We start from the raw sequence: 235922 nt of genomic DNA, 5'->3' as shown, positions 1-235922 counted from the left end.
CTTTATGCTGAGAGCCTGGCACACAGGAAGTACTCAGTAAACCATCAGTTGAAGTAAATGAACAAAGGAGATGCCTCGAGGAAGCATGAACATTTGAGAGTGCCTGACTGGAAGCAGCCATGCTGTTGGAATAAAACTGTCCACTTCAAACATTTTTGTTTTAGCAACAGAATGCTTTTTTTCCCAAATGAAATCTTACCTGTAATATGCAAAATAGAACCAGAGCTGCTGTGATGGAAGCAGCCACTGGAGCCTCCCACCTAATTCACAAACCCTCAGCTGCCCTGCCCTCTTAAGTAAAACACAGACTCTATGGAAGGGTCTGAAAAGCCCTGACAAGAGGTGGCAGAATGGAAGATGTTTGAAAGGAAGTAGAGCACAAACCCAGCCTGAGAATTTGTACTCAAAGTGACTGAAGATTTTGCGAAAGGAGTCACACTGAGAAATAGAGCAGTATTTTCAAGATCATAACCTGACTACCTTCTGCGTAAATCAGTTGGGAGGAAGTTGTGACTGAGGTCAGGGAAGCTAGCTGACACTGTTCTTGACCGAGGGTGGAGAAACAAGAGCCAAAATTTCTGCGGATTCATTTATTTTCAAAATTAAATTCTTATTTGAAAACACACATACAGTTAAAAAAAAAAAAGACTCCAAATTCTACCATTGAAAAAAAATAAAATAAAAAATTGGTGAATAAAAGCCTGCCTCCCCCACCATCAAAGAAAAACACTGGAGTTTGGTTTTGTGGTGTGCTGAAACCTTACACTGGCTCATGAGAGACAACTAGTGGACTTTCTGGAATTGTTCAGTCCAGTTTTTAAATACAGCTTTAATAAAACCTAGAATTAAATAAATTAAATTAAAGCAAAAGTAATAAAATACTTAAAATCCATCACTTCCTAATTATTTCACTGCATTTTCCTATTATCTCTTGAAGTTGTTTATAATCTACAATACCTATATTGGAAATGCTATGCAATAGCATGCTAATGTACATCTCATCCCAATTCTGTGTTCAATGATGTTGAGTTTAAAACTGGCCATTGTTGGAGCACTTACACAAATATTTACAGAAATAGGTGAACTATAAATCAGGGACTTTTTTTTTTCTGGGGAGCTTTTGTTAAACATTTACCAGCATACCACTGGTGTGGTGCATAATCTTTCCACTTTTTTCCTTTGCTATGTCTGTATCTCTGTCTCCCCACCTATGAAATAGACATTTGGAGAAGGGGTTTTTAATCACGCAGTGTTCTATCATCTTCCTATTTCTGCCTAGTCCCCTACTTTGGACAATACTGGTAGGCTGAGGCTCTAAACTCTGAATGGGAGCTGGAGAAGGTCATACAGTCTCCCTCCAACTTCTTCATAGCACAGAGGTAGACACTGGGCCTAAGCCAAGTAACTGGAATGCTTCCAACTGCACTTTGAATCTTGAACAAGTGAAAACAAAACCCAGGAAGAGTTCATGATATAACCACTGCACCTGCAGCCCATGAGGAGTGGGTGATAATGCCAGCAGGGAAATCTTCATCAGCACAGGTTCCTGTGCTGTGACTTTGGTGTGACCTCTGCATAACCTCAGCCATATGTTCCTACTGTCTGGCTGCTCTTGGTTCTTACTTCTTATCCAGGGAAAGGACAAGATGAGCCCAAAACATTTTATAGTGCTAGGAAATAAAAAAGTGCTTACAGAATGATGGAGATAGTCAATGGGACACAGAAGCCGTCATAAAGGAGTGCTCACTGACCAAATCGGGGACAAATCTGAGCATCAGAATAAATATTGGTAGTAATTGATTACAACCCATTGACTGAAATAGGAATCCATACTGATATAAATAAATACACATGTAAATGAATAAAAGAGAAATCTCTTCTTCACAATAGAATGCCAACTAATATATGCAGACAGAATAGTGGAAGTAGAAAGATTACATTTGGCAGTTATTATAGTAGAGTTGGCTCATACAGTATTCATCAATGAATACTAAGCCTAGTAGGTGGGTGTTTGATGGGGAACAGGATATTAGCGTCAGTATTTCCCCAGAAGATACTCATTAATTACAAGAGAAAATGGTGACTTTCCAGTGAAGAAATCTGGTGACACCACCTTGACCAGGTGATCAAAGTTAGCATCATCAGTGATGGGTTAGGCTGACATCATGTGCCTCCTACTGTGATACACTGAAAAGAACACAGCATAATGTTTTTGTGTAGTATTCTTGCCAAGAATGTATGAGTCTAGACATGAGCAAACATCCAAAGGATCCAAGTTGAGGGACATCCTAAAGAATCAAAGGCCTGTACTCTTTAAAAACTGTCAAGGTCATGAAAGATGGGCAAAGAGTGAGGAAACATTCCAGATTAAAGCAGATAAAAGAGACATGATAAGGAAATGTAATGCATGATCCTAGGTAGAAAGGAAAAAGAGTCATTGGGTAGTAAGTGAAATTTGAATGGGGTCTATGGATTGGATGGTAGGTGTTCTATCAGTATTAATTTCCTGATTGGAAGTGTTGCACAAAGGTTATAGAACAGTGTGCTGTCTTGAGGAAATACACAGTGCAATATTTAGGGGTGAAATATGTCTGCAACTTGCTCTCAGACTGATCAAAAAAGGAATAATAAAAATGTGGGGGTGGGAGGTGGTAAATGTTAACAATTGCAGAATCTGAAGATGAGAGTAATTTGTGCTCTTCTTGCAACTGTAAGTTTGAAATTATTTCAAAGTAAATTATATTTAAAAGATAAGGCTAAGAACTCTATCAGAAGGGCAAAGTTCTTCCTTTCAGCTTACAGACATACCCAGATCTCTCCCACTCTAAACAAAGCAAAACTAAAATCAAAACGAAATAATAAAGCCTGTGGCTATTTGCTGTCACCACTTCCTCCCTGCTGGGCATCAGGATGTTGAGGAAACACCACTGGACCCAGTGTCAGGAAGCCTGTTTGAGGCTGGCTCTGCCACTCCCTATATGACTTTGGCCTAATCATTTAACCTCTCTGAGCTTCAGTTTCCTCACAAAGGAACCACAGCATCTCCCTTATGGAGAGGATCAAGGGAGAGAAGGAATACAAAAGCAGGTTGTAAATTCTAACATGTTTGGCAAATACTAACTGCAGGTGATCCCTCACTTTACCTCCTGGTTATGCATCAGCATTGCTCTCACACTCTACTAGAATACCTCTCCTTGGAGCTCAGCCTGCCCTTTGCAGGACTGTACACAGCTGACCAGAGCCTTCACCTGCTGATATACTCTGCCCTTGCATGCCTTTCTTGCCCCTCTGCCTGCCTGTCCAGGACAGGTGCTCCCTCTGGTCTCTTCCTGGTCCTTTCCTCCTCATCTACTTGATCATCCTGGATTGTCTCATCTATTCCCACCCTTTCTGGGGAACCTCCATTATTATGCTTGATGATACCCCTACTCAGACCTGCACTGGCTTCTCCTCTCAGTATTCCATCTCCATCTGGGCATTCTCACAGGAACTTCAAATTCACCTTGGGCAACAGTGATTCTCTTATTTCTCTTCCTATGTTCTTTTCTTAATTTAAAACACCACATTCCCTCTAAATGCTTGGGCTAGAAATGTAGGAGTCATTTGTCATTATTGCGGTTGTTTGCTTACTGAACATCTACTGTGTGCCAGACACCTTGGGTACTTTGCATTCTTGATTTGCTTTATTCCTTGAAAGAGCCCTATGTAGTAGATACTACTTCATTCCATCTTACAAAGCTTGAATCTGAGGTTCCCAGGGCTTAATAACCTTGAGTCCAGGGTTATGTAACTAGTAAATGGTGGAACTGGGATTTGATAACAGACTTGTCTGATCCAAAGTCCATTCCCTTAATCTTATTCACTATACTGCACTGACTTCTTCCTGAATTCCTACTTATAACTGCTCATTATTCCTTTTCATTTTACCACTGAAATGTCTCTTGAAACAATTCTTTCCTTTCTTTGGTCACTGCTGCTACCTTGTTCAGACACACACCTCATACATACTTAAATGTATGTATACAGGTCGTGGTTTTCTCTAGTTACAAATGTGATATACACTGTCTGTAAGGAAATTCATTACAGATCCAGATAATGAAAGTTCTCCAACCCCAGCTTCTAAAGATAATCACCATTAACAGTATACATCCCTCAATTGTTTTCTCTGTATAAAGTGGCGTATCATGCCTTTATAAATGGAATCACATCATATTGAAATTCACTTTTCTTATTTATCAGCACATATAGATTTACCTTGTTCTTTTTTGCTTTAATTAGGTAAACATACACATTTTATACAAAGTTCAATAGGCACAAAAGGGCATATTATGAAAATCAGTCCCTTCACCCTTGTTCCCAGGTCACCCATTGGAACTGCTGTCACCAATTTCCTGCGTAGGCTTCTGAGGCTTCATTTCTCTTAATAGCAGCATAGCTTCCCATTGTATGGATGTGCGAGGTCCATGTAACAAATTATTTTGGCGTTTCATTAGTGGACACAGATTGGTTCTGCTGTTTACCCACTAAATTCCACGTCAGTTTTATTAATTACTTATCACTCTAAACTTTTGTTAGCAATGTGGCGTTCCTGACTGTATAGATGCGCCATAATTCATTTATCCACTTCTCCACTAATGAGAATTCAGGCTTAAATACCAGTTGCCCGCTCGTAGGACACTTATGCTATTAAGCATTTCTGCCATTTTGTTGGCAATATAATTTCTCATGTACTCCACCCAAATGTGAGCTCCTCAAAGGCAAGTAAAATATTCATATTCATTTCTGTATCCTCATAGCCTAGCAACGAAGTTAGTCCAGAGTATACACTCACCACGCTTGAGTGTAACGAATTGAATCGCCCGCCCTGGTTTCTGGAATCCAATGCCTGGAGGAGGAAGGCGAAAGCTACGCAGTTCCGGCCTCAGGGCCGGAACTTTTGTTGGAAGGATCTTTGTTTCTCTAGGAGGATTTTATCCGCAAAGCGTGCCCCGCACAAGCATGGTAGCAAGGCACCGGAAGTAGCCGGTTATTTTACTGGAGTCAGTTCTTCCGCGGGGCGGAAAAGGCTTGCCTGCCTGTGTCTCTACCACTTTTACTCACCTTTCCTTGCAGGGCTCCATGAGTAAGCTGTGGCGGCGCGGGAGCACCTCTGGGGCAATGGAAGCCCCTGAGCCGGGTAAGCGTGAGTCGATAAAGCAACATAGGCCTTCTTAGAAAAGGAGTCTCTTCTTTCTTTCTCCTCAGAGCTTCCAGGGTATTCGCCGCCGGTGGGAGAGCTAAAGGCGGGGCTGTTGTTATGGTAACAGAGTATCGTGTGAAGAGGGGGACCCCTCAGGAGTTTTGGGTCTTTCAGGACTCTCCCCGCCCGACTCCTGCCGTACACCGTTGACAGGCTTTTCCTTCCGCAGGGGAAGCGCTGGAGTTGAGTCTGGCCGGTACCCACGGCCACGGAGTGCACAAAAAAAAGCACAAGAAGCACAAGAAGAAACACAAGAAGAAGCACCATCAGGAAGAGGAGGCTGGGCCCACGCAGTCGTCTCCTCCCAAGCCTCAGCTTAAACTCAAAATCAAGCTGGGCGGACAGGTTTTGGGCACCAAAAGGTGAGGCCAAGAGAGCCAAAGTTTTACTTGGGGAACTTGAGCAGCAGACAGTGATAGAAGAAGCTGGCTGGGCATTCCATTTCCAGAATGGACGCGGTGACTTCTGGTTAAGGCAGCAAGAACCCAAGAGGGTGTAGGGAAGGCTGGATGTAACTTCTGAGCAGGAAAAGACAATTGCTTAACTTACAGAGTGGTTCTCTGCAGTGTTCCTACCTTCACTGTGATCCCTGAGGGACCTCGGTCACCCTCTCCCCTAATGGTTGTGGACAATGAAGAGGAACCTATGGAAGGAGTTCCCCTTGAGCAGTACCGTGCCTGGCTGGGTGAGAAGGATCTGGAGGTGGGGAAACTGGGCTTCTCATTATACCTGTTACAGAAAAAGGGTTGTTCTGAGGAGGGTGGGAATTTTGAGTGTCCCAGTATTAACTGGGACAAATTAGGGTTCCCCATCCATAAACAATTAGCTCTCCAATTTTCTTTTACAGATGAAGACAGTAATCTGTCCCCCTCCCCACTTCAGGACCTGACCGGGGGCTTAGGGGGTCAGGAGGAAGAAGAGGAACAGAGGTGGCTGGATGCCCTGGAGAAAGGGGAGCTTGATGACAATGGAGAGCTCAAGAAGGAGATCAATGAGCGGCTGCTCACTGCTCGACAGGTAAATTGTTTCATTCTTTACACTTGCCAATATGTACTGCAAACTTTCCAGGTTCCAAGAACTTTGCCACACAGTGGGGATGGGATATCAGTGGTGAAAAAAGACAGACAAGGCTTCTGTGTTCATGGAGCTTGTATTTCTATGTGTGTGTGTGTGTGTGTGTGTGAGAGAGAGAGTGAGGGGGTAAATAAGTAAATAATTTTGAAAAGCTGTAAGGTTTATAATAAAAATAGGGCGATGATATAGAAAGTGGTGGAAAAGAGACATTAGATAGGGTAGTCAGGGAAGACTTTCTGAAGAAATAACATTTCCAATACCAGAGGAGCTTTACCTGCAGAGAGACCAGCAGGTGCACAGGCCCCAAGAGTGAAACATGCCAGTAGTGGTCAAGGAGAAGAATAAGTGTGACTAAGCCACAGAAAGGTTGTATGCAGAGAAATAATATATTTTATTTATATTTCAATAGATTATGTTGGCTTCTTAGTGGGGGTAAGGAGAGAAGACAGACCAGCTAGGAATCTGTTGAAGTAGTCAGGTGAGAAATGGTCGTGGCTCTAGCCACGGTGAAGTTGTGGAGATGGAGAAATCAGATTTTGAATTTCTGAATATATATTGGAAATAGACACTTGTTGGGGGACTGGGAGGAACAAAAGGAACCAAGGATCACCCCGAGCTTTTGAGTTATCCAATTGTTGCTATGAATTGAGATAAAAATATTTAAAACAAACAAAACCTCTGGAAAGGCGGTATCGTTTTGGTACACAGGGTAGGCAAGTAACATTACTAATGCTTTTCCACTTGAGAATCAGGGATCTAAAGATGAAAGTCGGGAGACCTGGGACGAGGCAGTGTTAAGGTCTCCTGGAGAGGGTGCTCATCTCTCCACCCGTTCTCTTAAGGCCTGAGCTCCTCAAGACCCTGCTTTTAAGTTCCTGCTACGCCATTCGAGAAGACCACACTTCTCCATTTCTTAACACCACCCGATCTGTCTCTCCCCAGCGAGCTTTGCTCCAGAAGGCGCGGAGTCAGCCTTCCCCTATTCTGCCGCTGCCTGTGGCTGGGGGTTGCCCAGCCCCAGTCCTCACGGAGGAGATGCTGCTGAAGCGCGAGGAGCGGGCGCGGAAGAGACGGCTGCAGGCGGCGCGGCGGGCGGAGGAGCACAAGAACCAGACTATTGAGCGCCTCACCAAGACTGCGGCGCCCACCGGGCGGGGAGGCCGAGGAGCCGCGCGGGGCGAGCGGCGGGGAGGGCGGGCCTCAGCCCCGGCCCCCATGGTGCGCTACAGCAGTGGGGCACAAGGTTCCACCCTTTCCTTCCCACCTGGAATCCCCGCCCCCGTGCCAATGTCTCAGCGGCCATCTGCTTCTGTCCCTCCTCCTCGATGCTCTGTCCCCGGCTGCCCCCACCCGCGCCGCTATGCCTGCTCCCGCACCGGCCAGGCGCTCTGCAGCCTTCAGTGCTACCGCATCAACCTGCAGATGCGGTTGGGGGGCCCAGAGGGCCCCGGATCCCCCCTTTTGGCTACCTAAGACCCTTATCTAACCGAGACTCTGTGCTCTCTCCCCAATTCCACTGTATTCCCCATCCTATTAAATTTCCTCCGGTGCCTCGACTCGTACAGATTTGGGGGAATGGGGTATGGGCTGGCCAAATCCCCTTACGCACTTATGGCCCCCACCGGAGCTTGAGTCGACGCCTGCGAAACGTCCACCAGGCCGAATGAAGACCGGCTTCTGTGCACTCAGACTATGCCTGACTTTTGGGACCCCACGTTTTCCAGCGGGATTACCTGGGGTGGTAGAGCCTTGGACGTCATTCCGAAAATAGGGTTTAGTCCAATCAGCAGGAACTTTGCTCTTCTGGACGGCTGTTCATTGGTTGATAATAGTTATGCTGTCCATATTGGCTATTGTCGTTGTCAGTCAGAGCCTTGGGTCGAACTTACCTCACTCTTTGTCTGCGCGAGCTCCTGTTGTCTGGGAGAGTCGCAGAGAAGCTGCAGTAGATTGGTCACCGGGAGAAACCTCTGGTCCGCTCCTATTGGCCCGTTCTCTGGAGGGCGAAGCCGATTGGTAGGACAGAGAAACCTGGGACCTAGTTGGCCGAGCTCTCCCCGGATGGCAGCTCCGGCCGCGGAGTGATGGTGGCGGCAGCGAGGATGAGACGGGCTGGGACCATGGCGGTGGCGGCAGAGGTGGCAGGGGCGGGGCAGCTGGCTGCAGAGAAGGCTGTGGTCTTCAGGGGGCTGTAGGTGAAGGCATGGCTCAGGCCAGCAGCGGGAACGACAGCGAGGAGGCCTGGGGGGCACTTCGGGTGCCGCAACAGCAGGTATCCCAACTGCTCCAAAAGCCTATCGACAGCCATTTATTTCTCTTTACCCTTTTCCTTGTCCCTTCCTTTTGGGGGTGGGGGAAGAACTCCCGGAGCTAGAGGTACTGTGAAGTTCCTAAATACGTCCCTTCCATTCTGTCTAAACTTTGTAATGTAGATGCAGTTGACTTTGCCTGCAGCTTCATAGACCCCATCCCGTGGCTGCAATGGAAGCTTGCAGTGGCTCTCCAGTGACCAGAGGCATAGTGAGGCCCCAGGGAGGCGCCCTCTGTCTTGCAACAGTTATTTGTGATGTTTTCCTGTGTGTCTATTGTCACAACAGAGTCCCGCAGCGTCTTCTGTTGAGGGAGCAATTTGGAGAAGAGCTGGAATCCAGACTTGCGCCCTGGATGCCATTCTTTATCATCCACAGCAATCCCATCTGGTTGGGAGCACTGCTCTGGGTTTCACACTGCCCCTCCTCTACTCTAGGAAGCCTAAAACCCAGGGGTGGAAAGATACAGAGTGGGGTTGGGGACTGGCAGACCCTAGGGGATGGTTAAAAGCACCTTAGTTTTGGAATTTACCTTAAACCTTTACAAATTGTGAGACTTTGAGGTAGCTCAGATTGTTTTCTGGTTTCTGCCAAAACACTCCCTTAACAGAGAACACCCTGGGGAGCCAGCCTCGAGTGTGAGAGCAGTCTCCAATATACAGAGCTGAAGTCTGCCTCTTTGTATGTCTGTTCACACCTTGCATCTTGTTTTCTGGCCTGATCCTTGCTATTCCCAGTGCTCTTCCATGTTGACAGCCCTTCAAGCATTTGAACGCTCCTCTCAGCATCATTCCTCCCTCTCCCCATAGAGCTCTCTGAGCTAGACTTGGTTCACAGGGTAGGATCGTGTATGTGCATGCAGGGGGTGTGGGTGAACAGTGCCTTGGGCTGGTGTCTCCCTTGATTCTAAGTGCCTCCTTGCTCCCAGCTTCGAATGCTGTGCCCAGGAGTGAACAACCAGCCCTACCTCTGTGAGAGTGGTCACTGCTGCGGGGAGACTGGCTGCTGCACCTACTATTATGAGCTCTGGTGTGAGTCTCCACGGGGGCTCTTCTTGGGTCCTTCCACCCACCCTCCTTGGGACCTCAGAATTCCAGCCTTCAAGGACCCTTCCACACGGGAGCCATCTAAGAACATCCCTCCTCACCCCCTTGCAGGGTTCTGGCTGCTCTGGACTGTCCTCATCCTCTTTAGCTGCTGTTGCGCCTTCCGCCATCGACGAGCTAAACTCCGGCTGCAGCACCAGCAGCGTCAGCGTGAGATCAACCTGCTGGCCTACAATGGGGCCTGCCACGGGGCCAGCCCTGGCCCTGCAGGTTCACTGCTTGACCTTCGTGAGTGACTCGCGCTCCATGCTCCCGGCGGCTCCTCCCAAGCCAGGACCCTGAATCATCCCCACATTCTCTTCTCAGACATTTCAAAACACACCTTTCCCTAATAGGAAAGAGGCCACCACCCCACCCCTGCTTGCCTTCAACCACCCATGCTATTCTTTCCCGTAGGCCTCCTCAGCGCCTTCAAACCCCCAGCCTATGAGGATGTGGTTCACCGTCCAGGGACACCGCCGCCTCCTTACACTGCAGCCTCAGGCTGCGCCTTGACTGCTTCGGGTGAATGCACATGCTGTTCCTCTGCTTCTAGCTGCCCTGCCCACTGCGAGGGAACAAATGTGGAAGGTGTTGCCTCTCACCAGAGTGGGCCCCCACGTCAGGAGGGTGAGCCTGGGGCAGGGGTGAGCCCTGTTCCCACACCACCCTCCTGCCGCCATCGCCACCTGACTGGTGACTCAGGTATCGAGCTGTGCCCTTGTCCTGACTCCAGTGAGGGTGAGCCAGTCAAGGCTAGGGCTAGTGCCATTCCGCTAGATCTGGAGGACCACTCCCCTTGCAGACTGCCCCTAGATCCTGAATCCGGGGTCTCTCCTGTGGGGCTGGCTTCCAGTGAAGGGGACATCCCATAAGCAGTTTGTGGAGGGCCTGTGGGTTACTTGCCCACCAGAAATAGCCCTGGTCTCAACTCCTCAAGTTCTCCTTTGCCTCTCCTTGCCCTCCTAGAATCTGCCTGAGAAGGCTAGAGTCTGAGGAGAGGGGCAGTGTTTGGGGGACTGTGCTAGCTCTACCCCCAAGACAGGAGCCTTTGATCTCATTAAAGAGATGTGAACCAGCTGCTGGTGAATTTGGGTGGACTAGTGCTCAACTCACTGCATTGCACTTGACCTGACTGGATTTGGAGGGGACAGATAATAGCCACTTTCCCCACCTTCTCTGAAGATCAGCAGGCAGTCCTAAGGCCTGGACTGAGCTGAGACTTCTCGGTGAGGCAAAGCTGGCAAAAGTAATAGAGTTTGGCATGGTTTTCCAATTTATTTAGAAAAATAGACTCTGAATTCACATTCACCCCAGGACTATGTGGGATGACAATAAGGAGACACCTGAGATGAACTGAGGAGGGTTTGAAGCACTGTATCTGAAGGCTGAGGGCAGAAGCTAGAGAGCCTGTCCCTCTAGTTGAGTGGCATAAGAGGCCTGGCTTCCTCCATCCTACCCCTTCAGTCAGTAGTCTTCAGCCATGACTAGTAGGACAAGGCTGGTCCAGCCCTGGAAAGGGCGGCAGCCCATGCCCCGCCCATCCTGGTCACTGTACTGCTCCCACAGGAAACCTGTGGCCTGGTACTGCCGCCACACATTGCTCACCACATTAGCACGGAGCTCACTGTGGAGCTTGGCAGCCCGGGCCTGGTGAGGACCCTCCAGGTGCCCATAGTGATGGAGAGCGCCCAAGGCTAGATAGTTGACATTGAGCCACACCGCACCCCGCCAGTAGGGAGGATCATGCTCTGAATTATGCTGACCGTAAAAGGGGCTGGAGGCTGCAAGGGAGCGCAAACCAAAGGGGCTCCAGAGATGGCGGCTGTCAGCTAGAACGTCCAGCAGGGACCCAAGGCGGGATGAGCTGGGGTTCAGCAGCCGCAGCAGCAAGGGAAAAAGACTAACATAGCCCAAGGCATCCACATATTGTAAGTGAGGGTGGGGCTGACCCACTACCCGCACCAGCCCTTGTGGAGTCTGAGGCTTCAGCTGCACTGCTTTTGTGTGGTTCCCAAAATCTGCAAAGACTCCTAGCTCTGGGGCCCAGTGCAGCTCATCCAGGCTGTCCTCTGCCTCCAGTGAAGCAGCGAGGGGGCCCAATTCCACAACTGCCTCAGTTTCTCCCAGCCACTCTGCCAGCCGTGCCAGCACACGGGCACCCAGTGCCACCCAGCACCGCAGGTCTAGGTGTCGCTCAGTGGCTGAAGGGTGTGAAGCCCTGGGATAGTCATCCAGCCCTGAAGGCAGTGTCTTGGGGTTTAACAGGGTTGGCAAGGCTGGGTCTCGGCCCCGCCAGCGGTAAGATAGTGGCTCTGGCCCTGCCTGGCTTTGATGGAGCCAGGAGAACCAGGCATGCAGGCGGGGAAAGGCCCTGCGGAGGAAGGCAAAGTCAACAGGGTCACCACTGTCTAGCATGTGGGCTACAGGTAAAAGCAGGGTTGGGGGGTTGGCATGGCCTGCACGTTGAACCAGGAATTCTGGGGGTACCCTGGCTCGGGCCTCATCCCCCAGCACCTGTTCCCGCCCAATCCAGCCATCAGCATTAAGCAGCCCCAGCCAGTGGCCTAGGGCCTCCCGGGTAAAGTGGGGATCCCACCGCTGAACCACCAACTGGTGAAAGCCCTCATCCCAAAGGAAGCCTCGTGGGAAGAATGACCGGGAAGGCACTGCTGTGAAAAGTGGTACAGGTGGAAAGAGGGCTGGGTCCACCTTCTGTTCAGACCCTTCAACCCCCATGTCTGGCAACACCAAGCTCTGTCCATAAAAGTAGCCAATCCCACCAAGGAGGCCGCTGAGGGCAGCCTGACCCAAAGTCTGCTCCCCAGTGCTCAGGCCCTTCTCCTTCAGCTGGAAGGTCTTCTCAAAGCGCTCCCTAAAGGCCTCAGCATGGCTCTCCAGGGCCTGGGTCAGCAGGCTGCCTGCCAGCTGCTCCAGAGGTTGGCTTCCTGCTGCTCGGGCACTGCCTGATTCAAACACCAACTCCATGGAAAAGGGGACTTTCACTGTCACCTGTTGTATCAAGAATTGCCCTTGTCCCTGTCCTTGCCCACTTCGGCCTGTGTCCTCCCACTTCAGAGATCCTGACAAGCCGAGGTAGCGTTCAGGGGAGGACCCGGGGGGCCGATGCTGAAACCAGCTATTTAGGCGACTCTTTACCATCTCTGTCAGCAAGGGAAGTCCTGGGTTGGAGGACCAGAAGACATTGTAGCTTGACGGGAAGAAGATAAAACAGGAAATATTATTCAGGAGAAAGTGGTGGCGATTAAAAAATATGAGGTGATCAAGATGAGAAGGGTCTTGGCAATGTACATGGAGCCTGCCGAGAAAAGAAAGAACTGGTGGAAAGAGAGTGGAGTGGGAGAGAGATAAATCAGGCTAAGTTAGCATCCACGCCATCCATACCCCTCACTGTCTTCCCCCAGTTACCTGCCATACTTGAGGGTAGTATCCCCTGGACTGGTTGGTGCCAGAAGTGTAAAGCGGAAGTCACCAAGTTCACTGGTGTGCCCACTGATGAACTTCAATTGCCCCTTGGTCCCAACCTCTGGCACTAGGACTTCCTTGCCATCTGTCACCACATAGAAGAACAGGGACACCAAAGGTAAGGTGGAAGTACCTGAGGCCTGGGTGACCAAGGAGGACAGAAAAATACGGCATTAGATTGACACTCTCTCTTGAGAATCAGGCTTACTGAAGGAAAGGGACACCAAAAGGAGCAACATGGTTAACAACATATATCTGGCAGTGTTGAGGGTCTCCAGCCATTGGCAAGAGATAAACAAGCTTCTCTGGGAAATTATGCAGTAATTTCGTGCTATGTACTATGCTAAGAACTCAACCTATTTCATTTAATTCATAACAGTCCTCTGAGTTAGGTGGTATTTTTATCTCCATTTTACAGACAAGGAAACCAAGGCTTAGGAATGGTAAAAAGAGATGGTCTTACAAGCAAGTTTTTAGGCCAGGCAGCCTGATTCAGAACCCCTGTTGCTAATCCCTCACCTCATACTGCATTTTCTGGCAGCAAAGGAAGGATGGAGGGAGTCAGTGCTGGGTTAAGGACATCCTGAGGCCCTGACCTGAGGCTCCACAGTCACTCTCCAGCTCCAGTCCCCTCCGTGCTGACCCCCAGGTCTCTTGACGAACTCAGTGGTGAGCCTTAAGGCCCCATCCTGGATGTGTTGCCGCCCGAAGGAGAGACCATCATGGAACTGCCATCCATAGGGGCCCACGCCGTCCCCCTGCTCACACGTGTGCCTGAGCTTAGGGGTCCCCAGGGTGGCACCTTGCTGTGCCCACATCAGTCCTGGAGGTAGAACAGCCACGTAAGTCAAAGAGAGCAGGGGACCTGTCCCTCTGGCTCTCCCAGAATTTCAGTCATCCCTCTTCATCACTCTCCTGACCCACTCCTCCCCACCCTTGCTGGGTCGTGAAGCTGGGGCCCCCAGGTTAAGAGTCCTCCTGCCTGCTGGGCCCTGGTCCCATTTACCGGTGAGGAGGGGTTGCGGGCTGCGAGTCTTCATGCCAAAGTAGACGTGAGGGCGGTAAGTGCCCCAGAAGAGGTCCGGGGACACGGCGGGGCTGGAAGAGTCAGGAAGCAGGGCCGGGGGCGCGGAATGCAGCGTGACTGCCCGCCGCGCACGGTGCCACGCTAGTAGCCAGCGTCCCGACAGGCCCAGGGAGAGAGACAGGGCCACGACGGCCAGAGCTGCTCCCCACGCCGCGCCACGGGCCCCGCCACCCCGGCCGTCCCGTCGCGCGGGACCGCTCCGAGCTGCCCTCTCGGCTGCCCGCGCTCCGTCTGCCGGAGCTCCACGACGCCGCCGCTCGCCCCGAGCCATCCTGGCACGGAGGTCGGTGTCGCGGGGTCTCGGGGAGGAGGCAACCGAGCCCGGGTGTTTTCTCGCCTACCCGGCTCGAGCACAGCGCCCGACAGACCCCTGCTCGTCAGCCGCACCTGCTAGCCCGCGCCTCCCGCTCCGCTTCCGCATCCTGCTGGAAGTCCCGCCCCGCCACGTCAGGTTCTGTCCCCAAGCCCGGAAATGCCGTTGCAGGCCGGCCTGGGACTCGCTGTCATTATTTGGCGTACTAACGGAGTTTTACAAGCTGGTAGAGAAAACCTATCTCACACTGTTTTTTTTTTTTTTAAGCAACAACTATGTTTTAAGAACCTGAGACGCTGTGCAGAATGTTTTACATTTAGTCGTATTCCACCCCGCCCCAATCAGCTGGCTGAAAACCACGGCCTGGAAGTTCATTAACATGGCCCTATCCGGAGCCGGGAAGTGGCTAAGCTAGCTGGGATCCCAGATATATCTGAATCAGACTGGACCATTTTGTCCACACCCATGATTTCTTTCCTAGTTAAGTGGAAGGTGCAGGAATAGACACAAGAGGAAGCCTGGAATCTCTTCCAGCAGTGTCTTTGATCGACCCTGTGACTTTAGACAATACATAGCTCCACTCAAATAGGAAAACGGTGGTGCATGCACTTAAAGAATACTTTTTCTACTCTTCTTTTGTACAACCCAGGATGCAAAGGAGCTTAGGGGAAGGATTGCTTTTGTCCAGATCAGAGAAAGATGTAGCATTTGCATCGCAGGTTGACTTAAAAGTCAACACTACATTTGATGGTGGTGCAGAAATGCAACTTAGATTCAGTTACCAATGTCTCATCAACAGTTTAGCATAAAAGGTATTTTCATAAAGTAAAAGTCCCTACCATCCTTTTAAAAAACCTACTACACACTCTTATTCTAGGTATTATCACACCTTCCATTCAAATTCATTATATAAAACTAGTAATTTATGTTGCTTGCCTACTTCCTGTTCACTATAATCTTGATTTCTGACCCCACCCTCCGCTGGTAGACTTTTTGCTCATTCAGCAATCACCTTTTGGCAAAACCCAGTGGTTAGTCCTGCCTTTATCTTTCTTGCTATAATTGCCTATAATTGCTATAATTGCCTTAGTTGCTATAAAAAAACCTGGTCCACATCTCTATTGTAGCTTATTACATACCTGAGTATGATTATTTATCTTTGTATCCCAGTACTAATCACAGTTACAGGCACAAGGTAGATGCTAAATACTTGTAAATTCAACAAAGATTTATCACACACTCTGTATGAGGCATTAAGCAAGGTGCTGGGGACACAAAGAAAATAGCCCTAAACTCAAGTTCACAATCTAGTACAGTGCCAGCACTCAGCCTATGTTTACAGCAATATTTGTACAATCCCCATTTTTACAGATTTGAGGAGAGTGGCTGTCTAGCCAAAGATAGCCACAGAGCTGGGAACTCAAATCTAGGTTGTCAATATCCTTTCAACTAGAGCATAAGACCTCTTAGTAACTTATTATGCTCCAAGTAATCATCTAGGCACTTTACAGATATCAGTTTATTTACTCCCCTCAACAGTCCTATAAGGTGGATACTGTTGTCCCTATTTTACATATGAGGAAACAGGCACTGAGAGATCAAGAAATTTGGTACACAATTACTTACAGGAAAAACTGTATTTCAACCCCAGGTATTCCTGGCACTTTACTATGCTATACTGCCTCTAAGTAGTTTTCTTTCTTATAAAAGGAGAGGGAAAAGAACAACCCTTTGAATATACCACCCTTTAAAGCAGGGAAGCAGTATTCTAATATTCATGGGAAATGTATTTGGCAAAGTACAAAGCAGCCAGTCTAGAGATCCTTCATTGCCTAGAGAAGCATTCTGAGGTTCTTTAAACCAGTGGCTACCAACCATTTTTTCCTATAACCCACAATAAGAAAATCAATCTATACTGCAACCAACTATATGCAGACACACACATATACATACTTACATGCTTATATATGCATGTATATGTGTGTAAGTATATTCATGGTTATATACTTAAAACTTAAGTTTCTTAAAAGAATACTTCCCATTCCACGTGCCATACACTATGATACTTTTTATTCTATTTTACTTTGTTTTCTAAAGGCTGAATTAACCCACTAAATTGATTTCATGATCCACACTAACAAGTGGTAAACCAGTATGAAAACCCCTTTAGGCACAGTGCCTAAAGTACCTAAAGCACTATTCTCCGAAAAAAGTATAGTGAGACATAAAACCAGTGATATGCTTTGGAAAGATAAAATTAAGCAGCTGCAAAAATGACTAGGGAAGAGACCAGATGGGAGAATGCAACAATGATATAGCAGAGTAAACAGGAATGGAGAGAACATTTCAGGAGTTTTTGTTTAAAACAGTATTCTGACCTTCCTGAGTGTATATGCAGAGAAAGGAAAAGGGCAGAACCAGAGATAATGCTGTGGTTTACAATCCAGGTGGCTGAACAGATGAAGTACCTCTAAAAGGAATGGGGAAGTCAGGAGGAGAGGCAAGTATATGTTTACGTAAAACTATCCATTCTATTTTGGACAAAGAGTGTTGGTGGGATTTGGAGGAAATTGGTAGTAGGTAACCTGACTATAACACAGAAGCTGAGATTAGAGCCAAACAGAAATGTAGGGATTAATGAAAGGAGGACAGCTCAAGTTATGATGGAAGATGCCCCAAAAATCGAGAGAGAAGAAAAAGAAGGATGAGAGTATCACACCTTTATGGTTAAGAAAAGGACTCAAAAGAAAAAAGAGTTCTACAAGAGAGTGAATTGAATGCGACAGACGCTAGAGATAGAAAGATGAAGACAGAGAAAACTGCACAGGGTTTGGCTAACAGAAGTACGAGGTACCTTGAGTGAGTGGTGGGAAATGCCAAATTAAAAGAGTTAAGCGAGGAGCATTGTAACCAGATTCCACAACAGCAACAGATGATAACAACAACATACAGATAATAACAAAAATTAAGATACAACAAAATAAAAAAAAAAAAGTTAAGCCATTAGTGATGGTAAGAAAGTGAACTAAATTCATGTTTGTCCAGGCCCCTCCCCATCTGGTCTCGTACCAGAAACACTGGTTGGATCTGTAGTCATGGAGCTCTTTTTGGTGCTGAGGCCCTCCATATCGCGATTTGAGTGATTAAGGAAAGCTCTTCTTAGATAGGTTTCCTAGTAGTCCCAGATTAAAATCTGCTCATTGTTCTCTTGCGCTGTCAGCGCCCCGCACCAGCGCCTGACTTGTCCCCGCTCTCTGCTGCGCCCCTGGCCTGTATGTGGGAGGCGAAGGCGGAGAGCATTTCCTGGGCGGTGAGGTGGGTGCCGCGCATAATCAGGCGATGCCCGTCTCCTAGGGAAGAAACAAACTAATCAGCCACCTGGAGGATGGCGAGGCTGGGGCTGAGGACGCGCCTGCCAACCCCCCTCGCCTGACTCCCACTGCAGCCCACCGAACAGCACGTCCACGCAGGGCTCGGAGCCGTCGTGCCTCACATCTGCAATCACCAAGCAGTTGAAGTTGGTGGAGCGGACCTTCTCGCTGCTCACTGCCTGGAGGAAGGTCCTGCGGTGGGAAAACGGCTTGAACGCCTGGCTGCGGGGTCTGGACCCCCGGCGGGAGAAAGACCGCGCCCCTTCCCGTCCCCTCTCTCTCTGCTTCCTACCTCGTCGACTCCACGTTCTTCTCAAAGGGGCAGAATTGAACCCGAACTTGCTTGACAGACCGGAGTCCAAGCCGAGCCAAGGCCGCTGCCATGGTGAACCCCCCGCCCCGGAAGGACTCGCGCGCGGAAGGGTTCCGGTGCAAGAGGAGCCCAGCTTCCGCGCTAACCGGGCCTCTCACGGTGGCGACTCCCTGCTGCCGTCCTCCGTGCAGCCCGCCACGCAAACGGCCGCCCTGGCCCGATTGGAGAAGAAAGGCCAGGAGAGAGAGGTGGTTTCGGTACAGAGTATGGAGGGCCCCAAAGAAAGCGGTAATACTACCTATCATTAATAGTCCTTTTGTACCACGGTGGACAATAAATAGGGCAAAGGCCGTTTGCGCCTGGCCCCGACAACACGACCATCATCTTCCGCAGCCTTTCCCTCACCCTGCTGTGCCAGATCTAGGTTAACACCATCTTAAATGTCGGTCCCTTCCAAGGAGAGGGCAGGATTTACACCTACCAGGGGATCAACCTCACTCAGGTAACAGATTAAACATGTTGAACTCCGAGTAACCAAAGCTTAAAAGTCTAGGTCCTATAGTCCAATATTCTTAAATGACTGACTGAACATAGAATGGGGAGGGGAGTACAAGGCGATACAACCCTTCGGACTGATGTGGGTGTAGAAATGCCTAATCCATCTCCGTGGTTCCTGATGAATTGACTTTATGTTTAGCCTGGCTCCTGGGATTTAAGAGAAATCGGCATCTAGGCTCTCTGTTTTCTATTGCTTTTTCTCTTTCCTTTTCCCCTGGGGTCCCACCCTTAGCCCTCCTTCCAGCGTCTAGCTCTGAGATGTCTTCACTGGTGGGGAACTAGGCCTGAGTCTCCCAAGGATGCTGACCTCCAGGTTCCAGGGTATGTGTGGTTTTGCCGTTTACTCTGGATTCCAGGCACTGGAGTGATATTAGATTCTTAGTTTGTAAGTCCAGACTGTAGCATGTGGTTCTCAGGTATGCTTTCTTCCAAGTTCCCAATTGTAGACTTCTTTAATATGCAGTTCTAAATGGCTGGGCTTTTCCAGCCAGAAATGGGGAGCTCTGAGTTTCTTGTTCTTGATCCCAGGCTCCTTAGGATTCAGGACTGATCCCCAGGCAGGAAAGAAAAGGCAAGTGCCAGCGGGGTCGCTGGTGCTGTCTCAGGGCAAGCCAGGCCTGCTGATTTCCCACCAGGTAAGCCTCAGGGGTGGGTCTCCCTCCCCACAGTGTGCTTAGCAGCTGAGCTGTCTGGGCTGGGGGTGCTCCAGGCCGAAGAGGGGACTCTAAGCTCTCCAAGCTGTTGAGGCTGCTGCTGGGCAATTCCGTGGTCTGGATCTCATTATACACACCTAGTAAGGCAGGAATGGAAGCCAGGTGGCTGGTGGGAGGCATGAGGGGAGCAGGAATGGAAACTGAAGCTAGGTCAGTGATGAGGATGGGGGACGAGGCACATAAAGTAGGGAGGGGTGAAGAGAGCATGGAGGTGGGGAAGGGGAGTGACTCACAGCAACAGGGAGACCTCCTCTGGACTCGAGCCTTGGGCATGGGCTGCTGCAATAGACACAGCAGGGCCCCATCCAGCTGCTGGAAGATGCTGAGCAAGAGCAGAGTCTGGCGAAGTTCCAGAGAAAGGCCCCACTGCTCCTCCTCCAGCAACTCCTGAATCACTCCAAAGTCTCGTCTGAGCTGCAGTGCCCCCTGCAGGCTGAAAGGCGAGGTATGATGTGGCTTCTTGCCTCTCCAAACTGCTGTCCCACCTATCCCCTCCCTTTTCCCTTTTCCCTGTTCCACTCATCCCCTTGCCACTGCCGTTTTCTCCCCACCTGAACCGGATCCTATGGGTGAGGATGTGGTCAAGCCAGGCACCCAGGATGGCAGTCAGTGCCTGCCCAAGGGCAGGTGCTTGGGCTTGGGGTGAAAATCCTTGTAGTCCTTTCAACACAGGCTCAAGGACAGTGCGGACCACCAATCCAGCATACTCACTAGGAATGCTGGGCAGTTCTGGAGTGATAAAAAGAAAGGACAGGATGTGAGGCTGTGAAGATCCATGGAGCCCCTAGTGGAGTGTTTGGGGGAAGAGAGTAGGATTTCTGGGTGGGTGTACAGAGGTGAGGGCAAGGATAGAGACAGGGGAGTAGAGCCAGGATTTGGAGGTATCCAAACACTATTACCCTCTGGAACCCTGGAAGGGGACGCTGGTAAGAAAAGTTACCAGGACAGAGACGAAGCCGCCAGTACCGACCCTGTGGCATGTAGAGCTCGAAGCCCTGTGTGGCTTGTTTATGACATTCTTTAAAAAAGAGGCTTAGTGTCTCTTCAGGCAGGAGCTGTGGGGATAGGGAGAAAGTAAAAGGGGCTTATCTGTTAGGGACTTGTCAAGTTATGATGTCTTTCTAAATCTGAAGTGCTTAACCTAGCATCCATAAAGCCAGAACAGAATTGTATGCATAACTGTATGGGGCTGGACATATTCTGAGGAGAGATGCCATAGCTTTTATTGGATTTCCCAACAGGTCTGGGTTCAGAGAAGATTATGGACACTTACCCTAGGATTACCCTGGTCTCCACAGCTTGGTTCAAAGGATGGAAGTCATCCAGATTAGGTTTATTTTATAGGAACATTAATAGGAAAAGAGAGCACTGCCCTTAGCACCACCACCAAAATTCAAAAGCAAAGCTAGAGAGAGGGGTCTGCACGATCTACAGACAAGCAGAGGCTGAAGAAGGAAAAGAGACCTGTACAACCTTCTGTCGTCTATGAATGGAAGGCAGGAACTATATGTAGACCAGGAGCAATGACTATAACTTTCTGAGTGTCAGGAACCTTTGTAATGTCCTTACACTGATTCTTGATAGCCCACTTTCATTTCTCCAGAGCAGTGTAACCCATAAAGCAAGAAGAGGCCTGTTTGCTGGTTTGGTTTCTTTGGTTTGGTTAAGTTTTGCTTTTGGAGGGGGAAGAGGACAGCAAAAAAGGGGTTTCTACTCCACAGCCCATCTTGGAGGAGAAGAACTGGTGGTGGTGGCAGGTCTGTAGAGAAAAAGTGACTGGATGCCAGTGAGCCTGAAGAGAGGGGAGGAAGGGGCCAGGGTTGGAGAGCACCTCTGGGGGTGGGTGGTGGAGTCCATGTAGTTCCTGGTACATATCCCAACAACAGCCTGTCTAAATCCAAACTCTTCCTCTCGTTTCCTGAAAGCCAGAACCTCTTTCTTCCTTACTATGCCAAGGAAATTACCCTTTAGTCAGTGATACTTGTTAGGAACCTCTGCACTCAACATTCTGAGGACTGCAAGGTCACACTCTGAGACTGTCTTTCTTTCTGGAACATTACAGTCGAGCTGAGAGAAGACTCTCAACATCTGATTCTTCTTTTCATCCCATTGCTGTATGTGGTGGAGTGCCCAGAGCAGATGCCCAGCAGTGCAATGCCAGGCAGAGGAGCAAGGCATGTAGACTGCTTTGCACAGTGTTTGATTTATGTGGTGAACACACTCTCCCTGTCCCTGTTCTCACTGCAACTACCAAGAGCTGGACCTTTCTCATATTTCCCCACCTCCCACCCTGACCACTATTGCTAGATCAAAATCTACCATTGTCTTTACTGTTCCCCGTCTGCTCTTACAGTGGCTCCTCAACACTCATGAGATAAGGCCCAAATTTTGTGGGCTGGTGTTCAGTGCCCTCCACAATTTGATGCTTACTCCTCCACAACACCCCCTCCCCACCCTGGACAAGAGCATGCGCACACACATATATATACCACATAAAGGGAGCTTCCGCTTCAGTCAGGCCATCCTTCTACTACTCCCTCAAGGAACTATGAACTGCCCACCTCCTCTGCTACCCAGCCACCAGCTTGAGTGAGCCTGGGCTCTGTACAGAGCACCTGTAACCACATGCCCACAGTGGGCTTCCCTCCTGAGAGTTCCCACAACCATCACTGCCCATGCTTCTCATGAGGACCTTGCTCTGGGGCATGTTAAACTGATGGAGGCAGCAGCAAATTGAGGTGGGAATTCCCAAAAGGCAGAACCACCCACCACCAACCCCAAAGCTGGGCCTTTAACTGCCACTGTCAGGGCCCCTGCTCTCCTCACCTGCATCTGTGCAGTCAGCTTCTGGATCTCCAGGCCCAGCTGCTGCTCCACCTCCAGGGCCAGTTTTTCCTCTGAAGCCAGGCTAGACAGAGCTTCTGCCTCATGTAATAGAGGCTTTGGCAGAAATGGAGTGAGTTCTGAGCCCAGCCCAGGCTGCTACCCTCCCCACTTCCTAGTTACTCACAGGTAAGTCCTTCTGGATCAGGAGCAGAAGGGAACCTGGGGCCCATGCTGCCACATGCTGCTGAGCTCTACTCAAAAACCAGAGCAAGGTGGTCTGCAGGGTACAGAGCCCCAGAGCAAGGAGTGCAGGACCTGGGGAGGGGAGAGATGGAGTATGTGAGGGGGTCATGGCATACCTTTGGGAGGAGGCAGGCTTCAGGCTTCAAAGGGAATAGAGGAGATATCCTTAACTATTGTGTTCACTCATCCCTAGCACTTTGTCTCACCTGGAGGCCAACGGAGGAGCAGCCCTGACCTGGGTTCTTGAAGGGCATCCAAGAGAGGAGGGAAGAGCTGTTGCAAAAGTTCAGTGGTATGAGAGGATGAGGGGAGGTTGCTCTGACCTCCATGAGCAGATCCCAGGGCCTGGCAGAAGGCTGAGGACAAGGGGATATGGTTTGATGAGGAAAGGGCAATCTGGGGCTTATGTCACTCCCCATGCCCCTTCCTCCTCACCTTGGTCCCAGCTCCAGATAAGAGACTGATGAAATAGGTTGTGACACAAAGAAGCCAGCTCCTTCTCACACTCCTGGGGCAAGGATGCTAGTGGGAGAAATGACTCTGGAACATGAAAACAAGGCCTCTTTTCCACAACCACTGCTCACTGAGTGATAGGGAATGAGGGAGGTTTCCCACAAGACTCTAGATGGGGCCGAAAAGTGAGACTTTGCTGTGAAAGCCTTGAATTTATAGTCTGGAACCCCTGAAAGGGGCATGGTGTTCATTCTAAAGGGTCTGCTTTTGTAGTCAGGCTGGCAGGTAAGTGAGGTGACTAGGGAAAAGAAAAGAGACCCCGACCTTCCCAAATGCCCACGCACGCCCACCACTCACCCTGATCCAGTGCCTGACTCAGATGGTGTGCTGCTGTCCTGGGGTCCCTCCAGGGCCCTAGGCTTAGGTCCATACTCCTAGCACAGGATGCCCACAGCAGAGTGCAGTACTGGCTCCACAGGGCTCCAGCCCCTCCAAGCCCCAGTCCGCTGCTGGCCGAACCCACCATACCCCCCATCAGGCCCAGTAGCCCCGGCAGCAGCTCTCGCTCCTCATGGCACCGCCTGCGGAGCTGGTCCCGCAAACACGATCCCGTGAGAGCTTCAGCCAGCTGATATGCCACCTGGCAACCTCGCTCCCCGGCCAGGAGGTGGAGCACACGGGCCGGGGAAAAAGGGCGCGCTGCCCCTGGGACGTGGCTCAAGGCTTTTCCCTGCAGCTGGTGGTAGGCGGGAAGCGCCAGCAGCAGGTGAGCGAGTTGGGATGACAGGCCTGGGCTGGCGGGCTCCCGCCCCAGAGCGCGAAGCTGCATCTCGATGGCAGCATCCAGGCGCAGGGCTGCTATTCCGACGGGGCGCGCCAGGAGTAACGGATCCGGGGCCTCCCGAAGGCAGATTCGCAGGACGGCTCCTCGGGAAGGGCATGGCGGTAGTTCGCGGCACAGCTGAGGAAAGGGGCCAGGGCCGGGGAAGGGCTCGCCGCGACTCAAGATCCTCAGGAGGCGCACGGCCGCCTGTAGATGGCGGGCGAAATTCCGGGCTTGGAGGAGCTGCTCCCGCTCGCGGTGCAACCGCAGCAACACGGCCCGGAGTCGCCGCAGAGCGGGAGGGATCGGGCGGCCAGCTGCCGGCTCCCACCTCCAGTCGGCAAAGCCAGCCTCGTGGTGCTCTCCCGCGTCAGCCGGCGCCGCCCACCGCGGCTGCTCTCCCGGAGCTCCGCCGGGCTGTGAGTCCAGGCAGGGGACGCTCCCGGCATCCGGCGGTCCCGGCCAGCCACGAAAGTCCCCGCGGAGGGCGCCTGCCCGCCTTCTCTCCCAGTGCTCTGCCCCAGTGCCCTCGGGTTGCGCCCACAAGGGCGGCACGGTGGCGAGCGGAGGTAGACGGCCACCAGAGCGAGGCGCCTGGGCCATGGGGCAGCCTGTCCCAAAAGGACCTAACGATCCGCACTTCCCTGCACCGCTCAACGCCCGCGCGCGGCCGCGACTCCGCCCCATCCCAAGAGCCGTCAGCCGTGGCACCGGAGCCGCGGGGACCGTCAGAGACCTCTTGCGCTCCGTAATCGGAGGCTTCAGCCCCTAACAAAGATGGCTGCCTACTCTGTCCGCCTCCGTTTTTCGGGTATCAAATGCCAGACCGTCTTCCACTTTCGAGTTACTGTTGAGAGATAGCGCCGATTCCGAAGGCTGTGGGGCGGATCAGCCTAGGTAAGCTGGGGTGACAAAACGTGAGGCGGTCCAAGGGGACAGGGGCAGCCCTACTTGGACCTGTTTTCAGTAGGATTTTGTGCTTCACGCGGGGGGCGAAGGGCTCCGGCACATCCGTCCCTGGTGCGCCGCCGCCTTCCTTTCCCGTAGACCGTTCTCTTGGCGGCCTGGCTGCCCGCCAAGGGTCGCCGCTGTCCCCAAACCTGCAAGGAATTCGGTCCTGAGGACAGGCTCAGAGGTGAGAGGAACTTCTGGCCTCCACCACCACCTCACCTCACACCCCGCCCCCTCCACCCGGTTTTTCTCGGTCACGCCTTTCAACCAGCCGTCCTGAGCCCTTCCACCGCCCGGCCTTCCGAGTGGAGGACTGGGGAGTGGGTAGGAATTCCTTGGGGGAAAGATGTTATGAATAGCGGGAACAGTGAGCAAAGACACTAAGGCAAGGAAAAGCTAAGAAAAACTTCACTGAAGGGAGATCTGAATGGAGGGCTTGTTTGGAACTCGAATAAGAGATGAGGCAGGAAAGAAGGCAGTAAGGGGCTTAAAAGACCTTGTCTGGCACAGGGGTTTGGATATCCTCAAGTAGGTGACAGGGTCGTTTTGGGAGGCACTGGATCAGATTTGGGAGTACTGAGAAGCTATTCCTCCAACTGCCTCCTGGTTATCTCTTGAAACTTCAAACTCAACAAGTCCAGAAGTTAATTCATAATCTCTGCAAATTTGTTGTTTTCCTCTAGTCTTAATTTTGCTTAATAATACAAATTTCCATCCAGTTGTTTAATCCAGGAATCTGAGACTCATTCTACAGAATACTCCCTTTCCTTTACCTCCCACATTTAGCCCATCACTGAAATCTACTGACATGTCTCTTGACTCAAACTCATCATTTCTATTCCTGCTTCCACTGCCATGCTTTAGTTCAAGAACACATTCTTTCTGACCTGAACAGTTGTAATGCCTGCTAACTAAACATTCCACCCCTAGGCTCATCTCCTTCCCCAGTACTATTTCATCCGAGTGATTCACTCGCAGGTCAGGTTTGCTCCCATCAGTGACAGGACAAAGTCTGAACTCACTGGGTCACACAGCGTTCTTCAGACACAGTTTCTGGCTGCACTGCTATTAAAATAGCCTCCTCACCAATCTTTTTGCCTTTGCTCATTCGGCGCACACTTGTTGAGCACCAGTTGTGTACCAGACACTGTTTAGGTACTGGGAGGACAGCAGACCAAATGGACAAAAATCCCTCTATTCAGTGAATTAGAGGTATCTAGTAGGGTCAGCCAGCCAACAGATAAACAATATAGTATGTCAAATATGAGAAGTGCAAAGGAAACTAAAGCAAGAAGGAGGATAGGGAACACTGAGTGGACTTGAGAGGTTTCTCTTCACAAAAGGAATGGTCCAGAGAAGGCCTTTCTGAGAAGGTTTTAGCAGAGATCTGAAGGGGATAAAGGAGTGAGCCATTTACTGGGGAAAAAGCATCCCAGGCAGGGAAAACAGCAAGTACAAAGGCCCTGAGATGGGAGCACATTTGGTGTGTTGTAGGAACTTTAAAAGAGACCCTGTAGCTGAAGTTAGGATGAGAGGGCAGGAGGTGATTCATGAATGCACTGGGGGCCAGATCATGTGTGACCATGTAGTGAATTAAGAGAATAGCATAGACTCTGTTTTGGGGGAGGTAGAAGATCAAGGTAGTCCTTCTTTTGTTTGTTTTTAAGGATGGCTGGACTGGGCCAGTTAGGAAGTTGACATAAACCCACCAGAAAGCTGAGTTTGAGAGTAAGACTTGATGAATGTGCCCAGCAGTGTAAGTGAAGATGCTGTTGAGGCAGGACTGCTTCCTGAGGGGAGCTGGACCTGAAATTGTTTAGTAAGCTGACTGTATACCTCTGCAGTCTGAAGTCCTCTGTAGTCATTATTTTAGCACTCTGAAGTTTCATGTGGCTTCTGAGTTTCTCCGTCAGTCGGCCACAACCTCGTCGGGGGTCCACTCTGTTTAGACCTGAGTAGGCCACAAAGGGACATGATTCCTGTCCTCTGAAGCTGACACTGAGGAAATGATGCTCATCAGAACCACAGAATGGACAGGCCAAGCCTTGAAGAGCCATCTCTTATTTTGTGAGTGAGTAAGCTGAAGTCCAGAGAAGAGGATAACTGACTTGTCTAAAATAAAATAGCCAAGCAGGGGCAGAGCCTGAACTGAGCCGCAAGCAGTGCTGCCCCAGCACAGTGTTCTTTCTGGCTCTGGGCTGCCTTGCTCATTAAAAGAGCAATAAAAAGCCATGAATAATAAGGCTCTACATTGTGTAACACTGTGAGTGCAGCTTGGTGAGTGAGGGCAGAGGCCACTGGGGATGAAGGGGAAGGCTTTGAGGCAGATGGAATCTGAACTGGACCTTGAAGGTGAGGCAAGAGGTGGTGAGGCAAGAGGTGGTGAGAAAGGAGCTCAGAGCCAGGAGGGATTCAAGGACAGCTGGGGAAGCCCCCAGGGCTGGAGGGAGCCTGTCAAAGGGAGGTAGCAAAGGGGATATCAGCTAAGCAGGGCTGGATTGCAAGGAAAGATTGGAAAGGCCAACCACGGAGCTTTCTGGAAGAGTCCAGTTCGCAGGCTGTGGAGTTAGCTTCAGTCCTGCCTCTGGTAATCCCCTAGTGCAGGAATTACCGGGAGTTTTGAGTAGGGGAGTAATTGCTGAGAACTTGGTTTTGGGAGGAAACTGCAGAAGCACAGAGGAGAGGCCAGCTAGGAACTGCTGCACTCCTTTAGGCTTGAGGGAGCTCCAAGGTGGGTTTTATGGGGCCTGGGGGCTGTTCATGTTCAGTGATACAGCAGGGGCCTAGACAGCTAGAGCTGGTAACAGGGCCATATTTCAGGGCCTCAGTGTGGCTGAGCAGGTAAAGGGGGGAGATCTCTGTTGGATCCTGGAAGTCTGGGCTGAATGTCACAGTCAACCCTGGCGAAGGCAGGAGAGTGGAGAAGGGAGGTAATATACCATGAAAGCCGAAAACAGCATGTTTTGAGGTGCTGAGCAGGCTCAGTGTAACTCCAGGGAGAAAATCCCAGGCAAATAACTTTGAAATGGAAATCAGTCAAAGAGAGAAATAAAGTTTATTTCTTACAAGTAGTTGTCCACTTCTGCTCTCCTGTGTCTGGCTACCAGGCCGCAGAAGAAGAGTGTGCCACCCCACCTCCTAAGCCCTCACTTGCCCTTGTAATTAATTGTTCATATGGAGATGGACTACTCCTCTCCACGCCTTGGAAACACCTATTGTATGGAGATGCACTAAAGCCAGGCAAGAGGTTCTGGAAATACTGCAGTTTCACCCAGTCAGGTTGGCCAGTGGGATTCTCTAGGCTGGGTGGCTGGTTTTTGGTTGCCATGGTGGAGGGGCAACCCAGCAAAGCTCCTTGCTCTCCCAGACCCCTGCTCAACACCAGCCTCCACTGCCCCCCTCACTCCCCCAGGACCTAGTAGGTTTCTCCTCCATGGCTTGTGGAGAGTGATCCGCCGGGCCTGTGCTGGATCCACGTGGATGGGAGCCGCAGACGGCTGCAGCTGTGGTGCTTGGTGGGGAGACGGGCTGGGCCCAGGGAGGGCTGGCTCCGAGATGCTCCGCTCTCTCATGTGCCCCTTTCTTTCCCTTCTTCTTATCCCTCCTGACACACTACCTCCTGAACCATTTTTGTGATGAGAGGAAGACGACTGGACAGAGTGACAGAGGCAAGGGGGCTGATGGACTGGGCACCTTTGGTGGCCTCCAAAAGTCCCTCCTGTACCCTCCACAAGGGTCTAAGCCCTGCCCTCAAAGCCCCTTTGCCCCTGCATCCTTTCCGGTGGCTTAGACAGCCTGCTTCTGGTGGCCATGCCCAAGAAGCTCCTGCTGACTGAAGAGGTAATAAGACTGCAGCAAGGGGCTTCACCTTCCCCCAGGGTTCCTCCAACCCCCGTGTTCCCAGATCTATATTCTCCCTAATCTGGACCTTTCAAGGTTCTTCCACACTGCTTGCCTCGCTGTTGCTTTCTCTCTCATTCTCTCGCTTTTCCCATCACCTGCCCTTCCTCCTCCAGGAAGCCAGCCACCTGGCTGAGGAGTTGGTGGCGGAGGAAGAGCACATGAAACAGAAAGCAGAGAAGAAATGACTCAAGAAGGTAGCTGGAGGGCAGAAGGTGTGGGACCCCAGAGGGATTTGGGGGAGGGAAAGAGGGAAGCTTTGTGAAAACAGGAGAGAACTGAAGGTGGCTAATGATGGATCCTCTTGCCAGGGGGCCCACAGGGTTGGGCCTGGAGAGTCTTCCAGAGGCCACATGGTGAAGTGGTTCTGGGCTCACACTGTACTGCCTGGGGTGGAATCTGCTTCCTTCTTACTATGAGACTGCCTGGTGACTGCTTTTTCACCTGTAGAATGAGGATAACGACAAATCTACTTCTTAGAGTTGCAAGGCTTAAATGAGGTGTTTATGCAAAACTCTTCGCCCAATATGTGACATCTGGCATATGTCGTACACATGAAGAATTGGTCTCAAGATACAATTACATCATCAGTATCATTACTATTACAGCATCAAAAAGATTGAAAGTGACAGGAGCACTTGGAGTGGGACAGTGGGGAGCCCAAGGTGAGTGTCTGCAGGCAGGTACTAAGAGCACCAGTGCAAGGAAGGTGGGGTCTGAGAAGCAGGCTGTTCAAGGTGATCCCAGCTCTGTATCTGCCCCCCCTTCCCTCTCGGATAAGGCCACCCAGATGGGGATGGATGCCCCCCATTGAGCCCTGGGGACCAAGCTCAGGGACAGTGTGGTGAGGAAGAGGTGAGAGCCCCTTCTTCCCCTTCTTGGTCTCTGCCTATCCCTCCACTCTAGGTATACTCCATCTCCACCCCTTCCCTAACTTTCCTTTCTGCTCACAGGACTCAACTGGATCTATCTAGCACCTTCAGGTCTCTAGCTTTGCATAAAATTGGAGGTTGGCCCCCCAGTGCCTGCAGAGAGAAGGGACTGAGCCAAGAACCCCAAGGCAAAAGCCTGGGCCCCCAGGAGAAGATGGGCTGGGAAGAAAGGAGCTGTCCAGCTGAAGAGAACCCCCAGCAAGTCCTGACACAGGTGAGGTGGGTGGGAAAACGTCAGCTGGAACCAATGGAAGGGGGGACCCGAGGACTTTGGGAAGTCCCACAGTCTAGGGGACGTAGGCAGTGACAGGAGTAGGAATTCTCTGCCCCTAGGATTAAGAGACCTGGGGTTAAGCTCCATCACTGTCACCCTGACACCAGGCAATTTCCTCTGGAGGAAGGTAGGGCTGATCCCATCTTGCACGGATGTCATGAGAATTGCATGAATTGGGTGATGCTAATTGCAAAGTTAATTGTTGGAACAAAGGAGAAGGATTTGGGGATGCTGAGGCCATGAGTCCTCCTTGGCTTTGGCCCCCATCCCTAGGTATCTCTAGGACTGCTGGCAGCCGCCTTACAGCAGAGCCAAGAGCTGGCAAGTAAGATTCCTTCTCCCTCCTCACCCCTCGTTCCTTAGGGTAGCCCCATCTGTACCTTCCCACCCTCCTCCTCAGAGTTGAGTACCACCTTTGCCCAAATGGTTTCCACCACAAGGCCATGGTCCTCTTTACCCAGGCCTTGAAGCTCAACCCCTGGGACAACTGGTATGTGGGGCCTTGGCCACTGTGCTGGGAGGTCAGGGCAAAAGCAAGGTATTGAGGACCCAGACTTTTGGCCACTTTGTCTCTGCCAGGTTATTTAGAAATCGCTCTTTCTGCTATGAGCGCCTGGGTCAGCTAGTGCGGGCCCTGGCTGATTCTCAGATGGCCGTTACCCTGCAGCTCAGGTATAGGAGCTGGGGCCAGTTTGAGAAAGGAGGCAGTTTTAAGTTCCTGATTCCCCCAATAGCTAAACTTTCCTCCTAATCCCTTTGAGACCAAAGTGTTGAGGAGGCAGCTGCTGTGTTCCAGGAGACTGAGAGGCGGGTCCCAGGCTGACGCAGCCCAGGAGCGACCCTCTTGCCTTCTGCAGCTTGATCTGGTCAGAGAACCAGGCCCACTGTCATGCTGAGGGGCAGCAGGGAGAATTGGCTGGAATCACAGCAGTGCTCCTTCTGCCTCAGGCGGGGCAGGGGACAGGAATGGGTGGCATGAGGGGCTGGGGCTATGCTCAGAGGGAGTATCCATGCCCCTGACTCCCTTCTCAGCAGGACCAGTGAGAAGCAGGAATCCATGCACCGCTTCTGCCAACTAGTTCTCCCCATCATTTTCCCTTGTTGAGCCGGGGCCCTCAGGCTTCTTTTCCCCCAGCAGCCCTCCAAGCACTACTCCAAGGGCCCCTGGACTTCTGTCTCCACCCTTGCATTATCCCCCTTGTCACCTGAGCCACTCCAACTGGCCCCTCCTCCAGACTCAGAGTGGAGACCCCATCCTTTCCATTTCCAGGACCCTCCAAAGGACAGGGGTATCTGGGACTTGGGCCCCAGTGTCTGCCTTAGGCCCGTTGAGGGAGGACTGTCCCTCACAGGACAAGGCCGGATGTGTGCCCCAGGGAAGGAGAGACGCTGTGGTGACTGTTCGCTGCATAATTTGAGACCTTGTATACTCAAACCACAGTTGAAGACAGCCCTGGCAGGCATTCCTCGTGCCACAGAGACCTTCTGACGAGAGCAAGGAGACCTGTGTCCCTGAAACAGCCTTCCTTTGTTTTTCAAGCAGATGGCTTCCTCTGGCGGGAGGAAAAGTGAATTCACCCACGGAGGCTCAAGAAGGGAAGTGTACACACGTTCGGGTTTTCCGACAAGCAGATCCAGCAGGGGGCGTTTGGAGCTTGCTCTGTTTCTTGGCCCTGGGGAACTCACCTCATAAGCCAGATCTCTGCTTAGGACTGGGTCACTGTGATGAATTAGGCCGGAGTCCTGTCCTTCACCTTGATGGATGCACACCTCTTCCTAATTGCGGTTCTTGGCCCTGTGTTCTCTGGCCCCAGCCCTTCATGCCCTTCTTATCCACATTTCTATGCATATGCTGACCTCTCCAGTGCCCAGTGGTCTTACACTCATCTCTTGTGACTGCTAGAAGATTCACCAAAGGTTTGCGTCTGTGAAGTCCCTTACCAGCTCCTTCCTGGAGCTGGCACCCATACATCTGCACCCTCCCCGACTACCGGCTCTCCTGCTGATAGAACTTTGGCAGGCCTAGGCTGCTGCTACCTCGGCCATGCAGTTTCTCCACTCTAGCACCTGGGCATTGTAACCAGTCTGACCCAAGGTGAATTTATGCAGTTTTTCCACCAAGGGTAACTGCACTGAAAGAAAGCTATACTTCTCCACTTGCTTGGTAAGAATCATGATCTCTTCTTGGTTTTTCTTTTAAGATCCTACCAGCTTCCCCTGGCCAGTTCCTCCCTAGCTCTGCCTGGGATGTTCAGCTCACTTAAATGTGGAACTGCAGGGGACTTGTAGGCCTCCCAGAATGCCTTTCCCAGAGGAATGATTCTTCAGGATAAATGTTTCCTGCCACTATGGGTTTTGCTCAACACTATTCATACCTGGAGACAGGAGGTGAAAGGGGCTTTCCCAAATTTATTGTTTATGGTGCAGGCCCCTTAAATGCTGTATGGCAAGATGAAGTCAGCTGTTAACTGGTTGGACCACCTTGGGCAGGTCTATCAACATCTGTGCCTCAGTTCCCTCATCAGTAAAATGGGGCAGTCTCTACCTCACAGGGCTGTTGTGAGGACTGAAAGAGAAAGTGTGAGAAAATACCTACCAAGTGCCTGGTACATAGTGAGTGTTAAATAAACCGATTTTTATCTGCAGCTGTCCTACACAGTCATGATTCCCACAGTGGGAAGCGAGGAATATGAGTGAATTGCTGCTTAGTTCACAAAATGCAGAGTTCCTGGGACTGTGGTTCTCAAAGTGTGGTCCCTGGACCAGCAGCATCAGCATCAACTGAGAACTTGTTACAAATGCAAATTCTTGGGCCTCATCCTAGACCCTCGCAGTCAGAAACCACCAGAGTGGGGCCCAGCAGTTTGTGTTTCAGTAAGTTGTCCAGGTGATCCTGATGAACTCTAATGTTTGAGAAGCAGAGGACCTCACAGAGGAGATACCCATTCAGAGACCATTTTGGTGGAATAGGTCTGAGTTTTGTTTATCCAAGGCATGATTATAAGAGGTGGCATCACTGAGCTAGAATTTAGGAAGTCTCAAGTGGAGGGGTATTGTTCAGATCCAATTAACATGACTAGACCCAATTTCCTAAGTAGAATTCTTTGCCCATGCCTGGTTGGGGAGTGGGCTTGGGAGAGGTGATTGTGTTTAAGGAGTGATTATATTATAGTCACACCATTAGAAGCCTGCTATCTGGCCTTCTTGTTTTGGGTTACTGTGGCTGGGGGCGGCGGGGTACTTCTTTGCTTTGGGGATTCCACTAGGACTCCTGGCCCCTCAAAGAATGCTCACCCACCACAACTGTGTGCTGTCTATGCTTTCAGGCTGAGCTGACGCCTTGCTCTTTCAGCTTCTCAGAAAAATATCCTCTCCCAGTACCTCAGCCTATCCCGGACTTGAATCTTCTGTAAGAATCACAAGACTCCTTACACCTTGCCCCCACTTTGCCTCCACCTTACACTGCTAACTGTTAGGGTTCTGACCCAGCAGCCTGAGTTCTGAGTCCCCAGGGCTGGAAATCAGGGTGACCAACCATCGTGGTTTCCCTGGGACTAAGGAATTTCCCTGGGGTGTGAGACTTTAGGGCTAAAAGTGGGAAAGTCCTGGGCAGACAGGAATGAATTGGTTACCCTAATCTAAAGGTTCCAAAGAGGCACCTTTAGAGGAAAATGAAGGGAATTGGAAGGGGGCCCAAGCAGGAAGCAGGGGAGGCATGTGTGTGTTGTGTATGTGTATTGAAGGGGCAACACAGGTGCAAAGAATATTTTTGGTACATATGGCTGACAGATTCTTAGCTCCACACTAGTAGTCATTGTCTGTTTTTCTCCATGATGCCATTTTCTTCCAGTTTTCCAGGTTTGCAAGGTTGTCACTGATTCATGCAAGCTTTGGTCCCTGGGAAAGTCACACTGATTCCTCTCCATGACATCTTCCCTTCCTCCCCACTCCAAGTCTGGCTGTGAATTCACTCAGCTCTCACCTTCTCCAGTGGCCATATACGCCTTCCTCAGATCCCTGCCAATCTCTGATCCACCTTGCATGTGTAGGCAAATTAGCCAGCCCGAAACATTGCTCTCATGCCTCTCCTCTCTAAAACTTCCAAGGACCATGCTCTGTCTACAGTACAATACCTAAATCCCTATCTTGGCCCTTTCTCCTCTTCTTTCTTTGTAAACTCTTTTCTTCTTTCAATTAGGCTCAGTCACAGTTAATGGACAGAACCTGTAGTGGCCAAAAACATGAGTTCCTAGGTCAGACAATAACAAGTTAGTTCCAGCCTCACCACTTACAAGCTTCCTAACAAGTGTCCTTGGGCTTCTGTGATTCAGTCTCCTTATCCTTAGAATAAAATTAAAGTCTCATGTGTTTATTGTGAAGATTAATTCATGCCAAGCACTTGGGACTGTGTCCAATAAATAATAGCTATTGTCTGAAAATGCCAGGTTCCCTTCTGCCTTCCAGTCTTGTTCACCCTCCCTGCAATATACTCTCCTGTGACCTCTACCTGCAACTGAGGCCCTAGCTGACTCCTCTGGGACTGTGGATGGATTATTCTCAGATCATCCTTGAGAGTGGGATTGGGCCATCTAAGCAGAAGCATGGCAAGTTCTAAGAGGGGAAGGAAGAACTGACAAGGAGAGAGGGGAAATGGGAAAGATGCCTAAGCATGTTCTCTGTAAGACTGGCTGGGTGAACAGTCATGGGGGAAGGCCTGTAGCCAACCCCCCCCCCACCTCCCCCATTTTCCTCCTCCCTTCCCATCACACTGCAGGAGGGTGACGAATCACTAGCAGAATCTCAGAAATTTATCTCCCTGGTAGGGGGATGAGCTGGAGTCTTCACCTTGCAAGGCTACTACTCAAAAGCTCTGCGTAAACAGGTCAGACCTATCCTATCCACTGCCCACCAATGCCACCATCCTGATGGGAACACTTCTGGACAAGGGCAGGATGGAAGTTCCCACAACGGGGTTGTGCCTCCTCGTCCCAGGAGCAACACTTCCTCTGTGTCTCAGTGTAGCCTGCTTTTGGCAGGGACAGGGGGGAAGGGTTGGGACTCTATTAAATGACCTCAGCATAAGTAAAGAGTAAAGAATCAGGCTTGATGTCCTCACTCTGGTCCAGCCTACAGTTTAGGAGCAAGGTCTTTGAGGCAGTGGCGGATCTAATGCCTGGTGGAATCCTGCGACCAAAGACAGCCAGCAGGGGAGGAGATGCCGGAAGCTGCCAGAGTTTCATTGCTTTTCCCTCAGCCCAGAGTCTCTGGAGCAGACAGGGTTGACAAGCTGTGGCTCTGAAGGCTGACTGGATGCCTATGTCCAAATCCTGACCTAGGGCTTCTTCCTTTGTAAAATGGATATTGTTATATCACCTATCCTATAGAGTTGCTATGGGGTTTATACAAGACATTGTGTTTAAGGCGCTCAGCACAGTGCCAAGTGCAGAATTAGCGCAAGAATCAGCAGATTTCACTCTTATTGCCACCGGCCGGGATTGAGACGTCGTGTGGAGAAGTCTCGACTTTATTCTCTACAGTTGGGAATCGTGGGCATCTGAACGGGAGCTATAGACACCGGTATCCACACCTTCCCTCCACCCTGGAATCCAGACAGGGCGCACAGCGCGGAGGCGAGGAGTCCAGGGTCGCAGAGACTAGGACTGGCGGCGGCTTTGCCTTCAATCGTCCACCTCTATCTCCTCGTCTGACAAGTGGGGCCCGAAGTCAGGTCGACCGGTACCGGGTCCGGGGCCTGTGGTGCGGTGGGACAGAGCGAGGCAGCCCTGGACTTCGGGAGACAGCACGCGCAGCGAGGCCACGTCTGCGCGCATCTCCTCCACGTCGCGCTTGAGCTTGGCTCGCCGGTTCTGGAACCACGTGATGACCTGCGCGTTGGCCAAGCCGAGCTTCGCTGCCAGCCCGTCGCGCTCTGAGGGCGCCAGGTACTTCTGGAAGACGAAGCGCCGTTCCAGCTCCAGCACCTGCTGCGCGGTGAACGCCGTGCGTGACTTTCGCCGCCTGCGGCCGGCCAGGCCAGGGCCCAGCGCGCCCGGCGCGGCGCGGCCTGTGGAAATAGGAAGGGGGTCAGTCTCCAGCCTGCGGAAATCGGGCTTCAGCCCCGGGAGGAAGAGCTGGGGGTGGGGTCGGGTGAGGGATGGGGGTGGAAGGGGAGGCAAGAAGGCGGACGGAAGCCAGGACCGTGGTTCCTTACCCAACTGCACGAGGGTCAGGCCGAGGTGTGAGTCGGGGTACAAAGTGGAGCCGGCCAGTGGGGTACGGGCGGCAGGAGGCAGTGGGCATCTTGCAGGGACAGGGAATGGGAGGAGGGCGGGACAGGCCAGAGGAGATTTGGTGCAGAGTCAGGCCTTCTGAGGTGGGGTCTTGGAGCCTTCTGGTGACACTGGTCGAATGGGCGCGCAGGCTGGGGCTGGCCCGGAGGCAAACCCAACCGTGGTCAAGGTAGGGGCCGCCAATTGCGCATGGTGATTGTAACAGGACTCGGATCGTGCCCTTCTAAAGACTCGTGAGTCGTGTGAGGCTCTCTTGGCTTACACGTCTTTAGTGACGGGAGCCCCCTCCTCAAACCCAAAAGGTTAATAGCGGGGGTACACAGGGCATAGCAAAGAGGAGTCTGTAGTCCCCGGGACCCTTGCCGCTCCACAGGCCTTCTGCTCCTTGAGCCCTCTCGAGCAGAGAGAGGTTGGAGCAGAGCTTGGACACCGGGAGAGGCCCAAGCCCGGTCTCCCAGCGCTTTCTACGCCGCCCTTGCCCTACCTAGCTCAACTCATTTGGCTCAGGCCTTTGTTTCTTTCTCTCTGGCCTTTCTCTGTCGCGATTGCCCCACGTACAGAGAATGGACGCTCAGTTCCCGACAGAACGGCCCTTCCCCTCCGCGCTGGCAGCCTCCAGGGAGCGACTGCGGAGCCTGGGAACTAACAGAGGGGAGGGGAGGAGCGGGAGATGCAAGTCCCTGCAGGTGGGCTGAGGGGAAGGGGCAGATTAGGGTGGCGGCCAGGGTGAACAAAGGTTAGAGACCAGGAACCTGGAGGAGAGAGATGGGGAGAAGGCCAAGCTACGGTGCGCGACCTTGGCAGCGCTATACCTTCAGAGGGCTGCGGAGCGTGCCCGTCAAGTCCGTGGAAAGTTTTATTAGTCAGCTCCTCCAGTGCGCATAGAGGCGACGTGGGACCTGGACTCGACGCTGTAAGCTGAGCCACAGAGGGTCCTCCGGGGACCATGCGTGGGCTTAGGATGTCTGCGATGCTGAAGGGTGTCCGGGGGGTCTGGGGCTCGGTTCCGGAGCTCATGGCAGGCCAGGATGTGGCAGTCCCAATGCCCGCTGCGCTTGGCTCGGCAGCTGCCTGGGCCCCGGCGCTCGGCTCCCGATCTGGGCCCCCCGCCCCGGACCCGCCCCCAGCGCTGGGCCCAAGCCCCGTGCGCCCCTCCTCCTGCGCCCCCACCCACCAACCCCGGGCCGCAGAGGGTCTGGAGCTGGTAGATGTCCCAGCAGCGGTGTATCTTCAGGGCAGGGAGGCGAGGAGAGAAGCCAGCGGAACGACCCGTCAGACAGGGCCATGGGGCTTCTCCGCGTTGTCCCGAGCGGCCCCGTGCACGCTCGTGCTGGACCCTTCCTAGGAGGCCCCCAGATTCTGTGTGCCACAGACTCCCGCCCAGCTGCTGCTCTGGCTCATAAACTCGCCTGCAATAAAATTACTTTCCCTGGCCTCAACGGCTGGGGATTTGCAAAGTTCTGAAGAGGGAGATCAGAGCTGACTGTGCTGGGATGCGTGATCCCACCTAGGAAGGACCTCAGTCTCCTGACCTGGCCCCCTAGAGCTTGCCCCACCCCTGTGGACCGCTCTTAAAGCGGTTCTTGGAGGCTGGAAGTTATTAGCCTAGCGCAGAGGGCTGGGGGGAGACTCGAAACTTGAAAGGACCTGGCGCCCCAGAGTGACTACAACTGGGAATAGTGTGGATGCGATGGCGAAGCAAGCTCAGTTGAGTGGACTCCGTCTGGCTCTGGGACTGAATCCAAAGCTGTCCCACCACAGCTCAGACGCCCTGAGGAAGTAAAAATACATGGAGAAGCTGATGGAGACGTGGGCCTCAGGACAGAGGACACAGCAAACCCAGGGCTGGCACTCCTGCTCAGGAGGGGTCTGTGCCAGTGAAGAGTGACTTCCACTGAGGGCCTTCTGGTTTGCCAATCTTTGTCTTCTTATTAAGCTCCTGTAGTCGCAGTAGGGGTTCCTCAGCCTTGGGAGGCTCAGGAACCACCAAGTGGGAGCAGCAGTGGGAGAGAACACTGGTCACTGCCCAGGAGCATCAGGGCAACACCTAACAGAAGAGTGAATTGGAAGGCAAACTTCATGGACCCAACCAGACCCGGGACAGAAACCCCTGCCAACCCAAGGACAAGCTCTTAAGGCCCGATGTTCACTCCTGTTTTATCTCTGTCCTGTCTCTCCTCTCTCCCAAACCTATCCTAGTCCTGGGCTCATGCGCAGGTGCACCCCCACAGCCATCCTTCGTAAGAACGCAGCTCTGGGACAGTGTGGCTCCACCACTGGAGGCCCAACAAGGCAAGGGTTCTGGTTGCATATCACACCCCAGGTAGCTAGGTAGCAGAGAAACCCCACCAGTGAGGAGCTCACCACTCCTAAGGAACTTACTGCTATGGGTTTTAGCTTTTCCAAGAACAGCTGAGTCCCTCCTGGACTGTCCTTCATGTTACCTTCTCTATAGACCTCTGCACCTCCTACAATTTATGCAGTGATCCTTTATGACCACCTGTCTATTCCCTGGGGTAAGTGGAGCCTATAGTTGAGGTGCCCCAAACATAGCTTGGGAGATTAGAGGCACCAAGCCAAAGACTCTTTTTCAAGGACAGAAAGGCACTTTATAAGGGGGGTGAGGGACCCTCACATGGCTTGGCACTGGTATGTCCCACCTAAGAAAAGTGAAGAAACTAAAGGTCTTCTTGATAAATGACCTCCAATGACCACCCTCTACCCCCCAGACACTCACATAGCACCCTAATAGTGCCCTCTGAGCAATACATTCAGCTCAATGTGCCACACTACTCACTCAGAGAGCAGAGCCAGGCCACAGTGGGAAGCTGAGATGCCCAGGACCTTGTTTATTGGTTGTTAGTGGTGGGGGTTTGGAGAGAGAAGAGATCCTCCTGGCTGGAGGCCTCAGCCCTCCAAACCATCCTGGTGGTTTCACTTAATTTGTAATTAAAGAGGGTCCCAGGAGGCTGCAGGAACTGCCTTGCTCATCTCCCAGTTCTGTCACCAACCAGACACTACATTCGCTCCTGCATTCTCTATGCCACTTTTATGGTCTCTCTTCCTCTGTTCTCAATTAGAAGCCTGTGTCTGTGGGGAGAGTAGGGCTCCCCTAAGGGCCCTTTGCCTTCCTCCTCTTCCATCCCTCCCACCCACCTCCTTCCGGCTGCAGCTGGGCTCAGGTAAGGGGGCTGGACAATGAGATTGGACATCCCCTAGTCGTGAGTTTGAGGGAGGAGAGGGGAGGAGAGATGAGTAAAGGGAAGAGGCCCCTGACAGCAGACCCTGACGAAATCTGTCCCAGTGGCCAGGGACTTGTCCAGATGATCATGGGGCCACTGCAGGAAACTTTTCCCAGAGAAGCCTCTGGAACCTGAGCTGAGGAGAAACCAGATCCTAGGAGGGGGGCTAGGAGGAGGGTGAGTGATTAATGAGGAAGATTAAGAGATTAAACCTGGGTTCTGGGCTCTGGGGGAAGGGGGAGGCAGCTCAGCTGTTTCATAAGCTTCCTCCCAGCCCAGTTGGGGAGCAGGGAGATTCTCCAGTATTGGCCATTTTGCACCTCTTCTGCAATACCTCCCATCCCCATGGCCCAACTCTCCCTGCCTCAGGTCCTTCCCAGAGAGGTCCACATACAGGCAACTTCACCAATGCCCCCTCTGGTGTCCTCTCCCGGCATTCTCAAGCAACCCCTCTTGCCTTTACCTCCTCAGGTTCCCCTCATTGTCCCGTCATATTTTGGGGTCCTCTGCTCCCTCCCCTTATAGGCATCCCTACATTTCAATATTCCTCCCGGAAGGCCCCTCCATCCCACTTAAGGATGCCCTCTCACATCTCCCTTCATCACCCCTTTTAAGATTTCCCTCTCCTCATCACCCCCTTTACTCTCATTCCTTGACCCTGTACCTCTCACCCACCTTGCCCTCTCACGCAAGCCTACCCTTGCCTCTCCACCCTTCCTTGCTGAGCAGTTTCCGCAGCCCACACCCTTCTTGAGGAGGGGACACTGAGATTTGCCCCAGTTTTTAGCACAGAGAACCTGTCCCCCTCAGTCTGGCCAGTCTCTCCCAGGGCTGCAGGGCGGGATCGTGAGGAGCACAGGAGGCAAAGGGACTTCCCCGGAGCAGTGAGTCTCCGGGTGCCTGCCTGAGGGTGTGTGCAGGGTATCTGAGCATCCCACCCTCCCCAGCCCAGCCACAAACACCCACCCCCACCGCCCACCCCACCACATGGGTAGCGGCCTCAGAGATCTTTGCGAGAAGAGGGCAGCAAAGAGCTCACAGACCTGAGGCCCTTGGAAGTAATGAAAGGAAGGTTTAGGTGTCTGAATTCAGTTCACTAGGCAATAACATTTTCTGAAAGAGAAAACAAGAAGTGTGTGAGCTGGACAGATGCCCCGGTCCATGCTGCTCTCTGCCTGGAGTTTCCTCCCTAAACTCCCACCCACTTCCCTCTCACTCTGATTAATGGGTTTTCCCTAAGGGTGGGAGGAGGAGGGCAAGCAAGCCCAGCTCTTGGATTGTTTTCATCAGTCCACTGCCCCATTCTGAGGGTCCCCTAATCCCTCATACAGTCACACAATTCAGAGGAATACGTGGGGTGTGAAATCCAGAGGCTAAATGTCCTCTGTTGAGCACATCTCCCTGCCGAGAAGAGGGGGCTTCATCTGAGGTCAGCCTGGGTAAAGGAATCCACCAAATGAAAGGGTGTGGATTGCGGAAACTGCTCAGTAAGGAAGGGTGGAGAGGCAAGGGCAGGCTTGGCCCTGCAGGTGAAGACTGATGCTCTGCCCCCAAAGTGCTGCGAGATCAAGGGCGCCTCTGAGAGGGCAGCTGCGTGCTGGGGCGTCCCTGCGTCCGCCTCTCTTTGAACGCAGCACTCTGTTCTGGGGCACGGAGCCCGAGAGAACCACAGGCTTGATTCACCAGCCCTGGTACAAATGGAGACGCAAATGACTCGGGGCACAAGGTCAGCGTGGGGAATGGACCCATAGGCAGAGCAGTGTAGAGCCTGCAGCTGGCCTGCACCAGCCACCTTGGGAGACACACTGCAGCTGCCACTGTCACCTCTGCTGACAGACAAAAAGAGGGCTCCGCTGAGCTGGGAGCAAGGCCGAGCAGCCACTCCACCCTAGATCCAGGCCTGGGTGCCTTAGCTGCTCCTTGGCCTCAAACAGCATGTTCTGAGGGTTGGTCCTCTGGACAACCTTATTTTCTGAGCCTTCTTGACCCCAAGCCAATGCCAAGCCCTGACCAGACTACTCCCAAACTCCTGCAACAGCATGGACACCAGAAAAGCCCCCAGGAGTGTTTTACTCTCCTTTCCCCAGCCCACACCAATCTCTCCAGAGTCACTATTTGAGTGTCCTTTCATGCACAAATTCCTCAAAAACAACCTTAGTGTGGTATGCTTGCCTAGGCCATGGAGTCCCCAGGGCTTAAGAAGGGAGAAGAGGGTTGGAAGGCCCAGGATAGCTGTAATTAATACCAAACCTCGAGATATATGCTGATGTAGAGGCAGGCCCAAAGGCAGCAGAGGAAGCCCTGACTCTGGCTGAGGAAAGGTTTCCTGGAGGAAGTGACTCTTAGGCCTCCAAGGACAGATCAGTAGGGTGGTAAGTGGGGAGGCATTCCAAACGTGAGGCCCTAAACATGGGAAACTTTGGGAGTCTTGGAGATCATGTTAGGAATGAATTCTGCCCAACTGGTGGCTCTGCAATGTCCCTTCCCTGGTCCCTGTTGCCTGCCTGTGACATTTGAAGGCTCTCCACATGCTCCTCTCTTGTGGCCTATAAACTTCATCTCCAAAGGGAAGCCCAGGCCAATTGTGTGCCCTGCACCCAAAAGAACTCAGGTTTTCCATGAGTCTCAGGCTCTCTTCACCAGTTCAGGCTGCCTTCACTGTACCCTTCTCTCAAGCACTGTGCCACATAGCTCCCTGCCTTCAGCCCTCACCAGCTATGCACAACATGCACCTCAAATTCATGGAGTCAGACTTAGGCCGGCAGGAGCTTTAGGCTCTAAACTTGAGTTGCAACATTTATGCTGCCTGCTCCACCCTACTTGTCTCTGATTCAGCAGTGGCCCATTAGCTTCCTTCAGGAACTCTCTCCCTCTTCTTCCATTTGTTACTATCCCACTGGGCAAGTTTCTGGTCACCCCACTGAGAGGCCCCATAGAACAGAGACGCTGGCTGGGTCTATTTCCAGAGTCCAGTGCTTGTGGCCGGTTCATCCAGATAAGGAATTTTACTGAATTAGTCAGTGGCATTTAAGCCTTGCAGCTTTCCTGTTTCTTGAAGCTGCCTCTGCTCTCCTGGACACCAGTTCTCTCTCTTCCACTACTCTCTCCCCACCCCGGCTACACCTGGCCCAGGTACCTGAAGGCCTGCTGAATCTTCTATGGCCAGCTATGTCTCCATCTCTGACTATCCCCCTGTGCTCCCTGAGAGCCCCCCACCCCAATTTTTTAAAAAGCTTTCTCCCTTAGGGCAAATCTTTGGATTTTTCTTTAAAATATCACTCTTCTTCAGTCCTGCAGCGGCCACTGTCTAACCCTAGCCCTACCCTCACCACTCTTGAACTGTGACACTTTCACCCAGGTCTTGTGACATATGCTGCAGCATGCAGCTCAGTGAGCATTCCCCTTCAGAAAGCCTTCCCGCCACCAGAAAGAGCTGGTGTGGGCGGCCTGCTTCTACTCTGAAACACCTTCTGAGTTTTACAGCTGTAGAGTCCTCTATGCCCTCCTTTGGTCATTCACAGAGGGACCATGGGCATAAAGAAGCCTTCCTTCACGATGAAACTCAGGATTTCTGAGGGAAGCAGGACACAGGACAAACATGAATATGTGGTAGGACAAGAAGGAAGAAGAGAGATGCCTTTTTACAGTTTTTATTTCAAAAAATAAAGCCACAGTTAATTTTACATAAATATCTGGGGAGGGATGGGGAGAGGGATGGGGTGGGGGCTTAGCCCCTACCTCCTCTTCTCTTTCACACTGTATTGTAAAAGCAAAGGGGATGGCTAAGGAGAGAACAAAGGGAAGTAGTCAGTGGGAGCATCCTTACCCAAAAGGCTCCCTCAGCCCACCCCTGCCCTGGGGACTGCCTTGGCCCTGGCTCACCTTGCCGAACCAGCGGGACAGCCATATCTGCTTCATGGTCATGTGATCAGGGAGAATTTCATTGTCAAAAAGGAGCTGTACCTATAAGGTAGATGTGGGCACAGCTTTAGGAACTCCCCTCTTGCATAGGTCAAGAATAAACTTGGTCAATCTTAGATTCTGTTCTTCACACTTCATAGCTACTCTCCTTCCCAAAAACCTGTGGGGATACTCACATGCTGGGGATTTAACATCAAACGATGACACAGGACCCTCCGGAGATGGCGAACCTCAGCTCTAACAGAACATCGGACATACTTCTTCTGGGGAGAAAGAGGGAAGGCAAGAGGACATGGTGTGTGAGAAAGAAGGGCCACTGGGAGATGGGTTTCCTTAGAGAAGCCCTCCCCTCAGCCCTTCTCACCTGCAGGATGCTTTTAGTCTTGTCTTTGCCAGAACTGGGGGAAACAGACACAGGTTAGGGAGCCCTATCTTTCCAACCCTGTCCCCCACCGAGAGCCATAATATACTCTCTTTAAGGGAACAGACACTCTCATTTGCCCTCTTGCTTGCCTGCTCCCTGAGCCCCTCCCTGACTCTGGGTCATTGACCCTGTCACTTCAGAGAGCCCATGACCTGGCCCTTACCTCAGCCGCTCCAGGCATAAGCTCAGCTGCTCATCATAGCGATAGTAGTGGGCTTTAGAGTGGTCAAAGCTGCTGAAGGGGAGGCCGAGGTTACTCAGGGCTGGCTCTGAGAAAGACAGAGTAGTGAGGATAATGGCACAGGTTTCATTCTCCTTTTTCTCCCTGGAGAGCAAAACTGGGAAGGACAAATGCACTGGAAGCTTTACCTTACCCTCCTGCTGCCAAGGGACATACCTTCCCCACTGGGCTGGGTGACCCGGTCTAAGCCTCGGGACTGGTAGAATTCTCGAATCCGTTTCTCTTCACCTAGAAGAGTGTGGAGTATAGGAAGTAAATTATTAGCCCTCCCTCACTCTTTGTTCCTCTGGCTGTCAACCTCTTTACCTACATGATTCCCACCAAAGGCCTTGTCACCTTAAGCTGCTACCCAGCACCAGTCCTCTAGAGGCCCCTCAAAGTCAGGTTGGTCACTCACTGTCCTGCAAGCCAGGCACTAGCTTGTACACGATGTCCTGCATGACCCGGTCCAGTTTGAGGTTGAGCAGTGGCTGTGTCTCATGGATCTTGATGTTGCACATGGGGCAGTACTTGCTGGTTTGGAGGTACTTCACAATACAACTCTTGCAGACTGCAGGAGGAGAAAAGCAGGCACTCAATCCTCTGGAAATCGGCTTCATGGGCTGGACAGGGTGCCTGGGTGGTTGGGGCAGGCAGCCTAGAGGCTGCAGCCAGCCTGATGGGGTCTAGGACACGGAAGAAGCAGACAGGGTCTAGGGTACTCACAAGTATGAAGACACTCTGTGATGGTGGTGGCATCGACGAAGTAGCCAGCACACAGGCAACAGACGATGTGCTCATTCAGGTCTTTGATCTTTACTCGGACCTCTTCCTGCGGAGACACCCTCCGTCACCGGTCCCCTCTCCCCAAACCCAACCCATGCGCCTTTCCACCTTGGGAGTCGTCTCTTTCATCAGATCCCACAGCCAAGCCGCGCACGCCGTTAGCAGGGTATTAGCTCCCAGGGGCTGACACTCTCCCTCCGCCCAGCAGAGGGCTCTGCGCACAGTAGGGGGGCCCCCTTCACGTGGATTCGCCCAACCTTTCTTGCCCAGGGGAGCTACACGAGATGGGCGGCACAATGCGCAGGCGTCCTAGACAAGAGTTTGGCAACCCGACAGCAATCGCGCAGGCGCACTGGGCACCCTGCCTCTGCGCAGGCGCGCTGGGCGTCCGGCCAGCCACCGCCCGTCAACTAGCCGGCCCCAGTTCGCACCGCTAGCCGATTACAGCAGTAACCCTGCCACCCCTGCACCTCGTTCCGTAGCGGGTCCATCTTGTACACTGACTGGAGCTGATTCCGAAGCCTCATCGCGATCGCAATCTGGCCCCCCTGAGGAGACGCCATCTTAAAGGCTGATCTTGGCCACCCACTTCCGGTGCCGCCTGCGGGGCGGGACTTGTCGCCCAGCAACGAGGGCTTAGGTCTTTTCGGATTCGCTGGCCGTCTGTAAGGCCCCACCCATGTCCCTCTCTCCCCGTGTGCTCACCTGAACACCGCTGGCCCCTCACCCTCCTCAATCAGTAGCTAGGGAGTGGGGGGGGGGGCGGCGTGGGGAGGGATTCTATTTCATTGACCTCCTGTAGTAATCATTATAATAGACCCTCCCTGACCTCGGGTCTAACTTTTAGAGGCTGGAAAAGACTACCCCTTTCTACCCCAACAGGCCCGGCGGTCTCCGCCCTCCACCGCTCAGGGTCGTAGATTTCCTGTGACTACGACCCCGCTAAAGGAGCCCCTCTGGGGTCTTCTCTTCGCTATGTCTCCCTAGTCGGCTGACGCATCTGCGTTACTGAGCTTCGTCCGGATGGCGGGCCTTCTCCCGTCTCCGCCGCGAGAGTTTCTTAGGGCTTTGCGGAGTCTCGGAGAGGGTGGCGGGGAGGGAGGGACCCCTAGGGACTCGGTAGTGATCTTATTCCCTCGACCCCATCCTTCCCCTGCCGCCGGGGATGGGGGGGCAGGCCCTGGTTAATGATGATGATTCAATCATCGGCGCCTGCGGAGGCCTGGGACAGACTAATGCAGAGCAGATGCCGAAGGAGGAGGGGAGGACGACTAGGACACTACTGCACACAGACACGCTGAAGCAGCGAGCGCCCGCAGTAGCATAGGCCCAGTCCCGTATTTGGGGAGGACGCAAGAGCCCTGGAGCTTGGACAACGCAGTCCCTAGGTACTTAACAGTGGGATTTAAAAAACAAAGATAAATTTACTTTTAAGTATTAACATCAAATGCAATTGGAGAACTCAAGGGAGAGATCCCAATGGAGACCCCGCAAGGCTTTATGGAGGAAGTGGTACTTTGTGTGGGCACAATTTAGAGTTGGGGGTGGGGAATAAGTGTGCTGGAAATAGAAAAGACAGAGTGGAGGGGAATGACCAGAGAGGAACAGGAAGGAGGCCAAGGTGTGGATTTGCGAGTAGTGATAGAAGAATCCAGGCCTTTCGGAGTTGGGACTTTAGCCTGAGGGCAGTAGGGAGCTAGCAGACTTTTTTGAAGGGAGGGAGTTACCCTATGGGGGAAAAATTTTTTTTATTCGTTTATCTTCAGAGTGAATTGGAGTGAATGAGCGGCAAGTAGTTAGGAGATTAGCGACTTTTTAATCAACTACTTCCCACACCTCCTTGGCCCAGGATACCATCATCTCTGGATGATGGCTGTGGCTTCTTGCTGCTTTCCTTGCTTTCGCCTTTGCTCCTCTTTAGCCTGTTTTCAACATAGCAGTTCAGAATGAATAAATAAAGAATAGAAGAAAAATTCTGGGGGTTCATGGATATGTTTATTATCTTGTGATGATGGTTTCATGTGTGTATACATGCCAAAACTTATTAAATTGTACAACTTAAATATGTGCAGTTTATTGTATGTCAGTTTTACCTTAAGAAAGCTGTTAAAATTAAAATAAAAAAATCAGATGTCTTGCTTTTCTTCCAATAGCTTCCCTTTTCAGTCAGAATAAATGCCCAAGTCTTTACAATGGTCTTGAAGGCCTTGCCTGGTCTCTCGTAGTCATTCAGTCTTTCCAGCCATACTGGTCCCCTCTGTTTGTTCCACAGATACACCAGAATATTATCCCACAGACTCCCCAACCTGAAATCCTCAAATATCCAACTGGCTCCTCTCTTCCTTCAGGTCTTTCTCCATGGCGCCTTCTGTCATCACTCTAGATAAACCCCAATCCCCAACCCTTTCACTTCTCCTTCCTTGCTTTATTTTTCTTAGCATTTATTGTTATTTCATATATTTCATATATTTCTTGTTTTTCAGTTCCTTCCCCAACTATAATGTAAGCTTCTTAGTGGCAGGGAGTTGCAGGGATATTTTTTTTCTGTTGTGCCTACAGCTATATCTCCAGTGACAGGGGCATAGTAGGTATTCAATCAAAATTTTCTGGATGAACAAATGAATGTATCACCTGGTGGTGATGATGGCTTAGGTTAGGGTTTTATCAGTGGAAATGAGAAGGAAGGGCTATATATAAAATACTTCAAAAGAGCATAATAGGAGGAAGTGAATGAAGAGCTTGGGAGGAGAGCATGTCCTTCAGCCTGTTGGACTTAAAGTGGCTGCAGCAAAGGCAGATGGAGCTGCCCAAAAGGCTAGGACAGAGGGGCTGGAGCACAGCAAGGGTCATAACCAGGGATGGAGGTCTCAAGAGTTTTACGGTGGATGTAATAGATGCGACTATTGGAGCAAATGCAGAGAGAGAGAAAGCTGAAGTCTGAGCTCTGAAGAATGCTCAGTGTTCGGTGGAAAAAAGTCAGGGGAGGATAAACATAAGCAGTGACGATGAAAGCCCAAAGATATAGAATAAGACAGTTATTACAGAAACAGGAATAGTTCAAGAAATAGTTTGACAATGAAAGCCCAAAGATATAGAATAAGACAATTATTACAGAAACAGGAATAGTTCAAGTAATGGTTTGACAAAGTAGAACATATCAGAGAAGTCCTGGATAATGGATACTGGAGCTCTCTGAGTAAGGGTCAGCACAGTGAAGACAGATTGCAGTGGGTTAAAAGAATAAATGATGAGGAAATGGAGGCAGTGGGTGTGGGCAGTTCAAAGGAAAAGAAAAACAGAATTTTTCTTGAGTCAGGCAAAGGTTTTGTCCAAATAATAGAGACCTAAGACAGCTGGGGGTAGGAAGGAGTAAGTTGATGAGAGAAATGATGCATCAATAGTGACTATCTTGAGAGAAGGACAGTGCACCAACAGCAGGAAGGAAGGGCAGGTACAGGAGCACAGGCTGGGGACATGCTTCTTTCTGTGAAGTTGCAGGCGTGGGGGCCTGAAAATCTGAAGCATTGAGGGGTCACACGCACATGGTGAGGGAGATCCAAAACAGTGCACCTGGGAGGTGGGAGTACTGACCCCAGGGCCTCCATCTTAGACATAAACTAGCAGGAACCACCCCTTCCCAAGCATCAGGGGCTCACAGAAGTGGAAGCAAGGAATTTCCAGAGGTGGAAATTCCCAGGACTGTGGTTGATCAAACTGGATACACTTTGTCCTTGAAGTGAGGCACTGAAAAATGTTAACTTCCAAGTTTTGTATGTGCTACTGGGTTTGTGACCGTTCTCCTCAAATGATCAGTTGGGCCATCTCTGGGGAACAGTGCCAGGTGTGCTGACCTCAAAAGGCAGGATGTGCACTAAGCAGGTGGACAGGTCTTCACAGTACTGCCATTTTCTTCCTCATTGATTCACTCAGTGATTTATTCAAGGAGTTTATTCAGCTTTGTTGGAGACTTACTAATGTGCAACCTCTCCTCAGAGGCCCACCCCCTAAAGTAGGGGACTGACACACTCCTGACCTGCAGGCTAGTCCCCTTCAGAGGCTTTATTTACTTTGCTGTCTCCCTAGGCTCTCTGTCCTCTTCCAGCCCATGCTGCCTGTGAACATTTTGCCTGAACAGTAGAAGTTCCACGCTCCCTAGTAGTCCCACCTCTCTACTGCTGAGAAAGGGTGCTTGGGCTTCTGTAAAGGGCTATGGGAGATGATAATGTCCATCTTCTCCACTAAGATGAAAACACAGCTGCCAAATTGGTAGGAGCTCCCCACCCCCCTTTCAGAAGGGGCTGTTGGCAGGGTGGGGGAAGGGCTGGAGAAATTGGATGATGGAGGTGGACAAGGTTGGGGGAGGACGTCACATTTTATTAATGTCCACTGCCTCCCTCCTCCACTGTCACCCCCTTCAGACTCAGGGACTGGTGGCTTTGGGTGGGGAGAGAACCCCCGCTCCCCTCTTTATCTTCCTGCCCAGATGCCCAAATATTTCTGGGTCTCTGGAGAAAAAAGACCCCTCACCCTGCCCCAGGCGCCAGGCTGCCAGCCCATCTGCTGAGGAGTAAGGAGGGGCAGAGTGTTTTCCAGGAGATCCTGGAGAATGGATTGGAAGATCAGATCTGTGTTCCCAGGGAGACCCATCTACCAGACTTAGAAGGCATTTCGGCTTAGAGGGGTACCAGCAGCCTGGTGCTCAACACCGGAGCGGTCTGGGGCCGAGGTGCTAGGGTTGCCACAGCGGGGCGGGATCCTTTGGCCCTCACGTGTAGAGGCAGGCCGAACTGCTCATCGGTGCCCACCCGCCTCAGGATGGTAGGAACATCTCCCTCACTGCGCCCAGTCTCACCGGCTAGGAGGCGCCAGGGCCCCCCCGGGGCGGGGGCGGGCCAGGGAAGGTAATGTAATTCCGACCCAGCTAACCCGATTATGGCGGCCTGCACCGGGCTGGGCGGCGGCGGGGGCGGGTCTAAGGCGCAGGGACCCCCCCCCACCGGTCGGGGGTCCCATCCCGGGGAGGGACGCAGAGTTCACACACTTCCAGCTCCTGGGTCCGCGGCCAGAGGTCACAAGGTCACCGAGCGGCTTGGGGCTCTCCCTGCCTCAGTTCTCTGATATGCTCCAGGCAGTTGCTGGGGCTTGGGTGGGGTGAAGTGTCTATGGGAAATGAGGCGGCTAGAATCCTCCGAAAGCTTCAGTGAGGTTCCACGTGTCGCCTATAGCGATTTTGACCCCACGTCTTTGAGGGGCGGGGTGTGTGTGTGCGAGAAAAGACTTACGAGGTGCAGAGTGGAAGGGTAGAGTCCCGCGCTCGTGGGCCTGTGTCAGGGGCAGAACGCCAGCCCCAAACTGAGTTCGCCCGGGTTGAGCCACCCGTCCGCTTTACACCGGTTTCCGAAAATCGAAATTCTAAGAAACACAGGGCACAGGTTACTGGCTCTAGCAGAAAGAGTAAGGGGCCCTACGGCAGAGGCTGTAGGTGCACCGGGATCGCTGGCCCTCAGTGTGTCGCCCGCCCTAGCCCGCTGGACGCGCCTTGGTACCCTCTTCCCACACCTGTCCTCTTCCCGGGCCTCCAGTTCGCTGGCGCCGTTCCCCAACCGCTTTTCATGGCAGCCAGGAAGCCACAACGAGATTTGGTCTTCGAAGGCACTTGGGCGGGGGCCACAACGAATCCGGGGGTCGGCAGGCAGGACCCATCGAGAGGCGAAGATTGGGGACTGTGAGAGGAGGCACCCGTGAGGAAGCGGGCGAGACGAAGGAAGCCCAAAGGCGGAGGCCGGCGAGGATGGAGTTCCGTGTGCATCTCGGCTGACTCAGCGAGCAACAGCGCGAGTTGTAGCCCCTCCCGTGCTGAGCCTGGTTCCTAACACCCTCGCGACCATCCCCGCCCGTCAGTCTTTCCCGTGCTTGGCGCAAACAGGCGTCTCTTCCCCTTTAACGGACCCAGCCCCGCCCCTGCCCTATTCCCAGCCCTCACTGCCCACCGAGGCTGATCTGTCAGTCATTGCCCCAGCCCCAGCCTGCCAACCCTCTCCACCCCAGACTCCAGCAGAGGCCCCGGCAGCCCAGCGTCCATCCGCGCTTCAGACCCAGCAAGGGTGCTCTTGGGGCCCCGGCGGGTCGCGCTCCCCCGGGATGCGAGTCCCTGTGCCGAGGCCCGGCAGAAGCCGGCACTGGCACAGCTACTCCCGGTGCGCAGGGATGAAGCTGTACTGGGGTCCCCGGCGCCTCGCTGCAGCCAACTCCGCTGGCCCCTGAAGCCGCCGCCCCGAGCGCTCCGCAGCTGGGCTCCCAGAGCTGCCTGGGAAGCCATCCCCAGCAGCCGAACATCCCGCGGTCTTCCCGATCCGGCCCCATGGATCCGGCGGTGCTGGCTTCGCACAACCTCCCGCACCACGAGCCGATCAGCTTTGGCATCGATCAGATCCTGAGCTGCCCGGAACCCCCCGGGAGCGGCCTAGGCCCCGGTCGCACGGGCCAGGGCCATGGGGAGAGTGCGGCTTTCTCGGGTGGCTTTCACGGAGCCACGAGCTATGGCTCCGCGGGCTCGCTGGCCCCGCTACCCGGCAGCTCCGGCGTGGGCCCGGGCGGCGTGATCCGCGTCCCGGCACACCGCCCTCTGCCAGTGCCACCGCCCGCGGGAGGCGCGCCTGCGGTGCCTGGACCCTCGGGCTTGGGCGGCGCCGGGGGCCTAGCGGGACTCACCTTCCCCTGGATGGACAGCGGCCGCCGTTTTGCCAAGGACCGGCTCACGGGTGAGGTTGCCCGACCCCTCCAGCATCATGCCCCACACTGAGTCCGTTTCCTCATCTTTGACTCTTCCCCAACTCAAGGTCTCCTTTCGTATCTCCCCTCTCCCATCATCCCAGGGGATATTTCCTCAACTTGTATCTCTTGGTCCTGCTGCTGAGAGGCGATAGGGAGGAGGCTGCCGTCGATGCCCGCGCCCTCCTTTGCAGTCCACTGTCCACACCGCGGGGAGGGCAGGCGAAGTTATGGGGGACGTACCTCCTTCAACCAAGGGGGAGGGCCGTGTCTTCCGAGGCCCTTTCTTGTTTAGGGGTTTCTGGTGCGGGGCCGAGCTTGGGATAAGGGTAACGACTGCCCGAAAACCCTGCCCTGCTCTCTCTTCTGCCTGTAGCCGCGCTCTCGCCCTTCTCCGGGACGCGCCGCATAGGCCACCCCTACCAAAACCGGACCCCCCCGAAGCGGAAGAAGCCGCGCACATCCTTCTCCCGCTCGCAGGTGCTGGAACTGGAGCGCCGCTTCCTGCGCCAGAAGTACCTGGCTTCGGCCGAGAGAGCGGCGCTGGCCAAGGCCCTGCGCATGACCGACGCACAGGTCAAGACGTGGTTCCAGAATCGGCGCACAAAGTGGCGGTGAGGCGCGGGGTGGCGAGGGCGGGTGGAGCCAAGTCGCGGTGCGGCGCGGGTAGCGAGAGGGCCGGTCTCCCTGACCCCGCGTCTCCGCTTGCCCAGGCGCCAAACGGCGGAAGAGCGCGAGGCGGAGAGGCACCGCGCGGGCCGGTTGCTCCTGCACCTGCAGCAGGACGCGCTGCCGCGGCCGCTGCGGCCGCCGCTGCCCCCGGACCCGCTCTGCCTGCACAACTCGTCGCTCTTCGCGCTGCAGAATCTGCAGCCCTGGGCAGAGGACAACAAGGTGGCTTCCGTGTCCGGGCTCGCCTCGGTGGTGTGAGCGGCGCCTGCCCCACCGGCCGAGCTCTCTTTTCCGGACCGAGGTGCCTCGTGGAGCACCGGGCCCAGGGCCTCGGAGGGCGCGGCTGCCCACGAGTGGACCGGTGGCAGCGGAGCGTGTGAGGAGGAGCTGGCCTTAGAGGCTACTGTCCAGGGCTTCTCGGCCCCAGCGGGCTCCCAGGCCAGCGTTGCGCTGTTGCTTGGCGCGCTAAGATGCAGCCTTTCCCGCCATTTTTCACTATTGCTCTGTAGCTGGAACCTGAGGCGTCGAGAAGGCGGGACCAACCGTACGGTAGCCAATGAGGTGAGGGGAGGTGGCAGGCTGGCCAATGGGAGTGCTCTCCTTAGGGACTCCGGATTCTTCGGCGGATGGGTCGGAGCTGGGGTTTGGAGGGCCCGAGCAGGTTAAAGGTGGTGCTGGGATGGGACTGTGGCAGCCCTCACTGGCTGGGTCTGTACCAAAGTTATGAAGGAAGGAAGATGCCAACGGCAGCGGAGCAAGAGTTTGACTGACTGTGTCAGGAACCAGGTTTTACATGCTAGGCATCTCACTCTTCAGCTGTAAAATAATCTCTAAGGATTCCTTCCTGACTTTGAGCCTCATGTTGTCCGTGTGTATTCAACCTGCTGACAACATACTCCCACATTAGCCTCACAACGCACCTGGGCGGAAGCAAGATGGATACTAACAATTTATGAAAGAGAAAATCTAGGAACACTAATCTGGCTCTGTTGTTCCCACAGGGACAAAGGGGAGAGGGAGAAGCAATGGACAAGGTTAATGGGCCCAGTGGAATTACGGTGAGCAGAATGTGGCAAATAATTAGGAAGTGACAGGCCTAAGAAGAACCAAAGATAATTCTAAGGTTGCAAATGTAGAGGATCAGGACATAGGGGTGTGGGTGAGGAAGGGGGAAATTATTAGACTGGAGCAAGATCTAAATCTGCTGGCAAAACTAAATGCTGGGCCTACAAAAAATAACTTCTGGAAACATGCCTTTGGGGGAGGTCAGCTGACATCCACATAGAGGAGGAGATAGATGGAATGATGAGAATAGATATGATTTCCAAGGGAAGACTCTCTGCAGAGAAATCAGAGTTCCAAGGATTAAATCTTCCTTTCCACGAATTTCTACAAACACCCTTACAATGTGCAAGGTGGTGGAGGCTATCAAAGTTAATATTCCAAGAAAAGTAAAGGGAAAGGATACCCAGCTGGAAAGAAAGGAAAGCATGATATTCCTGAAGTTGTTAGAAAAACTGTAACCTGTGGTGGGCCAGGGGCAGCTGGAAAGCTTGTTGATGGAAAGTTGACAGTTTGAAGATGCTTGCAATATCCTTGAAGTTTAAGAAGGAGCAGGATTTAAGTTGTAATGAGGACAAAAGGGGAGATTTTACCTGATGCCTATGGCACCCCCATTATTCCTCCCCTGGAGGAAGGAGCAGTGATAGAGGCAAGTGAGCTTTATGCAGAGTCAAAGGTCAGTAGTCTACTCATGTTCTGTGTTAGTGACAGCTAAGTTGGTCAGAGCACAAAGACTTGACCAGGCAAGGGGATGCTGTTGGAGAAGCTGGCCCTGAGTCTTTGATATTGTGTCACCTCTGACTTATTAATGTTGTATATGCTGCTGCAGAACCAAACTCAAATTAGGCTCCAAAGAAAAAAAACTTTTATAGACCAAAAGGGAACACAAGGATAGGTTTTGACATAAGTTGGGGTATGGGGGTATATCAATCCCCCTCCAATAAATAGAAGAAGGCTAAGGAAGGGTCCTACCCTATGTAGACTGTGGCTTACTTGATTCCTTCCACTCCCAGCCCACTGTCTCTTGAGACTCACATCCCAGGGTTTCCATTAGGCCCTAAACTTTGGGCTTCTAAGTCTGGCTGGCTGCCTTAGTACTAGCCTGAGAGAGGATCTAATACCATGAGATGAGCTCAGTTCCATTCCTTAGGCGGGTCACTGCAGAACACAGGCATCCCCTAGTTCTTGGGTGGAGGAGGATTCACTCCCTGTAGAAGAAGCTGCCATTTCTTTCCTCAGCTGATTGAGGAGGTCTCTGCTCTCGCTTGGGGGCAAGTTACTCAGGAAGTATGGAGGGGCCAACTCCACCAACCTGATGGAGAAAGCCACCATCAGATGAGTTCTGCGCCCTTTGTGATGATGCTCGCTCTTAGACTCCTCCATGTAGTGATCATATGTTAGTACAAACCACTAAGGTCCCCTCCTCTTCTCATGGCTCTCTAACTGCCCAGCCATAACTGTGGCCCCAGGAAGAGGAATGGGCAATGAAAGAGGGGTGTCAGGGAACTTACATCTGTGGTTGAATCTCAGAAACAATGGAAAGGCAGTTGTCTTTGGAAATGGAGAAACTGTGGTAGAGCACCCACGGTGGCAGTCCGGCTGGAGCCCTACGGCTTCGGTAGCAGCAGTATGGAGAGAGCTGGGCCACATGCTTATGTGTTAGGAGCAGGTAATTTCCAGTCCCATCTGTGTCTCGGGCCACCTTATTGAAAGGCAAAGATATTGAAGGAGTAATGAGAGAGAAGACCAGACAGTAGGGAAAAGAAAAGGGGGTTGAGAAAGGCTTAGCAACAGTGGTGGGATTATTAATATTAAAGAATTATCTCTAGGTGTTACAGTCCCTACCATATGGCATTTTCAATGGCTCCATGTACCCCAAAGCCTCAAAGGAAAAGCTTCTCCGGGTTCTAAAGAATTCGTGGAATGACCACCTGGACCCCAGTTCCAGAGAAGGCATACCATTCTTTGGTCCCTCAGCCTTCCTCTCCTTTTAAGATCCTCACCACAACTCTTTCCTCTAACCTTAAGGAAGTATCCTGACACCAGTGCTTTCTGAAGGTCTCTGCGATTCTGCTCAGAGCCAAAGGCTGGTCGGGACAAGGGAAGTTCAATTCGTTGCATGAGTTCTAGGAGTTCTCCTCGAAGCTTCCGGGCTTGGCACAATGCTTTCCAGTTCAGGCCCCGAGCCAGGCACCAAGTCTTGTCTGCTCCACCTAGGAGAGGAAAGGGACCCGCTACAGCTAAAGTCCTCAAGATCCCTGAAAGAACCCAATCCTTGGCTAAAGGGCCTCCTCTCCCTGGGCATAGAGACCTGTCAGCTGGTTGCACACCACTTCCCCTCTTTGGAAAATCTGTGATTCTCTAAGAGGATGCAGAGTGGGCCACTTACTCTGTATAAAGCCTTCATACACCTGGATCAGAGAGCTGTGATCACCATCTGCATGTTCCAGTGCCCGACGCAAGGCGGCTTCCTCTGCACAGAGTGGAGGATGAGTAAACCCAGGGGCAGCTGAAGGCAGAAGAGAGGAAGGTTTTTGGGGAGAATGAGAAAGGATAGCAGTACAGGTGGAATGGTGAAAAGGTAGGTGTGTCACTTTGGGAACTTATTTCAAAAGACATTGATAATGTCTAGGGGTTATGCCCTTTATTAGACATTGGAGACAAATTAGTGAAAGACAGTCTGTCTCCATGCTTACGCAGCTCAGAGTCTGGTGGGAGAGACAAACAAGTGAGCAACCTTAATGAGTACTATAGGTGTGGGGGTCAGTATTTGAAGCCCAGTGTAGAAGGGGCAAGGGAGTATTCTAGCCTGTGGGGATAGCAAGGCACAGGGGTTAGTAGCATGGTATGTTTGGAGAACTGCAAGTGCCTAGTATGGGGAAGGGAATGGTGTGTGGCAGAGTGGCAGGACATAAAGCTGGAGAGGGCCAGGTCATGAGGGCCTGGATGTGCTATGCAAATGAGCTTCCATTCTGTCTGGAAAGTAAAGAATAGCTGTTGAGGAAATTTTTAAGTAAGAGAGTCCAGGTGCTTGAAGAAGTTCACACAACTAGTTGGGAGACTACTAAATGAATTCAGCTGAGCAGCAATGAGGCTCTAACATTGGCAATTGACAGAGAGATGGACAAGAGCAGATGAATTTAAGAAAACATTTAGGAGATAAAAATGAAAAAACCTGGAGAAAGATTAGAATCATGGCAGTGAAGCAGCTGAGATGGTGATGCGATTTTGTGGTGGTGATGGTGGTGGAGATGGGGTAGCTTAAGGAAGTGCTTGATTCAATCCTGGGCTTTGGTACTGTGGACAATTCTGGTAGAAATGTCCATCAGGAGCTGGATATATAAATCTAAGATTCAGAAGAATGGTATTGGCAGAGAGATAGAAGGTTTGGAAATTTTAAGTGTAAAGATGGCACTTCAGACCATGGATATGGATGAAATTGCTCAGGGAGCTCAGGGAATGAGAAGACAAGGGGCAAGGAGATAACTCTGAGGTCCTCCTTAACGGTCGATGAGCAGAAGATGGAGAGCCCCAGGGAGAGGAAGAGGGAATGGCCAGAGAGGTAGGATGAAAACACGAGGAGTGGGTTGAGAGGCTTGGGGAAGAGGTCAGTATTCTCAAGTGGAAAAACAAGGGTCATGAATAAGGGCTCAAAAGTGTTCACTGGATTAGATCTTGAGGGTCACTGGTGAGCTGAAAGCTCTTTCACTGTTGTGGGCCTGAAGCCAAAATACAGTGGGTGAGGAATACACCAGATACAGGTTGGAAGTTATTCTGTATAGCTGAAGTGGAGTGTAGGGTTGAGGAAGAAGGCTGTGGAGTTTTAATAGTAACAGAGAGGAGAGATTTCAGCATAATGAGGGGCAAGAGGCAGCAGCGGGTTAAGGCTAACAAGAGAGAGGGATAGGTGACCCAGGCTAGTTCTTCCAGCCCTGTGAGGGGTGTACTGAACATGGGGAAAGGGTTGCCTTAGAGCGCCAGAACACCAAGGGGAAAGACTGAAGTAGCCGTAAAAGCCAGAGAGAGGTGGTTTATACCAGTGAGCATGGCAGCAAGGGTGAGCATCTCATCCACACAGTTAAACTTGCACGAGGCCAGCAGGGCTTTGGCCAGCTCAGGGAGCAGGGGGAACTCTGATAAGACGACTCCCAGGTCTGACAGGTCCCCGTCATCATCTAGGGCTGCCAGATAGTCTAAGTCTTCCAGGGCCTGCATCAGTGCTTCTGGAGCTGGTGAGAAAACAGGGCTTAGAGGGTCTGGAGTCTCAGAGCCTGGAGGTCAGATGGCAGGACTTGGGCAGCAGGGGTCTCACCAGGCCGGTCTAGGAAGTGACACTCCCTTGGCTCTGCAATCTGTCTCCTCTTTAGTAGTAGTACCAGAGGGCTCAGATTCTCCTCACACACCCTTGGTTGGGGCACTGGGGGAGCCTCAAGTTCTAGGAAGGACTTGGGATACAGGCAGAGGCAGGATCCTGGGGGGAGAAAGACCTGGGAAAGGAGACCACTGTAGATTTCCCAGGGCTTTCATCCTTTGTGTTGGTGCCTCTTCTCATGTTGGATCTCAGGGAGGACAAGGGCTCCTTCTTACCTGGTGGGAGCCCTCCTGCCCGAAGCCGTCTTGCTTTTGCCTGGCACTTGCTGATTGGCCTCAACACTTGGGATTCTGCTCGGATTTGAGGACTGTACACCTGTCACCGTTCCCCGACCAAAGCCAAGACAGATCAGAGCGGGCCATTTCTATGTTTAGCCCCCACATCCCCTCATCTCTGTCACTCACACTTCGAAGCTCCAGTCCTGAGTCAATGACATGTCGGATGGAAGGGAGGGAGAAGGAGAAGTCAGCCAGCCAGTGAGTGACCACAATCTTTCTGGCACCCGAGTCTGTGTCTTCGTATACAGACAGAACAGCTTGGCCACGGCCTGGGTGAAGAGGCAGCACCCGCGGTGGAGGCCCTTGGAGAGCCAGGGGCCCTACCTCCTTGGACAAGGATTCACAGCATAGGGAAATTTCCTGAAGGGCAGGGTTGGCATTAGAGCAGTTCTCACCTTTTGGGTCACAGACCCTCTGAAAACCTAATGAAAGCTCTAGCCCTTCATTCTGAAAAAAATGTGCATTAAGTACCTCCTAATACAGACTTTTTTTTTTACCTCCTCACTGGGCAGGTATACTAGCACATCTCCTGGCGTCTCCGTCTGACATAATTCAAGCACGGCTTGACAGGCAGCTTCTACTCGATCAGGAGGGACAGTGTCCCTGTAGACAGGAGTGGGATCCCCACCAGGCCCTCTGGGCACATGCACAATAGGAGGATTGCCCCAGAAGGCTTGGAGCTTAGGTTCAAGGGTGGGGTCAGTAACCACAACCACTCTGGGGTCTCCTGGAAGGTTTCCCAGCCTGGCATCTCGCAGCAGCCCCTGGAGCAAATCTGAGGCCACCGACCGCTCCTGAGCCTCATCCAGCACCAGCACACCCCAGGCTCCAGGGCCCGGGGTTGAAGCCATCTCCTGCAGAAGCAACCTGTCCCAGCAAAACCTGTTGACATTGGTAGTGGACAGAGGAGTCAGTGTGGACACTGAACAGCTCTAGAAGCCCAGGGCAGCTTTTCCCCAAGGGTCCTACATTTTGGTATTTCAGAAAAAGATCCTGTGAACCTGTAATTGTGACCTACAACCCCACTGATGATACTTTGACAAACTGTACCCCAGCTGGGAAAGTGACTTTTGTGATGAGGGTGAGGTCGGTTGTCTATGAGGTCCCTGGTTGGGGTAGAGGGCTTAATTCAGTGTTGCATCAGGCATGATTTCAAGGCTGTGCTGGGATGAGGGAGGCTATGGTGAGTTTGTCAGGCCTGCAGGAGGCCTCACCTGAGCAGAGTGTTAGGCCCCGTGCAGTCTTCTTGGGGGATGCTGTATCCAACCTCATGACCCAGGGTCAGGTCCATCTCATCAGCAACCCGCAGGGCCAGGCTCAGGGCTGCCAGAGGGTGGGGCTGAGTGACAATCACCTGGCCCTTCTGGAATCCCCTGGCCAGTGCAAACTCTGCACACCACTGAGGGATCTGGGGCAGGGATAGGGATGATCTCAGTAACACACACAATTTGGTCATGGCCAGTTTAATCTCTTATTTGGGGAGTTCCCTGGTCCTTCACCAGACACCGGGGGCCAGCCTTACCAGTCCTCCTTTGCTCACCTCCCCTGTAGCTCCATGTAGCCCATCCTCCCACCCTTGTCCTGGGAAGGGCCAGTTCCCTAGCCCCTCCCTTTATCTCCCCAAACCTGGGTGCTCTTGCCAGAGCCAGGCTCTCCAGACACCAGCACCACTCCTCCAGGGCTACTCTCCAACTGCTCCAAGAAGATAAAACGAGCAGCCCAAATGGGCAAGGTTCGCCGCTGCTCAAGCAGCTCATAGTAGCGTGAAGAGAAGGGGAGCCCGTCAAAAGGGTTCACAGCCAGTTCAGATTCTCCAGGGTTTGGGCTAGACTCTTCTGCCAGCCCAAGCAGCAGAGAGGCCATGGTGACTGATTGGCAGGGCCTACAGAAGGCAGGGCAGCAATTAAGGCCTTGTATTTTGGTGAGTGACACCATCTTCCCACCTTAGCCCTGATCCTAGCCTCAGGTGATAATGCACCTGGGTCTATCCTTCCCAGCATTTCTTGCCTTTCGGCAAACAGTAGAGACCTGAATCTCAAAGTGAGGGACTATCAAAAGTGGACTATCACCCTGTAGTCCAATAGTACAAATCCTGTCACTCAAACAGGGATCCTCAGGCAGGAATTATGTGAGAGCTACCCTAAAGGTCCTAAAGGGAAAAGGACTAAGAATAAAGAAGATGAAGAGGTTGGTAATCAGGGAGCAGGGCCACAAGGATCCTGGATTCAAACCTACTTGGAAAGCTCGGAGATGTGTCAGGATGGCAGCCAGTTGCAGACCCACCCAGCCAGTCACCACCACCAACCCAGATCCACCTAAAGTACAAAGGTAAATTCCAGCTCCACCTCAAGGATTGGCTCAAATGGAAGTCCTGAAGGCTGGCACTAGGGTGGGGCTATTTGCTCCACCTTAACCTAATCAGGATCCTATGGAAAACTGGCTCCAGCCACCACACTGAGCATGTGTAAACTCTACGGACACTGTCGTTGCATATTAGTGAAAGGCACCCTGGGACTTGTGGTTTTGCAGCTGTTTCTTTGCAAACCTGAGCTGGACAGTGAAGACAGGGCTCAGCTGGGGCTGGGTCTTCAGTTCAGTTACACTTCCTTAGTATCACTCATCTTTTGACATGAGGAGGTGATTTCAGACAGTTCCATTCTGACCATCCCCCCAAATCCACAAGGAGACCCTCACCCCTGTTCCCCTCATCCAAGGAAAAGGGAATCTGCCCAGGGGATTTTGAGACCCAGAGAGGAAAGGAGACCTTGAGTGAAAACACTGAATTTAATGTGATGTTGGGGGGAGCCCCATCCCTCCTTTACCACCCACCCATCCAGCCTGTTGTGAGTTGGGTGAGGGCTGCCCCCAGTCTCCGTCCTGCGGCTCTGGGTGCCATCCTGTGCTCAGTCAGCCTCCTGGGCCTGTTTCTTTGTGAATCTCCTATAGGACATAGGGGGAAGACACTGTGTGGGTTTTGCCATATTAGCTTCATAAATAGCTCTGATTTCCAACCTACCCCTTCCTACTCATCGTTCCCTAAACCCCTCACCTTCTCGCGTACTCATACAGTGCCTGCTTGCGTTCCTGCAGGCTCTCTTGACGGGCCCAGGAGGACTTGGCAAATGTTAGGGCTGTGGGCTGTGGAGTCACCAGGCCAGAGCTGGGGAACTGAGGTGATCACAATGTCAGAGGGCTTGCGAAGTCATCATCATTAAACACGCATCGAATGCCTACTTTGCAAGAGAGGTACTGTGCTAGGGTCTCAGATTAAAAAGAGAAGTCAGGGATAGGGAGTATGTAGACTGCCCCATTCCACCCCAAGTCACAGACCTGGCCATTTCCTGGGTCTCACCTTGGGGGCTGTGGGAAGGGCCTGGGTCCCCTCAGTGATGTCTTCAGGCATGAAAGCTACAGCTCCCTCAAGCAGATTAGTGATGGTCAAGTCTACACAGCCAGTCCTGGCTGGAGAGAAGGGAAGATTGGAGAGAGGAGTGTTTCCCTGCTTACCTTCTGCCCTCACCACCCACTTTTCCTCTCCATGCCTATTCCTTGTGTGAGGCTACCCTTTCCCATACCCAGGTCTCTCTGGATAACGCCCAGTGGCACATGGGGTAAAACCTCCTTGACTCTCTGGGCCAGAGTTGCCTGCTGCACATCACGAGAAGGGCCAGACGAGGAAGGGAAAGACTGGGCTGCAAACAAGAAATTCGAAATTTAGTGAGTGGAGCAATGGGAGGAAAGAGTCTGACTTGCATAGGAACAGGAAGGAAATCACATTTGGCTGAAAAAAGCCCCAAAAGCTTTGTATACAGAGACCCCATACCTGACTGGGGGTGTAACCTGGGGTGTCTTTGTCGCTTCATGTGTTCTGCTTTGTCTGCTGGAGTAAGTCGTGTCCCTGTCTGGCCCAATTCTTTGGCTATCAGCTAGGGAGAGTTGGAAGGTTGGAAGTGTCAAGGCCTCAAGACTTCTTCCTCTGCCTCCTAAGGAAAGACCCCACCTCCCCACTGCTTGTGTTCCCTACCACCTGTTGTACACGGAGGGCAAATTCCTCATTCCCCTCTCCCAAATGGCGATGAACAGGACGGAGCCACCTGCAAAAAACAATCCAGGACCATGCAGGGAGCAACCAGGGTAGAGGGTGTCTGCCCACTTTGATAACGCTTCATGGAACAGTAGTGGTGAGGGTGGGGAGACAGTAAAGATTTTGCATTGCCTTTGTGGCAGAGCCTTGATACTAAAATTAAAAGATCTGCAGGTAGACAGGGCAATGCCAACTACTTCCTTGACCTTGAGGTGAGCTTCTCCCAGTCACCAAAAAGTGAGGACAGTTAATACCTTACTTGATACACCGTGAAAGGGATGAAAAGTGACCACAGCAGTTCTGAGACCCAGGAGGCATCTGACACCGTCTGAGGGGAGGGGATGAAGTGAGGTCTAAGCCAGGGCCAGGAGGGAGACTTCCTGTCCAAGTCTGAGTCCCAGTCCAACACACACTCACCACAGAGACTAGAGGTCTCTGGACTCGCAAGGTAAGAGGTTGTACCACATCCTGGATAGAAAATGGCCAGGAACTAGGAGAGGGAAGAGAGAGTAGGATGGGATTCCAGCCAGTCCAGACAGCAGCTCATACCTGACTTAAAATAGGAAACCGTCAAACTGTTAAGTAGATAAAGGAGGAAATAAAGGGATCTAGGGTAAAAAACTAAAAGTGGACAGAACGGAAATGAACTAGGAAGGGGAATAGTTGAGGGGTAGGGCTGAAGAAGGTTGTTAAAACTCAAGGGGCCCCAAGCCTGACAACCTACCCGGTTGGAGACAGATACCTGTGCTCACCCACCTGAAGCGCAGGAGCCCCTCCCGGCCATTGGTGGCCTCTTCCTCCGGGAACAGCAACAGAGGGGTTGGGGGAAGCCTCGTGGAAGCACAGAATCTCTTGAGTGACTCCACCAATTCCCCCCGCCCATCCATCTCCATGAAGCCCCGAGACCAGCACACAAAGCTGGGGGGACTATTGAGTAGAGGCTGAAAATAAGGAGAGAAGAAAAGATGTTAGGAAGTGAGAAAAGTTGACATACGGAGTAGAGAAGTGGGATTAGGGGTTTGGCTCAGTATCTTGCAGTCCCCAAGGGAAACCCAGGCAAGCAGAGGGGAGAGCCTTGAGCTGGGCCCGAGAGAATTGCCCCGAGGACCTCTCGGCTTCGCGGCACTCACGGTGCTACAGCTGGTGAGCAGGTTGACTATGTTGTGGTCGAAAGGTGTAACGTGGTTGGAAATGAGGACCCTCACGCGGTGATCCCGGAGTCCAGAGTCCTCCTGCCGGGCCACGAGCCCCAGCACCGCACACATGGTCCGCACCACGAACCTGGGGACGTAGGCAGTTGTGACTGCACAGCCTCCAGCCCAGCCCAGCCCTGAGCCTCCCTGAGCGCCCAGTCGGAACCTGCGAAGGACGCTGTCTGGCAACGCGCAGCTGACCAGGAAGACGTGGATCCCAAGAAAAAGGCGCAGGACGAGGAGGCAGAACCCGACTGGAGCGTAGAGCAGCAGCGCGAGGAGCAGGAAGCCATCACCCGGGAGCCTGGGGACGAGAGGCGGGGTGATCGGGCAATTAAGGCCGAGTGGACGCGGGAGTCGGCCTTTTCCTGCAGGGGCTCTTACCGGTGCGAGTCAAAGAGCCGCTCCGGCCCTGGCGCCGGGGGAGGCTCCATCGCTGCTGCTTTAAGAGTGTCTGGCTGCCGCCGCCGCCATCTTCGTGCCCTGCCGCAGGGCCTCCTGGGAAGGCGGAGTCTTTGGGCAGCCGCCCAGGGTGCCGAGAGCCGAAATCCTGAGGCGCCCCGGAAGGGTTAGCGGTCCCAGCATGCCTCGCGGGTCTTGGACCACCTCAGAAATCGCGTCCCGCGGGGACCACAATTCCCGGCATTCGCGGGGCGGGACGGAGTCGGCCTGCCGGCTCCTCGGTCCCGGCGTGCACTTCTGGAAGACTTCAGGTACCGGCGTGCTCCGCGTCCGGTTGTCCGCCAGCACGCGTCCAGGGCGGTGCCTCTGTGTAGGGCGGGCGAGGAGGCCGCCGAGGCGGAGCTCATGGCTGCACTGAGGGCGGGGCGGAGTGCAGGCTGGAGCCTCCGGGGATGGCGGGCTCTTCGGGGGGCGCGTGGCGGGAAGGGACCCCTGTTGACCCCTGACCTCCGGGCCCTGCCGACGTCAGGAACCCCTGACCCTCGGGCCCGAGTGACTTATGGGACCCCCAGTCTCCGGGCCTGGTTGTCTGGGTGGGTCCTTGAGCCACGGACGTGTCTGCGGTCGGCTCCCCGAGCACTGCTGACTGTAGGGACACCAGATCCCCGGAGCCGGGAAGACCCAGGGACCCCTGGAGGCCGTCGGCGCGTGTGGCCCGCAGTGGCACTGGGCGCTGGGGGTGCCGTGCTGCTGCTGCTGTGGGGCGGGGGGTGGGGTCCTCCGGCCGTTTTTGCCTCGGTGCTTGGCTCGTCGCCCAGCTCTCCCCGGAGCCAGTACAACTTCATCGCAGACGTGGTGGAGAAGACGGCACCTGCCGTGGTTTACATCGAGATCCTGGGCCGGTAACTGTGGGGCAGACTCGGAGGCGCGGAAACCGCGGGCTAGGGGCGGGTGAGGAGGGGTCCGCGGAGCCTCATTTCCGTGCTGCTCCCACCCCAGGCATCCTTTCTCGGGCCGCGAAGTCCCTATCTCCAATGGCTCAGGATTCGTGGTGGCTGCCGACGGACTCATTGTCACCAACGCTCATGTAGTGGCTGATCGGCGCCGAGTCCGAGTGAGGCTGCCAAGCGGCGACACGTATGAGGCCGTGGTCACAGCTGTGGATCCCGTGGCGGACATCGCCACTCTGAGGATTCAGACGAAGGTGGGGATCAGGGCAGGCGGGGTGTTGGGGCTGTGCGTTTGCACGCATCTCCGGTGACAGGCCGAGGACGGCTCCTGCACCCTTCTCCCTAGGAGCCGCTGCCCACGCTGCCGCTGGGGCGCTCCGCCGACGTCCGGCAAGGAGAATTCGTAGTCGCCATGGGAAGCCCCTTTGCGCTGCAGAACACTATCACTTCCGGCATCGTCAGTTCTGCCCAGCGTCCGGCCAGGGACTTAGGCCTGCCCCAAACCAACGTGGAATACATCCAGACTGATGCAGCTATTGATGTACGTCCTGATACAGGAGAAATGACTCACTAGACTGTGGGAGGGGGAAGATTGTGGGGCACAGGCCCCAAGTGTGATAAATGTGTGGTGAGCCTGTATACAGAGATTGGGCTGCAAAAATGTGGCCATTCATGGGCTGGGAAAGGAGAGAATCTGGAGAATGTACCTACAATCCTGGTTATGCCCCCAGGCATAGAGTCCCTGGATCTCTTCCATGTTCTCTCCTTGTCCTGCAGTTTGGAAACTCTGGAGGTCCCCTGGTTAATCTGGTGAGTGGGACATCTTTCTTTCCAAGAATCCCTGCCCCAGGTCAGTGTGGGAAGGGGTGGGTTTCCCTAATCAACGATGTTTGGTCAAACTTCTAAGCAGTCTCTTGTTGGCTGTCTGCAAAAATCCAGTCAAACCTCCCCAACTTCCCTATACTCCCTGCTATTCTTGTTCAGGTCTCCCCATCTCCTACTACCTGTTTGGGTTAGGGAATAGTGGGCTCTGTCACTACAGGATGGGGAGGTGATCGGGGTGAATACCATGAAGGTCACAGCTGGAATCTCCTTTGCCATCCCTTCTGATCGCCTTCGAGAGTTTCTGCATCGTGGGGAAAAGAAGAGTGAGCCTGGCTTTGTGGGGGAAGGGTTTCCTTTAAATGGTGGGAGGCACATTATTGGGCCTCGCTGGAGAGGGGTCTCTTGGGAGGAGTGGGAGGGGAAAGAAGGATGTAGCTGAGTGGGGCTCATTTGTCCATCACAGATTCCTGGTTTGGAATCAGTGGGGCCCAGCGCCGCTACATTGGCGTGATGATGCTAACCCTGACGCCCAGGTACGAGCTGTAGGGGTAGTGACATGTAGGACCACCAGTGTACTCTGTGGTGGACAACTGGTACCTTTGTTGAGCTTTGGTCTTAAGTCTGTCTTTGTCTAAGATGAGTTACCTCACACTTGAAGCTATCAGAAGAGCTGTCCTCTCTCATCATCTTGACTTTCTCTCTCCGTTTTGCACACCTGCCACCAGATTGATTTCATTCAGTACTGCTTTGATTTAAAACCTTTAGTCCATTAACCTCATGTTTGGGGGCTATTTTCCCTTTGTCTCCAACCTTCCAGACAGGGCTTTTTACATGAAAATATTCTGTTCCAACTAATCTGATTTCCTATTCCCATATTTTTTATTTATGTTGTTATATATAGTTAAATATCAGACCCATCCCTTACAGGCTCAGCTTAAGTTCTACTCCCTCCCTAAAGCTCTCCTTAGAATTCTAGAATGACATTAGTGCTCTTGATTTAATACCGTGTTTCTTTCGGAATTTTATATGCATACCCCAGTTGCTAACTGCTAGAAGGCATAAAGTGAATTGCCTTTGTACCTGTAGTACCTAGCGTATGTTCTGTCCGTACAGTTGTCAGTGTGTTGGTGAGACATCTGAGGGGAACCCCAGATGGGGCGAGTGCCTTGGTGTGGTTAACAGGGTGATCTGTGTCCTTTCAGCATCCTTGCTGAACTACAGCTGCGAGAACCAAGCTTTCCTGATGTTCAGCATGGCGTGCTCATCCATAAAGTCATCCTGGATTCACCTGCACACCGGTGAGGGAGAGACTGCGCTGTGAGGTGGGGAAGGGTTGGGTGTGCATGTGCTCTTGTACGGGGCTATCTTCTACCTTTCTTTCTCTGTCCACCTTTCATCTCAGGGCTGGTCTACGGCCAGGTGACGTGATCTTGGCCATTGGGGAGAAGCTGGTACAAAATGCTGAAGATATTTATGAAGCTGTTCGAACCCAATCCCAGCTGGCAGTGCAGATCCGGCGGGGACAGGAAACATTGACCTTATATGTGACCCCTGAAGTCACAGAATGAGTCAGCAAGAGTATGAGCCTCCTACTCTGATTTCCACCTTGCTTTCCTGGCCTAGGCTCTGAGGGCACCTGGACAGAGGGTTAAATGAAGAAGTGGGGGGCAGGTCCCTCCAACCACCAGCACCAATCCCTGGGCTCTGAGGAATCGCAAAAACACTTTTTATATGAAATAAAATTATACCTAGCAACATGTTATAGTCAAAAATGAGGGGGGAGGAGCCCTGATCTTTTCCCCCACAAAAAGGCTAGAGGTAAAGCTGTATCCTCCCTTACTGAGAGGAGATACCGGAATCGACCACTCTGACCTCCCTATTCAAAAAAACGAGCTGCTGCTGTCTGTTCTGGACAGTTAATCAGGTATTGCTCTTTGTGGTGTGTGCTCCGCGTGGTGCTGGGCTTTGGAGCAGATTCAGGCTTGTCTGGGCAGGAGAGCGATGATGTCTGCTTACAGTTCCCACCCAGACTGCAAGCCAGACGGGTGCCATGGGCCTGCGGACATCAGGGGTTCCTTGGTAAGCTCCTGAGGTAATGGAAGCCTCAGACCCCTGCCATTAGGGGCCAGTGGTGGTTTGCAGAGGAGGGTGGTTGCACCTTAAACAATCTGGTTGCTGGTCTGGCCAGGGTAGCGCTCGAACCTCCTGTTAGCCTCTTCACCGAAGGCATCACCTGCAAGGTGAACAGGCCATTTGGGCAGGAACATGAACCCATTGTGGGGAATACTGGGTAGAAGTAGAGAGGCCAGGAGATCCAGAGGTGGGCAGGAAGATACAGAAGAGAATGAAGGCCTTCCCTGCCATCCCCCAGTCTGCTGGGCTGCTCTTCCCACCAAATACCAATGTGGCAGTTGTGCACCCAGATGCGGTGTCCGTCGTATTTGCAGTTACATTTCATTGCATTGTTGGTGAAGTCACTCTCTGCTACTTCATAATTGGGGTTGATGACCACCTGTGAGTGAGAGAAAGGCAACTTCACCAGCTGCAGTCCTCAAAATCCAAAGATGTGTAAAAACTCCTCCTCTTGCCAGCTGGAATTCTCAGACCCCAGGTACCTGCAGAATGTAGTTCCCTGGCTTTACATCTGTGATGTCAATCCACTGACAGTCAATGTCATGCCGGTAGAGGTCCCAGCAACCTACGGTGATGCCCTGCTCTCCGAAGTTGGCACACTCATATCTCTTGGAGACATCTGAAGGAATGGGCACATGTCAGGGTGAGGCCAGGCTGCAGGACGGAGATGCTGGAGTGTGTTGTAGGCCCCAACTCACCCTCCTGACACTCAGTGTCTTCTAGACAGAAACTAGCTTTGTGGCCCTCAGCCACCTTGGTGCCATTAGGGGTCAGGATGTCATAGTGAGTGAAGATGTCCATACTGTGGTAATGCCTGTGGGGAGAAGGGACAAGGGAACCCCTGTTTCCTTCCCTACCCCCAGCAAGCCTGCCCTGTCCCTTGGTGGCCTTGCCCTTCGACTTGACCCTCTCACCCATGACACTCATGCCACACCCAGGAGTGGCGCCCAGCCTTGGGCCTGAAGTCAGCTCGTCCCAGGTTGTGGATCTGGGAGGAGAACCGGAGCAGACGCCGGTGGCCATAAGGCCAGTTGGCTGAGCGGGCTGAGCGAGCCAGGCAGTTCTCCTCTGCAGCGCAGTACAACATGTGCAGTGGCCGGTCCTCGATGTAGGCGGTCTCCTGCACCAGTGCGGAGTGCAGCAGCAGATCAGATGCAGCTGCACCAGGGAGGGAAGGAGAAGGCTAGAAGTCACTGCTGAGGGCCCAGGGCAGGGGGTGGGAGGTTCCGCCCCCTGCTGGAGAACATGAGAGGCTGGTTTTCCACAGGAAGGAGTACCTGTCCAGACTGAAGCACTCTTCTTCCCTGCAAAGGGGTGGCCTCCCTTCCCTGGCTTGCATCACCCAACCCTTCACTCACTCTCAGAACAGATGACTCCAGCCGTGAAGCGGGTTCCTGTCCTCTTGCAGGCGATGTGGGTGCTGTGATGAGCACATTGGTCCAGGGACAGCTCGGTCCCTGTGCAGTGTACTCCACTCATCACCACCTCTGTTACATTCCCCGAGTCCCAGTACCAGGTCTCCTGGGGACATAAGTGTTTCTGTGAGGCCTCACCACCCAGCTTCTTGAGCCAAGGGACTCATTTCCACAGTTCTCTGCCCCAAACACAGGTTTTGCAAGCAGCTGTTTTGGTTCCTCCCTCCTCTTTCCCACTCACCTGCAGGCCATGGTTGGCATAGCCCAGTCCGAGTTGCCTACAGGCCACCATGGCCTCCAGTGTCCCCCAGTCATCCCCACAGATGAGGCCCCAGCGAAGGGACCCAAGTGCTCCTATTTGCACCTCAACTCGCCCCTCATGTCGGCTGCGGCCCCCACTGAGTCGTATCTGTAGTAACATAGAATGGAAGGTCTGGGGAAGCTTTTGGGATGGGGTAGTGAGTGTCTGTAGCAGGCATCTGGCTGAAGGGTGATTGGAAGGTATGGCACATAAGGAGCTAGCAAGTGGTGGCATCAGGTGGAACTGTAGGATGGCATGAGCCTGAAGGTCATTACATTGCAGACTGTGACCAGGACTGGATAGGATTTGAGATACCTGAGCCAAGGTGGAAAGTGACTGACCTTGGTGTCCACCCCTGTGTAGGGCAGGTTGCATCGGACTCCAGCATCCCGGCTATGTGAACAGTCTTCAGCTGTGATGTTCTTGTAGGGGCACTTCCAGAGGGAGGGTTCCTGTCCAGAGCATCGAACTTCACTCAAGTGGATGGCACCCATGCCTAGTGTCGGAGGTCAAACGTCAGAAGCCATAACTAGAGCTTCATTGCCCTGGGGTCTCCTTCCCAAGGAATGTACCCCCCAGGAGTGTGTACCTCCTTCCCTCCTGCTGCCATCCCCATCCTGCTCACCCTGCCCCATGCGGGCACCAGTCAGAGCCTCTCGAGCACTTCCGAAGCCCAGCTCCCGACACACGACACTGGCTGCCTGCAGGTCCCACTTGCGGTCACAGACTGTACCCCACGTGCCGGCCTTCAGGACTTCCACCCGGCCCTCTCCAGGGTGGGCTCCACCCTTGAGACGCACTCGAGTCTGTAGAGGAGAGACGTGTGCCCAACAGCAGTGAATAGAAACAGCACCAAGAGGGCTAAGTAGACCTAGGAGATGAATGGGATTCCGGCAGGAGGGAGGGGGTGGTCTCAGGTCTGTAGCCCACCCCCTGGAAGTTTCCTCTCTGTCCTCAAAGGTCAGGGCTATGCTTAGGGGGTGAGCAGGCTAGGGGCTTCTCCACCTGGGGTGGGGAAAGTCACAGTCAGTGTTGCACACACCTCCCCCTGAGGCTTCGACTGCTGTTGCTTCTTCTGGCCACTGGATGCTGCGAAGAGAGGGCCTGGCACACAGCTCACCACCGCAGGGGACCCCCCAGGGCACCTGGCGGTGTCATTGGCACGATAGAACTCCAAGGAGCAGAGGGAGAGGTGGGCTTCCGTGCCCACGCACGCCACCCCATGCAGACCAAAGGAGTGTCGCTGCCGCTGGGCCAGCAGCCTGGGGGGACAGGAGTGGGGTGCAGTAGGGTAAAGCTGCTCCTGCCTCTTGGCCCAGAACCCTCTTCCCATGCCATACCTCCACCCCCACCACCTTTCATAACCACTTGATCCCTTCTCCATCCCCTCTTCTCTGCTGTTTCTTTCAAAGAGACAAAGGGAGTGGTGAGTTTCCAAATGGAAGGAGCCTAGATTGCCCAGATAGGAGGGTCCTTGGGGACTCTCTGCAGGAGAAGACCCCTTTGGGAAGGACAGCTGGTCTGGACTTGCCTGACAGAAACCTTGTTCCACGTGGTTTCAGGCTGCTGGTCCTAACGGGCAGAGGCTGAGGCCCCTGTGCAAGGGGAATGGGAAGCCAGGGCTGCCCAGCAGGATGAGATGGGCAGGAGGGAGGGCTGACAGACAGGAAGCCCGAAGACCCAGCATGAGCCGATCCTTATGGTATGCTGAAGCTGAAATAACTGAATGAGTCAGGATACAAAGGGGTAGTCTAAATGGCTTCTCAGAAGCCAGAGGGGCTTCCAGGTCAGAGTATGATGAGCACTTACGGGAAGAACAGACCAGGTGGTGGAGACAGGAAAGATTGGGGCTGGCATATATAGGAATGAAAATGTATAAATGCAAACAAAAGTCAGGGAGACCCCATGGCCAGAGAAGGAGAGTGAATATGAACAATGGAATGGTAAAGGTATCTCCAGACCTGAGCTGAGCTGTGTCTTTACTGAGGTAGCCCATGCTTCTGCAATTTAAACGTAACAAAGAATGTTTCATAGCCAGCCAGGTCAGAAAATGGGACTAAACCAGAGATGTTAAAGTTTGGAAACACTGCAGAGAGATGCTTGAGAGAACAAGGGGATTGTTTATCGACACCAGTGGAATAGGAGACTGCAGTGAGGTGTCTGATGAGAAGGCTGTTCTTCCCAGAACAGCTGGTTGGATCTCAGAAAAGTGGGGAAGCAGATGCAGCCTAGTATTGGAGTGGGTCTGTGAGGCTCATCTGGCAGTGAATTACTGCAGTAATGTGTTCCATCACTTGATGGCAGAGGAAGGAAGGAATATGACAACTTGAAGCCACTGGCTAGGAAAACAGGATGAAAAGTTTATAAGAACAGCAGGCAAAGGGAGCCTGGACACTTTACAGAATACCTTTGGAAGCTCAGGATAAGTAGATTCTGAAACACAAAGAGATCAGGTAGTCTCCCAAAGTCCTGTGTGACTGAAAATAAGTCAAAGAGGCCCTCACAGGAAAAAGGTAACTGTCTTCTAAACACTGTCCTTCCCTCCCCCCACAACAAACGAAGTGAAAAACGGCAGTGTGCTCTTCCACATGGGGGTCAGGGAAGGCCAGAGGATGGCCATGTTAGGCAAAGATGACTCTAAGCTAGAAGGCACTACAAGAACCCCCCCAAATTCTGAGCTCCTTTGAAGCCACTAGAGAGAGGAGCTGAGGGGTGAGGGATACCAGAGGACCCCTGGGTGATCTGGAACATGCTGGAGAGAAAGGGACAATAGAAAGGGAGGAATTCTCTGCATTGCTGAAGTTATCAGAGAGACCTTCATGAGTAAGTGGCCTTTGGAAGCCAAGTGAGATGTAAAAAAAAAAAAAATCACAATTGGAAGCTTTTCACTCCCTTGGATTCTGAGAGAACCCAGGAGGAAAGTAAGGGAAGTGAAGTGGGAGCCTAATTGTGTTCACTGAGCTAGAGAGGTAGGGACTGTTCATCTGAGCCCATCCCTGGTAAAGGTTCCATGGGGACCCTGGGTTTCACCTCCAAGCTGGTAGGACTGACTTTTAAAAATTAATCCAATAAGGGTAGAATGGGAACACTGATATTTAGGCAAACTTGACCTCTTGGAGAGACAGGTGAGGCATGTACAGGACAAAAGTGCCAGCTGGTCATTTAGAATCCACTGGGGCAAGGTACATAGGCATGTAGAGCAGGGTAGTCAGTGTATGAACTATGGAGATTTTAAAAAATCCTGTGACAAGCATAATTCCCCAGAGACCAACATAAGGGCCAGCCTTACTTTAGGTCTCGGTGAATCATCTGGAAGGTGGTTTGTGATGGCCACTGCTGCTCCTCTACCTCTTGGTGGAGGCCTCTCTTGGATCTCTTCCTGGTCACCGCCCCATTCCCCCAGTTCATCACTCGGTGCTCCCTCTCCTCTCCACCCAGCCTGAGCTGTGTTTACCTCTTGATTGGCCCCCTGCCCACTCAGTGCTTGGGTTTGCCCTTAAGCTTGGTGATTGGTCTGAAAAAAGGAGAAAGTCGTTAGTGGAGGCAGTGGTTAGGTACATGGCCCAGGAAAGGCAGAGGGTTCTCCTTCTGTTCCTGGGAAGGACCGTTTATGCAGAGTGCGGGGAGGGGCAGAGGAGTCCCATGCCCACTGCCTGCTGCACACCACGGGGCGTGCTGGAGTGGTCATGCACCTCTCTGGATTCAGCAACAGGGATGAGGTGTCTAGTTATGTCAGTCTAGGTGGGTAAGGGGAGAGGAGATTAGAGGAAAGATAAAGGGAGGAGAGAGGATGGGAATGTGGGGGAATTAAGGGAGGTGAGGAGTGGGAGGTGGTGAGGAAGCGTGCAGATGGCTGAGGTGGAGTCCAAGCTATCTGGGGAAAGTATAAGGATGAGAAGTCGTTTCCTCAGCCATTCCTGTATTATTTCTGACTTGTGCTCCTGAAGAGCAAAGCCTGCCCATCCTCATGCCTGCCTCCCCTCCCCTCCCCACTGGAACCACCACTTTCCAATCACATCCCTAATTTATCCGCTTGGGTTCTGGGATGGACATGGATAGGCTGCCTTCCATCCATCCACCTCCTGGGGCCACAAGGGCAAGCAGGAGGTCCCGGAGCTCTTGCCCCATTACCTTCCAAGGAACTTGGGGTGTCGGGCCGAAGCTTTGGCCGCTCGCTTCCTCAACTTTCTGTGAGGATAAGACAATAGCAGAGTCAGGATCAGTCCAGAACCAAGTGGGAAAGGCTGGTGCTGGGATCAGTGACAAGATTTCCAACAGTCAGAAGGCTCCTGGTGGCAGGATGTTATAGCATCAGATAATCCCAAGGCTCTACCCTTCACAGCTGTTTGGTTTCACAAGCACATGACCAGTGAGCAGCAGTGAAGTTTGTGAACTCAGGAGTGACAGAGCCCCTATACCAGGACCCACAGAAATTTGGCTAAGGCAACTGGGGAATAAGGATTCTTGAGTCCATATCAGAGCTGATCTAACTGAGGGGAGGGCTAAGGGGAAGGGTCTAAGTAGAAGCGTTTTAGGATTGCTAGGACTCCCAACTGACCAGGTGAGACAACTGGACTGGTCATGCCTAAGGAGGCTGATTGTCTTTTTTTTCTTGCATGATCTCTGGCTTCTGGCATTTTCAGGCCTGAGGCCAGTGGACCAGAATTGAGTACCAAGGCTGGATATCCAAGATGTTAACTTGGTTTGACTGGGGAACATGAGGCCAGACTGATGAGGATGACAGCATTCTTCCTGCCCAAGTTAAATCCTGTATGTGTTAGTCATTCACAAACTGAGCTCATCTCCCAAACATACTGCCAGGGAAACAAGTTCTAAAACCTTATGGTTTTTAAATTGGCCTGGATATTTGACCTATTTTATTCTTCAAGAGTCCTTAAGTCTAATTTCTGGGAACTAGGACTGTTTCTCCTCTTATTCTCCCTTTGATTTCAAAGACTTTAATTCTGCCCCCTCTTTGTCCTGTCCAAGTACGTATAGATGAATGCAGGTATTGCCTGCTTGTTTGAATGCTTATGGAATTCTGTGTTATCATCTTAGTTATCCTTTCCTTGACCATGTTCCTGCTCTGCTCTTTCTCTTGAGTCATATTTGGACAGTGTCCTCTGTGCAGATGCACTAGGATTTTAAAGTACAGATTTTAAACAGAGCTGAAGCTGCTTGGTATTTCCTGCCCTGGCTTCTTCCTGAGGATGTTCTTAGTTGCTTTATTTTTTCCAAAGCATCCAATATGTCCAACATTCCTAGAAGAGTCTACAATAACTCTCAGGTCTCTTTCCTGAGATATTACTAAGAGTTCAGAAGCTTTCATCCTGTAAGTGTAGTGCAAAACTTTTTCTTCTAATGTCTTTTTGTCAAACATGTCTAAAATGAAATACACTAGGTACTTCATTTCACCAGTAACCCAGTGAGATCATCTTGAGTAGTACTTAGAAAAATGTGGTATTATCTAGAAATTTAGAAGAACCTCCTCTTAAGTTATTTAAGTACCTTATACGGTCTTTAAATTACATTATATATTTTATGGCATATGTAGTTGTACATGTCATATGGTATAATAGAAGAAATATTAGGGACCTGATACTTAATTAGGTCTGATATTTGTCTTGATTTACATTTCTTCATTCACAAATGTGCTTGTTTTCTCCTTATCATTTGTTACTTCAACCATCAAACATAAAAACCTACCTATATCTGCACACCCATCTCATTCCAACCTCCTCTCTTCTCTAAGGCCACCCCCTCAAAATGTTTTGAATTCCATTTCTTATGATCCTTTCACTCCTTCTCAATTAAGAAGTTTCACACGTCTCCTTCTCAACTGAATCTTACAAACATGTTGAAATCTCTATTACATGTGCCCCCCCCACATCCTCCACCCTCACATCTCTCCTCCCCTTCAGAGAAAAATTTTCAAGAGTTGCTGACACTCACCATCTCTCTGTCTTCGCTTCCCACTAATTCCTTAACCTGCTCCTTTCCGGTTTTCCCCACCCATCACTCTGCAATAATAAATCCAGTAGACAGTTTCTGTCTTCATCTTGCTGACCTCTTGGTAGCACCTGACAGGGCTGCTCTCTTTCCTTGGCTCTCCTACCACTCTGCCTGGTGTGATTCCTCATTCCAGTTGTTCTTTCTTCATCTTCTTTGCAGGCTCCTCCTCTTTCTGATCACTTAAATTCTTGGAGCTCTAAGGCATTCATCTCTTCTCACTCCACAGCCTCTTTCTTTATGTTTTTATTCACATAACCTTGTATATTGTGTTGCCTCCTTGATGTTTCCATTTAGCCATCTTAAAGTTATCTAAAATGTAATATAGGTCCAAAACATAAATTCATAATTCTTTCAGCAAAATCTACTCCAGAAACCTAGTGGTCAACTTTGACACCTCTCTCTTCTTTGGCTCCCAAAGTCAATCACAGTAAAGTCCTGTCAATGTTACTGACTAGTATCTCTCCATCCATTTACTCTTGCTCTTCTCCATTTCTCATAAATGCAGTCAAGGTGATCTTTTGGAGCTGCACACCTTGTCATATCCTCTCATGACCCTCCTCATAAATCATACCACTGGTTTCCCATTGCTTTTATCATAAAGACCCAAATCTTCAAAATAGCCTGAGGTCTTCTATGATCTCTCATCACTTCTGTGTTCTCAGCACCTTGCACAGTGCTGGGCAAATAGTAGAAGTTCAATAAATATCTGTCGAACTGGAATGAGCTAGAAGAGGGACTTCTTAAACAGCACTTAAGCAATTAGAACCTCAATTTATTTGCCTGCAAAAGGGCAGTAAAGTAAATGGTTTAATCATCTGTTCATTCTTTTACCCTTATAAAGTTCTACAACTTTTACATATTCTAGAGAGGAATAACCAAGCCAAGTTTAAAATACTAAATACACTATATTCTGATTTTCTCATCCCTAGATCTTACTGACTTCCTTTAAAAGATAGCAGAGGCATCTTCTTTCTCCAAGGGAGGTACAGTTGTTTATAACTATCTTGCCTATACTTTATGATTGTGTTACTTGTGAGAATGCGCCCTGTCTGACTTGCCCTGTAAATGAAGATATATAAAATATCTGCATCTCAGGACTCTTGTCATCTCTTCCTAAGAATGACCTCTGTACTTAGCATATCCTCTTCTCCAGCCTTCATATCCCAGACTCAGCAAGAGATTCCAGTATGTACACAAATATTTCTGACTGTTACTTCAGGCCACGCATAACCAGGGACAACTCCTGGCTGTCAGACTTCACAAGGGTGGCCTGCGTCTGAAGCCAATTTACATTACCTTGAAGCCCAGAGATGGCTGGTGGCACCATCCTTCTCTTGAGGAGCTGCAGAATCACTTTAGGTATCTCTTCTCTTATTTTCCATACTCTCTGTAGTTCTACATCCTTTCATTACCCTCCCATTGTTGTCACCCTCCTCATCACTTAATTTTTACAAATTCCTAACTAGCTTTACTGCATCTAGAACTTCCTCTTCCAATTCACTACTGTCAGGCAAACTTTAAAAAACACTGGCCTTATTTTATCACTGTCCCATGCAAGCACTTGTATTTTTAACTTTAAGAGGTCAAACTCTCTAATCTGTCATTAAAAGGCCTCCATTTTCTGGCCTTTATCCATTCAGATTGCTCTTTCATTATCTCTCAGTATAAACCTTCTACTCTAGTCAGGTGTCTTTTGAAGTGTATCCTATTCAATATCACATCGATTGGAGTGAACAATGACTTCCATATTGCTAAATCCAGTGTTGGTCTCTCAGGCCTCCTGTGTTCAGCAGCACTGACTCAGCTGACAACTGTCTCCTGCCTGGAGTACTCTACTCGGCTGCCAGGCGACCACCCTCACCTGATTTTCTTTCTGTCTCAACTTACTGTTTGCATTTCACCTTATCTTCCTGACTTCATGTTTAAGCTCCCCAAGGTTCAGTCCTTGGAACTCTTTTTTTTCTATTTGCGCTCATTTCCTCAGTGATGTTGTCCAGTTTCAGGACTTTAAATACTTCTATTCAGCTGAACCCAATTGCCTATTCAGCCTCACCATTTCAATGTCTTCAAGAATCTCAAATTTAACAGGTCCCCAAACAAGTTCCTAATATATAACACCCTGTCCCACTCCCACACAAAACATGCTCCACCCACTGTCTTCCTTATCAAACAGGGCCGACTCCACACGTGGCTCAGGCTGAAAACTGTGGAGTGACCCTTCTTTCTTGTCTCTCTCACACCACACCGAATCCATAGCAAATCCCGTTGGCTCTACCTTTCCCTATACACAGAATTTCATCACGTTTCACCACTTCCTTGAGTCGCCATCACCTCTCACATTGTTTACTTGGCTTCTGGGAGGCAATGACTTCTTAACTAGTCTCCCTGCTTCCTTGATTCTCCTGCATTCCTTACAGTCTATTTGTAACAAAGCAGCCAAAATAATACCTAAAAAATGGAAGTCAGATGTCACACCTCTGCTCAAACAAAACCTTATCTCACACAGAGGAACAGCCAAAGTCTGCTAAATGGTCCTACAGGATCTGGCTCCCCATTCTTTCCCTGTCTCCTCCTATATCACATTTCCATTCATTTTCTCCCGTTCACTCACCTCCAGCCCCATTGGCCTCCTGGAACATGACAAGAATGCCCTCTCCCCCACCCTCACTCCCCCCTGCCAGAATCTTCTCATTTATGATCCTTCTTCCTGGAAATGCTCATCTAGATTTCTGCATAGTTTGTTACCTCATATCCTTTAAATCTCTTCTCAAGGACGCCTTCTCTGACCACTCTATTTAAAACTGCAGTCTCACTCCCACTTACTAACTCTTCCTAGCTTTATTACTCTCTTCGCCATCCTTCCATTTTGTAATTTTACTTACTTATTTTTTGATTCTTCCCTAGTCCATGAGATCAGGGATTCTTGTCTGTTTCATTCCCTGTTGAATCCCTGAGACAGCAGTCTCTGGCACACAGTAGGCACTCAATAAATAAATATCAAATGAACGAATCTCTGCACCTACTCATGCTATTCTCTTCACTTGAAATGCCTGCTATTTAAATTGTCCTAATCTTTTGAACACCAATAGACCTTCATGCTTGGATTAGAGAAGGTAAAAAAACACAGAGAAGGAAATACAGCCCAAGATAGAGTAGGAAGAGAGCACAGCACAGCTGTTTTAAAACAGAGTCTCTAGACTAGATGAAGTATATTCCTTGGGAATTAAAGAACTTTTGGATGTGTCTCAGCCAAGGCAGGGAAAATCTGAGCAAGTTTGGAAAAGACTGGAGGTTGGGTAATATATTGACTTTCAAAAAGAAGAAGAAAGATTCCTCAATCTACAGATAAATAACATCATAGAATAAGTTATTAAATGAAGTTTGTGAACGCTGAGGAAAATACATGGTAATCCTTAGAGACCTGAGAGGATTTCAGTAAAAATTAGCTCAGTCAAACCATCATGATTTTCTTTTTTGATAAGATTACCTAAGTGGCAGGCTGGAGAATGGCTGTGAACATAGTATATCTGGATTTTAGCAAAGACTAACAAAGTCTCCCAGGATTTCATTATAGATGTTGAAATGTTAGCCATGTCATTTTTGTGTTCCGTTTGTTCCCAATTGGTCGAAAAAAATTTCACAACTAGTGATTAAAAAGGCTTGATGTAAATCTGGAGGAAAGTTTCATAAGAAGAGTGAGACCTTGGTTTTAAACATCTGAAAAATTTAATGGTCTTTCTGATGAAACCAGAAGGTTGCAGCTATCACATCTGCCATAAGAGGCTGGGAGGAATGACAAAACAGAAAATACTGCCAAGATTCAAGATAATCTCGGGGGGTCATCACGGCTTTTTAATAGGTTTAAAACGATGTATCGAACTAATGTAACAGAGTAAACTCAACACAGGATTAGGTCCCAAGAGGCTGCTCTATCAGCATGAAGGATAAGGAGAGACCTAAACTGGTGTTAGGCGATTACAAGTCCAATATGAGCAGTGGGATGCTTCCTCAACAGAAAGGCAGTGCAAAATCTAGGCAGACTTCGATGGAAGTTGAGCGTGTCTGCGATGCCCTGCCTTGATCAGACCATATCTGAAATAGTGTGCCCAGTAGAAGTTCACCTAGATGGCAAGAGGTCTTTCTGCAAAACTGATCTAAGGAAGAGCTGAAGAAAATAAGCATTTTAGCCTGCAAAACAGATTGGTGACTGTAAAGATTTCCAAATTCCTCAAAGTGACCAAATTAGATGCTCCAGGGAAGCCAGACGCTGTAAGCACAGGGCAGTTCCCCAGTGTGATTCGTTATTCTGGAAGCCAGCGCCTACCCCAGCGCTCCAACAGCAGCAGGTGAAGAGGGCCGGATGCCTCGGCCAAAGGACGCGCCTAGGAGTCCCGAGGGCTGGCGCGCTCGCAGACACGCCTCGTGGGCGGCCTCAGCGCCCTCCGGCTCTCCGCGATTGGCCCTTTGGCGAGGACACACAGCTCCGCGGGCGCCACGGGCCTGTCAGCGCCCTGACTCCCGGCGTCCGGCTCCGGACTGGACGCACCCAGGCACCGCCCCGCAGGGCCTCTCCCTGGGCGTGGCGCGCGGCCCGGCGCCCCGGGCGCGGACACTGCCTGCCGGCCACAGCGTCACCGGCACGGACGCGCGACCTGCCGCCACCCATCCCGGCCCCGCGCCGGACCCGGAGAGCAGGAGCCTCACCGGCCCCACTTCAGACCCACCTTGGGGAGCCCTTCCTGGTCCCACAGGTTTCGCAGCTTCACTTTCGGAAGGGCCTCCATATTTCCCCGCTCTGCGAGCCCCGGTGTCCCCAGTTCCCTCTCAACCCCAGTGCGCTCCACCCAGCGCCCACATCCCTTCACCTGTAGAAGGCGGCGTTGACCCTCTTTTCGCTAGGGAAGCCTAGCAACCCGCAGACCACGTGGCTGTTGTGGGCGCTCCAGCCTTTGTCACACACTTGCGACCAGCCGTCAGGAAGCCTGACTTCGACCAGTCCCTCAGTCACAGGCAGGGGCCGCCTTCCCCACCCAACAGCTGGTCGCAGCCGCACCTCCTCCACTTGCAGGTGATGTTCTACCTGGACATGGGGCAACAAGCAGAGGGAGGACTCCTAGTAGCACCTTTCATATGTCCAGTCACCCTTCAGGACCCTGAGTGCCTGTGCTTGCCATAAACCGGATGGAGAGGTGGGGCTGGGGCAGGGCTAAGAGGCCTGCCTGCTCTCTCCCCTGTGTGGACTGGGGCGTGTGGGTGTGCTGACTCCTGCAACCCTGAGAGTAGACGGTCATGCTGTCTCTCAAAAATGATTAAGGTGCTGAGGAGGAGCACCTAACTGCCTGGAGCATGTGGGCATACTTCGCAGAGCAAGTGGCATGGAAGGAGGAGAAGAAAGTAAGAAGGGAGGTGTTCCAGGAGAGCAAGAACATGTAGGGTGAGGGAGAGCACAGGATGCCCTGGGGCCAGGGATGAAGTTGGAGAGGCTCATGCCAGGTTTAGCAACTTGAATGCTAGTGCAAAAACAAACCTGGGCTTTACAGTGTCTAGGAGGTTTTTCATTTGTCTCCATATCCCCCACCACCCAGCCTCCCATGAACCCAATTATCCTATGGGGCATATGGGATCCTCTCACCTTCCAGTATCTCCTCTAACCACATATAGCCACCCCATAGCCCTCTCTTTCTGGCCATCCGGGTGGTGTGTGGGTATATGTCTGTGTTTGTGAACTGCAGACCTCAATGACGTTAGAATCTGAGAAGCCAGGGAGGCGCTGGTCCTTGCAGATGACCCCAGCATCCTCATCATGGGTACAGTCACTATTCCCCCAGCCCCGGAAGGTACATTCATTCACACTCTGTTCAGTCCCACTGCAGCTTAGGTTGTCCAGCCAGATGCGGCCTGTGGAAGGGGAGAGGAGGGGCAGAGAGGCTTAGAGAGGTCGGATTGGGGGTTAATGACGGGGATGTCAGGGAGAGTGGGCATGGAAGCCTCACATCTAGCTGTGATGACCCCATTGTGCTGGAAAGATAACGGATGGGGAAGGGACAGGGGACCCTGGAAGGGAATAGGAAAAGGAGCATAGGATTGGTGGAGGGTTGGTGGTGATCTGGGGATACTCAAGCATTTGGTAGTGGGAATAAAAAAACCAAGAGTCGGTCCTGAAGCTCTGGTCAGTCCTTATCAATTCAGGGATGGCTACAATTAATTACCATTGTGTGTTAGGCGCTCTGCCATGGTATGTACATACACAATCATTCTTAGAACAGAGCTGCCAGAAGGTATGATCACCGTTTTTTATAAAGAAATTGGGGTTCAGGGAAGTTAAGTAACTTGTCTAAGACCACACAGCCAATACATGGTGGCTCGGTGATTTGAGCCCTTGTGCAGCTTGGAATTCAAGATCCTTTCACCTCAGTCTCACATTCTCCTACGTGCTCACCTTGTCTGTGCTGCCACATTCTTCTGTCTGCCTGGACCACACTGAAATGAATACCAGTGACATCCTCTCAGATAGGGTGGACCCTCAAAGGCCATCTGTCTCGGCAGTGTGCAGGGACCCCTCCTGCATATCTTGACAGGACATACCAGCTTCTGCTGGCACACCTACCTCCTGCCCCACCAGGCTGCTGGAACCATCACAAAGTCTTTGTGACTCTTCGTGACTTCCCCCCATCAGGTCTGATTCAGTCCTTTGATGCTATCCAGAAAAATCCCTCAGCCAAATGACTCTATTCACATTTGCAGACAACCATCATGCATTTGCCATCTGATGCTTTTTCTTTTCATCCCAAACATCCCTGGTTTCTTCAGCTATTCCTCCTTGAAACCTGGCTTCCAATTTTTTTATATCTGGGAAGCTCTCCTCTGAAAGCATTTCCATTTTCTACTGTCTCTCTTAAAATGTGGCATCTACAAGTGACACTTTAATCCAGAAGTGGCCCAGCCAGTGGGGGTTGGGGAATCAGCTGCAGACTGCACCAGCTTCTGTCCGTGAATCTCACTGTGGGCTCATACAGTGCAAATACCCCTGGGTCTCCAAACTGCTCCTGATACCCACATTCATACTTGTTTTAGACTTCATACATGTCCTTAGTCAGTTTCAGCTGCTTGGTTTCAGCTTTGGCCTATACTGTGACTTTGTCAGCTGCAGTATCTGTGATCCCTTCTGGCTTTGGGACATCCAGACATCATTTATCTGCTCTTAGTTTCCCATGAAACCAATTGTACTTTAATCATACAAGGCTCACCTGCATCAGGGCTGTCCTTGCATGTGGCTTTGTAGATTCATACTTCTGCAGCAGAAAGAAACTTAGAGATCATCTAGTCATTTTGCACATGGGGCACCTGAGGCTTAGAGAAGGCATTGACCAGCCAAATGTCACCCAGGTCTGAGAAGTGACTATATTGGTTGATTTGTCAACCATGAGTTTACTCGACACTGACTGTTCTTGGTGTCCTGTGTCCCTGTGGCTGTGCCATCCTGGTGTCCCCTCTCCTTGCGTGGAGCCAATTGGTTATGCATAGAGCCTTGCTCACCTGTTCCAGGGCCATATTTGGCACTGTGGGTCCAGCCTGTGGCCTCTGTGAAGCCCAGCTCACGGCAGAGGACATGGGCAGCTTGCAGCGTGAAGTCATCATCGCAGATGGTGCCCCATTCACCAGCTCGCTGTATCTCCACGCGGCCTTCGAAGGGCTTCCTGGGGAAGCCGGCCAGCCGGAACCGCAGCCCCTGGCTCCCGGCCCTCTTCTCGGGGGCCGTGGATGGGGAGGGAGATCCCAGGAGTGAGCCGCACAGCAGGCACAGCAGCAGCCCCCGTGGGCTCCATTGCCAGACACTGACAGGTTGCATGGCAGCGAAGGCCTGGGTGTCCCAGAGAGAGAGTGTGTGAGAGAAACAGATTGTGCCAGGCCCAGGCCCAAGAGTCAGGTCATGGGGGGAACAGAGATACTAAGACCAGAGGCAGAGAGACAGCACGAGAGAGACAGGCACTAGTGTGAGAGAGAAACACACACAAAATAAGCACAGGGTCAAGGAGGCACAGACAGAGAGCCAGACTGAGGAGGTGGAGAGACAGAGACAGAGAGAGGCTCTCCCTCCCTTTTGTAAGAATTCTCATTAATTATCATGTCTCACAACATCCTTCCCTCTTGCCTTCATCACCTCTCTTGCCCCCATTCACTGACGGAAGTGACCCATCAAAGACACTGATTAGAGACCGAGAGTCAGGGATTGGTAGAGATTAACTAGAGAGAGACTGAGCAAGAGACACACAGAGGAAGACTCAGACAGACAGGATGTGAGAGGACAGGGAACTGTGGGAATGAAAGGGGACCAAACAGAAAGAGACTGCGAGCTAGAGACCACATTGAAGACGGACATAAGGCGATGGGGAGGGAGCCAGGCACAAAGAAATGGTTAGCAAAGGAGAGGCAGGCAACAGGTTGAGGAGAGGAACTGACAGGGGCCAAGCAGAAGCAGGAGGGACCCAGATAGCCCCATTCAGCAAGTCAGAGGACAGTTACTGACTGTGGAGAGATGCAGGCAAGGGGCCTTAGGACACCCTGGGATCTTGGGTTCCCTAAATGGGAGCCAAGCCCAGAATCCTATCTGAGCAGCTTCCGAGGCAGACAGGGCAGAGACGGGAATGCATGGAGAACCCATTGCACAGGGTGCCCGGCACACAGGCTCTCACATGTCCTGCAGGGTCAAGGGGCCCAGGAGGGCCAGGCCCCAAGCTGGCCGGGTAATGGGGTGGGGTTGTGCAGTCCTGCTGCCAACACTGCCATCCCTGTCACCGGGCAACGGGAGCCCAGGGCGTCAATTGACTCCTCAGCCAAGGCCTTCCCTCTGGGGCTAAAAACAGCTCCTCTACAGCAAGGGGGCCCCCCAAACATGCCTCCCCCAACTCAGACAAGTAACCCAACAGGCGAGCTTTGTTCTGAGGACATTTCGGCTTGGGGGACCAGGAGCTGGGTCTCACGGAGAAGCCCCCAGCCTCAGGGCCCTATTTGGAACACCCTGCAGCCCCTTACCCACCAAATATTTGCTTCCTCTCTCCACTCTCCTTGTGTCTCACTCTTCTTTGACAATAATAAAACCCTCAGCTGGTTGGCTTCCCCGTCCCAACTCCATTCCACACCACCCCCTTCCCCTGATCCCTTCACCATCCTCTCCATCAGCAACTCCCCCTCCTCCTGCCGGCAACGTGACTCCCCCTACCTTCCGCTGAGAGGGCCTCTAGAGGCTGGGAGAAGAGTCCTTGTCCTGGAGATCTGTCCTAGGACTTCCAAAAAAAAAGTGCTCGGCCAGGGGAGACTGGACGCCCCCCGCGCTCTTTCCCCCTCCTTTCGTCCCTCCCACGTTCCCTTGAGCCCTCCCACATTCCGCCCTGTCCCTGGATTCCTCTCGGGCTAATTCCCTCCTCTTCTCCTCTTGGCCCTCCCCTCCCCCGGGAGCTGGCTGCTGCCGCCCCACCTCCCCAGCCCCTGACCCTCCCCGCCTGCTCAATGAAGCTTTCTTTTCCCGCGGGTTGGAAACCGGGCAGCTGCAGTCAGGAGCTGGACGCGCAAGAGGCCAGGGGGCTGCGGACCTGCCCCGGCGGCGGCCGCACTGGCGGCGGGAGGCCGCGGCTTAGGTCCGGGCTCCGGGAAGCCTTCCAGTCCTCAGCCCCCAGCCCTTCCCCCACGTCCCCTCTCCGCGGAGCGTAAACAGCCCAACTCCGGCCGGGCTAGGGGCGGGCCCAGTCCGGGGAACCGAGGCCAAGAGGGCCCACGTGGTCCCCCCGGAGCCCCAGGGTGCCCGTCTGCATTTTAGAGGTGATGTCACGGCCTTCCCTCTGACGTCACGTTGAGCACATGACGTTGCATGCAGCCCCTAAACCCAGGCGCCAGAGCTCTCCGGCCGAAACCGCGAGGTTTCTCTTGGTGAAGCCACTTGTGAGCGTCCCAGGGCTGTGGGTGGGGGCCTGGAGGTAGTCTGTCACCCAGCTTATCTGGGGAACCCCCTGCCCTTGCTTCTAGTTCGTTTCCTTCCTCCCGCTTTGAGGACCCGGGGCCAGAGAGAGGGGAGGGAACGCCTCCGGTGGGCCCGTCCCCGCCCCTCGCCCCGTCCCCGCCCCCAGCCGCGGGGCCAGGAAGCAAGGAAGAAACCGCCGGTGGCCATGGACGGGGCGGTGATGGAAGGGCCACTCTTTCTACAGAGTCAGCGTTTCGGTACCAAGGTAGTTGCGGGGGCAGGGCGTGCCGAGCCGCTTCAGAGCTAGGGTGGGAGAAAGAGCGGGGGGCGGGCAGCGGGTCGGAGCGTGGCGCCTGGCGCCCCGGAGCCCTATATTGCTCCCGCTAAGTTGCTATGCACACTTCCGAGGGGGCGCCTGCCGGTCTTGGGGTGCACTCTCTCTGGTCCTGGGGAGACGGGGCAGCAGGAAGCCTTCAACCCCAAATCAGCTAGAGCCGGTTTCTCCTTCCCCGTCGGAGCCGGACCGCGTCTCTCGCTCTCTCCCCGCAGAGGTGGAGGAAGACATGGGCTGTGCTGTACCCTGCCAGTCCCCACGGCGTAGCGCGGCTCGAGTTCTTTGACCACAAGGGGTCGAGCTCTGGAGGGGGCCGAGGGGGCTCGCGCCGCCTGGACTGCAAGGTGATCCGCCTGGCGGAATGTGTAAGCGTGGCCCCCGTGGCGGTGGAGAGTCCCCCGGAGCCCGGCGCCTCAGCCTTCCGCCTGGACACTGCGCAGCGCTCCCACTTGCTGGCGGCGGACGCGCCATCCAGCGCCGCCTGGGTGCAAACGCTGTGCCAAAACGCCTTTCCGGTGAGGGGCCAGGGCTGCGGGCGAGGGGCTAGGACCAGCCGTCCTGGACCCTAGAGGCGATGCAGGGTGGGGGCAGTTACAGAAGCAGAGGAACTGGGCTGGCTCAGCTCCCGGGAACCGCGCTGAGGAAATTACAGAGTCCTTTCTCTTCAACCCAGAAAGGCAGTTGGGCTCTGGCACCTGCTGAGAACTTACCCAAGATTTCTGCCTTGGAGATGCTGGAGAACTCGCTATATAGCCCCACCTGGGAAGGTAGACGCTGAGGAGACTGGGCAGGGATGGGGTGGACAGGAAGAGTGCCCTTGAAAAGGGGCGATTTGAGGGTTCAAGAAGCTCCTGAGAGCGGGCTTCCATATGAGTGCTTGCACAATGCGCCCCTCTCCCCTTGCCCCCCGCCCCTCCAGGTGCCGGTCTAATTGTGTATTCCTTCCAGGATCCCAGTTCTGGGTAACGGTGCAGAGAACTGAAGCTGCTGAGCGCTGTGACCTGCATGGCTCTTACGTGCTGAGGGTGGAGGCTGAGAAGTTGACTCTCCTGACTGTGGGGGCCCAGAGTCAGATTCTGGAGCCACTCCTTTCCTGGCCTTACACTCTGTTGCGCCGCTATGGCCGTGACAAGGTGCGAGGGCTGTCAGGGAGGGCTGGCTTCCTAGATCAACAGCTGTGGGTCGAGTGGGCAGAACAGGAAGGTGGGGAGCACTGCCATCTGGATAACCCTTCCTTGCCTAGCCCATGACCCCACCTCCTTCCCCAGATAGTCTTCTCTTTGCAAATTTCCTAAACTAGTTGTGGTACTGTGATTCACCTCTCATGGCTCCTGGTAATGTGTTTCCCTCCACACCCTCTTCAGGTCATGTTCTCTTTTGAGGCTGGCCGTCGCTGCCCCTCTGGTCCTGGAACCTTCACCTTCCAGACGGCACAGGGAAATGACATCTTTCAGGCAGTTGAGACTGCTATCTGCTGGCAGAAGGCCCAAGGAAAGGATGGTGCGCAGGGCAAGGATGGCCAGGTGCAGGATGTTCTTGGAGCTGATTCCCGTGAAGGGGAAGTGGCAGAGGGGAAGCTGGTTTCTGCCCCTGGCCCTCAGGAGCTCCTGGGCAGCCCTCCAGCCCTGTATGCTGAACCCTTAGACTCCCTGCGGATTCCTCCAGGGCTTTCCCAGGATTCCCTGTATTCAGACCCTCTGGACAGCACCCCTGCTCGGGCAGGGGAGGGGGTACAGTTAAAGAAACCGCTCTTTTGGGACTTGCATGAACATGTGCAACAGCAGTTGCTGAAGGCCAAGCTGACGGACCTCAAAGAAGACCCCATCTATGATGAACCTGAGGGTCTGGCCCCAGCTGCTATCCGGGGCCTTTATGACCTGCCTCAGGAGCCCAAGGATGCGTGGTGGTGCCAGGCTCGGGTGAAGGAGGAGGGCTATGAACTCCCCTACAACCCTGCCATGGACGACTATGCTGTGCCACCCCCTCGGAGCACAAAGCCCCTCCCAGCTCCTAAGCCCCAGGGCCCAGCCTTTCCTGAACCTGGAGCTCCAACAGGCAGTGGCAGCAAAGGCCACAGCTCAAACACTGCCCTGTACAGCCAGGTCCAGAAGAGCAGGGCCTCCGGGATCTGGGACTGTGGGCTGTAGAGTAGGAACCGACGGGACTGGGGTCAAGACAGAGGGCTCCAAGTGAGAAGCCGGGCAAGGCTAGGGTTGCTGCTAGGAGGCCCATGGGGAGGTGGCACTGGGGATCAAGGAAAACTGTTAGAACCAGAGGGCTGGAGGAGCCTGAATGACACCAGGGGACCAGATGGATCAGGGGAGTCAAGGGTAGGGTGATCAATCTCAAGGAGTCCTGGAAGTGGGACAGATGGCAGGGGCTGAGGCAGGAACCTGGGGGAAACCAGCATCCCAAGTCATCCTCCTTGGGGGACAGACAGCTGCTGGATGAGCTCTGTTGACAGGGGTGCTTGGTCAGAGTGGGTATGCTGTGAGGGGCCTGCAGGAGGCTATAGGGAGATGCTGGACTATGCCTGGATCCTTACCCCTGTATTGTTTTTTTTTCCAGAGACACGTATTTTAAAAAGCTTTATCATCATTAAAGGCAGTTTGGGTTTAAGAGTACTATGTGTGTGAATAGTCCCAGAGGGCATGGTGGTGGGGTGTGCTGTGTGGGTGTGGAGGAGAACCAGGGAGGGGGTGGAAGCTGTGGCAGGAGGAAGGGGTCACAGAAAGGAGCCAGGCAGTGTGGCGGCTCAGCACTTGGGTGGTCCAGTCAGGCCTGCCTGGACTTGACCCTCTCTCTCTCTGACCCTGGGCAGTTGTATAACATCTGCAACCCTCATTCCCTGCACCCCCGTGTAAAAATGGGAAAACTTAATAACAGACTCTACTAAAAGGGTTGTTTGTATGAAAGGAGTTAAATTTCTCAAGTACTTAGTGCAATGTGAGGCACAGACTAAACATTTTATAAATGGCTGTTATTCTGTGCATGGAGAGGGCCGATGGGAAGGTGGGGAAAGGGGAATAGGAAGGGACTAGGTCATTTCACACCATTCTGTCCCCTGTTCTCAGTGATGTGACCCCACCACCACCACACACACGTTGCATGTATGTACCAAGCACCAGCCACTTTTCTGTGAGGAGGCTGAAGGGAACCTAAGTGTGGGTACAGTGGGTGTAGTAGGAGGGCTGTAGACTTTGGAATGAGTATTGGATTTCAATCCTTGTTTTTCATGAGCTCTGAAAACCTCATCCTTAGAGGCCCAGTTTCCTGAAGGGGACCTGACCTCACCTATCTGCTTACACAGAGCTATAAAGAGAAATTCAGGGCAGAGAATGAGCCTAACAATGGTGGAGGCTTACTGGGTATTTAATCTTCATCTGTGTTAACAGTATCAAATGATCCAAAAGAGAATGAGTCCAAGCTCCCTGCTAGAAGGACAAGGCTTGGGTGTGTCTCTTCCAGGCCTGAGGAGTGGGTTGGTGGCAGCACTGATGGCAGAAGAGGGGAAGGCTCTAAAGTCACCTGGAGCTCACAGAGGCTGATGCAAGGCAGACATCAGGTGGACAGAAGACAAGTTTGACCAACGAAAGCTGCTGTGTGAGCCTTAGCATGGAAGTGGTTGAGCAGGCTGGCTGCCTCTGGCGTTGGTGACTTAGAGCCCTGAGGGGTACCCCTCCTCCTCTTCCTCCTCCTCCTCCTCCTCTTCCGCCTCCTCCTCCTCCTCCCTGGAAGGCTGGAACAAGACTTCTGTGGAGGCTTTGCTGGTTGCTGACATCTTGGGGACTCTGTTAGGGGCTGGAGTCACAGGCAGGGGGGCCACTGTGGCTCTAACTCGGTTGGTCTGCAACTGCCCAGGCTGCAATGCAAGCAGAGCCTTCTCTGAAGACCAGACAGAGTTCCTGATACCCTATCCCATTCCTTGCTGGCTTCCTGACTCCTTCAGGTGTCCCACCCTTCGAGTGACAGCCTCAAAGCCTAGGCAGTGGAGTCCCCTGGGCTCTAGCCTCCACGGTGCCGTCTCCTGGCTGAGGGTCCCTCATCTGTTAGCTTGCCCACCATTTGTCTCGTGGTGGAATCTCCTTTCGATTGTAGTTTGGAAACACCTTTCTTTTGTAACTTCAGCTAAGGCAAAGCAGGACTTTTCTAAAGGCTCTGTAACTGGGAAACTAGGAAAAGATTAATAAAGCAAAGGAAGCCCAAATATTATAGAATATGGATTTAATAAAAATAACTCCACCCTCAATTACTCTTTCTCTTCAGTCCTTGTCACTAGAGCCCTGTCTCCAAGCTACTAACCCTGCTAAGCCTCCCTTGACTCATATGTAAAGTGAGCATAACACTTACCTTGCAGGGATGCTGTGAGGATTAAATGAGAAAAATATATGTGAAAGCTTTGGTCACAAAATCTAGCAAATGACTGGTGCTCAGTAAAGCCTCATTTACTCCCTTCCCTTGGGTATCTTTTCCCCCACCTTCCAGCCTTTTCTTTGGACAGAAGGTTGTGGCTGTAGTTCCAGTGTGGCCAGTTTGCTTAGCGGGGGTGGTGGTCTGTTAAATAACTAGTGAGTTATCAGAAACACTAGGATTGAAATATCTAAACATTATCAAGTAGAAAATCTTCCCTATGGGGAGGGGTTGTAATTTCCTTTGTCTAGAACAAAGGGCTGCTCCTTTTCTTCCTTTGCTGTTGGCCTGGTTCTCCCCTCCAACAAAGGAGGGCCACTCTCTTGGATGAGGGGTTTGGGGATGGGAGGAGGGCTTTCTGGGCTTGGGGCCTAAAAGGGAGGCAGGGAAGGAAAGAGGGGAGCTGTACCTTTCTCAGGGCCCGGCTCTCCCAGCTGTGGTGGGGTCGCCCCTGAGGCTTGAAGAAGGTGCTGCTCAGGTGTGAGTACAGGTGGCTCCAAACTTGCAAGGGGTTGTAGGTGGGCTCCAGCTCTAGACCATCCAGCAGGCTCTGAGGAGGAGAGAGGAGGAGCCTCACTCAGGGCACTGAGGCCACAGAACCCATGAAGTCAGGAGAAGCCCTTTGAGCACGAGAGGCTGGAGCAGGTGTGGAGACTAGGGGCTTCACCGAAGGCTGTGAAACAGATGTAGGGCCCACAAGTGCTCTGGCCCTGAGGTCTGAGTGCTCGGGAGGTGTCAGGCAAGAGTACAAGCAGTAGGAGCAACCCTGAGTGGTTAGGGACACTCCACGGCCCCCAGAAGTGTGTCACGGGATTCTGAGGGGGCCGGAGCACCATGAGGGTTACAAGGCAGCCAGTGTGCAGGGCTGTGAGGGAGGGTGTGTGGTGGCCTGGGGTGCTCCCAGTCTACAAGGCCAGTACACTGAGTTCCCAGCCTGCGAGGTGAGCAGAGCGGAGGACACGTGAACACAGCATTCCTGAGAGGTCAGGTTTTCCGGCCACAACATCCTGTGCCAGGAACCATTGGCCCAGAAGTGAGACGCTGAACGAGCCATGGCCACTCATGCCCACCTCTCTCTGCATCCCCATGGCTGCTCAGCCCAGAGCACAATACCAGGCTCTGTTGTGTCTCCGTGTAAGCCAGCAACCAGCTGCAGTGCAGTTCCCGTTCTCCCTGCCCAGAGCAGCCCTGCGACCCGGCCTGGGAGGCTGGCAGAGGAACTCCAGAATCTAGACTCAGGAGAGGAGGAGGAGGAGAAATGATCTGCAGGGCTGTTCCCTCCTTTCATGGGAGTCTCATTTTTAATTCCTTCCTATTCTGGGTGCCTACAAGGGCTGATTTTTCCTCAACAAACAGAAACAGATGTGCACAAACACAGGTATATGCGTGCACACACACAGTGCAGAGAAAGGCTGTAAGCATAGACCATCATGCAGCTGCTTCCTGATCTCCAGCCTCAGTTCCTTCCCATGACTCCCTTCTTCTCTGACCCTCTTGCACTCAGAACCACTTCTCCCTCTGCCCTGTCCTTTCCCTTGCTCACTTCTCTCTCTCATCCCTTTCTCAGACTCCTTTCTCTTCTCTGCCCTTTATCTGTCTCATGCCTTCTAGGCTCCACCTGCCTCCACGGTCTTGAGACTGTCATCAAGCGGGTCCTCAGGCAGCACTGGGAAGGGACCAGGCAGCATCAGCTCCCGCGTGGCCACCGCCTTCACCAGCAGAGTGGGGGAGCGTGACGACATGATCACATAGAAGGTGCTGGCGGGCTCTCTTGGGCCGTGTCCTCGGCTCAGGGGCTCTCCTTTGGCCAAGAGCAGCCACTCTCTTTTCTGAAACGAGGACATACATAAACACAGCTTCAACTCCAGTCTTTGGCACGTTTTGAAGATTAATCCCATACTGAGGTTTCCTGGAGTTCCCCTGGGGTGTCAGGGAGGGGCAAGCCGTTTACCCTGCCCTGGGAGGAAGAGACTTCCTGCCCACATCTCCAGTGCCCCACGCAAGGCACTGCTCCCTCCCTGGCTGGGGATGTACAAAAGAGGGCTAACAATGCAGAGACAGAGGGGCCCTATAACCTGAAGTGGGTGTTCACCCCAGAGGGGGCTAAAGTCTTAATGGTAAATTTGGAGTTTTAAGACTTGTAATTCTTAAAAAAACAGAGTCTTGAAACAGGCTTATGAGGGGTGCTGTGAAAACTCAGGTCTTATTTTGAGGGTGATAACATCCGGTTGTGTTGAACTTCTGGGGTTAGAGTGGGCTGATTGCGAATATCCCTGGAATGCCAGAGAGGGTTTAAGAAGAAGGTGGTCTAGGAGGAGGGGAGAGTGGGGAGAAGAAAGCTGAGGTACAGTGAGGAGGCAGGTGGCAGACTGGGCCTTTGAGATCAACACAGCCAGAATTCTGGAAGCGGTGTTACTGTTTGAGTGAAAGATACTGCAGAACAGGGGGTGCCGTGGATATTTCAGAGGTTAGCACATGGGAGAAGAGACAATCAGCCGTGTAAGTAGATTTTCTAGGTGCACCCTTTTAAACCAGGCATGGAAATAAGGCAGTCTTCTGTGGTAGTTTTCCAAGGATAACCACACAACTCCAGGAAATATGGAATCAGAACTGGCACAAACATCTGTACACTGTGTCTTCTTACTTGAGGTAACCGTCAGTTAAACCTGTACAAACATAAAGGTCTCCCTGCCTCACAAGATGAAAGAAAGCACACTGACTCTATCTACTCTAACTTACAGGAAAACATGGAAGAAATTATATGAGGAAAGCTGAAAAGGAGAAAAAAAGATCTTATGGGGAGAGAGGAATATCAGTGTCTGGTGAGAAGACAAGTGGAAAGAGACACGGTGGAGCAGAAAACCTCTGCTGTAGCATTAGCCTACACCCCAGAGGGAATGTGCTGGGGTGGTGGTGGGAGGTGGGGTCCGTGCAGCACAGAACTAGGAGGTCTGGTAGGCTGGGCAGGTGTAGGTACCTTCAGAAGCTTAGGCTTTCTTATCAGTGTGCTTATGTCAAGAGGTGTGTTGTCTTCTTGAAGAACAGATCCAAAGTGTGATGGAAATCTACTTGATGCTTCTCAAATCCATCACTCTGGAAATACAGGATGTAGAACTCATGGTGTATATGTGCATGGGGGGAATTTGCCCCTGCTCCAAGGACATGGCTTCTTTAAGCCTGGAAGGGATGCTCTCTTAAAGGAATGAATAGGAAGTACAGGACACTCCATTTCAGCTGCCTGAGGTGACTTCTGATGTGACTCAGCCTTTGGATTATTGCTATCTTAATTTATTTTTACACTGGTTCAGCCATTTGTTTGTGAATTGATTTGTTTCCTTATTAAGAATTTATTGAGTGCCTATCATGTCCCAGGCACTAGGCCTGGGTATATAAAAATTCATTAGATGTGTTCCTTAACTCTTAGAGCTCATAATATAGTAAGGGGAAGGCTTGTAAGCTAATGTTTGTCCAAGACTTAGGATGACCAACTGTCTGGCTTGCCCATTTTTAGCACTGGAAGTCCTGAAACCCAGAAAACCCTTCATCCTGGGAATACTGGGGTTGCTGGTCACCCTCCCAAGAACAGAAGATCTTGCCACTATGGCAAGTTGCTGAGGGCTAAAACTATGGCAATGTTACATTTCTTGCACCTCAGTGTTATGGACCAAATTCACACTTGCTACATCATTGTGGGATTACTAAGAAACTTTGAATGTTGCACAAGGAAAAATCATGATCTCTGGAATTTGACTCTACTGATTTTGAGTCAATAGCTAAGATCCTGTGATCTTACTAAATGGGTAACGTCTCTCAAAAGTAACTCCTGATGTGGGGACTATCAGAGGACTGAGAAGAGATTGAGTTGAAAATATTTTACAGAATGCTTTAAAACTTCTGGGATGATTTACAGAAGGCCCTGGAATTCAGGAAGAGAGGCAAATGCCTCTTTTAACACGTATTAGGGTTCCATAAAGATATGAATTTATTTGCAATTCCCAGGAGCATTCTGAGAGTGAGAGGTAGGGAAGTTGTCAAGGCCACTATTTTGGGCTTTGAATTTCTAAGCTCTTTCTGGACAGTGGATAATGGCACCAGAGAATTGAGGTCTAGGACCCAAGCTTGAATGTAGGTGTTAACCCAAGTCATGGGTTGACTTGTTGCTATAGGTAGTTGTACCTGTGATGGAAATGGTTTACTGCCATAGCAGGTATCTGAGGCTGAGAAAAGGTGGTGGCATGGGGATGTCCCAGAAGACTAAGCTTTGACAGCTCCTAATTGGGAGTGTTTCAAAGGCAGCCACTGAAAGGAGGGAAAAGCAAAAGCACTCAATTTGCTTTGCTTGTGGGAAGAGACACATTTCATTGTCATAGTGCATCCAGGAAGAGAAGTCACAGCTAGTTAAGGAAAAGCTATGCATATCTGGAAGTTTTTGGAAACTGACTGGAAGGGCAGCAGGAAGAAATTAAGTTAATTTGGTATAATTTCCTTATTCTCCCACTCTAGAAGGCAGAACCCAGGAGGGGAAGAAAAAGAAGCAGCAGTGTCCACTATTCTAGTACTCTTACACTGGCTCCCACAAAGGAGATGGAGACCAGGGGATGATGGTACAAGAAATTTCATATCCAGAACCAGCAGATTATACATTCTTCTCAAGTGAACATGGAACATTTTTCAGGATAGATTATATGATAGGCCATGGCTACAATAAATTTTAGAAGTTGAAACCATCTGAAGCATCTTCACTGACTATAGTGGAATAAAATTAGATATCAATAGCAGAAATAAATTTGGGAAATTCACAAATATGTGAAAATTAAACAACATATTCCTAAATAATCAATGGATCAAAGAAGAAATCACAAGAGAAATTGGAAAATAATTTGGGATGGTTGAAAATAAAAACACAACATACTGAATTATATGAAATACAACCTAAGCAGTGCTCACACAGAAATTTATAGCTGAAAAGGATAGGAGTCCTAAGGATAGGAGTCTCATGCCTTAACTTTTCTGTACAACCTACAACTGGTAAAGATATGGAATCAGTAATCAGAAAACTTCACAAAAAGAAAATCCAAGGCACAGATGGATTCACTGGTGCATTCTACCAAACATTTAAAGAAGAAATAACATTCATCTTCCATAAATTCTCCCCCCACAAAAAAAGATGAAGGAACACTTTCCACTCATTCTATGAGGCCTGTATTACCTCATTATGAGGCCAATACTAAAGCCAGGCAAAGCTATCACAAGAAAAGAAATATTACATACCAATATCCCTTATGAATATAGATGCAAAGATCTCAACAAAATACTTGTCAACCAAATCCAGCAACATATGAAAAGGATTATACACCACAACCAAGTGGGATTTATCTTAGGAATGCAAGGTTGGTTTAATATCAAACAATGTAATACGTCATGTTATTAGAAAGAAGGACAAAAACTACATAATCATTTTAATAGATGCAGAAAAAGCATTTGATAAAATGCAAAACCCTTTCATGAACAAATTAGGAATAGAATGAAACTTCCTCAACCTGACAAAGGCCTGTACAAAAATTGCACAGCAAACATCATAGGTAATGATGAAAGACTAGATTTTAAAATTATTTTTAAATTAAAGCCCAAAGGTCTGGAATGAGACAATTATGTCTGCTCTTGCCACTTCTATTCAACAATGTACTAGAGGTGTACTGAGGACCAGAGGGCTATTTCTTTCATTTTCTGGACTGTTACCTTCCTATTCTGACTATATCCTAGGGAGAGGGAGAGGCACTCGTAAATATATTGAGTGTGTCAACATCCTAGCACCTGGGGACTAATACTTTCTAAATCTGATTTAGAAAAATACAGTAACATGACATTTCTAACATCAAAAGGCTAAGGTGCAAATTCATACTGCTTATCAGTGCTGTGAAGGTCAAAAATGTGGCAACAGTCACATGGATGAGGAAGAGGCAAAAAGGATAAGTGGGGATGGGCTGTGTCAGGGAGACAAGGAAGGCTTCAGAGTGAAGATACTCAAGCAGAATCTGGAAAAATGACTAGATATTTGTCAGGTGGACAGAGGTAAAGGGAAGGGAGGAGCATGAAAAAAGTTCTGGAGGTATGAGACAGTTGAGCATTTAGTAATTTATTAGTGCAGTTGGAGTGGAGAATAGAAGAGGCATGGTGAAAGATGAAGCAAGAGAAATAGACAAGGCTGAGTCAGGAGAAGACCACTGATCCCATGCTAGCCACTGTTTGTCCTAGCATCTGTTTCCCCTGTAGGCTCTACACTCCAACCTCATTCTGATCATTTCTGTTTTTAAAAAATGGCTCCTGACCTGCCATCACCCCACTCTCAGCTTGGATTCTTGTTCTTGATTCTCCGCCTAATGTAACCAAGGACTTTCCATTTCCCCACCCATTTACAGCCCAACCAGGTCATTGCCTGTGTACTTAGACTCCTGCTCGACACATTCTGGCTGAATCCTGTCACTTCTGTGGCCAATTAGGGCAGACATGCCTTGCAAAGCTCTGGAATGTGTCTCCAGAGACTCTGACATTTTAAGTAGAAAACTGAAAGACCTAGGTGGTATTTTCATTTCTTTTTCTAGTTCATACAGACATTACTTTGTAAGAGAAATGAGGATGTGGAAAGTGAGTCACTAGCTACATAACTGGGACTACACAGAAGGATTTGGTAACTGAAATTATATTTTCCTGGTGATAGATTTATCTCATAAATACTTGGAAAAAATTAATTTTATGTATTTATATACATCTGTTCCCTACCACATTCCACAAAGCAGTTATGCCAGTTTAGAAAAATGTGACAACATAAAAAGATGAAATAAACAAGGAAATTGGTCAAAGGCAAAATAAGGGTAGGACAATAGTAGAGCCAAGATTAGATAAGCTCATAGAAATGCAAACCACCCACTTTTGTTAGAAGAGAGCCCCACAGCTTTTCCTGATAGAAAGTCTGGGAGAAGCTATCTTATGGATCCTTACCGAGTAGTGAATGTATTTCAGAGAACGCCTGCAATCAGTATGATAATGAATTTTGTATGGCTATACAGTGGTGAAGAGTTTCTGTACTGGAGTCTACCTTTCTGGGTTTAATCCTGGCTCTACCATTTACTGAACTGTGTAATCTTGGGAAAGTACTTAACCTCTCTGGGTCTCAATTTCTTATTCTGTAAAATAGGGATAATATTTCCTACTTCATAGGATGGTTATGGAGATAACATAGATTAACATTTGTGAAGTGTTTAGAACTGTTTCAGGCATACCAGTACGCCCATGAAATGTTAAATTTCTAAAATTAAAAATATATTGAATAATAATTAGACAATGTTTATTAAACTTTGTTAAATTAAAAATAATTTAATAATTCTTAGATATAGATCTATAGAAGCTGTGAAGAATGAAGTCAAAACACATGGCTCTCTTGTGGTCTGGATTGATTTAAGTGAAATTTATGGGAATGGGTGGATGACACATATCTTTTAGGAGAAGCTGAGAAATGGCTTTATCAAGAGCCTTGCCTGTCTGATGAAGTGATTTTCTTCTGAGGAAAAGAGTTGGATAAAACAAAATAATCTGTAAGGAGAAGAACAGAAAGATACAACATTTAATTCTCAAGTAAAAAAAATTAGGGAATGGAATAACACTTAAGGTTGCAGTTGACTAAAGTTTAGAGTATAGGTAAATATAATCTGAAAAGTTACACAACATTTATAGTTGATGAGGCCTGGTGGATGGCACTAATGACTAAAATTTCATTATGGCAGTGTGGACTTTGTTCAGAACTTCTCTGAAAGAAGTGGGGGAAGAAAAAGCATTAAATGAACTGAACTACACTTATATTTTTAAGGAAGCTCAGGAACCTGAAAATGAGCACATAGTGGAGTCAGCTAACTGGCTGAGGATAAACCAGGTAATGTATTATAGGCTGTTTGGGTAGTTAAAGAATGCAAAGGGGGAATGGATGAACATTTAAGAGGCATTTACTTCTGCATCTGAGTAGGTTGGAGTGGCCAGAGGCAGACTGGTTCTCTTGCCTAGAACAACTAGAAAAGCTGGAAAATATACAGGAACCATTTGTCTGAAGGCAGTGAGGAGGTTCTGAGACACTAAAAATGAAAGGTTGCTAAGTTTCTGGAGAGGGAAGAATTCAGAGAGATGAGGGAATTATTGCAACTGCTTTTACCCTGACAGCATAAATTGATTCTGAGTTGGAGGGAGGGAAGGTGGGGGCTGAGAATCTAGGATCTGCACTGCTGAGACACTTGCAAGGGAAAAGAGAAACCAGCAGATATTTTGGTGGTGACTGGGCAGGGGTGGGGTGGGTGCTCAAGCCAGTTTTACACTCAGAACATGGGGCTGCATGGAGCAGGAGGCAGAACACTCAAGGAGAAAGCCTCTGGAAGTACAGCATTTCAGCAGCCTTAGGATAGACTGATTAGAGCTGGGATCACCCACTGAGAGGGGATGCACATAATACACCAAGTTTTCAGTGGAAAATTCTGGAGGGCTAGGAGCAAAGCAGGGGTAGCCTGAGCCTTAGCCCGGCTGTGACTCAGCTCCTGAGTGGAATATGATTTGTCACCACTCTATCTGCTTAGTGCAGGTCAGGACAAAACCTCTATGGAGGAAACCAGCACCGGCTGGAGCCTCTACAGTTTATTTAGACACAATGAACATGTTTCATTAAAATATTACCAGGGCAACAAAAGACAGAACGGCATGTCTGAAAACCAAAAGAAAAAAGAGACAATAGAAACAAACCACAGGTGATCCAGCTCTTGGGATTAGCATGTAAGAACCTTAAAATTACCATGATTACTATGTTCAAGAAAATAGGTGAAATTATGGAGAATTTCTCCAGAGAATTAGAATCTATATATAAAAAAACAAACAATGGAAATCATAGAACTACTAACCAACCACTACATGCAAATCATATGCTAAACATATGCCACGTGCTTTACACGTGCAATATTAAACATCTTAAAAACCATTTAAGGCACATTTTATTGTCTCTATTTAATAAGTGACAGGGACAAGGATAACTAATGTGTGTCTGCCATGTACCTTCTCCCTCTTTTTCCTTCTTCCTTACTCTACTTCTATATTCATGAAAGGAGAAGACTTGTGGGTTCAATTACTGGATATTTTCAATAGGTAGAGAGAGAACCTGAGAAGGAGGGGACTATGTCAGAGAGGTTAAGACCATCTACAGAATATATAGATGGCTGAGAGCTGGAGGAATAAGCTGGTGATATAGACAAAGTTTGTGTGTGTGTGTGTGTGTGTGTGTGTGAGAATGAAAGGCTCTTGGACTTTCATAATTAAGGAGTGGAGGAAGAAAATTTGAGAAATGTCATAGTGGTTGTGAACTATTTCCTCATGGGTGTTCTTTGAAAGCATGAATAAATTAATTTTAAAATTACTTTTTGGCCACTGGATAGTGCTTATTTATATATCATTTATACAGAGACTAAACCACATGGGACGACTACATCTGCTGGGGTTACAAACAGATGAACACATCATGTTTAGAGAGGTGAGTATGCTCCCTAAGTTCATGTAGTCAGGAAATAATGAAGCTGTCAGGAACCTAGGGCTATCTGATTCCAAGCCCATGCTTTTCAAGGACAATACAAATGACATTTTACTACAACAGATTAGAAAACTGTCTTGCCTTGACTCCCAAAAGAGAGATGTAACATAAAGGTAGAATTTCTACTCTGAAGCTAAATTTCACTGAGGCTGAGGAATTAGTTGGTAAAATCAGAAAATGGTAGGAATGCCAGGAAAAAGCAACCATGTTGTTTATGTTATCTTGGAGTCTGAGTAGTCAAATTTATATTATAGACTTTAACCCAAATCGTAGGATCATATATTTAAACAACCGATTGAAATATGATTTTCTTTGAAAAGAAATAGGGCACACAAAGACCTAATGATAAATTTAGGAATCAAGAAAGTTCTCACTCCAGAAGCACCATTTGAGCTGAGTCTCTCAGGATGGGGTAGGATTTGAACACATGGAGATAGGAGAAGGGACAACATGAACAAAGGTTCAAACAAAGGGCAACTTAAAGTGTATATTAATTTGGCTGGAGTGTATAGTGCAGGAAGGGGAATAATTAGAGACAGGACTGGAATTTGAATACTTGGCTAAGGAATATGCACTTCAAAGAATGATCAATAGCCATCCATAATTTAAGCTGAACAATCAGTGCTGTGTTTCAAGATTAAGCTGGTGGCAGTATGTAAAATGGGTTGAGAAGGGGAAATACTAATGGCATTGAGACAAGAGGCAGTTTAAATATGAAAGGAAAGAGGTAAAAAGAGCCTGAACTAGCGTAGTGATAAGAAGAATGGAGAGGAGATACAATAGATGCCATGGGGATGCAACAGTCAAGGGTTAAGTCATGGGGTCCAGGCACCACTGAAAGCCAGGGGAATGTTTCAAGGAGATCAGTCTGGCCTATCGAGCAGCGCACATTCAAAGAGGGAGAGATTGTAGGTACAGAAGCTAGTTAGTAGTTTACTAAAGAAGTCTTGGTGAGAACGAGCAGAGGGAATGAATGGGAAGGAAAGGACAGTTACAACTCATGTTATGAGAAGGAAACTGATATGACTTGGTGATGAAGTGGGTGTAAGGAGTGAGAAGGCTGAAAATGACTGAGGTTTCAAGCCTGGGTGAGTAGACAGTGGTGATGCTGCTATTAACAGAAAGGCAGAAGTTAGAATGAGAAGTTAGCTGGGGGAAACATCACAATGAGAAACAGAAGGCAAGAGAGTAGCTGAGGGCACCAGATTTTAAAAGAAGATATGAAAAAGGTATGAGAAAGAATAGAAAACAAAGAATGGAGTTAAAGAAGTGCCGAAAACTTACAAAAATAAGATCAGGAAGGTTAAAACTCTACACCTTGTTACCTTGCAGGTACTCCAAAAATACTTGTTGAATGAATGAGTGGAGGCTTGTGAAGAATTTGTCTCTCTGTAACACACTGCCTTTCAGGCTTTTTGCTGCTTGGAGATGTCACATGAAATGCAAGAGGGCAGAGCCAACTAACTAACATTTTGCTTCTCTCTTTCAAAAAAAGGAGAGTGGCCTTTAATCTGGATGGGGTGGAATGAACAGTGAGAATAGTAGTACAAAGTGGGTGAGGAGCTGTGACAACTACTCAGTTACTTTAAGTGAATTCCAGTCTGGTAAAGTACAGACAGGGTATTACGTGAAGGGAGACTTGGCCTCAGTGCTGTGACTGGTTTTCATCTGGCTACACTGGGAATAGGCAGTTTAGAAAGTTAAAGATATGGGCTTTGTGGTCAACAGAACTAAGTTCAAATTCTGAGTTGGTCACTTTTATAGCTGTGTGACCTTTAGTAAGTCACTTGATCTCTTTAGACTTCAGTCTTCTCTGTCTGTAAAAATAGGGACAACAATCCCTAGCTCACAGAATTATTGTGAGGATCAAATGAGGTATATTTATGGAAAGTACTTGGTTCAGTGACTAGCACTTAGTGCTCCCCAAAATGTGTATCTGTTAGTATGGGTTCACCACATACTTGTCAGTTTCCATGAGAGAGGTGTATGAAGAAGAGATCTCTGTGGCCCCCCTAGGACATAGTACTCAATGAATATTTGCTGAACTAATAAATATAGATGCTCAAACCTCAAGTTCAAAGTCAGGGAGACTCTGATCTTATGCATGTAAGCCAGGATGGAAGGGAATAGTCTTTCTCATCCTTATTTTTAATGGCTACATAGTATTTCATTGTTTTGGGTGACTTACTGGTCCTATAGCCTTTCCCCTATTTCTTTTTAACCATTCCTCTATTCAGGACATTTAGGTTGTTTCCTATTTTTTACTATTGTAAATAACCCTGAGATAAACATGCTTATTAATATCTTTGCTCCCTTTTCTGGTTGTTTTCTTGGGCTATATTCCCAGCAGTGGAATTAAAGTGTGGAAGGGTATCACTTTCCAGAAAGTTTATACTCCCTCTAGCAGTGTATCAAAATACAAATATCTGTTTTAAATATTATACTATAAGAAAGTATTGAAGCTGCATGAGATAAATTCCTCCTGAGTGATGTAGCATCTCTGAGATCCTGAGGAATTGGGTGGAGTAAATAGCACACTGAGCTGTTGGACTCTAACAGTCAGGACATATCTGTGCTCTGCAAAGACAGGAGATGGGTGTTCTTCAGATAGGAAACAGGAACTCAGTGGGTGGACCTAAAATGGAGTGTGGGCTTTGAAACAGGAAAAAAGAAGTCTGTCTCTGATAGTGAAAGAGACATTGCTGTGCTGCCTTGATCATCCATATCCTACTAGGTCAAACTATTATTTTATATCCATTAGCAGTTACCCCTGTCCTAGGGTTATATTTGCAGCTGTTGCCTGACTTTGCTTTCAAAGTGTTGCAGTGCTGTTTCATGTATGTGCTCTCTTATTTTTTACATTTCAGGAAATGGTATTCACTTAGTTGTACGAACCAGAAACCAAGCAGTTGCTTGATACTCTCCTCTTCCTCACTCTCTACCTCAAACCCTTCACCAAGTTCTGACTCTTCCTCTAAAATATTTCTTTAATTGGTTTACTTTTCTCATCTTGACTTCCAACACTCTGGCCCAAGCCACCATCATCTCTCTCTTTTCTTTCCCAGTCAGTATTTTTGTTGGAAAAAACCTTATATGGTACAGCTAGGTTACTTAAGTTCCAAGGCTTGCTCTTTAGGTGAATGACATCATAAAATGTATTTCCACTGAAGAACAGATATCACTTAATAATACTAGTTAACCATTTGTTGAGCATAAGTCCAGCAAGACAGGCCTGCTTATCGCCAATGTACAGACAGTGGGATTTAAAGTCTCAAGGGGTTCAGTATAACTTTTCTAAGGTATCAGGAGCAGGATTTGGACCTGGATCTATTTGAAACCAAAATCTACACTCTTTAATTACTGCCTTATCCATGTTACACTGCCTACGAAGTGGTAGAGACTGGATTGAGTCCACGTTCCATGATTTGACTGCCCATATTGTTGTACTGCACCTCTTTGCTTTTCCAAAAGTGTATCTATTCTGGCTCTCTGAGAAGTTTCATTCTTCAGAGCTAGTCAATTGCTATATATAATTTTTTAAATTGAAGTATAGTTTATTAGCTACCATCATCTGTTGCCTAGATTACTATCATGTCCTCCTACCTCATTTTCTTGCTTCCATTCTTGCTTCTGCCAGTTGTTTCCAAATTTTGGCATAAGTAATCTTGTAAAAACAGAAATAGGTGATACTGTTTCTCAGGATTTCTTTCCTTAAGTCCTTTATTTGGCCTACAAAGCTTGGCATGATTTGACTTCTGCTCACTTCTCCAACTCCACCTTTTGGCTCTCTCCCCTTGCTCTCTGTTTCAGTCATGATAGTCTTTCTGTTCTTGATTCTTCTCTTTGGCCTTTCCGTTCTTGATTCTTCTCTCAGCTCTTTCACGACTTGGTGTCTTGGCACATGTCTTCCCCTGCGCCTGGAATGTTCTTCCCACCACCCTTCATCTGACTAATTCCTATTCATCTAGCATCTAGCAGGTCTCAGTTTAAATGTCATTTTCACTGAAAGGCTCTCCTGTAGCAGCCTCTTCTTTTCTTTCATAAGCTTCTCACAATTAAGAATGTATATGTTTAATTCTGTCTCTTCCATTAGAGAGTAAACTTCTTGAGGCCAAAGATAATGTCTGCTACACTGAATACCTAGGGCTTAGTAAAATGTCTGGCACAGACTAGGTGCTCTTCACCTAAATGAACCATAATGTCCAGCTGAGTCTTAGGAAGAAGATAGGTTTTAAAATATAGTTACTTATAGAATATTCTGTGTTTCCATTTAAATGTACAAAGTCAGGGATTTTCAAGTTCAGTGTCATATAACTGAATTCAGGAATTTTTCTTTATGGCATGAAACCAACGAAGACAAGTCATAGTTGGTCTACAGTTCAGAGTATTTCCCGTTTCCTCTCGAGGCCTGGGACAGGTCTGGGATCAGGGCAAGATTAAGTCAGCTGCTTTTCTGTGGCTGGTACCACGACACTCGTCCTCTCCCTTCCCTGGGGGGTGGGCACTCACCAGCAGGCAGTGACACAAGGCATGGAAATGCTGCTGATTTGTCTCTAGCTCATCCCAGTCCAGCTGCCAACAGCTTGTGGGTCTGAGGATGAACGGGAGCCCGTATGTCAGTGACTCGCAGATCCCGCTGGATTGCAGAGCCCTGGGAAGAGACAAGAGCAGTAAAAGGCTCTTCAGTGATATCTAGAACCTTGACCCAGATCAACTTAAATTCAGCTTAAGTCTAAGCCCTTATTATGAAGTCCTTTAGGTTAGGGCCTGTGAATGATTCACCTTAGGATGGCCAGCACCTGGTGAGGTATCTGGCATACAGCAGTTTCTCAAAGCCTGTTAATCAATGAATGAAGCAGCCATCAAGAGGGCTCAAGACTCTGATGGATATTAGCTTGTCCTGAGCTCTTTCCATGCCAAGTGACTTCTCTGAACACACTTCCATAACATCCCTGCTACAGCAACCATAAAACACAATAATGTGCTGAACATCTGTGCCCCAGTCCTAGCTCTTCTGTGCCAGGTACTGACAGAGGATCCATTTAAGAAGAGGCCTTCCTCAAAACATCCATGATCACAAACCCACGTACAAGCTTACTCAGATACTTAATGCATGGGTATGAGGAAGCAGTAAAAGTGGTCTTTGCCATCATTGCTAATTCTACCTTAAAACTGGTTCTCCTGGAAGTGGGAATTCTAGTACTTAGAGAAATGCGAGGGTAGGCTAGGTCCTACGTACTACTTGCTGGCTGAAGGTCAGATCTCTGTCCTGATGCCTAAACACAGTAGGTATTCAACAAACATTTGCTAAATGGATAAACACCTTTCTGCTGATCTTGTTTTTCTATGCATTCACAGACTTTCTGGATTTCCAACCCTTATCCAGACCTCAGGATGTCCTACTGAAGAGCATCTGCCACCACCTGCCCATCACCTCTATGGCCTAACCTCACTTTCCCACCGCCACCACCTGCCCGTAATCTTCATGGTCTGACCTTGCTTTCTCACACCCATACCTGCAGCTGATGCTTTGGAACTGATTCCCACCTGTCTGACACTTGGAGATGCCCTCTATCTCTGGACTTCCTTTCTGGAACTGCTAAGAATAAGCATTTGCATGGATTGGGAGGTTCCCTTGGACCATACTTGACCACCCGGAGCTTGTAAGGAGAGGCTGATGACTGGGAAGCCATCTGGTAGAGTGTGCTGAAATCTCCTTTGGGGTCATCCATTCGCAAGGAGCCATCAGCTGTGCCAGGGAGCAGGGATGGGCTGAGAAGTCGCTCTTGGAGATCACATTTCAGGCACACTACAATAAAAATGGCATTGTGGGGAGGGATTGTTTGTCACAAGTTATCTCAGGGTATGCGATTAAGAGACAACATCTGCCTCCCATTCCACCTCCACCAGGCAAATAAGGGCTGGGAGGAGGCAGGGGAATGTAAAGAGGAAAGTATGATTGGTTTGGGAAGGCACAGCAGGTCTGGAACCTACAGTGTTGCTCTACACAGTAGTTAACTTATTTTTTGGTTATGAACAATTTTCACTTGTTTTACTTTGGGCTGGCTGAGGAGTTGCCACATAGTGAGAGATCTGGCTTGTGATCCAGTCTGAGAGGAACATTAGCCTCTTCAGAGGAAGCAGCTAACCCTTTGCAATCACAGAAGGAAATCTTGCCTCTGTTGCTTCCTTGTGGCTAAGTTTTGGCAAGACTACATGTCAGATGAAGGAAGAGCAGGAAAGCAGAAGTTAGGCTGTCAGCTGACAGCTGCTATTTCTCTGTGGGCTCTTCTAGGGACATTCGGGGGAGGGGGAGGATTAAGTTCCTGAAATGGTTTATTTTTTAATTCCTCAAAGAAACCCAAGTACAGAACTTCCTGGGCCTTGGAGCATCACTGTGGCACCATACAACAGTTCTGGTGGGGGCTTCGGCTAGGTATGAGCTATTTATTTATATTCTTCTGTATTTAGGTTCACATGCCACAGTGTATGATACTTTTGTACTAGGCTTGAATCCTTGGTATTACAAAGTTTTCTGATAAAATATATACCAAGGTGAATACTGCTAACAAACTTACAAGTACTTGTGAGAAGGGTAGTAGGTGATGTTAGTGATTTAATGAAATTAAATTGCACATGAGGTGAAAATGAAACTAGAAATAATGCAGAAAAAATAGGATGGGAGAGGTGAGATCCAGTTGGTCCCCTTGGGGTAAACAATGAGACCTAGACATTAATTCTAGGTGAGGCAGTTCTTGGCCTGGTGTGTCCCAGAGCCCCAGAAGTCAGCAGGAGGGACTTTGCCTAGGACCCCAGCTTCTCCTCATTTCCTCTGTGCCTGACTTCTCCACTGTTGGGAGTCTGGGCTTTAGGACTGGACAGCTGCATTCATCTGGCTTATATCCTCAACTCTGGTTGCAATAAGAATTACCCAGGAAACTCTGAAAAGATACTGTTGTCTGGGCCCTACCTCACACCAATGAAATCAGGATCTCTGGGAATGGAACCCAGATAGTGGTATTTTTTAAAAGTTTCCCATGTGGTATTATGTTTAGTACACATGGTGTGGGGGATCACGGGGAAAACAGTGTAGCACAGAGAAGGCAAACAGTGAATCTGTGGCGTCTTACTACACTGATGGACAGTGACTGCATTGGGGTATGGGTGGGGACTTGATAATATGGGTAAATGTAGTAACCACATTGTTTTTTCATGTGAAACCTTCATAAGAGCATATATCAATAACACCTTAATAAAAAAAAGTTTCCCATGTGATTCCTCAGTTTAGGGCTGAGAACTACTGGAATTGTGGTCTCAGTCGTGTTCCAAAGTGGGTAAAGCTGTTTTAGCAGGACTCAAACCCAGAACTATGTATGCCTCTTATCACCCAGAAACCAGTTGCAGAGGTGGCAGATTCCAGACCCAAGAAATTAGAAGACACTCATCTGAAGCTGACTGCGCTCTCTTTTGGGAGGAGGTCTCTGAGGGAAGCATCTACAGAAGGAGGTGGAGGGTGGAGAACCTTATGAGGAGGAGTCAGTGAACATCTGAGGAGCATTCCTGAAAAGATTCTAAAGTAGGGGAGCTCAGGGTTTTTTGTTTGTTTCAATTTTTGTAGTGAGCCACATTTCCAGAAATTCACACACGTGGCAATGCATAGCTTTTTTCAACAGTGGGTAAAAATGGTCTTTATTGTGGTTGTGTAAACTCTCAGGTGGGTCCCACTCACCCTATAGGAGGCCTATTCTCCTCATATCTCAACTGTGCCTGAGCAACTGGATTCCAGGGAAGACCTCCCCAGCAGAAGCGCTGACCAATCTGGATCTAAGTTCTACCATGAGCCCTGAAGACCTGTGGATTTCCAAAGCACGACTGCGGAGGGAGATAAATGTTCTGGCTCTGACCCTGGTGCTGAAAGCCATGGAAGAGTAGAGAAATTATCCTGACAACCACGGGCAAATGCTGTGCAACAGTTGAAGAAAGGCTGGGTGCAGGGACTGCTGGCTTTAGAGGTCCCAGCCCTCCTAACAAGAGAAGTGTTCAGTACAAGGCAGCCTGCATAGTAGGTTATGGCTCAGGCTCTGGAGGCAGATAAGAACTGTTCTCTAGGCTGAGAGTAGTCAAATGTACAAAATACAGAATTCTGATCTTAAGGGCTAAGAGCGGGCTCTGGAGTTGCCTGACTTCAAATTCTGGCGCTGCTATTAACTTTCTAGGCAGCCTTTAAGAAAATGCTTAGTTTCTTAAAGTCTCAGTTTTCTCATCTGCAAAAGAGGGATAATATTGTATTTAATTATTCTAAAACACATTTTTTTTTTCCACATGCTAACATCTCTATATGTGTCTTACAATCACCACTGGCCAGGAAGACAATCTTAACCCTTACATACTATTCTAATCTAAAAAAGCTTTCTCAGTAAGGATAAAATAGTATTTCTAAGTGATGAGAAAGCATGTGACATACTTAATTGGCAGGGATTTTCTTTCTTGGTGGTGTGTAAAATAACAGTGTATCTTATCATTGAGAGCATCTTAGACTCAATGACACATGGCAACAGCACTTGCTCTGTGGTGTTGTGTGAAGATGAGATGGGACAATGCAAGGCAAGGAGTTAACATAATGCTTGGGAGCAAATACATAAGAAATGGCTTCCAGAGGATGGGATGGAGGAATTGGTACTATGTGCCTTGGACTAAAGGAGCAGGAAGGAGGTTCCAGGAAGAAGAGTTTACACAGAAAGGAGAGATAGGTTAAAATCAGGGTAAATTGTCAAAGGCATCCCAGGCTTTAGGTTGAAGTGGGGAAAGGAGCAGGAGGATTAAGACCGAAGGCTATCCCCAGAAAGGACAGACCACAGTATGTCTCCCACTTTGAGGGTGAAGTTTGTTCCCGTTTTTCTCATTGAACTCCCACCCATAAAGGGGAAAGATACACCTTGGTCCTTTCCCTTTGGAGCTGGGCCCTAAGGAGATAGGTTTTCCAAGCTCAGTGTAGCTGACTATACTCATGGGCCCATTTGCAGGCCCTGCCACCCTGGGTTTTGAGCCAGCCTTCAAGTGGGATGGGAGAATAGAAATGGCCTTTTCTCTCCCATCTGATTAACCTGGAACTCAGTATGACTGCCAGCCAGAATAACATCCAGAACCTTGTTGGCATGCCCAGGTACTGGACTGATCTCTTGGCTTCCACACTTGCCAGAACATACTTTGTGAATATGGTATTAAGGTACTAGGTGACTTGCATAGGGCCTGCCTCTGTGAATGCTTTAGTTCCCCCCAGTTTGGTGTCTTCCTATCCATAAAACCTCTTCTTAATCTTGGTTCTTTCTTATCCTCACAGACCCTGTTGATATTGTGGTTACCAGCATGCCTCAAATTATAATATCAATAATATCTACCACATTAAAATGAAAAACTTGAGAAAAACATACTATTCATTGTGCTTTTTTGTAGTGTGGTGCTACCCTATTATTTAGGTACCTAAAAGCCTTTGCTCCTAAACTATTTGGACCTTGCTGTCTGGGTTTAATTAGGTTCAGTTTTTTACCTGTGGTCATTTTTTAGAAATTCTTTTCTTACTCCTTATGCTTACAGTGGACAGCCTTCTCCAATCCCTAAATCTCAACTACTTTGTATTCTGATGACTCACCAATCTACAGTCTTAATCCTAGACTAGGATAATCATAGCCTATATAATATGTCTTTTGGGAGGTGTGTACTTGAATTATCTCTGGCTCTGGAAATGTTGCTCAAACACCGTGAAGGAAGAAGAAGATGGATATGTTCTTGGTCTGTTCCACTGTTATGTAGCCAGGCTTTGAAGAAAATCTCCATGCTGACAATATCATTGTCTATAGTCTGAAGGTCAAAGTCGGTTCCCAGGGTAGAACTCTCTGTAGAAGGAAGGGGAATAGTGGATAAAGTGTTTAATTCTTTAATTATGAATTTTGAAAAATACAAACTTTTAAAAATACCCATCTTTTGATTCGTCAATTCTACCTCTAGCCTAGAGACATTCTTAGAAAGTACACAGAGACAAACACAGTGATGTTCAATACAGCATTGTTGTAATAACAAATAACCAAAACCCTAAACTGGAAGTGATTAAAATGTCTGTCAATTGGGGAATGTTTAAATAAATTGAGGTGTGCTCAGCCTATGAAATATTATTCAGCTGTTAACAAAGCAAAGCTAAATGTATTGACATGGAAAACTAGGAGATAGTAAGTGAATAAAATAGATGAGTAGTATAAACCCACTTACATAAAAACAAAACTATTGGCCTAAGTACATACATACATATATATTTGCCTTTACCAAGGTTGGGAAGGCTACCATCAAATTGTTAAAAGTGGATAGGAGGGGAAATGGGGCAGAGTTCTGTAATATGTTCCCTTTTTATTATTCATACTTTCATAACTGTTTGAGTTTTACTGTAATCATATATTTCCTGTATTTAGAAAACAGTCTAGAATAGTAAACCAGTCAAAAATTAATATAACAATGCAAGTTAATTACTTAGTTAACAAGGGGGACTTCAGTTTTGTTGTTGTTTCATAGTGAAAATGTATTCAGTTATTACTTCTATTATAAAAAATAAAAAGACGGAAAGAAACAAAATGATGAACTCCTGGGCGCCACCTTCTGATGTAGATTACACTAATTTGTCATTGGTGTGCTGTATCTCATAGGTGTGATTACCAGCCGAGAAGATGGGCATGGTCTGGTGGTGTTTGATTTGATTCCAAATCTGAATGAATGGAGCTGGGTACAGGGGGTGGTGAGGCTTCTCTGGTCTACTTCCTGCTTAAGGCATTCCTAGTTTATGAACTGGGGTCTGGGTTTGCAGGTAAAGGTCGCCAGTGAAAGCCAATAAGGGGGTGGAGGAAGCACTGAGAGAGGAAGTGAAGCAAGAGATGGAAAGAAACTGAAGAACCTGACTTTTTTCACCTCACCATGAGGGAGTCTCTGAGACACTTTTACAAAGAGCCTAAGAAAATCCAGTTGCTCCAATGAATTAACTTCTGTGTATGACTCATGGACCCCAGGGAGAAGGCTGGTTTATTTCTAGAACGACATTCCTGAGGACAAGTCAGCAGAGGTGGCAGACTCTCCAGAGGGGAACAAAGGGCTTCAGTCCAGCGTGTCGGTACCCACAGAGAGGAGGTGTGGTGAGACCTCGATGACTTCATGTTATATTTAGCGACTTATTCTGTGGTTGAAAGGGGGCTCCAAGTGCATATCCCTTCCACTGGTATGATTAAAGCTCTCCCATCTTCCATGAATAGTTATGAGGATTCATTGGCTAAGTATTTCATTCATTCCACTGAACAGTCATCTGTATTATATACATTAGAAGCTGAAATATTATACAGGGTACAAAAATATATAATACTCTTTGCCCATAGGGAGTGTATAAAGCAACGTTTTTCTTGGCCATTCCTTCTCAAACCCTCATGTTTTAGGATACTACAGTGACAAGTATGAATGAAGTCTTTGCCAAAGAAATATTCTTTATAAGTAAAGAGAAACACTCATCTTACTTATTTAGTCACAGGCAAAACAAGTAGTTTAATTTTTCTGAGTTTGGAGCCTGGATTTATATTTGAGTGACAAGTATGGAAAGGACTGAACCTCTCCAGTTCAGTGAAGCAAAATCATTATTAAAGCATAAGGAGGAAGATACACAACTAAAGAAATGGAGTGGAGCAAAGGATCTCAGAAAGGAGAGAGGATAATATTGCTTAGAATTCAAGCAACAGAATTTTGCAGATGAGAAATACGTGTTTCTTTTTCTTCTCCTAGGGAAAGGGTAGAGGATTAGAAACTTCTACCATGGGCAGCATAAGGGGACCACTAGCAAAATTATCTCCCATCAAGAATCTGGAAGTAAGTAAAATACGGGTTTCCTCAGATAGCTGAACTATAAAATCAACACAGAATGGTGAGGTCAATGAAAAAGTTACCTTAAGAAAGGAGGATGGCTTACTGACCAAGCAAAGTTTGGTTGTAGTCTATGGATGGTACTGGCTTACCTAAAGAATGAATGTATCAGTTAGAAGGGGAGGGGGCTGGCCAGAAATGGAGTGCTGAGAAGGGGACAACAGGGGGACATGCTGGCAGTGCATATCCAAGTGTGGTTCAGAGGAGAGGCTGTGCTGGTCAGTGGTGTGTCCCAATGGCAGGATGCATTTGTCAAGTCTCTGCTCTCCTTGGTGATAATGGCAGTTATAGTTCTTTCTCTAAAATATTCTGGGGCTTATACTTTGGTCTTGATAAGGGGAGTCTATCTCCAAGAATGTGATGACAAAATTAACTTTCTGATCCTGCAAAGCTGAAGAACCAAGCAGAGACATGGAACCTCTATGACCAGATATCCCATCCACGTTGCTGAGGTTCCCTCCAACTTCAGCCATAGGTTTTTGGGAGTGTGCAGAGCAGAGCTTCTTCCTTTGAAGTCCTCATGTAATCTCCACAGAGGCACTGTGCTTCAGGTTTGACTACAGGTCTGCAGGCTCAGAAGGGAGTCAGCAGCTTCTCAAGGACAGTCACATTGTCCAAGCTAAAGATTAATGTATAAACCAGAACATGCTAGAGGGAGAACTTTTTTCCCCATTTTCTTTCACCAGTTTGGGTATTTCTTGCCCTGTGCCTCAGGTAGCCTCTTAGCTGTCTTATCAAACTCCATACCCTCTCCTCCAGCAACTTGGGTCCTATTACTAGTTAATTTTTCTAAGATGTCATTTAATCAGATCCCTCCTTTGCTAAAGAGCACATACTGGCTTCTTGCTGCCATCTTCTTTATTCTCCTCACTCATCCTGTCCCACTTGGTCTTACTTATCATTCCTCAAACGCCCCACCCTTCCCTTCTGGGCCACTCCAGCCCTCCCTCCCTATCTCTCTACCTGTTGAGATCCTGCATTCCCGTTTTTTTCCCCGTCCCATCCCCTAACTCAGTGGCCTGCATGGAGCTGAAGCTTAGCAAATGCCTGTTGAGATAAACAATTGCTCCTTACTCCTCAGCTCTCCTTACTTCTTCCTGTAACTCTTCTGCTTCAACTCACTTAGTCTCCTTGCCACATGATTTCCTTCCTTCCTTAGAACTTTTATTACTCTGTCAATTAATGGCCGACTCCTCCCCCAGAATTCAACTCAGAACTGACTTTGTTCAGGAAGTTATGCTTATTTTATGCTTCCTTATTCAGCTTTAATCAGGACCCCCTGAGTATCTGTGGGCTTCATTTGGGCTATTCTAATTATACTTGTTAATATATTTCTTCTGAAGGGTTTTCTTCTCTTTCTGTGAGTTTATGTAAGTTGGGGGCATGTAGTGGAAAGACCAGGGCTTAAATTATGACTTGAAAGTTAAGTCTGTGACAGGGCAAAGTAAAGATAGTACAACCTATTTCAGAGTTATAGTGAGGCCTAAGAAGTGAGATGATTGTGTAATGAATGCTATGCGGTAGGACCAACCAATGGCATTTTTTTCTTTTTCTCTTATCAACAAAATGAATTGCTCTAATAGGATAAGAACATGCTTTTCTTTTTTGAACCTTTCCCACTCATCACTTGCCCTCCACTGCAGCACGTGTAAGAACCCCAACACCCAGCTGTGTTCCTCACAAATGCAACTAAATATGCCAAACCCAGGGAATGGGGAGAACATTTCTCTCTTCTCAGATGTTGAAAAACAGTTCCCGCCTTGACTGGTGGGCCGGGCAGTGGGCACTGAATGAGATGGATCCCCTTGAGTCCCACTGAGGGTACAGAATGGAAGGGGTATGGGAGTGAGTATGCTCTGGGTATCTGGGTAACCCGCCTGGTTCACCACAGCCTACCTGCAGTAAGCACTCACGTTCAGTTTTTGGATTTATCCTGCCTCCCTGTGGCCACAAGCAGTACATCCTTTCCCAGGCTCTCAGCTTTTTCAGAAGGGCCACAATAATGGGAAAAAACTAAAGGAGCCAAATGATTGAAAGTAAGGTAATGCCTGAAGCAGTCTTTTCAGAATTCAACCCTCAAACAGGGTTAGAAAAATTGAGATGTGTTTAAAATGGAAGAATTTAACACTTTAATACACATCCATGCATATAATGGCTGTATTTCTCCCTTGACATAGAATGCTTAAAGTAGAAGCCCAGGAAGATGATGTACCTGCCCAGTCCACAAGGCCTTGATCTGTAGGCTATACCTGTTCCTTTCTAAATGACCCTCCTGTGGCCTCTCCTTGGGCATGATGGATGGGCTTCCTCCATGGGAACCCCTTGAAATTGTATACAGTTTCGTCTGTATGTGTGTCGGTATATTCTGGTGGGGTAGACGAGGGGAACAGGGTCTTAGCTTTCATCATTCTCCAAAGTGTGCTGTGACCCCAAAAAGGTCAAGAACCACCACAGAAACTATGGAACTGTAGCATCTTAGCCTTACTGGGTCGGTCTGTAATCAGTGCTGTCTCCTTTCTGAATATAGGAGTAGCTACAGGATGCTCTGATGATGTAATTAGGATACATAATCAGTGCAGACCAAATTTGCTCAGGAATAGCTATGCAGTCACTCAACTACTGTCCTTAAATCAATAAGGTAATGAGGATAATCTCTAGGAGCTCACAACACTGGGGGCAGCCCAGCTTATCTTTCTGAGCTCATTTGCCTCATTTGTGAAGGTGATCCTGAGAAAAAGGAGAAGCCCCTTTAAAGGCGGTGGCAGGGGTAGAGGTGTTATGGCAGTGTGGACTCTGCAGAGAGGTGAGTGGGTGGGCCACGTGGTAGCATCTTCTTGGGGTCCCAATCTATAAGAGAGGATAAAACATCACTAGAACTATAATGAGACAGAGAAAATTTATTTTCCAGAACTCTTCTCAGGGAGAGTAAAATGTTGTCATTCATTCATTCACTTATTTATTTATTTACTCTTCCATTCAAATACCTATTTATTTAGTGCCTTCTGTGAGCCAGGCACTGATTGTGTCAACAATGAAAGAGACAAATTCTCTGCTTTTGTGGCTTACATTCTAGTGGCAGAACAGACAATAAAGAATTAAAACATAATCTCAGATAATGATAGATACCAGGAAGAAAAATAAAGAAGGATAAGGGTGTGTGTGTGTGAGAGAGAAAGAGATAATTTTTAGCTGGGCTGGCAAGGGAAGCATTCTCTAAGAAGGTAAGAGTTGCGCAGAGGCTTGAACAAAGAGGAGTGAGTCATGAAAACACTTGAGGGAAGACTGTTCAGCAAGTTCAAAGATGCTGAAGTGGGAATGGGCTTGGTAATGTTGGAGGAATAGCAAGGAACAGGAATAAGAGCTGCTGGAATGAAGGATGAGAACCCCAAAGGAGCATGCTCTGTCACAACAGGCAGTCACTACACTTCCTTCTAACAAGGGTGGGTTTCATTATTACAAGGCTTAGGCTGTCGTTAGGGAAGTGTGCAAGATTTGGGCAGGGCAGAGCCAGCCCTCATTTCTTTTCTCCTTCCCTTTACTGCTCTTGGCTCCTAAATAATCGTTGGATTAGTACTTTAAAAATATTTGCTTGCAGGTGCCAGCAGCTGTGTAGCTTTCATGGGATGCCCACATGTTCCCACATGGAAGCCCAGGCCTCCCACACATGCTTTAGTGTTCTGTGGTGGCAGTGGTTAGGGGAGGAAGAAGAGAAGAGGAATGTGGGAGTCTCATGAGCAGGGCTCAGAAAGAGACCCTTGGCTTGTAGCAGACATGCCTCCTTCCCAGGCCTAGCTACTCAGTACCCTGGGAGTTCTATGGAGAGGGTGGAGTGGTGCAGCCTAAGGTGGGCTAAGAGAGACTCGACTGTTGACTAGGAGAGTAATCTTTGTAGAATCTCTCTTTCTAGGCCTGTGTGTTTCTAAAAGGGCAGAAGCCTGTGACTGGGTGGTGGGTCTGCTCTATGGGAAAAGCTGCACTGTACATCTCTGGAGCCGTGGGAACATCCCTGAGTGACAAATTCCCTGCCAGCCAATTCTGTTCTGAGTTGCATGACTTGCCCTGCCCTGGCCAGTCTAAGCAGAAAGAAGATCCTGCAGATGCAGGACATAAGGGTCTTGGTTAAGGAAGGGTGTGTCTATGGCTATGGGCACCAGATTGAGCTCCTTGTGCTCCTCTGTGCCTCCAGCACTAGCACAGTGTCTGGAATAGAACAGGAGCTCAGGAAGTGCTGCACTAATAATGGCCAGCCTGCTGCTTACTTTCTCTGTGACCTAAGACTAGTCACTTCATCTCTCTAAGCTCAATTTCTCCATCTGTAAAGTGGGAATGATAATAACCCTTAGGCTTAGGATTCATTTGAGTATAAAATGATGATAACTGAAAGCAATCTGTAGACTTTAAAGCAACATGCAATGATAAGGATGAAAGAAAGATTAAAAAGCTGCCTCCTAGCTGTCCACATGTGAACATTTTATCACCAAAAGCCAGTGCCATTTCTTCCTTTATTTTTGTGTGTGTGACATTCTTCTCTTCAATAAAGTATATGATATAAATAGCAAGAAAATATATTTTATTTATGGGACTCAATACCTCTACTTTCATTTTATTGAAAAAAAAGAACAACCCATATGCAAAAGAGGTTGATGGCTGTGGATTGAGATATGTCAGAATGAAGCATAGTTTCACTTGGGAAACACTTGACTTAGAAGTTATTTAAAAAGGCTTCTTTTTTTGTACAAACTAGTTGCAGATTCTATAAGCAAAATAGTTAATGTAAATTGCAGTGCAAATCTGGAAAGATGATTGGGAAACATGTTTCACAGGCACTGTGGTGGAGAGGAGAACAGGGAAATGGGTTATTTAGGAGATTAAATGTAGAGGAAATGGGACTAGGAAGGCATTAAACCTATACTCATGGCCCCAAGGCCCCCAGGGAGCCTTGCCTCTTTAAGGTCCAAGGGAACTGAGAGAAAGATGTGCTCTGAGGCAAAAATAAAAGTAGGAGGCCCCAAGAAAGAACATGAGACTTACGGGGGAATTAGGGGAAATTTAAGAAGAAAGAAACCAAAGAAAGTCCTAAAAAGCGTGTCCTAAACAACAAAGTATCTACTCAGACTGCGTACCAACTTTGTGATCCTGTGTATGTGTGTGCAGTTTTGCATTGTTGGAGGTGTAATCTTCAGGGTATTGGACTCCTAGAAGTGAGAATGGTGAGTCTACCATAAATGCATATGTGGTTTGTTAGGTATTGTTAAATTCCCCTCCAAAAGGGCTGTACCATGGTGCATTCTACCAGCATGGTGTGGTAGTGTAGCCTCACTGACAGAATGTGCTGTCACACTTCCTATCTTTTGTAAATCTAAAAGGTAGGAAGTGATATATTGGGTATAGCCTAAATTTCCAATTTGCTAGTTATGAGTGAGGCTGAGCATATTTACATATGTTTAAGGACCATTCAAAAATATCTTTTGAATTGTCTGTTCATATCTTCTGTCCATTTTTCTGTAAGGTTTTGGGTCTTTTTTCCCCTCAATCTTTAAGTGTTCTTTTTATATTTGAGATATTAGCTTCTCCCTCCCTCCTGCAAAAATATAAATTGCAAATACTTTCTCCTAGTTTTTCAGTTGTCTTTTGACTTTGAGTGGGAGAGAGGAGGAGAGAAGAGTTGGGATTGAATTAAAAGAACTTCTTTAAGTCATAACCTCCTAAAGACAGAGAGAAATGATAGAGAACTAGAGCCCATTGACCTGAATTATAAGATAGAAGTGGGATAAGAAGAAAGAACCAAACTGATCAAGAGTGAGTAATAAGAGCCTTCTAGTCTGGTTAGGTTCCAATATCCAACAAACTGATCTTTCTGTAAATAACAGCTGTAAATTCTGAATAATATATGGGAAAAAATAAACAACTACCTTAGGGCTCTGGAGATTGAACAAAAGTACATTTGGGAGAGGAATTGAAACAAAAGTACATTGGGAGAGGAAATGACCAGCAAGGAATGAATTTCCCATTTTTTGCACTATTGCCCTCAGGGTGGCCTCAGTCACAGCAGTGTGGGCAGCTAAAACTTCAACAGAAAGACCTCTGTCTTCCACTAGCTTTAGGGTGGGAAGGAGCCTGGGGGTAAACAGAGCCTCCAGAGAGTGATGAAGAAATCCAAGAAGAAAAGTCAGAACAGAGAATCCTAAATTATGTGTTTACACTCAGTCTAGGCACCTAGTTGACCCTTGCACTACACGTGAGGGGTGACCTGAAAGCAGCTCATAGTTTGGGCTTAAAGAATGGAGCTGAGGTCTGAGTCCCTGACAGCTGCAGGCCATGACAGGTTGCAGTTTGAGTCTAACAAAACTGTAAATTGTATGCCCAAACACTTTTCAGAGTGATAGAATCCAGAATCTCTATATCGTAACATTCACAGAATGCAATCCAAATGTTTTTTTGGCATACAGAGAGTCAGAAAATGTGACCCAGTGTCAAAGGAAAATATAATCAATAGATGCAAACCCCAAGATGATAAAGGGGTTAGATTTATCAAAGATGTTGAAGCAGCATAATTATAATTATGCTCAAGAAGGAATGGAAAATGTTCATAAAGAATGAAAAGATAGGAAGTATAAACAGAGAAATAGAAAATATGAAAAAAGAACCAAATGGAAATTTTAGAATTGAAAAATACAATATCTGAGCAAAAATTCACCACATGGATTTAACAGCAGAATGGAGATAAGAGATGAGACTCAGTGAATTTTTCTCAGATCAATGGAGATAATTTGGAGAAAGAAAAATGTCTGCACAAAACAAATCAAATCACAGGGAATTGCGGAACAATTTAAAAAGGTTTAACATGTGGGTAGTTCCAATCTCAGAAGGAGGAAAGAAAGGGAACAAGACAGAAAAAATATTTGAAGAAATAATGGCAGAAAATTTCCCAAACCTGATGAAAGATATACATTTATAGATTGTGATATTGTGACTTACGATAAGAAGCATATTTGGTCTTCATCCCCGTTTCTGGCACAGAGCTCCTAAAAACTCTTGGAATTTCCTAAGTGAAAAAGATGTCTTTTATTATGTAAATGACATGCGTTTTGGAAAGCATAAGGATGGGAGCTGGCTGCCAGAGGGGCCAACCATGTGGTTAGAGTCCTGGAACTTTCAATCTCAGCCCCCTGGCCTGGAGGGGAGAGGGGCTGGAGATAGAGTCCAATCACCGATGGCCTATGATGTAAGCACACATGCCTATGTAATGAACACTCCATAAAAACCCATAAGGATGGGCTTCTGAGAGTTTCCATATTGGTGCATATATGAAGATTTGGGGAGAGTGGCATGACAGGAGAGGGCATGGAAATTCCTGTCCCTTTCCACGTGCTTTGTCCTAGGCATCTCTCCCATAGGGCTGTTCCTGAGTTACATCCTTTTCTAATCATCTGGTAATCTAGTAAATGAAATCTTTCTCTGAGTTCTGTGAGACACTCTAGCAAATTAACTGAACCCTAGGAGGGTGTCATGGGAACTTCTCTGATTTATAGCTGGTCTGTCAGAAGCATAGGTGACAGACCAGACTTGAGATTGGTATTTGAAGTGGGGGGTTTTCAGGGGCAGTATTATGGGACTGAGTCTTTAAGCTATGGGATCTGATGCTATCACCAGGTAGATAGTGTCAGAATTAAGTTGAAGGGGATGTAGGAAAATTGCTTGTTGTGGAGCAAAAAAAACCATGTCAGAATTGGGTACAGTATTGTTACAGATTCAAAAAGCTCAGGGGACTTGGTGAAGGTGGGAGCCTAGTAAACATAATGTTCTTCATGTAATTGTAGATTAATGATAAAAAAAAAAAAAAAAAAAAAAAGCTCAGGGAACCCCAAGCAAGAAATCCATGCCTAGTCACATCATCGTAAAGCTGCTGAAAACCAAACATAAAGAGAAAATTATTGAAAGCAGCCAGAAAAATGATCCTTTACATACAGGGGAAAGTGATTTAAGGACTGTGACTTTTAATCAGAAACCACGGAAGGCCAGAAGACAGAAGAGCATCTTTAACATGATGGAGAAAAAAATCCTACCATCCCATACATCTGCATTGAAGAAAAATATCCTTCAAGAAAAAGGTGAAATGTACATTTTTAGATTAATAACTACTAAGAAATTTGTCAACACCAGACCCACACTGCAAGAAAAATTAGTTTTTTGAGCCAGAGGAAATGATATCCAAGGGAAACTTGGGTCTTTAGGAATGAATGGAGAATATTGCAAATGGTAAATCTACAAGACTGTTTTTCTCTTAGTTTCTTTAAGATGCACATGATTGTTTAGAGCAAAATGTATAGTACTATCTTGTATAGTTTATAATGTAGATGGAATACATGTAACAACTGCAACATAAAAGATAGTGCATATCTGTGTGTGTGACATATAGTTGTATTTTACCTGAAATGGTACTATATTAATTCTAAGTAAGCTGTAAAAAGTTAAAAAAATATTAAAGTTAAAAAAATGTATTTTAATCCCTACAATTTCTGTGAAGTACTGTAATCTTGAGGCTTCTACATTTTCTGTAAAGTGGGTCTATATGGAATTTGTGTAGGCTGTGGAAAGTGAAGGATATGTAATGTCATCCCTAGAGAAGGGTGCAGACTAAAAATTAATGCAAACATAGCTAAAGGACAATAAATCAACAGAATTCTAAAGAGATTTAATAATCTAAAAGAAAATGGGAAATCAGGGAAAAAGTGAACAAAAACCAGAGAAGACACACAATAAAATGACAGACCTAAATCCAAACATATCAATACTTACAGTAAATGTTAATGGGCTATACACTCCAAAGAAAAGGCAGAAATGAGCAGAATGGGTAAAAAGCAAGACCGGATTATATGCTGTGTATGAGAGATACACTTTAAAGAAATACAAATGGGCTGAATGTAAATGGAGGGGAAAAGATGAACCATAAACAGAGTAAGACTCAAGAGAAATAAAAACATTTTGCCCATACAAAGATTTGTTTATGGATATTTGTACCAGCTTTTGCCACAACAGTCAAAAACTGGAAACAACCGAAACGTCCCTTAACAGGTGAATGAGTTGAACAAAACCAAGCTCATACTACTCAGCAATAAAAAGAAATGGCTGATATAAACAACAACATGATGAATCTCAAAATCTGAATGAAAAAAGTCAGACATAAAAGAAGTATGTAGTGTAAGATTCCATTTATATAAAATGCATGCTAATCTACAGACAAAAGGGTGATCAGTGGTATATGCCAGGGAATCAGGGAGAGATGGAGTGTAAAGGGGCAAAAGGAATCTTTCAGGGATGATGGAAATGTTCTGTATCTTGTTTGTGGTGATGAGTTGTGGGCATATACAACTTTCAAAACTCACTGAATGTATACTTTCAGTGATGCACCTTACAGTATGTAAATTATTTTTCCTGAAGTTGATGAGGAAATTTTTTTTAAATCTCAGTTTTCAAATAACTTTATAGATTTTCTGAACTCTTAAAAAATTCTTCAAATTTTTAAAAAAGGGAATAATTGACATTATCTGTGACCATGGCTTCTGTTGATGAAATAAATAAATGTCTCTGTTTTAAAAATCTTTAGGTAATAAAAACAACAGTGGTTCGAGTTTAGTTTTAACACCACAGGAAAATCACGTTAATGCAGTTATCAAAGACAAACTCAATGAACAGCTGCATTTTCTGGTCTATTTTCTAAGACATTGAAAGGAGAAAAAAATCAATATTGGAGTCAGACTATTGCATTAAAGCATGAAGCATATAAGAGAGTTGTTTTTTTTTTTTAATCTGGAATCCTTTAGGAAGCAATGAATCTTTATCTCCAATGTTTGGGTTGTTAACATTTGGTGTTTCCTGAGAACACATATGGATAAAATGCCTTCCCAAAAGAGCTGACATTGATCCCTGGCAGTCTTGGAAGAAATACTAAACAGATGGTTGGTGAGCACTTAGAAAGGGAACCCGATATCCTTGTGTACAAGGCTGACAAATGGAGGCTGGTTGACAGCTTCATTAGGATGATTTGTAACTGGCTGAAAGACTTACATTCCCAACCAGTGCAGAGTGCTGTCAACCTGGACAGATGCCCTCTGGATGCCAAAGTGCATTGATCACAGCGGCATTTTAGTTTTGGCATATTTACTACTTAGCCTTTCTTTAGAAAGCTATTGTAAAATTTTTATTACATGCAAATGATACATCCACATATATGTAAGCTATGAAGCATAACAGCAAAATGAACACTAAGGAATCCTTTATTCAACTCAAGATGTAGACCATCATCAACTACTAAGGTACCTGTAAGATCTCTAGAAGAAACCTAACCAACCAGACTGAATTGTTTTTTTGTCATTCCTTTCCTTTAAAGAGTAGTCTTATTATTTAAATAAACACTGTATTTCTTGAATATAAACATGAGCAACTTTTTCCTGAATGCTTCTCGTCAGGCAAGGGAAACAAAAGCAAAATGAACAAATGGGACTATATCAATCTAAAAAGCTTCTGTACAGCAATGGACACTAATAGCAGAACAAAAAAGCATCCTACAGTATGGGAGAATACATTTGTAAATGACATATCTGATAAGGGGTTAACATCCAAAATATATAAAGAACTCACACGCCTCAACACCCAAAAAGCAAGTAACCCGATTAAAAAATGGGCAGAGGATATGAACAGAAAATTCTTCAAAGAAGAAATTCAGATGGTCAACAGGCACATGAGAAGTTGCTCCACATCGCTAATTATCAGGGAAATATAAATTAAAACCACAATGAGATATCACCTCACACCAGTTAGGATGACCAGCATCGAAAAGACTAGGAACAACAAATGCTGGTGAGGATGCGGAGAAAGGGGAACCCTCCTACACTGCTGGTGGGAATGTAAATTAGTTCAACCATTGTGGAAAGCAATATGGAAGTTCCTCAAAAAACTAAAAATAGGAACACCATTTGACCCAGGAATTCCACTCCTAGGAATTTACCCAAAGAAAACAACTTCTCTGATTCAAAAAGACATATGCACCCCTATGTTCATTGCTGCACTATTTACAATAGCCAAGATACGGAAGTAACCTAAGTGTCCATCAGTAGATGAATGGATAAAGAACAGGTGGTACATATACACAATGGAGTACTATTCAGCCATAAGAAAGAAACAAATCCTACCATTTGCAACAACATGGATGGAGCTAGAGAGTATTATGCTCAGTGAAATAAGTCAGGCAGAGAAAGACAACTACCAAATGATTTCCCTCATTTGTGGAGTATAACGACAAAGCAAAACTGGTATTTGTCTTTCTCTGCCTGGCTTATTTCACTGAGCATAATACTCTCTAGCTCCATCCATGTTGTTGCAAATGGTAGGATTTGTTTTCTTCTTATGGCTGAATAATATTCCATTGTGTATATGTACCACATCTTCTTTATCCATTCATCTACTGATGGACACTTAGGTTGCTTCCATTTCTTGGCTATTGTAAATAGTGCTGCGATAAACATAGGGGTGCATCTGTCTTTTTCAAACTGGGCTGCTGCATTCTTAGGGTAAATTCCTAAAAGTGGAATTCCTGGGTCAAATGGTATGTCTATTTTGAGCTTTTTGAGGAACCTCCATACTGCTTTCCATAATGGTTGAACTAATTTGCATTCACACCAGCAGTGTAGGAGGGTTCCCCTTTCTCCACAACCTTGCCAACATTTGTTTTTGTTTGTCTTTTGGATGGTAGCCATCCTTACTGATGTGAGGTGATATCTCATTGTGGTTTTAATTTGCATTTCTCTGATAACTAGAGATGTGGAGCATCTTTTCATGTGTCTGTTGGCAGCCTGAATTTCTTCTTTGGAGAACTGTCTGTTCAGCTCCTCTGCCCATTTTTTAATTGGATTATTTGCTTTTTGTTTGTTGAGGTGCATGAGCTCTTAATATATTTTAGATGTCAAGCCTTTATCGGATCTGTCATTTAGGAATATATTCTCCCATACTGTAGGGTACCTTTTTGTTCTATCAATGGTGTCCTTTGCTGTACAGAAGCTTTTCAGCTTGATGTAGTCCCACTTGTTCATTTTTGCTTTTGTTTCCCTTGCCCAGGGAGATATATTCATGAAGAAGTCGCTCATGTTTATGTCCAAGAGATTTTTGCCTATGTTTTTTTCTAAGAGTTTTATGGTTTCATGACTTATATTCAGGTCTTTGACCCATTTCGAATTTACTTTTGTGTATGGGGTTAGACAGTGATCCAGTTTCATTCTATTACATATAGCTGTCCAATTTTGCCAGCACCATCTGTTGAAGAGACTGTCATTTCCCCATTGTATGTCCATGGCTCCTTTATCATATGTTAATTGACCATATATGTTTGGGTTAATGTCTGGAGTCTCTATTCTGTTCCACTGGTCTGTGGGTCTGTTCTTGTGCCAGTACCAAATTGTCTTGATTACTGTGGCTTTGTAGTAGAGCTTAAAGTTGGGGAGCAAGATCCCCCCCTACTTTATTCTTCCTTCTCAGGATTGCTTTAGCTCTTCGGGGTCTTTGGTGTTTCCATATGAATTTTTGAACTATTTGTTCCAGTTCGTTGAAGAATGCTGTTGGTAATTTGATAGGGATTGCATCAAATCTGTATATTGCTTTGGGCAGGATGGCCATTTTGACTATATTAATTCTTCCTAGCCAAGAGCATGGGATGAGTTTCCATTTGTTAGTGTCCTCTTTAATTTCTCTTAAGAGTGTCTTATAGTTTTCAGGGTATAGGTCTTTCACTTCCTTGGTTAGGTTTATTCCTAGGTATTTTATTCTTTTTGATGCAGTTGTGAATGGAATTGTTTTCCTGATTTATCTTTCTATTAGTTAATTGTTAGTGTATAGGAAAGCCACAGATTTCTGTGTGTTAATTTTGTATCCTGCAACTTTGCTATATTCCGATATCAGTTCTAGTAGTTTTGGAGTGGAGTCTTTAGGGTTTTTTATGTACAATATCATGCTATCTGCAAATAGTGACAGTTTTTTTTTTTTTTTTTATTGAAGGGTAGTTGACAACAGCATTGCATTACATTAGTTTCAGGTGTACAACACAGCGACTCAACATTTATATACATGATATTTCTAGGTACCAGGTATCACCATACCAAGTTGTTACAATATTTTGACTATATTCCTTATGCTATACATTACATCCCGGTTACTTATTTATTTTACAATTGGAAGTGTGTTTATATATATATATATTGTGAGGGCATCTCTCATATTTATTGATCAAATAGTTGTTAACCACAACAAATCTCTGTATAGGGGGGTCAATACTCAATGCACAATCATTAATCCACCCCAAGCCCAATTTTCGTCAGTCTCCAATCTTCTGATGCATAACGAACAAATTCTTACATGGAGTACAAATTCTTACATAGTGAATAAGTTACATGGTGAACAGTGCAAGGGCAGTCATCACAGAAGCTTTCGGTTTTGTTAATGCATTATGAACTATACACAGTCAGTTCAAATATGAATATTCATTTGATTTTTAAACCTGATTTATATGTGGAAACCACATTTCTCTATTATTATTATTTTTAATAAAATGCTGAAGTGGTAGGTAGATACGAGATAAAGGTAGAAAACAGAGTTTAGTGTTGTAAGAGAGCAAATGTAGATGATCAGGTGTGTGCCTGTAGACTATGTGTTAATCCGCGCTAGACGAGGGCAATAAACATCCATGTATGCAGAAGATTTCTCTCAGAACATGAGGGGGGAGGTTCTAAGCCTCACCTCTGCTGCTCCCCATTTTCTCACCAGATGGCCCCCTGCGACTGTGCCTGTCTTAGGTTGTTCCTCCCTTGAGGAATCTTACCCGTCTCTGGCTAACCAGTCATCTTCCGGGGCCATACAGGGAAATGTTAAGTTGGTAAGTGAGAGAGAAGCCTTATCGTTTGAAAAGGTTAGCTTTTTACTTCTTTGCATATTTATGCCCTGTGGCTTCTATGCCCAGCATTTGTCTTGAGGTGTCTTTACCACTTGGAAGAATTATGATACTCGGTAAATTCGACATGTGGCACGAGTTCTATTTAAAGGTTGTGATTAGGTAGGAAGAAGAAAAGCTACAGAAGTAGCAGGCAGAAGAAAACCTGGGAAGATTGATTATTTCTTTGACATATCTTCTTGTAGAGTAACTTCAGCATGGATAGGTTTTAAACGACTAATTAAATTGTGCACACACATTAACATAATAGGAATATAGTTACCTAACCAAAGCATACCTGTAATTACCAGCCATCTCCAGTGAAACCAAGAAAACCAGTTAGGCACCTTAGGCATTTGTGAAAACTTATCTATGATATGGTGGATATTGTCCGACTGAACTTAAACAGTCTGAGAGAATTCAGATAAACTAGAACACCCCATTCCTGGGGACTGTTCATATCCCATATGTTCTTTTAACGATAAATAGTCTGTGGTTGTAAGATTTTGGAGCGCTACAATTTGCACTTCTCCTAATTCTTGGTTGAGTTCCAACAGTATAGATCCAGTCCAATTTTTGTTTTACTGCATGCACAGGCCAGCTTAGATATCTCCTTCATCTTTCCCATGGCAAGTCCAGGAACTGGTGGGATGAGTGCATCTACACCTGTGACAGTGCGTGGATCTTTGTTGAAGTTTTTTTTTTTTTTCTGATCATCTTCTGTCATGAGTCTTCCCGAGAGTGCTGATGTTGGAGGTTCTTTTTCATATCGTATCTTAGTTCATTTTCGGGGTAGCCAAATTAGGCTTTGATCCTCTGTATAAACACAAACAGACCCTTTGCCTACACTTTTATATGTCCTTTATATCATTGTGTAGAACTCATTAGAGGTCACCACATAGGAACTGCATTTTTTTTTTAATCATTAATCTACACTTACATGACGAATACTTTGTTTACTAGGCTCTCCCCTATACCAGGTCCCCCCTATATACTCCTTTACAGTCACTGTCCATCAGCGTAGCAACCTGTTGTAGAATCACTACTTGTCTTCTCTGTGTTGTACAGCCCTCCCCTTTCTCCCACCCCGCTATGGATGCTAATCTTAATACCCCCCTACTTCTCCCCCCCTTATCCCTCCCTACCCACCCATCCTCCCCAGTCCCTTTCCCTTTGGTACCTGTTAGTCCATTCTTGAGTTCTGTGATTCTGCTGCTGTTTTGTTCCTTCAGTTTTTCCTTTGTTCTTATATTCCACAGATGAGTGAAATCATTTGGTATTTCTCTTTCTCTGCTTGGCTTGTTTCACTGAGCAAAATACCCTCCAGCTCCATCCATGTTGCTGCAAATGGTTGGATTTGCCCTTTTCTTATGGCTGAGTAGTATTCCATTGTGTATATGTACCACATCTTCTTTATCCATTCATCTATCGATGGACATTTAGGTTGCTTCCAATTCTTGGCTATTGTAAATAGTGCTGCGATAAACATAGGGGTACATTGGTCTTTCTCATACTTGATTGCTGCATTCTTAGGGTAAATTCCTAGGAGTGCAATTCCTGGGTCAAATGGTATGTCTGTTTTGAGCATTTTGATGTACCTCCATACTGCTTTCCACAATGGTTGAACAAGTTTACATTCCCACCAGCAGTGTAGGAGGGTTCCCCTTTCTCCACAGCCTCGCCAACATTTGTTGTTGTTTGTCTTTTGGATGGCAGCCATCCTTACTGGTGTGAGGTGATACCTCATTGTAGTTTTAATTTGCATTTCTCTGATAATTAGCGATGTGGAGCATCTTTTCATGTGTCTGTTGGCCATCTGTATTTCTTTTTTGGAGAACCGTCTGTTCAGTTCCTTTGCCCATTTTTTAATTGGGTTATTTGTTTTTTGTTTGTTGAGGCATGTGAGCTCTTTATATATTCTGGACGTCAAGCCTTTATCGGATGTGTCATTTTCAAAGATATTCTCCCATACTGTAGGGTTCCTTTTTGTTCTATTGATGGTGTCTTTTGCTGTACAGAAGCTTTTCAGCTTAATATAGTCCCACTTGTTCATTTTTGCTGTTGTTTTCCTTGCCCGGGGAGATATGTTCAAGAAGAGGTCACTCATGTTTATGTCTAAGAGGTTTGTGCCTATGTTTTCTTCCAAGAGTTTAATGGTTTCATGACTTACATTCAGGTCTTTGATCCATTTTGAGTTTACTTTTGTATATGGGGTTAGACGATGGTCCAGTTTCATTCTCCTACATGTAGCTGTCCAGTTTTGCCAGCACCATCTGTTGAAGAGACTGTCATTTCGCCATTGTATGTCCATGGCTCCTTTATCAAATATTAATTGACCATATATGTCTGAGTTAATGTCTGGATTGTCTAGTCTGTTCCATTGGTCTGTGGCTCTGTTCTTGTGCCAGTACCAAATTGTCTTGATTACTATGGCTTTATAATAGAGCTTGAAGTTGGGGAGTGAGATCCCCCCTACTTTATTCTTCTTTCTCAGGATTGCCTTGGCTATTCGGGGTCTTTGGTGGTTCCATATGAATTTTTGAATTATTTGTTCCAGTTCATTGAAGAATGTTGCTGGTAGTTTCATAGGGATTGCATCAAATCTGTATATTGCTTTGGGCAGGATGGCCATTTTGACGATATTAATTCTTCCTAGCCATGAGCATGGGATGCGTTTCCATCTGTTAGTGTCCCCTTTAATTTCTTTTAAGAGTGACTTGTAGTTTTCAGAATATAAGTCTTTCATTTCTTTGGTTAGGTTTATTCCTAGGTATTTTATTTTTTTTTGATGCAATTGTGAATGGAGTTGTTTTCCTGATTTCTCTTTCTGTTGGTTCATTGTTGGTATATAGGAAAGCCACAGATTTCTGTGTGTTGATTTTGTATCCTGCAACTTTGCTGTATTCCGATATCAGTTCTAGTAGTTCTGGGGTGGAGTCTTTAGGGTTTTTTATGTACAGTATCATGTCATCTGCAAATAGTGACAGTTTGACTTCTTCTTTGCCAATCTGGATTCCTTGTATTTTTTTGTTTTGTCTGATTGCCGTGGCTAGGACCTCCAGTACTATGTTAAAGTGGGGAGAGTGGGCATCCCTGTCTAGTTCCCGATCTCAGCAGAAATGCTTTCAGCTTCTCGCTATTCAATATAATGTTGGCTGTGGGTTTTTCATAGATGGCCTTTATTATGTTGAGGTACTTGCCCTCTATTCCCATTTTGCTGAGAGTTTTTATCATGAATGGATGTTGAACTTTGTCAAATGCTTTTTCAGCATCTATGGAGATGATCATGTGGTTTTTGTCTTTCTTTTTGTTGATGTGGTGGATGATATTGATGGACTTTCGAATGTTGTGCCATCCTTGCATCCCTGGGATGAATCCCACTTGGTCATGGTGTACGATGGTTTTGATGTATTTTTGAATTCGGTTTGCTAAAATTTCGTTGAGTATTTTTGCGTCTACGTTCATCAGGGATATTGGTCTGTAGTTTTCTTTTTTGGTGGTGTCTTTGCCTGGTTTTGGTATTAGGGTGATGTTAGCTTCATAGAATGAGTTTGGGAGTATCCCCTCCTCTTCTATTTCTTGGAAAACTTTAAGGAGAATGGGTATTATGTCTTCCCTGTATGTCTGATAAAATTCCGAGGTAAATCCATCTGGCCCGGGGGTTTTGTTCTTTGGTAGTTTTTTGATTACCGCTTCAATTTCGTTGCTGGTAATTGGTCTGTTTAGATTTTCTGTTTCTTTTTGGGTCAGTCTTGGAAGGTTGTATTTTTCTAGGAAATTGCCCATTTCTCCTAGGTTTCCCAGCTTGTTAGCATATAGGTTTTCATAGTAGTCTTTAATAATTCTTTGTATTTCTGCGGGATCTGTTGTGATTTTTTCTTTCTCATTTCTGATACTGTTGATTTGTGTTGACTCTCTTTTCCTCTTAATAAGTCTGGCTAGAGGCTTATCTATTTTGTTAATTTTCTCGAAGAACCAGATCTTGGTTTCATTGATTTTTGCTATTGTTTTATTCTTCTCAATTTTATTTATTTCTTCTCTGATCTTTATTATGTCCCTCCTTCTGCTGACCTTAGGCCTCATTTGTTCTTCTTTTTCCAATTTTGATAGTTGTGACATTAGACCGTTCATTTGGGATTGCTCTTCCTTTTTTAAATATGCTTGGAGTGCTATATACTTTCCTCTTAAGACTGCTTTTGCTGCGTCCCACAGAAGTTGGGGCTTAGTGTTGTTGTTGTCATTTGTTTCCATATATTGCTGGATCTCCATTTTGATTTGGTCATTGATCCATTGATTATTTAGGAGCGTGTTGTTTAGCCTCCATGTGTTTGTGAGCCTTTTTGCTTTCTTTGAACAGTTTATTTCTAGTTTAATGCCTTTGTGGTCTGAAAAGTTGGTTGGTAGGATTTCAATCTTTTGGAATTTACTGAGGCTCTTTTTGTGTCCTAGTATGTGGTCTATTCTGGAGAATGTTCCATGTGCACTTGAGAAGAACGTGTATCCTGTTGCTTTTGGATGTAGAGTTCTGTAGATGTCTATTAGGTCCATCTGTTCTAGTGTGTTGTTCAGTGCCTCTGTGTCCTTAGTTATTTTCTGTCTGGTGGATCTGTCCTTTGGAGTGAGTGGTGTGTTGAAGTCTCCTAGAATGAATGCATTGCATTCTATTTCCTCCTTTAGTTCTGTTAATATTTGTTTCAGGTATGTTGGTGCTCCTGTATTGGGTTCATATATATTTATAATGGTTATATCCTCTTGATGGACTGAGCCCTTTATCATTATGTAATGTCCTTCTTTGTCTTTTGTTACTTTCTTTATTTTGAAGTCTGTTTTGTCTGATACCAGAATTGCAACACCTGCTTTCTTCTCTCTGTTGTTTGCTTGAAATATCTTTTTCCATCCCTTGACTTTAAGTCTGTGCGCGTCTTTGGGTTTGAGGTGAGTCTCTTGTAAGCAGCATATGGATGGATCTTGCTTTTTTATCCATTCTATTACTCTGTGTCTTTTGATTGGTGCATTCAGTCCATTTACATTTAGGGTGATTATTGAAAGGTATGAATTTATTGCCATTGCAGGCTTTAAGTTTGTGGTTACCAAAGGTTTAGGGTTAGCTTCTTTACTGTCTTACTGTCTAACTTAACTCGCTTGTTGAGCTATTATAAACACAATCTGATGATTCTTTATTTCTCTCCCTTCTTATTCCTCCTCCTCCCTTCTTCATATGTTGGGTGTTTTGTTGTGTGCTCTTTTTAGGAGTGCTCCCATCTAGAGCAGTCCCTGTAGGATGCCCTGTAGAGGTGGTTTGTGGGAGGCAAATTCCCTCAACTTTTGCTTGTCTGGGAATTGTTTAATCCCTCCTTCATATTTAAATGATATTCGTGCTGGATACAGTAGTCTTGGTTCGAGGCCCTTCTGTTTCATTGCATTAAGTATATCATGCCATTCTCTTCTGGCCTGTAGGGTTTCTGTTGAGAAGTCTGATGATAGCCTGATGGGTTTTCCTTTGTAGGTAACCTTTTTTTTCTCTCTGGCTGCTTGTAATACTTTGTCCTTGTCTTTGATCTTTGCCATTTTAATTATTATGTGTCTTGGTGTTGCCCTCCTTGGATCCCTTGTCATGGGAGTTCTGTGTACCTCTGTGGTCTGAGAGGCCATTTCTTCCCCTAGTTTGGGGAAATTTTCAGCAATTATTTCTTCAAAGACATTTTCTATCCCCTTTTCTCTCTCTACTTCTTCTGGAATACCTATGATTCTTATATTATTCCTTTTAGATTGATCACTCAGCTCTCTTAAAATTCTTTCATTCCTGGAGATCCTTTTATCTCTCTCTGCATCAGCTTCTCTGCGTTCCTGCTCTCTGTTTTCTAGTCCATTAATGGTCTCTTGTATCTCGTCCATTCTGTTTTGAAGTCCTTCCAGAGCTTGTTTTATTTCTGAATTCTCCTTCCTTAGTTCTTGCATATTTCTCTGCAAGTCCATCAGCATGGTTATGACTTTTGTTTTGAATTCTTTTTCAGGTAGACTGGCTAAATCTATCTCCCCAGATTCCTTCTCAGGGGAAGATGTAGCAGATGCTGAAGCTGTCTGGGTTAGTCTTGTCTGGATCATATTTTTTTGCCTTTTCATGTTGACAGGTGCTATTGACTGTCAGCTGGGAGGGCCAAAATTTTCACTTGCTACTGGCCTTTCTTTACTGGGACAACTGCGACCCCTAGTGGCTTGTGTTGGGTAATTGCGTGTAGACTGGGTCTTTGTGTCTTGCCTGGCCGGAAGGGAGAAATTTCCCTTTCTGTGGGCGGAATTTGTCTCAGGCTGCTTCTCTGCTTTCGCAGCACCCGGTGGGGTAATGGATGGGGGGGCTGCTTGACTGTTTGCCTCCGTGAGGGGTCTCAGAGCTGTTGCCCAGGGGGTTAGTGCACCCGGTTTTCCCTGTAATTTCTAGCTGCTGTACTGTGACCTGGGTTGTTTCCGTCAAGCTGTTAAGTCCCTGTCCCTTTAAGACTTTCAAAAAGCCCCCGCTTTTCTTTGTCACAGGGGCATCAGCTTCAGCACCCGCTCAGAGGTCTTACTCCCTGTTCCCCCAGTATCCAGGGCCCCCTGGGCATGTACTGTGTCTGCGCTCTGGCCCGGATGGCTGGGGCTGGGTGTTCAGCAGTCCTGGGCTCCGTCTCCCTCCCGCTCTGCCTGCTCTTCTCCCGCTGGGGGCTGGGGGGAGGGGCGCTCGGGTCCCGCCGGGCCGGGGCTTGTATCTTACCCCTTTCACCAGTCGCTGGGTTCTCGCTGGTGTAGCTGCAGTCTGGCCACTGTCCTGCGTCTTCTGGTCTCTCTTTTAGGGCTAGTTGTGTTTGTTGTATTTTCAAAAGTATATATGTTTTTGGGAGGAGATTCCCACTGTCCTACTCACGCCGCCATGTTGGCTCCGCCCAAGGTTAGCTTTTTTAGTATCTTACTGTCTAACTTAACTCACTTATTGAGCTATTATAAACACTGTCTGGTGATTCTTTATTTCTCTCCCTTCTTATTCCTCCTCCTCCATTCTTCATATGTTGGGTGTTTTGTTCTGTGCTCTTTTGTGTTTCCTTTGACTACTTTTGTGGGTAGTTGATTTCATTTTGTCTTTAGTTAGTATTTGGTTAGTCTGCTTTCTTTGCTGTGATTTTATTTTCTCTGGTGACATCTATTTAGCCTTAGGAGTGCTCCCATCTAGAGCAGTTCCTCTAACATACCCTGTAGAGGTGGTTTGTGGGAGGCAAATTCCCTCAACTTTTGCTTGTCTGGGAATTGTTTAATCCCTCCTTCATATTTAAATGATAATCGTGCTGGATACAGTATTCTTGGTTCAAAGCCCTTCTGTTTCATTGCATTAAATAGATCATGCCATTCTCTTCTGGCCTGTAAGGTTTCTGTTGAGAAGTCTGATGATAGCCTGATGGGTTTTCCTTTGTAGGTGACCTTTTTCCTCTCTCTAGCTGCCTTTAATACTCTGTCCTTGTCCTTGATCTTTGCCATTTTAATTATGTGTCTTCGTGTTGTCCTCTTTGGGTCCCTTCTGTTGGGAGTTCTGTGTGCTCCCGTGGTCTGAGCAACTATTTCCTCCCCCAGTTTGGGGAAGTTTTCAGCAATTATTTCTTCAAAGACACTTTTTATACCTTTTTCTCTCTCTTCTTCTTCTGGTACCCCTATAATGTGAATATTGTTCTGTTTGGATTGGTCACACAGTTCTCTTAATATTCTTTCATTCCTGGAAATCCTTTTATCTCTGTGTCAGCTTCTCTGTGTGTTCCTGTTCTCTGATTTCTATTGCATTAACTGCCTCTTGCACCTCATCCAGTCTGCTCTTAAGTACTCCCAGAGATTATTTCATTTCTGTAATCTCCTTCCAGACTTCATTCCTTAGCTCTTGCATATTTCTCTAAAGATCCATCAGCATGGTTATGACCTTTATTTTGAATTCTTTTTCAGGGAAATTGGTTAGGTCTATCTCCTTCCTAGGGGTTGACTCTGTGATCTTGGTCTGGATCAAATTCTTCTGCCTTTTCATGGTGATAGAGGTAGTTATGGGGAGCTGGTGTATGTGTCGGCTGGGAGAACGTCCCTTCTTGCTAGTTGTGGGCTTCCTCTCCTGGGAAAACAGCAACCCCTAGCGGCCTGTGCTGGGCAGCTGTGCGCAGAAGGGATCTCTGATTCTTGCCCGGCCACTGTAGAAGAAGCTCTGCCCTGCTGCTGTGGGCGTGGCCGCTGCCGCTATGGCGGAGTCGCACCAGAGGGGGACCGGGCAGGAGGCTGTTTATCACCGTGAGGGGCCTCCAAGCTGCACTGCTGCCCAGGGGATTGGGGCGCCTGGAGTTCCCCAGGATTCCCAGCTACTGGGCTGATTGCGCCAGTGCGCTTCCGTTCAGCTGTGAGGCCCCTGTCCCTTTAAGATTTTCAAAGGGCACTCGCTTTTCTTTTGTTCCAGGGGTGCTGGCTGTGGGGACCCACTCACAGGTCTTACTGTCCTATTTCCCTAGTATCCAGCACACCACACACTGTGTGTCTGCGCTCCAGTGTGGATGGCTGGGGCTGGGTGTTTAGCAGTCCTGGGCTCCCTCTCCCTCCCCGCTCCGACTCCTCTCCTCCTGCCGGGAGCTGGGGTGAGGGGCGCTCGGGTCACGCCGGGCCATGGCTCGTATCTTACCCCCTTCGCGAGGTGCTGGGTTCTCACAGGTGTAGATGTAGTCTGGCTGTTGTTCTGCGTATTCTGGTCTCTCTTTTAGGAATAGTTGTATTTGTTGTATTTTCAAAAATATATATGGTTTTGGGAGGAGATTTCTGCTGCTCTACTCATGCCGCCATCTTGGTTTTTGTATATTGATCTTATATCCAGACACCTTGTTAAAATCTTACTAATTGTAATAATTTTTCTATAGAGTCTTTTGGTTACTAGTGTAAACAATTGAATATGTTTCAAATAATGATCACTTTCTTTCTTTCCAATATTCATACTCCTTACTATCTTACTAAACTAGGACAACCATGTGGAATCAAAGTGTTGAATAAAAGACATGGGGCATTCATGTCTTACTCCTGATTTTTGAAGGCAATATTTCTAACATTTCACTAGTAAGAATTGTATTTATCATAGGTTTTTAGTAGATGCACTTTACCAAGTTAAAGAAGTTATTTTCTATTCCAAGTTTACTAAGACTTTTCTCTTAAATAATGAACAGATATTAATTTTATCACCTTTTTCTATATCTGTTAAGATAAAATGATTTTTACCTTTTAATCTGTTGATGTGGCAAATTATATGTACACATTTGTAATGCTAAATCAGCTTGCATTCATAAGATAAATCCAACTTGTTTAGTATGCATTCTTTTTATATATGACTAGATTATTTAAGATTATGTTGTTTTACCTATTTTCATGAGTGGATTGGCCTGCAATTTTCTTCTCTTACATTGTTCTTGTCTGGTTTTCTACTGTGACTTGGTGTTTCCTCTTTCTTTCTTTTACTTCTGAGAGAGTTTGCATAAGACTGGAGTAATCCATCCCTCAAAAGTTTGATAGAACTTGACCAGAAAACCATCTAGGATTGGTACATTATGGGAACCATTATGATTTTTTATTTGTGAGTAAAATTTGGTATATTTTTAGGAATGTGTTCATTTTTGTCTAAATGTTTGAATTCATAGTTCTATCTGGAGTTACTTTTTTTCACCAGTCCTAACATAGTTTCTTGTGTCTTCTTCCTTTTTTCTCTTCATTGGTTTCACCAGAGAATTCTCTTTTTTAGCTGTTTTCCCAAAGAACAACGTTTGAGTTTTGATTATCTCTCTATTGCTCTTTTTAACTGAGGCAGTATAGAGAATGGTTAAGCATGTGAGTTTTGGAGCCAGACTGCTTAGATTTGAACCCTGTTCTATCTCAACTGAGAAACCTTGGGAAAGTTAATTTGGATGAGAAACTATGCCTTAGTTTCTTCCTCTAGACACATGAGGATTAAATAAGATACATGCCAGTGATACAAGGATAAGACACAATCTTATCCTCAGATAACTCATGTCCACTTGGGACTGGGCCATTAAAAACAAATCTCAGGAGTGACCAATCCAAATGGAACAATATTCGTATTATAGGGGTACCAGAAGAGGAAGAGAGAGAAAAAGGGATAGAAAGTGTCTTTGAGGAGGTAATTGCTGAAAAATTCCCCACTCTAGGGAAGGAGATAGTTTCTCAGGCCATGGAGGTACACAGATCTCCCAACACAAAGGACTCAAGGAAGACAACACCAACATATATAATAATTAAAATGGCAAAGATCAAGGATAAGGACAGACTATTAAAAGCAGCCAGAGAGAGAAATACGATCACATACAAAGCAAAGCCCATCAGGCTATCATCAGACTTCCCAGCAGAAACCTTACAGGCCAGAAGGGAGTGGCATGATGTATTTAATGCAATGAAGCAGAAGGGCCTTGAACCAAGAATACTTTATCCAGCAAGATTATTGTTTAAATTTGAAGGAGGGATTAAACAATTTCCAGATAAGCAAAAGCTGAGAGAATTTGCCTCCCACAAAACATCTCTACAGTGTATTTTGGAGGGACTGCTATAGATGGAAGTGTTCCTAAGGTTTAATAGCTGTCACCAGAGGTAATAAAACCACAGTAAAGAAAGTAGAACAGTTAGTTACTAAGCAAATGCAAAATTAAATCAACTACCCCCAAAGTCAATCAAAGCATAGATAAAGGGTACAGAATATGATACCTAATATATAAAGAATGGAGGAGGAAGAAAAAGGAGGAGAAAAAAAGAACCTTTAAATTGTGTTGGTAATAGCATACTAAGTAAGTTAAGTTAAACTCTTAGATCATAAGGAAGTTAACCTTGAACCTTTGGTAACCACGAATCTAAAGCCTGCAATGGCAATAAGTACACACCTATTGATAATCACCCTAAATGTAAATGGTCTGAATGCACCAATCAAAAGACACAGAGTCAATGAATGGATAAAAAAACCAGACCCATCTATATGCCACCTACAAGAGACTCACTTTAAACCCAGAGACATACACAGACTAAAAGTGAAGGGATGGAAAAGAAATTTCATGCAACTAATAGGGAGAAAAAAACAGGAGTTGCAGTACTTGTATCAGACAAAATAGACTTCAAAACAAAGAAAATTACAAGAGACAAAGAAGGACATTACATAATGATAAAGGACTCAATCTAACAAGAAGATATAACCATTATAAATATCTATGCACCCAACACAGGAGCACCTATATATGTGAAACAAATACTCACAGAATTAAAAGGGGAAATAGAATGAAATGCATTCATTCTAGGAGACTTCAACACTCCACTCACTCCAAATGACAGATCAACCAGACAGAAAATAAGTAAAGAGACAGAGGCACTGAACCACATATTAGAACAGATGGATCTAACATACATTTATAGAACTCTACACCCCAAAGCAGCAGAATACACATTCTTCTCAAGTGCACATGGAACATTTTCAAGAATGGATCATATACTAGGCCACAAAAAGAGCCTTGGTAAATTCAAAAAGATTGAAATTGTACCAACCAGTTTCTCAGACCACAAAGGTATGAAACTAGAAATAAATTACGCAAAGAAAATGAAAAATCCCACAAACACATGGAGGCTTCACAACAGTCTCCTAAATAACCAATAGATCAATGACCAAATAAAAAGAGATCAAGCATATATGGAGACAAATGACAACAATAATTCAACACCGCAAAATCTGTGGGATGTAGTGAAGGCCGTGCTAAGAGGAAAGTATATTGCAATAGAGGCCTACCCCAGGAAAGAAGAACAATCCCATATGAGCAGTCTAAACTCACAATTAATGAAACTAGAAAAAGAAGAATAAATGAGGCCCAAAGTCAGTAGAAGGAGGAACATAATAAAGATCAGAGTAGAAATAAATAAAATCGAGAAGAAAAAAACAATAGAATCAATGAAAGCAAGAGCTGGTTCTTTGAGAAAATAAACAAAATAGATAAACCCCTAGTCAGACTTACCAAGAAAAAAAGAGTCTACACACATAAACAGAATCAGAAATGAGAAAAGAAAAATCACCACGGACACCACAGAAATACAAATAATTATTAGAGAATACTATGAAAAATTATATGCTAACAAATTGGGTAACCTAGAAGAAATGGACAACTTTTTAGAAAAATATAACCTTCCAAGGCTGGCCCAGAAAGAAACAGAAAATCTGAACAGACCAATTACCAGCAACGAAATTGAATTAGTAATCAAAAAACTACCTAAGAACAAAACCCTTCGACGAGATGGCCTCACCTGAATTTTATCAAACATTTAGTGAAGACCTAATATCCATCCGCCTTAAAGTTTTCTAAGAAGTAGAAGAGGAGGGAATACTTCCAAACTCATTCTATGAGGCTAGCATCACTCTAATACCAAAACCAGGCAAAGACACCACAAAAAAAGAAATTACAGACCAATATCCCTGATGAACATAGATGCAAAAATACTCAACAAAATATTAGAACCGAATTCAAAAATATATAAAAAATATCATCCACCATGATCAAGTAGGGTTTATTCTAGGGATGCAAGGATGGTACAATATTAGAAAATTCATCAACATCATCCACCACATCAACAAAAAGAAGGACAAAAACCACATGATCATCTCCATAGATGTTGAAAAAGCATCTGACAAAATTCAACATCCATTCATGATAAAAATTCTCAACAAAATGGGTATAGAGAGAGGGCAAGTACCTCAACATATTAAAGGCCAATATGACAAACCCACAGCCAACATCATACTTAACAGCAAGAAGCTGAAAGTCTTTCCTTTAAAATCAGGAACAACACAAGGATGCCCACGCACTCCACTTTTATTCAACATAGTTCTGGAGGTCCTCCCCACAGCAATAAGACAACACAAAGAAAAAAAGGGCATCCAGATTGGTAAGGAAGAAGTTAAACTGTCACTGTTTGCAGATGACATGATATTGTACATAAAAAACCTAAAGAATCCAGTCCCAAACTACTAGACCTAATATCTGAATTCAGCAAAGTTGCAGGATACAAAATTAATACACAGACATCTGTTGCATTCCTCTACACTAACAATAAACTAGCAGAGGGAGAAATCAGAAAAATAATTCCATCCACAATTGCATCAAAAAGAATAAAATACCTAGGAATAAACATAACCAAGGAAGTGAAAGACCTACACTTTGAAAACTACAAGACACTCATGAGAGAAATTAAAGAAGATAACCAATAAATGGAAACACATCCCGTGCTCATGGATAGGAAGAATTAATATTGTCAAAATGACCATCCTGCCTAAAGCAATCTATAGATTCGATGCAATTTCTATCAAAATAGCAACAACATTCTTCAATGAACTAGAGCAAATAGTTCTAAAATTCATATTGAACCAAAAAAGACCCCAAATAGCCAAAGCAATCCTGAGAAGGAAGAATAAAGCTGGGGGGTATCATGCTCCCCAACTTCAAGCTTTACTACAAAGCCACAGTAATCAAGACACTTTGGTAATGGCACAAGAACAGAACAATAGACCAGTGGAACAGACTAGAGAGCCCAGATATAAATCCAACCATATATGATCAGTTAATATACAATAAAGGAGCCATGGACATACAATGGGGAAATGACAGCCTCTTCTACAACTGGTGTTGGCAAAACTGGACAGCTACATGCAAGAGAATGAAACCGGATTATTGTCTGACCCCATAAACAAAAGTAAACTCGAAATGGATCAAAGACCTGAATGTAAGTCATGAAAACATAAAAGTCTTAGAAGACAACATAGGCAAAAATATCTTGAATATAAACATGAGCAACTTCTTCCTGAACGCATCTCCTCGAGCAAGGGAAACAAAAGTAAAAATGAACACATGGGACTACATCAAACTAAAAAGCTTCTGTATGGCAAAGGACACCATCAACAGAACAAAAAGGCATCCTATAGTATGCGACAATATATTTGTAAATCACATATCTGAAAAAGGGTTAACATCCAAAATATATAAAGAACTCACACGCCTCAACACCCAAAAAGCAAATAACCTGATTAAAAAATGGGGGTAAGATATGAACAGACACTTCTACAAAGAAGAAATTCAGATGGCCAACATGTACATGAAAAGATGCTCCACATCACTGATCATCAGGGAGTTGCAAATTAAACCACAATGAGATATCACCTCACACCAGTTAGGATAGCCAGCATTGAAAAGACTAAGAACAACAAATGCAGGCGAGGATGCGGAGAAAGGGAAACCCTCCTACACTGCTGGTGGGAATATAAACTAGTTTAACCATTGTGGAAAACAATATGGAGGTTCCTCAAAAAACTAAAAATAGAAATACAATTTGACCCTGGAATCCCACTCCTAGGAATTTACCCAAAGAAAACAATTTCTCAGATTCAAAAAGACATATGCACCCCTATGTTTATTGCAGCACTATTTAGAATAGTCAAGATATGGAAGCAACCTAAGTGTCTGTCAGTAGATGAATGGATAAAGAACAGGTTGTACATATACACAATCAAATACTATTCAGCCATAAGAAAGAAACAAATCTTACCATTTACAACAACATGGATGGAGCTGGAGGATATTATGCTCAGTTGAAATAAGCCAGGAGGAGAAAGAAAGTGCCAAATGATTTCCCTCATTTGTGGAGTATAACAATGAAGCAAAACTGAAGGAACAAAACAGCAGCAGACTCACAGACTCCAAGAAAGGACTAGCAGTTACTAAAGGGGATAGGTGTAGGAGGAGGGGTGGGGAGGGAGGGAGAAGGGGATTGAGGGGTATTATGATTAGTACACATGGTGTGAGGGGTCACAGAGAAAGCAGTGTAGCACAGAGAAGGCAAATAGTGAATCTGTGGCATCTTATTACACTGATGGACAGTGACTGCAATGGGTTATGGTAAATTTAGTAACCACATTGTTTTTTCATGTGAAACCTTCATAAGAATGTATATCAATAATACCTTAATAAAAATTATTAAAAAAACACATCTCAGGAATACTACACCATCCACATAAAAAAGTTTTCAAAAATATTAATAAGAATAGCTAACTTTTACTGAGCATTTATTAGGTACTAAGCAATTAACATACGTGATCTCATTTAATCCTCACAACTACCACATGGGGCAAGAATTAGTAACTACAGCACAGACAGGCTAAGTACCTTGCCCAAAGTTGCAAAGCTAGTAAGTGACAGAACTGGGATTTAGATTCAGGCAACCTAATTCTAGAGTACTCATCTTTCTGAGACTGAGAAAGTTGCTGTTGCTAATCTCTTGATGAGGACACCAAGATGAAACAAAACATTACTGGAATAAAAAAATTAATTATGGGGAAAGTACAGGCAAACAGGTAAAATTACAAGCCATGAACTATACATACACTTACACACAGAAAGGAATTATAAGCAATTGATGGGCTGATGTATTATTTATAAGCCAACAGGAAGTTACTGGAAGACTCATCAGCAGAGACTCAAAGTAGAAAGCTGCTTTCCTGTATTTAACAGCTCCTTTATACAGCTCTAGCCACTAACTATCCTAAATAAAGACATCAGGCAGCCTCAGGGTATTCTGTGCTTTTTACCATTAGAGATACAGTCTCTCTGGGTATATCACTGAAAGGAGAAAAGGACATTGTCCATGCCTGACATATCCATTGCCCAAGAGAAAGAAAAATAATTTTTCTCTCACAGGTTCAGTTTGAGACCCACTGGGAAGGACTGTGAGTGGAGGTCTGGTGAACTATGACTGCCTCACCTGGGCCGTGGCCCACTCTGTGAACAGGAAGGTAGAGATGTTACTAGAGAATGGGGATGCTGGGCCTCCCCAGGTATCTATAGGTATCATCGTCATCAATTCATTCAACAAATATCTACTGATAATCTAGGATATGCTCTACCTGAGACACAAACATGAGTAAGACAAATTCTTAATAACAAGGCATTTACAGTTCAATGCAGAGAGCAAATATATCAGGTAGTTTACAATTTAGGTGATAAGAAAAAATTATCATACAATAAAGTAATGGTGAACAATTTTACAAGGTATATAATATAATTAAACGCCAAACTGTGTGATATAGAGCACAAGTGATGCAGTTGTTCTGAGAGGAAAATCATTATAGTAACCACAAATGTGAATTAGACCTTAAAGAATGGGGAGGATTTGGCTAGAAGAGGAAAGGAGAAAGAATTCAGAGGAAAGAAGAGGGAACTCAGAGGAAAAGACAACTATGAGTGGAAGGATGGGGATAGAAAGAAGACAGTCATTGAGGAGACTGGCTTGAAGAAAGCAGAGTGTCAAGAAGGTGAGAGCTCATAAACTACACAGCTAAGGCTGCTTACCCACCCTCCCTCACCAGAGGATATTAGTGACCTCCTAATGCTGGCAGGACCCAATGTGTCAGAATTTGATGGGAAACATACCCTTAGTTACCAACTCTTTGACCTATTCGGTGGGTGAGGGGAAAAGTGAGGTTATCCTCATGTGACCTGGAAGAGATCAATGATATCAGAACAACGCGCTCCTCTCTATGTGCACAATCTTGGAGAAGGCCAGTAGAGCTGAGAAAGCCTGCTGGAGGGCAAACTGTAATTTGAGTGCTGGATAAATTAAAACTGGTTGAAAACCCCTTAAACTCTATAATTTGGGAATCTCTACCTGACTTCCTGACTAAGATCTTTTCATAAATTTCTATTGCCTTAGAATGAAATAAAAATTTCTTAGAATGGCTTATTATGGCCTTTCTTGATCTAACCCTTGCCTGCCTTTACAGCCTCACTCCTGTTTCTGCCTGACAGGCTCCAGTCACAGAGGACCAGAGCACTTCTCTGAAAGCTGATTATCTTGCTTTCTCAGGCCCCTGGGTCTCCTTTTTGAGTGCCCTTTTCTTCTTCTTCTGTGTGGCTAATTCCTACTTCTCCTTTATGACTCAATTTGTATGTTTTTCTCTTCTAGCAAGTTTAGAATTACTGAAGATTTATGTAGGATTTATTGGCAGGCATTTGGGTGCCAGTCGTTGCTGGCTGGGGGCATGCAGTTTGGGGACACTGGGCTGGGAAGATGAGGCTGAGAACCCATTCTGGGGAGGTAGGAAAGACTCAGGAGGCAAGACTCTTGTCCCCTGGCATGTGCTCAATGGTTCCAAAAGATTTCACTTATAAAACATATTCAAAGATGAATTATTAGGAATTTCAAGACAGCAACTGAAGAGCATTAAATCCCAAGCACAGAGCCTTTCTGAAGGCAGAGCCCTGTGTGCACTAGTCATAAGCCCATGAGGCCAGCCCTGCATATAAGTCTATATAAGTCTGTTCATACAGCATTGGTCATAATAACAGAATGTAATAAACCAAATTGTTCCTTAATAAACAATTAAATAACTAAATTTTAGTTCAACCACACAGTATGAAAACAATGTAGCCAGTAAAAATGAGACAGCTCAATAGATACTAATATAGATATTTCTCCAACTCACAAAGAGGGTTGTAGAATATTATGTATGTCATGATTCCATTAAAATATTATATATATACATATATATATATATATGAATATTGGGAACTATGACTGCCAATCTCTTAAAAGTGATGAAAGGAGGAAAGAATATTTTACTTTTTACACCTATAACACTTCAGGTTTTACATTAACATAGACTGTTTCTGAAAATAAAAATATGATTAAAAATTCAGCTCTTAACACCTGGAAACACCTGTCTAAATCACAATGAAATCTGTTGGCTTTTAAGAATATAAGAAGTCCATGAAAAATAATCTTCCTGACCTGTATAAGGCTATTCATGAAAATCTTGCCATTCTTTCTCCTTTTTCCTTTAAATTCTTACCATCATTGCTGGGCTCTTCCGCAGGGGAGGCTGAGTCCATACACTCTAGGACTCCCTTTGTGATCTCAACCACCTGAAGCCTCCTGACCCTGCCTAGGTCTGTATCTTTCAATCCTTCCTCCAGTTGTTTGACCACCTTTTTTCCAGGCTGCGAAGTCAGAACAGTAATCTGGAAATAAATCCAATAATCCATGTGTCTATTTTCCTTGATACACAGACTGAAGAATATAACAGGTTAGAGCTGGAGGGCAAACAAAGCATAAGTATGTGGGGGTGGCTATTATCTTTAGGGCAAAGAAGAGGATTTAACTGCAAATTACAAATCAAATTTCATTTGACACATTCTGGTGGGACAGATCATCACAGGACCCTTTTTTTAAAATTAAAATTAAAACGTCATTGATACACAATCTTATGAAGATTTCACAACAACAACATTGTGGTTTCAACACTCACCCACATTATTAAGTCCTCATCCCCCCACTGCAGTCACTGTCTATCAGCATAGTAAGATGCTATAGAGTCATTACTTGTCTTCTCCATGCTGTACTGCCTTCCCCGCATCACAGGACCCTTTTTAAATGGGCTGAGTCTACCCCAGAAAGTGAGAAGCCAGTCCTGTGTTTTAGTTTCTAAGGATTGCTAGAAGCACTGGTGGTATCTCACTTGCTCACAGTGCTTTTCTTTTGTAAAGAAACAGAATCTTTAAATTCTGCTCACACTAAGTGGAATACTAAATACCAGAGAGCCTACACACTCTTCACTCCCAGTGATGCTTCCATGCAGCTTTCTCTCATTGTTCAACCTGGGTCCAGTTGAGCTGTTTCTTTTGCTCTCTTAACTCTAAAATGTACTCACCTTGATCAATATATCTGACCTGAAGGAATGTTGGGATGATTGTGTATAATTTGAATATTTTACTCCACCTGAATGAATACACTGTATGTTTTTATTAGCAGTTTTGTTTTGAATTTAAAACTCTAGAAGGCAAGTATTTAAATACAGCAATTCTCTTTTCTACTGAGACATTTTTGATTGATGAAGAGGGATGAAGATGAAAGCACAATTATTTTTTTAACTCATCTGTTTGATGCCTGAGGTTACAGGAGACTGAATGTGTTTTAACTCAGAGTCTCTCATGCAATCAATGCTTTAGTCATGAATTACTTATATTTTTAAGATTGTCTTAGTCTGGCACCAGAATTTTAGCAATCTTTACATTTGCACATTTGCTAATCCCAAGAAAATTTACTCAATTTGATGCCAAGATTTGATTAAGAACTATTGGAAATTCTTAAGAGTACCCAGAGAACATATATACAGATACCAATCTAGGCAGTTTAACAATTGCTTTACAAGTTCCAAATATCCAGAGGCAGATGGCATATTCAGATTTTATTTTGATTTCACAATAAAAACATTTTTCCTTATAATTCACTTTAGTCCATATTTTTGGAGCTCCCCTATATATCTAGCTCTGTACTAAGAATTGCATAGGTTATGGAAAAAAGTGAACATGTCTACTGTCTGTAGAGAGCTGAAAATCTAGCCTTAAAAATGACCTTCAATGTGCATGAAACAGAGAATACTTGTATTGTTGAGAAATAATGTGTGAGATAAAAATAATTGTATGAGAAATAATAAAGCACTCAGATGGGCTGAAATGGAAGACACCCTAGAATCCTAATGCCAGTATCTCCTACCTCCAGAGAAGTGTAGCTCAGAGCTGCACCTGTGGTCACGTGTCTGCTGTACTGTTTGAACTGTTGGAGCCCATCTGTTACTGCCAGCTGCAGAGAAGTGCTTTGTGGTCTGAAACAACCTTCTCTCTGCAACATGCGGAGCTCTGAGATGCAGGCCTGCAGTCTAGCAAAGTTCCCTTTCACTTGCTGCAGAGAAAAATGAATCAAAGATGTACATCCTTAGTGACAACAGGTTTCAGACTGTCAGTCGAACTTCATTAATTACTCCCAAGAAAGTCCCTTCCCTTTCTGAAATCTGTTTGTCACCAACATCTACTGAATACCTATTATGTTCTAGGTTTTGTACAAAAAAATCTTTCTTATACCAGAGAAAGGAAAAATTGCAGCCTAAGGGCTTTGATTATGTGGAGTTACCAGAAACAGGAAAGGAAATGTTTTAACCCATTCACTCATCTGAAGAAAGGTCCAATTGTGACTGCTTAGTTTTACTTTGGGGGTGGTCTGCAAACTGGAGATCTAGCAGGGTCATTCTTAAACATTGTCTTTATTTCTCAGTTAGTCTAGGCACTGGGAGCTTCCCTGTTTCCCAGAAATGAGGATTTTGATGTGGCTGATCATTTCAGAGCTGATCTGCTCCTCACGATCACTTCAGTAAAGATGAGACGCCTGGTTTGGTCTGCAGTCAGCTCAAGGAGCTAACATACAAATCTCCTGGTTCTCCTCACCTTTATAAAACTTGCTATCAGGAAATGATTTACTATAATCTGATTTTAGACCAATGTTACATCTCCTAAGGATATATGCATTTTGAATACATGAAGAATGAAAATTTGTGACACTATTTGAAGGAATTCCAAGAATCAATAGCAGGTGGACGGTGGGTGGGGAGGTATTATATTTGGGATACGGAATCATTCCTGATCAAATAGCAGAACTAAACAATATTTGCAAAATGCACATAAACTTTATGAGCATGAGCTACTGCCAGGGTACAAAGGCTGCCTAAGTCAACCCTTGCCCCACTCAGTTTCACAGCTGCTTACTTTGCTTACAAACTCATTTCCTTGAGTGGAAACCCCACAAGAAATGGGACATTATTCTTACACAAAGAGAACTTGCAATTTAGGTAGGAAGATAAGGAACCTACTCAAGAAAAAAATGAGAACAAATGGAACCATTGGTATAGACTAGTTGCCTTCAAGCATTTCTTTTTATATACCCTCTAAAAAAAATCTGAAGAATTACATACTCTTTTATACATTTTAAGTTGACACAGATTTTTAAACTCTAAGTGTAAGTAGTTGCTAAGGATGTTAACTTCCAGCATATTTTACATAACAATATGTAAAAACAAAACTATTAACATCAGTCTTCAAAACATAATCCAATAGAAACTAAATTACCACGGTTTGATACTCATCACTATTCAGTTAAAAAAGTATATGAGCAAGTTCTTTTTTCTTCTTAATAGATGGAAATTTATATATATATTTTTTCTCCTTGAACTCATATTTCCATTTCACTTTTCCCACAGAGTTTATCATAATGTAATAGAATTTTTTGGTTGGAAATCTTTTATTGGTTGTCTTATCATATTTCTTTGCATCAAAAATATTTACATATTGTAAGATTTTAAAATTTCCTCTGGCCATAGACTCTAAGGGGTAATCTAGATTGAGTTATTATTAGAATTATTGTTCATATATGATTGATCAAAACAACATATATTATCAATTTTGATACGTAATTATTGGCATTAAGCATGAACTTTAATTGGAAATGCACCTCTTAATGACATGGACATGTTGGGCTCTCTTTCAATTAGTTCAGGTATGTGTGAATAAATTACTGCTCAAGTGATACAACATTCAGTACCAATTCTATTCCTATTTTCTATTGCTACTGTGCTGAGAAATCTTGTCCTCATAATATGAGATGGCAACCAAATTGTCAAATTCCTTCTGAGTTATACACCAAAAATCACATAGAGATCTACCAATAAAAATTATTTTAATAATCTATCAAATTGCTATTCAATTTGGTCTTCTTTCAGTTTTGTTAAAAATGTAAATAACCTGGTTGCAAAGGATTTTTAATCTAATTATGAGTCTTATTTTCTTATTTTCATACCGACATTTTGAATTATTCTTTTGGCACCCCTGGAAATTTTAAAGCCACAAGGCAATTCATCACAGTAAGATTCATAATAGGTGAAAGATATGTACCTCTCATATCTTCCTTTTTATTTTGGATTTTCTTTGTGAAGTGGAAGAAGGGTAACTGTGAAAGTGATGGTGGGAATGGAGGAACAGATGCCATCACCCTAGGCATAGTTAGTCAAAGAAGTTTTAGAAAAGAACATTAATGGAAACCAGATTCTACATATAATTCTTTATAATTATCTATTCCTGTATGCTCTGGGAAGTCTTCTTATAGTTCAAGTGGTATGTGTACTCTGGTTTGAAGAGGATGTCACAGATTATAGATACTTTACAAATTTAGAAAAGGTAAGTTTTGTTGAAAAGGAGGAAATGGAAAAGAAAAATGAATATAGTTGAGGACAAAAACTGGGGAAATACTTGTAACATATATCAGCATGACATTAATATCCTTACTATGTAAGAAGTAACTACAAATAAATAAACTACTGGATATCTGAAACATACTTTTCTACCACCTAACGATATACCTACCAGATAAAGAACAAATATATTTTAAATGCATAGTTGAATTAATAAGAAATTAAAGGAAATACCCAGGTACCACAGTGGGGACAAAAGGCAATGGAAAACCACAGTGTTAATTAAGTATAAACACTGTGGCTTCATTTGAGGATCTTGGGAACCCAGGATCTTGTGTTTCAAGGGAGCAGAAAACAGGGCCTTAGGGCCACACAAGGAGAAGAGTTGGAACTGCCACCCTGGCTCAAAGTTAAAACTGTACAAAGGTTATTCTTTCAGTGAAAATATGTGCTAGAAAGAATCCACTGGTAAAGGGAGATGACAGTTAAAACTTGTTGACTGAGGTGAGCTCTGAGTAGAAAAGAAAAAGAAATTATGCTGAAAACTAGAAACCACATGCCTTCTTTCATGTGGGTTAGGGATTTGGCTTTTTCTGCAGGGTCCAGGAAACCTTAAGTTTAAAATATAACCTAAAGTGGTCCTGGGTTGATAGCACCTCAGGGCACCTGACTCAAGCAAACACATATACTTTCTAGAAGTATGCACCCTAAATTTAGGCCTCAGAGAATTTTTACATTAACATCAGCTAAATCTAAGCTCAGAATCCAAAATTACAAAATCAGTGAGAAAATAAATGAGTAAAAAAAAAAAAGAATAAGAGCAGAAACAACAAACAGTAGGATAAGACCAATCATTTCAGATATTGGAATTACAAGTACATTAAAGCACCTTTAAGATGTTTAAAGAGAAAAAGGGAATCAAAATCATGAACAAAGAATTAAAAAATCTGATAGGATCAGGCAGATGTGAAAAAAAATAGGATTTCTAGAAATCGAACTATAATAATTGAAATAAAAAACTTAATGAATGAATAATGGACAGATCGAACACTTCTGAAGAGAGACTTGTTGAATTGGAAGATAAAGCTAAAAAAATACGAAGGAATACAACACAGAGAAGACAACAAAATGGAAAATATGAAAACCATGTTAAAGAGAAACATGGAAGAAAAAGTGAGATCTAATGTTTATCTGATTAGAGTTTCAAAGGGATTGAACAGAGATAATGGGGAAGAGCAATATTCAAAGAGATAATGGATGGGAAATTTCTAGAATCAACAGTAAGGCATGAACCCTCAGATTCATAAAGCACAACAAATACCAAACAGGAGAAATAAAAATAAATTCAAATAGCAGCAGACTCACAGACTCCAAGAAGGGACTAGCAGTTACCAAAGGGGAGGGGTGGTGGAGGGCGAGTGGGGAGGGAGGGAGAAGGGGATTGTGGGGTATCATGATTGGTGCACATGGTGTGTGTGGGGTCACAGGGAAGACAGTGTAGCTCAGAGAAGATAAATAGGGACTCTGGGGCATCTTACTACACTGATGGACAGTGACTGCAATGAGGTATGCGGTGGGACTCAATAATAAGGGTGAATGTAATAACCACATTGTTTTTCTGGTGAAACCTTCATAAGAGTGTATATCAATGATACCTTAATAAAAAAAAAAGAAAAAAAAATCATACTTAGACACTAGAGCAAAAAAAAAAGCCCACAAAGAATCTTAAAATCAGTCAGAGATTAAAAAGATTATTTACTAAGAAACAAGTATTAGACTGACAGAAGACTTCTCAACAGCAACAATGCTACCCAGAAGGCAGTATATCCTCAAAGGGCCAAGAAAAAAAACAACTCTCAACCTAGAATTGTTAATTCAGTTAAACTATAGTGATGGTTAATTCTATGTGTCAGCTTGATTAGCCACAGTGTGCCTAGATTAAATGTTACTTTTGGGTGTGTCTGTGAGGGTGGTTCCAGATAAGTTTAGCATTTGAATCAGTAGACTCAATAAAGTAGATTGCCCTCCCTAAAGTAGGTAAACACATCTAATCTGTTGAGGACCTGAATAGAACAAAAGGCAGAGGAAAGAGGAATTCCTCCTTTTTTTTTCCTGCCTACTTCTTTGAGCCGGCACATTGATTTTTTTCTGCCCTTGGACTGGGATTTACACCATTGGCTCCTCAGGCTCACAGGCCTTCATATTGGACTGGAATTACACACCACCAGCTTTCTTGGGTCTCCAGCTTGCAGGTGGCAGATCATGGAACTTAGCTTCGATAATAATGTGAGCCAATTCCTCATAATAAATTTTGTAAATCTCCATAATATAAATATATTTATGTATTTTTAAAACTGTAAGAAAAGAATGTTAAGGATGAATTTCTTGAATTGGTTCTGGGGTTTCTGGAATTGGCTCTCTAATATGATTGGATTTAAAGATGTTAATGACACTATTTCCAGTAGTAAAGAGACCATTGATAGTCCACGGCATGATCTGTCAACAGAGACATAAAATATCTGCACTGGATATTTTACTCTTAAGTAACCACTCATAAGAAGTAGGAGCTGGGTGACTACAATGTGTTTGACAATTCATTCTTTTGATTGTAATGTCAGTGCCTTTCATTAAGCTTTTGATTGCCAAGACATCTACTTCAAAGATATCCATCTTGAATAAGCACAACTAGATAAAGAACCAGGCTGCCCCACCCATTAAGTTACTCTTTTTAGAAAGCATTGGTTGACCTAGATAACTGCCTGTTTAGGTAACTCTCAATCAATTCTCAGACTTGAGCCAATTTACAGACCCAGAACCCTGGAATGAAGGGGCTGTGGCATCCCCTTGAGGAAGGAGGACAGTACATTATTGCAGATTTATAGTGCTAATCTTTTTTCTAGCCTTCCCCAAAGAAACCTAAAGCCTTTTATCAGGATAACTGTACACTGAAGAAAAGGAGATAATCAGAACTTTTGGGGTCTACTGAACACAGGCTCTGAACTGACACTAATTACAGGAGATCTCAAACATCATTATGGCCCACTAATCAGAGTAGGGGCTTATGGAGGTCAAGTGATCAATGGAGTTTGAGCTCAGGTCTGTCTCACAGTGGATCCAGTGGGCCCCCAAAAGCAACCATGGCTACTTTTTATTTTAGAATGCTTGGAATAGACATAATTAACAGCTGGCAGAATCTCCACACTGGTTCCCTGATCTGTGGACTGAGGGCATTACGATGGGAAAGGCCAAATGGATGCCACTAGAACAGCCCCTACTTAGGTAAATAGTAAACAAAAAGTAATACTACATTCCTGTAAGAATTGCAGAGATCAGTACCACCATCAAGGACTTGAAAGATGCAGAGATGGTGATTCCCACCACATCCTCATTCACCTCCCCAATTTGGCCTATGCGGAAGATAAATGGGTCTTGGAGGATGACAGTGGATTATCATAAGTTTAACCAGCTAGTGGCTCTAATTGCAGCTGCGGTACCAGATGTGATTTCACTGTTTGAACAAATTACCACATGGTACCTAGTATGCAGCTATTGATCCAGCAAATGACTTTTTCTCCATTCCTGTCTAGAGGCCCCCCAGAAGCAGTTTGGCCAAGGCCAGCAATACACCTTCATTGTCCTACCTCAGGGGTATATCAACTCTCCAGCTCTATGTCATAATTTAGTTTGCAGGAACCTTGATTGCTTTTTCCCTTTCACAAGCTATCACACTGGCCCATTATAGTAATGACATTATGCTGATTGGACCTAATGAGCAAAAAGTGGCAACTACTCTAGACTTATGGTAAAACATTTGCATGCGAGAGGGTAGGAAATAAATTCGACTAAAATTCAGGAGCCTTCTACCTCAGTGAAATTTCTATAAGTCCAGTGGTATGGAACATGTCAAGACACCCCTTCTAAGGTGAAGGATATAGGTTTGTTGTTTTGAAGTACAAGAGAGGATATAAAGGTCAAACTGCATTTTAAACAGATGCTCAACATCTATTTTTAGCTCTACCTTCATTCTTACCTCCAGAAGTATTTGGTTTTGTCAGTTCCAAAGCCTTTGAGGACTAACAAGGTTTGAAAATATTGTCTATTTGAGAATTGGAAAATTCTACCAAATGTAATGATTTTGGAAATATTAAGCTGTTCTTTCTTATATTAATGAGATAATAGGATCAGTTATTGCCTGAGAGCAGTTGATATAAGTAAAATCAAGTGATCAAGGTAGAAGAGAATCCTCCCTACTTTCTCTAGCTAAAAACTGTGTCATTTAGAAGCAAGCTAAACAGAAAGTAGGCTAAATCACAACTATGCATTATATTTCTTGAAAATAGAGTCTGATTTTTCAGGAAGTTACTTCTAATCACTGATTCTGGAAGTGGTTTTAAAATGCAGGCTTTGCAGAAATATTAATTGCCTAGGATCTGAGGAGCTCATATAGTTTGGCTGAGAAACAATATCTGTATATCAAAGGTTGATGATAGACTGAAATATGTTACAGAAAGTCTTACATTGTTTTTAGCTTTTTCACTCATCAATTACTTAGGCAGCATTCCATATAGGAACAATAGTTCAGAGCTGAGTTCCAAATCCAAAAGATGGGGTCAGGGACCTATGGGGAGCTATTAGATAAAGAAGGAGAAAATGAGTGGTAGTAAGATAAAGCCTTGTGCCCCTGGGCTGGAGTTCTGCAATTATCTGCAGTCTACAGTCTGAGCAGCCAATTCTTAACTTCCCCTCCTCCTCCTTCCCTAGATTGGAAGTTTGAATTTCCGTTGTGGAAGATTCAAATGTGCGCCAGAAAGTTCCTGAGTTGAAATGAGTGTCCTTATGATCACTTCTTCAGCCCATTCCCTTCTCAGTAAATCGGGTACTGAAGCTGGCTATAACATTGTTGGGAGTTATTACCGATTATACCACAAATTCACTTTATCCTAGATCTTCTGGGTGGGTTCCACGATGCAGTCCCTTATTCAGTTAGATGGACTTTGCACAGAAAGTGGAAATTGGGACAAATGGGTTTAGGTCAGTGATTTTCAAAACTCTTTTTATCAGTAGAACCCACTTTTATAAAAAAGATAAAAATTTACTTAGAATCCCCATATATAAGTTGCATTTTATCAGCATAAATGTATTTTTAATATTTCATTTTCTGTTTTATATATAATACATTCATATGGTTCAAAATTCAAAGGTTACTAAGGAATATGTAGAAAGAGTCACCTTCCCACTCTTATCCTTCAGCTAGCTAACAGTAGTTTACTGGAGGCAATCAATATTACCAGTTTATTGGGTATCTTTCCAGAGATATTTTCTTCACATGAAATGATAAAGTTGGTCTTTCTTCTTACCAAAATAGAAGAGATTATGATACTCTTTTATATCTTGATTTTGTTGCATATTGTATTTGGGCAATCATTTCATTCAGTAGATTAACAAGTATATTAATTTTTATGGCTCTGTAGTATTCCATTTATGGATGGAACATAATTTTCTTTAACCAATTCCCTATGATTGACATTAGGTCATTTCCAATCTTTTGCTGCTGCACACAATGCTGAAACAAATAATGTTGTACTTATTTGCAGACTTCCTAGATCAGAGGGTATATAAATTGTGATACTGTCACCAAATTGCCTGCTACAGAAATTGTGTCAATTTATACACCCATAAATGACATATGTGTACCTGTTTATATCCTCATGAATAATGTCATTAAACTTCAAAAAAAAAAGGTTTTTTTTTTTGCCAAAATATAGGTACAAACAAAGGCATTTTAATGTTGTTTTAACTTGCATTTCTTTTATGGGTGAGATTGGACATATTTTGATATGTTTTAGGGTCATTTGTATTTCCTTTTCTGAAAACTGTATATCATTTCTAATTTCCTATTGGATTATTTGTCTTTATTGATTTTAAGGAACTCTTTATGTAATTAAGAAAATAAATTCTGAGTGATAGAGAAGTGAATATTTGTCCTTATATTATTATTTGTCTTTTCATTTTATACTTTTTTTTTTGGGCCAAGCACATATTTTCTATTTTTATACAGCTAAATTTATTAATCTTTTATTTTTGGAATTATAGTTAGGAAGGACTTTACTCTCATATTTTTCCCCATGGTCTGTGTGCTAATTATCAATTTATTACCTCTCAGTTCCAAATTCACCCTTCAATATATCTCCACAATAATGGACAGAGTCCCTTCAACCATTTGTCCATAGTAAACCATAATGTTGAACTTTTTGAGTAGAGGGCACTGGAGGAACACTTCAGGAGGAAGGCACTCCCTTGCTGAAAGAAACTGGGTTTGAGGTCATTTAGTAATACTCAACCCACATGCTCAGAACTGCAGGCTCTTGATGTTATGGACTGAATGTGTCCCCTTAAAATTCATATGTTGAAGCCCTAAATCCCAATGTGATGACATTCTGAGGTGAGGTCTTTGGGAGGTAATCAGATCAGGTTTAGATGAGGTCAAGAAGGTGGGGACCGCATGATGGGACTAGTGCCCTTATAAGAGGAAGAGACAAGAGAGCTCTCTCTTCATAGTGCATGCACTGAGGAAGGGTCATTTGAATCCCAGCAAGAAAGCCACTGTCTGCAAGCCAGAGGAGGCCTCTCACTAGAATGTGACCATGCTGGCCCCTTGATTCTGGACTTTCAGGCTCCCAGACTGAGAAAATAAATGTCTATTATTTAAGCTACCCAGTCTATGGTATTCTGTTACAGCAGCCCAAGCTAAGACACTGGCAACCTCCCAGCCTGGGTAGGGTAATCACGTTTAAGCAGTCGTCTCAGCATGGACACTGCATGCTTCACGCCTCCTGCCTGCACTGATGCCTGACACCCTCTGCTCACCTCTCTCCTCAGAGGTTTGTCTCCTGTGGCCCTCCCAGTGCTGCTGCTGCTCCAACACTGATACTGCCTGTTCCAGGTCTCCTACTCACACGGGCATCTACACTTTCTTTGCATGCTTGTGTACTGGCCATTGATTATAGCTCACCTACACCTAGAGCACACTGCTTCCTGCTTCTCCAGTAACTATGGACCATCTCTGGCTTAGGCAAATCAGTGAACTCTGCATTCAGTGAGTTCCAACTGGACATTCTCCAACTGGATCTGAATCCCAGTCTTGGGAAATGGGTGCCCTTTCCAAGTTTATCTTCCCTTGAGATTACTTACTCAGCCTTAGGGACCATAAAAATTTTATATCTTACAGTTGCTATATTTAGTTTAATATGTTTAACTAAGTTAAAATTCTCTATATAAATTTATCTTGTTTAAATCACTGTGCGGTTTCTGTCTCCTGAATGGATCTAGACTGATATAGTCTGTTCTAATACTTACATAGTTTTAATTTTTACATTTAAATCTTTGATCCCTCTGGAATTTATACTGGTAGAAACTGTGAGTATGGATCTAACTTAATTTTTTCACACATGATATATCTGGTTGACCCAAGCACTTGTTGAAGAATTATTCCAATTAATTTTAAATGCCATCTTTACTATACACCAAATTCCCACATGCATTTTAGTCTACTTCTATTTCTGGACTTTAAATTGTATTCTATTGCCTGTCTTTTCAATCTCCACTATCACACTGTTTGAATATCTGTTTAACGTTAGAGACAAATACTGACCAGCTATTCTTGCTTGTTTTTGTTTCTAATTGAACTTTATATCAGGATATCTAGCTCTCCTGTTGGAAATCTTACTGGGAATAGCATTACATCTATAGATTCATTTAGAGATAACTCACATCTTTCTTGTCTGAGTCTTCAGAAAAATGACTTTTTGTTCAAGTCTTCTTTTCTGTTTCTCAATAGCATTTTGATGCATATAAATCTGCACATTTATTATTACTTTCAATTTTAAGTATTTATTTGATCATTTTGGTTATTGCATTGGGATCTTTTCTGCCATTTTAACTTCTAACTTGTTTTTAGACATATAAAGGGTATTAATATCCCTATTAATTTTCACACCAAACCATTGTCATGAATTATTTCAGTATTTGAAATAATTTTCTAGTTGATTCTCTAGGATGTTATCATTAATCTGCAAATGGCAATCATTTTATGTCACTTCCTATTTTTATATTCTATTTATTTTTCTTGTGTAATTGCATCAGTGAAAAATCTCCAGATAGTAACCTTCCTTGTCTTGCACAAGAATATATTCAGTGTCTTTCCATTAAATATGATCTGATTTTTGAGTTTTCATAGATTTGTTCAGAAAACAACCACCTAATCCTATTTTATTGAGGTTTTTTAAAAACAAATTGGATCTTGCATTTTATTAAATACTTTTTTTCCAGTATCTATGGAGATGAACACTGTTAAGTATTTTAGGTGTATTAACCTAGTAAACTATATTAATAGATTTCCTAATATTGCACCATCTTTTTTATTCCTGATGTATGATCCTTTTAATATGAGCTGAATTCTGTTGCCAATACTTTATTTAGAATTCTGAATAGATATTCACAAGTGAACTGGTCTGTAGTTTTTCTTTTAGTGAAATAGCTGTTGGGTTTAAGTATCAGTATTATGTTAGCTTCATAAAAACAATTTGGAAGGGTTTTTTTTTTTCCTGTGGTATGAAACAGTTAGAATACACAGTAATGTCTGTTTTTTTTAAAGTTTGGTATTATTCCCCTGTAAAACCATTTGGTGATTTATTTTGGGGGAGGGTAGCTTTTTGACAACTTTCTCTATCCCTTTTATGGGAAATGGCAACTTTAGATTTTTCTGTCTTCTGAATTCACTTTTGTAATTACAATTATATTTTCATGGAGAATTATGCATTTCACTGAGTATGTTTGTAGTTACTTTCCTCTTATTTGTGTATATGTATCTTCTTCTTCTGCCTTTTTCCTAAAATTAACTAATGGTTTAACTATTTCTTACTTTTCTTCCAAAGAATAAATAAGTTTGGATTTATTCATTTGTTCTATTTTCTGTTTTCATATTAATTACTTTCTAATATGTAATAAATACATATTACTTTATTCTTTCTTTCCTTTACTTTTCCTTAGGTTGCTTTTTTTCTAGAGTTGCTTGTTTCATTTATTTTCAGTTTTCCATGTTTACTAATGTAATTTAATCAAAATAATATAGCTTAAAGATATGAATTCTCTTTGTATCGCCTTTTTTGTACCACATAGGTTCTGATAGGTAGTGTGCCATTATTATTATTTTCTAGAAACACTGCAATTTCAGCTTGCAATTCTTCTTTAACTCAAAAGTTATTTAACAGTTTACAAATTTCCAGGTGGTAGAGACTTTTTGTTCTATCGTTTTGTCATTTATTTCTAGTTTTATTGCAGTGTGTTTATATAATGTTGAGTGAATTATTTGTACTTTCAGAATTCATTAAAGATTTGGATTTATATGTGGCTTAATATATGGCCAACTTTTGTGAATATTACATAAGCACTTCAGGAGGGTGGAGATTTCATTTTTATGTATAATCAAATTTCTCTTAAAAATGTTGATGCTATGTCATTTGGTACAGAGGTACTCAAGTGTGATACATTTTCAAGACTCCTCCTCTAACAAGCCTTCTGTGCTGAATATCTTCCATATGTCCTCTTGATAATTCTCTATTCCTCTCTGCTTTGTACCCTAGCAATAAAGTGTTGTTCTTAGTCTTATTTAGTGCTTTTTCCCTCCAAACTCAACTTTGTCTGATATTAAGGTCATGATCTTTCTTTTGTGGGAGGGTTTGCATTTGCCTAGTATATTTGCATTTCCTTTTATTTTCAACCTTTCTGAATTACTTTGCTGTTGTTGTATCTTTGAAATACAGCAGTTTTTAATAGGTGAGTTAGTACACATATTTATTGATATGACAGGTATGTTTGTTTTTAGTTGTATTATTTTAAGGTATACTCTATTTTCATACCTCTTGAAAAATCACTATACTATATAATTTTTGTTTGTACTATATATGTTTTTATTGTTATGAAAAAGGTTTGTATTTATTTTAGTGTTTATTTTTATAACTCAATGTTATATAAATATATAAATTAATTGTACAAATTAATTCTTGTTATTTTTTCATCAGTATCCATTAATGAACAATGATGAAAATCTCCACTATGAACAATGACAAAACCTGTACATTTTTTTTTCTTACTTTTCCCCTCCCTCTCCTGCAGCACTCAATTGTAGTTTACTGTGTTATCTTTATTGGAGTTTACCTTTATACTGCTTAATACAATATATCCTTATTATTTGCCACTTTTAAATGATTCATTAGCTTAATAGCTAAATAAATATTAGCTATTAAGGATGAAGAAATAAATGTTTTAGCCAAATTAGAGTACTATTGTTCTAAAATCTATTGTAGGTCATGTATAATTTAAATAGATTCTTTGTTATCATGAAAAGGTAAAAGAATTGGTAAGAACTTCACAATAAAGGAATTTTTCTGAAACTTTGTTTTCAGAGGAGATTAATCATTTTAGTCAGATTTATTTATATTAAGAATATAATGGATATAAAGGGAATTCTAATATTTTAATTATGATTAAAATATTCCTTATAAAATAAGCTCAAGATTATTTGATTATACTCAGAAATTAAATATGGGAAATATGTTGAGGTTTTCATCTTGGGCAAGATTTCCTATCTGCTCTTCTTTAAATTTTTATTAAGGTACCATTGATATACACTCTTATGAAGGTTTCACAAGAAAAACAATGCGGTTATTACATTCATACTTATTATCGAGTCCCCCCCATACCTCATTGCAGTCACTGTCCATCAGTGTAGTAAGATGCCGCAGAGTCCCTATTTGTCTTCTCTGAGCTACACTTCTTCCCTGTGACCCCACACACACCATGTGCACCAATCATGATACCCCACAATCCCCTTCTACCTCCCTCCCCACCCACCCTACCCCCACCCCTCCCCTTTGGTAACCACTAGTCCCTTCTTGGAGTCTGTGAGTATGCTATTTTGTTCCTTCAGTTTTGCTTTGTTGTTATACTCCACAAATGAGGGAAATCATTTGGTATTTGTCTTTCTCCACCTGACTTATTTCACTGAGCATAATTCCCTCTAGCTCCATCTATGTTGTTGCAAATGGTAGGATTTGTTTCTTTCTTATGGCTAAATAGTACTCCATTATGTATATGTACCACATCTTCTTTATCCATTCATCTACTGATGGACACTTAGGTTGCTTCCATATCTTGGCTATTGTAAATAGTGCTGCAATAAACATAGGGGGCATATGTCTTTTTGAATCGGAGAAGTTATTTTCTTTGGGTAAATTCCTAGGAGTGGAATTCCCGGGTCAAATTGTATTTCTATTTTTAGTTTTTTGAGGAACCTCCATATTGCTTTCCACCATGGTTGTACTAGTTTTCATTCCACCAGCAGTGTAGGAGGGCTCCCCTTTCTCTGCACCCTTACCAGCATTTGTTGTTCCTAGTCTTTCTATGTTGGTCATCCTAACTGGTGTGAGGTGATATCTCATTGTAGTTTTAATTTGCATTTCCCTGATAACTAGTGATGTGGAGCATCTTTTCATGTGCCTGTTGGCCATCTGAATTTCTTCTTTGGAGAAGTGTTCGTTCATATCCTCCGCCCATTTTTTAATCGGGTTACTTGCTTTTTGGGTGTTGAGGTGTGTAAGTTCTTTATACATTTTGGATGTTAACCAAATGTTGGATATATCATTTACAAATATATTCTCCCATAATGTAGGGTGCCTTCTGCTATATTTTTTCATTTATATTTTAAGCTAACTCTGCTGATAGAAAATATCAGATACTTCTACAGGTTGGAGACAGTGTATTTAAAGAAGATTGGATTGTTCTATACATAAAGTAATGGCATTGTTCCAGTGAATATCTTGAGCTTTTAACCAGAGTTGAACTTACTGTTCTTTTGGAAGAAAATTTTGGCTTGCAATTTTTCCTGAATTATCAGTCAGTGGTTTTTAGTTTAGAACAGTCTGGCTTTCCTAATGGAGTGATTAAGGGATCAAGGGATTCACCCAGGGGCAAATGTATTGAGGAATGCTAGAGACATATAATACAGTCACTTGAGGAGGGAAAAAAAATTATTTTGCCTTTTGTTTGGGATATGCACTCATCTCCCAAAAGCCTCCTATGCCAGGTAGCATCCATTTTTCCTTCCACATTTCTAGTTTTCTTTACCTCTATTGCCTGACAGAGGATAGAGATATTATAGGCAAATGTGGTCAAGGGACAGACATACTAAAGAAAATGGCACAATAGAGGAACATATCTGTCACATGGCTGTAAACATCACTATCACTTTGGCTTTGTCCTCAGTTACTGGTAGGATATATAATCACTGGATTATATACATGAGAGTTGTACGTCTTCTTTATCCATTCACCAGTTAATAGACATTCTAATTGTTTCCAGTTTGGGACTATTATGAATAATGCTGCCAGGAACATTCATGTACATGTATTTGTGTGGATATATGTTTTCACTTCTGTTGGGCAGATTCCTGGGGGTAGAGTTATTGGCTTATATGGAAGTTGTATATTTCACTGTTTAAGAAACTGATGAACTATTTTCCAAAGTGGTTGTGTCATTTTACCTTGACATCAGAAATGAATGAGGATATAGTTTCTTCACATTCTCAGCATTTCACATTGTCTGACTTTTTAACTGTAGCCTTCTAGTGAATGTATAATGTCACTTTTGTTATTCTTTAGCTTTTTATTTTGAAATAATAATAGGTTCACAGAAAGTTGCCGAAGATGTACAGAGAGATCCTGTGTACTCTTCATACTGTTTCTTCTGGTAGTTACATCTTACATAACTACAGCACAATTTTAAAACCAAGAAACTGACCTTGATATAACATATGCATAAAATTCTATACCATATTTTCATATCTGTTGATTCGTGCAACCACCATCTCAATCAAGATACAGAATTATCTATCACAACAAAGATCTCCCTTATGCTACCTCTTTATGGTCACATCCATCCCTACCATCCCTAACTCTTGGTAACCATCAATCTGTTCTCCATCTCTGTAATTTTGTCATTTCAAGAGTGTTATGGAAATAGAACCAAGGGGTGTGACCATATGGGATTGGCTTTTTACACTCAGCATAATGCTCTTGATATCCATCCAAGTTGTGTGTGTCAACAGTTCATTTCTCTTACTGCCGAGTAGCATTTTATGGTATGAATACACTAGGTTGTTTAATCCTTAACCTATTGAAGGACATTTAGGTTGTTTCGAGTTTTTGGTTATTACAAATAAAGCTGTTGTTAATATCTGAGTATAGGTTTTTGTGTAGGTGTAAGTTTTAATTTCTCTGGAATATATGTCCCCAAGTGCAATTGCTATGTCACATGATAAGTGTATGTTAGATTTTTAAAAGAAAATTACCAACTATTTTCCAAATGGCTGTCAGTTAACATTCCCAGCAGCAATGTATGGACACCCAGTTTCTCTGCATCCTTGCCAGCATCTGGGATTATTAATATTTTTTATTTTAGCTGTTCTATTAGGTATGTAGTACCCTCTCATCATGGTCTTATTCTGCATTTCCCTAAAGGCTAGTGATGTTGAACATCTTTTCATGTGCTTATTTGCCATCCATATATACTCTTCAGTGAAATTTCTCTTCAAGCATTTTGTCCACTCTCTAATTGGATTTTCTTTTTTTACTGCTGTGAGAACTTCTTTTTATGTTCTAGATATGAATCATTTGTCAAATATGTGGCTTGGAAATATTTTCTCCAAGTCTGTCTTTTTATCCTTCTGACAGGTTCTTTTTCAGAGCAAAAGTTTTAAAAAATTTTGATGAAGTCCAATTTATCAACTTTTTTCTTTTATGGATTGCACTTTTGGTGTCATGTCTAAGAATTCTAAGATCTAGGTCCTGCAGATTTTCTGTTTTCTTCTAAAACTTTTGGTTTTACATTTAAACCTATGATTCATTTTGAGCTACTTTTTTGAATAAGGTAAGAGGTTTAGGTCAAAGTTTATTATTATTTTCTTCCCATGAATATCCAAAAGCTCCAGCACCATTTGTTGAAAAGAATATCCTTCCTACTCTGAACTCTTTTTGCATCTTTGTCAAAAAGTCAGTTGGACATACTTCTTTGGATCTGTTTTTGTGTTCTTTACTCTGTTCCTTTGATTGATGTGTCTATCCTTTCACCAATACTGCACAATCTTGATACCTGTAGTTATATAATAAGGAGAGTGACTCATTTAATCTTATTCTTTAAAAAATTGTTTCAGCTATTCTAGTTTCTTTGCCTTTCCATATAAATTATAGAATGAGCTTGTCTATTTTCAAAAAAATCTTGCTGGGATTTTTATAAGAATTTCATTAAACCTATACATTAAGTAGGGGGAAACTGCTATCTTTACGATGTTGAGTCTACTGATACATGAACATGGTGTAACTCCCCATATGTTTAGATCCTCTTTGATTTATTTCATCAACATTTTATAGTAGTCAGGATGTTTTTACATTTACTCCTAAGTATTTCATTTTAATGAGCTATTGACTACTGGTAGGACAATATATTTTCCAGTTTCCACTTGTTCATTAGTAAGATATGGAAATTAGAGAGATTTAAAAAATTGTCAAATATATATCACAGTGGTTCAACAGTCCCCCTTCCTTCCACCCCAGCTCATTTCCCTCTCCTTTGGTAACTAGTCATTTCTCAGTGTCTGTGAGTCTAATGCTGTTTTGTTCCTTGTTTTGCTTTGTTTTTATACTCTACATATAAGTGAAATCATATGGTATTTATCTTTCTTTGCCTGGCTTATTTCAATGAGCATAATATCCTCTAGATCCATCCATGTTGTTGCAAATGGTAGGATTTCTTTTATTTTTATGGCTGAATAATATTCCATTGTGTACATGTACCACCTCTTTTTTATCCATTCATCTATTGATGGACACTTAGGTTGCTTCCATATTTTGGTTATTCCCTATTGCACATAGGGCAGTGATAAACATAGGGGTGAATATGTCTTTTCGAATCCAGAACTTTGTTTTTTATTTGTAAATTCCTAGGAGTGGAATTACTGAGTCAAATGGTATTTCTATTTTTAGTTTTTGAGGAACCTCCATATTGCTTTCCACAACAGTTACAATTACATTCCCATCAACAGTGTAGTAGGGTTCCCCTTTCTCTGCATCCTCACCAGCATTTGCTATTTGTCTTTTGGACAGTGGCCATCTTAACTGGTGTGAGGTGATAACTCAATGTGGCTTTAATTTGCATTTCCCTGATGATTAGTGATGTGGAGCATCTTTTCATGTGCCTGTTGGCTATTTGTATTTCTTCTTTGGAGAAGGTCTGTTCAGATCCTCTGCCCATTTCTTAATTGGGTTATTTTTTTGGGGGGTGTTGTGGTATGTGAGTTCTTTATATATTTTGGATGTTAACTCCATATCAGACGAGTCATTTGTGAATATATTCTCCCACACTCTAGGGTGCATTTTTGTTCTATTGATACTGTACAGAAGCTTTTTAGCTTGATGTAGTCCCATTTGTTAATTTTTTATTTTGTTTCCCTTTCTTGAGGAGATGTGTTCAGGAAAAAGTTGCTCATGCCTAAATTCAAGAGATTTTATGTTTTATTCTAAGAGTTTTTTGGTTTCATGACTTACATTCAGGTCTTTAATCCATTTTGAGTTTACTTTCATGTATGGAGTTAGACAATAATTCAGTTTAATTCTCTTACATGTAGCTCTCCAGTATTCCCAAGACCAGTTGTTGAAGAGGCTGTCTTTTCCCCACTGTATATTCATGACTCCTTTATCATATATTAATTGACCACATATACATGGATTTATATCTGGCCTCTCTATTCTGTTCCATTGATCTACGGATCTGTTCTTGTGCCAGTACCAAATGGTTTTGATTACTGTGGCTTTTATAGTAGAGCTTGCAGTCATGGAGCATAATCCCCTCACCTTTGTTCTTCTTTCTCAGGATTGCTTTGTCTATTCGGGGTCTTTCGTGGCTCCATATGAATTTTAGAAACTATTTGTCCTAGTTCACTAAAGAATGCTGTTGGTATTTTGATAGGGATTACATTGAATCTGTAAATTGCTTTTGGCAAGATGGCTATTTTGACAATATTAATTCTTCCTATCCATGAGCATGGGATAAATTTCTATTTATTGGTGTCTCCTTCAATTTCTCTCATGAATGTCTTGTAGTTTTCAGAGTATAGGTCTGTCACCTCCTTGGTTAGGTTTATTCCTAGGTATTTTATTCTTTTTGATGCAATTGTAAATGGAGTTTCCCTGATTTTCTGCTAGTTCATTGTTAGTATATAGGAATGCAACAGATTTCTGTATATTAATTTTATATCCTGCAACTTTGCTGAATTCAGTTACTAGTTCTAACAGTTTTTTGGTGTATTTTAGGGTTTTCTATGTATAATATTATGTCATCAGCAAATAGTGAGTTTAACTTCTTCCTTACCAATTTGGATGCCTTTTATCTCTTTGTGTCATCTGATTGCTGTGGCTAGGACTTTCAGTACTATGTTGAATAAAAGTGGTGAGAGTGGACATCCTTGTCTTTTTCCTAATCTTAGAGGAAAAGCTTTCAGTTTTTCACTATTAAGTATGATATTAGCTGTGAGTTTGTCACATATGGCCTTTATTATGCTCAGGTATGTACCCTCTATAACCATTTTGTTGAGAGCTTTTATCATGAATGGATGTTGAATTTTGTCAAATGATTTTTCAGCATCGATTGAGATGATCATGTGGTTTTTATACTTCTTTTTGTTAATGTGGTATATAATATTGATAGATTTATGAATATTATACCATCCTTGCATCCCTGGAATAAATCCCACTTGGTCATGATGGATGATACTTTTGATGTATTTTTGGATTCAGTTTGCTAATATTTGTTGAGTTTTGCATCTATGTTCATCAGGGATATTGGTCTGTAATTTTCTTTTTTGTGGTGTCTTTGTCTGGTTTTGGTATTAGAGTGATGCTAGCCTCATAGAATGAGTTTGGAATTATTCTCCCCTCTTATACTTTTTGGAATACTTTAAGAAGGATGGGTATTAGCTCTTCTTTAAATGTTTGGTAGAACTTGGCTGTGAAGCCGTCTAGATATAGAGTTTTGTTTTTGGGGAGTTTTTTGATTGCCAGACCAATTACCAGTTTAATTTCATTGCTGGTAATTGGTCTGTTCAGATTTTCTGTTTCTTCCTGGGTCAGTGTTGGAAGGTTGTATTTTTCTAGGAAGTTGTCCATTTCTTCTAGGTCGTCCAATTTATTGGCATACAATTTTTCATAGTATTCTCTAATAGTTCTTTGTATTTCTGAGGTGTCTGTTGTGATTATTCCTTCTTCATTTCTGATTCTGTTTATGTGTATGTACACTCTCTTTTTTTATTGGTAAGTGTGGCTGGGGGTTTATTTTATTTTCTCAAAGAACCAGCTCATTTTCATTGACCTTTTCTATTGTTTTATTCTTCTCTATTTCTTTCTGTTCTGATCTTCATTATGTCCTTCCTTCTACTAACTTAGGGCTTCATTTGTTCTCCTTTTTCTGTTTTCTTTAATTGTGAGTTTGGACTGTTTATTTTGGATTGTTTTTGTTTTTTTGAGGTAAGCCTGTATTGCTATGTACTTTTCTCTTAGAAATGCCTTTGCTACATCCCACAGGTTTTGGGCTATGGAGTGTTTGTTTTCATTTGTCAACATGTATTGCTTGATTTATTTTAATTTGGTCATTGATCCACTGATTGTTGAGAAGCATGCTGTTTAACCTCCATGTTTTTTTTTTCTGTGTGTGTGTGTGTGTAATTTATTTCTAATTTCATACTATTGTGGTCTGAGAAGCTGCCTGATACAATTTCAATCTTTTTTAATTTACTGAGGCTCATTTTGTCACCTAGTGTGTGATCTATTCTGCAGAACATTCCATGAGCACTTGAGAAAAACGTGTATCCTGCTGCTTTTGGGTGGAATGTTCTGTAGATATTTGTTAATTCCATCTGATCTAATGTGTTGTTGTTCAGTGCCTCTGTTTCCTTATTTATTTCCTGTGTGGTTGGTCTATTGATGTAAGTGGTGTGTTAAAGTCTCCTAAAATGAGTTCCAGTTTATTTCCCCCTTTAATTATGTATTTGTTTCACATATGTAGGGCTTCTATGTTGGATGCATAATGACCCCTTTATCATTATGTAATGTCCTTTTTTTGTCTCGTTACTTTGTTTGCTTTGAAGTCAGTCTATTTTGTCTGATATAAGTACTGCTGCTCCTGCTTTTCCCCCTTATTATTTGCGTGAAGTATCTTTTTCTATCCCTTTACTTTCAGTCTGTGTATGTCTTTGGGTCTGAAATGTGTCTCTTGTAGGCAGCATATAGATGAGTCTTGTTTCTTCATCTCTTCTGCCACTCTATGTCTTTTGATTGGTGCATTCAGTCCATTTGCATTTAAGGTAATTATTGGTAGGTGTGTACTTATTGCCATTTTATTGTTTTATGGTGGTTTTTGTGGTTCCTCTCTGTTCCTTTCTTCCTCCCTTATACTCTTCTCTTGTTATTTGATAGTTTTCTTTAGTGTAGTGATTGGATTTCTCTCTTTAAGTATTTTGTATAACTGTTATGGGCTTTAGGTTTGTGGTTATTATAAGGTTTATGGGTAGCTTCCTAACTATATAAAAGTATATATTAAGTTGATGATTGCTCTATTTTGAAACAATTTAAAAGTATTTTTTTCTTCTTCTTCCTCCACACTTTATGTGTTAGACATTATAATCTGCATTTTTTTCTGTATCCCTTGACTGATTTTTGTGTATAGCTGGTTTTACTGCTTTTGTTTTGTTTTGTTTTAATTTTGTTCTTGCTTGGCAAGTAATTGGTCTACTACCTTTACTGTGGGTTTATTTTCACTGGTGAGAACTATTTAGGCTTATGAACATTTCCATCTACAGAAGTCCCTTTAACATAACCTATAATGCTGATTTAGTGGTTATAAATTCCTTCAGCTTTCATGTATCAGGGAAATGTTCAATCTATCCTTCAAATTTGAATGATAGGCTTGCTGGGTAGAGGATTCTTGGTTGAAGGTTTTTATGTTTGAGTACATTAAATACTTCTTGCCATTCCCTTCTGGCCTGTAAAGTTTCTGCTGAGGAGTCTGCTGATAGCCTGATGGGGTTTTCCTTATGAGTAATCTTTTTTCTCTCTCTGGGTGCATTCAGAACCTTCTCCTTCTCCTTAATCTTTGTCATTTTAATTATATGTCTTGGTGTCTTCCTGGGTCTCCTTTTGTTAGGGGTTCTGCACTTTCAAGAACTGGGTATCTATTTCCTTCCCCAGATTAGGAAGGTTTTCAACAATTATTTCCTCAAAGAGACTTTCTATCCCTTTGTCTCTTCTCCTTCTGGTACCCCTATTATGCAAATACTGTTTCACTTGGAGTTGATACACAGCTCTCTTAGCATTCTTTAATTCCTAGAGATTCTTTTTTCTTTCTGTTCCTCAGCTTTGTTGTTTTCCTGTTCTCTAATTTTCATCTCATTGACTGTCTCCTTTACTTGCAGCAATCTATTATTCATTTCCTCCACTGTATATTTCATTTCAGTTACTGTAATCTTCAGTTCTGAGTGGCTCTTTTTCAACTCTTCTATTACTGTGTTGAAATCCTCCCTGAGATCTTCAATATTTTTCCGCAGATTAGTGAGCATATTTATGATTGTTATTTTGAAATCATTACCAAGAAGATTGGTGATCTCTGTTACATTTAGCCCTCTTTCTGGTATCTTATCCAGCAGTTTTGTTTGGAACATATTCCTGTCTCCTCATATTGTCAGTGCTTAATATTCCTCTGTCTCCTCATATTGTCAGGGTTTATGTGTTTCTTCCTTTATATTAGATGGATCTACTATCCTTCCTGTTCTAGAGAGTAATGGTTTTATGAAGGTATCCTGTGGTGCCCAGCTCAAGACTCTTTACTTTCCAGTGCCTGGTTCTTTTTTGCATTCCAGCCTCTGCTGCTGTTGATGGGCTATGGACGGTGCTGCCTTTCTGCTGCCACAGTTGTCTTATCTCAGTCCACCATGGCTGGCAGTTTACCTCAGCTGGCTCTTTCTGAGCAGAGCAGTGGTGGTTCTGTTGGGATCATTGTGGGCAGGGCCACCCTCTGCCTGTACTACAGTGATGGTGGCACTACTGAGCTAATAAAGTGGGGGGAGGCAGTCATGTGGCTCTGTGGTGGGTGCATGGTTGCCTGGCAGGGGGCACGCAGCACTGGGCTGGGCTGCCTGCAAGCGGGGAGGAATGTTCAGAGCTGGCTCTTACAGGTGCCTCTCTAGTTGGGTTGATAGGACTGAGAAAGCTGGGAAAGCCTCCCTATGCCTGTGAGGTCAGCAAAGTCTGATGCTGCTGGGCTGGGTAGGCAGGTAGGTGCACAGGGAAGCAGCTTGGGGCTGAGCCACCAGTGAGGCGATGGAGTGTTTGGGGCTCCTGAGAGTGCCTGACCTGTTGAGCCAAGGGAGAGCTGGGGAAGTGTCATCCACCTGCCCTTTCTCCTGCAGAGATAGCTCAACCCGTGTCCCTCTGACACTCCTCCTGCAGCTGGCATATCTTTCAAAATTGCTGCTTCTCCTTTGGTTATAAGTAGGACTGGTAGAGTGTGCCTGTCCTCCACAATATTTGGAGCCTCAGTCTTCCAGAGTGCTCCAACTCTCTCTGGTGTCCGGCCCCACTAAACTTGAGAACCCAATGCAATGTGGACTCACGTTCCCAGAGAAGATCTCTAGGGCCAGATGTGCAGAGTTTCTGATCATCTATCCCCTCCCCACACCATTCCTCTTCCTCTCACGTGGCGGCTGGGACTGAGGAAGGGCTGGGGTCCAGATTGATCATGGCTCTGTCACTTTACCCTTCTCTGTGTGTCTTCTGTTCTTCACCATGTATAGGTGGTCTGTTCTGCATCTTTAGGTCATTTTCAGGTTTAGTTGTTTTTGCTGTAGTTGCTTCCTTGGTGTGTGTGCGGGAGGAGGTTTCTGCCTTGCCTTCCTACTTTGCCATCTTTTTCTTGGTGAGTTCATATCTTCTCTATTTTTCTTTGTCTATTTTGATAGATGGTTGTCAATCATATCGATAATTTCAAGGAATAAGCCTTTTGTTTCATCACTGTTTTGTTTTCAATTTCATTGACTTATGCTCTTTATTATTTCCCATTTTGTGAATGCTTTAGGTTTATTTTGCTTTTTCTTTTCTAGTTTGTTGAGATGGGAGTTTATATTACTGACTTGAAACTTTTCCTTTTCTAATGTAAGCATTTAGTGCTATAAATATCCCTTTCAGCACTGCTTAAGTTGGATCCTACAAAATTTTGACACTGTATTTTAACTTTCATTCTATTCAATATATGTATTTTAAAAGTTTCCCTTGCCATTTCTTTCTTGATCCATTGATTTGGAAATGTGTTGTTAGTTTCCTAGTATTTAGAGATTTTCCTGTTATGTTTCTGTTATTTCATTGTTGTTAGAGAACATACTGTGTAATGTATGACTTCAATTTTTTCAAATTTATTGAAATTTTTTTTTTGGCCCAGGATATGTCTATTTTGATAAACGCTCTGTGGGTGCTTGAGAAGAGTGTGTGTTGTGCTATTGTTGGATGGAGTAGTCTACATATGTCAATTAGATCATTTTGACTAATTTTTTTTTACAGCCTTGTTGAATTTCTCTCTAGTTGTTCTATCAGTTGTCAAGAGAAGGGTATTGAAATCTCCACTTATAATTGTGGATTTGTCTACTTTTTTTCTGTTCTACCAGTTTTTGCTTTACATATTTCACAGCTCTGTTGTTTGGTGGGTATGCATTTAGGATTTCTATGTCTTCTTGTTGGATTGACTATTTTATCATTATCTAATATCCCTCTCTGTACCTGCCTGATATTCTATGCTCTGAAGTCTATTTTATCTGATGTTAATACAGCCACTTTGGCCTTGTTTTGATTAAGGCTATCAGAGTGTCTTTTTCCATCTTTTTATTTTCAACGTGCTTTTATTGTGGTTGAAGTTAGTTTCTTATAGATAGGATACAATTGGGTCATTTTTTCCCCCACTCTACCAATCTATTTCAATTGGTATATTTATAGACTATTTACATTTAATGTGATTATGATATGTTAGCCTGCCAATTTATTTGTTGTTTTCTGTTTTTTCCCTCAGTTTTTCATTTTTCTGGTTTCTTTTACCTATCATTCTGTGGGTTACTTGAATTAAAACATTTTTAAAATTTTGGTATCATTAATCTACAATTACATGAGGAACATTATGTTTACTAGACTCCCCTCTTCACCAAGTCCCCCCCACATACCCCATTAGTCACTGTCCATCAGCATAGTAAGATGCTGTAAAATCACTACTTGTCTTCTCTGTGTTGCACAGCCCCCCCCACATTATACATGCTAATCATAAGGCCCCCTTTCTTCTTCCCCCCACCCCTTCTCCCTCCCTTTCCACCCATCCTCCCCAGTCCCTTTCCCTTTGGTAACTGTTAGTCCTTTCTTGGGTTCTGTGATTCTGATGCTGTTTTGTTCTTTCAGTTTTTCCTTTGTTCTTATATTTCACATATGAGTGAAATCATTGGTACTTGTCTTTCTCCACCTGGCTTATTTCACTGAGCATAATACCCTCTAGCTCCATCCATGTTGTTGAAAATGGTAGGATTTCTTTTCTTCTTATGGCTGAATAAGATTCCATTGTGTATATGTAGCACACCTTCTTTATCCATTCATCTACTGATGGACATTTAGGTTGCTTCCATTTCTTGGCTATTGTAAATAGTGCTGTGATAAACATAGGGGTGCATCTGTCCTTTTCAAATTGGGTTGCTGTATTCTTGGGGTAAATTCCTACAAGTGGGATTCCTGGGTCAAATGGCATTTCTATTTTGAACTTTTTGAGAACCTCAATACTGCTTTCCACAATGGTTGAACTAATTTACATTCCCACCAGCAGTGTAGGAGGGTTCCCCTTTCTCCACAACCTCGCCAACATTTGTTGTTGTTTGTCTTTTGGATGGTGGTGATCCTTACTGGTGTGAGGTGATATCTCATTGTGGTTTTAATTTGCTTGAATTTTTTTTTAGAATTCCATTCTGATTTATCTGTGGCACTCCTGGGTATATCTCTTTGTATAGAATTTTTTAAGTGGTTGCTCTAAGTGCTATATTATACATACATACTTAGCACAGCCTACTGGTGTAAACATTTTACCCACTTGAGTGAAGTATAGAAACCTTAACTTCCTTTAAGTCTCTTTATCCTCCCTTGTCTATAATTATTTTAAGTATTTCCTCTATACGCATTAACCACATCAGATGTTATAGTTTTTGCTTCAACCATCAATTATAATTAAGAAAAATCAATAGAAAGTTTTAAACTTATTCATATTTTATTCTTTATTGTTCTCTCTTCCTTTTGGATATTCAAGATTCTCTCTTATATAGTTTTCTCTCTTTTAAGAGCTTCCTTTAGCCTTTCTATTAAGGTAGGTCTGCTGGTGACAAATTCTTAGTTTTCCTTTGCCTGAGAATTGTTTTTTTGATTGATTCTTTTATCATTATCTAAATCCTTTTCTGTACCTGATATTCTTTGTTCTTAAGTCTTTTTTTTATATTAATAGAGCCACTTGATTTCTGTTTCATTTCTTAAGGGTATTCTAACTGGATACAGAGTTTGGGTTAACAGTTCTTTTCTTTTAGCATTTAAAAATGGGATACTTCCTCTGGCCTCCAGAGTTTCTGCTGAAAAATATCTTTTATTACTTGATTGTTTTTTCCTTATTGATAAGCTATCAGTGCTCTGCTTTCAAGAGTTTGTCATTACTTTTTAGAAGTTTGATTATGATGTTTCTTAGAACAGATTTCTTTGTATTTATCCTATTTGGGTTTCACCAGCCTCTTGAATCTGTAGGTTTATAAATTTTGCAGAATTTGGGAAATTTTTAGTGATTATATCTTTGAATATTTTTGGCCCCACCCTCTTTCCCCTTTCTTCTTGGACTCTGAGGACATGAATACTAGATCTTTTGTTATAGTTTCACAAGTTCCTGTGGCTGTGTTTATTTTATTTTAAAGTCTATTTTCTCTCTGTTGCTCAGGTTGGATAATTTATATTTTAGCTTCAAGTTCACTGATTATTTCCTCTCTCTCTCCATTCTGCTGTTACGCTCATCTATTGAGGATTTTTGTTGTTAAATTTTCATTATTATATTTTTCAGTTCTAAAATTTCTAGGTAGTTCTTTATACTTCTTTTCCTTGGTGAGACTTTGTTTCTCATTTGTTCCAAGCATGTTCATAACTGCTTTGAAGCATTTTTATGATGGCTGCTTCAAAATCTTTTTCGGAGAATTCCAAAATCTATGTCATATCAGTGTTGGTGTCTGTTGTTTTCTCATTCAAGGTGAGATTTTTCCTGGTTCTTGATAATGATGAATGGATTTTTTATTGTATTCTGGGCATTTTGGTTAGTATTTTTTAAGGCTCTGATCTTATTTATATCTTCTGCTTTAGTGGGCCTCCTCTGACACTATACCAGTTAGGAAATTGAGGTTACCATGTCATTATTGGCAGGTTGGGGTGTGAGTCTATTTGGTCATTGTACCCAGGAAGGTAGGGTGCCTTGTTATTTCTGAGTGGGGGATATAAGCTCAGGTATCCCACACAGACCCCACTGACACCCTGGGGATGGGGAAGCTTCAGTACCATCAGATAGGCATAAATAGGCCTTCACTGACACCACACTACCTTAGAAGTAAAAAGATATCTTACTGTGCACATGGCCTCCACTCTGCCTCTTCTGACTTCAATAGGGAGAGACAGAGATACCTTGTTAATGTTGGGAAAGGGGGTGGGGGTCCAGGCTCCCACATGGCTTCTATGAACACAAACGGGGGGAAGTCTTATTCCTACCAGGTAGGGATGAAGGTCCTGATTTTCCACTAGGCCTTCTCTGACTACCCCAGTAGTAGGCTACCTGAGGAAAGGGATGTACTAGAATCTCACAATTCTTTCCCATCCCTGTGATTCTGAACTTTATATATGGGAGAAAGTGAAGATCTGAATTTGTTTGAGGAAGAGGAGAGACAGTTAACTATGTGTGAGAGAGCTTTGTAAAAGCATTACCCTTGGCCCAGCCTTTGCCTTCTGAAACCCTAGGGGGCATTTCACCTGAGTCCTGTGTGGAACTGTAGAGAAAATTTTTTCATATTTCTGCTTATGGGCTTTCTGAGCAAAGAAAACTAGAAGCTGAATTAAAGGACAAGTCTTGGAAGTTAGAGTGGTTCAATAGCCAGAGTCCTCTGAAGAAATTTAGAGACTTACCTCCCTGAGTTTGGATTTCAAACGGGGATGATGAAAGGGTTCAGATGCTTATATTCCAAAGGGTAAGTGCCAAGGTTTCTCTCTCTCAGGAGTGGAGAGGGGCAAGATGTGGCCTATTTAAACTCTCAGATTAATAATTTTGGGATTCCTCTCTTACAATACAAATCTCCCATGTGCAGGGTGACATCTGGCTATTATTGTATTGCCTGTGGGATATTGGGTGTGGGGAATGGGCACATTTATTGCTGTATGTAATAATAACTGTGATCTCAGTTTCAGAAATCTCATATTTACTTTCAGGATAAATTAAAAAACATATATGTACTCACCACAAAGGGGAGGATACACTCGTGCTGATTTTGTATTATGTATAAACTGAAGAGGGACATGCGACTGGGACCCATTAAGCTGCAGGCTAGAGAGAAAAAGTTCTGGAGAGCCTCACAGAGGTTGGAGCAGATGTTAGCCCAGGATGGTAGAGTGATGTGCACAATGAGAAGCCTTGGAGGTTGCTGGTAAATCTGCATGGGAGTGGAGGGAGTAGTTCTCCCATGATTCATGGCAGCCAGACCAGAGGTGGAATTGCAGCTATTACCTGGATATTCTCTCCACCTACAGGGAAGGAAAGAGAAATCACTGGCTTTCATGATACTGCATTATATGCTCTGTTGAAACAGTGAACACAGGTCTAGAGGACTAAGTCCAGAAAGGAGTCAGACTGGGTACTGACTCAAGCTTCTCTAGGCCGACCCATCTAAACAGCTTCCAAGGGATCTAGATGTTTGCCTGAAATGTAAGAAGGAGAATTCTTAGAGATGCTGAATGGATCTAAACAAAAAGCTACATGAAAGTCAAACTTTATTCTTAAAGTAAGCTATCTGCCCCCATAAACTTTGTTTATTAGCATTTATTGTACTATATTATGATTTGTTTCTATGACTGCCTCTCTCACTATATTGAGCTTCCCAAGGGTAGAGAACCTGTCTTGTCAACTTTATTTATCAGTAATCAGCACAAGTACTTATTTCTTAATTACTAAGTAACTCTTAAAAATGAGAGCATAACCACATTTTCCCCTTCAAGATCCATTCAAGATTCTTCATGATTTGACTTTCAGCATTATTGGAGGCTCTTCTTCCCATCAAGCTTTTTACTGAAAGAAAAACAAATATATGATTCACTTCAGTACATTTGCTCATGCTGTTTTTTTCTCTGCTTTCAATACCCTTGCCTTCTTTCTTTACTGGCTACTTGGACTTAACTCCAGGGCTCAGATTGGGAAGGGAGAACAAATGAGAACATAAAACCAATATCAGGAATGAGAAAGGGACATTGTTACAAATGTTCAAATATGGAAGGAGTTATAAGAGGATATAATGAACAACTTTATGCCAGTAAGTTTGGTAAAATGGACAAATTTCTAGAAAAATATATCTATCCAATAATAAATCAAAAAGAAAAATTTAAAACCTAAACAATCTACAACTACTGAAGAAATTTAATTGGTAGTCAAATTTTTTCCCACAAAATAAACTACAGGGCCAGATGATTCCACTTGTGTGTGTTGTCAGACTCTCAAAGACCAAGAATTTCAACCTTAAACAAATTATTTCAGAGAATAGGAGAGGGAACACTGCTCAATTAATTTTTCTAGGTTAGCATAACATTTGATACCAAAATTAGATAAGAGTATTATTAAGAAAAAAAAGTTATAGGACAATCTCTTCTATGAACTAGATGTAAAAGTCCTAAACAAAATATAAGCAAATTTAAAACAGCAATATATAGAAAAGAGTGACACACCATGATCAAGTTGGGTTTATCTCAAGAACATAAGGTGATATACATTAGAAAATCACTGCAATTAATCACATTAAAAAATTAAAAAAGAAAAATTATCTGATCATCTCAACAGATGCAGAAAAAAGCCTTTGTTAAACTCAATGTTCATGCATTAGTAAAGAATATTAATAAACTAGGAATAGGTGATAGAAATAACCTCATAAAATGTTATAAAAATTTAGACCAAATGCTATTCTTAATGATTATGTTGAAAGCTTTCCATACAACTACTCAACTATATAACTATTCAACACTATAGTGAAGGTAGCAATAAGGCAAGACAAATAAATTAAAGGCATTGTTGTGGAAGTAATATCATTGTTTGTAGATGATATGCTTGTACATATAGAATATCTTAAATATTCTAGTTTTATAATTTTCCCCAAAGTTATCTTCATCTTTTGTTAAATTTTAATTCTTAGAGATGTTATATTTTTCCTGTTCATTTACATGACATCATTCCATTTTTAACTTGTGGCTAATGTATAGAAATAAAAATGATCCTTGTATATTGATTTTGTATTTAACATTGCTATGCTCGCTTACATAACTATAATAATTTATTTGTAGATCCTTTTGGATTTTTGTTCACAATAGTATAATCTGTGAATACTGACATGCACCATGATACAGGATCAAAGTCAGATCATAGCAGCAAAAAGACAATTCATAACAGTCTTGTTCATAATTACCCAAAACTACAAACAGCACAAATGTTAATCAACACTGGAATGGATAGATTCTGGTATATTCACACATACAGCAATGAAAATGAAACAACTACAATTACATGAAACAACATGGATGATTCTAAGAAACATAATAAAAGAAACAAGACACACATACTATAAAAATAGTATGATTTCATCTACATAGATTAAAAAATTAGCTGAAGTACACTGTTTAGGGATGTGAACATATTGGTAAAACTATTTTGAAAAAGCAAAGAAATAATTACCACAAAATTAGGATAGTAGTTTCTCTAAAAAGTAGGAGAGCATTATGATTAGACGGGATAAAAGGGGAGGTTTTGGGGTCTTGGTAATGCTTTATTTTTTGACCTTCATTGTGGTTATGTGGTTGCTCACTTTAAAATTATTAAACCATGCTTATATTTTTTGAAATTTTCTCTATATATGCTATACTTAATAAAAGTATTTCAAAAAGAACATTAGGACAATCATGAAAGAAAAAAGTTTTAGATTAAGAAAAACATGTCCCCAACTCTAGGAACTAAAATGACTCCACGTAATTGTTTTTCAGCTAAAGAATGCAGGGAAAACAAAAGCTTCTTTGATTTCCTCTGTATCTGTGGGAAACATATTTATAATTCTTGGAAACACTTTGGAATTTAGGGTCTTCAGAGATCTAAGAGTGCATTAATGAATGTGTTTCTCAAAATGAACCTATGAAGTTATTTCCCTTCAATCTTTCCTTTTTGGGTAGTGGATATCAGCATTTGTTCATTAACCATTTTTTTAATTGAGCCCCAATTATGTGCTGATACATCTGAATGAATATGCTAATCTGTTGAAAGTAATGAACCAGAAATAAATGACTAGGGTATTTACCAAGAAAGCACATATCATAATTTTCTGTTAACTGTACTTTAAAATTAAGTGCATGAGACCAAAGTAAACTTGAATTTGAGTGACATGTAGATTCATACAGATACACAGACACCCAGAGGCCTTGTTTAATGTAGAATTAGCTTCTATTTGCCCCTCTTCATTTTCCATCACATCCGAAACTCTTGTCATTTTAGAGCATGGGCATTCTAAGTTTGCATGGTTCCAATATACACAAATCTCAGTTGCTACAGTTAGTTCATTAACACCAGTCCCCCATCGACATAGCTTAAATTTTAGTTACATGGAATATTAACTGTTAATTGCATAAAGTACAATCATAGCTAGCTCTTCAGTCCACTAGTTACTAAACAAATAACAGATGCACATCATGATCAGAGATCAATTATGTGGCTTCTTTCAAAGTGTAGTTCTGGTCACTACAGATTCCTTACTTAGTTTAAGCACAGACAGCAAAGTGTGTAGTTGTTTTACCTTCTTGTCAAATAGTGATAAACCCATGTGATAGTTTACAAAAATGGGTAATTGAAAGAGGGAATTGGCCAACAAAGATGAAAGTATAGCAAAGAAATGATAAGTAGTAATGCTGAAAGTGAAAGTTGAATTGAACATAACTGGAGTTACAGAAGAAACAGCCAACTGTGAGAATGTGACACTGCTGCATTTGATAGACACTAGACAGAGGAACATAGTGAAGGTGAACTTATCAATATAAATGATGAAAGCAGTTGTGACTGAAAGTATGAAGATGTCATGGAGAAAGTGCCACTGGCAAAAAACTTCATTTTAAAGGAACTCTTAGAAGTATTTTACAAAATTAAAAGTGCAAAGGATAAAATGTTGCAAGTTGCTTCAAACTTTGAAAGAAGTATGACAATTTGCTAAGGCATAGAAAAGATGCTTGCTGTATCATACGTTATGTCATGAGAAGATGACAGGCACCAAATGTTGCTCAAAGTATTCTTGGTAAGTTTTTTGCAAAGAAAAAAAAAACACTTTGATTTTCAATGTTTCTAATGTTTTAAATTACAGTGTGCTAAATAGGTATTAGTTTTACTATTTTTCACTTCCCTGTACACTTAAAACTGACAGTGAGAGCTTTTAATATTTTGACAGTAGTTTGAGAAGTCTCAGAACAAATGTACTTTTTTCCATTGATTTTTAAGATCACTTTGGTTTCAGTTTGCACATTTTTAGATCCCACACTTGTGTGCAATTCCGAGGAAGCTCTTTCCTATATCCTCAAACACGACCAATTAATGCATCTGATGAACTGGGCTTATATAATACTTAGCAGGATCTGACTATTTTTTATTCTGTATGTACACTCCACTTTTGCCAAGATACCCACTTAATAGTGTGTCCCTGAAAGCTGGTTAAACCTGGAACCGGGCCTTGAACCACCAAACACCATCAAGTTACTCCCTTACTAAAAACCCTTCAACGGCTTCCAATTACACTTAGAACAAAATCCAAAACCCTTACCTGGCTCAGAAGTTCTGCATGTACCTCCTTCCCAAGTCTGCATCCTCATGCCATGCCGCCCCTGCCCAACCCCCTCCCACCCTTCCCCTTTCCTGGTGCCTTTCAGGTCCACAAATGCGTGGGTCTTTTGCTGTGGCTCCCACTACTTTAAATTCTTTAACGAGTGTTTCTCTCCTTAACCCCTTAGGTTTTAAACCGACTTTAGGTTTTAAAAGGCTTAGGACCCTTTTACATGCCCTTATAAAAGCGCTAGACCTTGTTTTACAGCCCTTAGAATACTTGCGTGTGTGGTAAAAGATAAATGGTTCTCCCTCCGGTAGGGCCGTATTCGAAATTACGTGGATCATAAGCATTTTTGCCTTCGTGGGTCCCTTTCGTATTAAAAATAACCCGCAAACCAAAAAACGAATTAATTACGGATTTCCGTGGTCTCTAAACATTTCAATTTTCTTCTGATGTAATTAAAAAAAAAAACATTGTCGTTGACCCCAGGGGTTCACTGTTTTCTCCTGATTTTACAAGAAGTTGGGACATTTTCGTGGGACCCCCCAAAGCGTCGTGGGCCCAGGCGGGGCGCCTGCTCAGCCTCACGGATCGGCGGCCCGGCCCCTCGGCGCGGGAGACGCGGCGTCGCCTCTCCGGTCCTCGGAAACGCGTGCCGAGGTCCGGGCGTCAGTCCTTCCCGGGTCCTGCACGGGCCGGCCGCCCAGCCAGCTCCTTCCTGCCTGAGGGCGGCTCCGAGCGCGACCCAAGCCCACCCTGTGAGACTTGGCCCTCCGCCCGGGGCTGCCCTCCTCACACCCCCTTCAACCTCAGCCCTTCTCCTGCCGCGAGGAATGGAGAAGCGCGTATATCCCCCCTTCTTTGGGAAGGCAAAGACCCCATTACCTGGCCCTCCCGCCTCTCCTCGCGCGCTTGCGACGCGGAAAGCGCCCCCCTCAGGCCGGCGCGGCTGCGCGGGAAGGCTCCCCGCGGGCGCCGCCCAGGGTCCAACTGAGGCTCCTCTCAGGGGCAGGGTTTCCGGCCCGCAGGCGCCTGGGGAGAGCCTCGCTTGGGTCCTTAGGTAGAGGTTTGAATCTTCGTTGTGAATTTTATGCTAAGCCTGACACTTCCTCGCTGGGCTACCCAGTCTTCCCGCCTTGAAACATTACAGAAGCGTCCCGTCGCGTTCTTGGCTTTAACCTTAGTCTTGCAGTCAGTCAGTCAGTCAGTCAGTCAGTCAGTCAGTCAGCCAGCCAGCCAGTCTCTCTTATTCAGTGAATATTTGTTGAGAGCATACTATGTGACAGGCACTGTGCTGGGATTGGGGCACTGTGGACACACAAACAATGGCCCTGACCTACCCAAAGTTAAGGTTAGTCTACCTTCGAGTCCTTTCACATCTTTTCAAACCTCTACATTCCGAGAGGGTCTGTCCCTCTTTACTCATACTCATTGTCACTTACTTGCTGTTGATTCCTACAGTCCGGGATAGGAGCGCCCTGGTCCTTAGTTGGCTGGCCTGCGTCTTCAGCTTTGTGTAGTGGAATGGGAATTTTCTGAATTAGCGCGCAAGAGAGGAAAACACAGTGCTGGTACCAAACCGGAAACGGACAAGCAAGTTCTCCTGTTTCCCTTTTTATTGTTCCCCCAACCCTCCGTTCACTGCTGTGATGCAGGTTGAGGGAGCTCAGTTTACCAATGGGTGGTTCAGGACAAGTTAGAACCAATCGGAAAAGAGTCACCTGCCCATGTTCTAGTCCCACTAAACCACTTTCACTCCTCTCAACTGCTCCTCAGAGTAAACCCAGGAACGTTTAAACCTGGTGTCCCAGGTGCTGGATTCTGATGTCCAATAGACATCCTGTATTTCAATATAAAGGGTAGCTTCTCCACAGGTCTTCTTTCCCATAGTCCAAATTAGGTTTCCTGTCTCTAAGTTCCAGGCCATCCTATACACTGTTAGAATTATCCTTGTAAAAATATATTTGATTATGTCTTCTTTGGCTTAAAACTGTATGTGAACGTGTGTGTGTGTGTGTGTGTGTGTGTGTGTGTGTGTGTGTGTTTGGTTATAAGGTCCATTATAACTCATTTCACCTACTGTACCATTCTCAACTCAGATAATATATCCTTATTCTAATTCCAAACCATACCACCCATTGCTCCCAGCTGCAATAAATTTCTCTCTGTCTTTCTATAAGTTGTTTTATCCATCTGGAGTAGCATTTATTGAAAAATATGTCAAGAACTCCAGACATGGGGGACTATGACATTATTCCCTGAAGAGAAGACCCTGTTAAATTCTGAGAGTGACAAACTGTGCTTAGAAAGCCCCTTGCAGACTTTCAAGTCTAACAGGGTAACTGATCAAAGGCATCAGCTGCTGCCTTAGAAATCCACTGCTGTGTTTGTGGAGATCACACTTCGCACAGGCTGCTCCTCGTCAATGACTAAGTGTGGTGGGATACTAAGGCAGACTTGTTCCTAGGAGATGTAGGACTCCTCTGATGGAATTTAGCCTTGCTGAATTCTCAATCTAGGAAGTTTCCTTCCCTTTCTTCTTCACTTAGGGTCAGACTTGCATCACATCTGACCGCTCTTGAAGCCTTTCCTGGCTCCTTCTTCAATATCTCTCACTGCTATTCCCCTAATAAAATGCTTGTACATTTAAACTCATCTTGACATTTGCTTCTTGAAGGACCCAGACTAACACATGAATATTTGAACGAGTAATTTCAGATAATGTAATAAGCATTAATGGAGATATTAAACAAACTTTGACCAAATATTTATCGACCACCTACTATATGCCAGGCACTGAGCTAGGCTCTGAGAATACAATAATCTCTGTCCTTCTGGGGATTAAAGTCTATTGGGGACAGACAAATACTTAGGCAATGTCATTGTGGTGTGATATGGACTACAGCAGGAGAAGCACGAAGTTACAGGAGCACATAGGAAAAGCATAGACTTAGCGAATTGGGGCATGGTTTCTGGAGAAAGGGATTATCATTCTGATCTGAATCAATAGAGTGGATAGGAGTCAGCCAAGCAAGGGACATGGAGAGCATTCAATGCAGAGGGGATTCTGAGGGAATGAAGCTCAGATAGTCTGAAGCACAGTATGTGGAAGAGGTAGGCAAGGGGTCAGAATATGTAAGGTCTTGTAGACGATATAAAGGATTTTGGATGTGGTGGGGAGCTGGGCTGAAGTGTTTTAAGCAGAGGAGTGACATGATCTAGCTTGTGTACTGGAGAGAACATTCTATCTGTCTTAAGCAGAAGGGCTGGGGGCTGGTGTTGGGGTAGTGGTGGCTGGGGATGCAAGCAAGACTGGAGTGGGAAGTAGCGCAGACAAGAGATGATGGTTGCTTCAATTAGTGTGGGATGCAGAGATGTGGTAGAGAAATTTATGAGTTAAAAGTAATAGGTCTTGGTGAGGAATTGGATTGGTTAGGAAGAATCCAGAGTGACAGAGCCTAGAACACAGTAGGCATTCAATGAATATTTATTGAATAATAAATGCAAATTTTCTAGCTTGGACAGCTGGAAAGATAGTGATGCTATGTACAGAGATAGGAAACATTGGTTCTACCATTTACCCAGTTACCCAGGCTGGTGTTAGAGTGAGGATGACAGTTCAGTGGACACATAGAAATCAAGGTGCCTGTGGGATACTGAGTAGAGATGTTTAATATGCAGTTGAATGTGTGTGTTAGAACCTGAAGAGAAAATAAAATATATGGCTTTTTTCAAAGTGGGGCTTTCAACCCCTTAATAGGTAGTAAAATAAATTTAGTGGGTTTCAGCCAACATTTAAAAAAATGGAATGGAATAAAATGCAATACAATAGAAAATGTGAGGGTTTAGCTCCTGAAGTAAAGAAACGTAGTGTAAGTATGACTTTGTGAAAATTTACTTCACTAGTATATTATGAATGTATTTATTTGCGCCTAGGTTGCAATGTAAAAAGAAGTTCTTATTGTGTGTTGCTGTCAAAAAATTTGAAAAATTCAAAAAACAAGAATCAATACCTAAACTTAGGTCAGAGGAGGGACTAAGGCCTAGACTAAATTGCTGAGGAGCAGCTAGGGAGAGGCATGCATCAGTGCCAGATGAAGAACCTCAGAGGAGGATCCTGTGTTGAGGCCGGTGTGTTAGAAAGTTTAAGAGAGAGGATTTGACATACCAGTCTCAAATGTCTATTCTCCCTTCTAGACTTTTGAAGCATTTTGAAACCAGGGACTATATTCTTTTTTTTTTTTTTGCTTTTTATTTACTTATTTATTTATTAAGGTATTATTGATATATATTCTTATGAAGATTTCACAAGAAGAACAAGGTGGTTATTACATTCACTCTTATCGAGTCCCACCCATACCCTATTGCAGTCACTGTCCATCAGTGTAGTAAGATGCCACAGAGTCCCTACTTGTTTTCTCTGAGCTACACTGTCTTTCCAGTGACCCCACACACACCATATGCACCAATCATGATACCCCACAATCCCCTTCTACCTCCCTCCCCACCCGCCCTACCCCACTCCTCCCCTTTGGTAACCACTAGTCCCTTCTTGGAATCTGTGAGACTGCTGCTGTTTCGTTCCTTCAGTTTTGCTTCGTTGCTATACTCTGCAAATGAGGAAAATCATTTGGTACTTGTCCTTCTCTGCCTGGATTATTTCACTGAGCATAATACCCTCTAGCTCAATCCATGTTGTTGCAAATAGTAGGATTTGTTTCTTTCTTATGGCTGAATAGTATTCCATTGTGTATATGTACCACCTGTTCTTTATCCATTCACCTACTGATGGGCACTTAGGTTGCTTCCATATCTTGGTTATTGTAAATAGTGCAGCAATAAACATAGGGGTGCATATGTCTTTTTGAATCGGAGAAGTTGTTTTCTTTGGGTAATTTCCTAGAAGTGGAATTCCCAGGTCAAATGGTATTTCTATTTTTACTTTTTTGAGGAACCTCCATATTGCTTTCCACAATGGTTGAACTAGTTTACATTCCCACCAGCGGTGTAGGAGGGTTCCCCTTTCCCCACATCCTCGCCAGCATTTGTTGTTCCTAGTTTTTTCTATGTTGGCCATCCTTACTAGTGTGAGGTGATATCTTATTGTGGTTTTAATTTGCATTTCCCTGATAATTAGTGATGTGGAGCATCTTTTCATGTGCCTGCTGGCCATCTGAATTTCTTCTTTGGAGAACTGTCTGTTCAGATCCTCTGTCCATTTTTTAATAGAGTTACTTGCTATTTGGGTCTTGAGGCTTATGAATTCTTTATATATTTTGGATGTTAACTGCTTGTCTGATATGTCATTTACAAATATATTCTCCCATACTGTAGGGTGCCTTTTTCTTCTGCTGATGGTGTCCTTTGCCATACAGAAGCTTTTTAGCTTGATGCAGTCCTATTTGTTCATTTTTTATTTTGTTTCCCTTGCCTGAGGAGATATGTTCAGGAAAAAGTTGATCATGTTTATATTCAAGATATTTTTGCCTATGTTTTCTTCTAAGAGTTTTATGTTTTCATGACTTACATTCAGGTCTTTGATCCATTTCGAGTTTACTTTTGTACATGGGGTTAAACAATAATCCAGTTTCATTCTCTTGCATGTAGCTTTCTGGTTTTGCCAACACCAGTTGTTGAAGAGGCTGTCATTTCCCCATTGTATATCCATGGCTCCTTTATCATATATTAATTGACCATATATGGTTGGGTTCATATTTGGGCTATCTAGTCTGTTCCATTGGTCAATGGGTCTGTTTGTGTGCCAGTACCAAATTGTCTTGATTACTGTGGCTTTGTAGTAAAGCTTGAAGTTAGGGAGCATAATTCCCCAGCTTTATTCTTCCTTCTCAGGATTGCTTTGGCTATTTGGGGTCCTTTGTGGTTCCATATGAATTTTAGAACTATTTGCTCTAGTTCATTGAAGAATGCTGTTGCTATTTTGATAGAAATTGCATCAAATCTGTAGATTGCTTTAGGCAGGATGGCCATTTTGATAATATTAATTCTTCCTATCCATGAGCACGGGATGTGTGTCTATTTATTGGTATCTTCTTTAATTTCTCTCATGAGTTTCTTGTAGTTTTCAGAGTATAGGTCTTTCACTTCCTTGGTTAGGTTTATTCCTAGGTATTTTATTCTTTTTGATGCAATCGTGAATGGAATTGTTTTCCTGATTTCTCTTTCTGCTAGTTCATCATTAGTGTATAGAGATGGAATGCAACAGATTTCTGTGTATTAATTTTATATCCTGCAACTTTGCTGAATTCAGATATTAGATCTAGTAGTCTGGCGTGGATTCTTTAGGGTTTTTTATGTACAGTATCATGTCATATGCAAATGGTGACAGTTTAACTTCTTCCTTACCAATCTGGATGCCCTTTATTTCTTTGTGTTGTTTGATTGCCATAGGTAGGACCTCCAGAACTATGTTGAATAAAAGTGGGGAGAATGCTCATCCTTGTCTTTTTCCCGATCTTAAATGAAATGCTTTCATCTTCTCACTGTTAAGTATGATGTTGGCTGTGGGTTTGCCATATATAGCCTTTATTATGTTGAGGTACTTGCCCTCTATACCCATTTTATTGAGTGGTTTTATCATGAATGGATGTTGAATTTTGTCAGATGCTTTTTCAGCATCTATGGAGATGATCATGTGGTTTTTGTCCTTTTTGTTGATGTGGTGGATGATGTGGATGGATTTTTGAATGTTGTTCCATCCTTGCATCCCTGGAATAAATCCTACTTGATCATGATGGATGATCTTTTTGATGTATTTTTGAATTCGGTTTACTAATATTTGTTGAGTATTTTTGCATCTATGTTCCTCAGGGATCCTGGTCTGTAATTTTCTTTTTTTGTGGTATCTTTGCCTGGTTTTGGTATTAGAGTGATGCTGGCCTCATAGAATGAGTTTGGGGGACTATATTCTAATCATCTTCTTATCTCTGGTTTAACAAAATGCCTAGACATATAGTAGGTCTTCAATAACTACTGAATGAATGAACCAGAACTTGCATTTTAAAACAAGTACCCTGATGGTAATTTGCAAGGGGAGAGATTGGTGGCAGGTTTTTCTTTTTAATAAAACTATTGCATAGTCTATGTGAGCAATGATTAAATCCTTAACCATGGTGTTAATGGAAATGAAAGGATAAATTTTAGTTATTTATGAGTCAGAAATATCAGGACATGGTGACTACTTAAATGTGGATATCATAGCCAGACTCCAAAATGGCCCTCATAAATCCTTGTATTCTATTTTTGTGTAGTCCCTTCCTACAGTGTATCAGGGTTGGCCTGAGTAACCAGTAGCATATGGTAGAAGTGATTGTATGTTACTTCTGAGACTAAATCACAAAAGACATTGTGGTTTTCATCTTGCTCTTTTGGATTTCTTGCTCTGAGGAAGTCACTCTATTCTGTGAGGATATTCAAGCGGACCCACAGAGAGATCCATACGGAGAGGAACTGAGGCTTACTGCCAAGAGCCAGCATTGATTTGCCAGGCATGGATCATGCAGTCCCAATCACGCTCTCAGTGACGGCAGCCCCATGCAGTAACTCGACTGTAACCTCATGAAAGACTGGGAGCTAAACCACCAGGCTAAGCTACTCCTGAATTCCTGACACAGTGAAGCTGGTAGAAATAATAAATGTTTATTATTGTTTTAAGACACTAAATTCTGATATTAATTTGTTATACTTGTTATGCAGCCTAGATAACTAATACAATGGGGGAATGAAAGAGGAGAAAGCAAGGAGTACCTGCAAAAGCTATAAACTGGAGGAGCAAGTGCTTGATGAAGGACCAGGGATTGGGATGGGACTGATAGTGAGTTATGCTCAAGCCCTGTGTTTGTCTTCTCTGTAGGGTATCTAGGTGAGTATCTCAATAGACAGTCTTTGCCCCTCACCCTCATAGGCCTACTCATGCTTGAGCACTCAGTTCAAATGTTACTTCTGAAAAACCTTGCTCAGGCAAAACCTATCCCTCTGAGCACTTATTGAACGTTATTACAGCAAACATGAATCACTTTGCATTACAATTATCTATTTGCAGTTATTTGTTAAATGCTAGTCAAAGTAATAATCTTGAGAAACTTGGTGTGTGTGCCCACATATTTTCGCTCTTATTACAGATACAGGCATTTGAATTTTTGGAGCGGTCTGAGCAAAACAATCCGCTGGACAACCTGGAGCGTGAACACCTCTATCCCACTTTCAAAACAGAACTCCGCCTCTATCTGTATTGGGCTTCTCCTTAGCCCCGTCTTCATCAACCCCGATTGGTTAGAAGACGAAATAATCCCTGCCATTGGTCCCTTCTTGAAGGGGCGGGACTGGGTTGCGCCTAGTCCGGCAGTCGCAGACCGAATCGGGCCGAGGAGATCCGAGTGGGGCCGAGGCCCGCGGCGCAGCGGCCCTGCTCGCAGGCTGCAAGGCGCGCCCCAGGGGGCCTTGCGGAACCGACGATGCCGGTCTCCGTCGCGCGGCCGGGCGGGGGCCCCTGGCCGCCTCTGGCCTCGCCTTTCCTGCTGCTGATGCTGGCGGTGCTGAGCGGCCCGGTGTCCGGTAGCGTTCCCCGCTCGGTGCCTAGGACCTCGCTTCCTATCTCCGGTAAGGGGAGGGCGCCCTCGCTCTCAGCCTTTGGCCCCGCGCCCCGGTCCCGCCCGCAGGTGCCAGCATCCACCTGCACTCCAGACCCACCGGGCAGCTGCACCCGGGGGCCCCTCAGCTCCGTGCTAGGCTTGCTGCACCGCACCGCCCACTCCCCTCCAGCACCCGGGCGGGATCCCCCAGCCCCGGCCTCGCGCGTCAGCTACCACCACACGCCCAGGCGGCTCCGCCGCTCCTCATTCGCAGAACGGCCGGAAAGTTAAGCCCCTCTTGGTGCAGACGCGGGCACTGAGGCCCAGAGAGGTCATGGGGGTGCCCGAGATCGTCCATTTCGAAGTTTCCTCTCTTCCTCCTCTCTTCTGGTAATACACCTATGTCCGTCACTCCAGATTGATGCCCATTTTACTTCCAAACCCATTGGTCTTTAATTCTATTCCAACCACCCATCCTTCTGGTTTCCAGCTCAGCATTCCCAAATACCCTGATCATCAGTTCTGCCCCACTCCCCAGGCTTTCCCCCTTCTCACAGCCCTAATCTCCCTAACCCATTCTTCTCACCTCACACCCCATTCTGTTCTCCCCATTATCGGATTCACCACGTCCCTCCCAATGTCCTCAATGTACCCGATCCCTCTGCTCATTCCCTACATTGACTGTTGGGAAACCATTCAATGAGTTGAATTAAAATGATGTTTAAGTGATTTTTAAAGTCTTCAGAAGGTAGAAAGGAGGAGGGAGATACGGTTCTTTTAAAAGATGTGGATGAAGCCAGGGGATGCCATAAGGTTAAAAGTAGTCGTTGGAATGATTCACACTTTAAAGGCTTTCTGGTGATGTGGGCATTAGTGTGACCATGGACCTTATTTTCTTTCTTCTCAGTGGGCATTGAGTGTTAGCATCTCAGGCAGACAGAACCAGAAACTGAAAGTACAACCCTTTGGCAAAAATGCACAACTGGGTAATAGAATTATAGTCTAAAGTTCAGACCAGTGACATATAGGGATGCTGTGGTCAGAGCCTAGGCTTTCAGTTTGTGCTGCAGCACTAGTTGCAGCATGGAACTGAGGTTGCCAGGCTGGGTAGGTATCCAAGAATCCAGAGAGGTCTGGATGGCAAGGTGAAGCAGAGTTGGGGACGTGAAGGGAGGTTGGATGATCCAGGGCTTATATTAAGCACAAGAGAGTAGGTGGGATACAGCACAGACATGAGCGTGAGTGTGGGAGGCTGGGGTGGGCGGGGCTCCATAAAAGTACATCTAGGAATGAATGGCTAGTGGCCATTCTGTCAATCTTGAAGGTGGCTGAGCAGATGAAGCAAGTAGAGTAGAGATGTATTGGTGCAAGGATAGGGTCTCAGAGCCAGAGGTTGAGCTAAGAAGGTAAATTCATGCTAACTTATTTGTTATAATCTTTAAATAGAGTTTTGAATGCTGACATGAGGTTTAGATTTGGCCAAAATGGAGCATATGCCTAAGGAAGGAAGAAAGAAACCATTTTTGAAACCTGTAGTTTGTGTCAGATGCTTCCATATATATTATCTCATTTATTCTTTCATCAAGAATTGATGGTGGTACAGGTAAGATAAGTGATTCTCAGAGAGGGCAAGTAACTTATGCAAGATCATACAGCTGGTAAGTAAAAGAGCCACATTTAAACTTGGGCTGATTCATTTTCAAAGCAGTTGCCTTCTTTACTCTACCTCTTTGGGTGGAGATGGAGGGGGTGGGGAAGGGAGGACAGGAGTACTGGGAGAGAGAGGAGATAGACTTCTAATGTGTTGGTGAAAAGAATGAAGCATTTCCCTTTATAGGTATTTTCAAATTATGTATCATGTTGCTATGAATAGAAATCACAGACTTAATATTTATGCTGTTAATTTAAAAGTGTTCTGTTTTTATAGAAAAAAGCATACTTGACTGGTGTGCTAAATATTCTGACCTCATCAGTTATCTGTCTCTCCAGAGGATAGATAGCTGACCTGTCCAGGCTCTGTTTTCACCCCTGGTTGCTGCTAAACAAATGGTTCTTAGAAGAAAACAAAAATTAGTCCCTTTGGCTTTGCCTTGCGGACCCAATCCTTATGAAGCAATGGCTGATAACATTCTCCCCTCTTACCCTCTCTTTCTGCCAGAGGCTGACTCCTATCTCACCCGGTTCACCGTCCCTCAGATGTACAATTACTCTGTTCTCCTTGTGGATCCTGCTTCCCACACACTTTATGTTGGTGCCCGGGACATCATCTTTGCTTTATCTCTGCCTTTCTCAGGGGAAAGATCCCGCAGGGTGAGAGACGAAAGTTGGGAGGACCCCCAAGCCTGCGATTAAATCCATGGTTTTATGGAATGTGAGGGAGTGTTCATAATAACTAAAGATGTAAGAGTGTTGGTGGTAGGAGGGGGAGTTGATGAAAATGAATATTGGGAGATCATCAACTTCATTATCTCACCTGCGGGGGGTCACAGTGGCTGGGGAGACTATGAGGGAGGTTCATGATGATGGGGGAGGCCTAGTGACCAGGCCAGGTGCCAGTGGGGAGAGGAATCCTTAGAATCACACTTCTCAAGGGCACTAGCTTTCAAACTCTTTTCACCACCCCTTAGTAAGAAATACATTTGGACCCAATTATGCACAGATTATGTACTTAAAGAAACCTTTTTTTGAAACAATGTCTGCTCTCCTATATGTGATATATTCTGATAGATTTTATTTCATTAAAAATAATGGTGGCAATTTCACTACTCAGTAGTGGGTGGAGATCCACAGTTTGAAAACCAGTGCCGTGGGGAGGGGGATCTTAATGATGGAGATTGTGGAACTGCCTTAACCTGTGCTGACTTGGGAGGAGTCTGGGGAGGACCTGGGGGAAATGGTTACTTTTCCTTTCTCAGATTGACTGGATGGTGCCTGAAGCCCACAGACAGAACTGTAGGAAGAAAGGCAAGAAGGAGGTAGGTGTAAATCTGGGCCCTCTCCTGAGTCAAATGAGACCTTGGTCGAACCCTGACTGTGTGGGTCCCCTGCATTGCTCCCATCCCAGTGGGCCCAGGCAGGGACTCTAACATCACCTGTCATTTCTGATCCCAGGGCTGCATCTAACTGTCCTGACACTACCCTGCCTTTCCTTGTATCCGCTGCTTCTGATTCTCTGTAACCATCTCTGGCCCCCAGGATGAATGTCACAATTTTGTCCAGATTCTCGCCATTGCCAATGCCTCTCACCTCCTCACTTGTGGCACCTTCGCTTTTGATCCGAAGTGCGGGTTTATTGTGAGTGACAGTGGTGGGAGGGTGGGAAGGGTCTTCTGTGAGGGACCGTGATGGAGGGCATGCCTAAGGCAACCGTTGTGCTTGATAAGCACCATGGGTGAGGGATGTCCTTACAGGGTGGAGCCTTGCCGCTGAAGGAGGGGAGGAAAGGGATGGCGGGGGAGGTTGTCTGTAGGAAATGAGGTAAAGTGTAAAGAGAGACATGGTTGAAGAAAGGAAGGAAGGAAGTTAGGGATGCTAGCCAGGCTAGGGAGAGGGTAATCCAGGAGAGACTTCAGAGGCCAGTAACTCATGTTTCTCTTGCCCTGAGTATTCTTGTCTAGGTGGCCTGGGTCTGTTTCTTAATGAGCGTAGTCCATGTCTGTTTCTTCATCCCATTTCATGTGACTGTCTCTCACCACTTCCACCTTCCACTGCCAGCTTCATTTTGTGTGGGCTGTGACTCTCTGCTCTCATGGCTTCTGAGGTCACTGCCCACTACCATACTACCTGCTGGCCCTATTCTGGCTCTTGCCTTCAAGGTGGGCATTCTGTCAACATTGCTGCTGAAGCCCCAGGCATCTCCATACTCTCCTACGCAGGCAGGCTTGGAACATTATACCCCTTATCACATCTGGGCTAGTCACGGCCTCAAAAGTCCCTGGAACTGGTGACATCTCAGGAAAGGTCCTAATGTTTTTGAACCCTCAGCTTTTTCTATCAGTTATCCAGTAGTTAGTCATTGGTCCTTTGGCAGTGCAATTTGTGACAGCACATATCCCAGCTTTTGACTGGGATGAGTCAGAAACCTCACAGGACCTTGTGTTCAGTGGTTTCCCGTTCTGTTCCATAGAGCAATAGGATGAGTGCAATGACTCCCTTTCCTGACCCTGATCGAGAACTGTACATCTTGTTCTGAGCCTTCTGCAATGTGCAGTAATTCTTGCCACCTGGATCTAGTCTGTGTATACCTCCAAATCCCTCTTTGTTAGAGACCATTCCCACATCTCTGGCTTAGCATGCTAAAGTTGTATGTGTTTGATTATCCAGTCAGTCCCTCTGGGCTGCCCTTGGGGGAAGTTGGGCTTATGCCAAGTCCTTTTCATAATGGGGAAGATAGACCCCCCTCCTAGGGTGTGGCTAGCTCCCCCATCCTGGAAGGGTTCTCAGTTCAGGGTGGCATTGAAAATCTCTGTGTCTCATCAGGTAATGTCAGGGTAGTTCTCGTGAAGCTCAGAAAGTAGCAGAGGAACTGCCTTCACCGTATTTGTCTTTTTTCCAGTCTGCAGTGAAAAGCCCAAAGATATGAAAACAAGAGCCATGATTTATAGATAGTATGATCACTTCAAGTTAGTCTCCCAGGGCCTTCTGTTCTTCCTTGGCTCTCTGAGGTGGGACTCTAATGGTTGTTAGGTAAATACTCTGTTCTGGACACAGCTGTCAGGATTGGTGTGATGTGGACCCCCTATCCACTCTTAGGGAACTTTAGCAACTAAAAGTGAAACCAGGAATCTGTGTCCTACACTCCTCTGACTTTCAGCTCTTTCTCTGAACCCTCCTGTCTAGCAGACTCATGAAATGAAGGGGATTCCTTTGGTCAAGGCTTGTTTGCAGGAGAATATAGGGCACAGCCCCCCAAAATGAGCTGTGTTAACCCTTCAAGCCACAAACGGAGACTGCCCTCTAGGCTTCCTGAGCGCTCTCTTCTGCCTCTAGCTGTCTTATCCTGCTACTTGGCAACCTCCATCTTCTTGAGCAAGTTCTTGCCTTATCCTTAGTGCTGATCCTGTCATGTTCCAGGCTGATGACTTTGACACTATGCAGAACTCTTAGCTGAGAGCTCTGACCAGCTGATCCAGGTACAAGTTGCTCAGAGTTGATTGTTCGGAGAAATGAAGGTTCTTACAAAAGGAAGTTCAAGCCCTGGACTTACCAGCTCCAACAATGTGGAGCGTTGCCCTTCAGTGACAGCTCATCAGACTCTGGAGGAAAATATTTTAGTTTGCTTTGTTGAGGGAGCTTCAGCAGTTAACAGAGAAAACTGTTAGACTTACAACAAGAACCACGGCTGTGAGACCTCCCATTCAACCAAGCAGCTGCTCTGCCGTGGCCTTGGTGCTCGGTTCCTTACATTCACAGTTGGGTTTAATTCTCATCACCACATCATGATATTTAGGTATTATTTATTTCCATTTTACAGGCAAGGAAATGGAAGTTCTGAAAAGTTAGGGACTATGGCTAGGATTATATAGCTGGCAGAGGCAGTCAGGATCCAAATCCAGGTTTGTCTGGCCCTGCTCCACCATGCTGTCCCTTTAGACCGGCCTGCATTATAGAAGACTTAATCGGGTTTCAGTTTCTTGTGACATTTGACCTGTTTCATGAAACAGGGACTAGCTTGTTTTTCCTTCCTAACCACATGGGGAAGATCCTTTATATGTCTGGTACCCTTCTTGGCCAGGGCCAAAAGGTGTGTTCCAACTCTGCAGCTCAGTGAGTGCCTTCCTTACCCAGCTCTCTTTTGGCTTCAGGGACTTGCCTTCCCTACAACTGATGTGGAGAGACTGCTGACAGCCACAGTGACAGTGCAGTGCAGTCAGATAGGGAATGCAGTGGTGTGGTCTTGCCCCTGTCAGACCCTAGTAAATCTACTTTACCTAGAAAATAACCATAACGTATCTAGTTAATAGGAGGCTCACTTGTTCAAAGTTTATAAACTGAAATAACATGAAAATGTTAGTTGGGGAAACTGGAAGAGGATTAGATTTGACATGTAGCTTTGTGGGGTTGATAGGCCATCTCTGTGAGAAAGTATGGTGGTCATGTGCAAACATGGGTTAGAGTTTGGGAATGATAGGCATGGAAACTATGCCTGGAAATGTAAGTATAAATGAGATCTTTGAAGTATATGTGACAAGGACTTAGGATGGGTCCTTAGGATAGACAGGTAGATGCCAGAAAGGAAAAGAGAAACAACAAAAGGAGGTAGAGAAATGATAAGTAGGAGGAAGGACCCCAGAAAGGCAGAGTTCCAAGAGAATCAAGAAATAGAATATTTGAAGGAGGGGAGTGAGTCAAAAGTATCAAATGCTGCATAAAGATTAAAGAGGATGAGACCTGAGAAAAGGCTCATCTTGTCAGTCTCTGGGAAAGTGTTAGGGAGCAGTCTCAGGTACTGAGATGGGAAAACACAATTTTTTTTCTAGGAATAACAAGTGGTTCAGGTTTGGTTAGAAGAAAGAGTTTATTTTGAGAAGTATTAGAAAATAAGTAATTTGGGCTGAAGAGTTTGCACTCCAGACAATGGTGAGCCCTTTTGTCATTTTCCTGCTCAAAGATTTATCGAGTCAGTGACTGATATTCTAGAAATATTAATTTGGGGTAGATATATAGAGCAAATTGGTGGTGGGGCTAGACAGGGTAGAGAGAAGGAGGTTACTGTCTTGGTTTAGGTGCGAGGTGCGAAGGGCACGCAGCAGGTATAATTCTATGCCAGAGTGCCCACACGTGTTGGTGATCCCTCACAGAACTCCCGTCTTTCTCCTCAGGCTCAGATGCTCCCACTGCCACACAAGTGAGGTGCTTGTGCTGCTGTGGGGTCCTCTATTCCGGAAGACTCTCATGACCCAGTATTCCTATTTTGGGGACCTCAGCCCACATCTAATTTTAACAGGCCTTTTCAAGTCTCTCTCCTTAAAATAAAACCTGGTTTGCCAACTATACCAAAGAGATGAGCAGTCAGAATGGACCAGTATATACTTACTCCCAGGGGATCTATATCTATGTTGGAGTCAACTACCATCAAAGCAACCAACCAGACTTCAGCAACACCAAATGTCCACTTAAATTGTTAACCATGCCTGGTGCGTCTATGCCATAACTTTGATTCCTAACCGGCCACAGTTAACTTTCCTACCTTAGGTTGAAAGCATCCCTGATTTCCACTTGTAGATGTTATCTTGGAGCCTCTCTTAGTGTCAGCTGCCCACCTAAGGTAGCTTCTGGTTGGCCCTGGTGAAATATTCCTCACTCCTGCCAGGTCAGTCCTTCTGCAGTCCCTGGGTGAGGAACACAGTTACTTAACAAATCCTCAGATTCTGACCTGAGCCAGTGGTCTTCACTGACTTTGCAGGTTCCCTTCCCCCATTCCATGGATCCTTAACTCTGGTGTTGTCTTTTATCCCTGGGCTGGGGCAGGAGGAGGATGGCCTTTCCCTCTAGATCCCTGGGCCTCAGATGGTTCTATACCAGCCCTCACTTAATTCTTCTAAGAGCTCAGCCCTCAGGAGGCCTACTTTCTTCCCTGGTTCTCTTTGTCCTGTAGCACATTCTCCCGCCAGTTGCAAACCTTGCAATTCAGCAGCATTTCAGAGGAAAGACCTGCCTTCAGCCTCTTAGTGTCTCCTAGGGGCCATCTGAGGTGTTCCTTCATCAGAGCATGTTGGGGGACTGGGGCACTGGTAATTGAGGGAAGAGGAATATATTGATGAAAAGAGGGATGGCAGAGATGGGAAATGCAGGATTGGGTGGGGGAAGCATGAAGAGCAGACTGGGAATATGAGGATGGTAGTGGAGGAATGGGAGATGAATGGGGACTGGGCTTGTCCTTTATCTGATCATCTTTGTAATTCTCACCATGACCCACCCCATCACCCCTCAACCCATTGCACCCTTCTGGTCTGTAGGATGTGTCCAGTTTCCGGCAGGTTGAAAGACTTGAGAGTGGCCGGGGGAAATGTCCTTTTGAGCCAGCTCAGCGGTCAGCAGCTGTAATGGCTGGTGAGTGGGGAGAGACAAGAACCTTACTTCTTGCTGTAACTGCTACCTCACCACCTCTGCTGTTGGCATTTCTCTGGCCTTTCTTCCTTTCCTCAGAATGTCTATTATTCCCATGTTTCTTCTGAGCCTGTCCTGTTCTTCCCAGAGTGCCTGTGTCCTCCTCCTTTTCCCAGAGTATTAGTCCTTAGGTTCTCTCTAGAGGATGTGTCCTCTGTACCTCTAGTCTGAGTGTTTCCTCTGTTGACCTTGTTTTCTTTTCTCATAGTGTTTTTTTTTCTATGTATAAGAGGAATCTACTACAATGCATATTGTAATAAACTTGGAAAAAGTATAAAGAAGAACATAAGAAATCCTGTAGAACCACACTGTCCAAAAGAACTTTGTGTGACAACGGAAATGTTCTATATCTGTGCTGTCCAGCATGATAGCCAACAGCTACATGGGGCTCTTGAGCCCTAGAACAACAGCCCTGACTAGTTTGACTGAAGGAAGGAATTTTAAATGTTATTTAATTTTAATTTAAATATAGATAGCTGCATGGATCTTGTGCTAGGATTTTTTTTCTAGCTTTTGTGATGTGGGTGTGCACATGGCATATATACTCATGCACATAGATTTTGCTGCCAATCCTTTGTTGCTCAGAGGAATCAGTAATGACTATTAAGTAAATTCTGTTGTTACTTCCTTTGAACAAGATATATGGTTGCTCAGTGTGGAATGGTTCTGTCATAGATTATGCCTAAACCTTTTTGGAGAATGATTGCCCAATTCTTTGCCATCCACAAGTGAATTGCATAGCCTGTATTTTAGGTCAAACTACCCTGCCCGCACCCTTCAAATTCGGTGAGAATCCAGCCATTTTCTCATGATAGAGTAAAATAAGCAGGTTAATATGAATTTTGTGAGTGTTGTATATTATAAAACTTCTAAACATCATGCTACATGGGTTTAATTTTGAATTTTGTCTTGTAATTTTATATCATAGGATTTCTATATAATTTAAAAATCCTCTGTGAAGAGAGTTTTTAAGGCTATTATGCTACTCATTCTGTGAGCACTTCACAATTTACACAATTCCAAGTTGTTTATATACATTAATTTTATTTCCAAGTGTATTTAGTTGGCTTCAAAGTTTTTGCTATTATCCATAATACTATAATGGACATTTTTGTGCATTAAATTTTGTCCTCATCTCATATTGTCTCCTTAAGGTTCTTGGAAATGGATTACTGTACCAAAAGGTGTGAACATTTTATGGCTCATTATCTGTTGCTAATTGAGTTTTTTAGAAAGGGTGTGCCATTTACACCCTAAATTGTAGTGAATGAGAGTGTTTTTTTCTCACATAAATTTTATCAGAATAATATTGTCATTTTCAAAAACATTCACTAAATAAGGCTAAAAATGGCACCTTGTTTTAATTTGTATTTCTTTGGCTATTAGTCAAGTTGAACATGATTTTTTCATGTTTTAGTACTTACTTTTATTTCCTCTTTGATAAATCCTCTGCTCATATTCCTGGGCCAATTATCAGATAGGATATTAGTGTTCTAATCTGTATCTTTTCCTTTGTGATTATGTATTTTTAAAGTTAAATTCTTCTTCAGTTAGACAGCAGATAAAAAACTTTGTTCTTAAAATTTTTTTTTTTCTAAATATTTAACTCTTTGATTTACTTGGAATGTATTTTAATGAATGGCATGAGATGGGGATGTAACTGAATTTTTCCCAACTAGCTGATCAGTTGACTCAGCATCATTGATCGCACTGTTTTTTCTTTCTTCACTGACTTTTTCTGTGAACTTCATTGTAAAATACATCTTTACCTATACTTTCAGACAATATTTTATGAAAAACAAGAATTGGGATACCAGATGTAACAATGAAATTTTTTTCTTATGCATGACTTTGTAGGAAAAGTCTTAAAAGCTATGAAATCATACAAATGAAATCATTCTTAGTCACACAGTTAATGACTTAACTTTTCTGAAAAGTAATAGTGTAAGTTCTTGAAAATGAGCATAAAGGATATATCTAGTAAATAGAATATGTAGGTTGTCATTATCATACATCTACAGTTGAAATTGATAAGACCTTGTTAATACTCATACACATTTGAATTAAACTGTCAATAGTTTTTTGTGGATTTTTATCAAGCATCTTTGGCAAAACTTGGAGCCAGTCTTTGGGATCATTAAGAAGGACTTCTCAGTTTTAGCAGTTGTGAATGAATGTCTTTTTATTCTATGTAATTGTTTATCAACCAAATGACTTCTCAATTATGACAATCTAAGATAATCAGTTAACATACTTTCTTTGTTTTAAGCAGTAATCTTTATGTACATTCAGCCTTCTGTGTGTACTTCGTGTTAGAATCAGAAAGTGAATTTGCATTAGCATGTGGTTTAAGAATACACAGTTCATAAATAAGATTATTGTATGACAAGGAATGTTTTCAAAAAGGAAGAACATTTTACAAAAAGGTTTCAAATCTTTTTAAAGAGAAATTCTGTTGATAATTGATGGGGTCATCCAAAATCACTTTCTAGCAGTTTAGAATGGCTAGCTTTAGACAGTTAACATAGAAACTCCATGTCTCTTTCTGTCTCAGATCCAAATCATAGTCAATACCAATATTATAAATTTTCCTCTGCAGCTCTTACTTGGAGGGCTATAACTTAAATTTTTTCTTGGTCTGTCATAAATACCAGTATTCAGTTGGAGCTTTCAATGTTGATCCATTATGCCCTGCCTCCCCTCTGGTTTGAAAATAACAGTATAGATAATAGTGGCAACATTATGTAAAAACTAGAACCAAAATACCTAGTTAGGGTCTATAAAAATGTCTTTAAGGATTATAGAAGTATTTTGAAATAAGAAGAAGAGCTTTAGTAATGAGAATATTATTAGAAAATATTAGCAGGAGTATTTCTTATTTTAAATTATAAAAATTACAATGTGCATTGTAGGAAATTGAGAAAGTATGGAAATGTATAAAGAAGAAATTGAAAAGTTTCTTTGTAATTCAGTCATCATCAGGTAACCACTGTTATTATTTTGGAAATAATGTTCTACTGTGTGTGTGTAGGTGTGTGTGAATTTATAATAAATTGGAATCACCATGCATATTTCACTTAATGTCATATACTGAGCATTTTCTCATCATAGAGATTGTTTGAATATTCAAAACATGATTTTTAGTGGTCGCATATTCTTCCATCACATGAATATAGTACAATTTAATTATTCCCATATAATGTATTCAAATTTTAAAACAAATTATTGCTTTTATAAATAATGCTGCAGAAGAAATCCTTTTATGTAAATGTTTATGTAAATCATCTACATGAATTGTTTGAATTAATTCCATATAAGTTCATCTAAAAAGTAAGGCTGCTGGGCCAAAGAATGTAAATATTTTTATAGTGCTTGATTGATTTGGCTAAATTGCTCCCCAGTCAACCCCAGTAGCAGTGATGAGAGAACCTTGTTTCATTGCAACCTTGTCAGTTCCTGAGTAATATAGTTAATAAGCATACAGTGACCTCTTCCAAAGTCCAATTTGATATATTTTTATTTGCATCTCTGTTAGTGAGGTTGAACAAATTTTCTCATGTTTATTGGTGCTTTTATTTCTTTAAGAAAAAGCCTCAGAAACCTTGTCTTTAAATATCACACTTATCTGTACTGAAATTGGGTAAAATTATCAAAATGATCTCAGTGTCTCTATTTGCACTATTTCAATTTGGAAAAATGTAGATATTTTTACAAGAGCATTCACCTTAGTCCAAGAACATTGGCAATTCCTATTTAGTCTCCTTTGTAGGGTCTCTGTCTTCCTCTCATTCTTTAAATATTGGAGTTCCTTAGACTTCTACCTAAGATCCTCTTGTCTTCTCTGTTGTATGTAGTTGTGATTTTAAGCAGCTTTGTAGTTTCTGTTTCCACTGCATTCTGATGCCTCCCAAATCTGATGCCTTCCAAAGCTCTCCAAACCCTCCCTGTGGATTCTGTTTCCATAGCCTTCTGATACCACCCAGACATTATCTGGAGCTACAGACCACATTCCAGATATTTCCACTTAAATTCTCAAAATCAGCATGTCCCAAACTGAGCTCATCCTCTTCACTCTCCTCCCCAAAGCCTACTCCTCTAACCAGTGTCCCCTCCTCTGAGTGCATAGTGCCATTACTCATCCAGGTACCCAAGCTAGAGATGGCAGGCAGTCATCACATCCTATAATAAATACAGCTTTTATCCAAAAGAGCTGGAGGGAGCTTTTGCCCTTTTTCTTTGGTAACCCATCCTGTTTTTTCATCCTCTCCTTTTGGTCTCGTTGCATCTTGCAATTACTGCATCTGCCAGGGCGCACTGTAAATGTTCCAGATGCCCTCAGTGCTGCCAGCATTTTGGGGCCAAGCCTACCTCTTAAAGCCAGGTGTGTCTGCCCCAAGACTAGCATTCACACACCGAAACAAGGCAGTTGCAGAAATACTGTATGTCCAACAGAGGAAAAGGCAGAATAAACACTGTATCTCCAACTAATTATATCCTGTTTAAAAAAACAGTATCCATAGATGGGTGGTAATGTTTGCTACATAGTACCAAGATTGTAAAGAAAAGTTAAACTAACCATCATTAAAAATATTTTGTCTTGACAAAAACAAAAAACAAACAGTATCCAGCTAGCCTAATCCTTAGGTAAAGAAATGGAGAATGTTAGGGTAGAAGCAATGTATTATTCTGTAAAGCCCTGACCATGAGAGGAAAGGGGAATGGAGGAAGCTTGTCCAGGGCATGTTTAAAATCCTCTTTTTTTAAAGCTGATGAATGGTAATTCCTATTTTTTTTTTTAAGATAATTATTTTTTTTATTGAAGGGTAGTTGACGCACAGTATTACATTACATTAGTTTCAAGTGTACAACACAGTGATAAAACATTTATATACATAATTCTAGGTTCCAGCTATCACCCTACCAAGCTGTTACAATAACTTGACTATATTCCTTATGCTATACATTACATTCCGGTTACTTATTTATTGGTAATTCCTATTTTAAACCTTTAAAAATGAACATTTGATACCAGAGTGAAAAATTGAAACTCCCAGGGTATAGTGAAATATTCACTGCCATGACATGCATCTGAGCCTGTCAGGGTTAGTTGTTAACACATCTGGGAGGCCTATGTTCACTTTGGGCAAGTAGAGATCTATTTCCACACATAATTGTGATTTTTCTTTGACTGATTTTTCCTCATCTTTTGTGATTTTTGAGCTTTTGATTTTTTTTTATATTTCCAAAATGAAAACATCTTAATTTTGGGGGTTATAAGAATAAAAGATGCTTACAAAAACAGAATACAAAAAAAGTAGAAATCAGAAAATTAAAATCACTTGTAATTCCATTAGTCAGATAGAAACATCATTGACACTGTAGAGTTATGCAAACATGTTCTACATGTTTTTAAAAATACAGAGTTGAATTATACCCCATGTTTTTTTCTAACCAGCTTGTTCACTGCACTCAGCACCGTGGACATCACTCTTTTTGGCACTCATCTTTTGCCAATAGCAAATGTGTTTTCAAGTTTACTGACTTGATCCATTCAGTAATAATTTGCTAAACAATTGCACATTCAGGGCTGTTTTATAATGTGAGCAGCACCACAGAATATTTGAAATTGAGGCTGTTCTGGAGAATCTAGGACATGTGGTGATCCTGTGTCCTCCTGTGCACTCCTGCCCTCAGGACTGTGATGGCTGCTGTTCCTTCCCCTCTGTGTGTGTGCATAGGACTGTGTTGCAGGCACCTTGGTGTTCCTGGAGCTCCTGGAACCCTGCTACTTCCTCCCACAGTGTCTGATCCCTCCTGCTGTGTCATCAGTGACTCTCTGCTATTCCATGCTGGGTGCTTGTGCTCATCAGCATTTTAGGCTCCAGAGTTGCTGATGCCCTCATTGGTCCTGTAGAAAACTTTGGGACCATCTGCCTCCATCCACCACTGGGTCCTTGCATCATTATCTGTGGTCATTTGCTGTTTCTGGAATATTTATGATTGTTGCCACCCCCCACCCCCCAAATCATGCTCCCCAAATATTCTCTCTCTCTCCCCTCCACCACATCTCCCTCCAGTCTCAGGGAGTCCTTGACACAGCTTCTGCCAGTTTTGGATCTGGAGTGTTTGTGAACAATGTGCTGAGGGAAAGTTTTCTTTCCAACTCTGGCTTCTGTATCAACTTTTCCCCCTTTGGAAGTATAGAGGATTGGCTCATTGGCTGTTCCATTGTTGCCAGGACCTGTGTCCCACACCTGGTTTTCTCCCTCCTGAAATACTCCAGAAGGGAATGGGGTGCCATTTCATGGTGCCTCCCACCTTCTGGCAACAAACCAGGCGTGGCCCCTTGAGGTTCCTTAAGAAGCTGCGACTTACATGTATTGAATGCCAGCCGTGTGCCAGGCCCTACTTGGGCCTCTGTATTTGTTACCTCATTTAACTCTCTTCACTGCTCTGAGAGGAAGGTGGTGTTATCTCCATTCCGTGTGTGAGGAACCTGAGGCTTAGGAAGGTTAACAGAGATCATACGACTAAAAAGTACTCAGGATCCAAAGCTACACCTTTCTGGCTCCAAAACACTTGGATTCTTTTTACAATCTCACGACACAGAATAGTCTCCCCACAGGGCATTTCTAACCTTCCACTGCTGTCCTCAGAAGGCTCCTGATCCTTTTTGGTTCTGCATGAACTGTTTCAGTAGTGGTTACCTTTCCAGTGCCTGAGACTGGGCAGCTTCGTTTGAGAATCTGTGGCCCCAGGGTGATGGTGCTTCACAGTGGCTCTGCTCAGTACTGCTGCCTCCAGTAGTGTGAGCCCCCATGGCTCTTGCTGGGGTTTCCACGCTCCAGCTTCCAGCCCACCGGCCTTGCTTACTTCTCCAGCCTCTCTGACTTGATCTTTGCAGTCGTCTTCAGTAGCTTCTCTGTTAATTGGTGATGTACGAGGGCTCTCTTCTCACTGCCCCTTTCTCCCTGGCTGTCACATTCATGTCATGACTTAAGCATGACTCCCGAGTTACCTGACTGGTCCTGCTGCCCAGATCCTTCCATTTGATTGCCTTCCAGAACCTCCAACCAGATGTCCTGGAGGCACTTAAACCTTAGCATGTCCAACACCTGAACTCTCTTCCTCTCCAACCACCTCCTTTCCTTTATGGGCCTTCTGTCATGTCCTGGCTTTGTTCATATTACCATCTGCTATCCATCTTATAAGCTGGAAAACTTAGAAACATTATTTTATTCCATTCTTTTATGTCCCATATTGAATTGATTTTCAAATCTTGTTAATGGCTTCTGCCTTAGAAATGTCTCCCAAATCCAGCCCCTTTATTCCTTCTGTGCTGCTTCAGTTCAGGCCCTCCACTGCCTGGACTGTGTGAATGGCCTTTTAACTGGCATTATCTTCTTCAAAACCAAAACTAATTATGTCACTCTTCTCAAGAAAATCTCTGCAGTTTTATTCCTACCGTGAAGACAAAGTCCACATTCCCTGGCGTGGCAGAGCAGACTCATCTCTACATCTCCAGCTTCATCTCTGCTCACTTGCCTGGCAACATGTGCCCCTCTGAGCTGCAGCCACAGGGAGTGCCCCACACCCCTGAACATGGCTCTGCTCTTCCCCACTTGCCTGTCTTCCTCCCTGAAGTCCTTCTACCTGGCAAATTCCTCTTTCTTCAGACCCAGCTACATGCCACCTCTGAGATGCTGCTCCCCCAGTTAGATGTGGCTGAGTCCTCCTTTGAATTACCCCCACACGTCTATTAGTCCATGCCTCCTGGTCTCTGAGTACACATTTATCTTCTGGATTCACATGGCAGTTCATGGGGGCAGGGCCCCAGTGTAGTAGGTGGTGAAAGAATGCCACTCTCTTCTCTCCAGGGTCCCTGTGACACTCACAACTCCTCCAGGAGTTGGTGACCTTCTGCTACCGCCTGAATAGTTTTCTCCTGCTCATTTCTGAGCCCTTGACAGTGTTCCTCAGACTGCCTGTAGTTTTCAGCCCATAGAGCTCCACCTCCCCTTCCTTCCCAGAGTGTCTGTGATTTCTCTCTTCTCCCATCCCCACCATCCCGAGAGCACCTCAGCCCCTCCATTCCACAGCAAGAGGAACTGGTTCCTCACTGCTGCCCCTGGCTGTTGGACATCGTTCATCCCCAAGGCTGGTGTCCCTCAAAGTGAGGTCTTGGATCACCTTCACCAGGGTAATGGCAGCTACTTGTTCGAAACTCAGTTCTTGAGTCACTCCCTAAATCTATCAAGTGAGAATTGCTGGGCCCAGGAATCTGTATTTTGATCATTTCCCCGAATAATTCGAGTTTACCCTGAAGTTGTGTCCTGTTCCAGGGCAGTGTACACTCACTGGCATTGGGAAAGAGCACCAGTTCCTTCAGACATTTACCATTGACTTAAGTGGGAGAATGTAAGTCAGCTTGGTACGCGCTGTAAAGCAGATGCCCTTCCTGCAGTCTCAGCACATTAGAGAATAGAGAAAGCTCCCAAATAACAAAAAAACAAATCAGCAAACAAAAATGTCTAATTTCCACAAGGCATGTAGCCTTTATTCTCCCTTCTTCCACATTACTGGTGCCTTAACACTGTGTCTTCCCCTAACACTGGCTCCCTGCTTTGTTTCTACATTAATTTTAAGTGAGTGATGTCTGTCATGTGCTTAGTGCCCAGCACTTAATCTGCGCTCAGCTCTTGAGAGTTCCTGCCTGGCTTTATTCCCTGCCCTGCTTGTGACCTGTTGCTCCCCTAGGTGGGTCCCTGACAGCCTGTCTCTTCCCTGTCACCCTGCAGGGGGGGTCCTTTATGCTGCCACTGTGAAAAACTACCTGGGGACGGAGCCAATTATCTCCCGGGCTGTGGGTCGTGCTGAGGACTGGATTCGGACAGAGACCTTGCCTTCCTGGCTTAACGGTGGGGAGAGGGGGAGGGATGCCCCCGGGACGGACAGGTGGAGGCCGCGGGGCTCCAGGCTGTGTCTGTGGGATCTGAGGCCACCGGTCTCTCCCAGCCCCAGCCTTTGTTGCAGCCGAGGCCTTGAGTCCAGCCGAGTGGGGGGATGAAGACGGAGATGATGAAGTCTACTTCTTCTTTACGGAGACGTCTAGAACGTTTGACTCGTACGAGCGCGTTAAGGTCCCACGGGTGGCCCGTGTGTGTGCGGTGAGACCCTGATCACAGCTGTCTGTCCTCTCCGGCCCTGCCTGTCCTCCTGTCTTTCCTCTCTGGGTCTCTGTCTTTGCAATTCTCCTGTCTCCTTTTCTCCTATGCCTTCACTTTTCTGGGGCTTGGGAGTGTGGGGAAAGGGCACTGGCCTCTTTGACCCCCGAAATTACCCCTATGACCGGGATGTGGGCTAGTGTAAAGGTGAAAGGCAAGAACTGTTGGGAGGTCTGAGTTCAAGTCCCGGCTCCATCACTTACTGCCTCTGTGGCACAGGGCAGATTTAGCATCTTTGACCCTCCTCTGTAAGATGAGGATATTAATTAGCTGTAGGGGTTGTTTTGAGGGCTGAATGCCATAACTTACGTAGTGCTTAGTACAATACTTTGTAAGTGCACAGTGAACTTTGTGGCTGTCACTCTTAGTGTGCCCCCTCCACTTTATGTCTCATTATGCCCTGCAGCTACCCTATGTCTCTGTCTTTGCATTCCTATGCATCTGTCTCCCATCTGTCTTTGCATTCCTATGCATCTGTCTCTCTCCCCCTCAAGTCAGGGGGAGACTTGTATTGGTGTCCACATGTCTTCCCCAATATTGGTCTTCTAAAAAGAACTTCCCATGTGCTTGTCACCCCAGGGGGATCTTGGGGGCCGGAAGACCCTCCAGCAGAGGTGGACAACGTTTCTGAAGGCTGACCTGCTGTGTCCAGGGCCTGAGCATGGCCGGGCCTCCAGTGTCCTGCAGGACATGGCCATTCTTCGACCTGAGCATGGATCGGGGACCCCCATCTTTTATGGCATCTTTTCCTCCCAGTGGTGAGGGGGTCCTGGTGTGGAGGAGAGCTCCAGGGTGGGGGGGCCTCTGGGGGTGCTGCAGTGTCAGAGCTGTGTCCTCCAGAGGGGGTGGACTCCACCTGGAGCCCTGTTTCCTCTGTTCTGGAGCAGGCTTCATGGCTCCCTGTGCATTGCTCAGGGGTCATCTCATTTACCAGGGGATGAGCTGCTGACTCCTAGTTCCCTCCAAATATCTGGCTCCAACCTGTGACTCTTTCAGGGAGGGAGCTGCCATCTCTTCTGTCTGTGCCTTCCAACCACAAGACATTCGGACAGTGCTGAATGGTCCCTTCAGAGAGCTGAAGCATGACTGCAACAGGGGACTGCCTGTCATGCACAATGATGTACCCCAGCCCAGACCTGGAGAGGTGAATGGGCTGGGCAGCTCTTTGCCCCACGCCTTAATCGCTGCCTTAGGTCTAGAGCCCACCTAAGTGTCATGGATACTTCCTGCCCCTGGGCAACTTGTTTGCTCATCCTGTTTCCTCCAGTGCATTGCCAACAACATGAAGCTCCAGCAGTTTGCATCATCGCTCTCCCTGCCTGACCGTGTGCTCACCTTCATCCGGGACCACCCACTCATGGATGGGCCAGTGCTTCCAGCTAACAACCACCCCCTGCTGGTCACCACGGATACAGCCTATCTCAGACTTGTGGCCCACAGGGTGACCAGTCTCTCAGGAAAAGAGTATGACGTGCTTTACCTGGGGACAGGTATGTTTAATAGTCAAGCAAGATGCCCATCCAGTGCACACATGCTCTCATCACAGAGAGGGTCCTAATCACACAGATATCAGAGTCCGAGGCACTGGTTCAGTTATGTCATTATGTCTTGCCCTTTGCCTGCTTCCTAGAGGATGGACATCTCCATCGAGCAGTGCAGATTGGAGCCCATCTCAGTGTCCTCGAGGATCTGGCCTTATTCCCAGAGCCACAGCCAGTTGAGACTATGAAATTTTATCAAGTGAGTTGTAGATATGGGACCATCTGGTGGGGAGACATCTGAGCCCAGAGCTAGTTTGTGACCCTGAGGTCTGGGAGATCTAGCACATTCATCCCCTCTCTCTATTTCTGTAGAACTGGCTCCTGGTTGGCTCCGGTACTGAGGTGACACAAGTAAACACAACTAACTGTGGCCGTCTCCAGAGCTGCTCAGAGTGCATTCTGGCCCAAGACCCTGTCTGTGCCTGGAGCTTCCAGCTAGATGCATGTGTGGCCACTGCTGGAGAGCATGGAGGGTAAGTGTGGCTACATTGGTCTCTTGCCTGTTGTCCCAGGGCTCTGGCCCACCCAGAGCGATTTCATTCCCATTATTTTCAATACCAGTGAAGTGCTGGTGACAGTCACAGGGCTACAGAATTCCCTATCAAATTACCTACTTGATATTCCCTCTGGATGCTTCACAGCTTACCAGGTTTTAGCGTGCATGTTTTTCCTCTTTCCTTCACATGCTCCTCCTCTGGTTTTCCTCATCTCATCGCCTACATTGTATTGCAGTTTGTACATACTCTAGCTGTCTGTCATATCCTCAGCCCATAGCCTCCTTTCTCCATCTCTTCCATCTTAACTGTAATCGCCCTAGTCCAAGTCATCATCATCTTTTAACTGGATTACTGTAATAACCTTCTGATTGGTATAATTGGTGTGGGATCCTACCATCCCTTTCCCACGTAGCAGCTAGCTTGAAGTCATATGCCATATTGAAGCAAATCCCTGATATCATGTTCATCTCATACGTTTCAGTGTGTATCCCTACCAGAAGAGGACTCTCTTAAAAACATTTTATTGTAAGAAATTTAAGAAATTTCAAACATTCAAATAGAATAGTATAATGAATTCCCGTTATCTTATCACTCAGCTTCATCAACCACCAACTTCTGACCACTCTTGCTTCATTAATATTCACTCCCAATTATTTTAAAGCAAATGTCAAACTTATCATATCACTTCATCCACAAATCTTTCCACGTATATCTCTAACACAGAAGGGCTTTTAAAAACACATAACCGTATTATCATTATCATACCAAAGCAACTTCTTAATGTCATGAAACATCCTGTCAAGGTTCCAATTTTCTTAGTTGCATATACTTAATAATTTGCTCAAGCCAGGATCCAAATAATATTCATCAATTGTAAATTGTAATTGACTAATATGTGGTTTAAGTCTTTTAATCTTTGAAATTCCCTTCAATGAAGCATTCTTAATTGATTGTTTGGAATGTATTTTTTCAAACTGACATTGAAATTTCCTAATTTGGAGCCCAGTTAATTTACAGTATATTTGTATATATTACTGAATTCCAAGGTTATAAATTTTTTATCAGTGAAAGTGCTTGTTTTGGGAATTAATTTTTGGTTAAGAACTTTGACCTGGTCTTTTAGTTTCTCTTGGGAGAACTTTTAAACATCTATTAGGCAAAAATAAATGTTTTATTCTTTCTTTATTGTTTTACTATCCACTGAAATAAAAAATTTTTTTTTTTTGGTATCGTTTTTCATGTGCTTGAGCCTCAGGGTTCCCTTAAGATACATGTGTAGGAGGGATGTGGGGTATGTGTACATGCCAGTGTATTTCTTGGTAATACAAGAAACTACCAAGATGGTACTTTTATGCATATTACCTTTCCTACCTCAACTCATATAAGGGAAAAAAACATTGTGAAGTTACACAGACAATGAGGCTAGAGTTGCACATATGGTCTTCCTGGTTCCCCACTCTCAGCTAGACTAAGTAACCTTGGTTTCATCCAGGAGATTTTAATGTATCCATACCAGTCTTGAGCTCATGTCAGGGGCCTCAATTCATGTTGAAGGAGTCCATACTTGAATGGAGCCTGTCTGTGGGTGAGGCTTTTGTGTGTTTACACTGAACCTGCACCTGTCTTCACTGACAGCCCAGTGGAGTTCTCACTGCCTCCCTCCTCCAGGTAGGGCTACCAGGGAGATCAGGGTGAGCAGTCTGTCCAGTGTCCCTCTGTCAGACACAGTCCACCCAATCCGGAAATACCAAGACTGTGTGATTTGAAACAGATCTGTTAGAAGCCAGTAGATAGCAACAGTAGAAGAGAGAGAGTTCCCACCTAGAGACGAACAGCTTTTATGAAACAAAGTCACCTCACTGACCCTCATGGAATTTTGGTAGCTCTTACAGGAAAGAAGTTTTCTTTTTCTCTTAGCAGGGAAAAAATGGCAGATTTAATGTTTTCCAGAGAAATTTCATGGTTTAGGGCAGCCACCTACATTTCCTGGAAGGTTCACCTGCTCCTTTTAAAGCAGCCCACCAAACATCTTTGTCACAAGCCTAGTGCAAATCTATGGTCTGCTAAAAATATGTGTAGAATCTGACAGTTGTCATGGCAAATATCATGAGGAGGATAAGATATTGAGGAAAAATTTAGTGAGGAAGAGAATGTTGACTGATTCCTGGAATGATGCATGAGCTGGTGGGAGTTGTAAGGGGTGAGTGAATGGTTGGTGGTCCTGAGGAAGGCGGACGGGAATGTTGACCCTGGCTTTACCAAGTATTCTCTTCTTTATAGGCTGGCCCAAGACATAGAGTCAGCGGATGTCTCTTCTTTGTGTCCCAAAGAGCCCGGAGGTCTGTATGGTTTAGGGAAATTGGGGTGGAGTGGGTGGGAAGGGCTAGAATGTTGTCCAGTTTGGACCCACTTTCAAACTTAGATCCTAGAAGATATGGCAACCGGTGACCCAGGGCCTTAGCCTCTTTGCGAACCCCCTTCTCATAACTGATGTCACCCCGCACTTCTCTACGTCATGCCCCCACCCTGCAGCAGCACTGTCTTCTGAGCCTTTGCTCTCTCTTTGCAGAACACGCAGTGGTGTTTGAAGTTCCCGTGGCTGCCTCTGCGCACGTGGTCTTGCCATGCTCCCCGAGCTCAGCGTGGGCATCCTGTGTGTGGCACCAGCCTGGTGGAGTGACTCCACTCACCCCCCGGCGGGATGGGCTGGAGGTGGTGGTGACCCCAGGGGCCATGGGGGCTTATGCCTGTGAATGTCAGGAAGGGGGTGCGGCCCGCGTGGTGGCTGCTTACAGTTTGGTGTGGAGCAGCCAGCGGGGTGCCCCAAGTCAGGCCCACACAGTGGGGGCTGGGCTGGTCGGCTTCTTCCTGGGGGTTCTTGCAGCATCGCTGGCTCTCCTCCTCATTGGTCGGCGTCAGCAGCAACGGCGACGGAGGGAACTTCTGGCTAGAGACAAGGTGGGCTTGGACCTAGGGGCTCCGGCATCTGGGACCACAAGCTACAGCCAGGACCCTCCCTCCCCATCTCCTGAAGATGAGCGGTTGCCCCTGGCACTGGCCAAGAGGGCCAGTGGCTTTGGGGGCTTCCCTCCGCCTTTCCTGCTTGATCCTTGCCCGAGCCCAGCCCACATTCGGCTAACTGGGGCTCCTCTAGCCACATGTGATGAAACATCCATTTAGGGCAAATGACCACCAGTGTACAAGTGACCTCTGCAATGGAATGGCCACTGAGAGGCTGGAGTTGCTGGGCCTGGAACACCGTCCTGGCCTCTGAGTTCTCTTTGGTCTTTGAGCGATCAGTTGGACTTCAGTGTCTGCCTTCTCTGGGTCCGGATGGGCTTGGGGACAAGCCTTTGCTTGATTTCCTGATTCCCATGAGAGATCAGAGCTGCTCTCTGCAGTGAATCAGGACTTTTCCCACCCCTGCCCTCTGAACCCCTGTGACTCCTTCAGCCCTGGCACCATTATCTTGGGCCCATTAGTTTGGGGATGGGGCACAGGACATAGCTATGACTTTGCCTTCTGGTTGGGCCCTGGCCAGAGGAGGAGGCCCGAAGGTGGTTGGGGGCTAATGTGTACTGAGCTCTTTTGCCGATTCTCCCAGTTCATCTGATTCTCTGGGGGGAGTGCATGATCCCTGTGTTCCAATGTGGAATCTCTGGCCTGAGGTCTCCCTAATCCTAGTTGTCCTTCCATAAAAGAGTGTGTAAATACATGGGGGTTCATAGGAGACCTGGCTGCATGTGTAAGAATGACTGTTCCAATGCTCAGTGTATTCATGGGGGTCAGGAGGGGAGAGGCTGGAAAGGGGGCATTGCCTGTAGGGTTTCAGACTCTGCCGCCAGAGAAGGATTGGCTTTCCTTTCCATACGGGAGCACACCACTGCCCTGTTCCCATCACCAACCATAGCATTTCTGTTGAGTAGAGAAAAACTCCTGAAGTGACCTTCTGGGTGGGAAGGACAGTGGTGCATGTGACCCCAGCTTTCTGTTTTTGCCTCCTGGATGCCACCACTGCCATGCACAGTTACTTTCTCTGGCTGGAGTATAGGCTGGGCTCCCTTTCCTTGGCTCCCATTAAAAATAAACTTCACAACAATCTAAATATTAGGGGATGACAAAAGGGAAACAGTCATAGAAAACACAAACTACGTAAGACAGGTTTGTATCAATGACTTCACTTAGGTTGACACCTTTGTCCTAAAGCAGGAGTTCTCCATTAGGGTCCATGGACTCCCTGAAATCGTATGCAAAATGTCATCGGTAAATGTGTGTCTGTGTTTTTCTGGGGAGAGGTTTTACGGTTTTCTTCATATTCTCAAGGCCTTAACAAAGTAAAAGGACCACTGCCCCACAGTCACCATGGGGTCAGGCTGAGATGCTGCTTCTCAGTAGTAGCTCTTCCTGCCCTGCCATCCCTGCCCTGTGGCTGGCCTCTGGACCTGTAGCTGCTGGTTGTTATCTGGAGGCCACTGGACCTGCGGCTGCTGGATGTCGTCTGGAGGCCCCTGGACCTGCGGCTGCTGGATGTCATCTGGAGGCCCCTGGACCTGTGGCTGCTGGATGTTGTCTGGAGGCCCCTGGACCTGTGGCTGCTGGATGTCGTCTGGAGGCCTCTGGACCTGGGGTTGCTGGATGTCGTCTGGAAGCCCCTGGATCTGTGGCTGCTGGACATTGTCTTGTTTCTCCAGTTCCTGGAACATGGGCTTTGTACATATTTGAAGACACTGTCAACCCTTACCAAACTCCTGCCTTGTAACTCCCAGATGCTCTAGGCTTCTCCTGCTCAGTTCCGGTCTTTGAGCTCTGATGAATGATCCAGCCCATCCCAGGTGAAGTTTTCAGCTCTCCTTTCCTTGGCAGCAGCCTGTGAACTACTCAAAAAAGTCCCTTGAGTTTGGAATTATCAGTGGTTTTGCCACTGATAAGTGTATGATCTTCAGCAAGTAATCTAATCTAGGAACATTGCTTTACTCATCTGTAAAGTGGGGATAATAAAACCTACCTCAGGGATGTTGCAAGGATTAAATGAGAAAACATATAAATGATAAAATACTATCTATACTGGTAGAGGTTGTTATTGTAAAAACTGTCTTATTATGCCATAATCATATAACTTAACTATAGGATAACCATGACACAGGCAATCACTTTAGGCCCCATTCTCTGTAGGAGTCCTTCCACACAGACGTCCTGTCCTGGGTCATCTCTGGCCGGATCTTAGCTGCTGGTGTCCAGGCTTTAGGAAGTAGGGCTTTGGTTTTTATAATCCCCAAATGTGTCTGATCTTAGTGACTTTCTTAGTCCTATGTGGGAATGGAGGAAGGCTCCATGTTCTTAAGTTTACCCTCACTTTACTCTCTGGACATTATGGGTTTGCTCCATTTTGGGGGAAGAGGAGCAGTGAGGAGATGTTGGAGGGCCTGGGCTCTCAGTGACGAGGGGAAGAGGAAGTTTCCCAAGAAGGGGAGGGGCTGGTTCACAGTGGATTTGAGGCCTTTGGTCCTTGGACAGTGGTTTGGTTGGAGGAAAATGGGATGAGGAATATCAGAAAAAATGAGAAAGGGTGGAAATAGGTATGAAATGGGGAGGGCTGTCTTTTGGTACAAAGATCAAGTCCCAAGAGTGAGTGATAGCACAGGAATGTGAAGCCACCTCTCAAAGAAACATTGTGCATAGCTGGTTGCATGATCTTTGGCCTGTGGAGCTGTGGACAAGGGAGCTGAGGAAGGGTGCAGAGTTCCTGTGGGGAGAACTGGGATTCTGGCAGTCAGACATCTGCCTGGCTTCACACTTCAAAGCAGCCATGAGGAAGGGTGGGGATGGAGCTTGTGTTTACTTCCAGACTCCAAAGGTTGCCTACTTTTTGGCTTTCACTCTTAAATTCCTCTCTGGCCCATAAACCAACTCTTCGCTTGTCACCCCTAACCTGTGGTTTGCTTCTACCCACAGGGTGGTGCTGGAAATAGAGGCAGAAACAGAGGCTCACTGTTGTGTCTTATTAGGCAGGTGAGCTCTCGCACCACTGGCCACCACTCAACAGGAGGCAGGCTCACTTCCTTTCCCTGGAGTCCCCAGCTCCCTCCCTTTTCCCAGCAGCCCCACTAGTTGACCGATGGCCTCAGTGATGGCAGAATGCCTTTCAGCATCTGATGGGCCCTGATACTCCTGGCTACCATGTCCCTGTCAAAGGAGGGAAATCATGGCTATAACTGAGTGTCTTGGTCAACTGTATGCACAGATCCTGTGTCTAGGAAGTGGGGATAAGACTTGAGTTTTTGGATGTAGCAGAGGCAAGGTTGGAGCTTTCAACACCAACTGGAGGGAAAAAATGGCAATAAAGCAATAAGAAATAGCTCTGCAGTTTTTAAATTCTTGGTGGAGCTTCTCCATGACATGGCAATTTGACATGGCCAGTAGACAGCAGGTATGGTTCCAAAGAGGTCCATATGGATTGATGTAAAACACCAGGTCCTGGTTGAGGTAAGGTAAGGCAAGCAACAGAAGGAATGATCTAGCTCTCTGAGGTTGTTAGATGGGGCCAGGTGGGGTTGGGAGGGCCCAGATAACAGGTCAGGCTCAGAGGACTGCTCCAGGCCCTGTGGGAAAAAAAGTGTAAGTCAAGAACTCTCTTCCTCTTTCTTTTCCAAGTGTTCCCAGTCTATGGAACTAGAGTTTGCCTAGACACACTGGGCCCAAGGTTTAGGGCTACAGATGAATCCTGGACCTGCCCGCTGGTTGGTATGGCACTCCTCATTTTTTGTCAGAGTTGGCACTCCTCTCATGGACTCTTGAGACTTGGCTGTGCTAAACCATAAGCTCAAGGCTTTGACCACCTGCAGGTGGAGCCATGCCTGGGGCAGGAGGAATTAGCAACGGATGCTTGGTCCAGAGACCAACATGCTACCACTAAATTCAAGGAAGTCCTTCGAATCCAGGAGGCTGGGAATAAAACCCTCCCAGCTGAGGTTCACTCCAGGGACTCTCTGAAGGATAAATGTTGAAGAGGCTGATTATACCTCTGTGGTCAGAGGCTGAGGAAGGGAACTCATGGGGAAAGCTCAGGCCTGGTTCTAGCCAGCTTCAAATGGATTCACCGGACCTCTCCCCTACAGGCCCAAGAGTGCAAAGACTTGGTACCCATTCTCAGCACTCTACTTTTAAGGCATGTTTAATCTTGTGTGATAGCAAAGCTCCTATTGCTTCCTCTATAAGAAATGTGAAGGCAGAAGTGGCCTTTCCATGAGGTGAGGGTAGGGATGGCTATTTTATTCTCTTAGTGATGTAGACCTGTGTCCTGCTTCCATGCAGCTTCTCCAGAAGTGAGAAAGCTCTGGTGGGATGGACTGTATGGGTACTGGAGACAGTCATGGCCCTGGGGATTATGTGGGAGTGTGCTCATGCTTTGGTGTGGAAGGGTGGACTGCCTACCCTCTGTCTGTGGGCTCAGATGATGAGCTTCTCATCAGCAATTGTGGGACCAGAGACTCTTCTGACCTTTGCTGGGATCCACTTGAGTCCCCTGAATTCATGTCCAGTTCTAGGGAAAAGAATGGCAACCCTCAGGATGGCTGAGAGAATATTTTCCCCCTGAAGTTATTGGGAGCTCCAAAACCAGGTTAATTGGATTTATAAAAGTAAAGTAATACTTTTTGTACCTGTGTTTGGAGAGAAATTCATGCCCACTGCAACTATTATCAGCATTTCTAAAATTGGTGAGTCCAGAGTACCAGCATTGTGACCTGTCTTATGGAGTAAGAGAGCAGAACTGAGTCTGGGTAGAGTGTGGCTGAATGAGCATTAGGTGCAGAAAGGAAGATGGAGGGCCTTCCTTCAACCCTTTGTGCGAGCCATTCCCCCTCATGTTGCCTCTCCCTTACATATCCACCAAACTGATCTTTTTTCAGACTCAAAACCCAACACCTCAGATTTACTGGGTTTATGCAACTTGTCTGTGGTGTCATCACGATTCTGTAGCTCATCTTAAATTGTGGTCACCTTGTAATTTCCAGGTAAGTATCTTTAGAAAGAAAGGAACATGAGCCTACAAGGTCCTAGTTGACAAAGCAAGATGTCCACAGGTAACCTCTGCAATGTTTATGACAAAGCTACCACTAGGAGCTTTTCTAGATAAGTTCTTATTCTTTGGCTATTGCTATACTAGTCAGGACAGGCTTTGTTATGACACAATAACTGAGAACTCCATACCTTAGTGGCTTAAAACATGTTTATTTCTTACACTGTGTGAAAAGGAAGGAAATTCTGACATATGCTACCACATGGATGAACCTTGAGGACACCATGCTAAGTGAAATAAGACAGTCACAGACAGACAATACTATCTGATTCCGCTTACAGGAGGTACTTAGACTACTCAAAACTGTAGAGACAGAGAGTAGAATGGTGGTGGCCAGTGGCCGGGGTTGAGGGAAATGGGGGTTTTAATGGGTATAGGGTGTCAATTTTACAAGGTGAAAAGAGTTCAGGAGAAGGATGGTGTTGATAGTTGCACAATATTATGAATGTATTTATAACACAGGACTGTACACTTAATAAAAGTTAATATGGTGTTATGTTATTTGTATTTCACCATAGTAAAAAATAAGGAAAAAGAAAGTGTGTGAGTCACCCTCCCTGCCACTCTGAAGCTCCTAAGTCAGTGAGGAGGCAGACAGCTGCACAGCTAACCTCATGCTGTGAAAAGTACTGTTGTCTAAGTATGTCCCAAATCCTGACAGACTCAAAGACACCTCGTTCTACTTATATCTCTTCCTAATTGGCAGCTAAAGAAATAGACTTGAGACACCAACAAAAGGCTTTGTACCCCCTAACAGGACTCCCCTGAAGCTACTGAGACAATTTAAGGCAGTGTAGTCTGTTGAGACATACATTCCTCATTTGGTCTTTTTTGTGTATCCAGTATTATACAGTAAAACTTACTAAAATGATGTTTTCTGTCTATGAAACAAGCAAAAATTTTAAAAAACCAAAAAGATTGCTGATACTTTATGCTGACAAGGGTTTTGGGGGAAACTGAATAATCTCCTATCCTACTGCTGAATAATCTCCTATTCTATTGCTGAAAGTACAAACTCCATGGAGGGCATTCTGGCAATATCCATGAAAAACTTTAAAACGTATATATATTATTTGGCCCAGTAATTACACTCTTAGAAATTTATTTAAAGGAAAGAACACTTATATGAGTGCAAAGATGTGTTTCTAAAGGTTTTCATTTTTGTATTAATTATGAGCCTAAAATATTAGAATAATTAATTAACAAGAGGAATTTGGTTAAGTAAAACTCAATATTGACTAGGAAAAAATGTCCACAACATTGTTAAATGAAGGAAAAAGAAAACCATAAGAAAGAGAAGAGCAGCTCCTGATGACTGGGAGTGGCCAGCAAGGCCTTGGAGTTCTCCTGTTTCACAGAACACCAGCACTGCATACAGCGGTCTGTGATGTGACCGGTCAACACAAAAGCCAGACTACTCATAATCATGTCTGAACACACACAAAGCAGGAATACTGTCCAAGCGAAAAATGACCAAGCATGCACCTGTCTTGGCTAATAGGAGTGACTGCTGCTTCTTTACCAATTCTACCAGTTTTAGCCTCATGCTAGTCATCCCCCCTTCTGGGTGAGTTTATGAAGGTACCCAAGCTTAAAATGGCTCCACTTCCTGGCAACATCTAATCCAGAGCAAAGCTTGGCTTCCTTAAACCCTCCTGCAAATCACCTAGCACAGCCCAGGTCTGTAGAGTCTTCTGAACAGCTTCCCACTGAAACACCCCCAGTTCCCCATGGTGGGTGTTCTCCCTCCCTGCAGAGTGATAAACTCAGATACTCGTGTGCTCCTGGTGGCCTTTGGCTGGAGAGCAATGACAACCAGTAGAGGTCAATTGTCTGTAGTAGATACGTTCTTCCATTGTCATAAAATCTGTGGAATAATACACATCAAGCTGTTAGCAATGGTTATCCTTGGTGAGAGATTTTACTTTTGATTTACCTTTTTTTTTTCTTTTTTACAATATGCATGACTTGAAGAGAGGAGAAGAATGAAGAGAGAATGATGGTGACAATGGCAGTGGCAGGCTCTAAACTAAGTATTGATTACGTGTTCATAGTGATATTATTGGACGATCTTTATTTCCTTCTTTTTCTACAGTTAGTATATTACATTTGAATATGAAAAATAATAGAAGTTATTTTCAAATGGAAGAAAATTGTGATTTTTTTCAAGGAGAACACGTGTGGCTATTTTTAATTTTTAGTTTTGCACAAACATCTTGTGCCTGACTAATTGCTCACAAGCCACCCTGGAAGTTTGAAGCCTTGTGGTTTTCCAGGTCTGTTGCAGTACAGTTAGGTTGCAGCAGGTGTCGCTCTTTCCTGGGGTATGACATATTACCATTGCTCGCGGCAAGTCCTCTCTGAGCTCTGCCACTTTTCAATCAGTTACAGGTCTGAGAGATATACCTAATCTCTAACCTTTGAGTACTCTGTACTTGTGATTTTCCTTCCTCTTGTGATTTTAATCCATGACTCAATCTAGATAAGAGGAATTACTACAGGAAAACATATTTATACTCCTTATTCCTTTCTATAGGTAGAATTTCACATAGCCATTCAATCTTCACGGTAACCTTTTGAAGTGCTTCAGGCAGGTATTATATATTCCATTTTACAAATGAGGAAAGCGAAGTTAGTAAGAAAAGTCATTAACAGTTGATTGATTCTGCTTTCTTTTGCCTCCATTTTACTAGCCCATATGCAGCAGAAAACATTATTTGTGCTAAGTATATTGCTATGTAAATGTATCAACAGTAAAGATACATTTGGATCATGTATCTTTCTGAGAACTGCCTATCTACCTGTGCAGCCTGGCTGTGCAAAACTTCTGATGGATGCACTGCAAAGAGGAGCCCTTTTAACTTTGAGAAAGGCAGGCACCCTTCAGAGGTCTGGGAGTCCTTTGCAAACACCTAGGTATCCTTGGGGAGCATGCGGAGTGTGACCCATGTTTGTGTGTGACCTGGGGTTACCATTTTCAATATCAGTTGTTGAGCTCTGCTAATTTCAGCCGTTTGCTTCTTCCCTCTTAGGTCTCATACTTTCCCAGTCCTTACATGGGATCATTCTCAGGCCATTGCTTCCCAATTCCTGCCTTGGAGCTGCTACTGTTCCCTTTTCTAGTTTGCTTTTCCTCACGTATTATGGAGTTAGAAATCAAATAACCAAGCCATGTAGAAAAGAGTATAAGCTCATTTTTTGAACCAGCTTCAAATCAAGTCTGTTTGAAAGCATTTGTATTTTCGTGTTACTTTCTGGTTCATAACTGAATTATGTAAGGGTGAGATTGAAAGGGAGCTGGTTCTAGAGAGATGAGGAATGACTATGCCAATCTTTTTCAAAGTCCCAATATTATCAAGGCCAGCCTTGATCTCCGTTTACTGAGTCACCCCAAGACTTGGTCACTCACTGCAATGCGGTAACAATTTGAAGGGAATGCTCTTGGCTGGGGTGAGGATGTCCAGCTATATGGAGCTGGCCTGTGCACCCTTTGATGGTGTGGTGGGTTTTGGACCAGGAGGGAAATTGATGGGAGTGTGGAGTGAGTATAACACAGAAGAGGATCCCGGTAGGGGCTGCTAGATTATGACTCCAGCTGGAATAGGGAAATGGCAAATTCAGTCCTCTTCTGAGCAGGCATTGAGACCCAGTAGGGGCCTTCTTACAACCTCCCTGGTACAGAGTGGAGAATCAGTAAGAGGACTGGCTGTACCACAAATAGCAGCAACCTATGCCAGGCAATGTGTCTATGATGAGGTGAGCAATAGCAGATGCAGGGCTCAGACATGAAATTGGGGCCAGCAGGAATGAGGTAGCAGAATGGACCCAACCAGCTGTCTGAAGTTCAGGAATGGAGCCCCAGAGAGGAGGCACATGTAAAATATATTTAAGGTCCCCAAGAGACCTGGGATGAGGTTACTGGACCTGGCATGCTCTGCTGTGACCTTCAGCCCAGTAGTGAAGCAGAGAAGCCTGGCTTTTGGAGTTTTGAGGCTGCCAGAATGATTTCCAAATCACCCACAGGGGAGGCAAAACCTGATGAATGACTGCAAGGAAGAACCGTCTCAACTTTGGGCAAGGTGGGCAGGAATCTTCAGAGGGCTAGGAGTCTTTGCAAACAGCTAAGATCAGGGTAAGACTGAGTAGGGGTGCTAATACCAGATGGTCATGTGGGGAATCAGACCCAGACTAGGCCTTTCTGGAACCCAGAGATCTGGGGCTCCTTTCAGAGGGGAAGAGAGCAGGCAGATTGGACCAATCAGGTTTTTCAGGGAGGTGAGAGTGAGTTGGGAAGTGGCCTTAGGTCATAAACACTAACCATTTAGGAGAAACACACCTCATCCTAATGACCTTGAAACGAGTTTGCATGTGCACATCCCATAGGCATGTGTTTGTGGGTAAAAGAGATTTGTTGCTCTTTTGATTATATAAATATGCTTATGATAAAGCATTCAGAAAATACAAAAAGTAAGAATTATCTTGAACTCCATTGGCCAGAGATATAATCTCTGTATTTTGATGGATTTCCTTCTAGGCTTTTCTCTATGTCTATATTCAACATATATATATGCATATATATTTCAAATGAAATCGTAGTATGATACTGTTCTGTAATCCACTTCCTCCATTTAGTTCTCTATTTTGGACACTTGTCCACAACAATAAGGGTGGTTCTACACTATCATCTTTGGCAACTGCGTAGGATTCTTTTTCCTGGTATTTCTTATTTTAACGAGTCCTCTATTGCTTAACATCATATCATGTGAAAATAGTGATAAATTTATTTCTTCCTTCTTTTTATTTCAGCACAATGGCTAGAACTTGCTGAATAAGCCCAGACAGAGCTCATTTGTGACTTGAACCTGATTTTAGTAGCAGTGCCTTTAGGATTTCACCATTGTTTTCCATGCTTCCTGTTGGTTTCTAATTTGTTTATAGTATTGAGGGGGTCTCCATCCATAACTCAAACACTAACAGGGTTCTTATGTTTTTCTTTTATGAGAATCAGGATGAATGTCGAATTAGATGATACCTTTCTAGCATTCATTCAGATGATGGTATTGCTTTTCTCCATTAGCCTGTTAATATCCTGGTGCTGAGCCTGCTGTGGTTTCTTGGGATGAGTCTTGTGTTAGCAATTTTATCAGTTGCTGCTCTTGGAAATCTTATAGAAAAGGCAGCATGCTTCATGCCCTGTGTCCACAGGCTCTTTTCCCTGAACAGTATATCCAGGAAATTGTACCCTATCAGTTCATAGGGCATTACCTCACTCTTTTTCATAGTTAGAGTTTTCCACATGTGGTTGTGCCATAGTTTGTTTATTCAACCAGTTTCCTGGTCATGGACATTTGGGGTATTTCCAGTTTTGGGCTATAGTGGGTAACCTCATAAATACATGATCTCATAAATGTGTGGGTATACTTTAAAAGAAATTCTCAGAAATGGGACTGCTGTCTTTGTAAGAATGAACTGGGAAGTGTTCAGCCTTTAGAGATAGATAACTAGGCAGACAAATCCTGATTCAGATAACCAGAGTTTAGATGACTTGGTAGTGACCTGTTCCTATATTTCATAAAACATCCGCAGCAAAGACAGTTAGGCCTGGAACTCTTGCATGTAAGTGTGTGTGCATGTGTGTTGGTGGGAAGGTGTTGGATACATTTCATACCTCCTTCCTGACGCCCATGCTTTCCCACAGCTGTGCACGTCCTTCAGCCTCAGGGGTTATGCACTGAGATGTTCCAGGACTGATGGAAGCAAGGAAGATGATAATCGTTATCATGCACTGGAGCACACTCCCAGGGCAAGGCCCTCTGCTGGGTGCTTTGAATACATTATTTCTAACCCTTATTTAGCCACAGGAGCTCTTTGGCGCTCTTTTTACAGATGAGTGACCCAGAGCTTTGTTTGCTCAAGGCCCCCACCAGGAAGAGGTCAATGTAGATTTGCAGTCAAGTGTGTCTGCTCCACAGCCATGCCCATGCCCAGCTTTGCTGGCATTCCCATTCTGCCCTTAAGCATGACCTGGGAAAGACTGACTACTGGGGACATGTCCTGATGGTTAAAAACAGTACCCTTCAGCTTCTGGATTATTCTTTTAAATAATTAGTTCTGGGCTGTTAGTTCTATTTTGATGTCAAATCAGGTCGAATCAACAAATGATTATGGAACATTTGCTGTAGGGAATATGGAAGTGTAAATCAACACTCATACCTGGACAAATTGATGCCCAGTCCTGCAAAGCAATATGTAAGTTGACTGGTTAACCTTAAAAATAACTACTCCCACTAGATGATGTTGCTAAATGGACTTCCCAGGAGTGGGACTGTGTACATTATAAAATAAATACAATCAATCAAGACTGGTTTCTGCTCCTTCCTGGGGTCCTCACTCCATGGACCAAAGTAAACTCCAAGTCTGAAAGTTTATTAAACATCTAAATCAAGTCATGGGAAAACTAGCAAAGATTATTCATTTTCATTGTGGAGGATTAACTTTATAAGAATTGAAGTGACAGAAAAAAATGATAAAGAAAGAAGATTAAAAGACAGTCATGGAAAATTTCAAAAAAGAATTTAAATAAATAAGAATACAATAGATTATATGTGTCACTGTGATAGATTACACAAAAACTTATAAAAGAGATTCAAAGTTGTACAATGGCAAGTATTACTTTTGTATTAAAAATGGTTACTTTTTAAATAAAAATATTTAATAAAAAGAAACCCAAGTTTAAAAGAGCTTATTCAAATACCTAAGAAAACAATACCTCAACCTCAAATACTGGCCAACAAGCATAAACAGATAATCTGCTGAATTGTATTAGTAAAGTCCATGGCTGGAGACAGGATAAGTCAAAAAAGCAAAAAAAGCAAAAAAACAAAAAGTAAGAAAGTAATAAAAATGTCCAACATGTTCATATCCTTTAGTCTAGTTTTCCCCTTTCTGAGAATTTGTTCTAAGAAACATTTTCTAAGCCTAGGGAAGCTAACCATGCAAGGCGCTCCCGTGTAACAGGAAAATGATTAAATCATAGTGTATCTATGAAATGGAATATTGTACAGCCATTAAAATAATCATTATGACAACTTTGAGGCCACAGGCTTATAATGTTAAATGAAAATAGCAGAAATTTACCTATGCAACTATTCTACTTCCTGGAAAAGTAAGTTCTTAGGATCAGGACCTGGAAGTTGAGATGGAGAAATGCAAAGAGTTGTTTTTTGGATGAAAGTACGTAGGATATTTTTTTAATTAAAAATTTTTAAATTTTTGAACAAAAATGATTTTTTTTTAAAGAAAAAAAAGAATTGCCATGCTGAACTTCCGGGCATCTTCGAGGGTCGTGCTAACAGTGTCTGCACCAGCATCAGGCACTTGGCTGGATGTCACTGTCAAATGGCCTCCTCTGCCACAGCAGCCAGGCCTGACCTGGGAGCTGGTGTCTTAGTTCCTTGAGCTCCTTCACCCTCCTTTAACCTTTAGCCTAGCTCAGCTCTCCATGCCTCCATGCTATGCACACAATGCATCTCCCTAGCACTACCCTCGGGCACAGCAGGGTTCTGTCCTTTGCAAGGCCCCACAAAGCCCCAGGCTCAGTGCACTGCCCTCTCTGGCTCCTCGTGGATCCTCAGCCTTCCCTCTGTCCCAAGACACTGCAGAGCAACCCAGCTCATCTCAGCATCCGTATCCCATAGCCATGGGTTTCTATTATCCTGCACCCGCATTCCCACAATCTTTAATGGAGTCACTCTAAATAAAAGGAACAAAACAGGACTGGACTTTTTCTACAGAGGGTAATTAACCAAGAAATAGGATGTTACATTAAACTTTTATGATTTACCTATATGACCAAATTGCTTTGTAAAAAGATTAATTCCAATTAAAGTGCAAATTTAAAAACCTGTGAGTAAATCTTAAGAGAGAAGCACAAGGGCATGGACAACTGATAAATATAATCCAAGAATGAGAAGTAACCAAATATGGATTCTAAGATTTCTGAGAATTCTCTGGAAATGGTGTTAAACATGTTCAGTCAACTCGCAATTACCCGGACAAGCGAAAGGGCACAGAAGGTAGCAATGATATAAAACAGGGCGTGACCTAGGAAAGGATCTTATTTATGGAGGAGAGGGGCTGGCAGGACTGAGAGCAGCTGGGGACACCCCCTCTTGTCTTCCAGCTGAGGAAATTCAGGGCAGCCAGAGGCCCAGCCAGGATCAAATCTGATTATCTTCTGCCCTCTAGTTCAGTCCTCTGCTCTTCTGGAATGCATTCTAGAGGATATTTTCCCCCTTCATTAATTTCTTTTTTTTTTTGCAAAGTTTAACTTTTATATGATTTAAAAATAAGAGTAATATAAAAATGTGTATATTGAAAAGCCTTTCTCTCAAGACAAATGCCAAATGAGCTCCCTCATTTGCGGAGTATAACAATGAAGCAAAACTGAAGGAACAAAACGGCAGCAGACTCAGAGACTCCATGAATGAACTAGTGGTTACCAAAGGGGAGGGGTGTGGGAGGGCGGATGGGGAGGGAGGGAGAAGGGATTGAGAGGTATTATGTTTAGTACACATGGTGTGGGGGATCACAGGGAGAACAGTGTAGCACAGAGAAGGCACATAGTGGATCTGTGGCATCTTGCTGCACTGATGGACAGTGACTGCATTGGGGTATGGGTGGGGACTTGATAATATGGGTAAATGTAGTAAACACATTGTTTTTTCATGTGAAACCTTCATAAGAGTGTATATCAATCATACCTTAATAAAAGAAAAAAAGAAAAGCCTCTCACCTCTTATTAATTTCTTACACATATTGGTAGTATTTCTATGTGAAAATACAAGCAGATCTAAAGATGCTAAAATGCATTCTTATTTCTAAGAATACCTTTCTAACACAATCTATCACAGAGATTTTCCACACCAATTCACAGAAAGCTTCCTTGTTCTGTTTTAAGATATTGCATTATAAAGAAGTTGCATAGTATATTTAGGCCTTGTTTATAGGTCCTTGGGTTATTTCTAATCTTTTGCTTTTACAAGCTATGCTGCCATAAAAGCATTGTACATATGTCATTTGTAGGAATGTAGGTGTATCTGTGGGGTGAATTCCCAGAAAAGGTTTGAGAGGTCAGAGGGTAACTGCACAATGTAAAGTTTGGATTGATATTGCCAAATTGCCTTTCCCAAGGGCTGTATCATTTTGCATTCTGATCAGCAGAGAGAAGTGTGCCTATTTCCTCACAGTTAAGAGTTATTTCTTGCTGGAGGTATATTAGGCTTGAATTATATTAATTTTTTTTTCACCTTTTGAGTAAGTACCAGGTGACATCAGTTGAGGGGTGTCAGTCCTGAGGCATGCTGTGTCACAGGGGAACCAGCTTAAACGTAAGAGCTTGGCACAGTAGTACATGATACTGAGTCCAGAGTATCAGTGTCTCTCACCCCTAATTAGTTGTTCCCTTCCCTTCTCTTTGAGAGGCCACAGCTCAGAATAGCCTTGGATATTGGGCGATCAGATGGTCAATTCTAATTTTATCCTCCAAGTGGTCCTGTGGAACATGAGAGGTAGTTATGGTTTCCACTTGACAGGTGAAGAAAATGAGGCATGGAAGGGTGGGATAGCATTCTCTTATTGCCCCCTCTCCTCCTGGGAAGGACACCAGCCTTGGGGATGAACGATGTCCAACAGCCAGGGGCAGCAGTGAGGAACCAGTTCCTCTTGCTGTGGAATGGAGGGGCTGAGGTGCTCTCGGGATGGTGGGGATGGGAGAAGAGAGAAATCACAGACACTCTGGGAAGGAAGGGGAGGTGGAGCTCTATGGGCTGAAAACTACAAGGCAGTCTGAGGAACACTGTCAAGGGCTTAGAAATGAGCAGGAGAAAACTATTCAGGTGGTAGCAGAAGGTCACCAACTCCTGGAGGAGTTGTGAGTGTCACAGGGACCCTGGAGAGAAGAGAGTGGCATTCTTTCACCACCTACTACACTGGGGCCCTGCCCCCATGAACTGCCATGTGATATAAGATTGAGGTCTTGATGAGCAGGAGAGTATTTAGAGAGGCAAGAGTTTTGAGCTGGCGCCTAGAATGATGCAGGCAGGAATAAAATGATGAGAGGGAGTGAAGAGTAGCAAAGGGAAGGCGGGCTCTAGGCTCTAGGCTTGAGCGCAAAAATAAACAATCTTTAGTTCAAATCCTACCTTAAAACTTGGTTTGCTATGTCCTTGTTCCCTGGAGCCAGGGATTGGGCCTCCTTCACCTTCATACCTGGCACCTCTATGATTTGCAGGGCCCAGGGCAAGAGTACAAATGGAGATGCCAGCCTTCACCCTCTCTTCCTTGCCCTGGCTCCATCCTGCAAGTCATGGGCCTCTGTGCCTTAGTCTCAGCCACTGTCCATTCCCAAGGAAGAGGATTGTCCAGGCTCTGAAAGTAGGTTCAGGGCTGTATGGACAGAGAATTCTAGCATCCATGGTACTTGGAGGATGGCCTCAAGGGAGGTTAGGACTCCAGGTGGCACATCCCTTTGGGGCCATAGATTCCTTGTCAGATCAGCGTCCTCTAAAATGTATGGCCTATGGGTGGTACTATGGGAAAGAATCCAGTCAAATTATCAATCTGAAGACATCAGGTAGAGCTGGAAAATCCAGGTATGAAAAAGCCAGATGGAAGTAGGGAAATCTATTCATAGTAAAAGGGTTTAAATAGACAGAAGGGAAGCAGAAGTTGTAGGATCCCAGTAAGCAAGAAAGCAAAAGTACAATACACATATGGGATGGAATGGTCCGGGGATGGGCCAGGAGCTCTTAGAGTTGGAGTATCTCGTCACATGAAGGTGCATGGAGCTGACTCAAGTGGGAACCATCTTTTTTCACAGTTAACTAAAGTCTTCTGGCCTCTTCCCAGAAGGCAGAGATATCAGTAGACTCAGGCACAAAACTCCTCCCAGCCTGGTCGTCAGGCCATTATATTTCACCCAGATTCAGGGACCTTGCCTCAAATAATACCTGGTTAGATGTTTTTAAAATGAACTGTAACTCAGAGGTCCCTCCGCAATAAGAATAATGCAAAGTTCGCATCAACTGGGTGGTCTCATAAAAATATAACTAAATGCAAATACGTTTGAGAAAATCATACCACAGTGAGTTTTTTTTACTCTCAGTCCTTCCCCACTCGAGAGTTTTATTCATTTCTTTTGTCCTTTGAGCTATCCTACAATGTCCCTGGTGTTATTTCCATCTTAGGTGATTAGAGACTCCAGCCAGCAAAACAATGCCCAGCTGGCATCAGCATCAGCTCCCAGTATCCCAGTAAGTAAGAAAAACAGCCCTACCAGGTTTTTACTGCATTTGGTCAGATCTTCATAAGCTCAGTTTTGCATTCTCACAGAGTCACAGACTTCTGGAGTTGGAAGGAATTTAAAGCTTGGTGCTTGAATGCTTTTAGTAACCAAGGTCTCACAACTTTCTAAGGTAGCTGAGTCTACCTTTGAGCCATTGACTTCCAAAAGGTCTTCTTTAGATTCTTCTTAGGTCTTCTTAGCTGAAATCTGTCTTCTCCAATTTTCCAATCACTGGTCTGTAATTGAACCCTTGTGTCATTATTTCATATGGAGTATCTCTGGTTCCTTTCCCAATTAACCACTGTGGCCCAGTTTACTTCCTTGGTCCACCTGAGTTACCTCTGTGTATTAGACATTTCTAGTGTCTTCAATTCTTCTCCATATGGTATATTTTTAGGAACTATCCCCTAAACCCATATGCTGAGTTTGCAATGTTTAAGGGGGCTGAAACACTGCATGGGCTATTGATTGGATAATCTGACATTTAGGAGAGAGGACTAAGCAAATGGATGTAAGTTTGGGAATCATCAGCTTGTGCAGGGGTGATCCAAACCTTGAGGGTAGATAACGTCACCCAGGGAGGTTGTGAGATGAAGAGAAGATGGAACCTGGGGAAGGAAGAATCATTCAAGGATGGGTGAATGAAGAGGAGGAACACATGAAGGCCATGGAGAAGAATGGTTGGAGAGGCAGGGAAGGGCCGGGAGAATGTTATGATTGAAACCCAGGCAGGAGGCAGTTTAAAGTAGGGTGGCAGTGACTGCTAATGTAGCTGAGGCCCAGGCTTGGGGAGCTGGGGGAGGTGTCAGTTTCTTAGAAGAAGTGAGAGGTTGCTCTAGAGAACAGGGGGCTGAGATGGAGGGAAGGAAGTGTAGTCGGTGAGTGATGATGACTTTTTGAGATGCTGGGCTGGGAAGAAAGTAGAGGCCAAAGGAAGGGGGAGCTAGGATAACTATTTGTCTCTAGACTAAGAGACCTGAGCTTGTTTCCGTGTTAATGGAAAGGGGCCACGAGAGGGGGTCAGGTGGAGGATAAGGGGGAGTGAGGGTGAGAGGGTGGCTGATGGAACAACAGACCTGAGGGAGAGTGTGAGGGTTCTAAAGGAGAGCAGGAGGGGTTCGTCTTCAATAGGAGTGGGCAGCTCATCACAGAGATGGAGGAAAAGCAGTGTGGATGGGTTCAAAGGAGGTAAGTCTGAATGCAGGGGCGGACAGCGGAGAAACAGATGCCCAGTGTGGTCGTCTGCAGGTGACCAAGGGGAGAAACAGCAGAGTAGGGATCTGAGGGTAAATACCCGGGTCTGGAATAGAGTCCCCTGCTATGCCTCCTGACTGACTCTGAGTAGACCACATCTCCAGCTGCCCTTCCACCCCGTCCCTGAGATTGGATCCCGGTGGATCCCAGTATTGGCCTGAGTGCAGCCCCCTGTTTATTACCTTCAACCTCGAGGACAAATTGTTGATTTACATCCTTGGTGTCCCAACTCTTCTCTTGGGTGGATAGCAGGGACTCTTCCAAGTGCTTTAAAGGTATTAAATCATCTACTCCTCAAGCAACCTCATGAGGCAGGCACTATTATCTCCACAAGGAAACTGAGGCACAGAGAGGGTAAGTAGCTCACTCAAGGTCATTTAGCTGGTACACAGAAGAGCAGAGCTAGGATTAGAATCTCAGGTAGCTGGTCCCAGAGCCCAGGCTCTTAAATTTCTTCAGAAAGAGGGATTGAAGGTAACTTGCAGAGCAAAGGAAAGAAGGAAGCTAGAGAGCGAGTGAGGGTCCTGATGGTGCTTGAGGCCCTGGTTCTAGTTCTCGGGGTCTGAGTTTTCTTGGTTCCTGCTTTATTGAGACGTAATTCTTCAGCTCTGCCTTTGATGGTGGGAGACATCCCAGCGTCATTCTAGTAAAATGTGAAACTGGAGAGATTCAGCCAATGGGGCTGAGTGATTCCTGGGAAACTGAGGTTTCATTTAGCCCTGATATCCAGAGATCTCTGATGGGTGGAGTATGGCATGACCAGTGGGATTGTGCAGGATTCCTGCTGCCTTGCTTGTGGGAGGGTATGGAGATGTTGAGTTAATGGAGCCAGACTGGGCAGGGGAGTGTCAGCTGTACCAGTCTCCATTGTGTGGACGTGCCTTCCCTGGGTTTGCCCCACGCTCTGTTTCCTTGAGGCCCTCGTGGGTTCACCCACAGCCTATCTGAGCTGACACTCTTGGTATCAGTTCCTTTTGCCTTTACCTCCCTCTCTCCTCCTCTAGCCTGGGACCCACTGGCAATTGTTTCAGCCACATTCTTTTTTTTTCCTTTTTTTTTTTTTTTAGTTCGGTATCATTAATCTACAATTACATGAAGAACATTATGTTTATTAGGGTCCCCCCTTCACCAAGTCCCCCCCACATACCCCTTCACAGTCACTGTCCATCAGCATAGTAAGATGCTGTAAAATCACTACTTGTCTTCTCTGTGTTGCACAGCCCTCCCCGTGCCCCCCCACACTATACATGTTAATCGTAATTTCCCCTTTCTTTTTCCCCGCCCTTATCCCTCCCTTCCCACCCATCCTCCCCAGTCCCTTTCCCTTTGGTAACTGTTAGTCCATTCTTGGGTTCTGTGATTCTGCTGCTGTTTTTTCCTTCAGTTTTCCTTTGTTTTTATACTCCACATATGAGTGAAATCTTTTGGTACTTGTCTTTCTCCGCCTGGGTTATTTCACTGAGCATAATACCCTCTAGCTCCATCCATGTTGTTACGAATGGTAGGATCTGTTTTTTTCTTATGGCTGAATAATATTCCATTGTGTATATGTACCACATCTTCTTTATCCATTCATCTACTGATGGACATTTAGGTTGCTTCCATATCTTGGCTATTGTAAATAGTGCAGCGATAAACATAGGGGTGCATCTGTCTTTTTCAAACTGGAGTGCTTCAGCCACATTCTTATCAACAACTCTCCACTTGCTCTCCCTATGCACCTGGCAGGTCACTTCCCAACCCTGAAGCTGCCTGCTTGTTTTCTCTGCTGGAGTTTAGCTAGAGAAAATTCACAGCCAGGCTGACTGGTTCTAGAATGAATTTATGATTTCCAACCTCAGCTGGGTTCTCATTGTTGCTAAAATATCTTTCTATTCCTCCCTCACTCAGTACTTTTCAGATACCCATGCCAATGGCTCTGAGCTCTGGCTGTGCTCTTGAGCCTGCTCTCCCTGACTCTCGGTAATCTCCATCTTCAGAGCTCCAGCTTCAGGGCAGGGATGAGATGCATACTGACTGAGTAGTTAGTGAAGGTGGTGCATGCTACATAGTATGAAAGGAAAGGGAATTAGAGGGTCCCCAAATCACATGCTGGCATTGGTGTCTGCACTTCAGATCAAAGATATGCAGAGTTGCTGAACAGAGAGAAGTAGGATCCCAGGCCTGGATTAAACTCTCTAAAAAGTCTGTGTCCATTTAGTACTGCTTTGGTCATACAGAAAACCCAGGCAAGAAGGCGTCCCACAGGCAATCTCTAGGGTTAACAATTTCAGTCCTTGAACAATTGCAACTGATCACACACACACACACTCATTGAATCCCAGTGGAATCTCAACAAGAAAGGAACTGTGGCAAACTTGAGTTTTGTAATGCAGCAGCTGCAGCAAGGCAGGAACAGTGAGACGTCCATGTGGCACTCATCAACCTTTCAGAAACACTTGACATAATCTTCAGGACTGGGGCTCCAACAGCTAAGAAGTGAGTTTGGCAGCTCTGAGGCATTTGCAGTAGACAAGGTTCCATGATGCTGTCAGCTCCCAAATTTATATCTCTAGCCCTCTCGTGGTAACTTCAGACTTGTGTGTCCAACTGTTTACGTAACGTCTGCTCTTTGAGTATGGAACACATACTCAAATTCAAGATGACCAAAATTTAACTCCTTCCTCTGCCTGTAACCTGCTTCATCTACAGTCCTCTCCAACTCAGTTAATGTTCATTGTACAGCTAAAATTGCTCATCGGTGTCCCATGAAGAAATCTCAGTCATCAGAAATGTTTTTGTTTTTCCCTACCATCAAGTTAACTTGCTTTAGTTCTTTGACTAGTAGCTGGCTTTTAACCCTTCCTGGGCATCCCCAAGGTCTGGCCTCTCATCCTAGGGAAGGCTGGATGGGGTTGGCCAGGACCTGATCATCCTAAGGAAGGAAATTCACAGGTCATCCCAGAAGCCTGGATTCCATTAAGGCAGGAAAGCACAATAGTGATCAACCACAATGGCCTGGGTTCAAGTTCTGACTTCTCTACTTACTAGCTGTGGGACAAATTATTTACCTTCTGGAAGATTCAGATCCTCATCAGGAAAGTAATGGGTTTAACATTATCAACCTGGGAGAGAGGGATGTTAATTAAATGAGAATATATATAGCTACTGATGCATGATGAAAGTACAGTTAAGTACTGGTGGTTAGTCTTTATTTTACGATTTCCTGAGCTAGCAGTAAAGAAATGAAATGGATTTGAGAGCCTAAAGAAATTATCCTGAAATTTATAAAGATCAATACATAACATACTCATTGAAGAGTTGAAATGGAAAAAGATATTTTCCCCATAAATACTGATTCTTCACCTCAGAATTTTTTACATTATTCATCCCTTAGTTCATATACTAATTCAGTGGACATATACTGAATACTTACCATATGCCAGGCACTGTTCTAAATGCTAGAAAAATAAATCAGTGAACAAAGCAGACAAAAATCCCAGTCTTTCTGGAGCTAACCTTCCAATGGAGGTCAGGTATTAAACAAAACAAATTATATTTCAGGTTGGAGGGGACAGAGTGAATCATTTGGGGTTTTAAATAGGAAAATCAGGGAAGGCACTTAATATCATGTTCTGAAGACTCAAAAATATCTTAAAATAGTTCCAGACCTCCAGAAATGCACAATCTGGTGGAGAAGACAAGGCAGCATTCACATGTCAGTCAGTGATGAAACATACAAGGCATTATGTGAATGGCTGATGGAGACAAGCAATATTGTAGAAGGTCAGAGATGCTGGAGAGCAGAGGAGGGATGCAGCCCAAGGACTTGTTGGCAGGAATGGTCTGGAAAAGTCTTATGAAGGGAGTGGAATATAGCTGGGAAATAGTGGAACACATTTTCCCTCCACCCTGCCTCCCCTCCTGTTAGCTGCCGGGAAGCAGCTTGTGTTGCAATGGGCTGAAATGATCTTGGCCTTTTTCAGGAAGTTGCTGTGATAAGACATTGTAACAGGAACAGAAAACCATCACAGTGGCTTCAGCGGACCCCCTCATGGCCAGTTAGAATGGGCTAGAGGTCGAACACAGCTTCTGGTCAAGGCTGGGCTTTGAACTCAATAGGAATCAAACTCCTGGAGATTCAAGAACCACCTCTGCCTAGAAGTGACTGCAAGTCTTTTAGCATGAAAATAGGACCAGACCATAGGTCTCCCTAGGTTAATCACCAGCTACTGTTTTCTGTGTCTCTTTCCCAAGTCTGAGCTTGCACCTGCTGTCTATAGATGTGGCCAAATGCCACTTATGGGTCTGTGTTACAGAAGCCTCAACAAATACAGACACACTCCTCGGGGCTGGTAGCCAGGAGCAAAATAAGTGTGAGTTCCTGGTACCCATTTTATATTGGATTGCAAGGGGAGAAAGAGGGCAGGATGTGAATCAGGAAACCAGTTGGCTCTTTGGATCTATATGAGTGTCACATCTCTGAGGCATCAAGTACCTTAAATTCACCCCTCCTTGGTGAGGCAGGCACTGAGTTGTTCTAAGAAAATAGATAGGGGGAAAGGCAAAACAAATACTTAGTAACTGGGAGTGGACTAAAGATGGAGGGAGGGAGAATTCTTGATTTCCTTCTCCCGTTCTCCATGTAGAGTTGCTTTGGAGTCATACCTTTATTTTCTCATGACTATTTGGCCTTCAACATGAGCTAGTATCTAGTATAATTCATACGCTGGGTCAAGACAGTGGCCCTTGTAAAATGTTGTGGCAAAAAACTTAGGCTTTGAAGAAAGACAGCCCTGGGTCCTCATCCTGGCTTTTTCTATAACTAGCTCTGTGGCCTTGAACAAGTTGCTATATCTCTCTGAGCCTGTTTCCTCATCTGAAAAATGGTATAATGAAAATGCAGACTTCATGGGGTCATTGTAAGGGTTGAATTAGTGCAAGTACAGAATATCACTCAGCAGGTGGAAAGTACGCAGCGCATGTCAGTTATTATTTAGCCAATTGGGAATGAGGGGAAAAATGATTATTAAGGGACAAATAAAAACTAGCCTGTCTACCAATGAGGGCTGGATTCAGACTTAACCAGATTATCTCTAGCAGTGCTCCCAACTAGCAGAGCCCTGATTACCTTCAGAATGGTCCCTGGGCTTGTCTCTTCCCATCCTCTCTCCTCCAAATCCAGCCCCATAACCCTGACCTCCATTCCAGTCTTCCTTGGAGTTCATGACTCACCCCCTCCTCTTCAGTTCCTCCCAATGTTGCAGATATCTTTGTTCCCTTATCCTTTTTGTCCTTCAATTAGTTTCATCCAAATTATGATCAGTTCCTCTTTGTGACCACTCATCCTAGTCAAGCAAAGCTTGCAAATATGTGGATAGATTTGGTGTGAGGGTCAGGAAGAAAGGAGACATGTATTCACTTAGTTTAACATTTACCAAACACAACTGATACTTTGTAAAGGAAGTTAAAGTAACAATTAGAGGCCAAAGGAATGGCTATATTTTGAGTAGGTGAGGATATAAATTAATGTATCTTTCTGGAGAGCAGTTCAGCAATGTTTATCAAAAGTGTTCATACTCTAATGTTCAACATTTTAACGTATTCTTCATCTTGGCAATTCTAATCACAGGAATTTAATTGAGAATGACAGCAAAGATTTACATGCTTGTTCATCGCAGTGACTGCTCAGGAACAGTGAAAAAATTGCCAATGACCTAAATGTTCAAGAGTAGGGGATTGGCTGAGTAAACTGAAACACTTCCCTATAAGAGATTACTCTGTAGCCATCATGGATAATATTATATAAATCTATTTATAGGCAATGTATTATCATGTAAAGATCAGATTATAAAGCACTGTATATAGCATGTTATAATGAATATTTATATATTTTTAGAGCTTCAAAAGATATGTACCAGTTTATGCATTAGTAATTTTGAGTTTGAAAATTACAGATTTCCTATCTTCTTTTTAGTTCTCTATAATTTCTGATAGTTCTATGATGAGTATGAATTAGTAATGTCATTAAAAGCCATTATAATTAGCATAAAAATTACTAGCAACATATTTTAGGCTTTGGGGATTCAAAAATGAATGAGGGGAAGAGTTTGAAAGCTTCTAATGTGCCAGGCACTGGATTGAGGACTTTGCATAATTTATTTCATTTTAATTTTCACAGTTGTATGAGATATTACAAACCCAGTTTATAGAAAAGACACTGAGGCTCATAGAAGATTAGGAACTAGCCCAAGGTCATACATTCATTGGGATTTGAAACCAGGTTGTTATTCACACAGACTTTAAAATTTTTCTATGATACCACAGGAGCTTGCAGTGTGGAAGAGGCTTAGAACTCACATACCCAGAGATTTCCGGCTCTGGCAGACCCAGATTAGTGGCATATGAGTTACACAACAGAGCTGTGGAGGTGCAGAGATGCAGCCCTTCTGGCTGGTAATCAAGGAGAGGGAGACCTGATGTGGACTTGATGTCAGATTTTAGAATCAGCCACTGGGGCCAGGGCTTTTCAGAAGACCAAAGCATGTGGGTGCAATGGCAAGAGGAGGGACCGGTGGGGACAGGGGGAGTCTGAAGCAGACATGGGGAGGCTTTTGGCACAAGGGTTGCCTGGATGAAGTTTGCTGACTCATGTTTCATGGTGGATCATTTTGAATCTTCTTTATTTTCTAGCAGGACAGCTTTTTTCTCACTGATTTTCACTCCTGAGTTTCTATATTTGTTTGAAATCTCTTCATTTCCTTTGGATTAACCCTTGTGCTCCACTGAGCACTTCTGAGTGTTTCCATTTCACACTCATCAAAGAGCCAAAGGAGAGAGGACATCCTATCTGCAGGGACCAAGTAGGGTTCCTTGGTGTACTGCACCCTCTTCTCTACTGCATGGAAGCCTCCAGGACACTGGGGGTGTTAGAGAAGAAGAAAAGGAGAGGGGAAGAGGGCAGAGGTAGAGACTGGGGAAAACTTGAGCAAACTAAGGATGGGGCTGGACTACATGGGGCAGAGTCCTAGGCCAGGTCTAGCCGGGCAAGGCTGGCATCTCACTCTCTCTGTTACCTGGCATTTGACCTCCTAGGGATTCATTTGGGTTATATTTTAAACTATGTCCTTGAAAAATAAATATAATTCCTGAATTGGATTCTGGTTGGAAAAAAATTGCTATAAAGGACTGGCAAACTTGAATGCAAACTATATATTATGCAACAGTTTTTTTTTTACCAATGCTAAGTTTTCTGAATTTTTATATCTTACTGTAGTTCAATAAGAGAATGTGCTTATTCTTAGAAGATAGATGTGGACATAATAGGGATTAAGGGGCGTGATGTCTGCAACCTACTCTTAAATGGTTCAGCAAAAACAATAATGTTGTATGCATGCATGTACAACTGCAAATCTATCTAGAAAGAAATAATACAGCTGAGGAAAATATTAACAATTGCTGAGTCTAGGTAAAATGGTATGTAAGCATTCATTGTACTATTCTTCCAACTTGAATGAAAGTTTGAATTTTTTTTGAAATAAAATGTTAAAAACTTCTTTAGGAGTCTTCTGATCTGGCCAAGATGGAATAACAGGTCCAGATTTACCCTCCTGCCTGAAACAACTACCAAAAAGCACACAAAAACCAAAACATCCTACGTAAGATGTATTAATGCTTTTCCAGACACGGGCAGCAGGCAATGAAGGATGGTGCTCCTGAGAAACAGATGAGGGGAGTCCTCCAATTGCTCCAGCTTACTGCCTTGAAGGAGATTTTAGGCCACAGCTTGGGGAGAGGGAACCTAGGCAGAGCCTGGTGAGCTCTGAGTTGAGGAAACAGAGAGGGGAGTCTGGGAAGACCACAGCACCTAGAGTTTGCAGGAGAGCATATTGGAGAGGAGACAGCTGCACAGAGAGAACTCTGGAGATCTGCAGAAGGCTCTTCTCAAGGATTCAGCTGAGTACTGATCCGCAGAAGTGTGAGGAGATTACCTGAGGGGATTAGAAATATCGATATATGGCTGGGAACCATGCCCATTCCTACCAGCTATATTGGAAAACCATGATGCATGGAGCACTGGGTGGTGGCAGAGAAGGGCCTTGCCTCAGTAGTGGGGATTAAGTAACCCTAGACTGAACACTTCTCAGGACCTTCCTAAAGTATCACAAAAGCAAAACCTAACAGGATCAAACTGTTTCCATGTAATTTAACTGTATCCCAGAACTGAACTCAAGAGTATTTATAGGAATACAAAAATGTCTGATACCCAACATGGTAAAGTTTACAATGTCTAGCACCTAATGATGGATTACCAGGTGGGCAAAGAAGCAGAAAAGTAGAACCCACATCAAAAACTGTGGACCCATCCCTGTCAGCAATGGCCAAGTAGGCAGCCTGGACTTCCCTCACCAAGCTGCAATGAAGTACCCCCTCCTTTCTGCAGTGCTGGCACCCCCATAATGACACCTTGTGATGTCAGTGGGGGCAATGTGGAGAGCTGGAACTCTTACCTCCACCCAACAGTAAGAAGACAACTTTTCTGTACTGGAATGTCACTGGAGGTCAAGTGGAGAACATAAACTTCCACTCCCACCTCGCTGTTATGAGGCAGCAACTCCCTTTCCCTGATGGCATGGTGTCAGAAGTAGACTGCTAAAACAGAACATTTCAATAAAATCTAGAGTCTCATAACATAAATCCCAAATGTTCAGGATATAACAGAAAATCACTAGTCATGTCAAGAATAAGGAAATCTCAGTTTGAATGAGAAAAGACAGTCCACAGATGCCCACATGGAGATGACACAGATACTAACAAAAATTTTAAATAAGCTATTATAGAAATGCTTCAGTGAGTAGTCATAAACAAGCTTAGAAAAATAGAATGTCTCAGCAAAGAAACAGATGATCTTAAAAGGAACCAAAAGGAAAACTGGAACTGAAAAATAAAAGACCAAAAAATTTAAAAAGTGACTGAAAATTAACAAAATTTGACAGAAGACATAAACCTGAAGATTCAAGAGCCTAATGAATCCCAAATAATATAAACCCAAAGAAATTCACACAAAGGCACCATAATCAAGCTTCCGAACACTAAAAGAAAGCAGAAAGAGAGGAATGATATTGTCCAAAGGGCAAACAATTGGAATGATAGCAATTTCTCCTAAGGAACCAGGAAGGCTAGAAGGAAGTGGCAAAAAACACTTTCCAAGTGCTAAAAGCAAAGAACTGTCGGCCCAGGATCCTGTATTCAGTGAAAACATCATTGAAGAATACGGGGGAAATCAAGACATTCTTGGATGAAAGGCAACAAAGGGAATTTGTGGCCAGCTGACCTACCTTATCCTAAAAGA

At 45.1% G+C, this 235922-nt stretch overlaps 16 protein-coding genes across 29 annotated transcripts; 7 read left to right on the top strand and 9 right to left on the bottom strand.

The window, feature by feature from the left end:
• The first annotated feature begins 5017 nt into the window (after nucleotides 1-5017).
• On the top strand, nucleotides 5018-7869 carry INO80B (INO80 complex subunit B). The gene is made up of 5 exons (XM_036930587.2): nucleotides 5018-5176; nucleotides 5409-5601; nucleotides 5806-5924; nucleotides 6087-6256; nucleotides 7256-7869. The coding sequence occupies exons 1-5, from the start codon at nucleotides 5119-5121 to the stop codon at nucleotides 7784-7786; spliced, it is 1071 nt and encodes a 356-aa protein (XP_036786482.2). The 5' UTR covers nucleotides 5018-5118; the 3' UTR covers nucleotides 7787-7869.
• A 429-nt stretch (nucleotides 7870-8298) lies between these two features.
• Nucleotides 8299-10787, top strand: WBP1 (WW domain binding protein 1). Of its 4 annotated transcripts, none has more exons than XM_036930588.2 (5): nucleotides 8371-8585; nucleotides 8911-9012; nucleotides 9551-9653; nucleotides 9780-9956; nucleotides 10125-10787. In XM_036930588.2, exons 1-5 carry the CDS (start codon nucleotides 8517-8519, stop codon nucleotides 10580-10582), a joined length of 909 nt encoding a protein of 302 aa, XP_036786483.1. In that variant the 5' UTR covers nucleotides 8371-8516; the 3' UTR covers nucleotides 10583-10787. The 4 variants fall into 4 exon arrangements, with proteins under 4 accessions (XP_036786487.1, XP_036786483.1, XP_036786486.1 ...); XM_036930593.2 differs by lacking the exon at nucleotides 8911-9012 and adding an exon at nucleotides 8746-8833 and having other exon boundaries at nucleotides 8452-8585; XM_036930592.2 differs by lacking the exon at nucleotides 8911-9012 and having other exon boundaries at nucleotides 8299-8451.
• Nucleotides 10788-10960: 173 nt separating this feature from the next.
• On the bottom strand, nucleotides 10961-14716 carry MOGS (mannosyl-oligosaccharide glucosidase). Its single transcript, XM_036930586.2, has 4 exons — nucleotides 14200-14716; nucleotides 13790-14016; nucleotides 13137-13333; nucleotides 10961-12918 (listed from the first exon to the last, which is right to left on the bottom strand). Exons 1-4 carry the CDS (start codon nucleotides 14549-14551, stop codon nucleotides 11175-11177), a joined length of 2520 nt encoding a protein of 839 aa, XP_036786481.1. The 5' UTR covers nucleotides 14552-14716; the 3' UTR covers nucleotides 10961-11174.
• Nucleotides 14717-17600: 2884 nt separating this feature from the next.
• MRPL53 (mitochondrial ribosomal protein L53) lies at nucleotides 17601-18582 on the bottom strand. The gene is made up of 3 exons (XM_036930583.2): nucleotides 18257-18582; nucleotides 18044-18156; nucleotides 17601-17943 (listed from the first exon to the last, which is right to left on the bottom strand). The coding sequence occupies exons 1-3, from the start codon at nucleotides 18580-18582 to the stop codon at nucleotides 17810-17812; spliced, it is 573 nt and encodes a 190-aa protein (XP_036786478.1). The 3' UTR covers nucleotides 17601-17809.
• Nucleotides 17758-24790, bottom strand: CCDC142 (coiled-coil domain containing 142). Of its 2 annotated transcripts, XM_036930582.2 has the most exons (11): nucleotides 23428-24790; nucleotides 23053-23139; nucleotides 22824-22973; nucleotides 22559-22689; nucleotides 22375-22488; nucleotides 20489-20603; nucleotides 20100-20277; nucleotides 19782-19981; nucleotides 18257-19625; nucleotides 18044-18156; nucleotides 17758-17943 (listed from the first exon to the last, which is right to left on the bottom strand). In XM_036930582.2, exons 1-9 carry the CDS (start codon nucleotides 24578-24580, stop codon nucleotides 19369-19371), a joined length of 2385 nt encoding a protein of 794 aa, XP_036786477.2. In that variant the 5' UTR covers nucleotides 24581-24790; the 3' UTR covers nucleotides 17758-17943; nucleotides 18044-18156; nucleotides 18257-19368. The 2 variants fall into 2 exon arrangements, with proteins under 2 accessions (XP_036786477.2, XP_057353051.1); XM_057497068.1 differs by lacking the exons at nucleotides 17758-17943; nucleotides 18044-18156; nucleotides 18257-19625; nucleotides 19782-19981 and having other exon boundaries at nucleotides 20135-20603; nucleotides 23053-23157.
• On the top strand, nucleotides 24671-30740 carry TTC31 (tetratricopeptide repeat domain 31). The gene is given in 15 exon segments (XM_036930700.2): nucleotides 24671-24736; nucleotides 24864-24990; nucleotides 24993-25028; nucleotides 25116-25168; nucleotides 28267-28360; nucleotides 28456-28629; nucleotides 28632-28684; nucleotides 28861-28959; nucleotides 29067-29124; nucleotides 29526-29625; nucleotides 29698-29890; nucleotides 30224-30275; nucleotides 30351-30368; nucleotides 30371-30440; nucleotides 30530-30740. Coding segments are annotated over 15 exon segments (1365 nt in total). The 3' UTR covers nucleotides 30702-30740.
• A 4651-nt stretch (nucleotides 30741-35391) lies between these two features.
• Nucleotides 35392-39203, bottom strand: LBX2 (ladybird homeobox 2). Its single transcript, XM_036930585.2, has 2 exons — nucleotides 37053-39203; nucleotides 35392-36014 (listed from the first exon to the last, which is right to left on the bottom strand). The coding sequence occupies exons 1-2, from the start codon at nucleotides 37255-37257 to the stop codon at nucleotides 35629-35631; spliced, it is 591 nt and encodes a 196-aa protein (XP_036786480.1). The 5' UTR covers nucleotides 37258-39203; the 3' UTR covers nucleotides 35392-35628.
• A 3913-nt stretch (nucleotides 39204-43116) lies between these two features.
• PCGF1 (polycomb group ring finger 1) lies at nucleotides 43117-45458 on the bottom strand. The gene is made up of 9 exons (XM_036930698.2): nucleotides 45304-45458; nucleotides 44774-44879; nucleotides 44466-44618; nucleotides 44225-44296; nucleotides 43991-44096; nucleotides 43768-43801; nucleotides 43580-43666; nucleotides 43365-43445; nucleotides 43117-43264 (listed from the first exon to the last, which is right to left on the bottom strand). Exons 1-9 carry the CDS (start codon nucleotides 45394-45396, stop codon nucleotides 43217-43219), a joined length of 780 nt encoding a protein of 259 aa, XP_036786593.1. The 5' UTR covers nucleotides 45397-45458; the 3' UTR covers nucleotides 43117-43216.
• A 2462-nt stretch (nucleotides 45459-47920) lies between these two features.
• On the top strand, nucleotides 47921-53124 carry TLX2 (T cell leukemia homeobox 2). The gene is made up of 3 exons (XM_036930712.2): nucleotides 47921-51594; nucleotides 51981-52218; nucleotides 52318-53124. Exons 1-3 carry the CDS (start codon nucleotides 51195-51197, stop codon nucleotides 52532-52534), a joined length of 855 nt encoding a protein of 284 aa, XP_036786607.1. The 5' UTR covers nucleotides 47921-51194; the 3' UTR covers nucleotides 52535-53124.
• A 1064-nt stretch (nucleotides 53125-54188) lies between these two features.
• DQX1 (DEAQ-box RNA dependent ATPase 1) lies at nucleotides 54189-60645 on the bottom strand. The gene is made up of 12 exons (XM_036930705.2): nucleotides 60224-60645; nucleotides 59615-59870; nucleotides 59203-59396; nucleotides 58486-58870; nucleotides 58115-58348; nucleotides 57926-58025; nucleotides 57651-57809; nucleotides 57376-57567; nucleotides 55728-55847; nucleotides 55361-55551; nucleotides 54850-55040; nucleotides 54189-54650 (listed from the first exon to the last, which is right to left on the bottom strand). The coding sequence occupies exons 2-12, from the start codon at nucleotides 59849-59851 to the stop codon at nucleotides 54494-54496; spliced, it is 2160 nt and encodes a 719-aa protein (XP_036786600.2). The 5' UTR covers nucleotides 59852-59870; nucleotides 60224-60645; the 3' UTR covers nucleotides 54189-54493.
• Nucleotides 60646-60753: 108 nt separating this feature from the next.
• AUP1 (AUP1 lipid droplet regulating VLDL assembly factor) lies at nucleotides 60754-63869 on the bottom strand. Of its 3 annotated transcripts, XM_036930729.2 has the most exons (12): nucleotides 63650-63869; nucleotides 63432-63569; nucleotides 63203-63353; nucleotides 62829-63013; nucleotides 62490-62562; nucleotides 62327-62400; nucleotides 62016-62082; nucleotides 61812-61914; nucleotides 61564-61680; nucleotides 61341-61450; nucleotides 61038-61156; nucleotides 60754-60928 (listed from the first exon to the last, which is right to left on the bottom strand). In XM_036930729.2, the coding sequence occupies exons 1-12, from the start codon at nucleotides 63697-63699 to the stop codon at nucleotides 60892-60894; spliced, it is 1224 nt and encodes a 407-aa protein (XP_036786624.2). In that variant the 5' UTR covers nucleotides 63700-63869; the 3' UTR covers nucleotides 60754-60891. The 3 variants fall into 3 exon arrangements, with proteins under 3 accessions (XP_036786624.2, XP_036786625.2, XP_057353049.1); XM_057497066.1 differs by lacking the exon at nucleotides 60754-60928 and having other exon boundaries at nucleotides 61040-61218; XM_036930730.2 differs by lacking the exons at nucleotides 62327-62400; nucleotides 62490-62562.
• Nucleotides 63870-63932: 63 nt separating this feature from the next.
• Nucleotides 63933-67197, top strand: HTRA2 (HtrA serine peptidase 2). The gene is made up of 8 exons (XM_036930728.2): nucleotides 63933-64569; nucleotides 64667-64871; nucleotides 64964-65158; nucleotides 65395-65427; nucleotides 65660-65765; nucleotides 65906-65975; nucleotides 66645-66740; nucleotides 66845-67197. The coding sequence occupies exons 1-8, from the start codon at nucleotides 64073-64075 to the stop codon at nucleotides 67008-67010; spliced, it is 1368 nt and encodes a 455-aa protein (XP_036786623.1). The 5' UTR covers nucleotides 63933-64072; the 3' UTR covers nucleotides 67011-67197.
• On the bottom strand, nucleotides 67146-85099 carry LOXL3 (lysyl oxidase like 3). Of its 5 annotated transcripts, XM_036930721.2 has the most exons (16): nucleotides 84894-85099; nucleotides 84524-84587; nucleotides 82840-83164; nucleotides 81038-81201; nucleotides 80169-80383; nucleotides 73423-73479; nucleotides 70334-70553; nucleotides 69917-70097; nucleotides 69633-69787; nucleotides 69232-69399; nucleotides 68934-69096; nucleotides 68490-68733; nucleotides 68274-68389; nucleotides 68058-68194; nucleotides 67843-67954; nucleotides 67146-67675 (listed from the first exon to the last, which is right to left on the bottom strand). In XM_036930721.2, the coding sequence occupies exons 3-16, from the start codon at nucleotides 83150-83152 to the stop codon at nucleotides 67602-67604; spliced, it is 2319 nt and encodes a 772-aa protein (XP_036786616.2). In that variant the 5' UTR covers nucleotides 83153-83164; nucleotides 84524-84587; nucleotides 84894-85099; the 3' UTR covers nucleotides 67146-67601. The 5 variants fall into 5 exon arrangements, with proteins under 5 accessions (XP_036786616.2, XP_057353048.1, XP_057353047.1 ...); XM_057497065.1 differs by lacking the exons at nucleotides 69232-69399; nucleotides 84894-85099 and having other exon boundaries at nucleotides 84524-84706; XM_057497064.1 differs by lacking the exons at nucleotides 73423-73479; nucleotides 84894-85099 and having other exon boundaries at nucleotides 84524-84703.
• Nucleotides 85100-85318: 219 nt separating this feature from the next.
• DOK1 (docking protein 1) lies at nucleotides 85319-88216 on the top strand. The gene is given in 6 exon segments (XM_036930726.2): nucleotides 85319-85523; nucleotides 85808-86107; nucleotides 86266-86359; nucleotides 86541-86725; nucleotides 86957-87735; nucleotides 87737-88216. Coding segments are annotated over 6 exon segments (1467 nt in total). The 5' UTR covers nucleotides 85319-85463; the 3' UTR covers nucleotides 87786-88216.
• A 607-nt stretch (nucleotides 88217-88823) lies between these two features.
• Nucleotides 88824-178939, bottom strand: M1AP (meiosis 1 associated protein). Its single transcript, XM_057497067.1, has 10 exons — nucleotides 178843-178939; nucleotides 173368-173650; nucleotides 145148-145333; nucleotides 143445-143613; nucleotides 109335-109508; nucleotides 105262-105424; nucleotides 104125-104266; nucleotides 91625-91831; nucleotides 90412-90552; nucleotides 88824-89454 (listed from the first exon to the last, which is right to left on the bottom strand). The coding sequence occupies exons 2-10, from the start codon at nucleotides 173596-173598 to the stop codon at nucleotides 89251-89253; spliced, it is 1617 nt and encodes a 538-aa protein (XP_057353050.1). The 5' UTR covers nucleotides 173599-173650; nucleotides 178843-178939; the 3' UTR covers nucleotides 88824-89250.
• A 7364-nt stretch (nucleotides 178940-186303) lies between these two features.
• On the top strand, nucleotides 186304-214530 carry SEMA4F (ssemaphorin 4F). Of its 4 annotated transcripts, XM_036930676.2 has the most exons (14): nucleotides 186304-186573; nucleotides 188704-188855; nucleotides 189461-189520; nucleotides 189741-189839; nucleotides 194504-194597; nucleotides 203453-203572; nucleotides 203670-203821; nucleotides 204458-204636; nucleotides 204875-205022; nucleotides 205146-205368; nucleotides 205509-205618; nucleotides 205732-205892; nucleotides 208197-208255; nucleotides 208486-214530. In XM_036930676.2, exons 1-14 carry the CDS (start codon nucleotides 186429-186431, stop codon nucleotides 209094-209096), a joined length of 2313 nt encoding a protein of 770 aa, XP_036786571.2. In that variant the 5' UTR covers nucleotides 186304-186428; the 3' UTR covers nucleotides 209097-214530. The 4 variants fall into 4 exon arrangements, with proteins under 4 accessions (XP_036786571.2, XP_036786572.2, XP_036786573.2 ...); XM_036930677.2 differs by lacking the exon at nucleotides 189741-189839; XM_036930678.2 differs by lacking the exon at nucleotides 188704-188855 and having other exon boundaries at nucleotides 186457-186573.
• Nucleotides 214531-235922: the final 21392 nt, after the last annotated feature.

The sequence above is a fragment of the Manis pentadactyla genome, chromosome 2 (genome assembly GCF_030020395.1).
Source record: "Manis pentadactyla isolate mManPen7 chromosome 2, mManPen7.hap1, whole genome shotgun sequence".
Taxonomy (NCBI): Eukaryota; Metazoa; Chordata; class Mammalia; order Pholidota; family Manidae; genus Manis; species Manis pentadactyla.
Note: the sequence above shows the minus strand (reverse complement) of the source record. Positions and strands in the feature narration are given on the sequence as shown.

What these genes read in the sequence shown, in the direction of transcription:
- INO80B (XM_036930587.2), top strand. Translation starts at nt 5,119, where the DNA reads ATGAGTAAGCTGTGGCGGCGCGGGAGCACCTCTGGGGCAATGGAAGCC. An exon ending in AATGGAAGCCCCTGAGCCGG is followed by an intron (nt 5,177 to 5,408) that starts GTAAGCGTGAGT and finishes TTCCTTCCGCAG; the next exon opens with GGGAAGCGCTGGAGTTGAGT. An exon ending in GGCTGCTCACTGCTCGACAG is followed by an intron (nt 6,257 to 7,255) that starts GTAAATTGTTTC and finishes GTCTCTCCCCAG; the next exon opens with CGAGCTTTGCTCCAGAAGGC.
- WBP1 (XM_036930588.2), top strand. Translation starts at nt 8,517, where the DNA reads ATGGCTCAGGCCAGCAGCGGGAACGACAGCGAGGAGGCCTGGGGGGCA. An exon ending in TTCGGGTGCCGCAACAGCAG is followed by an intron (nt 8,586 to 8,910) that starts GTATCCCAACTG and finishes TTGTCACAACAG; the next exon opens with AGTCCCGCAGCGTCTTCTGT. An exon ending in AGGTTCACTGCTTGACCTTC is followed by an intron (nt 9,957 to 10,124) that starts GTGAGTGACTCG and finishes TCTTTCCCGTAG; the next exon opens with GCCTCCTCAGCGCCTTCAAA.
- MOGS (XM_036930586.2), bottom strand. Translation starts at nt 14,551, where the DNA reads ATGGCTCGGGGCGAGCGGCGGCGTCGTGGAGCTCCGGCAGACGGAGCG. An exon ending in CCCGCAACCCCTCCTCACCG is followed by an intron (nt 14,017 to 14,199) that starts GTAAATGGGACC and finishes TTCTACCTCCAG; the next exon opens with GACTGATGTGGGCACAGCAA. An exon ending in GAGTGACTGTGGAGCCTCAG is followed by an intron (nt 13,334 to 13,789) that starts GTCAGGGCCTCA and finishes TTGGTCACCCAG; the next exon opens with GCCTCAGGTACTTCCACCTT.
- MRPL53 (XM_036930583.2), bottom strand. Translation starts at nt 18,582, where the DNA reads ATGATAGGTAGTATTACCGCTTTCTTTGGGGCCCTCCATACTCTGTAC. An exon ending in AAGAACGTGGAGTCGACGAG is followed by an intron (nt 18,157 to 18,256) that starts GTAGGAAGCAGA and finishes TTCCCACCGCAG; the next exon opens with GACCTTCCTCCAGGCAGTGA. An exon ending in CTGCGTGGACGTGCTGTTCG is followed by an intron (nt 17,944 to 18,043) that starts GTGGGCTGCAGT and finishes TTTCTTCCCTAG; the next exon opens with GAGACGGGCATCGCCTGATT.
- CCDC142 (XM_036930582.2), bottom strand. Translation starts at nt 24,580, where the DNA reads ATGGGGCGGAGTCGCGGCCGCGCGCGGGCGTTGAGCGGTGCAGGGAAG. An exon ending in GCTCCTCCGTTGGCCTCCAG is followed by an intron (nt 22,690 to 22,823) that starts GTGAGACAAAGT and finishes TCCCCTCCCCAG; the next exon opens with GTCCTGCACTCCTTGCTCTG. An exon ending in TGATCCAGAAGGACTTACCT is followed by an intron (nt 22,489 to 22,558) that starts GTGAGTAACTAG and finishes TTTCTGCCAAAG; the next exon opens with CCTCTATTACATGAGGCAGA.
- LBX2 (XM_036930585.2), bottom strand. Translation starts at nt 37,257, where the DNA reads ATGAGCTCCGGAACCGAGCCCCAGACCCCCCGGACACCCTTCAGCATC. An exon ending in CGCTCCGCAGCCCTCTGAAG is followed by an intron (nt 36,015 to 37,052) that starts GTATAGCGCTGC and finishes CTATTTCCACAG; the next exon opens with GCCGCGCCGCGCCGGGCGCG.
- PCGF1 (XM_036930698.2), bottom strand. Translation starts at nt 45,396, where the DNA reads ATGGCGTCTCCTCAGGGGGGCCAGATTGCGATCGCGATGAGGCTTCGG. An exon ending in CACCCAGCCCAGTGGGGAAG is followed by an intron (nt 44,097 to 44,224) that starts GTATGTCCCTTG and finishes TGTCTTTCTCAG; the next exon opens with AGCCAGCCCTGAGTAACCTC. An exon ending in TGATGTTAAATCCCCAGCAT is followed by an intron (nt 43,446 to 43,579) that starts GTGAGTATCCCC and finishes TCTACCTTATAG; the next exon opens with GTACAGCTCCTTTTTGACAA.
- TLX2 (XM_036930712.2), top strand. Translation starts at nt 51,195, where the DNA reads ATGGATCCGGCGGTGCTGGCTTCGCACAACCTCCCGCACCACGAGCCG. An exon ending in TGCCAAGGACCGGCTCACGG is followed by an intron (nt 51,595 to 51,980) that starts GTGAGGTTGCCC and finishes TTCTGCCTGTAG; the next exon opens with CCGCGCTCTCGCCCTTCTCC. An exon ending in AATCGGCGCACAAAGTGGCG is followed by an intron (nt 52,219 to 52,317) that starts GTGAGGCGCGGG and finishes CCGCTTGCCCAG; the next exon opens with GCGCCAAACGGCGGAAGAGC.
- DQX1 (XM_036930705.2), bottom strand. Translation starts at nt 59,851, where the DNA reads ATGGCCTCTCTGCTGCTTGGGCTGGCAGAAGAGTCTAGCCCAAACCCT. An exon ending in GCTCTGGCAAGAGCACCCAG is followed by an intron (nt 59,397 to 59,614) that starts GTTTGGGGAGAT and finishes TCCCTGCCCCAG; the next exon opens with ATCCCTCAGTGGTGTGCAGA. An exon ending in TGTCAGGATACTTCCTTAAG is followed by an intron (nt 55,041 to 55,360) that starts GTTAGAGGAAAG and finishes CCTTTCAATAAG; the next exon opens with GTGGCCCGAGACACAGATGG.
- AUP1 (XM_036930729.2), bottom strand. Translation starts at nt 63,699, where the DNA reads ATGGAGCCTCCCCCGGCGCCAGGGCCGGAGCGGCTCTTTGACTCGCAC. An exon ending in TTCACGGTGTATCAAGTAAG is followed by an intron (nt 62,083 to 62,326) that starts GTATTAACTGTC and finishes TGTTTTTTGCAG; the next exon opens with GTGGCTCCGTCCTGTTCATC. An exon ending in TTGCCCTCCGTGTACAACAG is followed by an intron (nt 61,915 to 62,015) that starts GTGGTAGGGAAC and finishes AACTCTCCCTAG; the next exon opens with CTGATAGCCAAAGAATTGGG.
- HTRA2 (XM_036930728.2), top strand. Translation starts at nt 64,073, where the DNA reads ATGGCTGCACTGAGGGCGGGGCGGAGTGCAGGCTGGAGCCTCCGGGGA. An exon ending in AGACTGATGCAGCTATTGAT is followed by an intron (nt 65,159 to 65,394) that starts GTACGTCCTGAT and finishes CTTGTCCTGCAG; the next exon opens with TTTGGAAACTCTGGAGGTCC. An exon ending in CTGGATTCACCTGCACACCG is followed by an intron (nt 66,741 to 66,844) that starts GTGAGGGAGAGA and finishes CTTTCATCTCAG; the next exon opens with GGCTGGTCTACGGCCAGGTG.
- LOXL3 (XM_036930721.2), bottom strand. Translation starts at nt 83,152, where the DNA reads ATGCAACCTGTCAGTGTCTGGCAATGGAGCCCACGGGGGCTGCTGCTG. An exon ending in CAGATTCTAACGTCATTGAG is followed by an intron (nt 80,384 to 81,037) that starts GTCTGCAGTTCA and finishes CCCCATGTCCAG; the next exon opens with GTAGAACATCACCTGCAAGT. An exon ending in TGGAGTCATCTGTTCTGAGA is followed by an intron (nt 68,734 to 68,933) that starts GTGAGTGAAGGG and finishes TCCCTGGTGCAG; the next exon opens with CTGCATCTGATCTGCTGCTG.
- M1AP (XM_057497067.1), bottom strand. Translation starts at nt 173,598, where the DNA reads ATGAATCATGGGAGAACTACTCCCTCCACTCCCATGCAGATTTACCAG. An exon ending in GGAAGAGCCCAGCAATGATG is followed by an intron (nt 109,509 to 143,444) that starts GTAAGAATTTAA and finishes TTCCTTCTACAG; the next exon opens with AGAGTTCTACCCTGGGAACC. An exon ending in TACAAGCTCCGGGTGGTCAA is followed by an intron (nt 104,267 to 105,261) that starts GTATGGTCCAAG and finishes GTCTCTTCCCAG; the next exon opens with GGCTCTGCAATCCAGCGGGA.
- SEMA4F (XM_036930676.2), top strand. Translation starts at nt 186,429, where the DNA reads ATGCCGGTCTCCGTCGCGCGGCCGGGCGGGGGCCCCTGGCCGCCTCTG. An exon ending in GGCATCTTTTCCTCCCAGTG is followed by an intron (nt 204,637 to 204,874) that starts GTGAGGGGGTCC and finishes TGACTCTTTCAG; the next exon opens with GGAGGGAGCTGCCATCTCTT. An exon ending in GTGTCCCAAAGAGCCCGGAG is followed by an intron (nt 208,256 to 208,485) that starts GTCTGTATGGTT and finishes CTCTCTTTGCAG; the next exon opens with AACACGCAGTGGTGTTTGAA.